Source organism: Cydia pomonella, chromosome 5 (genome assembly GCF_033807575.1).
Source record: "Cydia pomonella isolate Wapato2018A chromosome 5, ilCydPomo1, whole genome shotgun sequence".
NCBI lineage: Eukaryota > Metazoa > Arthropoda > Insecta > Lepidoptera > Tortricidae > Cydia > Cydia pomonella.
The window spans coordinates 6686275-6936007 of NC_084707.1; the positions used below are offsets into that span (position 1 = coordinate 6686275).

At 36.2% G+C, this 249733-nt stretch overlaps 2 protein-coding genes, 1 long non-coding RNA gene and 1 other non-coding gene across 5 annotated transcripts; 1 reads left to right on the plus strand and 3 right to left on the minus strand.

Moving 5' to 3' along the window:
* Nucleotides 1-6329: 6329 nt before the first annotated feature.
* Nucleotides 6330-129584, minus strand: LOC133517579 (homeobox protein aristaless-like). The gene is given in 6 exon segments (XM_061850902.1): nt 6330-7881; nt 7883-7955; nt 9140-9336; nt 17435-17480; nt 18274-18556; nt 129002-129584. Coding segments are annotated over 6 exon segments (978 nt in total). The 5' UTR covers nt 129141-129584; the 3' UTR covers nt 6330-7641.
* Nucleotides 91918-98197, minus strand: LOC133517578 (uncharacterized). Its single transcript, XR_009799388.1, has 2 exons — nt 97880-98197; nt 91918-92001 (listed from the first exon to the last, which is right to left on the minus strand). It is a non-coding gene; the product is annotated as an uncharacterized LOC133517578 (long non-coding RNA).
* Nucleotides 129585-167054: 37470 nt separating the features above from the next.
* LOC133517580 (homeobox protein aristaless-like) lies at nt 167055-186772 on the minus strand. Of its 2 annotated transcripts, none has more exons than XM_061850903.1 (5): nt 186397-186772; nt 174799-175001; nt 174415-174460; nt 168923-169116; nt 167055-168561 (listed from the first exon to the last, which is right to left on the minus strand). In XM_061850903.1, the coding sequence occupies exons 1-5, from the start codon at nt 186439-186441 to the stop codon at nt 168135-168137; spliced, it is 915 nt and encodes a 304-aa protein (XP_061706887.1). In that variant the 5' UTR covers nt 186442-186772; the 3' UTR covers nt 167055-168134. The 2 variants fall into 2 exon arrangements, with proteins under 2 accessions (XP_061706887.1, XP_061706888.1); XM_061850904.1 differs by having other exon boundaries at nt 186444-186768.
* A 38866-nt stretch (nt 186773-225638) lies between these two features.
* Nucleotides 225639-225712, plus strand: Trnat-agu (transfer RNA threonine (anticodon AGU)). The gene has a single exon. It is a non-coding gene; the product is annotated as a tRNA-Thr (tRNA).
* Nucleotides 225713-249733: the final 24021 nt, after the last annotated feature.

A 249733-nucleotide genomic window follows, 5' to 3' on the forward strand; every position in this document is an offset into this window, starting at 1 on the left:
TAGTTTCTACGATGTAAGAAACTTAGGTTAATATTTTCAAAAATACTTGTATGAAGGCAATTATTTGACCGAAATAACCTATATTAAATACCAGTTCTTACGAGTAGGTTAGGCTAAAGAAAGAATGCTGAGCATAAGGAATTTCGTACATTGACTCGACTTACATTGTTGTCCCGCCTATGAAGCTTGGAGTCAGTGACATTGTGCGAGCGGGACAGCAATATAATTTATGCGCGTGCGATAGAGACAGGATCAATGTACGAAAATCCTTTCTTTAAACAGCGTAACACGATGACTTTGAAAGTTCAGTTTTGAGTTCAGAGGGATGACTACGCTACGCTACAGAGCGTTAACGATTGGTATGTTGGCTACGCGGGCTGCGTTCTCCCGCGTCGATCCATCAACGCCGCGTCGCAAGCACATCTCACAAGAAGCGCTACTCGTACTACAATTATTTATCTCAGCAACAGCTCTAGCTGACTAAGACTCTAGTCTTAGAGCATATAACCAACTGGAGACGGATTGTCTGTAATATACAAAACAGTCTGCCGATTTTTGCGGGGTACGGGCACGTCAAATATATGGCTATTTGTACGTAACGTAACGTGCAAATAGCCATGTCAAATAAACGTCAGTCCATACAATAAGTATGACGTGAGTCATAACCATCGGCGGGGGTTTTCGACAGAGGGGTAAGCTCTTAAAGAAGAGTCAATAAAGTACACCAAGCTAAAGGTGACATTCGGACGTCAACCGTAGCTGCAATACTGTTGTGGCGTCGTTGTTGCCGCCGCTGAATCTGTCAATTTCTATGAAAATGAGTGACGGAACGTCATAGTCCCGGCAGGAATGCGGCGGCGAACGTTGTCCGAACGTCACCTTAACTCTGCAAAGTAATGTCATCATTTAGGTTAATATTCTATGAAAATATATACTGTTCAAGTCAGTGCAATGTCAGCTTAGGTCAATACGGGTATTTAAGTGTAGCTACAGCATTCTGAAGTCAACTCTTTCTTCCTCGCGTTGTCCCGGTATTTTTTGCCACGGCTCATGGGAGCCTGGGGTCCGCTTGGCAGTTAATCCTGCCGGTAAATATCAATTGATATTTCGTTACTTATATTCCGAATGACTCATTGGTACGAGCCTGGGTTTGATTGAACCCTCGACATCCGGAATGCATGTCACACGCTCATAGCGCTAGTCCACGAGTCCACCGCCAGTATCGTTATACTGATGTTAACTGCAGCTGCATATCTGTTGCAACATTACTGCTGCGGCCTTTACGTGAGCCCTATACATATATGTCATTAAGCCTGACAAAATGAGTGACGTTTGCAGCCGCATTACTGCCGCAATTAGGACGTTCAATCCGTTAGTCATTGAAGTCATTTTATCAAGGAAATTGACGGATACAGAGTGGCGGCATCACGCCGCAGCAGTAATGTCGCAATATTAATACACTTGCAGTTGAAATCCTATGGTCACCTACGTATTAATTCACTTAGTAAGGTGGCCCCTATACACTTAATGAGGGGGGCGAAGAGCGCCATGCCGTCTAAGTGCGTGCGCCTAACTTGAATACTTATATCGAAAAAGTAGCTTACTAGTAATTTTACTAGTATTCTATAATCAGTTTTCGATACCTTACTATACATAAATTCTCATTTATTAAGTTTAGTATGTAGTGTTAACGACTTTTGAAAAGTATTATGGTAATTTCAAACTGTTCAATTAAAACTAACCACAAACTATTAACCAAGAATGTTCCATACAAGTAACCAAGACCAGGAGCGGGACCATACAATGGTACATGATTGTGGAGGTACCATTTAACCTCCCAAGACCTTTTCTGTCATTCATACTTACTTACAACCTTATTTCCTTTGGCATAAAGCTCATAATCATTTTGACAGTAGCTTTTGAGCTTACATAGAGTAATTAAACGAACACGATACAGCGATAACTTTAGCATACTCGTAGTTTTAAAAATTGACCCATTACAAATACGACCGTATTGTGAAGAGATAAGATTAAAATTTGAATACAAATAAAAATAGTGATGTAATATTTAAAATTCAGGATACGAAACGGCAGTGCTCGTTAGAGGATCGCCGCCTTCCACTAATCAATTCATAATTAATCGATACCAGTGATGGGAACATCGATACATAATATCGATTATTGGTAACGGTCGGTTTGTTTGCTTAGCGAAATCGTGTTGCAATAATCGATTGTATTGATATTTATGGTGTCCTAGGAGTCGTTAGGGAAGGTGCGGGTGTTAAAAGTCGGCGGTGACCTTTATTCTAAAGACGAATGGACTATACATTTAAAACTGAAGCTAGAACGTTGCTTTTAAAAATTCTTATACCCACCCAATTTATTTTTGAAGTTTTGAACAGATGGTCGAGTTGAATTAAAAAGCTTGGGAAGTACCTACACTCTCTTTTGGTATATTCTGTATTATTGTTTGTGTAACTAAATCTAAACTACATACGATTTGTCGGTTTCTAAATTGACTGTTAAGGCATTGGGATAAGTTGGCCTCTGTACGTCGATTTCTGCAAAATTGCATAAACTACGGTCTTAGCGTTAGAAAATTACTTATCGTATATCGTTAATAAAGTTTAGCAGCGACCAATAACTATTTTTTTTTGACACAATTGATATCTAAAAAGCGCGACGGCGGCATGACCTGAGCTTGCTACACACACGACTGGCTAAAACTAAAAAATGTCTTGGCCCGAAAGTTTATAATAAGATTCATACGGCAATTAAGCAGGCTCCGAGTTACGCTTCATTTGTACGACAAATGAAAACAAAGCTAGTTAAAGACGCTTTGTACACCATCGACAAAAAAAAATTGTAACAAATATATATATTGTATGTTAAATAAATACAATAAATTGTAAATGTATAAATATGTACTGTAAATGTATAAATAGTAATTGGAAATGCAAGATAAATTATAAACTGGAAAAGTAAATATCAGGGCCGAATCCGGAACGCCCGAATTGCGGCAAAGTTATAAAATCTGTTATATACATATAATCTGTAAATATACAGTGACGTATAAGATGTAAATCTTATGAATAAATAATTGAATTGAATAATTGGATTATTGTTTATTGCAATCGAGAAAAAGAGGAAAAAATGCCCTAGATTTTTTTTTTTGACAAAACAGTGCTGTTTTATTATAAATATGATGATACCTACCTACCTACTTACAGTAATAAGGCATCATCATCATAAGAATACCAATTTATAATAAAGGTATATTTTATATATTGCCTCTAGTGGCTAAAAATCCTCTGGCTTCCAAACTTTGATGAACAGAATCAACCAAGTAATAATATCCCATTAAAGCCTGCACAGAGGAATCTCAACAACTTTACAAAACATACAAAAATGTGCATTTTGCTTGGGTTTTTTGCCTGAACTCATAATTAGATTTGGCGAGGTTACGCCCAAATGTCTAAAATGTGAAATGGTGCAAGATACAGACAGAGGGCGAAATATATTTAAGGTGCGAACCTTATGGGAATTTCATACAATTTTATTTATAGATTTTCTCTTAATATGTTTATTTTCTGCATTGTATACCTTGATATTTACGTAGAACATATTCGTTTGTTTGTGAAAAGTAATGACCAGTTAGCTACATAATATTATTAATATTATTGAAAAATCCATTTGAAAATTGAGAAGATTTTGATTCAAGTTTGCTTGTGTGAGTGATTTTTACACTATCCATGTAAAACAAGATGGCTAGGTTAAGTTGAATCATAACCAATAAAGATGTCACTTTAACATAGGAGACCTAACTGAGTAGTATCAAATTTGCTCGATAGGTGGTAATAAGGTAAGGGTGACACTCACTCACTCTCGATCCATGGGGTCCCAGCACGCACAAGTTTTTTGCAGAAATCGCGAAGCATCAACTGGTGACCAAAAAGCTGGCGGCTTCCTCGCACAACTGAAATGCCGCCAGCATCTTTGGTACAATGTCTCAAGGGCCTCAATCTGCAGTCAGCATCAAACTGTTAGCTAATAACTAGTTCAATCTAATTTACTTATTTATGTATTTCCACTTAATTTTGTCCTCGCCCCACATGACTGCCGCCTTACAAAGGCGGGGAGAAATAGGAATACAAATACGAATACAAAATACAAATCTTTATTTATAACGCCAAAGTTACAAGTCACAAAATCAAAAGGTTTAACAATAATAATAGGTACAATAGTAAACCAAATTATTCATACAGATTATTATTCAATAAGATTATTACACTAAACATAACTTAACACAGTGTGTAAGCACATTGAAACTTATGTGTACGGAAGTTTAAAAAAATCCTCGACACTGTACAAAGGTAAAGTTACATTTAAGTTAAATACACCACAGAGACACTATTCGCTTACGTTCCTCGGCAAACATCCTTGGAGGCCTACCGCGAAAACCGAAATTCGCAAATTGCGGGGATCTTTCTCTTTACACACAGTAAGATGTAATTAGAGTGACAGCGAAAAATGCCCGCAATTGACGAACTTCGATTTTCGCGGTTATAGCTCTGATCCCTGAAGCGCTACAGTTTATGAACCCGCTACCTCTTGCAACCTGGGTCGCCTAGGTAGTAATAAGAGTCTGTCAAGAGGCGGGCCAGGCTGATGGGCGCGGGATAAAAATTCGATTACAATTAAATTAACAGAGTTATTATTTATTTTTCATTAGTAAAACATGGTCCTGCGCCGTTCTATCGCTGGATCTCTACAATTGAATAATCGTCCTGACTTGACCTTTCATATATCCGGCGAGATGCAAGATAAGACTTACTATTAATATGAGCGATTGGCTCAGTCATAGATCCGCTTACAGCTTCTGTGGCCTTGGTTGGTTTGGGTAAGCGGAAACTTGGCGGACAACTCCTCCGATACAAAGATGTTCAGAAACGACATATGAAAAGATTAATATCGAGCCCTCCAGTGGTTGGAATCTTGGCAGCACAGCGAGGACGCTGCCTGCGCCACTCTCCTGAGTGGCGCAGGCTGGTGCAGGAGGAAGTGCGCGATTTCGAGGAGCAAAAAGTTGATTAATATCGAGCTTACTGTGGGACTTAGTCAATTTGTGTAATAATGTCCTATAATATTTATTTATTTAGTTATATGCTTTGCGCGATGGTTTAAAGGTCAGTATACTAGCGGAAATTTTTGGAAGCTAGCTCTTGTAAGTCAATCAGTACCTTAATTTTTCTTTCACACGCTTCCAAGTCTTCCAACTACATGAAACTGGTATTACAACATTAGGTTCATTCATAGCTTTAAACATAAATCAGTGAACAAGTTTATAAAAGCGGTAGCCGCCCAAGCACTGCCCATAAAAATACACGCGTTCAATTAACGAAATCGTGCTCGGCGTTTTCTTTTTAATCGCTAAATCATCATCTCGTTGCCATATAGTTCGTAATTGAATTTTTAGATTAATAGATTGAAAATCCAATCTCTGCAGCCCACGTTGGACGATTAAAAATAATTGAATTACATTTTAATTAGGTGGGATTATGTAATTAATTGAGTACCCGTTGTTTAGTATGATGGATGGGCAGGGACGCTTAGCAGGCACTCACTGCGTAACGATTCCGTGATTGATGATTGACGATTGTTTTTTTAAATTGGATTATTTCTCATTGGTTTCTTTAATGGTCGACTCTTAACGTTTAAGTTTTAGTAATTGAGTGCGCTTTTTTATTTTCGGGTTGGTGTTTAGTCGTTTTAAAAGTTGAATTGATTTTCGTATTATTATTTTCTTTATTTATTTCTCCTCTTAAGGTTCTTTTATGATCTTCTTCTTTTACCTAACCTTACCTTACCTCCGTTTGCTGGCAAACGTTGGCTGGAGGTTTGCTTTCCTGCTTGCTTTCCTCCACTTTGCGCGATCCTGGGCGTCCTCTCGTGTGAGCCCTTTTACGCTCGTACCCGTTTTCACGACATCGAGCCATCGCTTTTTTGGTCTGCCGTGGGGTCGGGGGCCGTCAAGGGCTAGGTTAAGGAATTTGTTTTCTACTTAGTCAGCAGTCTTTTATGATAAGGATATAAAAATAAAATACAAATAGACCCCTGAGCCAGCCACTTAACGAGAATCTCTTTGTTGGTTGAGACTCTTCGCTATGAGACCGTTCGCTGAAACGACTATTGGGCAGTTATCTTGTGAGCCAAGTCTAAGTAGTTACTTACTGGATTTGTCCTTTTCGGCGTTATTTATGTTATTTATTGTTATTTTAATTACGATTTTTATGTAAATGGGGCTAGGAAGGCAATTTTAAACACAGAAAATATTTTCAATTAATTTTATTGTACGTGATAGGTCGATATTTTCATTTTCATTTAAAATAACAAACAATACATAATGTACAGTAAACACTAGTCATGTTTAAGTTTCGTTTTTTATTACTGGATAATTAATACAACAGAATTCTTTGGTGCTATTTATAATAATACAAATTACAATTGATAATTTAACTTACAAACTTTAAGTTTTGTTAGTTTGCAGTGAAAGATAAAAATATATCTTAAAGAATGTATAACCGTTATTATTTTATTTTGCTAGTAAATTTAAACCATTTGTTAATAATTAAATTATTGTTTAGTTCACTTGCACATGTTTTTTTTATGTTGACCATTCTAGCTAAGTAGTTCTGATTCATCGAAACTCGGTATAAAAAAAATATCACCTTTTATATAAATAAAATATTGCTCAAATAATAATAAAACCATTCCTTGTTTGATCCCTTACAAATAATAGTATATTAACTATAAATATTTAATTGAGACATTAAGGCATTACTTTAAGTATCTTACATTACAATAAATAACAATAAGGTCTAACGTGGACGGAGATTTAAGTACATTCTTTATATTACCTTACAGCCTAGCTAATACTTTTTACTAATTTTACATTCAAGACCGATTTACACACGTTCGTATAACAATACAATTTCAACTAAAAGAGAGCTCATTTACATCCAATCATATAAAGATAAAGTTTTGTGCCTAATTTACTATCTAAATACACTGACGAGTAATGAAAATGGATCACGTGGAATCTGCGACATCGAGAAAAACAAACAAAACATTTTTTTTCCATACAGTGTTGTGTTCCTGCCGATGAGTAAGGTTTGCCAGAGCTCAACGAGGAGGGGAGGGGGTTAGGGTCGGCAACGCGCATGTAACTCCTCTGGAGTTGCAAGCGTACATAGGCTACAGATACTGCTTACCATCAGGCGGGCCGTATGCTTGTTTGCCACCGACGTAGTATACAAAAAAGTATTGACGATCTTTTCAGCGAACAAAGCATCACATTTTACTCAAACATATAGTACATCTTTCATAATCTTCAAGGCTGTATTTTCACTGAGGCGGAGATGAGAGGAAACGTTCTCTTCTCCCCTCCACTGGATTACAACCAATGGTTGATATTGGTTGATTCCCGCACATCTCTCCTATCACCTCCGTCTTAATTTTTGCACATGAATACATTTAACAATCTCTGGTTTCCTTCCACCAGCATGTTATACGAACTATAATATATAGCGATTTGTGAATCGATTACCATTGGGTCTTAGCACTGGATCAAAAATCCTAGTTTCAACTGATCATATCCGAGTGGTGTCGCTGCCTCAGCATCTCTAACCTAATCTCATGTTCTCTCGCGGCCATTCTTAAAGCTGCTATGCTCGAGCTTCTTCTTTCTACTTCTGGAGCCGTTGGGGGGGATTCACTGCCTGGCGAGATAGGGGGCGAAACTGGTGGCGGGTCGGGTGATCTTCTAGGGGGCGCAAGGCCGGCTAGAAGGGAGTGGAATGGAGGGGCAGAGGTGTAGAGGGGGGGCGCCGAAGAGTGGGGGTCGGGGGAGAGGCGCGCCGAGGTATTGTGCTCCTAGCATTGGTGTGCTGCCGTATCTGTTGACAAAATAATTTTATTTAATATTTTTTAATATAGTTATAGCGATGTTCCGTTGAAGTGGGCTTGAGAATAATTTAAGCCACATTTGCGTTTACATATACTCATTTTACTACATACATACATTATTTATAGCACTTCTGTTTGTTATCTGTTAATGTTAATTACGAAGATTACAAATTGATTACTACAGTAAATCACTAATAAATCTAATAATCCTCTTAGATTCCTTCCACCAATTAAGATTACAGCTTTATCAATAATTCTCATATCAATTCATTCAATGGTTTTTGATAAAGAGGATTATCCCAAATAACATCCGCGTGTCGTGTTTATTTAGTTCTTTTCTTGATGAAAATTGTATATAAAGTCTGACAAATCAATTTGTCTGAAAGCGTAAAACTCAAAATTGCATGGGATTAATATGGGACTAAGCATGGGAGATAATACTTCGCGTCTACAATTTTTAAATTTGCCTCATTTTTTTCTACTGACAAATTAGTTTCCCAGATATGTTTGGCAGATGGATTTCCTTAAATATGTACTTAATTACTACAAAAAAAGCAGTAAGCGGACGGCTGTGCTGGCCCGAGCTCCCGGATGTCATTGTTATTGAATTGCTATTTTTAATAAAAAGAAAAATAATCGATGAGTTCGATCTAAAATAACATTATGCCTTTTTAGACGCAATCTTCATGTTAATAGCTATTGTGCAAAAATAGTTTCGAAACGATGGATTTACTAGAGAAAGGCTTTTGCTTATAATTATTTTGCCAACCATGTTGTTATGTAAAAAAAGCACTACGAATTTTTAAAAACTGCTGGGAGCAATGGGTTCTGTCAGCAGTTTATGCAAAGTCATCTTAAGTAGTAAAGGGGTAGCAATCTTACTTCTTGTAAGTCGCTACCCGCCGAACAGGCGTATTCTAATTTTCATAACAGGATATACATGAGATCAATTCATATCTAATCCAGATCCAATTGATATCCTGTTATTAAAAAAAAAAAAAAAAAAATTTGTTTAAAATAAAATTAAAATTTATTAAAATTAGAAATTAGAGAAATTAAGTTATTAAAATTAGATAACGCCAGTAAGACGCGAGGGGAACTTATCAACCGACAAAAAGAAGAAAAGAAACGTGAAAATCTGTCGATATTTGTCTGATTTGACGATGAGACTTACCTAAAAGACGCCAGCGCATTGGTGTCAAAAGGCTTCCTGAACCCAAACCCCAGCTGCGAGAAGGGGTTGGGCATAGACGCCACCACAGAAGGGGGAGGGGCGCCCCCCGCGCCTCCCAAATAGGGGTTGTAGGGATGCGCCTGCGGCCCCACTTTCTCTTGCTTCCGCCATTTTGCTCTGCGGTTTTGGAACCATACCTGTAACAAGGTAATATGTGCTTGTTGAGTTATTTATAAAGGGGTGTTTATTTAGTCACCTGCAATAATTTACGGGGTGAATATATAAGTCATACTGAGCAACTTTTACTATGGAACCAATACCAAAATCTCTTTACCAAATTTCATCTCAATCGGTTCAGCGGTTTAAGCGTGAAGAGGTAACAGATAGAAAAAGTTACTTTGTATTTTTAGGGTTTCGTAGTCATCTAGAAACCATTATAGTTTCGCCATGTCCGCCTGTCCGTCCGTCCGCGGCTTTGCTCCGTGATCGTTATTGCGAGAAAGCTGAAATTTGGTATGGATACATAAATCATGCATGGCTACATTGGCTACAGAACGGTAAAATAAAAACTAGAAGGTATCCCATACAAAATGATATTTTTGGAAAAAAGTCACTTGCTTTGATCCAATAAGTAGTGTGGGGTATCGTTGGATAGGTCTTTTAAAACGATTAAGGGTCTCCACAAACAATTTTTTGATAAAGTTAATATTTTAGGAAAATAGCACTCCCAAATAACTTTTGAACAAAAAATATGAAAAAATCGTGACACAAAAGCTAAGTAAATACCTTCAATGAAAACTATAGCGAACATGATCGGTCTAGCCGTTTTTGAGGTAGGTATTGCATAAATCTGCTCTTCTTACTAAAAAGACGTACAAAGCGCTGCGAAAGCTACTCCCTTATGCATCTACCTACATGATACTTACTAATTAATAACCCTCGTTTGGCCTATTTTGACAGGATGGTAATTACGAAACCCTACACTGAGCATGGCCCCACATGCTCTTGGCTGATTTTTATTTTTATTAGCATGGATTGGCAACTAATGTCACATGCTCGTGGTCACGGTGTTAGTACAAAAAGGTGCGAAATTCAAACTTTCTATGAAAGCCTAAATCTTCGCCCTTACTTTTTTAAAGTCGCCGCCTTTTTATACTGACGATGACGGAAACGGCTTGCCAAACTATACTTAAGAAATATCTAGGTATGCATCTCGACAATAGAGGCATAATTTGTGAGACTGGCCGCTCCGATATATAGTCTGTCAAGCCATTTCCGTCAGTAGAAAAAAGCGATTTAAAATGTTGGTATTTTAAATCGACGGCGACTGTACCTAATAAAGGTCACATTCGGATTCAGACTGTAACATCATTACTGCTGGAGTATTGCAGCGCGACATTCAAACAACACAAGCGCGAGGAGTAGTTTTGGCCGAAGGGTGTCAAGTTCCGGCGGTTCCGCGGCCGGCTCCGACACTGCGGGGTTGCGTAATGAATCGCAACCATAATGTGATTTGTAGTGTTTCGTTTGAAAATATATTGTTATAATGTGTATGTTAGTTTTAAGGTATTTATCTATGGGCCACTAGTTGCCTAAAATAAAGATTTTCATTCATTCATTACTGCCGCAAATGTCAACATCGTTGTCCGGAATTTTGACATTTGCGCTAGCAATGCCGTCGGCAGTAATGCTTTTGCAGTCTGAATTCGAACGTCAGTTGTAAATGCGAAACAGTATAAATGTGTTTATTTGTCGCCACATAAAAATGACCATTTATTCGATTTTAATTAAAAGTTTAATCAACGCTTTATTCACTTTAATAAGGTTGTGTATAAACGGTTTAAATGTTAATTAACAGATGTTTTTCAAATTGAATCCCTTTTAATAAAGTAGGTATTAGGTAGGTAGGTAGGTAGGTTGGTATATTGAATGGTTACAGGACAATATAAAATTGGTTTAGCTTTTAGCATTTTAATATGCTAATTTAATTATCATATGAAGAACTCATTTCATATGAAAATTATTTACCAAAAAGAGACAACCAAGGTAGGTTATAATATAATTATATTTAAATTTTTCTAACTAAGCGATTTTGCCACTGAGTGCTGGCGGAGCATATGCTGGGGGCTAGCCAAGATGACAATCATACATCGACGAACACCAAGAAAAGAAAAAATGCATCGGGATTACAGATGCTAAAAAGTCATGTGGCTATTTCCATACATTATTTTGAATTTTCGACACAGAATAATAATAGAATAATAGTACTACGTACAGAAGGTTCACTGTATAATAAAACCCCTGTTTAGGTATACCGAACGTGGCTAAACTTTGCCGTATTATACGTATGCCTTTGGACATATTATATATATCCTTATGTATGGGCAGTATTTTCGTCATTGTTTCTGCAACCAGCTGCAATGCAGTATTTAATTGCTTTACAGCCCGATTCGAAGAATAAGGTACGATAACGATAAGTTCTGGTTTAGATAAGTTCTCATTTAGATATCGCTTGTATATCGTATAATTGACAGAGGCAGCTCGATTCGGCCAACTAATGTCATTTTGACGTTCGAAATCTCGGAGATAGATCTTATTGGGATCGAAGTAAACGTTCATTTTGACATGTCGTTAAGTTATCAATCTTTTAAAGATCTTAAACGTGTCTTAATAATTTAAAGCGGCCGTTAGACATATTTTAAAGCGACATATACCAATATTGGTGTAGGCCTCGCGGCGCGAACTGAGCATATGCCTGGTTCCGATTGGCGAGCCCCCCTAGTCTCTCAAACAAGTTGAAACAACCACATATTTACGGCGTTTGCAGTAACGCAACCCTTTGGTCGTGGAGTCGCAGCCATAGCCTCTTCCAGGGCCTAAAAAATAGACTCTTCGAGACGACGAGTGACAGCCACACAGCTGGCTCATTTAAAAACGTCATTTTTGACACTGACAGATCAGTATTATATCGAAAACAGATCGAATAACTTAAACTCGAATTGGCCTATAAGTTTCATGAAACGATTGGTAGGTAACTATGAGCTGAGAATCGAACCCATGCCCCCAGTTTGAAAATCACACTCCTGAACTACTTCTACTTGTAGTTAATTTTACTTCAATTATCAATAAATCGTAATAAAGCCTGATTAAAAACCATTCACCAATATCCTCTACAATATGAGTGTTACATATTTATGAGTCAAAATTATACGAAACAGTACCGTCATTATGTAAACTGTTATTTTATGGCAATTTAAATTAATTCACTTATGATAAATGCGTACGAGTAAAAACTGTTAAACGCGTTTCTGTGAATCCACTATTAACTATTAAAACTCCTATCATGCAGTTTTAGTTTATTGAAAAATCAACCTTTGCACTACTAAATTTAAGGTTTAGATTTCAATGCATAAAGAAAGTTATATATGAGTTGGAAATGTTAGCAGTTAAAATGTCGATGATTTAACGGATGCTGTGTTAAACAAGAAATTCTGCTTTGTTTGCGACCTAAACTCTCACTCAATTTTCTACCCTATTTCTAAAGCATAAAGGTTGGATTTTCTTTGAGTGGGGGTGGAAAAAACAATGGCCGATATTATAAATATGACTTCATACGGTGTTGAAGCCCGCGAATGTATAAATGTTGTAATTGGTTGTGTGTGGAATGCGCTATAAAAAGGCCCCGCCGTAATGGTCCTTAACCCTTTGACCGCTAAAGACGGCCACAGATGGGCACGGTTACAGTGTAATATTAACCTTCATGCAATACAATAAAGCTTACGATGGCGCGTCACCCATGATAGGCGTGGCGCATAAACGGTTAAGATTAAGGCCTTAGTTTTCTGGAACCGTGTGGCTTTGGATTCATTAAGTTTGTGACTCGTTTTTGATTCGTTATGGCTGAAACTTGGTATTTATAATTCGGTGCCTATTAAGGGCTTTAATAATAATGGCGTAAGAGGTCTATCTTTTTCTAGAAGTAGGTGCCTAGTGTCGAAAATAGAAATTCATGTTTTGGATAATCGTTCTGATTAAACCCATCAAATAGAAACTTTAAGGAAATATACAATACAATACAATATTCTTTACAGTACATATGGTGCTACTTTCCCGCACTATTGCGATAATTAGCACATTACGTAACTATATCGAAAATTTTAGGGGCCATATGTACTTTAAACATGGTACGATACATGTGCGAATAGGTAATTCGCGACTCGTGTCAGTTTAAAACACTCCTTTCGGTCGTGTTTTAATTTATCGTCACTGGTTGCCAATTTCCTATTTTTCGCACTTGTATCGTATACTATTATTTCACAACTCTTACAGCTTGCAATACATCAACAGACACAATTGGATAGAAGTAACAAAAGGGGTCTTATTGCTTAAGAGCGATCTTTTCCAGGTTAATCGTCACCTTATTAAGGAAATATTTAGCATATAAGCTCTGAAAAATAGTCCCCAGTTAAAGTTATTATCATTCAGGCAATGACTCTTAATGTTTAACGTATTATTATCATATCTAATACGATAATGGACTATAAATAATAGCCCCCCATAAACTATTTTACACATATAATACATCATAAAAGAACATCAACTCAGTAGTAATGGCATCGTTTAAAACCGCTTGTTGTCTAAATTGGGCCATCAGTGGTGATCGTTACATCTGACTCCTGACTCTCTTGGGCACGTAAAATGACGCTCAATCAAATACTAATGTCTTAGCCTCTCATTTTGTTCACATATATTTAAAAAATCGCTTGATTATAAACATATTTGTATAAGGACCAAGGGTTTTGAGTTGAAGTATTGATTTGGATAGTTATTACTATATATACGCATTGTTAGTTTGGAGATATGTCTTTATAACACGTCCTTTTCGGCCACTTAGGCCTTAGGCAGGCTGCTAGTTCGTAGCATCGTTACTTGTTTTGCTATTGACAATACAATGAAAAGCTACAAAAACCCTTTATTTGTAACTTGCACCATTTCCTTATTCAGAGGTTCGCAAATCCTGTTGCTCCTAAGGGAGCTGGTCCTTCGAACCGGACCGGCGGCTTAGGGTTTAACAGCCTCCTAGTTTTGTCGGTAGGCCCTGCCTACGAAGCTGGAGGATCCGGGTTCGAATCGCGGTTAAGGCATTTGTTTGTGTTGTGTGCCTATCACTACGAGTAATATTTCTTTCTGAGTTATGGTTGTTATCTATTTAACCTAAGTATGCATTTATTTATATAAGTAGGTATATTGTTGCCTAGTAACCATAGGACAAGCTTTGCTTAGTTTGGTTGGAGGTAGGTCGATCTGTGTAAGATTGTCTCCAAATATTTATTTATTAATACAGTGCGCTAATTGGCCAGTGCGCCAAGTGGTACGGGTTCCAAACTATGGAGCATCCTCACTCGTTTTTCTAATGAATGCGGCTACAAAAAGCCATGTTCAGCCAATGCGTGATCTTAAGGGCTCGCAAGCCATTAAGGTAATGCGTTGTTAAGCCATTACAGCCGGCACCTGGACTTTTTGCGCAGCATTCCGCACAATTACAAGCAAGTTGAGCAGTTAGCCGCGTTTCCGGACAAATTAACTTGTACGTAGGATTGCTGTATCGCTAAAGAATACTGTTAGGGCTTGGGGTTTTTACATACTGTGCGTTTTTGTGGAGAACCGCGCGTTTGACAGCCGCGCGATTACAATCCGATACCGGCAGTATACGCATATGATTCTCCTGAAGTTCTTACCGATTTGGCCACAGCGAGAGGCCTCTGGAGTAGACATATTTAATATGCGTTATTCCAGAGTGTAGCTATTCCACTCTCTGGTGTGCCTTTAAATGGCCTTGGTTGGCTTTAGATCTTCCTGCTAATTAATTGAGCGCATTTTAAAACACTACCTCAGAGCGCGTCAGAACACTACTCCACATTACTGTTGCAAATTACTTATAGGTTGGCGGCCGAGCACTATGCTCATCTCGCTTTCTGTCGAGTTCACTGTGAGGAGACGTTTAGTCTCAAAAGTAAGTATACGTTCTCACTAGTATCGGAATGCATTTTATAGGTATTTAGTTGAAAAATCTAATCTTGTGGGCTCTCATTTATTGACGAGTTGACAGATTATATTATATTGTATAGGTCAGCCTCGCCAACGTCTTCGGATGCTAAAAAAGTCATCTAATTAAAAGAAAGACGTGAAAATCAGACTTCCTCGCCTTTTTTTATAGTGCTGCAAATGATCGTCCAGACCATAGGTCCAGACAACGCATTAAGCGATTGCATATGATACCAGATGCTTAGTTGAGAAATCCTGATACTTTTTTATCTGCCTTTGGTAATTACAATATGGATAAACCTCTGAAGATACATACTATTTTTACTTAAATAAGACGTTACTATACTACTTACTATTTAACAACGAAGCAAACAAAAATAAAATAAAAACTTTGGAAAAACTGGTCGTTATTGTGTCCATCTTTCATTAATTATAAAACTACTTATCCCTTAACTTTATTTGTATGCCTCATTTGAATGTTATGCTATTGTTTAAACAGCTATGGACTTGGACGATGTTATTTAAATACACTTAAATAACACATTGCACGGCCACTTATCCTAGTATTCTTTTAGCCATGAGGATGGAAATTTATCACAAAAAATTACAAAAAATAAATAGTTTCCGAACGTCTCGTCTGAGGACGATGTTAATTAATGTCAAATGACAACGAATAATTATACCCAAGCTCGCAGAACCTATTATAAAAGCCTAGAAAATAGAATCCCATCAATCGAATAGAATCTCGCCATAAAATAAAGGTAAAAAATAATGTATTAATGCAGAATATTCATTGTTTGATAATTATACAGGATGACAATAATGAAGAACTGTAATAACTTAGCTTTTGCCTGTGATTTCGTCTGCGTGGAATGATAATTGATAAAAACTAGGTAGCTAGGCCCTACGTCCTTACCCAAACCTCAAATATCGGCCCCATTCGAACTTTAACATACGTCAAATATAAGGTCTAGATACGATATGGATCGGATATGTCAGTGTCAAAAGTGACGATTTTGTTTGAAGACACGTCACTTTTGACACCGACCTATCTCCATACCTCTTCTAAATCGGTTCAGTGGTTTAAGCGCGAAGAAGTAACAAACAGACAGATAGATTACTTTCGCATTTATTTATAGTACGAGTATTAAATGGTAGGTAGGGATCTAATATATTCAATTCAGTTACTCATCAACAATCTAGAAGTAAATTACATGTCATATTGAATACGAGGTATTTGTGTGCTCGATATTATTGTTCAGTGTCGAATCGATTTGTATTCGAGTAATCGCGTCGATTATTCGTAAATAAATAGTTCTCGGTCGCTTATTACCGGAACCATTGAAGCGTAATGCAATGGAGGAGGTATCTTTATAAAAACAAGGACTATAAGAGATCCCTCACTAGCGTCTTCCGATCGTCGGATTCTAGAGTTAGAGTTAGACCTCTATAAAAAAAATTGTCCGTACGCAATTTTACTAGGCAATCTATTTGCCATGTGTCAATGTGAATATTATCTATCATTTATTTCTTATGGCAAATAAATAACAGATGAGGGTAGATGTTCCTTATATTATAACATATGTCCTATACATATAATAATTCATCATCTTCAGTAATTCGACGCTAATGTAGTACCTAACACACGACAAAAACTTTGCACTGACTTGAATAAATAAATAAATATTATATTACATTATTACACAAATTGATTAAGTCCCATAGTAAGCACAATAAGGCTTGTGAATAGTGTGGCAGTATCATTATAAACGTAATATTTTCATAGAAATTTGACATTACGGATGACATTTCCACACTTTGTCATTGTAAATGCCATGCATACTTAGTTTGGTTCGACTTTATTTCCCACAGTCGGGTAAGTAATTTGTGACCTCAAATACCTTCTCCAACTAAGACCACAGACAACATTCGCCAACTTTTATTATAGTTATCTCAGTGTCTATGTCTCATTCGATTCGGTCCGGTCTGATTAGAGGTTGTAGTGACAAGTCCTTGAAACCCTGGGAAGCGTACCACATCCATTGCAACTTCAATCTTAACCTAAACATAATATGGTTCATTTTGGAATAAAATTGGGTTTGAAGTAAAAGAACTATAATTTGCAGCTAATGTTGGCCGCACTGGATTTTCATCTGTAATTATTTAATTTGTAGTAATTTGTACTTTGTTAAGTTTACGTTGCCGGTTAGGTATTAAGTTTACTGTTTTGTAGGAATAATGGGTACTTACTTGTATTCTAGCTTCGGTTAATCCAATTTTCATGGCCAGCTCTTCCCTGGAACAAAATTAAAACTTACATTATGTATGGAATAAACCTATTAGACGGATTATATAGCGTGTAATGAATTTAATATACGTTCAAAAATAGCTCAGGTTCGCGGCAAGGAGAAGCGATTTATTCGTAGGAAGATTTCTGGAATATATTCCCATAGTGTTTCATGAGGCCATTGAGATTAAGAAATATCCAAACTTTAATAGAGAATATGGCTTTTCTCTACCACCAGCTTGGGGTCCAGTACTCCCAAGACATGACTTTGAGACCATAGTGTTGAATAGTGTGGACATTTTAGTATAGTAATGCTACTTAAAATAATTGTAATGTATAACTAGTTTTGAGCCAATTTTGCGTGTATGACTAGCCTTAAGTGTATAGTTTTTGCTCATTATATTTGTGTGGATGTTTTGGCACATTGTAAGTCTGATAGCGGTGAACATGTCTCACTTTTACTACAAAGGGGCGGGAGCGGGTCTTCATGGTTTGTACGTAAGATCACAAAGATGTTAAAATTTTCAAATTTCTATGATATATGACGATTAAAATAGTACTACCATACTCTATGTTATCAGACACTTCCCTCTGCCCGAGTTAGCTTAGACAGACTCCAGTACCGGCAGTACCTTTGTAGGGAGGTAATAGAATAATAAGAATAGTGCCCACTGCTAGCCACAGGCCTCCTCTCATGTGCGAGAGGGTTTGGGCTATGGTAAATCACTTCATTATTAACTTTCCTTTTCTAAAGTATTTTGGAGAAGCATTCTAAAAAATTGATAATTAAGTTTAAACTCACCTAGTAAACACATCAGGGTAATGCGTCCTCGAAAACGCCTTCTCCAGCTCCTCCAACTGAAAGCTAGTGAACGTCGTCCTGTATCTCCTCTGCTTTCTCTTAGGTGCGAACTCATCAGCATCATCACTGTCTGCGGACCCTGGCGGGGCAGTCGGGGGAGACTGGTCCGTCCTAAGGTCGGGCGTTCGGGTGAGCTCGGGCGTGGTTCGGGGAGAATCGTCTTTAGGAGGGTCGGAGATGCCCATGCTGAACTTTTGTGGTTGGTAGTCTGGGGTGTAGTATTCTGAAAGAGAAGGTTGTGATTAAATACAATGATGAAGTAGACATGGTAGATCCTTAGAAAAATAAGTACCACAGAGTGCTCACACCATATATCAGTTTTGGTGCCAAAACGCTTATTATTTTCGCTACTTTCGCTTATTATTCTAGTCGATATCTAGCATCGAGTAGCGGAATTATTAGTACCGCTACTTGACACTAGATATCTCAAGTGTTGCGACTGACGAAAATTGTATTGTTCAACAATTTACAACTAATATTACGAGCTGAAGGAGTTGAAAATAAAGTCCCGGTTAATTCGGTTATAATTAATATTAGCTGAAAATTGTTCAGCATTAGACTTTTTTTTCGTCGCAATGTCTATTGTCAAGTAGCAGTACTGATAATTCCACTACTCGATGCTAGATGTCGTCTACGAAAATGTTAAGTGCACTCTATGTTATTTATTTCTCTATGGTAGATAAGAAAATCTGCCATATCATTGACCTCAAGCACACAAGAGTCCATTTAAGCTAACTTTACAACCGACATGTACAGAACAAAGTGAAGTCTTGTCAATGTAAACGGCATATTCTCATAGAAATTCGACATTAAGTATGACATGGCCACACTTTGCTAATGTAAATGCCATGTAAAGGCAGCTTGGTTCGACTCTACGCCCCCGCCACGAAACTCACGTTTTGAGCGTGCACGCTTGACGCTGACGCCGACCAATGAACGGTCATTGGTTAAGGGCCACCCTACACTAGCGTCCTTTGAGCGTCGGCTTCTAGTCAGCGCTTTGGAAAATCGCGTCGCTTCAACGTTGCATCGAGCAGCAGCCATAGAGTTGACTAGACGCTGACGCTCGGGAGACACTAGTATGGGGTGGTCCTAAAACAAATGTATCGCGACGTCATCGTCGAGACCCTCGGGTTTTAGCCCGCCCGCAATTTTTTTATCAAAATAACTTATGCTATGAGATAAAGACATGTCTAACAGAGGCTTGAAAAAAATCGTGTACAAGGAAGTTAACATCAGGTGTTAATGATAATGTGATGATGGCGTGGTCGTGATAATTAGATTTAATATGGATCACAATATCTGGGGGATTTTAATATTATCATTCCAAGTGACAAATTAAATAGTAAGGTAATGATAAGAATCCGATAATTATCGTCAAGTACTCATATACATAAGTAATATTTAACATTTAATGCACAAAATTAAATCTTACAGTAGGTAAAAAAGGCGGACTTAAGATGCTTCTGCGATAATATAATAGGAATCAATACTACAATTGGAAAACCGCTTCCGGCAAGACTCGAACTTATGATCTTTCGTAACACCGATCGCTTTTAGTCAACGAAACTACGGAAGCTTACAAGAAGCATACGAATCTTTCAATCCCTTCCTTTTTGTTTACGGATAGCGACATCTATACCATAAAAATGTTATATTTTAACGGCACCATTTTTCATTTTTCCTTTAATAGGTATACAAATTTGCCATCATCATCATGACAGCACACTGCTGAGTAAAGGCCTCTCTTCTAATACGCCACTTGCCGTGGCCAGAGAGCCTATCTCATCCAGGAGTGACCCGCAATCTTCCGAATGTCGTCCACCCTACGAGCCAACGGACGCCACACTCCTTTCATCTGAAAGCGGCCACCATTCCGTTAACATTTTGGCCCACCTGCTATCTCTCTGCCTGGCAACAGCTCCATTTTAACTTGGTTATTATGACGTATTCGACGTCTTGCACCTTGATGTACGAATTAGTAGTAATAAAACACTTACTTTATTGGCTGGCTCAGTGATCCAAAAAGGATCTTCGCCTATGAAAAAAGGTCCTCTTGTGTCAGAAATAATCACTGACTGGTCTTAATATAAAAATCTCGTCATTCTAAGTAAATAATTGCCTCAAAACCCTCACTCAACAGTCACGCAAGTCGATAAATTAACTAACAAATTGATTCCCTCACTGACAATTAAGCACCTCAACTGACAATTATGAGCGTAATGCAGACCAAACTGCCACTTACTGACACGTGCATTGATTACTTAGACGTCAATGGGGTAATTCATAAAGCGGGCCAAATGGTTATAGATTGACTGGTAATACTTTAGTCTATGCTTACACAATCTATTTATACACAAAAATATTTCTAATACTAATAATAAATGAAAACTAGTTTTCACCAAGGCATTTTGCAAAAAATAGTCTTGACGAAAAATCCCAGTTAAAACTAGTTCAAGGTCAAAAGCAAACTAGTTTTTACTAATGAAAAGCGTATTCACTGTACTAAATGCAAAAGAACTATTTTTAACTAAAAAAAACGCGTTTCCACTAAAATCCGATTTTTTAACACACGTTACCGGACCTTTTGCAAGGTAACATAGTACACAGATTTAATTTATGATTCCCTGCAAATCCTGCGGTATGCACTACGCTGACGGGTGAATGTCGATTTGTAAACAATATTAAATGAATAACAAATATTACAGCAGGCGTATAATGGATGGCTTTATCTACACGATAAAATAACCGTCACTTTTTATTAACACCTCTAGAGAGAATGTGACCGGCACCATTTTATCACACTGTCACATAGACACGACCCTCAGTTTTGGCCGAAGGGTGTCAAGTTCCGGCGGTTCCGCGGCCGGCTCCGACACTGCGGGGTTGCGTAATGCATCGCAACCATAATGTGATTTGTAGTGTTTCTTTTTAAAATATATTTTTATAATATGTATGATAGTTTTAAGGTATTTATCTATAACCCACTTGTTGCATATCCGTACTGGCCGTAGAAATTTTACAATCCCCATTTCCGAAACGGATTTTTTTAAAATAATGAACACTTGTTCAAGGGGATTAACGTTTTCCCGTATATAGTCGTCACGTTGTCAGTTATAATTATAATATTTCCGAGCCATGATTACTTGCAGTCATTGTGTAATTACTAATTACTGTTTTCTTAATTGAGGACTTTGTTTTCCCGTAGTCAAGGAAATTATGGTTTTATTCTTTAAAATTCTTTAGTATTCTATGGTATTTTTTATAATTAATAACATCATTACTTACGGCAATGATTGCAAGAACTGCAAGATCAAACCTTTATTTAACTACCGGCGTGGCCTAGTATGAAGTTGCCCTGCCTATGAAACCGATGCTCCTGGGTTCAAATTCAAATCCTGGTGTGGGCAAATGGCCATTTATGTACAATGAGCACGTACTCACAGTGAGAGCGTGTTTTCTATGTATGGAGCTTAGTCAATTTGTGTAATAATGTCCTATTATAATACCTACTTATATATAGATAAAAAATATTATTTGGTACTTTGGTAGGTAATTGAAATACCTACTCAGTCGAGTCACATCAATTGTTATTATTATGATTTATGAATGTTTAGATCTCCTATTTGGGAGTATTCTTAGGCCTGAGGAAGCAGCAGGGTGTGTAGTGTACGACCATCGAGAGCCCAGGTGTGTGGGTAAGCAAGGCTGCCTTAAGATTCCTCGGCGCTCGTGCGTGGAGTGGACTGTATGTCCACTATCTGTCATTTGTTTGTTGCATCTATCTACCACAACAAGGTTGTTTACACATGTTGAATTATAAAACAAAATGTAGTTAAATAGATAGAAAATGAGCAATGTATCACAATAAAAAAAATACAAGACCTCCAACTTTTAAAATTTAAGTTTCTTTTAAATATCTCAAACTATGGTAACATTCGATTCGTTACATTTATTAAAAAAATACAATAACGCGTATTGAGAGTTAACTAAACAATATAACCAATAACCGGCCAAGAGCATGTCGGGCCACGCTCAGTGTAGGGTTCCGTAGTTACTCTTCCGTCACAATAAGCTAAACTGGAGCTTAAAGTATAGTAAATTGTTAACCAAGGGATGAAACTGTAGCTTTCACCCGAGTTAAACAAATAGGCAAATTTGCATAATCAGTACCTAATTAAAGTAAGTCTTTTTACTATGAAGGGAAAACTTTTTGCGATAACTCAAAAACAGCTAAACTGATCATGTCCGCTATAGTTTTCATTTAATGTCTTTCTTAAGCTCTACTTCCACGATTTTTTTCATATTTTTTGGACCTATGGTTCAAAAGTTAGAGGGGGGGGGGACACATTTTTTTTTTCTTTCGGAGCGATTATCTCAGAATATATTCATTTTATCAAAAAATGTTTCTTGAAAACCCCTATTAGTTTTGAAAGACCTTTCCAACGATACCCCACACTCTAGGGTTGAAGCGAAAAAAAAAATTCACCCCCACTTTACGTGTAGGGGAGGTACCCTAAAAAAAATTAAATTTTTAGATTTTATTGTACGACTTTGTCGGCTTTATTGATTTATATATCCATGCCAAATTTCAGCTTTCTAGCACTAACGACCACGGAGCAAAGCCTCGGACAGACAGACAGACAGACAGACAGACAGACGGACATGGCGAAACTATAAGGGTTCCGTTTTATGCCATTTGGCTACGGAACCCTAAAAAACATAAGATTAAATATTTTTACTGCTGCATATTGTTGATATTTTTGTGCTCAAACGCACCTAATATATCTCAAAACTAAAGGAGGGATTTGAAGATACTTAATTCGTTTTTAGGGTTCCGTAGCCAAATGGCAAAAAACGGAACCCTTATAGATTCGTCATGTCCGTCTGTCTGTCCGATTATGTCACCGCCACTTTTTTCCGAAACTATAAGAGCTATACTGTTCAAACTTGGTAAGTAGATGTATTCTATGAACCGCATTAGGATTTTTACACAAACATAGAAAAAAAACAATACATTTTGGGGGTTCCCCATACTTAGAACTGAAACTCAAAAAATCTTTTTTCATCAAACCCATGCGTGTGGGGTATCTATGGATAGGTCTCTAAAAATGATATTGAGGTTTCTAATATCATTTTGTTCTAAACTGAATAGTTTGCGCGAGAGACACTTCCAAAGTGGTAAAATGTGTGCCCCCCCCCCCCCTGTAACTTCTAAAATAACAGAATGAAAAATCTAAAAAAAATATATGACATACATTACCATGCAAACTTCCACCGAAAATTGGTTTGAACGAGATCTAGTAAGTAGTTTTTTAGGGTTCCGTAGCCAAATGGCATAAAACGGAACCTTTATAGTTTCGCCATGTCCGTCTGTCTGTCTGTCTGTCTGTCTGTCTGTCCGAGGCTTTGCTCCGTGGTCGTTAGTGCTAGTTTAATACGTCATAAATGGTACGGAACCCTTCATGGGCGAGTCCGACTCGCACTTGGCCGCTTTTATATTTATTAAATGATTGATATATAAAAAAAAAGTTTAAGGAAGTTTATGCAAGAAAAATGTTTATTTGTCAACGTATTTTAATACCAGTAATGTTTCGTTGTAATCGACTATAGCAAAATATACGTACCTAATATTCAACACATAAGTTGAATTGAGTAGTAACGGTAAAAAATGTAGCACTAAATTAAATTAAGTACTGCGTACATAAGTAAGTAATAACTGAGCCAATCAACCGATGCCCTAGTTAAGACCTAATTAAGTGTAGCCTCGGTGCATCCTAAGTTTCACTAACTAGATGAAGGCCACCGATACTTTGTTGCATTATGGGACTGATTATTGGCTATATGCGAAGTGCATGAAGGGAATACAAAATAAACACAAGCAGTGTGGGAACAACTTGTACTGTCCATTTTTTGTGTATTTAAAAATAAAATAAAATGTCGGAATATGACAGATACAGCGGCGACAATAACTACGCCTTATCAGTAATGCAGCTGCAATTGATACCCGAACGTCACCTTTAGGGCCTGTCTCACAATGTCCAACTAAATTCCTAAACAAGCTACTTGCCACTTATCTAACAAATAAAATCACAGTTGGTGTTTTACAATCATCAAATAAGTTCAACTGGTGGAAAAAGTGCTAATTTTTGCATGAAGTTTTATCTGGCAGTTTATTAACGCAGCGGCTTACGTGAGTGAATAACTCGCGAACGCGAAGCGGCACGGCGCGGGTGAATTCAATCCTTTGATACCTATGGAAGTGTCCTACGTGGACGATCTCGTTGTGAACGCGAATGCCGTTGGGCCGCCGCGCCGCGCCGCACCGCGTTGCATTCGCGAGTTATTCGCTCACGTAAGCCGCTGCGTTATTCAATACTTTACTTGGACATTTTGTACCAGGCCCTAAGAATAAAAATACTAGTAACTTGACTTTTACTATCACTTCAACTTATAAAACAAAGCCTGTTGCCCCGTCTGTCGGTCTGTATGTTTGCGAAAAACTACTTAACGATTTTTCATGAGGGTTTTCACCTATGAATATAGTGATTATGGAGGAAGGTTTAACCACCTTATTCATAAACGTCTACTAAAGTTACGATGCCGCTAATAATCGTTTGTCCCTTTCCGACGTATTGGTATGATGGAAAGGGACAAACGATTATTAGCGGCTTCGTAACTTTAGTAGACGTTTATGAATAAGGGGGGTATGTGTACCTATACATTTCTTGAGATTTTCTGCAACCCGTGCGAAGCTGGGGCGGGTCGTTAGTGAACGTAAAACTAAGATTTATTTATAAATCATATAAATTTATTTATAAAATATATACGAGTAAAAATGTAACATTGTCGTACAACTATCATCTGCGTGTAATTTGGCCTGTTCTCGTAATCAATTATTATGTAGGTTTAATTGTTATTGCCTCAATCAGGCTGATTACGGTATTATGCCGCTAATTGGTCTGCCATTATGTTTCTGAGCGCGCTCAATTACAAGGTGCCTTGGAAACAATACTAAGTTTGTGTACGTCAATCTGTACTGAATAGAGATATTTTATCTCCTTAGAAGAATTCCGGGGTAAAAAGTTTAAAATTTATAAAGAACTAGCTTTTGCCCGTGGCTTCGTTTACGTGAAATTGGTAGGTAATTTGGATAGCTTATTTTATTTTTTATCCAATCTGATTTTTATTGATTTCCCATACAAACTTCCACACCGTTTTCACCCCTTAAGGCACGGCTAATTACTCAAATATGATAAACATTCTTTATTTCTCGCGAAAAGATAAATGATAAAAGTCTTTAACTTAGTCCTTTTACTTATATATAGGTACTTAGTCCTTTCTTTAAATTGTGGATTCGCCATACAAATTTTCAGTCCCCTTTTCACCCCCTCTTACTTAAATCAGTTCAGCGGTTATTGTATGGGGATACAAACTTCCACCCCCATTTTCACTCCCTTAAGGGATAGTTTCTGGGATAAAAATGTCATGTCCATTGGCCTTCCTCGGAACTCATTTCATCATTGTACCAAATGTCAACTAAAACCTTTCAGCAGTTTTATAGCGTGAAGAGGTAAGGTAAGGTAACAGACAGCCAGACATACTTACACACTGTCGTATTATAATATTAGTATGGATTATTACTGGGGATCGGTACCCCTAGTGTAAATTTATACGATAGCGAAACGTGACGTACGCGTTTTCGTTAAGTCTCATTTTGTATGGGATTTTGAGTTTCCAAAACATTCCGCTTGGCGCGCTGTTTCTAAATCCCATACAAAATGAGATTTAACGCAAACGCGTACGTCACGTCACGCTATCGAATAAATGTACACTAGGGCTTCTGTACTTATGTCACTTTTACGTGAAAAAGTAGGTCCAATTGCTGTCAAACATTTACGATTTGGTATTGTTTATTGTTATGTTTGAATTTTGCCTGGAAAATTACCGAATTTGTCTAAGGTTTTGATTTAACTATTAAACAACAGAATGTACATACAAACTAAATATTTAATCGCATGCTAAGTAAATATTTTGAATTTCGCATGATAAGTAGTTACAGTCCATTTATAGTGGCGTATAAAACAACGCGCCAAAAGTATCTGTCACCCCAGGGTGACAGATACTTAGTGTAGTATAGTGTAGTGTTTAGTGGAATAGAGCCCAGGCTCTAAGTGCCCTCAAGAAATGCTATAAAAAATTATACTTAGTCTTGTTTAAAAAAAAAACACATGTATTTTACTTTCCTCGTATTCTAAATACGGATAGAGTGTTTTACTCGGGTGAAAGGCATCATTTCAGCCTTGGACTATTAGCGCTCTCACTGCGTTCGAGCGCCAAATTGCTGCGTCCGCAGAAATGACGAGTGCCTTTCATCCCTTGGTTAATAATCTACTATTTTAAACTCTTTGAGAATAGAAGATTTGTACTTTTAACGCGTATTCTGATCATATAATTCGTTTCGCAAACTATTTAAAATCGCAAGCCAGTTGTTGCAACGTGTGTAGAGGCTTTAAGAAAAATAAATATAACATTATTAAAAACAATGTCTCTGTTAACGTGCGTTACGGTATAAGTAGTTTAAGCACATTAACTTTTATAGTTTAAAGTAAATCTTGATAAAACAGTCAACGAAATGAAATATGTATGAAAACATGAACATTTACGATAATTAAAGCAGACATTCCTTTTATTCATAAAACTGTGTCATAACTTTGATTTAACCACATTATGACATTAATGTGATATGTTTTACGCTCGTTTATTTTTATGGTTTCAAGTAAATTTCAAACAGGGGCACCATAGTACGGTTATTCATATTCATATTTCTTTATTGCTGTCATGTTCAAAAATACAGGTGTTACAATAAATACGTTAGCAGGTACATGACACCCTAGCTGTTAGGGCACTGCAACATTCTTAAATCTACGTTTTTACATTTCTATAAGTATAGTAATATTTAAAAATGTATAAGTTAACAGTATAACGGTCTATCGGCCCGATTCGAAGAATGAGATACGATAACGATAAGTTCAGGTTTAGATAAGTTTTCGTTTAAATATCGTTTGTATGTCGTATAATTAACAGAAGCAGCCTGACTCAGGCAACCAATGTCACTTTGACGTTAGAAATGTAGATAGATCTTATTGGGATCACAGCGGAATCGAAATCAACGTCAACATGTCGTTTAGTTATCGATCTTTTAAATCTCTTTCCAAGATCTTAAGCATCTCTTAATCATGCTTCGAATCGGGCCGTTAATCATTCTTCGAATCGGGCCGTACGGATTGAAGTTTCGGTCGAATGAGACTGATACCCCTCTTATTATAATTTTTTCTTTCCATTTTTCCTGCCGTTCCTCTACTCGTGGGTTAAGGATATAGATGCCTAGCAAATTCAAACCATGTAATCGTTTACTCCTTATCTAATATTACGAGCATTTTGACACGATAAAACCGCTGTAAAACCCAATAAATAGTCTTTATACCCGCATTGCGTGCCTCAAAGTGCGTACGAGTAAATTAGTTTTACATAATTGGCATAATTGCAATATGGAGCAACAATTTCTCAATATGACATAATGTTTGTAAAGCGTATGCAGGAAATTATAACACGATGTATTAAACACTCTTATCAACTTACGCGTTTGCTTTAAATATAAATTTTAAGAGTATAGCAATAGCGCTCAATTTGTGTTTGGTGATTTGAGTGAAATGCGAGTTTGCGAAAGTTGCAAGTTCCACCGTTCCTAAGATGGCGTGAGATAAAAATGCACTAATTATATGGAGGAAATTCACAAATTGCCGGTTGGCATCCAGTCTTTTTGTAGTGAAAGACCGCTGTCTCTTTCTGTGTCGTTGTGAGTGACAGTGACAGGTTTATTTTACGATAATAGGCAATAAAGTGATCATTTGTGAGTTTCCTATTGGTTTTGATACGCTCTATTTATCTTCTCCACTTTATTGAATTCCCAGTATGGAATCGCTGTTAAATCTATTTCGCACGTTCTATTTTTGCCCAAAGGTCAAAAGGCAAAGGATGTACAGTCACAAAATAAAAAATAAACAGAAGGTCCGTTATCGCCGTTCTTGAAAATACATACCTAAACTTGCCCGACTCACTAGGGTTGCTTCTGTATTAATTTCGAATTTTAAAAAGGAGTAGGTAATATAAGTTTACAGACATACATACATCGATTCGTTTATACACACATCTTATCATGTTTACATTCCTTAGAGACTGCATTTTGATGTACATGTCAGTAGGTACCTGCGGGGACGTCAAGTGAGCAACGCGCGGACAGCCTGACTAAGCTCTGCCCGAGAGTGCCCGAGAACGCCTGTAAATTTAACGTCTGTGTGCGTAAATGTCACGTCTTTGTGCGTGCGGCGAAAATGGCACTTTGTACTGAGCGGACTCTCTGCTCCGGCGCGCGCCGCCGCTATTTACTTTGTGGTACAGTGGAAACTGGAATCCGTTTATTATGACTTTGCTCATACCAGCCGCTTACTAACCTATGACCTAATTTACTGAGCGAAGTTTGGTTGTCACATTTTTTTTCGCTTATAGTGACATATCGCTTCTGGGTCATATCCTCGAAGTTGGAAGGTGTCTAGAATGAGGCCGATCCCGAAGGCGGGTGACACTTCCGTCGTTGAGAATTACAGACCCATAGCCGTTCTTCCCACCCTTGGCAAGCTGTTTGAGTCCATACTTCACCGGATTCTATCTTCCCAGGTTCGGCCCTTTTTGTGTGACGCGCAGCATGGCTTTCGGTCAAGTCGTTCGGTCAACACGAATCTGTTGATACTGACTGAAAACCTTGCTCAGCATCTTGACAAAGGTGTTCAGGTCGATTTCATTTATTTCGATTTCTTGAAGGCTTTCGATCGCGTGGATAACGATGTGCTGCTTAGGAAACTTGATGAAATTGGTTTCTCTCCCAAGCTACTAGCCTTTTTTGCCAACTATCTGCGCGATCGGTAGTAATTCGTCCGACATGGCTGTTTTGTCTCGACTCCTTACCACACCCGGTCCGGCGTGAGTCAGGGCTCCATCTTGGGACCCTTGTTTTTCGGCATCATGATTAACGATCTCAAATCAGTTCTTCGGGCGGCTCAATGTCTCTTGTATGCTGATGATCTGAAACTGGTATACAGGATTGAGCAAAGAACTGATTGCGAGACGTTACAGGAGGACATCGACCTGGTGTTTCGGTGGAGTATGCACAATAAACTTCATTTCAACCCAGTCAAGTGTTGTGTGTGTACATTTTGCCGCTTTCGTTCCGCTATATATGGGCATTATATACTGGGGTCAGAGCCGATAAATCGTGTCTTTTCCGTCAAGGATCTGGGCGTAGTGTTCGATGCACGGCTAACTTTTCACGAGCATATTTTTTCTCTCGCGAAGAGCTCCTTTCAAAGACTGGGTTTTGTAATCCGAAACCTTCGCGATTTTCATGACCCGGTGGCTATAAAAATGGTGTAGAATGGTCTAGTAAGGAGACTTCGTCGATCATTTGGAACCCCTACGAGTCGACGTATGCTTTACTGCTTCCTTTATAAAAAAATATTCGGATTCTATCCGTACCTGTACCCGACAAAGTATCTTGTCGGCTCCCTCGGGTACAATTCCTTGGAGGTCAGGCGGAATTACCAACTCCTTGTCATGGCATGCCAAGCCTTGCGTGGGGAGTCAGACTGTCCCGAAGTTGTTTCTGGTCTCGTGCGCCTGTTTGTTCCGGACGTCCCGAGAATGGCCCTCAGACCACGACAACGCGACCTGTTGGCCGTACCGCCGGTGCGCACCGTATCGCGAAGGAACTCGCTGCTGCCCCGCGCCCTCTCACTGCTCAATGCGCTCCTGGCATCGACGCCTGAATGCGATCTATTTGCTTGGCGATGGGCGGCAGTGTATAGTCATTGCTTGAGATTCTGTGAGGCGATGGATGCTAGGTGCTCAACTGTCATCATGTGCTCATGTGCCATTATTGTTTTATAATTGTTAATACTTATAATTATTATTGCTGTTAGTTTAAGTTTCGTGACGCATTGGTTCAACTGTAATGTCATGTAAACATTTTTATCAATACAAAAAAAAAAAAAAATCGCTTACTACGTCTTATTAATCCTATTTTCATTCAATTGTGACCGATAATACTGACACCTTCCATGATTTGCGTAGCCCTCAACACGTCTTTCTATGCGAGGACGTTTGATCGTTCGTGGCGTGTATACTTAAGTTGTTTTAGATTTGACAGTTAAAAGTTGAGTAAAATTTCGGAAACATGTTACAATTTTGTATGGTACTCGAACATTTCCATTTCCTAAGTGAAAGTTTGTCTCCTGTAAACTTTATTGAAATTTCTGAGAACTTTTAAGAACTTTTTGAAATATTTCCGCAACGTATATATACATCAGTAACCTAACTATCCTAAGTAGGCCTTACTATCTATTGTATAGCTGTTCAAGTTGAAGCAATTTTCCAAAATGTTTGAAATACATATCGCAATGTTCTGGAATATTCCAGCAAGTTTTCATTTTGAATCAGGAATACAAAATTACGAGAAGTTTCTGAAATTCTTTCACGCGGAAATTTTGCGGTTTTTCAAACGTTCCACAGGCAAATTGCAGATTTGCGGAGCCGTAGTAAAATGCCAAATACAATCCAGCTTATTTGTATGTTATTTAGCTAACTTTTTCTTAAATAATTATTACAGATTAAAATAAATTAAATCAAAATTAGGCATCAAGGTAAATAAAATATAAATGGGTCATACACATTTTATTGTATGCTTCACTCGTTCGCGTTGTTCCTGTAGACATCGCAAAGTTAAGACAATCAAAAGCTAATTTTTTGCTGCACATGTTCAAGTGCTATAAAACTAATGTCAATGCCAATTCTTGGGATTAGTTGTTAAACGGACCAGGCTCTCCCACGGGCCGTAGCAATGCCGGACCAACGCGAGGAAGATGATGACGTACAAGTGGGATAAAAAAAATCACTTATTGAAACACCAATAAGAAAACCGGGAAATAACTAGTACATATACCAGAGTCGTTAATTTTTAGGGTTCCGTACCCAAAGGGTAAAACGGGACCCTATTATTAAGACTCCGATGTCCGTCAGTCCATCTGTCCGTCTGTCACCAGGCTGTATCTCATGAACTGAGATAGTTAGACAGTTGAAATGTTCACAGATGATGATATTTCTGTTACCGCTACAACAACAAATACTAAAAAACATAATAAAATATTTTTTTAAGAAGCTCCCATACAACATGTTTTTTTGTGGTTTTTATAGATAATGGTACGGAACCCTTTCTGCACGAGCCCGACTCGCACTTGGCCGTTATTTTTATTGTACTGCCCACAGAACCTTTTTCTAAAATGTGTCCGCCCCATCGACGTGATAAAAAAAACACTCACGTTTCATGATTCCCATCTTCTCAACACAACACAAACTCAAAATTCTATTTCAATTACTCATTCTACAAATACAATGTACAAACATAAATAGACAACGATCGCCCGCGCAGGTTCGCTTGTGAATGAAACAAACAATCCATGTTTCTGTAATTACTTGATAAGGAATAATTACTCGTAATTAGATAATGCAATTTCCGTTCGTGCCGCGGTATCGCGATTGGATTACTTGTTTATATATAGAATTTGATAACGTCGATGGATTAATTTAAACAATGTATTTATAAGTCTCTTGACATTATGTTTCTTGTAGGTTGCTTGTAAAGCGGATTGAGCTACGATCGTAAAGTGTAGTCGAAAGAGAAGTCAGACTAGTGGATTGCGTCTCGTTTTAATGACGGTATTAACGACACGACGCGTCTAATGATCATCTACAAAAAACTACTAATCCCTTTGCCGCTATCAATTTCTTTATAATCGATGGTAATCGACTATAAGGAAATTCTAATCGAGTGTATATTATTTTCATATGTCATTCATTGTGTTCATATTTTATACTAGCAATAAAATATGTGGCACTAAGTAATAAAAATGAGTTTCATCCCTCATAGCAGGGAAGAAATAGTTATTTGTGTCCCAAGGGAGGAAAAGTAAGAAATTGCGTGCGGCGTGTAAAATTGTTACCCGAGCCGAAGGCGAGGGTGGCAAACACGCGGGATGGAATGTCCTACGTTACCTCCCGTGGTGCCCATACTATTTTTCTGCTCAATGGAGGCGGAAAGCGGCAACTTTGTTTAGCGCAGTAGCGTTTTTTTTATTTGCACTTCGAGCAATGGCTAACAGTCACATATGCCATATTATTCAGATAAAAGCTTATAGCTTCCGCATTTTCATACCAAGTATTATTAAAAAAATATTAAAAATATATACTACTTGTATTTAGTATTTCAATGTATGAAATAAACATAAATAATTGTTAATAACTCAATATAAATCACGATGAATGTTTAATAGTACATTATTGCAGAGGCCGGGAAAGGGCAATTCGTGGATGAGTTCCGATTTTGTCGAACGCGAAGCGGAGTCCGATAAAGAAGACGAATCCACGAATTGCTGTTCCTGCCGAGGCATATATAGTGGTTTTCTCCAAACATGCCAGGAAATCAGGTAAAATAATCATAATTTAAGCATCAACCAGCACTCAAATCGAACCTTCACATCGAAAACGTCAAAAATGATTTCCCTCTTTAATTATTTTTTAAAAGTTAAAATCACAACTATTCAGCCATTCGGTACCATTCAATATTCGCTCATTAAATATAATTGTGCAATATAAGCTGAATTCGCACGTATGAGGTCCTTAAAAAAATAAAAAAATAAAAGTTACATATAGTCTTTGATTTTATTAAGCAGTATTCGCCCGATCATACACGACTCTATCCTATAGCTTGAAATGATGCTGACCGCGTCGTGTAGACGCAGCCCGCGGCTATATTCATTGGCTGTTTGTGTTTTTCTTAGTGGATACGTGTTTTTGGCAAAAACTTATTTTTCGCTTTGTAACAATCACAAATCTCAAAATGACGGACAGGACATGACAGACAATTATCAAATACATGTTATATTTGCCAGACGTTTATGGAGAACGCCTTTGTCATTATGTTTCCGGTAGTATTCGTCATTAAAAATATTTCCTTATGATATACTAAGTAGTTGATATCTAAGCTGTGAGTGTATCAATGACCGATTATGATGAAGATAATAAACAAAGAATGATTATAACATATATTATTAGAATTAGTTAATGACAAGATAATTTCAGTACTGGTGAATAAACCTGCACCATCTTCATTTTTAATAACTTTTTACAAGCTGTTTAATACAAGCTATTTACTTAACTTGCCCTGTTAGTATGTATAGGTAAGTTTGATTTTAATACAGTTGCTCAAAAAGTGCTACATTACGTAGCTGTTTAGCGTGCGGAAAGTTGGTTTTCGCGAACTAGTGCTATTCACTTTTCCATTTTTTTTAATTACACTTGTTCCAATTCACGACTACTTATTGATGAGTGCTAATGTTAGTTGCCTTTAAAAGTGAATGTAAGAATAATAAAAATATACATATTTCATATTTTATTAATTACCTCTTCATCATTATAACACGTTTATTTTTTAATATTGAATATTGAAAAACCGTTCTTAATAAGTTGTCTGAATGGAATAGCTGCCGAAACGCCTGTCAAAGAAGAGGCGTTTTTTCTTACTGCAAACATGTTTTAAGTTTCCAAAGGCAATATTCGATATTGTTTTTATACAATTTAAATATACGATACACAAATAATCGTAAATAACGATACTTAGGTAATTATAGTACAATGTTTTATATTAACAATTGTTTCTGTCTTATAGGACATGCATAAAAAAATTTTATTGTTGTTTTTCTTATTTTTTCGCAACTGTATTAAAAAACGTCGTTCGATACACGTGCAAAGATATCTTGGTACTCGTGAAGTAATGACATACTTTCCGCACGAGCATCGAAATGTACTATTATAGTACATATGCTGCTACTTACCCACACGCGCGCACTTTCCGTGCATATGTCGAAACTTTAAAGAGTTTTAAAACTTTAAAAACTTTATACTGTAAAACTTTAGGTACATAAGTTCAAGCTTTTATAGCTGACTGTACTTTTCTTGCCACAAGCAACTAATAATCATCAAGACTATTCTAAAAACCCCAATTATCATTAGGTGGCGTTATTTGATAACAATCATAACAGAGTTCTTATGGCCACCTCCTGTCTCCATCATCAGATCAGCTCGATGGTACCATAATATTGCATTGTCATCTAACTTACATGTCTACCTATTACAAGTACCTATTTGTAAAATGTATAAAGTGAATAATTTATGTTGTTTATTGTACATATTGTAAAATGACATGTAAAATACTTAATTTTTATTAATAAAGTTCTGAATCTGAATCTATGCAAATATTCAGCTCAATCGGGAATCGGGAAGTGGGCCAAAATTTGCTTCCAAGATTTGACCCACACTAACATATTGACCATATTGTACATACCTACTAACCTAACCTATTTCATTTAATCGTGTAATGTTTTCATCTACCGCCAAATGGCTAAATATATTCTATTTCGTTTTAAGTACTTTATTAGGGTTAAGTAATAGCAAATATTACAAAACGAAATTACTATAGATTAATCAAACCACCCCGATATATTCCTATTCACAAAATAGCACAATTACAGCAGCTGCGTTGTTATGTTGAGTAAATAATGTATTGTAGTAACACTTCTGTAAGTATTGGCACATCGAGTTAAATTAATTGACTTGAAGAATTTTCGTGCCCAATAAAAGACCTAACCTGGTGCTACTTTACCGCACTAGTTAGCATATTACGTTACTAATGTTACTATGTCGCACATTTAAAGGTCCATATATACTGTAAAACGTTGTACGATACATGTGCGAATAGGTAATTCGCAACTCGTGTCGATTTAAAACACTCCCTTCGGTCATGTTTTAATTTATCGCCACTCGTTTCGAACTTCCTATTTTTCGCAATTGTATCGTAATGTACTATTAATTACCTAAAGATACAGACTATAGATACCGTTAAGGCTGCATTTTCACCAGATATGTACGAGAATACGTAGCGAGAGCGAGGAATGTGTTTGTTAAGAACCAATAAAATCACTTTATTTGTTTTCCTCGTTCAGCGTGTAGTGGCTCTAGTGATTTTTAATAAACACACCTCGCCACGCATTCACGCATATCTCTGGTGGAAACGCAGCCTTAGGTTTAACGTTTAATAGATACATGATGTATTATATTAATACATGATGAACAAGTTTCATAACGGTATGTAACAACTTGATGAAAAAATGTTAATTAAATGGAATTTACGAATCAAGAATTTAATTATTTGATTTCCACTAAATAACTATATCCTTCCTTCCAATACAATGTAAACATCCTCTGACAATTTGATTTTAGATTGAAGGCCAGAGATAAGTAAAGGATATATGTAATTATACCATTTAAATTAAGATTGCTTATAATGAGCTTAATAGATATTACATTGTAACATAATTACTGGAGTCAGATTTGTGGTTTTATAAGTGCATATATAGCTCTGGTGATCCTTATTATTACTTTTTCATTTGATTATCCTGACGCACTGCACCATCGAGGTAGCCCCAACAGCATCCTGAAGGCTTATGCTTAGGAAGCAAGCAAGCGCCTCATTTTTAGATTTTGTATGTATGTATGTAAACACTTTATTGTACATAAGGTACAGGTAACGATATTATAATAAAAATGTTGGCAATGTACAAAAGCGAACTTAGGTATCCCTATAAGGGATCCCTTCCAGTCAACCTTTGAGCAATTGAGAGTCAAAAGTAAAACATGAAAGACATGAAAGATTTTATTGTTTAACGATGCGTCACCTTAAGAGTGTAGCTGTTAGTTTAGTATACAGGGTGTTTATTTAGTCACCTGAAATAATTTAAGGGATGAATATATTGGTCATACTGAGCAACTTTTACTGTAGGACCAACCCTGAAATCGCGGAAAAATTTTTTACTCTCCCATAGAAAATGTCAAGGTCAGACAGTCAAAATATATGAAACAGCCAATTTCTTTCCGCGATTTCAGAGTTGGTCCCGTAACAAAAGTTGCTCAGTATAAATAAAATAAATAAATATTATAGGACATTATTACACAAATTGACTAAGTCCCACAGTAAGCTCAATAAGGTGTTGAGGGTACTTAGACAACGATATATATAATATATAAATATTTATTATTATTATTTAGGCCTATTATTAGGCCTAACCGGTCGTCAACCTATAGTAGTATGACCTATATATTCACCCCGTAAATTATTGCAGGTGACTAAATAAACATCCTGTATACTAAACTATTTAACAGCTACACTCTTAAGGTGACGCATCGTTAAACAATAAAATCTTTCTTGTTTTACTTTTGACTCTCAATTGCTCAAAGGTTGACTGGAAAGGATCCCTTATAGGGATACCTAAGTTCGCTTTTGTACATTGCCAACATTCTTATTATTGTATCTTTACCTGCCCCTTATTTACAATAAAATGTTTACGTACATACAAACAAAATCTAAAAATGAGGCACTTGCTTGCTTCCCGAAACCCGCGCTCTTCCCTATACTTCGCGCGTAGAGAATTTGCTTTTGCGCTAGCTTATTCTATAAGGTCGTAAGCGGTAAAGCGGATTTTATCCATTAAAGTAAAAAAAAAGAATTAATCGAAAAATCAGTGAGACTAATCTACATGGAAAATGTTGAGGCTTGAATCGGTGCCATTTGCCTGCAAACTAACATTTTAGTATAAAAAGGGCATCTTTGATACGATTTTCTCTGCTAGAAAAGTTAACCAATCGTGTAACGGCAACTACAGGAATGAAGTCGATGCCAAGAATAACCAGTTCACCAAACAATAATATGAGTTTTGTAATTGCTGAGATAAATTAAGATACTTGGCGCCACAATTTACAATGCGTAGTCTTAAATCTTAACTGACAAACGATGGGTGATGTAGATAAGAATATTATTAACCAAGGGATGAAATGCATCGATTTTCAGAGGTAAACATTCTACTTTTAATTTCAAATACGAGGAAAGTGTGCATGTGCATTTAAAAAACACCACTAACTATAAACTTCATTAGTATTTCGTGAGGGTACTTTAAGTTAACAATATAGGTAAAAATATAGTTATTTATGGAATGGTGAGTTAATTATTAGAATGGAGTTGTACAACAAAACCATTTGAAACCAAAATTTTAATTGCTTATAGCAGAAACGCATAATTTTTTGCACACTTTTTAGAACAACAACATGAAAGGGTTAATTCCTACTAAGAGTGACAGTTGTAGTACTTACATAGTACAGTAATCATTTCAGTAGTGTCCGATACAATTCTTGCTTGCATGATTTGACTTATTATAGTACAAACTAAGAAACGTTAAGATATTAGGACTTAGTGCATCTCGGATGATTAGGACAGTAAATAAAATTAAATACAATAATCGTGATGCAAGAAACATTCTTCAAACAAAATATGAAGTAAATAATATCTGCACTACGTGTTCGAAATTACTCATATTATTTATAAGTTACTTATAGCTGTAAATTAATAGGTAAAATAATAAGTAAGAAATACTACTTTGATTTGTAACAATCCTTAGAATTAAATTCAACTATATGAACATTGAACTCATTATATATGTAATTATTTCAGGCGTTCGTGCACAATTTTAGTGAAATCGATATTTTGCAAAACTTTGTAAATTAAATACAGGTAATTATATTAGATACAGCTAACAGGAAAGGGATGTAACTGTAATTAACTTTTAATATACTCGTACATAGTTATGCGAAACGCTCGTTAACTGCGTTTTTTAATAATTAAGTACTAATTGAGTTGAAGAAATTCTTGAAACAGACATATTTTACAGAGTTTATCCCGTTTCAGAGAGGATCAAAAGTCATCTTAAGGCTCCTCCTCCCTTGTTAGACTGAGTTATTCTGAACCATTTTTTATATTAAATACACTACAATAATAATACACTTTCTGAACAGGAAAAAAATATATAACAATCTACAAGATATGAGAAATGATATGGTTTTTCTGGTACTCTATTTTAATTTAAATAAGTGAAGAAAAAAAATCATGAAGTAACCCCTATTTTTTCAGTTGTAAGTGTTGTAACCTTATAACCACTGCAAGTTTTATCGAAAATACATGAAACTTTATAATCTTTCTCACAAAACACTATACAATGATTTGGTTTTCATTCTTTTTGCAAATTTATAAAACTGTGCCTCAATTCCTAAAATAAAAAGCCTTAATCCCATCCAAGTTCCTACCATTACCCCGCTCTCGTCCGTATAGTCAGTGCGGGGCAAGTTGTGATGCTAGACGGACTTGTGCTGCGCTGCGCGCTCGAGCAAGCGAAATTCTATTTCGAACGCATAGTTCTGCCCGCTTGATCTTGCGGCGGTGCGGTGAGGGGTATATGTAAGTATAAGTACCGCCCAAACGCGCGAGGCAGTTGGCGACGGGTGCAGCCTTAAATATCATCTAAACTATGAAATGGTTACAAATTGTATGCTTTTCGCAAAGCTGATAAATAATTAGTTATATAATGATTTGGCCATAATTTTGCCAACACAACAGAGATTTTTTAAAGAACAAGGCATATATCTCCAATATACACCATGGTGTAAGATTAGATCGGTCATTGTATTTTTTCTTTCCCATTAAATATTCAATCGTTTGTTTTTATTGACGATTGTTGCAAGTAAACATAGGTGCATAGGATTTTTACCCTAACTCTAATTGAATAGTACTGCGAAACTACGGTGTTTGCGACCTTAACCCTCTCATGGTCATCACGTGTTAATTAAGGCAATTATTTGCTAATGTGAACGACAGTATGTAACAATTCCATATAATTAGGATGTTATAATCGATTAAAATTGTGAAAATATCTACTAAGAAGAAGCCACAGTGTTGTGATCTTACCCAATATACAACTAAGTACCTAATATATCGTCAGGTGACAAGCAAAATTCACTAATTTCTAAAACATAATTAAACAAAAATCATACATTATTATAAACAGTATAAGTAGGATTTGCCCAGGTGGGAGACATAAACCACGTTATTTAAAAAGTGACAAGATATATAAAATATCTTATTTCTTTTTTTTTGTTCTATTGAAGTCCTGATAAAATAATAATTTTGTTTTAGACACTATTTTAATAACGTCGTTCAAGTCTCTTACCTGGGCAAGTCTCTCGGACTCCCCCTAATGCGGAACTACATTTTAGCGACCTTAACCCTCTAATCGTCACGTTTTAATTAAGTCAATTATTTGCTAATGCGAACGACAGTATGTTGCATGCCGTAATTGCTTGTAATTAGGCCGTTTGAATCTGTTCATGCGAGGAGATCACTACCATTGGCTTTAGAAGGCGAAAAAAATCTTCTCGATTCTCATGTAGTTAAATTATCATAAGACTGATACTGAGTAGTAGTGGATATCATTCGATACCCTCCGCCGTGATGGATGGTGTGAGATTCCTGCTTTCGAAGGCGTCGTCAATTCGCGCCCCATCGCTCTGGGGCGGTCATTCCATCGTCATTTTGAGGACGAACTTGTGGTTGTTGTCTGCCAGCGTTTTCACTACCGGCCGTTATCCAACCCCGCGAGCCCTAGCCCGGTGATACCGATTGATTGAACGGGGCCGGGTTTCGGGGCCACAGCGAACGCGAGCGGTAGCTTACGCTGGGTGTGTGGCGTCTGGCGTGGCCGATACAGAGGACCTACCGCGAACTCCGAAGTTCGCAAATTGAGGGCATCTTTCTTTGTCACTCTAATTACGCCTTAGTTAAAGTAAAAGAGATAAATGCCCGCAACTTGCGAACTTCGGTGTTCGCGGTAGGCCCTCTGATGTGCCGCCAAAAATATTTCCAAAATTGCAAAATGTTCACTTAGAAAATTATGGAAATGAAAATGAATGCTTCCTTTGTTTCCTATGAAATATTTGTTAAATGTCCGAGAACTTACGCAACTTTTTGGATACTTTGTCGCAACTTGCTCATCAATTAAAATTCCGGTGTGGTCGGTCTTTTATAATATTTGAGTTTCAGTTAATAAGCAGTTTTGAGGTATAAGTTATAAGAACCTATATTTAAATTTACAATAGATTATTTAATAAAAAGAACGAGTTGAAGTCGAGTTTCCTTAGTAGAAACTTGTCTTTTGCGGCGTACCGCACCGGATTATGTATAATTATTTAATTGCTAGCATTGTCGGGGCATCGGGATCATTCGTATAATATGTTGCATTGGATTTTACAAATTATACGATGATTTCATTCTTGTAATTATTATATTGTGTTAGGTTATCATCCTTTTGCCCTTTGTGTGTTTTCCTTGAAAACAATTAGTTAGTGGCAGTCAGGCAGGGTTTCCCAACCTTTTTTGTGACAAGCCCCTTCGTTCACGACTGCTGCGAGCAGTAGTTGTGTAAGTGAGAAAGAGAAGAAGAGGTAAAACATGATTCGTGACGTAAAAGTACTAATAGACGGGCGTACTGGACCGCAAACTTGGTGCGGTCCGAGGCATATTCGATCGTCAGGAAAGCGGTTTTCGTACGTTCGATTTACGGACCGATCAGAAGAATGATTAAGACACGTTTAAGATCTTGGAAAGATCTTTAAAAGACCCATAACTAAACGACATGTCAAAAGTGACGTGTATTTCGAATTCGCTGTAATCCCAATAAGAACTATCCACAATATTTCTAACGTCAAAGTGACATTTGTTGCCCGAATCGAGCTGCTTCTGTCAATTATCATTATCGTATTTCATTCTTCAAATAGGGCCGAAAGACTCAGCTATGAGTGAGAGCGAGACATATATATGAAGGCCGAACCAAGGTCGCAGTCCCGTACGCCCGTCTATTAACACTATTAGTGTGCAGCTAGTAGTCTTGTCGCTCTATTGCCAATACTAAAAACAAGTATTCGCATCAACATTTCAATTCCATCCCAATAAAAACAGGATGTCCATAAAAGAGCCGTCCGCTGACACTCGACTATGAAATTAACAAATCGCCTTAATTTCCATCGTAAATTATGCCGTAATAACATACCAGCTTATCTCGACCTTAGACATCTTGTTGTGTTCCAGTTCGGTGCGCGAGCGCAGGGCGAGGAGTTCTTTAGGCCAACTCTGATTGAACTATTTGCTATGGTGTGTGAGTTTCACTCAACACCCTTCCTTGGAAGAAGAAGTCTCTTCCACATCCCTGCTTTGGAGACTGTGTCCATTTGCGCCCCACCGTGTAGGGCGGTCAGTCGTTTTGGGGACGATCTAGTGTGGGACAGCTTTATTGCTACCGGGCGTTATCCAACCTCACGACCCCTAGCCCGGTGAGACCGTTTGAGCAGGGCCGAGTTTCTGAGTCGCAGTGAAGGCGACCGGCAGTTTAGGGTGTTGTGTGCGTCGTGCCTACATTGGCGTCATCAGAGTGTGAATTTGTTATGTTTTTTTTTTTGTTTTGATATGTCCCTGACTATGATCTTGGTGATTGGAGTGCATCTGACACTCGACTTTAATTTTCGCATGCAACCAATCGGCGTGGGTGATCTTTAAGGTCGTATCAAAGCTAGATCGAAATCATAACCGATAAGAAAATGCAGAATCGGCCTTCCTGAGTTTGCTAGTTAACATGTCCTTGATATATAGGTAACTAATAAATCATTAATATTATGAAACAATCTGTACAGATTTATTAACTTCCTACGTGGCTACGTTACCTATATCGAGCTAGTTCCACAGTGAGCTCATAAAACTTATGTTGAGGGTATGTATAATAACGACGATACATAAAGAAATATACGAAAACAGGCCATAACTCAGTAATAAATATGTAGTTATATGGTATTTAACTATTTTTTTAATGGGGATTAGTTTCACAACTACTCTATTTAATTCTTATTTTTATCTTCTATTCTTTTGGCTCTGAGGGCTAAATTCGACAAATTGAAACAAAATGTCAAAATGCCAATCTATGATATCGGTGATATCATAACTAAACAAAATCTGGGTTTGGCGAATATTATTTGAATTTGACGATGCTCTACTAGAACTGTTTAATAGTGAAGTCAGACAATTTGTCTACCATTTTGAGTTTGTACTGCAGATAGAGAAATAATAATCTCTAAAGTATTCATTTAAAAAATAATGCTGTATTACAATGTGTTATAATTAATATGCTTCGGTTTCTAACAATGAGAAGTCAATAAAATTTAAACTTTCTGTGAAAAAGAAAAGTCATTCATCTGAATGTCATTTTTTAAAGAATGGATCCTTTTAAGCTAAATTACATTAAATTATTAATGTATATAGTGTATTTTTTACATAGGTACACAATAAAACACCCCATCGGAAAGGGCTCTCACACTGTTCGACCCGGACGGACCTTCCACTCGCCTACGCTCGGTAAGCAATTTTAATCACACAACTTGTACTCGCAAATCGCAAACACATTGCTACTTGCCATAAAAGGCTCTCATACACAGAGAAAGAAACCGTGTAGATATTGGCGCTTTGGACTTTTTATTTTTCCATAATGCATTATTAATATTAAACAGTAAAGGAAGGATATAAACGCCAAGTGCGCTTGGGCGCTTTTTCCCGTTCGCCTTAGCTATATCTTGTCTTACGACTAAGAAAATAGAAGTGATATTAGTGTAACATCTACTTTTATGATTGCTTCTGTACTTTTGCACGTCTTAGTAATAAACAAAGGGTGATACGAAGTTAATTACATACAGAAATGTAATTAGGTCTAATCAAATAACGTAATCTTTGTTTTTCTTTTTTTGCGGCTAGTTCGCGGTATACTCGATTGGCCAGTGTGAGCACTCATTTTAATAGTACGTGACATTTTAAGATATGGCACTCATTATTTTACAACGTGTTATCGGGTTCTTAATTAATATTTGTATGTTTTTATTGCCGGTGTGTTGATAAGGGGTAAGTGTTGAGGTGTGTGTAATCTTTGGCCATTTGTGGTTGAGTGACGAAAGTATCAATTTTGAGACCTTTAATTAGTAGCGCCTGTACTCGGGGAACAAGGGACAATCTCTCTTTTTAAAGAAGACTATTACAGAAAATAATAAATTAATGATAAAGTCGTACTTAGTACCGCCATTGAGTCAAAATACGACGATTTTTCTTTTAGGTATTTTTTTCAGAGAATAACACACATTTTTTAAGTATTTACTACACGTAATTATACTAAAAATAAGTTTGTGGTAAGATTTGTTACCATAGGAGATACTTGTAATGTTTATTCTGCAGCTTTCTTAAAATTTTATAGTCCTTTTGTTTAACACATAAAAAGACAATATTTAAACCGTAGTATAAAATAATCATTAAACAAATACCGTTCCTCAATGCATGTAACGAATGTGTGCGCACGCCATTAGAATTGTATGTGTGACGTGGTTTCTACTGAGGCTTGATCAATGAGTTAGATCATATTGTATGATAATTAGTAATTACAATTGTGTAGTTAGCATTAATAACCGGTAGATACCTATCACTGCAAATCATAATGATAAGGTACCAATGTTTTTTCAAGCTTACTGCGTAGTATCCGCGTCTCTATGTATCAGTGTGAATATTGTCTTACATAAATATAAGAGTTAGAACAAGCTATAGACACTTTTCAGTGACAAAGTGTACAAGTGTCATCGTAAATGTCCAATTCTATGAAAATATGACTTTAAAGGCCAGAGCACGCTGCGATGGCTAAAATATTGGAGCGGTGCACGCACACGTCACGCAAGCGGTGTGCTATCTCTCATAAGGATCCATATATTCAATCCAATTCGCTAACGCATCAAATGTGCACAGGCCTTTAATATGGAATTTTGTCAGTTCTGCACTGATCGATTGATATTCAAATCAATATTAATGTTATAATTAATTGACTTGTTTATCTTGGTTATGATTGATTGACTGTAAATATTTTTACACTAGATATCGCGCTATTTTACCGCACTAGTGCGATAATTAGCACATTCCGTGCATACCTATGTCGAAACTTTAAAAAGCCATATGTACTGTAAAACGTTGTACGATACACGTGTGAATAGGTAATTCGCAACTCGTGTCGGCTTAAAACACTCCCTTCGGTCGTGTTTTAATTTATCACCGTACTCGTTGCGCAATTCCTATTTTCTGGTTCTGGTAATGGTAACTATGTTGAGAATTTAAAGGGCCATATATGTATGTACTGTAAGTCGTTGTACGATGCGTGGATGATGGACATGTGCGAATAGGTTCGAATTTATTTTTTGCACTTGAATCGTAATGTACTATTTACATAAACAGGAGATGTTTTTAAGCGGAAGCAGTAATCAACTATCGTCTTAATTCGTTATGGAATCTTGATCACCTTCTTTAATATTGTTATGATAAGGAACCACAAACAAGTACTATTAGTTATTCTGTGCCACAAATAAAAACCTTGCACCATTAATCTAGATAATTCAAGTCTTCTGTTATTATGTAAATCATGTTTTACAAAATCAAGCCAAATTACATTAATTATTACTAGATTTATTGATGATAATTACATTCGATTCAATTGTTTTGAATAATCGTCACCCGTACAAGGACGCTGAGGGCATACCGCGAACACCGAAGTTCGCAAATTGCGGGCATCTTTCTCTGTCACAAATAATGTGAAGATTTATTAAAGTATTTTTATTTTTTCCGGTGTTAAACCGATATAAATAATGATTTAAAGAATAAAAAAAAAAATCATGCATGAAGCTAATTTTCCAGTTTACTCACTACTATAGTATCATGGAGACAGGACGGAAAAAATCGACCTTTAAGTAGTAAACAAGCGTTGAAATGTGTGACCGTTACTTTTCTATAGCGGCGTGCGCAGTCGCTAAGGATGTCACTTTTTAAAACAATGTTTAAATTAAAACAAAAAATATTACTTTGCTAATCCGCGAAAAGATAACGTGCTAATCAATCAGTGCTAACCCGATATACTTACTTGCGTATTTTTACATTCAAAATAAATACTCCGTAAATTTTAATTGAAATCATTTATTTCAGGCATAAGTCCCATATACTTAATGTTAGTACAAAAAAATATTAACCTACTTATCAGTATAAAGTACATTTGGTTGCACGGTAACTGATACCAACCGAAGGGAGGAAGATATAGATCTACGAATCCTAAACGCCCTAAGATGCTCGGCAGTGCTCCGTCGAGTTTTAGTTTCCGAGCTGATCAGGAGGCCGACCAAGATTCGAGTCTACAAGACTGTAATTAGTAAAATTTTAATGTATGGGTGTGAAGCTTGGACTCTAATTCGGAAAGAAGAGAGCAAGCTCATAGTGGCGGAGAGGAAAATCAGGCGGAAGATTCTGGGGGCCTATCAGAGATGAAGAATAGGGAGCTAGAGGAGCTGGTTGCGGTGCCCAATGTGATTGGTGAGATCAAAGCTACATGACTCCGCTGGCTCGGTCATCTGGAGAGGATGGAAGAGGATCGTGCTATGAGTAGAGCGTATGTGGAGTACCCGGGTGGAAAATATCCTTCTGGGCGTCCCGGTGATCATATTTAAATTAAGAGTATGATACTACGCCATCTATTGAACTCGAAAGCATAAATATTCCTTTACGTCTTTGCTGTCAGCTCTGTGGACTTAAAAAATGAACATAGAAATTTTCACTTTAACCCGAAAAAGTGTCTCTGTTTTTCCTCAAGGTTGACTGGTAGAGAATGCCTTATGTTCTTAGGTCCACCTTTTATACGATAATATTTTTTTGTACAATATAGAATAAATAAATATCCTCATGAAGTGGCAACCCTAACCGCACGCACTATCACCGCCATCTGTAATTACGCTGCGAAACTTTTCCCGCGTTTTTGCGCGACCGTTAATGAATTCGAATTGTTGTCGTAATTAATTATGGTTTACGCAAAAACGGAGAAAATGTGTTATACGAACAACTGGAGAACGGCCTGAGCTGTAGCGGTTAATGAAGGGGTTGAGAAGAAAAAATAAATAGGTTAGTAAATCCTAACAAGATTCTATTTCGCCCTGAGATGTTGTCACTATAAGCAGCTTGTTTTTTGTTAGCCTACTTTTGTGTCCCATTGCTGGGCAAATGCCTCCCCTCGTTTTCTCTACTCGACCCTATCATTGGCATTTTCCCACCATTTTAGATAGAATGCGTCTATGTCGTCCCGCCATCTCCATTTCAGTCTGCTAGCACCCCGTCCTGCACCGTCTATAGTGTTCAATGAGTCCCACTCAGTAACCATTTTGGCCCACCTTTCCGGGTGCATGCGGCAGACATGTCCAGCCCAGTCCCACTTAAGCTTGTCGGTCTTGACGCCTACATCTACAACTCTATTTCTGGAGCGTAGTTCCGTGTTTCTGATTCGACCAGTTCTACGAACACCTAATATACTACGCTCCATCGCTCGCTAGCAAACCTTGAATTTCGATTTTAGAGCGTCAGTTAATGACCAAGTTTGTGCTCCGTAGGTTAGGAAGCAGCTTTCATAATAGAAATAATAATAATTTTGTTCATTTTTATACATATCATGAAGTATACCCACTCAAATAAAATGCTGGTAACGGCGTCAATGACTAATTAAAAAAAAACTTTATTGAAAATGTATGCAACGCAACTCTTCGTCCTTTTATTGATGGAAATGTTTTATTTTAATCTAAAAAAAAATCTGCACCATGACAATCTTATTTGGAATTTGTGGTAAATTTGTTTATAATTGCGAAATCTTTTCTTTGTGTTTACATTCGATGACTTGCACCGTCTGTTATCAAAGAGTCTCTTTGCAAGTAAAATAAATTAGTGCCACAGAAAATCCGCAACATGGCGAATGCAAAATAAAATCTTGTCAGGGTAACATACCACTCGTTGTTTTTACTACAAAATTAATGTATAAACAATAAAAAAACTCATTACACTCATTTAAATATTAAATGACAAAGTCGAACACAGGCACATTTACCCAATATAGCAATTTTATAAATCAATAAATCTTCAAAATCTAACTGTAATCGCCTATTATAATACTTAAACAAGAATGGCGGTCAATAATCAAAATAAACAACTTATTTAGCATAGAAATCGACCATCAACATGATTAAAGAGATATAGATGTCCAAAGTTAATAGGATGGTTGATTAAGCTGTTGCGACACGGGGAAAGTCGGGCTGGTAGACTAGTTTACAAATATTCGACTATTTTTCATAACTAATAATGTTGGAAAGTTATAATATTATAGAAGGTAATAGTGTAGGTTTTCCAATCTGAGACTTGTAATTTTAATAAGGTGCATAACTTCGAATGCGGGGTCGTTTTGAAAATAGTAAATATCTAGAGAACTAAAAGCATTTCAAACTTTAGTAATACTTATGCTACTGCAATTCTTACATACATATATAACCATGCCTATTTATTTGCTCTTGACCTGGCCTTTCTTTAGGATTTCCCCGATTTGATCAGAGAAAGTCTGCTGAGGTCTACCCCTTCCAGCTACCTCTTCTACTTCAATTCAATAACAATTCATAACAAAGCATCAAGCGTAGGTACTGTTTATACCGTAGGAAGTGCTTCTAGTTTAGTTTATTTGCCATTCTCAAAATTATCCCGATTTCGAAGTTATACCAATGCATGCATTTTGTATACAAACCGTCGGTATACGCCCTTAAAGTTCAGGGGTTCATAACCTTGTTTTTGCGTTAAGGACGTCTCTGGAAAAAAAAATGGTCCCATTTATATATCAGTGACATTCTATCGTTTCCTAGTTTTGGATGTATTTCTAACTGAAATTGACGTATTAATAATATAATTCTGATACTACTAAAATAAATAGACGACTAAACAGAAACATGTATTAATATTTAAACCAGTGGTGGGCAAACTTTCCTCGTGGGGGGCCAGATAGTTTAAGAAATTTAAGAGGCGGGTCAAAATTGCAGCAAAGATGTAGGTATTTTGATATACGATTATCGTGGGGCAATGCCACATGGTAACGGCACCAATCATGGGACATTTAAGAGAACATTTGGAGTAGATTTGATATTTCACCGACACCTGTAAAATTTCTACCGCTTTATAAATACTAACTAACTAACTAACAAATATCAGTGAAAAATTAAACTTAAGCAACTCATTAGCTCTTGTTTACGGTAAAATGTTGCCAGCATTTAAAAACTGATGGTAAATACTTGTTTTACAGGAATTGTCTATACCATCCTATTACTGGTGTCAGTCCCATCATACGGGCGTTTACTATGTATAGTAATTATTTCATAGGACCGGCTGGCTGTTCGGATAAAATCCTTTCGCGGGCCGGAGCTGGCCCGCGGGCCGTACTTTGCCCACCACTGATTTAAACACACTTGTCAGTGTACAATCTCGCTAGTTAAATTATAAACTGACGGTAGAAGATTATAAACTAACCTACCCTACCCTACGTTAGATAAGACTACGTTAAACTAACGGGGGCACAATCTTACGGTGTCATATACATATAAATATTTCTCGGAAAAGCTATAGGTCGCTAAGGCGCATAGTACTTTGTTTACTTTCATTTCTAATTTTTACCTGAATCCTAATGGCTTGATTAACGTTCATTTATATATGTAATTGCTTTATAATAAGAACATTTATACGTTCGCAAAGTAAAATAATACTGGAAAATCAGCTTTACAGCAAAATAAAATGGTTACATTTGAGGACATTATGGACGTTGCATACCTCCATGGCGTGCGAAACGGATTAGTCGATATCATTCTTGATAATTGTTATCATTTCATTAATTAAATTTTATTAATAACTGCAGTAAAATTAATGCTGTTTGTAATTATAGAGAAGTATATTACAATAAAAATTGATTTTAATTATTAATTTATCATCAACCGTTTTCTCCTGGGTGGTTATTAAGTTTTATAAAATATACTTAGGCTTTTTATGAGGCGTGGAAATATTTTTTCCGGTTGAGTATTATTGTACGAGTCTATATGAAGGTTTAAGTTGAAAATGTACGTAACTCATAGACATAACCTTTTTTTCTAAAATATGCTGGTGATCGAATGTATACAAAATGTAAGAAATTAAAATATGTTTCATTTAAACTAAATTCTATAGGTATATCACAAAAACGTGACAGTTATTCAAAATCTAAAACTCGGTGCAATTATCCTTAGGTAGCAACTGTCAAAAGTATGAAATAGAATGTTTGCCCCAACCAACAGAAAATAAATTACTAACGTAACATAAAGCGTAAATTTGCTGAACATAAAATACCTACAGTAAAATTTAATAGTTTGCGTGCTTGACCACAGTAAATTAAAAACTAATTAACTATTTGTCAGCAGAACCAAAAGAAGTAAGACCATAATAGTTTTTAATTTTTTTAAAGGGTGATTAGATCGAATAAACAAATAAAAATTGTAATGTATTTGTAAATAGTGTAGCAAATAATGCCTTTATTGAATTGTGACCAGTGTTTGAGAATTAAAAATCGATTAGAATGATTAATATTTGTATTGGCATTGGCTGGAAATAGATAATTAAAAACGCATTGCAGTTATTTATTGGCCTTAGTTCGTAAATCCTTTATTGCACTTTATATACACCGGCGTGAGCTCGAGTAACCAAAAAGATTTCAACCACGCATTCCTGAGGCCATAACGAGAAAAAAAATATATATGTGTGTTTTGACTGCACACGACACGTTATTTTTTTACACCTTGGGAAAAAAACGTAACAACGTATAACTAAAGTTTTTTTTATTTACAGATAAATTTTGTGAGTTTCTTTTAAAACTTTAATGTCTGTCAGTAGGTACGACTAAACCACGTCACATAGTGGCAGCATCCTAGCCAAAAAGGCGTTTTTCAGTCATTACAGTAACAAATTTTCCCAAGAATTGCCATTATCTCTAAAACAAAACCGATTTCAGAAAACTTTGTATGACAGGACTAAATGCGGTCAAGAATGCACTTTTAAAATCTGTCGGGTTATTCGAGTCCACGGTGTATATTTATTCTTGGAGTTTTAAGTGAGAAATTCATTGGTGAAAGTTTTTCATTTGGGGGTGAGGGTTACAAAACTAAATTTTAAAAAGCAAAAAATGGTTGAGCAACCCTGTCTTAGAGAAAAAAGCAACAAATGTAAAAATACTGGCGATGGTTTATGATTTCTTTGGGTGCCTAATATCTTGTTTAATAACAAACATTAAATTACTATTAACATCACACATGCAAATCACACGTCAAAACGTCACTATTTCGCGCCAAAACTGTGCGTGCTAATAAGCTATTACGCGTAACGTTTTTTTTAATCATTCACTTGCACCGGACAAAGGCCCAATGCATTTGCAATGTCAAACAGCCATTAGCGCAGTCTCACGGATGTCTATGGTCAATGAAAAAAAAGTCTTATGTAACATAAATGTCAAATAGACATAGGGCTTTTGAAATACACGCTTGACCTAATTGTTTCACATTGACAAGAAAAAAGGTGTCTATTGCTTTACAGTTAAGTTTTAACCATTGCCGTGACAGGCGATAAAAATGATAGCATTGTTTATGTTTGTGTTGGCTTTGTATGACAGGGACACGAGTTTATATAAATGTTACGTGAATTTTTGCACGAATACGATATGTATAACACGAACAGGGTGATTATTGTGTTTTGTTAGTTATGATTCATGGTATTTTAGTATGCTGTAAAAAATAAATTTTTTAGATACCTAATCTGCACTTAAGCCTATTGATATCAACCAATAAGATTTTCTATAAATATTTAAATAATACTTGAACAGATTATACTTTCTGCGCAACCACTTTAAGCGCAAAGTTTTACAAACTCATTTTTCAACATTCGTAGACAACTAAATTGGATTCGTAAGATTAATGATGGAAAAAAAAGAAGGTTATATAATGTTTTCTTTTCCAGCGATCAGGAGAGTGTCTACATATTTTAGAGAATGTAAAAAAAATCACAAGGATTTTTCTCCAACTTTGTAACCCTGCCACTCGCTTACGGATTGCTGAAATTGTCAGATCTAACCATACTTGTAAATTTTCCAATAACGAAATAGCCTTTTTACTTTCTAATAGTCGCTAACCACCCGTTTGCGGCACATATTTAAATGAAAGCATCCAGAACTTCAATGACCCTCGCCCGCGGCGGTGGCAACCCTGATAGGAAATGTCAGTCCTGCAGCTGCGCCGGCGCAACCATACATTAACGCGACGCGGGCACTAATTGCGAACAAATATCACACTAGGGCTGTGAGTGTAAAAAAGTTAACCAAATGTTTTTTTTATTACTGACTTGCGATTGATAATTGGTAGACCCCATATATCCGCATTCGATAATTAAAATTCGGGTCTTGATTTGACTTTGTTTCGAAACAACTCACAGTGGGTGTCGCTTGTACTTATAGGTATGTTCGCGTGTTAAATCAAAGCGATGTCAGATTTTTAAAGTCAGAATGTTGCGTCTGATGAAATTTTGGTCAGGGGTTAAAGTGACTTAGAAGAATAATCTCAAGTAAACCCAGTGGGTTGATTAATCAAAGACTTGAAATAGCGCGGCAACTCAAGTCACCCTTAAGCGGTCCGAAGGTATTTACATTCTCTGTAATTTGTACATTTTGTACTATCTATTCAACAAAACTTGTTCAATAAATATTAAATAAAATTGATGCTAAGTCCATGACTGTGGCACCATCGCAGCGAATATAGTAGTTCGATTTGAAGCTGGCCCGGAGCGGGTAATCTTTTGTCTATTGTTAACTTAAACCGCGCGCACCACTACCTGCAAAAAAAGGGTCGTTCTAATTGGCATCTGAGCGCGGGCTATTCCAACGCTCCAAAACCAGTGTAAGTGCGCTCTCCGATAACGCGCCTTTTGTTCCACGTATCGAGGACACATTTTAGACTGGTTCGGTAGCGTTCGACTCGCCGGCAATCAGTAACCGTAGAGGGACCACACAAGAAACGCAAATTATTTTTCCATTTTTGTTCATTTTGAATCTTATTTCAATTACCATAGGAGTTGTAATTCAATAACCGGTTAAAGTGACCGGGCCCTTTTTTGCAGGTAGTGGCACGCGCGATTTTAGTTAACAATAGACAAAGGATTAGCCGCTAAGGGCCAGCTACAAAGCTAACGACTATTCCTATAGGACAAATTAGGATATGACAGTTGACATGTGTAATTTCGAGATTGATCACCTTCTTTCTCGTCGGTTTTAGTTCCTCTACCACCCAATTCAAGCATTGTGTTGAAAAAAATCTAAAGTATCTTCCCGCGACCGCATAACTTACGATGTGCTAGCCCTAGGCCTAGGTAGCCTTTTGCCAGGGCAATTACGTTAGTTCGAAGTGCAACTTTGTGTTAGATATGAGATACATCTACTTCACTAGCTCAGGGACACAGTTTTAAGAACTTCACAGTCGTAATTTAATTTAATTGCTTTATAATCATCAATATAAAAAGTAGAAGTACACGTCATAAAATATGAAACAATACAATTCAACTAAATTAATTCTTATAGTATTTTGTGCAACAGTTTCATAATAAGGGTTATTAAAATTCAAGGGCCGAAGTTCTTTACAAAACGAAACGAAGTTGAGTTTTGTAAAGATAGGATAGGCCCGAGAATATTATGACCTAAATATGCACAATATTTTTTCTAAGACAGCATCAATTACCTAAAATGATAAATAAAATAAAAGTAAATAATGGTTTATAAATATTTGCCTAGATGTCAGCATTAAATAATATAACAGTTGCATAATATTGTACGAATATTCGTAACAACACTGCTGTTACGATCCTACCTAGATTATTACACAATTAAGGAGCGACCTTAAAAAACGGTCATGATACGGAATCGCAGTGACGCGTCGTATGCGTACCGTTTTTGACGCATGCTCCCCACACCGCTGCTTAAAATACGCTGACGCACCGTAAATTGATCTGCGTAAAAATCGCAAAAAATATTACACGGAGATCTTATGACAGACACCACACCGGTGACGTAAAAGACGCAACTGTTTTGTAAATGCAGCGTTTTTTACGCAAAGATTTGCGAACAAAAAAGATTCGCGTGAAGCACGTCACTGCGATTCCGTACCGTCACCGTTTTTTAAGCAGCGGTGTGGGGAGCATGCGTCAAAAACGGTACGCATACGACGTGTCACTGCGATTCCGTATCGTGACCGTTTTTTAAGCTGCGGTCTGGTCGCACCTTTATTACAGGAGCCTCGTCTGCCAACAAACCACTCTGTGGTGTGGCAGAAGTATATTGTAAATAGTTGTAAGGCATGAAACGTGAATAAACATTTATTTATTTATTTTATACCTATAAAGAGGGGCGCGGGGGCACGCGCCACGCTTCTTATGAAGTTGATTTCGATTTCACTGTTGGCATTCATTTAATCGACAAATAAAAGGCAGGAGTAGAAAAAACTATAATAAACCAACATGTTTCACTCATGTTTGCTGTGTGTGTCATGTTTAACTTTATAACTATAATAATTATATGATAACTAAAAATAATTATCAAATAATTTTTTTTACATTAAGATATAAGCTAAACAATTAAGCTGTTTAAATATAAATATGCTACATGTTTCATAATATGTGTGGATAGTAGTTTTATAAAAGCAGGGATAGCAAACTAATGGTACGCGTAGTACATTATTTATATATAAGTACCTCGATAATTTTTGATGATTACTTAGGTCAAGACTTTTTTAAGCACGCATGAGTAAAATGCAGTTTTATAGCCGCTTAGAAGTCATTATTGAGATTCACAATTTCCTTACATTTTCTCCAAGAAAGTAACATTATTGATACTGAATGTATTTGAAAGTCTAAATAGTTTCCAGGACTTAAAAGTCAAAATCGCCCGAGTCGAATCGATCGAGTCGGTATTAGTTAAATTATGAGTACAAATTAAACTCATTACACTAACTAAAGGTTGTCTGGAAGAGATCGCTCTGTAGCCATAAGGCCGTCTGTTGTTTACCTCTATCTTCATGTATATTATATGTGTTACCATGTACATTTATTCTGAAGTTATTCAATAAAGAGGATTTGTATTGTATTGTATCGAAGTCTAAACCGTGAGCTGCAAAAACAGTTGGACATTCCTGGCCTAGAGCGTAAAGCCGTCACGTCATTTACAACGACTATAACGGTGGGTGTTTCTGGTAATTGTGTTTACCTTTGACAACTCCATTAGGGCGACGGAAGTAATGTAGTTTGCTTTTTGCGCTTTCTGGCCGATAATGATAACGTGCTAATTGTACATGCACTGCAAAGAGAAAAAAAAAATACGTTTCAAACAAAATATTAATTTCTTTTATACTCATTCGAAGTGCCATAAGAAATGAGGTACACATATATACAGCGTGTAAATAAAATACGGGCAATAAATAAAACCAGACACAGAGTTTACCCGTTAAGGAGTTTTTTAAGTTATAATTAATTTCGACCCCGTAATAATTCTTTGAAAATATAGCTAGCAGCAATGTACCTACTGCCTACATTACGATACAAGACATAACATGCCATGACATTAGGAGATACGCGATTTTTATAGTAACAGTAAAGTAGTCAACAAGCGGTCACAATTATAAAACCTCGTATCTCGTAACTTGTGTATTGTGTATTGCTTTACATTGCGGGCCGAATTATTTTGTATGATTAATATTTTGATTGTAATTCGAAGTTAACGTTATCTCAATATACTTATTAGGTCCTATGCTATCCAATGTTTAAAGGTATAACAAAATAGAAAAGAGATTAGTGAGGCGAGCCAAAACTATTCTTATAGTAACTTTTCTAAATATTGAGAATTACTTAAGTATGAATATTTCACATTCTGCCCCATTTTCGTTGTAAGACATCAAAAGTTATTCTTTTTTAACAATGGGGATATTACGCAAAATTCCGCGTAGGGGTGAAGCACTCTGCACCCTCGTTGAGCTCTAGCAACCTAACTTATCAGCAGGAACACAACACTATGAGTAGTATCTAGTGTTATTTGGCTGCAGTTTTCTGTAAGGTGAAGGTAGTTCCCCAGTTGGGCTCTGCTCTAGATCTGGAATGACATCCGCTGTGCTGTGCCCTACCACACAAAGCGAGATCACATTCACAGTGCCCATACCTCTCTTTTGAACGTAGTTTAAGGACATACCCGGGTCGTCCATACTGTACTATTTTTTCTATTTTACTGAACAAACTGACTGAAATACCATCTTATCGCAAGTCAAGTGCTTTTGTGCAATTGAAATTAAATAAATAAAGATCTTTATTTATATTTACTTATATAAATAAACCACAAAAGGCTTTAATACATTGAAATCGACGCAATCGTCAATTTCCCGTATAAATTCCTTGATTTAATCTTCCTTCAATAATCCGCTTTGCAGCCCATAGTGCCATAATTGAGCACGTCAAAACACTCTGGACTTAATCTTTTTCTGCAATGTATTGATTGACAAATCCCATGAATTACCACTATCAAGATACTGCTACAAATCTTGATACGAACCTTAAACTAGCCCTTATATGTATAGACTTATAATACATATACCAGTTGACGGAACGCTAAAAGTAACTTTGCCTGAGAACTCAAGTTGGCAAAATTGCTTCAGTTGTGTTTCATGCGATTGTGGACCCTATTATCTACAAAATAGGAAAATGTTGAAAGTTTTTAAATGGATCAAGTTTATTCGGATTTAGGTCTTGTTTCGTTGCAATTTTATACATGTTTTACTTGTCGAAATAGGTATATTTTAAATTTGGTGTAAAGTGAGTGAATGTGACATACTAATGTTAAGACCTACTTAAGTCAAACATCGTATACCTATTATTAAATAAATATTGGGTAAGTTGAACATATACTCTGGCAAGCCAACTACGTCAATAGAAAAGGTGCCAAATTCAAAATGTACGTGGTGGATCCATTTATATAGAAAGTATATTCTGTACCTACGCATAATACAGCCATCATCACACAAGCCTTATTGAGCTTACTGTGGGACTTAGTCAATTTGTGTAATAATGTCCTATAATATTTATTTATTTATATCATCAATAGTAGCCGATGAAACAACGCACCAAAATTATCTGCCACCCAGGGATACTTTTCCAAATAAGTAGAGATAAATCTAATCAGTTCGCGTTTACAAGTTTTTATTACAGTCTAATTTTTTTACATTTCAAATATGTCAATTCTTGTACATGAATAATAAATAAATATACAGGAATCCCATTCGTTAATCATAATACAACTAACAATTAATGAGAATAAATGCTGCCAGTATCTTTGGCACTATGCCCCAGGGGCCTTTAGATATAGATTTTTAGTTTTTAATTAGTTTAAGTTTGTATTGTACCTTTATTCACATTTTACTGTAATAAATATTATAAGACATTCTTACATAGATTGACTAAGTCCCACGGTAAGCTCAAGAAGGCTTATGTTGTGGGTACTCAGACAACGATATATGTAATATACAAATACTTAAATACTTAGAAAACACCCATGACTCGGGAACAAATATCTGTGCTCATCACACAAATAAATGCCGTTACCGGGATTCGAACCGAGAACCATCGGCTTCATTGGCTTCATACCCACTAGGCCAGACCGTTCGTCGATGTATACATATATCTTTGTTAAGCTTTCAGAGAATAGTAGATACTTTTAATGCTAACTGTATAATCAAAGAGAATATGCTTCAATTTTATCATGCTATTGGGGCCCACAGGTTATACGCTGTGGGCCGCTTTGATATGGCCAATCTAGTATGTCACGGCCTCACGTGTCAGATATAAAAGGCAATCGATTTCTCAAACTAATAACTTTAGCACCTTAACGGAGTCTTATGGCATAACTCCCTCAAACCTAAGTAATTATCACTGTTACTAACTAATCATTTAATTACCTGTTAATCAATATTCCTTGATTAACGCCGGGTTGCAGAACTCGACTCGCCTCGGCCAAATAAGTCAACTCCTTTTAGGTCTACGCATTCGACATATAAAATAAAAACCCGTACTAGAATCTTGTCTAATTATGGTTGACAATTCTGTACAAGTGATATAAACGAGGTATTTAATTACAAATACTTAATGGAGTTGTTTTTCTATTATTCCATGTTAATCGTGGAGAGTTTATCCTTTAGAGTTGGTTTAAGATGCGGGGTGGTTAATTAATTTAATGCTACCGTTTTCATGGTCCATAAAAGCGGTAAATGTGAGCGTGCTGGACTTCTTACTGGATACGTTTTTTAATAAACTAAAAAGCTGTAAAATTAATAGAAAACCAAACAGAAAAAACATGAAGATTCAGTGTTCGGATAACGCAAAAGCTTCTAAAATAACATCGTCTCGTCAACTGGGATCACCAGGGGCCCATGTCTCGAACGGTATTAGTCTACTAATATTATTAGTGTGTTGCCTTGGTAACCCATACGATTTGTCGGTTCGTTTCGTGGACTAATAATATTAAGTAGTCTAATACCGTTCGAGAAATGGGCAGATCTAGAACTAAAGAATGACCAATTTATTAAAATAACTGTTTATAGCCTCCGTCTATATTAAACATCAAATTTCAGCACTATTATTTCAAAAAGAAGTGACTCTCGTTTAATTGTTAGCGCCACTGCTTAGGTGTATTTGCCTGACTAGTTAAATTACTTCCTTTTTCCGAACTATCAAAACGACTACCGACTGCGGAATTTATATAAAAAAACCGGCCAAGTGCGAGTGCACGAGGGTTCCGTACAAACCTGTAGATATATATTATTATATGGTGTAACAAAAAATTTACTGCTTTTGCGATTTTTCCTTTATCTGTGCCATAAGACGTTGCTTCCTACCAAATTTGAAAATTCTGAGTACACGGGAAGTACCCTATAGGTTTTGATTCCCTTGCGAGTGTCGGAAATGTTCGGAAATTTGCGGCTGTATCTTTTGATTGCGTTGGCTTAGAAATTTGATTTTTTTACACCTCTAAGGGACAGTAGACCTGAGTATTTGATATAAATTCCAGCTTGATACCTCCACGCGTTCCTGAGAAAAAGGGTGTTGACAGACAGACAGACGGACGGCCGGACAACAAAGTGATCCTATAAGGGTTCCGTTTTTTCCTTTCGAGGTACGGAACCCTAAAAACAGGACAAATAGAAATTATGTCAAAAATAACTGTAGTCAACGTTTTAATAATTTTCTGGTGCTTTATTATGGGTATGGTGTGAAGTAATTTATTTTAAATACAGCCAACAACCCTATACGGTAAGATTAAGTCGTAAGTAAGCATATTACATCAAAATACCTGTTTCATGTTAGGAATTCCGACCGTTAATACTAATAGGTAATAGGTAATATCCTTGCACAGAATGTTTATTTTACAATAACTTCACATTTATCACAAAAATAGATCTTATCCTCTAAACAGCCCACATTGAAATACGAATAAAATTACCGCGTCATGTTTTCATAATTTAAATATGTTCTACGATTATTTATAACGCAGGTTGGCCAACATAAGTCGCAGCGATTGAAGATAATCGTGTCAGACACGGCAACTTGCATAACTGCCAACTTGACAGACGAAAAGTCCTAACTTTAATGTATAAAGGTGTACATACAAGCCTTACGTTTCTTATCTGTTTTCGCGTGCATAACTGGGTTAATAAAATAATTATAGGCAATTTATTGACCTTTCATTTGTATATTATAAATATAGTAGCTTTATAGCGGTGTTTTTTGTTGTACGAGCGAGTATTGTGGTGTCGCAAAATCGCATTAATGATTTTAGAAATTACTTGAAAGAACCCTTGTCACAAATGTTCCGACTTTGTATTCATCTGTGAAGAAATTGAATGTTTTGATAAGTGTTAATTTGGTAGTGCGCCTCGTAAATATTATTCTCTTTATTTATCTTTTATCTCAGGTAAGGTTTATTACAATATCGATATATTGTACAAAATATAAAGACATTATAAAAAAACCTAACCTAGAGTGCCGCCAGTAGCGGGCCAGGGCCCAAGCTGCCGGTGGTCATAGCCGCAGAGTGCCTCACTCTACCAACGCCGACGCGCCGAGTCCAACATTACCTACCGCCTTCTGCATCTGACCCTTGGTCCCTTATTATTATAATGAAGCGAAAATGCATCAATTAAAATGAAAAATCACATTTTTATAATTTAAATGCACCTCCTTATCTCAAATGCATTCATATTCTTAAATAAGACAAGTATAAGACTTATAAATCGAATTTAACCATTCATCGACATTACTTAGCGTATTTAATAGATTTTTGAGTTGTAACCATGACTTGGCTTAGCTTTCGTACAGTCGCCATCAGATATATCGGAGCGGCTAAGGCGCTCACAAATATCTGAACACGCCTCTATTATCAAGGCGTTAGAGTGCGTGTTCAGATATTTGTGACCACCTTGGTAGTTCCGATATATCTGATGGCGATTGTAAAATAAGCCAACACGTCAACACGTTGCGATATCGATTGAGAAGGACGACCACCTTTGAGCCAATACCACAGATGCACAGATTATAAAAGAGTGCATCAAATTAATTTCAAATGGAAATATGGGCTGTTGCTTCGTTAATTCAACATTTTATTTTGGTTTACGGTTTTCGAATAATAATAAATGCCGTTACAGATAACTACCTACAGGAACTCTTTAAATATAAAAATAAATTAAAGTATTTGCGTATCCGAAATTGAATATAAATATAATTTATTTTCGTATCCACAAAGAAAATATTATTCATTAAGTAAGTACTTCTTTAAAATAACAATATACATAATCGATATATACAGAGCAATACTATAACTAGCTTAAATCTAAAATGGACTCTTGGGGCATTGTACCAAGGGTGCATGCGGCATTTCCTCGTTGTATCGCAATACCAATATGTTGTGCGAGGAAGCCGCCAGTTCTTCGGTCACCAGTTAAGTACGTCAACCAGACGTTTCGCGATTTCTGCAAAAAACGTGTGCGTGGGGTACCCATGGACCTAGAGTTCCAACGCCAAATGGTACAAAATGGGACTCTCTACCGAGGCTCTTACATTAATTACGTTTCAAAATTTCGGCGCTTTCCGCCGCTGCACCCTCTCATTAAGTAAAGTTTATTTCAGCAACTTAGCTGTGTGAGCGAGATAGCGCTATGCGCGTATGTAGATGTCCCGCTCAGATATTGAGCGTTATTGTGCGTTGCGTTCTTGTACATACATTTTGCTGCGTAAACGGTGTGTAATCTTTTGCGGATTTTTTTACTACGTCCTACTTAACTTACCTATTTAGGTAATATACGTATATGTCGCATATGACGCATATCCGATCCTCTTCCACGCCATTTAATTTCGTGAAAAAATACACTCATACAATAGCTTACGCCTACTCAATATTGAATCATTTTCTCAGAACAGCAGAAAGAGATTCGTAAAGGAAAATTGTACGTAATTTTCCTTGTCACTTTACCTTATTAGATTAATTAAATATCGACAAGAATCAATGAATTAACAACTAATCGTAATCAACGACGTAATCTTGAGAGAAAATAACTAGGTAGTTTTTGTCCGAGAAAGCAAACGGCAAAGCGAAAGGTTATATAGCAATTTATATAGGTAGTCTAAAAATATAGTTTTACGCAGAGGTCTTCAAAAAACTAGTGCCTTCACCAATCCTTGGGATGAGTTGCGAAGTGGACCCCAGGCCCCCATGAGCCGTAGCAAAAATGCCGGAACAACGCGAGGAAGATGATCTAAGTTCAGTGTGCTTATTGGTAAGGCAATGTTTTTTTTGTTCCCTGTGCCACTTTTCCATAGTTGGTAATAATCATGATTCCGTATTCCCATCTTTTGAATCGATGTTCTATATCGTCGGGGATAGTGCAATACCGCGTAAATAACAAATGCAGTAAGATCCAATTACCTTGTACATTGTTTGAATTTCGAACTCTTTCGACTTTGTTAGTTACGCGGTATTGCACTATCCCCGACGATATGTGACAATCTATATCAAAAGGGACCTTATGGCGGTCGGTGCTTACGTCGCATAGTACCGCATTAGTATTGGGGCGCCGCTAATAATGGCTTAAGCGCCGACCGCCATAAGGTTCCTCTTGATTTGGATTGTCAAATTGTCATATAGTTTGTCTCATCCACGATGACGCGCAGATTTGTCAAATCTAACCTTTAATATTATGATAATACTAGTCAAGGCACGCGTCTTCGTGAATGACACGATCTATATATTGGACAATGTCACATTACCTATAAATAAACTCGCCAAAATAGATGCTGTCACTGTCGCGGGTTAGGTCTTCGCTGCCTTCCTAAGCGAAAAGGAGGTATCTCAACAAAAAAATTGGACATGAACCTTTCAGATTAAGATTGTAAGGTACATGTTTGCATTCAGTTTTTATTTAAAATGCTGCTTTTTAGCTTAGTGGGGCAGTTCAGCTCTTCAGCCTCCTTTTTGCCGGCCTGATTGGGAAGGCTCATACAGATTCAGCCCGCGGGACCCAATATTGACTCCTGCGGCCCCTGCCATAATACAATGGTATTAAGCAATCTTGACCAACCAGTCTACCTTTATAATGTCATACATAGAGTCAGACCGATATAAGTAGGCAGCGATTTTGATAGCCAAGAGGCTGCAAGTGTCAAGTAAATGTCATAATTTTATAGAAGTTTGACGTTTAGAATAACCCGTGCACCGTCTGGGCTATCAATATCGCTGCCGACTTATCTTGGTTTGACTCTAGTCATCATGACAGATACCTATGTAGAGAAATGCCTTTTTTTTAGGGTTCCGTATGGCAAAATGGCAAAAAACGGAACCCTTATAGTTTTGTGTAGGAGCGGTTGTCTCTACAGCTGACTACCTATATAATATTTTTCTTTCGTAAATCGATATTATATATTATTAATACATATTTTTATAATGGCATCGCCATTTTTCCTCAGAGTAGGTAACAGGTTTATTAAATTAGTTTTTAATGGCCCTTGATTAGTCCCACACGTCGCCCGCGCAATCTCGGCGTTTATCGCGATGAATATATAAATATAACGTTATATTATAAATTATAAGCGTATGTCATTATCTGACTGACGAAGGGAGGGTTAAGGTTTTAAGGTGCAGTAAGTTCGTGTTCTTCTCTCACGCTCACTCATCAATCTCTTATATGTATGTGTCTAAACGCCCTAAACTTAGCAAATTAAACTTTAATAGGCTTGTAATAAGTTTGAGTTTCCCAATGCTAAATTATACAAATGTAAAAGCCGCTACTCGTATTAAATGACTGTTAATTATATAAAATAAGATAATTAACACTTAATTTTTATTATACTACTTTCAAACAGGTGACACATTCCGGTATACGCACTCGATCAACCCACGCACCAACTTAAAAAACCAGACAAGTTCGAGTCGGATTCGCCCACTGAGGGTTCCGTGCTTTTTAGTATTTTTTGTTATAGCGGTAACAGAAATACATCATCGTGAAAATTTAATGTGTCTCACTATCACGGTTCATGAGATACTGCCTGGTGACAGACGGACAGACAGACAGGCAGACTGGCGGACAGGGGAGCCTTAGTAATAGGGTCCCGTTTTACCCTTGGGTACGGAACCCTAAAAACGATCATGCAAGTTTATTATACTGTCAATTATTTACTAGGCGGTAATGAGCGGAGATGAGAAAAATCAACCAATAAAGGCTCCTCTACACGATGGCCCAGCGTACGCCAGTCCAAGGGACGCATTTATGCGTCAGAGGGAGCAAGTTGATATTGCTATCTCATTCCACCGCATAGCTTCGTCCCTTAGACTGGCCTACGCTGGGCCATCGTGTAGAGGAGCCCTAAGATTGGTTGTAATTCAACGGAGATGACAACCAATGATATTGGTTGATTTCCCCACGTCTCCTCTGATCTGCGCTCATCTGCACCTCAATTGAGAAGCAGCCTTATGCTCGCTCTGGTCTGGTGTACGAACGGGTTATCGCTATAGGTGTAGGTGTATAGGGCTGTCTCGCTCACACACCGTATCGTTTATGTATTTATTTATTCGGCACAGCCTTAGGTCAAAGACCTCATCAAGCAAGAATATTTCTGTGAGATCGCATCGTCCATTTTATTTACACTTGTCTCTGTCAAATATCTAAATAAACTAGTGGGTCTGTGAGCTGCAGAGCTCGCGAGCATAGCTCAAACCAATTAAAACATTTAAAACTCAATAAATGTATGGCTCCGCCATTATGTTTTTTACTAAATACTCAATTGACAAAAAAAATCATCGAAATTGCTCACAAAATTTCGCTGTAATCGGTTGAGAATTGGGACCTGCTGAGGAGAACATCTGGACATACGAATGGATTTTTCCCAAGCTGAAACGTAGACCTTAGCTAACGTTCGGTCGACTAAACCCCGGTTAAATATCTGCTAAGTGTACAGCAATCTCGATTAATACGACGGACCGGCGGATCACGAAAGAATCTCGCAATTACTTCAATCAATTATAATTGAAAGGGAAATTGCTCGTTTCCTTGCTCACGTGTCTTGTTGGCAGCGGCTAGCGGGGCGGGCTCAATAGCGTTATTCATTAGCACCTGTGAAGTCTAGCAATCTCTCGATAATCGTTCGTCCTTATCCATCATTTTGACACTTTTGTTTTTTAGAAAGTTACAAATTTGTATGGAAAGGTTTTGTATGTAAGTAGATAGCATATATAAATGAATAAATAATATAATAAATATTATATTATTCCACATATCTACATAATCAAAAAGCATGATCGACTTTCACCAATCAATGGTAAAAAACAAGTATGTAGTCGGAAACCATACTTTATAACATTACATTTGAACTTTGAATTTTTGAAGTATCCATTCGTTTGAAGTATCAGCTGTCCATGGATTGTAATAAATAAATAAATACTAAATTATAATGTCATCACGACAGCGACTTCTTTGAATTTAGCAAACAGAACTATGCAAACTATGGATGTGGGCATGAAGGGCGCCAAGCAAGCCTTCCCTCTTAAGCGGGAAGAGCTTTTTGAATCTAACGAAATAACGGGATTTTTTCTATGAAATTCGTTTTATTCCCATCTATGTCCGGGAATCTGGTGAAGAAAGTTTGAACGGAGCAATTTTCCGTAAAAAGATATTAACGATTTAATACTTTTTAGGTATTTACCTAAATCCTATTATTATTATTCTTTGGAAATTTAGACAATACTTTTTATTTATTGATACTTTATCATACTGTAAAGTTTTTCTGGCAGAGGAATTAATGCGGGGTACACTACCTTTATTTCCTACACTAAGAGGTGAGGCCTTTGCCCAGAAGTGGGATGCTCTTACAGGCTATAAAAAAATATATATTCTACTCGTATATTTGTTATATTATATTAATTTGAATAGATAATGTATTTCTTACTTGATATAATTTCATAAGATTTTTATATAGATAAGTATATTTATTTTCCATACGACATTTTTTTATATTTTCTATTGTATACATACAACAATACAACGTAATACAACAATGGACAATAAACAAAATATTTAAATTAATTTCCCTCACCGCTGGCAACTTGTTCTCGGCCACAGCCTTACCGACCGGAGGCGGATAGCGTGTCCCGTCGGAAAATTTTGACAAGTGATACACGCACTATTAACGACCACCATCATACGACAATGAGTCACTTGGTGCCGCCGCATATTTCTGCTCCGAATTCTGCACACATTGAGAAAATTGATTAATCATCAGGAACATTACAACATATTTTAAGTGTAGAGAAACAGTCGACCACTGTAACTGTAATGTTTAAATAAAAATTACATTATTTTTCAAGTAGACTTTAGTACTGATAATGATGAATGATGCTACTAATGATGCGGGAATTAAAAACTAAAACTATCCTCACAGTTTTGAATGATTCACGGCAAAAAACAGATAGGTACAGAAGTCAATCACATGCATGTACTTCACTTTTCATACCTACGCTCGGCGGTCGCTCTAGGGTTGTCAACTATGGCTTATGCACTAAAAACTATCTTGGTAGTGATCCTCGTTGTTTAATTTATTTTTAAGAATGAAACGGGAAGAATGGAAACATAAATTAATAATAACTAAAATATTTTAAATGTAATGTCATTGTTATATTACAAATTTGTCACAAAAAATATCTTGCGACGATTTAGACATTAGCGAAATACACGATTATTATATTTTCCTACTCCTCTACTGTTATCTGTCATTTATGCATTCATTAACACGAATATAAGAACATATATACAAGGTCAGACAGCCAAGATGATGACAGTTCTTTTCGCGATTTCGGAGTTGGTGCCATAGTAAAAGTTGCTCAGTATACCCTATGTATTCAGCCCGTAAATTATTGCAGGTGACTAAATAAACACCTGTATAATACAATATAATTGTATTGGAGGTATGCCTAAACTTAAGATTAATAGGTACTTTTTAAACTTGCTTAAAACTTAATACCTACTTATTAAGCTTGAATCTTACCATAAATAAGCTTGTATAAAAATTACGAAATGGGTTTTTATCTACCTATATGGAGTAAACACTCTAAGCTTAGATATTTATTTCTGAATACTACCTATACATTGCAGATGGACATGTTTTTCGAAACACATAAACTTACCAGTGTTCGTTAGATGTTTGTGCGTGTTTACGTTATATACACATTGTAATAGTATAGTAGACACACCCACTAATGGTTTACGATTACTTTTTAATCAACTAATCGCAGTTAGCACAACGTTTGCATGTCGGCTCGCACTGAATCTGATATCCACCGTAATTGCACTAATTACGGTTAATTTGACTAATTTTATGAGTTAATCGGGAAAACTATTTGTATTCCAATGCCGATTCCACAATTTAATTGCATTGCATTGATTTATCGAATTGTTCAACGTGAACTAGTTTTTGTGCAATAGCTCTTTGAGGGGCGTGGTTGTGCTTCTGCCAAGTTTTGAACAAGTTTTTCAATTTGGCTTAAGTTTCGATACTCGTATAGTCTGATGAATGAGGAAAATATTGAACACCTGTTTAATATTTTCCTAATTTATATGAGATGAAAAATATCGTAACGCTAAGTAGGTATCTACTTAGTTTATTTTCTGTCTTATGCTTTGCATAGAATTCCACCGTTTGAGACAATCGCTTTGCTTTTATTTCAATGTTGAATATCTTCGATATAAGGCGGTGGCTCTCTGAGCTGTGTAGACCTGGCGATAAGCTTCATAAGCGTAAAAATGTAAAATTAAAAAATATTTACTTCGCTGAGTCATTATTACAGCGAAGTTACAATGGTCTTTTGCCAATTTCCACCATTTTGAACTTTATCTAAAAACGAAAGACAAAAAAATTCTAACTAACTACCGAATCTGCTCACAAAATGTCACGAAAATTGGTTGAGATTGAGACATACGATCTGCACAGGAGATCATCCGGACATATTACGAAAGTGTTTTTACCCAAGCTCAAACAGAGAGCTTTGATAATGCTCGGGCAACTATCTTTGTATAAAATCCTAAAGGGAAACCAAAGTTCCCGGTTTATTAACACTGGAAAAAGTGCTTAAAAAACGTTTTCCATCACGTAAGTTCATAAAACGGCCAACGGATGGCGCCTACACGTCACGCAGGTTTAGGCGCAGGCGCACTTGTACCGAGAATCGTTATTTAATTAACTAAAGCAATCAACGTGCCAGTCGCGATACAGTTCGAGAAACTCACTTATAATTATACTATAGTTTTTTTTAATAGTAATTATTAAGTCTTAATTACTCGGGTAAGGCTCTGGAATTTGTTGTAAGACAAAAAGCAACTGTTATACTGGGAATTTTGTAAGCAACGTGTCTATTATTGTCTTTCAGTAATGAGAAAAATGATGTTATCATGAGAGCTGAATAAATCGCCAAGCCTCAGACCGCTAAGCTTAAGTGGACCTATGCTGGGCATATATGCCACATGCCCCCGGAAAGTTGGGCCAAATTGGTTACTGAGTGGGACCCACGTAACATCATAGCTTGTGCAGGCCGGGGTGTAGTAAAGGAGATGGCGGAATAACTTGGTCGCATTCTACCCGGATTGGTGGCAAAATACAAATGACGGTCGAGTGGATGAAACGAGGGGAGGTCTTTGCCTAGCATTGAGACACTGAAGATTTTTGTTTTTTTTAATGAGAGAAACATCTTACACAAAATAAATACTATGGTCTATAGTTATCGACTATAGTTGAATAGTTTTACGGCACGCTATATAGTTCGTTCTTGAACATGGTAATTTGTAACAGACCTGACATATCGTGAAGTCACTATTTATAACTAAACATGATGCCTAAATGATTTCTTATTAATTCTAATGAAGTTATGTTTTCGTGGTCATTCTAATATAAAAGTATAGTGTTTGGCTTAACGATGTATTGCCATTATATTCGGCATCCTTTTGACTAACTTTTAACGACTTGACTATAAGGAATGTGTTCATTATTACTTTAACTATTTTTATTGGTTTAATTACACTTAATTTGACTAAATAACTTCACGAGTTCATCGGGGTATTCGTATTACAATGCTGTTTCCGCAATTTCATTACATTGCATTGGTTTTGACGATTGTTTCGTGTGAACTAGTTTTTGAGCAATACTTTTGTAGAGTAGTCCATATAGCCAAATATCTAGTTGAAAGGATTGGACCTTTTTTTAGTTAACCTTATTTCTTAGAGATGTCAAATGGGCTTAGAGTATTTAACCAGCCGGAGTCGCATTTCAGAGCTTACCCCTCTGTCGAAAACCTCGGCCAATGGTCGTACTAACGTCATACTTATTGTATGGACTGACGTTTATCTGACATGGCTATTTGTGCGTTACGTACAAATAGGCATACGTTTGACGTGCCCCTCCCCCGCAAAAATCGGCAGACTTTTTTGTACAGAAAATTACAGACAACGCGTCTCCAGTTGGTTAAATACTCTAAGCAAGTGTACAAGTAGTACAAGGTAGGTAAGTAGTAGTAAGTGTGTGTGTGTGTGTGTGTAGTGTGTAAGTGTGTATGTGTGTGTGTGATACAAATTGAAATTAAGAAAAAAATCGGCTATCCATTCATTCATAGAAAACATCGACACCTAATAAGTTGAATTTAATGAAGCAGATCACTTTTTTACATTTCTAAATTGAAATTTTCCCATAGTACAGTCAGCATCAATAGTAGCGGATGAAACAACGCGCCAAAAGAATCTGATATTCCGGATAACTTTTCCAAATACAGATAAATGTCTAAAATTTATATTCAAAAGTATATATTTAACAGTCTTAATTGTTCTACATATAGAATCACCACATTTTTTTAAGCTGTTACAGAATGGTAGATACTTTTGAAACCTTGTTTGATTCGCTACTTTTGATGCTGACTGTACCTATAACTTGGACAAAGAGAAATAATATTATTCTCCCAGCATTTTCTAATGATACAGATGATTAGTTAACACATCCATATTTGGTATATTCGTTATGCAATGAAGTAGACAAGGTATGCATTCGGAAAATAAGTGTTCATACATGTAGTATCACTATCACATATTCCCACGCGTACAAAAACAAACTAGCTAATAAACCATGTCATTCCTTCTTTAATTACAAAACTAATCGAATCAAAACTGCACTAATTAACATGATTATGCCAAAGATAAAAAAACAGAAGGCATCTCCCACTAATGAAGATACAAAGGAATATACATGAGACCGCAATCAAAGGGCAAAAACCTACCTGCCACAATCACGACGAGACCGATGTGACAAAAATGCAATTTAAGTTATTCCATAATAAAAACAATTCCAACAATCTACCAATTTAAGAAGATCTCCTCAATTTTACCCCATACATAAGTAGGATGCATCACCCCACTGGCAGCGTCTGCATGCTAATTACTAAAAACAACAAGACAAACTAAACTAAACCCTGTTTTATAACATTAAGGTCCATTTTGAATCGCTAATGGCTAATAAACGCATTTATATTACTTTCCATTTTACTCGTTTCGAAGGTATTGCGACGCGAATCAGGAGCGAGAAAGGTCTAGTTAGATTGGTCGTGTATGAAATGGCAGCTGGATGGAAAATTAAGTATGGACGGTAAAAACAGTCGTCTGTTTGTCCCGTGGCATAATTAAACCGCATGCTGAGCAGCAGAGCACGAAAAGATACGATCTCTGTCTCTTTTACGCATTTCTTGTAAGATTCGAGAGTGGAAAAGACAGGGCATTAAAGTATACGACCGTTTTGAGCACAATTTCCATAGATACGCAAAGGTGAATTAAAAAAAAAACATGTTTATGGAAGCTTGCGTTCTGCCAGCGTGATATCAAATGTAGAAACAATTAAGCCATTTTAGGTAGCAGCGTTTGTTATTCTGAAATGGACTTTAGAACTTGTCACATAAGGTTTATTTGTAATATTTTAATGAGTATTTTACACTTTATTTACATTTTGTAAAGGTCTTTTAAACTTTGGCGAAGCCAGACAGTCTAGGTACTAATGTTTTATTTGTATAGTGGTTTTTTACTCGATGAAAGCTGCATATTTGGCGATATTCCTGTTAAAACTTGAACACGGAAGAAAAAACAAACTTGTATATCTTAACCAATATACGGCCCGATTCGAATTTTGAGATACGTTAAAATTTTCCTAAAGATTAAATATGGCTTGGATATGTTAGTGTCAAAAGTGACGTTTTTCTGTTTGAAGAAATGTCACTTTTTACACTGATATATCTAATCCATATCGTATCTTTAGCAAATGTTTGACGTATTTTAAAGTTCGAATCGGGCTGATACTCGTAGCTATTGGAATTGATGCATAAAAACTTCAAGCTTCTATAATTTGAAAAAAAAAAACATCTAGATATTCGTCCAATAAATAGTAATGAATACACATTAATAAAAACCGCTACTTATAACGAGTATAAGAATCAATGGAAGTCCGTTTTTATATGTTATCGAGAACAGTAACCACATAAATATCGATAGTATCTGTTTAAAACCATATCGCCAACGGATAAAGTACAAATATATTTATGTCATGGACAACAAAACAATGTCACCGTAATAAAATGTAATTGATCCTGTTTTTTATTTCTACGAATCGTAATTAATAACTGCGTGGTTTCCATATGCAATTTATTCCCACATTGATCCACTGATAGCTTGCACTCAATGCGCACTCAATGTCATCAGGGTGATGTTTCTATCCAGTAATTTCAGTTTTTATGGTGCATTCAATTTCGTTTTTATCCTGAGCAATGATCATTATCTACTAGTTCGACGTAATGTCTTATTTATCTTTCCTTTCATCAGAAATATGAGAAATGGGATTTTATAAGCGAAACTGTAGAAGCGTTTTTGTTCTCAGTATTAAAACTTTATTATACCGACTATTTAATTATAGGTCAAGTAAAAAGACCTTTATGGCAAGGATGTCTTGATTGTCTTACAACTCAATGAAGTTTTATTTTGCAACAACGATTTGGATAGCACACGCAGTGCAAGTGTTTTTTATACGTATTATTTCATATGCTATCAAAATCAGTGCAGACTTATCTTGGTCTAATTCTATTATATCTTGGACCGATAAATCTAAAAAGGTGTATTTCTACGAATGTTCACTGCCGCGCATGACCATTGCCAAGAGGCTTTCCGACCGGTTTGGTAGAATTGAAACTTGAATGTGAATTAGTCTAGATCACATAATGTTTTTAATGCAATAAACTATACTCTTCTCTATATGATACTCCTCCTTCATGTATACCTCGTCCTACCAACATCATATCTTTACATCGTTTAGTTTTCACGCCATTCATTAATTTTATCAGTCACAATAACATAAAATTACAAGTATATTATTGATGTATAGATGATTGCTATACTCTGTGACAAACCCATTTTGTCAGTAGAAAAAGGCACAAAATTAAAATTTTCTATGAGACGACAACACTTCGCGCCTTTATTTTTTTTGTCGCCTTTTTCTACTGACGGAAATGGCTTGTCAAAGTATATCTAAAGCCTGACCAGTAATATATGATCACGCGCCATATTGCAGAATTTCAGTGGAACTAAATTTTTCATACTAAACTGAACTGTCACCACATACATGAGAATAACAGCGCCCTCTTGACAATGATCATATATTTCTGGTTGGGCTTTAAACAAGAAAACAGTAAGTAGTTTAATATTAAATTCCAGAAGTATTTTTCTCAATTTGCTGCTAGCATATTATTAAATACTCATAACTAAAAACGTCAAAACTTTGGCAAAACCCACGAAGTTGCCTTACGCAAAAAAAAGCTTCCAGCTTTGCAAATTAAGACGTATATTAGCTATTAAGGTTTATTTTGTAAATAATAAATGTAACATTAAATTGCGTTTCAAGGGTACATGTGCGTAAATGGACAGGATTGCATTGACTCGACAGTTGGGTCCAATCAAATTGTCCCCCGTCGTGAGGAATAAATCACTGCAACATTTTTCTTGTACGTTGTCCGTGATCTTGATAGAGAAGTGGAAAACTTGAAGGTCTAATGTGCTAAGAATGCGGAAGCTTGAGACGTATTAGCTTAGTCTAGGACCTAGACCTTAGGTCATTTATAGGGTGTCCAGGTTTCTAATTCAAATAATTTTTATTTTTTAGCGCGAAGTGCGAAGGAGACGCGGGTGTTGTTTTACTTTCATGGGTGTTGCGGATTTAGTGATAATGTAGCTGGCCAGCAGAGCAGCGTGCGTCAAAGGCTACTTACAGCGCGACTTACGTGGGCGATGACTCGCGAATGCGACGCGACGCGAGTAGGACACTTTCATAGGTATCAAAGGATTGAATTCACCCGCTCAGGTAAGACACTGCCTGGTACCGCAAGGCGCAAAATTTTTGTATTAACGGTACGGTACGGTATTTTTTTTAATGGAGGATAGGCAGGCGTTTGAGTACGATCCCACCTAATATATATATATATATATATATATATTGAAAAGGTTGGAGGATAGCGTACACAGTGTAGGTTGACATTTTTAATGACATTTAAAAATCTGTATTCATCTTCTTTTCATAAAAATAAATACTTAGTTTTATCATGTTTAATCAAATTTTGAAATCGGAAATCTGCCCCTGGTCAGCCTGTAGAAGTAGAGTTAGTGGATACTTTATGATGTGTAAACCAGAAAATAGTAACATATTGTGGTAAAAATTCTATACTTATACGATGCAACTGCAAAGAAATTTCTATGTAAGCTTCAGTATGGAATATTAATTCAACTCTCATATTGGATATGTGTGACGTATGAACCTAGTTTTTAGGTACCTACATTATTAGGTACCTACATTAAAACCGAGACATTTATGTCCTCGCCTATATGTGCTAATTTCGTACTGATTTAGTTTGGAACTTCAACTGGCAAACTAATAAATACGGTATAGTAAACACCCCTATGTACAGGCACCAGTAATGGGATGGTATAGACAAATCCTGTAAAACAAGTATTTACCATCAGTTTTTAATCGCTAGCAACATTTTACCATAAACAAGAGACAAAGAGCTGCTTAAGTTTAATTTTTCATTGATATTTGTTAGGTTGAAAATGAATGACGCCATACCTACATCCCATGACCGGAGCAAAAAACCACAGTTTTAATTGGTTAATAATATTGAAATCAATTGCAGTAGCTTTCATTAAATACATAGAAAACATAAAGGACAAATTGGACATTCAACTTTTAAAGCGTAAAGCGGTAGAAATTTTACAGGTGTCGGTTTTCACCGACACCAAACCGGTATCAAATATACTCCAAATTTTCTCTTAAATGTCCCATGATTGGTGCCATTAACATACCATTCTCATGGTCATTCAATACATACGTTTTGTACAGTGATATTATCCATGTATTACTTTTGTCTGTGACCACAGCTGCACAGCCGGTGCAACCCTGCTGAATGCTAAGAAACGTAAAGTGAAAATAATGAAATTATATCGCGTTAGACCTGATATAAAACACTAAATATGGTCGTAAAATGTTGAATTTCAAGTTCAGATGACGCAAGAATTGTATCGGTATGAAAAATGGTTCAAAAGCGATCGTTGCCCGCGCGGGCGCCCTGGATTCTTCGCCGAACCCGCTTCTACTGCTTTTTGCACGCGCTCTCATACTGTTCAGACACTGCACAAAGCCCCCGAAAAACTTATTATTGATTTGTTGTTTATATTTCATTCCCAATAGGTAGTTTCAATATTGAAGAGCTTCATCCGACCAGGGTGGCAAATTGCTCCTTTTTCCACTTCGAAATTCTCCATGCAGGAATTTATATCAAGCGAATGTCGCCGGTAAAAACTGAATTCCATTTAATTATGGACGATTTTTAAAATCTGTGAACAATGCCTGGGCCCCTTTGTGGTCCGGTCGACGGGTTTTTTAGCCCAGATGCAACTAATTTGATAATTTCTTATTGTAATTCTGTGAAAATACGCCTACGACGTGCGGCGCGGGTTTCAAAGAAATGATTTAATTAACGGATGATTGTTTATTGTGAAGTGATGAGAAGTAATTGACTTACTTGCTTAAGTAATTAGTGCGAGCGGGCGTCCCGGAATGTAAATAGCATGTTGTATTACCTGCGAATCAGAAAATAAAGGTTAATTGTTTAAATCAAAATGTTAAACAGCTTATTTAGTGTCGTGTTACTAAGTCGTGTTACCTACTTGATATGAAAAAAAAGTATTAAGTGAGCATGAGAAAGTTATTATTATTGAAAAGGATTGCATGTATCTACTGCGAAACACTCAAATTTGCTCCTAATAAATTTTGACACAGCCTCTTCACAGTCAGTGCAAAGAGTTGATGAGACATATATTTTATTCAAGTTCTTTTATTCGGTTTTGTTTTTAGGGTTTTTTCAATGTTATTTTTACTCAGAATCGTGAGCTCTTTCGATCCTAATAGAAGAAAGTATCACAAAATTTTTATTTTTATTCCGTTACCATTTTTCATTGATTTTGTATGGCGGTAATGGAATACAAGGAATTAAAAATGTATGAAAAATTATGGGACCATTCTTTTCTTCTATTACGATCGAAAGAGCTGAGCTGTTATTCTGAGTAGAAATAACATAAAAATATCCATATCTAAAAAAGGAGTGTATGTACATACAACTTTAAATACGTATAATTGATATCACGTAATAAAATTGATAAGATTTTCACCCTGTGACCACTTCTTCGCAGGGGAGAATACAGTTGTTCGCCGATTTTTAATTAAAAAAAATTGCAAGCACAGTGTGTTAAACGCAACTTGACTGTGTTAACGCTTTAGACGGTCGGGTCACTCAAGTTCGGCCTACGAAGGTCGGCCAACATCCGCATCAACATTATCGGCAATATTAATACATTTGCAATTAATATGGCCGACGCCAAACCGCAGCCCCGGCGGCGGCACTAATAGGGTTACCACGCATCGGTTTTTACCGACATGTTAGTTGATAAAAACTCGCCGTTTGACAATAACTTTGTTTATGCAACGGGGATTTTAAAGACTTTGAAATACAAAAACATAATTTTATTGGTGTTCATCAGTGATACATTTGTTCATAAATGAAATGGCGATACATATATGGAAAATTATAATTTTATGAAAATTGTTACATACATTCAACCTTTAAGAAGAAGCAATTCGATATTCACAAATGCCTTTAACAATTTAATATGGTTCTAATTAAATTATCTTTTACATTTTAGTATTTGTTCCTTCGTCAAAGGTTTTTGTACATAAACTTACATATTTTACTTCTTTTTTGTATAAACTTGTATAGATAAAATATTTGCAACAACCTCTACAAAACCCGCAGCCCTAGCGCAAAGAACTCAAGACAGATACAAAGACGGACCTCAGATTTATAGTGGTCGCCGTCACTAAAAGGTTTGGGACAAGCAGATAAGTAGCGCTTGTAATTAGGCGCGACACGCGACCACCGACGCGTCACGGAACCGAATTCCAACAGGAATTTTTAGAGTTCCGTACCGTACTGTAAAACCACCCAACACCCAACTATAAGTTCAGGTCTACGACTAAGTATGGTCCACAAGTTTAATACGTAATTATTTCTAAATACCAATGTGATTATCTGTTTTTGTCTATTTTTTTTATATATTTTTTATACATCGACTACGATATTTAAATAATAGTCACACCTGGTTTAAGATATTCGAGTTAATTTTGGAACAGAGCTTTTGGACAAAAGTTGAGTCGTTTTAAGGTAGGTACTAAGCTTACGCTGATCATCTGATAATGGACTATATCCCAAGAACCGTCATAAGTAGACGAGTAGACTATTGCTTCTACCACAACAAATAACAAACTTTCAAATAAATTATAAATCCATACAAGATACAGTTTTTTCTGTTTATATTGTAACGCTAAAGCGGCTATAGATACAAACCTCAAACTGGGTGTAAGAATAAATAAGAAAATAAGAGCTTAGGTAGCCGGGCACATTTTGTAGAAAAGCCGACCGGCTTTCCTGCAAAATGTGCCCGCCGACCGTCTACTTATATATGTAATAAACGCTATACTGCCTAACAACAGTAACAACAAATAATAAAAATTGGTAAAACATGACATGATGCTTAAGAAAAATAAAAAACATTATAAAAACGGTTTGGACGGAACCCTTAGTCCAACCCGCACTTGGCCAGTTTTTATTGTTCACAAATTAAAACGAGAAATTGGGAGATTGTGGAAATTTGGAAGCGACTTTTTGTGTTTTTTGAGTTTCGTTTCTAAGACACTGTGAGTCGAGGACAAGGAATTTCAAAGGAATGATGTCTAGGAGCGATAGTTGTTTATTTCTGTTTTAAATTCGGGTGACAGGACCAGAATGAGCAATACATTTTCATCACACTTGCTCATAAAGCGTGGTGTTTCATGCTGGTTTAGCGGGAGTTATAGCCAATTTTATTCCCTAGGGAGTTTATTTTTTTAATTACTTTGAACTGAGTCTGAGTCAAGAATATTATATGTCAAATGTTTCTTTAAAATCGTACGCGCGGATTTGTCAAATCTATCCTTTAACAATAACATGATATTACGAGTACTTGCATGCGTCTTCGTGAATGACACGATCTATAATGAGTTCTAAGTACTTTAAAACACTGATTTTGATAATTATTTTTATGATTTATGAATAACTAAGTCTAAAATCTATAATGGCTGTATTCGGAACGTGTCTCCACCTCACTTTTCATGCCTTTACCACAGAATAAATAATAGTACCTACTACCGTACAGAAATGACACTTCCTACATTATTTGATAGGTACTCTGTATTATGTACCATGGTACAACTGTTTTTTTATTCCAATTATTACTATTAATTATTTTTGACATTCTATATTTAATTATATTTTGACATGGCAAAACCTCTATAACATTAGATTGTATAGTAATATTAAGTTTTCATTGAATAATTAAATTTCACATTGTATCCGACGATCACTTTCATTATACGATAAGTAGTAAGCTTATGTATCCTTTATGTAAGCTTATGTATTCCATTAACTATGAACATTGTATTGAGAGATAAATAAACTAAACTAAACCAAACTACAAAACCGAAGTTTGACAGCGATTCAGGGTCGAATTATGCTGTCCCTTTCTAATGTATGGCACTATTCCTTTCGACCATTAAGGGTTGACAAAATTCGAGTCATTATCTTATCTGTGGTCGTGCACGTATAGGGACGTCAAGTTGTGCCAACCCTAATAATTGCTCGTTGCAACGCTGAACCGAGCGGAGCCGGAAAAAGTCGAAAGGACTAGTGTCACCCCACTGCCTTTACGTCAAGCAATGTAGAATGAAAATACCACTTGGTTCCAGAAGTAAATAATAAAAAATAAGCATCGTCGTTATAAGTATTTTCGGGCACCGAACTTAGCCACCAAATTAAACTTTTCTCATTACGCCGCATCCAAGTTCTCATGCATCCGTTTACAATTCAGATAGTGATAAAACAACCATAAAACAAATTGTATCAGTTAAATTAAGTAATTTACGAGCGTCTCGTTTGTAAGCTTTATGTAGTGGACTTCAGTACCCCTGGTGTAACTTTGATCGACATCATAACGTGACGAACGCGTTTGCGTTAAGTCTCATTTTGTATAGGATTTTGAGTTTCCAAAACATCCCGCTTGGCGCGCTCTTTCGAAATCCAATACAAAATGAGACTAAACGCAAACGCGTACGTCACGTTTCGAAATCGAATTTATTTACACTAGGGGTACAGATTACTTGGTTTACGGACACGCCAGTTCGAACGTACACTGACATCAGATTGATATCTGACAGATGTCATTTAGTAATCGTGCGTCTCGCTTGCGCTAATACATGTACCTACGGACAAGTAGGAGCGAAATGCACGATGACTGATGAATAATTTAGATGTCAGTGTACGTTCGAATTGGCTCGTGTGTTTGGCTTAGTGATGGGCATAACTTGGCTTGACGGGTGCAATTTGATTTTGACGTTTAAGAAGTGCGACGAAAAGTGAAACTTACTAAAAGTCGAAGTCGATAAAATTATGATGTTAAGATGGTACCGTTATGTAATTTTTACTGGACTATGGTAAAGGTAATTTTTATATTCTATTTATGGAAAAAAAAGTAAAATATTATTCGATGTAATTTAAATTACTGTCAGAATGGCTAGAGTCAATGTCAGATGCAATAAAAAAAATATCAAAGAAGTTTAGATAATAAAAGAGCAATTTTTTAAATAAACATGTTTACTTCAAGGACAAATTTGATCTTCCCGGTTTCTGATGAAGCTGAAAATTTGCATGCATATGGAAGTCGGGTGACAATGCAATATTATGGTACCATCGAGCTGATCTGATGATGGGGATAGGAAGCGGCCATAGGAACTCTTTGATAAAACAATGCAACCTAATTGAGTTTGGCTGTTAATACGAAATCAATGATTTTTTTAAAACATGATGATATAATTCTTTGTTTCATTAAGTAAAACAATACGAGTATGTTAACGAGTGCGATATTGTGCTAATATAGAGTTATTAATTTAGTATTTGGGCAGTTGTAAAGAAGTCTAAAGAACTCCTTGACGAAAACGAAAATACAACAAGTTTGGATTTGTCATTGATTAATTCTTTTTAAAAATGGCTTTCATTATTTTTAAAGTTATTTCATCAATCTCAAAAATGTATCATAGACCATGACGTTCCTCGGTAGATGCGAATGTACCTAAAGTGATAACTGAACTTTATAAATAGCCAAGATGGGTAATTAATGGTCATTACTAGTTGCACACTTCCGCGCTTAAACAACATTAATGAGCAAAACAAAGAAAAAAATTGTCTCGAGACGACTTATCACATATTTACTTGTTGGACTTGTTGAAACGGGGGTTAAAAATCTGTAATTCCAGAATATGTCAGTCAACCAGTCACCACCGATGTCCAGTTAGTACGGTTGGATGCTCCGCCACTGACCTCAGCCATAATAAAGTCGTACACACCGGCGCAGGGATGCCGGCGACATTCCGCCGCGGAACCGACTGCCTTTCGCAGCTTTGGTGGAACAAAGTCCTAAGTTCGTACGATCATCTAAGCGGGATATAACCTTGTCGCATTAGAGACTTTTATCTGAGGCGCCTGGGACCAATTGCCGGCGCTGGAGGCGCTTAGGGTTGCCATCGGTGGGTAAAATGCTGACGAGTATAAAAAAAATCTTTCGAATTTAAAAAAATATCTAGATATTTTAAAAGGTCTTACTATAACTATTTACACACGCTGTAATTTATAAATTTGAAGTTTTTCCATAACATGTTAAAATGGATGTTAACAATGTGGATGCAATTTGGATGTGTGTGACCTTACCTACCTACCATAAAAATACCAAAAATGTACAAGAATGAGAATTGTACTTTTTTATAGTCCTAATTTCTGTCACACTGCTTGACAAAACCTCTATGGTTTTCATTTCCGTTCACTCGTCTCGGTTTAAATCCCAATTTATAAAAATATCTCTATCATAATTCCCGAAAGGATAAGTGGTTAAAAGTAAAAATCGGTAAGTAAACATATAAGTACATATGTATCTACTCATTATTTTTATTTCTTTCCCTATGAAAGCCCGTCATTATCTGCCGCATACCTGACAAATGGTCTTAATACGGTTAAACTTCTACTTACCCACAATACTAGGATTTGCTTTATTAAAGTGTATTTCAAAGCGCCATCTGAAATTCCTCGTTTTTTCGAATCTGTTTGTAAAGCTGGCATTCAATGGAATGTTCTTGAGGGCGCCATTTAAGCTGAGCTTCTAATTAATAAATGGCATAAGCTAAGCTGAATGGCGTCTAGATTTTTTTTTATTTGCAATTCCATTTTTATATTACCATTTGTTTGATGGGCATTGACATTGAACAAAAAAAAATCACATTACTTGACAAACCACCAGATAAAGATAACCACTGGATATTATCCAATTTAAAATACTTATCTAAGTACCTAAGATTTTATAGCCTACGTTTTTTGGAATTTTGTGAAATTGTTTTTTAAATCGTGAACATAGTTTATTAGTTAATATTAATAGAATTTTAAGACTACTACTTAATCTGTGAAGATAGACCGTCGACTTTATTATTCCATTGTTAAATATGCAACATAAATTACTCTTGTATAAGACAACGTTACCTATAAAATATAAATTACATTAATTACATTTGATAGATACGTATCGTACATAGAAAACATATTAAGTCAGAAACAAATATTCGTGATAAAACACATTAATAAATGTAAGGTTTGTTTTATTAATTTTAATTTATTTAGTATAGTTATATTTAATTTTAGTAATAGTTTATACGTTTTATTATTGTTCCTATCACTGTTACATATATTCCGAAAAAATAAATAAACGTAAATATCGGGATTCGAATCCAGGACTTCCAGCTTTGTAAGTGGGTAATTCATTTATTTAATTCCTAAGTCAAAGCCAAAATATTCTTAATTCAAGCTTTTCTAATTCGTCATATACAAAAATCATCGTAGTCTGAATTATCAGAGTATTATTATTGTATCCTTTCATCATTATTGTCGTTTTGCCTCTACGAAGCATTTTCTCAACATACCGGGAAACCTATGTTATCGGATACGACCGTATTTCAGCGGTAAATGTGATGATAAAAATATGAATTATTATAGATATGTAAAACTTAATAATAAAATCGTGGAATACTAAAAAAAAATTAGAAAAATACAGAAAAATACTAGTCTAATACAATCTAAATGTCACAACCCTAGCCCAGCGTTATCGCGCGACGTTAGAGCCCGTGTTGATCGGTTGTTGTCTAATTTCGCCGGTTTTTGTCCATCTCAGGGTTATCGGTCTGCGTGCCTGACATGGCGGCTTTTTGTCGTGTTGTCGAATCACTGTGAAATCTGGGATGCATTCCATAATTTTAGATTTGTAATTAGGGCAGCCGTAAAATAAGGCCTTTATAAGACAGAGGGAATATATGTTTCCCACAATGATTTTAACTTTATTGCAAAGTGACAGGGCTCCAGTTTGAATAATTTTATACACTTATTTATGCCCGTGAAAGGGTTAAAAATATTGTCGGAGTGCTTTACTTTTAGTATTTGGCTGCTGGTCTTATGGCTAAAATGTGATATTGGAAAAATTAAAAAAGTACGTACCCACTGAATATATCTTATCATATTCCACAATTAATTAACAAAACACTGTCGCGAATAAGACGTGAAATAAAAATTCAAGTAAGGTTTCGATTTAATATTATTAATGCCTGATTTGTCTTAATTATCGGTTACTTAAGTAGAAAATGTATTTCTGGGTTTATAATAATTAATAAAGATAAATTAGGATATAGGGTCAATAACGTTAACAAAGTAAGAGATACCGTAGCGCCTCGATAATCCGTAGGTACTTTAAAAAAACAACCCCTGTTCACAGAGCGTTCGGATTTTAGAATGTAAGATAGAAAACATAAAAAATAATGAGATTCCAAAATTCCAAAAACGAATAAACTTATTCACAAAGTAACTTAACACTACATAATTGTGATGTGAAATGCGGAATCATTTTGAGCACTCATCTAATTCTGCTGGGTTTTGTGGACTAAGCAAAGAGAAAAAAAATCTTAATAGGATATTGTTGGATATTGTTGACGAATTCGTTAACTCCTACAACCCATCTACACAATTCTTAGATCGGATGTAATGTGTACGTATTCTTAATCTGATGTATGTTCTTGTAATATATATCGTAATTGTATGACATTACCTAATGTATAGTATAATATACTAAGAAATTAGCTAAATGACATGTAAGTTTTTTTTTATCTATAAATGATCTATCTAGCAATATATCTATCTATTTGTCCCTCAAAGAAAGGGGTCACTCGGCAGTTCGGATTACAGCGACGTTCGGATTAGCCTGTGTACGGATTATCGAGGCCCTACTGTAGTACAGTTGTCATAGTTATAAGAGGTTGTCTATTAATTACATCAATAAAATTTAGATTTTTTAGACCCCTTGTCACACTTTGAAATGAAAAAGGTAGGTCTTTAACGCGTACTGTCACACTTGGCATGACCCCCTCCCCCTGTTGCTGTGACGTAATTTGTGGATTAACCCTTATTAGGTGGAGTAAGTAAGTAAATATTCTTTTCACCTCAGCAGCTCGAACAAGTCTACTTTCGTCATTTCAGGGAGTGAGGCAAACTTTCGTCATAATGATGATGCCTTTCATTCATGAATGTAAATAAATGTGGTTAACTTTACTTGATGTTGAATTTTTTTAACCTTTAATATGTTTTCACTACTCAGGTGAAAAGTTGTATATGTCACACGAGAGCGAAGTTATTTTACATCTCGTGTTTTATGAGCCCCTGGGAACGCAGGCTCGTGATTCAATTATAGAATCTTTCGCTTACTCGGGACTCAAAATCAATACTCGCAAGAAAAACCAATTTCCTCTCTTGTTGCACAAATAACTATTATTGCACGAAAAATTACACACTTGTGGAGTCCGTCTAAGCTAAATTTGCACAGACCATAATAGAACAAAGTGAGAGCGTGGCATTATAAACAACATATTTTCATAGAAATTCAACAATAATGATGAGATGGCCACACTTTGCCATTACAAATGCCATGTAGAATTATCTTGGTCCGACTGTGTAAAGATTATTATTATTTTGTTAATTACTTAACGAATTTTGTACTGCCTACGTAATTATTATAACCATCTGTACCCCTAGTGTAAATTTATTCGGTAGCGAAACGTGACGTATGCGTTTACGTTAAGTGTCATTTTGTATGGGATTTTGAGTTTACAAAACGTCCCACGGCGCGCTGTTTCTAAATCCCATACAAAATGACGGTTAACGCAAACGCGTACGTCACGTCACGCTATCGAATAAACTTACACTAGGGGTTCTGTTAGCCACTAAGTAGAAATACGTAAGCACATAGTTGGAGCTTAGTTCTACAGGTTGCCACTAGAGTGATTCTTTTCCATCCAGTTGCAACTAGATGGCGCTAGTGGAAACTTACAACTAACGTAATATGTAAGTAGTTACAAATAACTGTATTGGACAAAATAAAATTTACTCTTTTCCAATTGAAATTCCTCAATGACTTGTTTCATTTAATTTAATTTAAAAAGGACCTTTTCTCGAAATAATGATATTTTAAAGGCGACTTGCACTTACGTCATTACGAAGGATGCTCCATAAATGAGGTAGGCCGGTTGAAGGTTTTTACAGATGTTGCTAGTATAGGTTTATCCTTTCATAAAAAATATATTCATAGGACAGACACTCCTCTGAATATATTTTATGGCCTTTGTTTTAATTTTACGGCCCTTAAAGCCAAATCCTACAGTACAAAACGGAGTAGTGGCAGAGGAAACCTGTGCTAGCGCCATCTAAAAAAAAAAAACTTTGACAGCTACCAACCCCAATACGCGCTGTGTAGAAAAATAAGCGCCATTTGGCATATTTTACAAAATTAATCGCTAAAGGTAACATAAGACTGTTTTTAAGTGCAAAGGAGTTCAGATGCTTTACTAGTACAGAGCGCGGGTGGGTGGTCAAACCCGATAACTCCAGCAAAAGGGTTTTTGTAATTGGAACTATATGTGACATACATGAAGTTCTAATTTGAATGAAAAAATATTTTGATTTATCGGGTTTGACATTGAGGTAACTTACTAGACGATCTGAAACGAGAATAACTATCAGAGGCCATAGTTAGGTACTTACTTGAGCATTTTTACAATACTCCACATTAACACTCAATTGTTCTCCCAATTAGAATACAGGCTATTAAATGAAAACATCAATTAATTAGACAAGCGAGCGGAGCGGCAGCCGCGGCGTACCCAACTGGTTTCGAGAGTCATCCATAATTCAAATACAACATGGGGCCCAGACCCCGCCCCTGCGGCACGCCGCCAATCGTCACCAGATCTTAGAGCAAGGCCCGCCTTCTGACTTACCCACCTAATCTAGTGTCAATTGACCTTTTGTACTAATAAATTGGTGCGTGGATTAAGCTCGATCTGCAGTGTATGGGTCAAAATTATTTGTTTTGTTTCTGACCACTCTGTCATGCTTGTATTTGTGTCTGCTATCGAATAAATAAATAAAAAGTCGAGTGCATGAGTATCTTTATAGCTGTGGATTATGTTTTACTTGAGAATTTTTTAAACTAAAAATCATCCCACACAAAATACCTACTCTCCGTCACATTTCTTGGGGACAAAATACAAGACAAAATGAATTTGACCCTTATACTAGTGAAGTGGTAAATTCGTTGATAGGTATCCAGCAGAGAAATATCACATAAAAAAATATTGGTAACCTGTATGTGCAATTTTTTTTAGTTAATCTTAAACACTCTATGTAATAAATTAAGTTACGGCGGTTTACAATCAACTTAAAAATTATTGATACCATAATATCATACCATACCATACCATATTACGTAGCATAGTGTACTCAGTAACATTTGTAGATTATAGTAACCTTAGCAAGTTAACGACTATTAATATTTTGTTCTTTAAGTATTTTAATTGCTTCCACTAAACTTAGTAATGTAAGAACCAATTTGATATATTTTAATTTTAATTAATATCAGGAACTGTCACGATAATTATTAGTATAAAAATACTTGCATAATGAGCTGGAAATACTACTTTATCCTAATCAGACCACGATACTGAATATGCCATTAAACGGGACCCACAAATTTTTGTTACATTCTGTATACTCGTAGTTTTTCAAGAATCGCTTGTCAGTGGAGAATACATGTCGATAGAAGGAGAGAATAATGCTATTCCTTTTCAGACTAGTATCACGAATAGTTTATAACGTAAATTCATTTTATTCCACTTGAAAATAATTTTAATTTCATGGGCATGCAAATAACGAGCAGCATTACTATTTACAAGAAATACATATTATTATTGGGACACTCGGTAATCACATCCCTATATTCGTTAATAAGCTCGAACTTCACTGTCGATTGAAACTGCCTGTGGGTAAAAGCAATTAAATGATATCGTGATTTTCGGATCACGACTCCAGTCCTACCCAGATCGTGTAATTACGAGAATTGGATGGATTCATTGACAAATTGGTTTTGTAGAAAAGTAATTATTGTATTCTATTGAGGGCTCATTATTGGGATAATTAGAAGAAATCGAACGGATTTAATTGTTCGATGGTACTAATGAATTTGATTGTAGGATGATTTTAATTCGAGGTTCATGCCGCTTAATACCTAAGTATGTAGGTTCACTTACTTAATTTTATATACAATGTACGTTAATAAAATACTAATAAATGAGATATAATAGAAAGAACCCCAATTTCTTTCACTTTCTAAGGATTAAAAACTTTATTGTATACAAGTTAAAATACGATGGACATAAAATAAGGGAAAACGAATAAACTGAAACTAAACCTTTATAATACAACTATTATATAGACATTGTTCAGGTCAGGACATATCTACGGCGCAAAAGACGATAACTCATTTCCTATTAATTTTCTTTGTTGAAATAATATATTATTTTTTACGTTATTTGAACGACGTTGAAACGAATGTATCGCGTATACTCTCGATGTATCCAACTTGTAATTTTTTATTGTTGGGTGACTTTAATCTCCCTTGTATCTCTTGGAGTAGTAATTATGGTTTCACATTAAAAAATCAGGGTAAAACTGATTACCAAATCGCTGCTATATCCTTCGCGGAGGACTTACAATACCTGGGCCTAACTCAATATAACTTCATAAAAAACTCATGTAATAATACACTAGACCTGTGCTTTAGTAATCTCCCGTTATTGGTGGAACAATGCCAACCGATTACAAAATTAGATATATATCACCCCGCCATTTCCGTCGACATTTTAGACTTATATGTAGTACCATTTAAAACGAAAAATACCCCCCGTTTCAACTTTTATAAAGCTGATTATGAAAAAATTAACTCTCACTTACATAGTATAGACTGGGCAAATCTTTTATGTACCAATGATGTTAATAAAGCCGTTGACATTCTCTATAGTAAACTTGACGAATGTTTTTTATTATTTGTTCCCGTATCTTACCCAAATAAACAATCATATCCCATATGGTATAATACTGCACTTATAAAAATACTACGCGAAAAATCAAAACTACATAAAAAATGGAAACGTTTTTCAAATCCGCGTGACTACGATGAATTCTCACTTCTTAGAGCTAGACAGAAACGCGTGCAGGAACAGTGTTTTCAACGTTTCACTCAAAATACGGAATTATACATAAAGCGTTCCCCTAAATTTTTCTGGAAGTATGTTAAATCCAAGAGAGGAGGATCTAACTACCCTAGCAGTTTTAATCTGAACGATCGTACCTATAATGACGGCAAGACCATTTGTGATGCTTTTAACAATTTTTTTGAAAGTGTTTTTGCTCCAGCAAGTCCTGCGAACCTCACTAACAAATCCAAGAGTTATATTCAAAGTGACGTCTTTTGCGGAATCCACATATCTTCTGACATAGTGTTGAAGTTTTTAAAAGCCCTAGATAAATCTAAAGGACCAGGCTGTGACGGCGTCCCGCCTATTTTTCTTTCTTCCTGCGCCGAAAGCCTCGCAGTTCCCCTGACTATTATTTTCCGCCTATCACTAAAGTACTGCATTTATCCTTCTTTATGGAAAAAAGCCCATATTATCCCTGTTCACAAAAAAGGATCAAAAACTAGTATCGTTAATTATAGACCAATATCTATACTCAATACAATGGGTAAACTCTTCGAGTCAATTGTAGTAGATAGCATATATCCTCTTGTAAGTAGTGGCATATCAAATACTCAGCATGGTTTCTTGAAAGGACGCTCGACAGTTTCAAATCTGGCATGTTTTACAAATTTTGTCTTATCGGAGATGGAGGGTGGTGGACAGGTTGACGTGATATACACTGATTTCGAAAAAGCGTTTGATCGTGTAGATCACGCTATTCTTATCAGAAAGCTCGAGGCTTTGGGAATTCATGGAGATCTGCTACGTTGGATTGAATCCTACCTTACCAACCGTTCCCAAGCCGTGGTTCTTGGAGGTTTTAGATCAAATTACATTACAATCCCATCTGGCGTTCCCCAGGGCTCTCATCTTGGACCTCTTCTATACATTGCTTACATACATGATATAAATAGATCTATAAATAATGCCCATCACCTGTTATATGCAGACGACAAAAAAATATTCATCCGTGTCAGAACTCTTGAAGATTGTCATCGTCTGCAAAGCGATCTCAATAATCTTGACTATTATTACTCCCTGAACAAGATCTCTCTTAGTACTAATAAATGTCAGTGCATAACCTTCACTCGCCGAATCACACCAATAAAATTTTCATATAATCTTAGAGGTACCGTGGTGGAAAGAGTCGAAGTAGTTCGTGATCTGGGAATAATACTCGACACCAAGATGACAATGAGGGAACATGTCGACCATATAGTCAACAAAGCGTATCGTAATCTCGGCTTTATGATGAGAACGTGTAAACCATTCTCAGATGTTCTAAGTTTGAAGATAGTATACTATGCATACGTTAGAAGTATTTTAGAATATGCCTCTCCCATATGGTCAGTCAATTACGCCATTCATAAAGATCGTATTGAAAAAATTCAGAAGAAATTTGCGTCACATTTAAATCACAAATTCAAAAAAATTATAGCATCTACCTCCTACACTGATAAATGTCGACAATATAATCTCTTAACACTAGAAGACAGACGTAAACTTTCAGACATGAGGTTTCTCTTTGATATAATTAATGGTCGCATCGATTGCCCACAACTGTTGTCTGGTCTATCATTTCGAGCCCCAAAGCGTCGCACTAGACATACCGCCCTATTTCATGTTCCTTTTCACGTGACTAAGTATGGTGACAATGCAGTGTTATCTCGAATCCCTCGTTTATATAACATGGAATTCTATTCTGCAGACCCCTTTCTCGGATCTAGGAATAAATATATGGACAATATCTACAAGACACTTTCAGAAAAGTACAAATAAATTAAAATTAAGATTAAATTATTCACCAGTCTATTTAGCCTGTCCATCGGACACACACAATTATGGATATATAAATATATCATTAAATTTACTTCTATGAGTATTACCATGCAACTCTTCTTTTTTTTATTTGTGTTTAATATTTCTAATCTACTGATGTAAAGTCATACAATTGTGTAGTATTGACATACCAAAATAAACGATGAACTGCGGATTTATTGAGGCATATGCACTTAAATAAAATGAACAATATTTGTACATACATATAATAACGTCACATCAGATCTTTACGTCTACGAACTTATTGACGTATCCGTCTTGGCTAAAATTTATGTATTTGTATAGAATCATAAACTCATAATTAATGATGAGCATGTTGTGATGAGCACACTGTCTTATTAAAACTGTTTATTATGATAATACCTAGATACGAATTACGTTATTCTAAGTAAAATGTAATTAGTGGATAACTGTCATTGGCCATCTGTTATGTAATCACTCATATGTAAAACTTTTATTTACGGCTGTTGTTGTCCTAAATATCAATAAATAAAAATAAAAAATAAAAATATTTGAACCTACACCAAAACAACACAAGGGATTTTTTCTACCTACTTACCTCCAATTAAAGCCCCACACCTAAATTACGGATATCCAAAGGTGTGCAAAATAAATTAGGTTTCGGCGTACCGGAAATACCTCAGTATCGTTGTCAATATTTCTCAGAGTATTGACACAAAGTTCAGTTCCCCCAGCCCCCGACCAAAGGGCCGATTCGGATTTAACTATTTCTTAAGGGTAATCTTGTTATGACACGACTATGGTCATCGCTCGCGCTGGTTGGTACGCGCGAAATGCAATGAGGAGTCGTATTACAACTAGCCAGAAGACATTCCACTACCGCTTACTGTAAGGGCCATCCCACAATAGCGTTTTTTGAGCGTCGGCGTCCAGTCAGCGCTATAGTGCTAGGCGTTACGCCAAAAAAACACTGCAAATTGTGTTAAAAGCATGAAAATCGATACGATTAATCTTTAGGCCATTTGAATCCATTTGAACCGTAGAAACAATAATATAGAGATAATTTTGAAAAGTGACTGAAATGTAATGATGTGACATATTGTTAGAATTGGGTTGAAAAGCCCTTTCATTTAATAGCACACACAATTACTAAACAAAAAAAAATGTTTTCCCATACAAAAAAGATGACGTTATAACTCCTCTCCTTTTTTTTCAAATTGATTCAAATGGTCTAAACAACAATTCGCAGCATTTTACTGAATTTAGGGATGTAACGCTGGGAGTACTGTGGAAAATGGCGTCGCTGCGCAGTTGCGCCAACGTTGCGTCCAACAGCAGCTATAGAGTAGACTAGACGCCGACGCTTGGGAAACGCTAGTGTGAGTAGCCCTAATTAGTGTCAGGGTCGTATCATAACAAGATCAAATCCTTAACCAATGATTAAATAAGAATTAGCCTCCAGACAAGTCACGAGCCAGGCCACTTTACGCACATTAGCTAATTTATTTCGGAGATTTCTCTGACGACTGACACTCGACTTAGTCCTGATTGATAAGCGAAAGATACGCGTAAAAGGATTTCTTATTTCGCCTTCAATCTTTGCAACCACAATTGTTTACAGATTATTAATAACCAGAAACACTCCTTTTATTTTCTTTGTTAGTTCCATAAACATTTGGGCAAATACGTTAGTCATTGTTGGCGTAATTTGTCAGCTTGCCCTTTTGAAGTGACCGATAGGCGTCGCAAAAAGTGACCGTTTTAGGAAGTCGCTAATAACAAGGCGCCCGGTAGCTTTACCGTTTTTTTTCAAAAAACCGCAGTATTTCGTGTTCAAAATTATAACTCATATGATTCTCAACCTTATTTTTATGGCCTGTCGATTCATCATTTCTTTTATGATTACGATTTTTAATATTGTTTTGTGATCCTTAACAATATTGTTTGCGTTTAAAACTTTGAAATTTAAAGAAGTTTCAACCGTATCATTATTACTTTTAGGTTATTGATCTTTTTGTGGGTTGTTACAGTTATGTTTGTTATATAGTTTTGTCTATGTTTGCCGCGTGTTGGTCGGTGAGTCAAATTTGGCACTTAATAACAGGTTCGGTGTGGTCCGGAAGTTGAGATTGTCATCATAAGATGCTGGGGGAACATTTTCATTTCGTCCGGTGATTTGGCCGGTATTACTGGCATTACACTGTATTTTTGAGTTAGTTGTTAAATTGGGTTGAAAATTGCGATAGATTTTATTGTTACAAACAAATTGACACGACAACGTAACACGCAATTCAGCTTTTTAAATATTTTTTGGAAGCATGAAATGTCAAATCTCTATAAGTTATGAAGATAAATTATAAGATGCTAAAATAAGAATTGAATACACAACGCAGGGTTCGCTTAAAACTAATCAACTCCGCGGTTATTAATTCAAAATTACAGCTAAGCATCCTTAGCTAGAGAAATAAATGTATACCCAAGTAAAAACATTGCCTATTATGCTAAAAAGCGTCGAGAAATTAAAACAGTACTCAAAATTGCAAAAAAAGGTTAGATCATCATATTTCAAACTTAGCAGCCTTCAATAACGTTATCCATATATGTAACTAAATAACAATAAACATCCGTCGCGTGGAATTACTCGAAACGATTACCGAGATAGCCATCTCCCATGTAATTGTTATTTTTATTGTCGTTAACGCGCACCCTGTGAATAAGTTAGCACACACACCTTCACTACACACAAATAACATACCCGCTAAGTCTCAGCACTCGGCATTGGAATAGCAACTTAAATGGGAAGTGTTAAGGTGTGATTTTGATTAACAAAAATATAGTATTTAAGAGTTGTATGTGTGTAGTAAATTTACTATCGACACCACCCTACAGCCGTTGTGATCGTTTCATTTCCCAAATTACAAGAAGATCTTTATCACTGCGTACGCGTCATAATTAAATAAATAAAATTTTACTGGACATCAATTTTCGACTGTGGGCTTCTGTGTTTTTGAGTTTACTAGCTGAAGATTGATTTGGATAGGAATAATAATAATAAATGGGCTAAATACTTAATTACATTGTAGGTAGGTGTTGTAGGTAGAGTTAATGATTGGAGTAAGCTAACGTATTGGGATTAAGATGTCATGGTTATTATGAATTAGCTTATTTATTTATTTATTTATTGCACAAAAGACAAACTTAATGTACAAAAGGCGAACTTAATGCCATGAGGCATTCTCTACCAGTCAACCTTAGGGCAAAGCAGAAAAGATTGTAGGCGGCGCGTTTAAAACTAAAAGAAATTGTTATTGAAAGAATTAGTCCTAATACACATAAATTAATTATAAACTACTTAAATACATAAAGACACATACATACATTACATAAATAAATAAATATATATATATCTTATCTAGTATTGAAAGTTAATCCTTATACTGTGTGTATTTTTAATATAACCTTAAACATAGCCTAGACGCAGGTTTTAGCGTTAAAAAACGATTCTGAAGGATTTATCAAATTTAGTATTAACTACCACAGTTTAACTAAATTTTGTTTTTTTTTTTCGACCGGCAATGCTTGCAGAAGTAGTGTAACATTGCTTGCAAAATTATTTTATAAGGAAAAAAAGTCGTTTTTTTTTATAAAACCTATGAACCTAAACCCTACCCTAATATAGATTCTGGGTAAAAAAGATGGTATGGTATGGTGGACTGTATGAATAAAAGGGAGGAATATACCTTTGATATTGTTTTAATAAATATTTACAATAAATAGAAAATCACATCAACGACACAACCAAATCAGTATAAATAAGTAACCTGAAGTAATCAGAATGACAAATACTTTTTTTTTAAGTCAATTTTGAATTTGAATTTATAATAGACAAATAAGAAAAATAAGCCTGATGCTGCAAAGAGTGTGCAACATCCTGCCCCTCGTGCAGCTATGCACCAACTAACTTAAGTACATTAATAAAGGCTTAAGTGGTAAGTCTAATTAATTTTTTAAGGGGACGGCGTAGCGTACCCCCAGCCGTCGCAACGTCCACCACCCTGGTCACGCCATCCTTTCCAGGAAACATATTGGTTACCCTTCCTTTGGGCCACGTTCCGCGCGGCAGTGATTCATCCACTATTACCACCACATCTCCTATTTGAAGTTCCTGACCACGATCTCCTTTCACGTTGATTCGTGTTTGCATCGTTGGCAATACTTCACGCACCCAGCGTTTCCAAAAGTGGTCTGATAACCTTATTGCCTTCTTCCACTCTGAGCGACCGAACAGGTCACGGTCTTCTAAGGTCGATGGCAAGGTTTGATTTGGTGGACACCCAATTAAGAGGTGGTAAGGCTGGATGGGTCCTCTGGGTCTGTGGACACGTGCGTCAGTGGGCGAGAATTCGCAATCGCTTCAGCTTCCATCAGCAGCGTCGTTAGTGTCTCCTCCTTGGGGAACCTTTCGTTAAGTGTTGCCTTCAGCGCCACCTTTACTGTTCTTACTAGACGCTCCCAACATCCACCAAAAGACGGTGCTGCAGCGGGAATAAAACTCCACTTGATTCCTCTAGTCGCTGCTTCTTCTTGAATGTCGTCTGAGTAGAATTGTCGTAGGATACGGTTTGCCCTAATGAAGGCGGTCCCATTGTCTGAGTAAATTGTATTTGGGGTACCTCGTCTGGCAATGAAACGCCTCAAGCTCATTATGGCGGAGTCTGAAGAAAGGCTGTGTACCAATTCCAGGTGTAATGCCCTTGTTGTGAGGCATGTGTAAAGAGCCACGTAACGTTTTTCATGGCGGCGGCCCACAGTAACATTGACAGGGCCAAAATAGTCTAGGCCAGTAAATGTAAATGCCCATTGGTGGTGAGCGAGCCTTTGAGGTGGTAGGTCTCCAGTGGCAGGGTTCATAGGCTTCGATTTGCGAATCTTGCAAAGCAGGCATTTCTGAGCGACTGACCTGACTGTATCTCGGAGCCTCAGAAGCCAGAATCTTTGCCTTAGTTCATTAATGACGTATTCGTTATTAGCATGACCTGCTCGTCTGTGGTAAAACTGTACTAACAGCCGTGTGACTGGGTGACGACCATCAAGTAGTATCGGGAATCGTGATTCAGGGTCGATGTCTTCTACAACTTTTATCCTTCCAGCCAGGTGAATTAAATTATCTTCTCCCAGAGAGGGCGATAGTTTGATGAGGCGGCTGTTTGAAGGAATCGGCTTTGAGTTGACGATGCAGTGGAATTCTTGAGAAAAGCTTTCCAGTTGGATCCGTTGTAAAATGTGCCTTTCAGCGGCTTTTATCAGGTCGGCATTCAAGGGAGTGTGAGTGGTGGACGCTGATGAACAACGCGAGCGGGAGAGAACCACTCCGCTATTTGATTTTGAATTTCGAATTGAGGCCAAAATACTACCAAAAATTGCCGCAGCTTGATGTACCCGAGCTGTGGCACGTAAAAAACGAAGCCAGTCACTAAAATGTTCAAAATTTGCCGTGACTGGAGTTGGCAAAACAGTATTGACTGAAGTCAGCCCCACCAACTCGTTTTGTTGACATTTAAGTTCTTCGCGAACTGGTGTGACATTAAGTGGCTCTATGGGCCAGTCCTCTGGGGACTTTAAAAGAAATGATGGGCCAGAGAACCACCTATGTGAAGTGGTCAAATCAATTGGACGAAGTCTAGTTGCGTCATCAACCACATTTAAATCTGTCGGTACCCAGTGCCAGTCTTTGACAGCAGAATTTTCGTAAATTTCGCCGAGGCGATGGGCAACGAAAGGCTTAAAAGCTCGTGCATCACTACGCAACCATTGGAGAACAGTCATCGAGTCAGTCCAAAAATATGTACGCGTTGGTTTTCGTCGATGACTGTCCTTGATGACAAGTGCGATTCGGGAAGCTATCAAAGCGGCTTGCAGTTCCAATCGCGGGATAGACATTGGTTTCAAAGGAGAGACCCTTGTTTTGCTTGCGATGAGAGTGAGCTCGACGCTACCGTCAGGGTACACCAAACGCCAATATGCAACGCAGGCGTAAGCAAGCTCACTTGCATCTGCAAGAACGTGCAATTCTCGGTAGGAAGGCTCCGAGCCTCTTATCTTTGAATACCAACGCGGGATCTTTAACGAAGAAACCTTTGAAAGGTCTTGAAACCATTCAAACCACTTAGATGCTTCAGTCTGTGGGAGCTCGGTATCCCAATCTATGTTAGATCTCCAAGTTTGTTGAAACAAAATTCGTCCCTTAACAACTATAGGCCCTAAAAGACCCAGTGGGTCGTATACGCGCATGACATGTGACAGAACCTTTCGTTTTGTTAGTGAAGTAGGAACAGTTTCAATTAAACCTGTGCGGAACCCTAAAATATCTAGGGCAGGATTCCACGCTATGCCTAGAGCTCGGATGCTGTTGGCAGATTCACCAAGATCGATTTCCAACGGCTGAGCAGCTCTAAGGTCATCGGGGACAAGATTAAGAGCCTCTCGCTCATTGGAGATCCATCCTCGCATCTCAAAGCAGGCGGCGTTGTGCACGGTAATAATATCTGCCGCTAGCTGAGCAGCTTCGTCGACGCCATCTTGTGAATCGATGTAGTCATCCATGTAGTGGCTAAACAAAATGGCGTCCACAGCTTTCGGATACAAATCAGCATGTTCAAGAGCGTTTTTATTTTTAATAAATTGGGCAATAAAGGGGCTACAGCAGGCACCAAAGATGACAGAAGTCATTCTGTACTCTTTAATGGCAATCGTCTTATCGGGCCTCCACAGAAATCGAAAAGCGTCCCTATCTTGCTCTTGAACGCGCACCTGAGGAAACATCTCTTTGATATCTGCGGTTATCCCAACACGACTTTCCCGAAAACGAAACAAGACCTTAAGCAAAGGTTGGAGCAGGTCAGGACCCGATAGCAGTAAGGAATTCAGGCTGACTCCCTCATTTCTGGCTGCCGCATCATGGACTACTCTAACCTTTCGTTTTTGAGGGTGATAAACGCCGAAATGTGGAAGGTAGAGACGTGTGTTGTCAGAATTTTTATTGTGCTGCGCGTAGTAAGTATCTGGCGCACATTCCTCTGCGTAACCTTTTGCTATCATATTGTTAATAAATGCGTTGTACGCCTTAGCGAACTCAACCTCTTTGCACATGCGTCGTTCCAAACTTAAAAAACGTGACATCGCTTGTGGGTAACTATCAGGGACACGCTGTATACCGTCACGCCAAGGCATGCCTACTTCAAATCGACCAGTGGGCAGTCGTTTGGCAGTTGATTCCAAAATGTCAACTGCGCGCTGGTCTTGTTTGCTATGCAATGTTTCAGTTTTAGTGATTCCTATAGAGTCGAGTTTATATTGTTCTTTGATTAAAGACTCTAAATTCTCATCATTAAATTTGTCAGCGTGTGTGTAATTAATAAATTCAACCAACTTCGTTTTGCTAGAAACAACGCCATACAAAGTCCAGCCTAGTGCTGTCAAACAAGCGGCTGGCTCGTTGATTCTACCAACACGGACGTCACGGGCGATTGACAAGTGCCAATGTTCGGCTCCTATTAAAATAGTCGGTGTAGCGTCTTCATATGTTAGAACGTCGGCTAAGTCAGCCAAATGTGAAAATGATTCAAGCGATTCACGATTGAGTGACTGTGTCCGCAAACCTAAAGTATCCACGCACCGAACATTTCTCACTAAAAACGTTTCCTTTGTATACCTACCCTTAATTTCAAAATTGACATATGATATAGTAGTCTCACATTGGAGTTGGCACACACCATTCACTGTAATGGTCTCTGTTGGCCCAGTCGCCCCTATGCGCGTGACAATACTGGAATCTATAAGGCTCGCAGTGCTCCCGTCATCAAGGAACGCGTACACGTTACAGGATCCAGTAGGGCCCGCGACAGTGACAGGTATGATCTTTAGATGGGCGCGCGGACGGAGAGCTAAATTTACGTCCGATTTTTGTGTGCCGGTAGAGGTAGTGGACACTATTACCTTGTCGTCGGTAGGTTGGTAACAAGAAGTATGTGGCGTATTGTTTTCAACATTAATTGAATCATCAATGTCATTGTTTGTTGTCTGATCGTGAATAACGTTGACAAGTGGAGCCGACGATTGCTGTTGGTGGAGAAGCGCGTTATGACGAAAGGGGCAGCCGTTAACGCCGCACGGCTTCACCCGGCACGCATTCCACTTGTGTGGACTAGCCCTTAAACACCTATAGCAAACTTTTGCTTCACGTAGCCATTGCCAACGTTCATCGACAGATACAGATTTAAATTTTGAACAATCCTTAATATTGTGATCATTTTTACAAAATACGCAGGTTTGTTTTTTAGTTCGACCGCCTATATTTGACGATCTTGACTGCATAATAGTATTGTGAACGCTTTCACGCTTTAATATTTTCTCGGTAATGTGTTGCGGTTGTGTACCACTAAACTCTGGTGACAACCCGAAACGAATGTGTTGATCAAACTCGCGTTTTAAAAAATCGGACAAAATTTCAAGCTTAGGACGCCCTGTGGCATCTAGTGTGGCGAAGTCTGTCCACCGAATTTTCATTGTAGGGTTAAGTTTCCCTAATACAGCGTGAAATAGTTCAGGAGAATACAAGTATTCCAAATGGTTTAGCAACTTTATTGTAGAAATGGAATTGCGTACCTTATTAGAGAGTATTCCTAGTTCTTTCAAGTCGTTACTCAGGCGCGGAAGGTTTTTTAATGAATTGACCTCTTTATAGACGATGAGCTCGGGGCGGGCGAAGTTGTCCTCGAGAGCGCGCATGACCTCTTCTGGGTCCTCCGTGGACATCAACAGTGCCGCAACAGCGTCTTGCGCGGGGCCGCGGAGCGCATTATGGAGCCGATTAATATTATCTAGAGGAGAAAAGTTATTTTTTGTAACATTGTAGATACGTTTAAATTGTAACCATTGCAGCGTGTTACCCAAAAATTGAGGTAATTCCAGTTTTTTTACACTGGAAGCTGAGGCGAGAGCCTTCGCTGCGGCCGCGGTGTCAGCTACCGCTTGCAAAAGAACAGGTTGGCCAAGCTCCGTGGGAAAGAGCGGGGGCATATAGCCGGCCGCCTCGGACGCTTTGGCGACGTTTGCAGGTTCTGATTGGCGATTGAGGGGGTTAATAGGGAATGCAGATACCCGGGTGGCCGTCGGTGGTGGTACCGTGAGGCCGGGAGATGGAACAGAGAAACGTTGCTCGCATCCTACTGCAGGGGTGTCCTTATTAACACAAGTGTCAAAATCGTGATTTTCTATCCATTTTTTGGTTCTATCTACGCTCACCCGTGTAGAACTCCGATGACTAGCGCGGCTACTGTTGGCGTCAGCGTCGATAGCCTGGAGCTCGGCTTGTAGCTCGCTCTCCTCAACCTGCTGCTGCAAATCCGCGAGGTGACGTTCACGCTCGCGCTCACGTTGGGCGAGCTCCTGCTCTCGTTCCAAGCGGCGGCGCAGGGCGAGCGCTTCAGCTGCGGTTTTTTGTGCCTTTACGGTCGCCGACGAACGGGACGATTTGCTATGCGCCGTTTGTACGCTAGGTGCGCTAGGTGCCCTATCGCCTGGTGGAACAGAGCTGTGGGGCTGCGGAGGTGCTAAGTCGGCGTCAGGATTAGCTGACATTATTTTACTTTTGCTACGGGTGATCATACGATGAGAACTACGTAAATATATGAATGTAACCAATGAAAGAAAATGAAATGTAAACACGAAAACGTAACTGTCAAACTAAATAGGCACTGAATAAATGAGGTGAAGTACCAATAAAAAAGATGGTATGGTATGGTGGACTGTATGAATAAAAGGGAGGAATATACCTTTGATATTGTTTTAATAAATATTTACAATAAATAGAAAATCACATCAACGACACAACCAAATCAGTATAAATAAGTAACCTGAAGTAATCAGAATGACAAATACTTTTTTTTTAAGTCAATTTTGAATTTGAATTTATAATAGACAAATAAGAAAAATAAGCCTGATGCTGCAAAGAGTGTGCAACACTGGGGTTGTATCAGAAATACACTAGGAAAATAAGGCAGATCTAGGTTTTCTGGAGGTTTTCAAAGGGTCGGAAACGTGCATGTAACACCTCTGGAGTTGCAGGCGTCCATAGGCTACGGAGATTGCTTACCATTAGGCGGGCTTATTTGTTTGCCACCGACGTGGTATTAAAAAAAGATAGTGATATAACCTCCACCGCAACACCAACATTCATATAATTATAGAACATTGATACACTAAGTCCCGCATTAAGCTCTTTAAGGCTTGTGTTATGGTCCTCAGACAACGATTAGAATCCGGGACCATCGGCTTCATAGGCAGGGACACTACTTACAAGGCCACACAGGTCGACATTTGACTCTATTCAACGTCGCTGAGATCTTATATGTATTTTTATTTAAGCACGTATTTAATTGGGTAAAATAATTCAGTTGATTACTTAGAAAAATGACAAAGTATATACTTGTCTGTGTTCGACTAAGCCATACATATCTACTTAATAAAATCATTTATATTTACAGTAAAACCTTCAATGTCGTACGATCAACTCTCACCTCAACGCTACCTTAAAGCCACCATTTTGTACAAATCATCGTTTATGCCCGTAATGACTAAATTGGTAAAAACTTGGTTAGCCGTCTCTAAAGCCGACCAATAAACACACTTTTAGCGAAGAAGGTAGTAAGTAACATAATGTTCTTATTAAGTTAAGCTGTTTGGTGTAAAGGTATGGCGGAGGCACGCTTTTTGCGGTTAAACAAACTTCACGCAGCGGGGCAAAATCGATTGGAACCGATCGCATCTCCGCGTCGAGCCTAATAGGCGGGTCTGTGCCGACCAGCGAGGTAAGATACAAAAATAAATTTGGTTCAAGACAAAAGTGGACGATCGCTTCTCCATACCAACTCTCTGGATATTTACATAATGGAAAATATTTTTTTGTGAGTAACTTATATGGAATTTTTTTTTCGCTCCTAACTTTTATGATAATCGAAAAAGTCAAACGAAGGGGCATAGCTATGGTCAATATATAATAAATGGTATAAAATATTTTCCATTTAGGTATTCAATAACCGGGAAGGAAAATGAGAACGTTTATATGGAAAAGCGGGCGCCTGCTATCCTCTTAGGTTTAATTCGACTATTGTCAATATTAAATTTGTAGTTTGATTCCATGAAATCACTCGTGGTCTATAGTAAAATCCTGTCCATATTTCGTATTTCGGATCGAAACATTACAGCTAATAAGGAAAGGTTGCTTAATATGTAATCAACTATTTTTTTAAATAGGTAAATAATTAATATGAAACTGAAACAAATTGTATTTATTTATTTATGTACCTATAGGTGTGTTTACCTTCAAGTAATTGTTACAATAAACTGAAAAAGGTTAGGTGCAATTTTCACTTGTCACTGCCCACTTTTGCGATTGTCAGCTTTTCCAAATAACTGACAGGCCGATATCGTCCGGTGAACTGGTAATCAGTGGGCCCCTTAAGTAAACAATTGCCGGTGGAACAAAAAAATAATAAGTTATGCATTTTTTTATTATAAAATAATGCCTGTATTTTTTTCTAAACAACATATCTAGATAATCATTAGCACTTCATTAAACCTTGCGTGTTGTTTGTACGTAACTTGATTCATGAAACTGATATGGCGTGTTTATTTTTAAATATTACACATATTTACATGAAACGTTCAAACTAATAATACTAAGAGTTCAAGATAATTACAGTAATTTTGTTAAAAATGTATGTACATAATTATAGAGGATAATCAATATTATTGACCGAGCGTTAGCGAAGCAGACGTTAGACATTTCATATTAATGCAACAAAATATGTACATATAGTGGATATGGCATTGTTTCATTGCAGAACTTGCCCTAAAGTATAGCCTAAACAGCAAAAATTGCACTTCATGATCATACATTTGTCTTTATCTCGGGAACGCGTGAAGGTATCGAGTTTAAATTAAAACCATATACTTAGGTCTACAGTCCCTTGAAGCTGTGAAAAGAATCATACTTTTATGTTTCCGTAATAAAAAGATACGGTCGTTTTGCCGCAAAAAACGCACTTCGAGACTCAAGGAAATCAAAATTTATGAGGTACTTCCCATCAAGCTAGAACTATGAAATCTGACAAGTCACGCTCGTCTTTCACTACAAATACAGAGAAGAATCTGTAAATTATAAATTTGGAAAAAATACAAAAGCTCAAAAAAAAAAGGTAAATTTGAACGGAACCCTCGGTTTCTTTTATTATTATTATTATAGGACAATTTTACACCAATCAGCCTAGTCCCACAGTTAGCTCAATAAGGCTTGTATTATGGGGACTAGACGCCGATGTATATAATACATAGTTATATATCATCACTTACATACATAGAAAACATCCATAACTTAACATCCATATTTGTTATAAATGTAATAAACACACAAATAAATGCCCTGACCAGGTTTCGAACCCGGGCTTCGTAGGCAGGGTCACTGCCGACTAGGCTAGACGTTAATACGCTTGCTAAGTAGAGCCACTGTGGTCGGGCTGAACCCGGCTATCTCCGCGTCAACCTAATAATAGGAAATCACTTTTTACCACCGCCGAGATATTGTTAACGGGTCCGCTATGAAATTATACCGACCATTAGTCTCATTGTTTCCGCAGCAAATTGGCAAAGCTAAAAATGCACCAAATTTAATCTTTATCTCTATTAAAATACGATCGAAATTGGGGAAAAATCAGACGCAAAACGTTTTTAAATCTGTTAAGTCATAAATTCGTTAATGTGAAATCGGTTCTGCTTTGTTTTTGGACATCTTTGTCTTAGAAATTGGCGTCAAATCTCGTTCGACATAACGGTGGTTACGCTGATTTTGGGGGAAATTAAAATCGTACCTTTGTTACCACAAGGTAGTATCTTACTTATGTTTTCAAGTTACTTACACCTTTATCACACCAAGAAAAAGAAATTTGAGAATAATAAAGCTACTTTTATTACTAAATATATTTTAATAGATCCATTTTTTACATGTCAGGTAAATTTAGAAGTTTCAGTGTTGGTAGCTAATACAAATTTTGTTCGATTAGCTATGGTTTTTAGTTCCAGCTTATACAGGATATTATAACAATATTAAAGTTATTAAATCTCTCAATAGTTGATGACTTGGCGGAACAGTTTTGTTACATACCTACATCAATGTTAATACTAGGAAAAATTACAACCTTAGATTTATTTCACTTTAACAGGCTGGTAGGACTCAAGTAGAAAACCCTACCAAAGTAAAAGACGGCGACGGCTGTCATCTCCCTACAATATATGTAAAATATGAATTGAGATGACAGCTGTCACGATACCTAAGCTAAAAATGATATAATGTTATAAATTGTTTGTTTCTATATTTGAATGTTTGTTCCACTATCACGCAAAAATAGCTGAACGGATTTTGATTTCATAAAAGAAACATCATGTCCGAGGGAGCACAGATGTACAATAACTTACCTAGTGAAGTGAAAAATTTTAAGTCATTAAAAATGTTTAAAACCAAGTTGAAGAAATATATCAGTGATAATGTATATTAAGTATCATCGACTAGCTGGATGTGATTGTAAACCACGTATGAAATTGTTTATAGTTTAAGCTCATTGTAAGTGTACTTTTGTTCTTTATGAGTAATAAAAAGTCTTTAAACCCATAATATTACATCAACTATATTGTTCAGTACCCCTAGTGTAACTTTGATCGACATCATAACGTGACGAACGCGTTTGCGTTAAGTCTCATTTTGTATAGGATTTTGAGGTTCCAAAACGTCCCGCTTGGCGCGCTCTTTCGAAATCCAATACAAAATGAGACTAAACGCAAACGCGTACGTCACGTTTGGAAATCGAATTTATTTACACTAGGGGTACAGATACTGTACAAGAGTAAGTAAATATTGCACCAACAATTATACATTATATAAACATGTAAAACTACAAATAAATTTTAAAGTAAGTAAGTAACTAGTAAAAAATTACGTTACACACACGATTATGTCAATATGTCTTCTCCAGCTGACTATATACACCTAAAATCTAAGTATACAATGGGCACGTCACGTCTCTATTTTTTACAAAGTTGGTACTTCCGTCCGAGGTATAAGATCGAGTTATCGAAGGTAATTTTTAAAGATGGCCAATTTGAGCGATCGCTGGCTCGAGAAATTGCGGTGACACGAGCCACGTGAGCGTACCAGGGATAGTGAACATTTTACCTAAAGAAATATTATTTTTGAAAAAAAAAACTATTTAAAGGGGCATATCACGTAAAGTAAATTTAAAAATACATCCCGACTTTGGAACCCTTTAAAGCGTTTGTATTCGTGGAATTCAGCTAAAACAATATTTTTTGATGTAATTTGTGTATATCATGAGTAACTATCGCGGCAACCGAAAACAATTTATTACATATATTCAATATTATTTTATTTGCTGAAGTACCTATATAATTTTTTTTTTATATAATTGCATATGTATAACGCAATGTGTCTGTGGCGAGGAATTCCGAGGAATTTAACTTTCGCCTAATAAACACCCTATAATTCAAAAATCCCTTGACAAATGAGCCCATTCAAATTTAGCATCGTACACTACTGCAAATATTGTCTAGGTTTAGAAAAATAGCTTTTCTACCTGGACTAGAAACTTAATTTCCCCGAACATTGAGAATACTCTCAGGACTTAATGTAATGGTTTATGGAGTAATACCTAACTTAACACCTAGATTACGGTTATTATTATGCCAGATTAATCTAGAATTTCAATGCGAATTTATCCAACAGTCCAGATCAAATAGGTAAGATTTCTGTATCTTCAGAAATGTGTATCTACACCGTGTTTTTTTTGATTTGCTTTAATTTCAAGGGTGCATTCCTGAGCTTAAATGAAGTAACTTTCTCAAAGACACCGGTATTCTAATTAACTCCATTTCGGAGATAATCAATATTTTATTTTTATCTTATAAAGCCCTTACGAGTGTGTACATTTACCTTAGGGCCCGTTCACATATTGATTAGTGTTTAGTACGGGTTAATATATTTGCTACTAAACGTAAGTACTATCTCGGACGATCGATGTTCGAAATGACATTGACATGTCACAGTTTTCAATTGTTTGATTGAGATAAATGTAATGCCTGTGCAACAACAACGCTATATGCGACATTTAATTAATTTTTATAACAAAAAAATGTAAAAAAAAATATTAAAAAATTTTTTTTTTTTGGAAAATTAAGTATGTCATGTAGTTTCCTTAAACGTACTTACCACTACCCCGAAGTTAACGGAATTCAATAAAAACACGGTATATACAACTTGCCTTGCCAAATACTAACAAGGATTCCTATAAACGTATAAAAAGAAAACAGACGTTATAGAAATTGTGTAAAAAAAATGAAAAGTAGATGACCACTGACTCAGCCATCGATACAGAACAAATATATTTTACATTAGAACAAATAGCGCTATCATAAAGAAATAAGTCTCATTTGAGGTTTCCGCGGCCATTACGATAGATGCGGCTTTTTGTGCGCGCGCGCCGGATGCGGTTCACCCGCCGATTTAGTTTAACGCGCGGAGCGGCGGCTAGAACGCGGCGTGTTAAACGCGTTGTCAGTTCTACAACATAATTAAATAAAAATAAATGATATATAATTAAAGGTACATGATACCTATTTTTTTTTGTTCTGTAAGTTCTGTAAGGTGGAAATCTTAGAAGTAACTATACTCGTATTCCTGTAACGAACCGCTATCAACTATTGGCATTAGGTTGCCAAAAGCAAATACATATGAATTGGTATAAACATAAATATAATGGGAAAAATAATGTGGAGAAAATAACTAATAATTACTGCTAATTATTTGCGTGAAATTGCACATGGATGGATAAAATCAACATGGATTTATTTACTGGTTATATTTTTTTGTCATATGTATTATGCTAAATATATCTACATAAACGCGTCATAATAACAACACTCGCAAATTTCAAGTGCTTACGTCGTCGCTTCCTTTTCAGCTTAAAATAGTTTAATTGCAAAATTAGACTAATATATGGAAATACGTATGCCTTTAGTATTATATGGTTAAGTCGTTAAATACCGTTTATGCAAAGACTCTGGTTAAAATAGAATTTTAATGTATTTATAATTTTAGAGTAATTTTTAACTGTGTAATAATTGTGGTCATCATCATTAACTGTCAACGTTGTTTGGTTAAATATAATGTGTGAGAAAAAGAAAATCAACAATGGTGTATTCATCCAAGATTGATATGAAATTGAAACACTAAAATGAACTACACCTAGGACATTACTTTCTAGTCTACGTATCCTTATTTCTAAAATTATACATTATGATATAAATCAATGGAATAAAATGTATGCTATCTGATTAACAAATTTTATACTTAAGATATGCACATAAAATACTACTCGGAGTATCGGTTGACTTAGGAAATAAAATACTTTTATTTCTATTTATTTATAACGTACTTACCCAATACCTAATCGGGTCAAAAATATCTGAGAAAAAGGGCGTCTTTCCGGTGGACATTTCGAAATTTAACAATTTGGGTACATTTTACTAAGACTTTCATCGTATAGATTAAAAGAAATAGAGGCTGTGCAGAAACAGAGAGTAGACTCGAATGTAGGGCCACCTCACACTACGTCTCCCAAGCGTCGGCGTCTACCCAACTCTATGCCTGCTGCTTGACGCAACGTTAGCGCAACTGCGCAGCGACGTCATGTTCCATAGAGTTCACTAGACGCAGACGCTCAATTGACGCTAGTGTGTGATCTCTCGTAAGTGTTCCCTTGTAATCTACGACTCTTCTCTTTCCGCACAGACTTTAGAAGGTTTGAACATGCCTAAAAGGGCCCAGCAAAACAATTTGGATTTAACGCTTTACCATATATGCAACCATAAAATTCAACTCCATTGACAGCTGTTAAAGTTCAAATTTAAACAAAAAAAAAATTATGACATGCGTTTTCAAGGAGTTGAAGCCCATTCACACTTTTTAGTATGAGTTAAGAAACTCGTACTAAAAAGTTTTAGACCCAATCACAAATGATGCATACATATTTGACGAAATCGTAAAAACGCTGCGTTTGAAACGCCGGTTTACAACCGATTGCAGCGCCGTCTCCCCTACAACCACATACGACTGCAAATTGCAGAAAATAGCTGCAAATTAATTTATTACTAGCAACTTATTCTATTCACAATGCATAGCGACATTTTAAGATTGCCAACAATTTCGTTATGAAATAAAGTATGTCATTTATTTGTGCCATCGACATTTTATTGAATTCAATGCGATAATTACACGTATTTCTTAATTTATATGGAAGGTATTGAAGTTGGAAGTATTACTTTCTATTTCAAGTATTGTTTTAGGTTCAATAAAAGCGCAATTGAATGTCCAAAAAAATTCCTCTTATTTATGAAAACATGGTATTTTTTAATTATACACCAAAAAATAACATACCATTTTTCGGGACTTTTATTGTACTTACATATTAGTAAAACAGAACAAAAACAACAGAATAAAAATCAGCCCATTTTTAGGGTCCCGTTTGACCCTATGGGTATAAGGTCAAACGGGACCCTATTACTGAGACTCCGCTATCCGTCCGTCTGTCACCAGGCTGTATCTCATGAACCGTGATAGTTAGCTAGTTGAAATTTCTACAGATTATGTATTTCTGTTGCCGCTATAACAAATACTAACAAAATAAAATAAATATTTCTTTCCAATCTCGAGGTTCTCATCCAATCACCGAAGTTAAGCAACGTCGGGCGGGGCCAGTACTTGGATGGGTGACCGTTTTTATAGATAATGGTACGGAACCCTTCTTGTGCGAGTCTGACTCGCACTTGGCTGGTTTTTCAACAATCCTTTAATATCAGAATCCACTAACACCAAACTATTCACTGCTAAATATATTAATCCCCCAAATTACCCACACCACCCTAACCAACACAAATCAGCCAACAATCATGACAAACGAGATTACCCCACAATCGGGTACGATTTACCCCACACAATCGAGTTACCCCATTAGGGGGTTTTCCCTAATTGAATAAGCATGTAACATGTGAGCGGTCAATAATAATGCTTCTATTTGAGACTAGGTAAAGTCATATGGCGAATTTTTTTTGTACAGAAGAAATACATTGTAATATTTTTTACCATGACATGTTGTTGATAATATAAACAAACGTTCGCGTATCAAAGATAAAGGATAATATTTTACAGATAATATGTTTTATTTTAACTAAATTATTGTAATTCATAATTCATTCATAACAATATATTATCTTCTTGTGGGTAGGTTTAATATTTGTACAAGATGCGTTAAGTAAGCAAATATTCTTAAAAAATATTTGTCAACGTATTTTAGGGGCCACCTTGTATGTACTTTAATTTTTCGGATTGTGGTTTATTTATTACTATGTACTAGAATGAATGAATGGGTAAGTATGTACGAATCTGATTAATATCCTCAATCGGAAATATCAACAAATACAATTAAAATTACCACGGAATTAGGTACTATCGGCACGATTCGAAGAATGATTAAGACACGTTTAAGATATTGGAAAGATCTTTTAAAGATCGATAACTAATCGACATGTCAAAACTGACGTTTATATCGATTCCGCTGTGATCCCAACAAGATCTATTTACGATATTTCTAACGTCAAAGTGACATTGGTTGCCCGAATCGAGCTGCTTCTGTCAATTATACGACATACAAAAGATATCTTCATGAGAATTTATCTGAACCAGAACTTATCGTTATCTTATCTCATTCTTCGAATCGGGCCGTACGTATAATAGTGTGGTTAAAGCGCCTAAGCCAAATCGGAACAAAAGCTAAGTTATGACAGGACACGCAACCTCTCATCTCCAAACCATAACACCACATGTTGCTATATTACTTTATTCAAAAATCAATCTTGCTCCAATAACACTAAGTCTAATTTTGGTTGAGTATCGTATCGTTTACATGTTTTAGTCCTAACATGATTACTTTGTTTGCTTTGAATTATTATCATGTTAATTCTGATTATTACAGATAAATCTTTCATTTTCTCACTAAAGTTAATTGGATATAATAGTCGAATATCATTAATGTGCTAAGCAATGAATATCTAATGTTTTCAGTTTACTTGAAAATACTGACACTGGTCTCCGCGCAGCGCGTCTCATACGTCAGGCTTATCAGTCGACTAGAGGTCGACTCTCCTTACACGGCGTCACCAGGAGCGTCGTGTCTCTGGTGGTATTATTCTTTATTCAAGGTTCTTTTTTAGAAGACCTATGTTATCTTGGGCCTACCGCGACCCCTAGGTTTCTCACTCATCTCTAGCACCTTTCTCGTCATGTGGTCTGGTGGTCTATGGTCTTTTCAGGGCAGTCATTTTATCGAATCTAAAAATCATAGTAATTGACAGATGGACGGATCGCCTATACCTACCAATACCACTGCAGTAATGTCGCACCAGTAATGCAGCTGCAGTTGACATCCGAATGTTACCTTTAGCGTCAAAGGCGTCTACCATCTTCTAATGTATCTCTTCTTCTACAAAAAAATGTATTGATTCTGGCTGCTCTAGATTCGAGCGAGATAGCATTTTGCGACCTATTACCTCTCTATATCGATATCAATAGGTCTGTATGTTTTACATTCCGTGATTAAAGCTGCGTAATTATATCCATGATTTATCGTCAAAGTATATTTGCCATATAAGCACAAAATTGCCTAAATATAAACGATATTATAACGACCAGCCTAATTTACAAGCCAAACTCCAAATCCAATCATTTGATCGCTCGTTAGGTTAATCCGAAACTACTATTTTCTACCAAAACTACCATTAGTGGGCAATTTCGTACACATTAATCCAATAACAGTATTATTGTGCCGTAACGACATTATTACGTAGGTACTTATAAGTTTCGTGGTTGATCAACGGATAGATTAGTATATTTGGACAGACGAGTTCCGATATGTACCTTGCTACGTAATTTACTACCTAAATTCATTGTGATAAAGCTATAAAACAAATGTACAGATATTGGTTGGAATTAGATAGCTTCATTGGTCATTTATGACTTTAGATACCTACTTACGATTATTGTGAAAGATAATTTGGAAATTGGATTACTTATTTGACGTAAGTAACCAGCATTTGTTTTATGGGTCTATTTCGTAATTCGAAAAGTTATAAACTTATGGGTGTAATCACCAATATAAATAAGCCCTGTGTACCTAAAGTGGAGTTACAAATAATGTAAACAAACCAATTTAGATTCATTATTACTTCATAATCTGGCACTTTTTGTGTACAACCATGATTTTATCAACAGTGTACAATTAAATATTTTATTTATATCAATTACTAGTTAAACTATATGTTAATTATTAATATTTTAATGAAAACAATCATCGTAAATATTTTAGGTTAATATGACAAATGTTAACAAAATCTGTCATATTTGCCATTTCCATTGACCTCTACTTTAGAATATTAGTGTTTTTATCCGAACTTATACTTACCATGTTGTATTTTCTACGCTAGGTGCGTAACTAACTAGAAAAATGCTCTATGGCATCAAGTCCTTTTATTTTAGTACTAATGAATAATAAAGAATAAGTAACTGCATTAAAAATAAATATAAAAAGGCACGTTTTTACTTTTTGCTGCTTTACCTACCGGGTCGGACAATGTGAAAACGCTCTAAGTTTCAACCCTTCAACGGATTCATAATTATTTGAAAGGTCTATAAGTACAACGTAAAGCCCTGTTGTTGCTTAGTTTTTTATGTTAATTACTGTATTTAATCATGTTTTCGTTGTGCACAATAAAGAATATTATTATTATTGTATGTCTTTCCCATCACGGAACAATGGTGCTCCGGACCTTTGGGAGGCGTGCGCGGAGCCGAAGCCAACACGTAGAGTCCCTTTTGACACTTTAATGAAATGTAAGGGGTACACCTAGCGGATGCTGCCCTTGCCCGTGTCATGGGACGCACGCAGAGGCAGCACCCGCCAGGGTGTAAGGACTATTTGAGGGTTGATGGAATCTAAAATGAACTGGGCTATTGTGTGAAAGCGATGGACTAAATACTGGGCTATGGGATAAAAAACCGGACGCCTGCCTAATAAAACGGTATTCAATTTTATTTCCGGCAGACGGTGACTCGCCCCCACAAGATGGGCCCCCACAAAAAGCGACATCTAGGATGGCTCAAGGGCAACACCGGTGTGAGGGCTCAGGGGTGTCGAGAGGTGTACGCCGCTTTCTACCCAGTGGCTGCGAGCAGCCACTGTGCCAACTCGCGTCTTATGCAATTTTTCACTTCCACCCCTGGAGCTTATAGCTCTAACGACTCCACTCTGGCCGGCCGGCTAAGGCAAGCCAGAGGCAGAGAATCCTGTCCCACCCACCCTCCTTGCGGCTAACAGAACTCCCCAGGAGCACTCGGGTACGTGAGGTCGCTACTCCCCAACAGCTCGCCACAAGCTGCCCTGCGTTGACTGATTGCACTGGTAAAACCAGCGGGCGATGGGGTCGTCACATTCCTACGCCTTATTATTATTATTATTGTATCTCCTTGGATTTCACGGGCCTATAAATCCCGGTCTTTTGATAGGCTTGCATGGGGATATAGATCCAACACGTAGAGGCCTCTTGGAGAGCTTTAATGTCATGTAGAACGCCTGCTGGAACCCGTTATTATTATTATTATTAAAGATACTTAAAAAAAATAAAGGTACCTGTAAATTATGTTAAATTACTTTTACACCATGTGGTTATAATAATCTACCACTATTTGAGACGCGTCAATTCATATTACGCGGATCGAATAATCTGCTGAAACAGTAACAAAAATATCCACCATCAGTGTATAAAACCGGCATGAGCAAGCTCAACTTGTTTAAACGCAAAATACTGATGTAATTCCGCAAATAATTTCACCGCCGCTCACTAAAACCAACTGTAACTTTTTTAAACCCTTTCCGAAAAGCCGATGGTCAAATAATTAGTTTACCATTAAACCACACACGGCGGGCAAATGCGTTTTTTGCCGACCAAATTGCTCGCGGTCTGCTATATTAAAACTACATTAGTCGGTAACCGACCACGATTAACGGGTGGCTTCTGTGTGATTAAGTTAGAGTTAAAAAAGGTCGCCTTCCGGTGCGAATGAATTTTGGAGTGTCATTTGTTTGAATATCAAATGAGTAATGCGGGACCTAGTTTGTTGGCGTTTCTTTAGGCACATGATTTTCTACTTTGATCCACACGAGTACATACTGAGCATTTTTATTTTAACTTATATTTTAAAGCACGATTTAAGTTGGGTCTTAGCCATAACACGCCTGGGTGTGGCCTGTAACACGAGCAATAAATTTAACTTTAGGCTGTACTCCTCAAACTTACCCATATTTGTTCAGCGATTTTGGAAAATTATGAATTCTTTAGATTTCCCATTTTTCATACAAATTAAATATTACCTTCAATGGACGCTGTCATCAGTGTAAGTGACGTTGGTTACAGGCCATGCCCAGTATATAACTGTTACTTTCCTGACAAAATGTATGGGGATTGACATTGGCTGTAAGTTTTGTGACGATTGCTAACTGGCCCTTGAGTGAAATGAGTTAAATGAAAACGCCCTTACTATTACATAAGCTTGAAATGATTAAAATAACATTGTTTTGTAATAAATAGTGTTAGTAGTGTTCCAGGCTCTAACTTCATCAACTTGAGAAGTGGTTGTGCTTCTTTCAAACTTATTTGTAAAAATATTGCCATTAACAATGTTTCGGTAAACCAAAAAGTAAGGTTAGCGAACTAGAAAATACGAAAAGCCGTATTGGAGATACGGGTGGGCGATTATATAGTCTTGGAATATACTTAGGGGTTGCCATACGTCCCGTATATACGGGACTGTCATCGTATTGGAGGATTGAGTCCCGTATTTTGACCTGTCCCGGTTTTGTCCCATATATCCATGTAAAATACGCACATACATGGTGAAAATCTTTGTCTGTTCAACCAGTTTGTTCACCTATTCAACTAAACGAAGCTATGTGAATATGTATTTGCAAATCTTGAATTTTTGACATTATTCTAATTTTGGTCGCACTTTTAAGAAAAAAAAAAGTACAAACAATCTTGTGCATTGTAGATCAGTCACTTCCAATGAGGATCGCAGCGGCGTAAAGTTTGAATTAAATAGAGAAATATCAGGTCAGCCTTTTTCGAAGTATGTCCTCACCTACCTAATGGTAAATTTCTATGATCGTTACCTACCAAAAGGGTTCCAGTCGGCTTCTCCCCTCAAATAGTTAAGCGTCTGTCACAGACGTCCAGAGGGGTAATTTGGAGGTGTCTCGCATTTAGGACGGGCACAAATTGATTTCTATTATCCCGAAAGGGTTGGGTAATGTTCCATTGATGAGCCTATTACACATATGGTCAATTGTTTGTGTGAGGGTTGATAAAAGTTCTACCATAAAACTAAGCAACTGTAATCCAATAGGTACTGCAATATGGTCGGGTCGGAAAATTCATTAGGTATGACTACCTTGTCAAAACCAGTGTTTTTTTTCGGTGTCGTCTGAGTTTTTGATTCCATTCATAAAATTAAAAAAACAACGGGTTACACTCCGGGAGTGCCGGCAGAAGTGAAAACTTGAATATTAACCTTGTGCATTTTTGATATTTTGGAAATATTCATTTATTGCGCTATCGTACAAAAACGTGACAATTTATATTACATAAAAAATTTAATACTTCAGAACTATTACAATTATTTAACATTAAAAAGTTTATCTCTCTGAAAAATCAACTTCCATCGATAATTTCAACGACTCTTATACCATCATCATTACTAGAACCATCATGGAGTTTTTCGATCAGATCACGTGTCCATCTTACGAATTTTCAACCTGACGAATCTGTCGGTCACGTAACCTGTTGCAAGTTTAACATTTTTTCCCCCATCACAAAAAGTGCACGCGCCGCTAAAGAATTTTTCACTTCAAAAAGCCTTAGAAACACCTGAAATTTAACTCAAATATCTTCGTTTAGGTGAGATTATTATCTGAACGTAGTCGTTCTATGGCATAAAATATATTTAATGGAAGAAAAAACTAATAAAACAAACCAAATAATATATTTGTGCCTACACTTAGTGACGTCTTAAAGTTTTGGGCCATTTTTTTTTTAGTTTATTGACAAACCCAACAGTCATATAAACACATTAAATATGCAATACAAAAGATGAACTGCTACAAAAGAAAAAAGGCATCAAAAATACCTGGAGGTTCGTAGTTATAAATAAAGTTAACTGAAATAAGTACTTATAGGTAGGGGAAGGCCGGGCAATCACGAACGCTGGGTAATAGCAAACGCAACGTGCTATTAATTGAGGAGTATTGCTTGTATTGCACGGTTTATTACAATATTATAATAAGGATGCACATCCTCTTCTATGATTCATTCTATGTTGCTCCGATAGATTTGTTGGTATTCTGTTCCTTAGACTTATTTAAATAAAAACACGTAAACACATTTCTTCCGATATTTTAATACCTACATTAAAGGTTTATTACTGTAATATCTTACAAAATGTCAAGTGTGTACTTACTGTAGGAACAAAATTATAATACGCACATTTTAATATTCATATCTATTCAAATCAACTCTGCTCCTTCAATTACATCAGACTATTAGTGACTAAATTAAAGTTTTTAGATATCCAATTATGCTGAATGCAAATTATATTACTTTGTTGAATGCTAGGATTTTATAAGTAATTAAACAAATTTATGTCAAGCAATTAAATAGTTAAAGTATGGCATTTATCGTACATAACCAACAGAAAAATACGAATTACGTGGTTATATCACAATTTAAATTAAAAGAAATCATTCCAAAATACGTGCCGTTTTCATTTGCGTTACAAAACATTAACTGCCTAACAAAAAGGCAGCGTAATCTCTTTTTTCAGACTTGCTACATTTTTTACCTTCACTTAAACGTTCCTAATCGCTTTTACAACACTACCAGGTAATATTTGATAGATAACTTAGTAGGTACTAAGCCTTCAAAGCTACCATTAACGTAGTCTTGACACTAATTCCACAAGAACCATTTCGAGAAATTAAGTAACATACAATCAAGTGATAAAATCGAAGTCTAGTGACAATATGTATCCGTTCTTAATACCACATAGGCTTAAGTGAGCATGGTTCGTTCCGTATCAAAATCAAGCATAATATGGTTGGCTGTTACGTCATTATTGACATTGCGTCAATATAAACGCTATGCTTTGCGACGTAAGTGCCTAGCGATCTAAAGTCCATTTTCATACGCAAAGTAGTATAGCAACATGAGACTTTATTCCATGAAACGCCTGAAGTTATATGAAGTATTGTGCTGTGCCAAATCGCATTTTAATTAGCTAGATAAGCCTGTCGTTAGCAAGCAAATTATAGCAACTGTTTGTTTTATTTTATATTTCTTATCTGCTAATGGTGTATCTTGTCCATAAAATTACCGGAAAACGGGTTCAGTGAAGGTCTTAAGGTTCTTTTGCACACCTATCTACTTGAATAGTCTATTGTCAGGCTGTCACGCACGATCCTCATTCGGTTTGAAATAAAACCAAATAAATGACACTTAATTTAGGCTTTTCATTTTTTTCGATTTTTTTCTACATACGATACCTGGTATAATTGGTGGTTGAGCTTGACTATTTGTGCATAGGATACGTTTGAGCCATTGCTTGTAGATAGGTGCAGTAGGGTTCAGAAATGCATGGACAAGTTATGAATGAAATCATTCAAATTTGAACTGGATGATACAATGGCCTCCCCTAATTTGCTTTTACATGCCTACTTAAGAGTCCGCAGCAAGCTCGACCGAATTTCACCTTCAACAAACACGAACAAACGGAGTTTCGTTCTCATTTAAAAACCTCTTGGATTGTAATGAAACTTTGCACATCTACTGACATGGGGTATACTCGTACATTTGCCTCTAATTAGTTTATATAGCTCCAACTTATAAAACAAACGAAATAAAGCAAAAACAACTTTTGTATTACAATTTAAATTCGCTGTATTTTTTTAACTACTTAGATTAATTTAGCTAGTCGGTTTAAAATCAGAGCGTAACTACGTTTGTATGGAGAACCGAGCTTGCGGACTGTTAACAGAAAGTGAAAATCACGGTGACTGAAGCGACCATCATCTAAGACTCTCCAAGAGCTTTGACAACTCCTCTCTCTGTATCTACTTATGCTCTTACCATATATACCCGTAAGTATTTAGAGTGTTCACGTCATACATAGATTACCCCCCGTACTACTCATTGTATAATAAGTAAGGCTTGCCATGTATGGACTGAGCACTCTAAGCTTACTTATTTCTCTACGGTCTAACTCGTATTAAAGAAACCCAAATGCATTTAACAACTGTGGAAAACTGCAAGTGATAAACAATAAACTATTCATGCGTGTTAGACCATTAATTATGGCGTAGCCATTACGAATAAAATATGGCTTGCTTTTCTGCACTGGTCGCAATTCAATGGCCGCTAAAGTTGTATTTTTATTTGATTGTTGGCTTCTTCACATTTCATCTTTTGCGAAGATGCTTAAGGTGAATTGGGGGTAACATCGAACGGGGTAATTTTGAGAAACTGTAATGTCTAAAACTAGAAGCACTTAATACTTTGACAACACTTACAACGCTTACTAACAAGGTATCTTGATTATTATATTATTTTCTTTGCACCACCTATTGCACAATATTCTGACTTTATTGTCTCCGCTGCCCTGGAAGATATCGCTCTTAAGCGATAAGACCGTTTGTTGTTACCTCTATCTAAATGTCTTTCTTTGTTTCTGTACTTGTATTGTAAACTGTGTGAGGTGTGCAATAAAGAGTATTGTATTGTTGCTACAGTGGAAAGTGCTTGTAATTCAGTAAACATTAAGATTTTTTTAATAAACACGATTTAGAAGTTATCCCAAAGCACCTTACTTAATTAAAAAGATATTAAAGAGGTAAGGTACATGTTTACTCCGTCTATCTACAGCATGTGCGTCATATGTACTAACCTAAAGCTGACAGAGTCTGGTGCGCCGTTATAGTTCGCCTATTGTACAGTGTGTTTTCTTATGTGCAATAAAGATTAAATAAATAAATAAAGACTAAAAAAGTCCTATAAACTTTTCTGCAATTCGCTTAGTTTCAGAGTGAATGCCAATTGAAAAAAAAAACATATTTTTATTGTTACTTAGAGCCTTTTTGATGGCGAAATTGCTACTTTGGGACGTAGTCTAAATATCGTCATTGATAGATGTAAAATAGTAACAAATAACACATTGCAAAAACTATGTTTAACGAGAAAAAAAAATATATTAAGTGACAGGTTTACAAATAACATTTTAATTTTTATCTACAAATACATTTAAACAATTGATAAAATCAAACAAACAGAAATGTTTTTTTGGTGCTATTGACCTACACTCGTACAAATTTTTTTCTTCTTTTGGCTTGTAATGTTACTAAAATTGGCGATTGCAAGGATTTATGTTACATCCTTAAGAAAACCAATTAAAATAGATGTAATTTTGTTGGCGGAGTGAGAACTAAAACCGGAAAATTTACAAAGCCACGGCCTTAGCCTCTAGCGGAACTCCCGCAAAGAAGCTCCAAGCCTGTGTCGAAGCATAGTTAGTTTCATTGGTCTTTAACTGATTTCAAGCTCTTTTATCAATCCAATAGAATAATTATAGTGTTGGTGAATTGTGTCCCTCGTCTGCTTTCTTCCATTTCTTACGCTCCCCGAAGTGTGAACGCTATTGGTGTTTTGGAACGCATCGAGCCGTGTTATTTATCGACTGTTTCTTTAAGTTACGTTTTATTTTACTGTGTGTTACGTAGGAATAAATATAATAACAATAGACAGCTTGAAAATGACCTTATTAACCTGTGAAAAGTTATTATTATTGAAAGTTATAATTAAACTGCCAGACATTTATTAGAGAACACATGTCTTGAAATACGGTATCTACTTACTACCAGACGGCCTGTATGCTTGGTTTCCTCTAAAAATGAATGCCAAGGACGAATAAAGGACCACCTAGCGCCCCCAATTTTACTCTAATTCAATAACAAATGACTCCCGACATCTCCATTTACGAGTAAAACATTCCAAAAATTCCGAACACTAAGCTACTAGCGCTTATCTCAGACTACAGGAGTCGCCAGTGTTACCAGACGGCATTATTTTTACGACCCATACAAAACGTTTTGTTTTGTCTTTGTTTTTTTTTCTGTCTCGCGCGTGCGGCCTAATGGGTCGCCGTGATAACTCTCACTTCTAAATCCTTTTATTTCCATGTCACCCTGTATACAGAACTTCTTACCACGTTCTAAATACAACCTTAAGCTAAGTGAATAAGGTTGGATTTTGTATAGTGTCTCTTTGTACTTAAAATTCCAGAAAATATAAGTCATTTGTAAAGTTATCTGCACTTTATTTAAGGAAAGGTTTCTGTGCATCAATGTTTGTTTTTAATTTGTACATGTTTGGAATGGCTGGGATTCTTTGGAGATGTAAATTAGTGTGTGACATACAAATGTTATAGGTATTAAGTTAATGACATTATAATTTAGATACATTTAAATAAACACCGTGGGCTGGAATAAACCCCACAAACTGCCGTCCGAGGCCTATGAGAACAATGCTTTAATTTCGAGTACCTGTATATTTTTTATTTTACTCAATGTCCAGGCTATTTGTGGCATTCTATGCCTGATGACCTTATGCTCCGTGTGTATTAGGACCAGAGAAGTGTACTTAGCCACATTTTGTTTCAATTTGCAGTTTAAGAACAGTAGGAAAAATAAGACTATATGTACCAAAATGTAAGGTTAGCAGCCTAGAACATACGAAAAGCTGTATTTAGGAGATACGGTGGGTGTATATCTTGGATTCCAACGTTACAAAAGCGAATAATTTAAGCAACAACATATTATTACTGAATTCAATGCATCTAATGATTACTTCACATCATTCCGAATTTCTTCGCACTTTTTATATGTATTTGACAAGTAATATTGTTACATTCCGGTACCTGTGATGACAGACGAGCCCCGAAATCGTTAAAAAACAGTTGTACCATAAGAAACATCGACGTGATTTATTTCACATCTTCATTGCTTGCCTTATTCAAAGTTGTTCCGCAGGACTTACTTATTCATATTTCTGAGTAGGTATGTTCAAACATAACATAATCACCCTGTATGCCCGAGAAAGTAATGTAAGAGCATTTCCACATTGTCCGATCCAATATCGGATGTCGGATAACTTTTGAAAAAAAAAACAGCTAGTCTTTTTATTTTTACAATGTATTCAATAGTATTTTATAATGTATGTATAATAAAGAGCTTTTTAGTCGAGTACCGCAGCAAGCTCAGCAAGCTTCGTTGCCTAAGTAAGGTTGAAAAGCTTGATTATATCACTATTGTATACATAACTTTTTCAAAGAGTCATCTAAAATAATACTTTTTTACTATAAAACCTAAGTAATTAATGAAAAATGGTAGGTATCTGAGTAGACAAAAATGTACCACAATAATACATAAAACGCGGGACTCCGTGTAACCCCGCACCCGTTTAGTCTTTTCTATGTGTGCGCGGTGGCACGTGATTGGTATTTTTTTTTTAATTGACTACAGCGTATCGAAATGAATCTTATAGTTGAGTTGAGCCCATACAAGAAAGAAAAAAAATACACTGACAGATCAGATGCATAACTAATCTAGATCTAATTCATAACCTGTTATTAAAATCAGAATTCGCCTGTTAGTCGATGGTGGTCTCAACATTTATTATGTCATTTAAAATAAAATAAAAGCATTAAAATTGATATAAGATAACTTCCATATGTTGCAATAAAAATTAATAACCAAGAAACTACTTAAACTGCTTGCGATTTCAACCTGTTATCAAAATAATCCTTTGTTGATTTTCATACAATATATGAAAGCGCTTTGACCGGGTGCGCTGTCACGGCTGTCAAAACTGTATCGAATTACTGTCACTTTGTGTCGCGTAAAGGACTGTGCCACAGACATTAACTAAATAGATGCCTCATGTGTCACGGCTTGTGAGTATGTGGTGGTGTCATTAGGATTTCCAAGTGATGGGTCAAATATAAGATGTATTGATTTTTATATTATTTTCAAATCAAGTTAATGTGAAAATTTACGTAATTCGATTATTTCTATAGCTGGAATCTCTCGGTTACCATATACTATACTAACATAACATTGCTACGGTATGCAGGGTGTACTGATATACAATTGAAAATAAATGAACATTGATCATGCAGTTTTTGTGATTATTCTATTATATTTTTCTATCGAGCCAAATTTAAACTTTTCAGTAAAGTTGGATCGATAGTAAAAAATCTGAATAGTTGGATGGTTAAAGGTTTTGGTTCGAAATGCCTTGCAAATATTGGCTAGTTTCACAGTATTTTTTTTTCATGGCATTTGCCCTTAATTAAAACGTGAAAAAATTCAATATTGAAACTTAGCCCTCTTATTATGCCTTAGCCCTCTCTCAAGACAAACGATTAATAGCTACAATGAGGTGGTCGATCGTCCTACATTACCAAAACAGGTTACATGTACATAGATTTGAAGTTGAACCTTAAAACCAACACGATACAGTCGATGCTGTTGCTTTGGCAAGCGCTCAAAACGGGAGCCGACCGCTCGCACAAAATAAACAATGGCTTTTGTTTCACAGATTAGGCGCAAAATAATTCGAAAAAATTCATACTATAACTGATGCTAGCACGTTTATGAATAACGCAATAAGTTTATAAAGCATTTCATCTCATATTGTTGTCAATAATTCATACAATCCAGGTTATATTACCAGCCTATAATTTCAGTTAAACAAATGAATGCACCGTTGCACCGCAGATCCATTTCAATAGATTCTATATCCACCCACTTCAAACTCATTTACTCCACTCACGAACGAGTACTTAATGAAGTTTTTATAGCACGATATAAATCGAAAGAGGTGCTAGTACATTTAATAAGCTGATACATAAGTAAGCCGATTCATATACTTATAAATTTCGCTACACTTTCTCATTATAGCTCACCATGCGATTATGATGTATGAAAAAGAACATTTTATGAAGTTGTAATTAAGGGACAGTATGCAACATTTATTGTGAACCTTAAGTGTATAGATATAGAGGTTAGTATAATCTTTAAAATATGTTGCTGGGTGTACGATCAATTGAAATGCAAGGGAAGACACAAGCATTAGTGGTAATGAAGACCTGACAGTCAATATTACGATGGTTAGAACACGCAAAGGAACAGATGTTCTAAAAAATGTAGGCAATGTTGTAAGTTACGTCTTTGTAATTAATGTAGGATGTTAAAGCGCATTATAGCTCCTTTGATGGATATGACTTCGGTTGGACATAGGGCATTATATGTAGGTAATTAGATTATTGTTTAGCAGCAAACACTTTTTATTCAACTTTGTGACGATGAAGGGTAATTTGCTCATGAGTATGTAGAATGAATAGTATTGTATCTGTGGCATAGCTTACATTTCAATTGTCTTGATAGATTTTAACGTGTTTGTTGTAGCGAGTTTCTATTCTGAGATTGACAGTATGTCTTATATTTATATACTCTGGCAGCGAAGCCAACGTGCAAATCGTATCGTAGCGTAGCGTAGCGTATCGTAGTTATCTCTCTCTATCACTCTTCCACATGAGTACGACAATGATAGAGAAAGATGATTACGATACACTACGGAACGATAACTATTAGCACGTTGTCTACGCGGCCTGTGATCAGAGGGCCTACCGCAAACTACGTTCGACATGTTGCTTCCCTGTCACACTTACGTGCAAATTTACAAGTGCGACAGAGAGGCAACACGTCGAACGTGATTCGCGGTAGGTCCTCAGTTTCTAACGGCCTCCTAGCCCAGTCGCTAGTAACTCAGCCTACGACACAGGAGGTCCCAGGTTCGAATCCCGCTAAGGGTATTTACTTGTGTGTTCATATGTTATGGATGTTTTTATGTATCTACACATAAGTATGTATCTATCTATATAAGTATGTATATCGTCACCTAGTAATCATAGAAGGTCCAAGCCTTGCTGAAAGACTAAACCCCTATTCATAAACGACTAGTACCTAAAGTTAACAAGCCGCTAATAAACGTTTGTCCCTTTCTGACGTATTGGTATGATGGAAAGGGACAAACGATTATTAGCGGCTTGTCAACTTTAGTAGACGTTTATGAATAAGCGAGTAAGTTGATCTGTAATATACAATTGATGCGTGCCTTGACTCATAAGGTCATGTTATTAAAGGTTAGATTTGACAAATTTGCGCGTCATCGAAGTTGACATGAGAACTAGATAAACACTACGAATATTCACAGTGCATGTTACACAAATACAATAATTTTTTTTTTTCTTTTTTAATTTTTGAAAAAAGGTTTAGTATTTTTATAAATACTCATTAGATTCAAATAATTGTGGTAATTTTTCATAATATATCACCATGATTATGTTTTGCTTCATACTAACAAGTTTATCGATAGTCATAATAACGTCACAACAAAGTCCCCATCCGCCCACAAAAAGGTCACTGTTTAACGTTCCGTGTACGTAACAATAGATGATGGATGCCACGATAATGTATTTACTGCTTTCTTGCCCATATCATAACAAATTGTAACGCGCAAAAACGTTCTTACGCAAAATATGTCCATATTTGATGAAGTGATGTGCTGGGTATTCCCTCAAACTAGAGAACGTTAAATTTGATCCCATGTTGAAACAAAACGGTTATATTTTTTTTCTAGGTTATGTCACCGTAAATGTACCTAGAAACATGGTTGAGCAATATGCTTTAGTATGTCCGAACACTATGTTCTCCTCTATAGGTCGCATTCCATAACCCATTCTCGTGAAATTTGGTGAGGAGATAGGAGACCCGATAATTATGTATATACAATTTTTTTGTCTATTCAGTTATTTGTTTTTTTTTTTTTAATTGTGAAGTCATGGGGGTTTTCGATGTCTACATCTCACAGAGCCACTTATAATTCTCCAGAACATTGAAGGATGTTTAAAGAAATGGAAATTTTCCTAGAAATATTTGTAAAAAATTATAATAATTATTATCATGTAAAAATACTTAACAGTTATTTCGCTTAAGTAATGCAAGTGAAATTCCTGACATTAATATACTTAGCCTGTTATTAACATTTTCTTATTTTTGGGTGCCATCTATTATTATTAGGAACCATCATAGTAATTTCCATCTTAAACAAAACAGAACGTATGTCGTCATGTTTCGTCTTCGTCATGCCCGCTCGAGCGATAGAGATACATGATCTTCGCATTTCAATGTTCGCGGTTCGCTAGCACCCTGTTCTGAACGGTAAACAAGTAAATATTTTAATGGGTCGATTTTTTTTCTCGTCATTTTTTTCCACTTTTTCCTAATCAGAACACGATACTGAATATCCCCATTATTTTCGTTGCACCTTGTAAGTGACAGTCATTTTAAATGCGTAAGTACATTTTACTTGAAAAAGGTACCTACTATAATTAAATATATACAAATGAGAATAGGTCAAAATATAATGGTGATGTTTAACTGACCCGGGCACGTTCCCATGAACAGGACATCACTACAGGACTACGCAAAATACAACCCATGTTTCCTACACTCTCCTATACCACCTGTCTTTTAATGACACGTGTCTTAAACGGCGTAAGAGAACTTGTAACTTGATATCCATACGGCTTATCGATATCACGCCTATAAATTATTATGGAAATGTGCATATCTACATACATGCTGGCGGTTAAAAAATACGCAAATGCGAGTAATTTTATTGTAATTGAATATACGTTGGTGGAATTACCAAATACAATTATGTTCGCTGTTAAAATTAATCTATGAGGAAAGTAAAATTACAGCGTACTTTATTTAAAAGGTATTAATGGTAAGAGCGAGTATAACTTTAAAACTTATATTCACTTTAATTTCTTTGTATAAACATTTTTAGCAACGAAAACTAGGTCCACACACAGATGTATTAGATGTTACGTACATTATAAGTTTATTCCAAGTTACGCGTAATTTAAATATGGTTTAAAGCAAGAACGTACCTCAATTGTATGGAACCGGCTTTTTGGCAATGAGTTCGTGTGACACAAAATATGACAAATTAATGAAAACCGGTACCGCGGTACAAATACTGAATCGTTGTCACAATCGAGTCGCTATCGATTCTCGAATCGATTCGTTTTACTCGCTCGTTACCATAGTACCAAACAAGGTCGGACAAGGTTATCGGATTTTCGTTTAAATAAAGCAATAAAATTAAAACGGCTTGAAACTAGCCCATGGAATTGGTACATTTTACCTAACCACAAATGAGGTAGTTCTGTTTTTAGGGTTCCGTAGCCAAATGGCAAAAAACGTAACCCTTATAGATTCGTCATGTCCGTCTGTCTGTCCGATTATGTCACAGCCACTTTTTTTTAATATGTTGCTAGCGATAAAATGGTATTAACAAATACAAGTTTTCGACCTCAAAAGCCCTTGGGATCATTGAAAAGTACATGAAAATCGATAAAATTTTAGGACTTTTTTCAATTGTTGTATTTTTTTTCCACCAAAATCTGGAGTTACGGCAAAAGTCACTATGCACACTTTTAAGAAGAATAAATTTGCAATTAATTGACTATAATTTTTTCTTAGTACCTAAGCTAAATAGTTCATAATGTACGGCTTCTCAAAGGTTTGTACATTTTTTAACTAACTGTAACTCAAAAAAGGTTATACCAGCAGCTGTGGTTGCAGGAAAGCCGGACTCAAATGCTCAGCTGTTTGCAACTACAGCAATGGTCAATAGTGCGAGAATATACAGGACCGGCATTGAAAAACCATTCATTGATAATCCACCATCAAATGACAATTTCGACCGGCCTGATCAGGTTGACGAAGAAATGCTACCACACACGCTGGCCCCAAAAGGAGTGCTGTGGATTCAGAGCACAATCCTGATTCATCAAAGATATACAAGAGATACGAGTTATAACAATTTTCCTCGCTGTACTGTATATTATACACACAATGATCCAAAGGGCTTTCGAGGTCAAAATTTGGATTTGTCATTACTATTTCATCACTATCAATATATATGTATAAAAAACAGAACTACCTCATTTAATGTAAGGCAACACCTCTTTTTTGGTTTGGTCGAACATATTTTAGAAAAAAGTCACTTCTGTGGACAATACACTAAAAGTTAACGACTCTGATATATTGATGTCCCGTTTTCCTTATTTGAGCATCAAGTACTGAAAAAAATTTATCCCGCCTGTAAAGGTGCCGTGTAAAAATTAGTTTTAGATCCCCTTAAATTGGTAATATCTTCAGGAAAGACGCGAACAAGTTTGCTAAAAAATGTGTATAATATTTTCTATTGTCAGCCCGATTCGAGGAATAAGATACGATAACGATAAGTTCTGGTTTAGATAAGTTCTCATTTAGATACCGTTTCTATGTCGTATTTGATAAAAGCAGCTCGATTCAGACAACCAATGGAACTTTGACGTTAGAAATATCGTAGATAGATCTTATTGGGATCACAGCGGAATCGAAATAAACGTCAATTTTGACGTCTTTTAGTTATCGATCTTTTAAAGATATTTCCAAGAACTTAAACGTGTCTTAATCATTCTTCGAATCGGGCCGTATGTCATTGCATTTAATTTGATGTATTTCTGGAGTATATTTTATTTATTTATTTATTTATTACAGATAAATCACAATTACATAATATTTGATCAAAAAGTATCGGTAAACCACAATGGTTTGTCTCGATACTCCATTCCGCAGTATTTAATAAAAAGTGGCTGTGACATAATCGGACAGACAGACGGACATGACGAATCTATAAGGGTTCCGTTTTTTGCCATTTGGCTACGGAACCCTAATTAGCTATACAATGCAATACACATACACATCTAATTCGTAAAGATCTGTTCAGCTAGTCAAAAATAGCCGCCGATTCTGATTTGTCAATCATTTAAGGTGTTAATCATTTTAGTGCTATAAAACAATTCTGAAAGTTTTTTTTAGTTTAGTCTTCACTACCAGAGCATAATTAATTTTTGCATTTTTTTTCGAGCGGCGATATATTTCGTACATCATGATCACTTGTGACAGTTGTGACGTCACGATTGTTGCTGAATTATTTTGTATGAAAAAATACAAGACGTCCATTTTTTATAAAACTTATGAAAGTGTGTTAATTACAGCCTAAACTAACTGCCCTTTGATTATGTGGTCGTATCAAAAATACGCTGTAGAAAGCTTATTAATTTTTTTTTTTTACTTTATTTACAAAAAGCATTGTAAATAAAGTAAAGAAAATCGAAATAAGTATTAGGTTATTCTTAATTTCTTACCAATCTCGAAAATAATTAATAAAGGTAATTTTCACGAATATGGCATCTGCCTGACGCCTTTCTGGCGGCTGTGAAGCGTGAATCTAGCTATAAATAAACAAACTTTAAAACTTTAAACTCTAGCGTTTGGCACATATATAATGCCCATCCCTTAATTAATCGCGTTCGACCCGTTCAGGACATTAAATACTTGAAATTAATAATAATATGAATATGAATAACTATAATGAAGTGAAAATATGCCCCACTGACAAATTTTGCTTTCATTGAGTTGAAAAACATTAAATTCCTTGGACTGAAAAAGCAATACCCCTGGACAACAATAGGCGACGATAAAGGTAAATTTCAATCTATTACTTACATTTTGCATTAAAAATATCTATCACGCTCCTATTATTTCATATTATAGAGAAAAGAATCTCTTTTGGTTAAAGATTGGTAGATACTTTTGACGCCTCGTCACATAAATGATGCTGACTGTACCTCTCATCAAATGTATAGAACATAAAATCAAACCGAATAAACTATCAATAAAAATGACCATCAAACTAATCCTCGAGCGAACCGTACCAGCCTATGACGTCACAACTTCCATAAGTAGTTGTTTCCTGAACTAAATTGGACTACATCCCGCTACTCGATTAGCCCGATTCCAAGTCCAATCAAAACTATAACATAAACTCTACAACTTAAGATTGAAATTCAATTGTTAGTAGAATTTAATCAGACTCGACCGACGTGTTCTTTTACTTTTCAAAACGGAACCTTAAACTGTTCAAATTAAGATTTAATTTGCTTTGTCTGTATGCTTCGTGATTATCGTCGTGTATAGTACCCGATGGGGGTAGACTGGGACAGGTGAGTTTAGTGGTAAATTGGGTTGATGCCGGATAGGGTAATGAACTGCTTGAAGTGAAAAATGTTGCGTAATCGTAATTAGCTTGTAGTTTTATCGGCTTCACACTTTGAAATGCGGGTTTTTTTCTAGATGGCAGATGGCTTTGCAGTACAATAACCGGAATAGACGGTACATGGATAAATTTAATTATCATTATGAGTTTGTTATATAGAAAAATAATACATTTTGCTATGTTCTTTCTGCTCTAAAAATAAAGATGATTTTATACTGACGGTGTCCATATTTATATTTAAAAGTCTGTTTTTTGTTTTATATATGTGAAGCATATTGTTTTTTACTCTCGCTTTAGATGATTTTATACTGACGGTGTCCATATTTATATTTAAAAGTCTGTTTTTTTTATATATATGGGAAGCATATTGTTTTTTACTCTCGCTCTACAATCTACTTCATATTATAATACAGAAAGAGCGATGGCATTACTGAACCTAAACTATCACTTTTAGTTTTGACGAGAAAAATGTTTTTTATGCGTCTTTTTTTTAGTTCCAATTAATTTTAAAAAATTCGCAGTGTTCTATGTTTACTTACTGCTAAAGTCATGAATGGCTTAATTACAGCAAGGGTTCGGACTTATTAAACTAATTTATATAACAAAGCAAATATATGTTTACAAAATATAGTCGTAATTATTTAATATGAAATAATTTTTAACTTTTTTAATTGATTTAGAGTTGGATAGGTATAAATCTAGGTATTGTAAACGAGCGACCCGCCCCGACTTCGCAAGGGCTACTTATAACCTTAACAAATTATACACTTAAACTTTCTGAAGAATCACTTTATTGATATGTGAAAACCGCATGAAAATCCGTTCAGTAGTTTTCGAGTTTATCGCGAACATACACACACAGTGAGACGCGGGGGACTTTGTTTTATAAGGTGCCTGGTGTAGTGAAGTATTATTTTATTTCATTACAAAATTATTATTTACATTCAAAAGAGGCGGAAATAAACATGGCAAGCTAAAATAAACGCTATTTTACACGTGTCAATTTACCATAAAATTAACTACTAATAACTTTGCATAAGAACAATAATTAGCTAACATATTTAGCAACAAAACATAATAAATTAAAACGATTTGACCCACAAAACCTTTCTGCTATATTGCCCGTAATTGCGATCATAAACATACATTTATGGGCTGTCAGGTGTCACGGCTCCAAGGAAATTGTTGTTACTTTGTCAGAGTCGTTAGTCAAGTCATTAAAATCACTATAAAATTATTGTGATAGGCGGTGATGCTGTCATGTTTCATTGTAGCTCGGACGTTATTCGCCTTTTAATGAAAATCCTGAAAATCAAAAAACTTTGGCCCTACCGCTAAACACGAAAACAAAATGTCTTTATCCGCCTCTCTATCGCTCGAATATGTAATAGACAAATATGAAACAAAGAAGCCTATCACATATGCAGTCACGTCTGAAAACATCGACATGATCGAAGTTCCAAAAATATGTATACACGATCTTATGGCCCGTGTATACATATTTTTGACACTTTGACCTACCTACCTACTTTTAAAAGCTATATTTCAATAGACAATGTTTGGCGGGAAAACATTTACTTTCTTTTGAAATCTGCTTTTTAAAATATATATTTAATGTCTTCTCTATCCCACGCCGACATTTTCAAAGTTTAAATCTATTTTTTAATAAGTAAGTTTAAAAAATAATGTAAATGTTTCCCCGCCAAACAATATCTATGCAAATATAGTTTTTAAAAGTATATATGATAGGCTGGCTACCTCTTTGTTTCATATTTGTCTAAAGCAAAACTTATCTAGTGACCTACGTATAACCAGGTTCAAACTTATACTAGAGGCAGACTAAGCTAAGTTGGCAGTGATTTTGAGAGCCTGTGGAAGTGTTAAGTAAACGTCATAATTTTATAGAAGTTTGACATTTAAAATAACACTTGCACTGTCTCGGCTGTCAAAATCGCTGCCTTATCTTGGTCTGACTCTACTACTCTACATACTAGAATTAGAAACGTAAAATAAATTGCCGACGGAGAGCTGAAAATTATGCAACCTATAGATACATATTGCGAATAATCAATAAAAAAGTAGGCAGCTAGAGTCAGACCAAGCTAAGTTGGCAGCAGTTTTGATAGTGTTATTTCAAACGTCAAACTTCTATGAAATTATGACGTTTACGTAACACTTACACAGGCTGGGCTATCAAAATTTGTTCTGACTCTATGTTACCACATATCAAAGATAATGTATATTTATTACTTGTTGGTTAGTAACAGTTAATTATTAACGTAGATTGTATGGAAGGTGGAGGTAAGGAATGGAATCTCCATATACCAAAAAGTATCATCAAAAAACCTTAAATAGGTGGCGCTGCAATACCTAGAATACTTTAAAAAAAATCAAATCATAAACAGCGCACGTCACTCCGTCAATAACGCCTAGGTTCTTAGCTACTCTAGCGCTACTCTGGAGAGATTTGGAACTATTATTTATAACTGACTTTTGCATCAGTTCTGCCTATGGAGATTGCATTCCTTACCTCTACCTTCCATAGTAGATTTTTAGAGGAATGTCCAAAGTTTACTTTTAAATGAAACGAGACAGATTACTACTTACAATTTGGCTTTGATTAAAGTTTCCTTTAGGTGTCCGCAATAACCCAACCTCCTCTGCAGTATTAACAATAATAAATAATCGGACAGACAGACGGACATGACGAATCTATAAGGGTTCCGTTTTTTGCCATTTGGCTACGGAACCCTAAAAACCGTTACCATTACGTATTTATAAGTTAATTAAAGTTTTCGTAAAATTGATTTTGCGTTTTTAAATATACCTATTAAAATAAAAATATATACCTAGTCTGTGAAGCCATTTCCGTCAGTAGAAAAAAAGGGGCAAAAAAATGTGGGCGAGAAGGGTTATGGTCGCAAAATTTAAGTTTTGCGCCTTTTTCTACTGACGAAGTCGTTTGACAGAACCCTTTGGATGGTATAACCCATTTTTGAGCTGAATGATCACTTTTACAAAATTAATTATTTATTTAATTTAATTTACTTAATCAACCGTTGGCATCTTTCCATACTAAGAGTTTAAATTATACATCCTTATAGTTCTTACTTCACGTGATCGCATCATGCGTAGAAATGCAATGTACTAATTAAGGTTGAAAGATTATTGGTATTTTCTATTAACAATAATCAGGACTCATTAAAATGCAAAGTAGGTTTCTCCTGTTTTCCGCGGAATCCGACTTACCTTCGCTGTTGCTCGCGCCGTCGGAATCCCCCATCAGGTTCCTGATGCTGAACGAGCTGGTCTTCTTCACCTCCTGCTTCGTGACCTCACACCCCCCTCCCCCCGCCTCCTCCTCGCCTCGCCTTGTCGTCAGATCCATTTTCAAATTCAGAAGTCGACCGCTTGCGTTCAAATTGTTCCAACCGACCGGCTGTCATTTGTTTTTGCATTTTAGTTTGCGGACATTGCGAGTATTTATTTTGGACGGATTTTATCACAACTATACTATGGTTTTAAACGATTAAGAAGTTTTTTATTTTATTTGTTTTGATTAAATATCATAAAAAAACATCAAAACAAGATTTGTCTTCTTGTTTTTTTCAAATAAGGCACTGTTACAGAGTTTCCAAATCCATCCCGGTCACATGTCCACCGCCACTCAAAAATCCGGTTTCGCACAAGTATTTTGCAGTCACTGTTCCGTGTGCGAATATTCGCGCGACGCGCGCCGAGTCCGCCGAGTGCCGAGCGACTGGCCTCCGGCCCTCCGACCATCGCGGCGCGCGGCCCTCCCTACGCCTCCAAGGCAGAGGCTCCGCCTCCCTACACGTACTTCAATTACTCGATACGCGCGATTTTTTAACACAATCGATTTGTTTTAATGAGCCGTAATTGCGTTTATTGATACCGGATCAGAGTATTTTCATAGACGCAATTTACGGAACGGGGAAAAATACTTGTCGAGAGTTTTTAAGGGGATATTTTATGATAATGCCGCATGTCGGGTGACTTTTATTATGAGACAGGTTAATGAGAATAAGTAAATACATTACTGTTTTAGTTTTATGTTTTATAAGAGAATTGGGGCCAGGGTGGCGCTGAGCAGATGTCTTGTACTTTAATAGTATTCCGTGGAAGATTAAGAGTGTTAACTTGTTGATCATGTTTGTATTATCTCATTCGCATATAATATATGCAAGCAAATTATTCACAGTATGATGCCTTCGCTGATTATCTTTAGTAAAATATATTCTACGAAAAACTTGTAAATGAGAAGTATTTAGTTATAGAGTTGTTACTGTTAAATATGACAGCTAGACTTTTTATAGGAATTAAAGAACGTGTACAAGCTTTTAGTAGTATTTCTATACTTATTGTAAATGTGTGCCTATTGGGTAAGCAGGTAAATGTTTTAAACTTATAAAACATTCATATTTTCTAGAATATCACTGAACAAATACCTAAAAGTTACCGAAAAACTTATAGTGATTAACTTATAGTTTCCCGAAAAAGTTTTGGTGATTGCCTGCCTAAGATAATAAGCTAAATTACAATTTTATTATAAATTTAGTCAATTAAAAAGCGCTGTATGCTTGTACAGATACTGAGGTCGAAGATACTAGTATATTTAAAAATCCAAAAATTAGACCTAAGTATTTCCAACTGTATTTTCCAATTCGGCACAAGTTCTCATAAACCTCAGTATGATAGGTGCTCCAGTAATGCGTTGCGTTGCATTAATTATATTGTGTCGCGTCGTCGCAAGACTCGCAAGTCGCAACGCATTTAATAAGGCATGTCTTAAAAAAATATGTAAAATGTCGACGACGCTCGCGACGAAACAACGCAACGCAACCAAAACCAGTGGGTCCGGCCCTATATTGCGAAAAAGAGTACCTTGAACTAAAGCTTACTTATTCACTAACGATTTGGTGATTGTCAACGACCGGCTGGGAGCAAGCATAACTCATAGTTATTAACTTACTACGTAGTTACAGACTGGACCTAACTAGAATTTATAATCTCAAAACATCGTCTCACTCAGCGGCTCCAATATATTATCACTTTTGATTTATTTTGAAGGGTTGTCAGCGGCACTATGTCCTAAGGAAAAGCTATTTCATAGTTATTATCTATACATGTACCTAATAAAGTTAGGCGCGGGTTTATGTGAAACTAGGAAGTGTTACGCCATCTTAACTTATATTTCTTATGATAATTTGAATACTTAATTATAATTATCTGAATAAAATCTTAAAGAATTCATTATGTACATAATTAATTGCATATTTTATATTAGGGTCGGACCAAGCTAATTCTGCGCAGTATTTGCCATCAAAGTGTGGCAATGTCATAATCACTGTCAAATTTTTATGTTAGCTTAGACGGACTCTTAAGAGTGAATATTTTCTGGGATTCATCTTCACTATCAAGAAAACCGACATAGGTACTGTTAAATAATGGCATTAATATTGAAAGTAGGTATATGTTAAATAATATAAATACAATTTGGAAGAAAGAAATCACAATAATAATTGATCGAGCGTTAGGGAAGGTCTCCGTTTCAGCTAGCACAAAAATACTTTCTTACGTCTGGATGTTCTCGCCTACAGTTAGCAGTTCTCAACCAAATCTAAGAAATAAATAGTCTTTTGTCGATTCAGTATTCGGATTTTTTTTCAAAATGGCGGAGCCATGACCGTTCGCGGGGTCTACAGCTCACTTATCCTTTTTCTTTGGTCTTTTCATTTGGTCTTTCTCTCTTCATTTGGTCTTATTCGATAAACCATTGTCATCTTGACAAGGCACCCTATTCTACAATATGTTCGTCAAATGTACCTAGCGCGCATAGGTACCTACATAGCCCATCAGTTACTGATATATAGATATTTGTTCCTGAGTCATGGATTTTTTCTCTGTATTTAAGTATTTGTATATTATATATATTGTTCTCTGAGTACCAACAACACAAGCCTTCTTGAGCTTGCCGTGGGACAGTAAATTTGTGTAAGAATGTCCTTATAATATTTATTTATTAATCAGTGCGACAACCCTAAGCTAACTAGCGTTGCTGTTGAAACAGTCAAGTCTATTTGAGTAAGTGCAGAATGCAGTTTTATCTCAATGGACGCCGACGCACGCGCAATATGTATGGGTGCATGTCTCGTGGGATAATATTATTCCATAATTACAAAATTATGGATGTTTGGTTTCCGTAATTAATGGAATAATTCTAGGTTATTTTCCTCTTCCTATTTCACTATTTATAGAAGAATTGTAGTTATTAAGAATGGAACTGTAATTTGCAGTGCCTTTGCAGGGTTCATGGCTGTTCATCGCATTCACCTTATGAATTAGTTCCCGATTCGCCAGATTCTTGTTTCGCCGGATTTTTTCAGTTACAGAAAATCAAACAAAACTATGGAAATTCGTGGCTTTACTGTATCTATTAAATAAAATAACGTTTCCTTGAAAATATGAATCGAACCGATTATTAGGCAATTGTAGTTAAGTCCTATAGTGCAATAATAATAAAATAATAATTCATCCAAAGAAACAAGAATCCGGCGAATCGGGAACTAACCACCTTATGTGCCTATGACAGCAATACATGATATGACAAATTACTGACTTTATCTACTGCTACTCACACGGATTTCTCTACTTATTTTATATTCAGTCTGCTTGTTATTCTGTAGCTACTTATTTGTAAATCTATAGTCAGAATATAATAGAATATTTTTTTATTCATAAACACAATTACATATTATAATAAAAACAAAATAATAGATCATATCATGTATTGCTGTCATAAGCACATAAGGTGGTTAGTTTCCGATTCGCCGGATTCTTGTTTCTTTCTTTATTCCTTCTATGTTTTTATTATAATATGTAATTTGTCTCGTTTGTTTTTACGAATAAAAACATATTCTATTCTATTATAATATGTAATTATTATTCTATTATGTATACCACGAAATGGCCTCATCTCAGAATGTTACTGGTGACTTCCAGCGCTAATCTTCCGATGAGACCATCAAGTGAGAAGAATCACGGAAGGTAACAGACAAAAGAAGAAAGAGATATAATAAAATAGGCACCTAGGAACAAATAAAATACAACATAAAGACCAAATTAAAATCACATAATATAAATAAAGTGTACGATACACGTAACGCTGCGTCGGTCTGGTCCAACCATACCTTGGCTGAACATAACAGCTGCATATGCGACTAGCGCCATTAAATGTTAAGTAGGATGAAACATCAATATTAAGAGAATGACATTTAATTACGAATCGTTTAAGCTAACTTTCACCGACAAGGACAGAGCAAAGTGAAGTGGTGACATTATAAACTTCATATCTTCATAGAAATTCGACCTACCACACTTTTTAATTGCAAATGCCTTGGATAGCTATGGTCCGATGAAGCAAACAAATTTCAATTCGAAATTCGAATCATCTATAATATCATTAATTTGGAAAGTCTTATAAATATGCCTATATATTACGCCTGAGGTCAATTTGTGGAATTTTTAATTGGATTTTCCACCTTTCTCTCTATATATATTCACGGAAATTTTATAGTTATGTATTCGTTTTACAAGATGGCAAAGTTGTTTGTTTAACCGCTTGTGCTGCAATAATATTGATTTCGATTGATCGAGTTGCAAAAGATTGCAAAATTGAATCACGAGTGTAGCGAGTGGTTCGAAAAGTGGAATCTTGAGAATTGCGAGGGTTTCAAGGCACAAGGGTTAAACAAACTTTGCCTCCGAGTGAAACACAAATATTTTCACCTCACCAACGTAACAAAAATCCAAATAAACGTAATAAAAAATGTATCGTTCAAAATGAACATTTAACAGTCATTTCCACCAGCTAACATAAGAAAAGAACTCAAAATTTGCATCTGATTACTTTGCCCCACATGTGGATAAAATGCAACTTTCTCATTTGTTTTTACACAAACAAGATGTCATTTACCAGTTGATGTGATTAAAAGACAATTAACTCGATATTGAAACAAAACTTTTATCACACGAACCGATTCACATTTCAAAAACCGGACCCGCGAAACGGCGGCGCTTTCAAAGTGCCCAGCGGGGCGCCGCGCCCAATCACCAGCCTGATCCTATTTGTATGGTAATCCGCTCATTACAAAGGACCCCTGAATTTATGGCCGAGGTCCCGGGGCAGTTTGTTTTGGACTTACAGGGTCAATTATTAATCTAGGAAAGAATTGACTTTTGTATTTAATTTGCAGTTTTTCAGGCTATACGAGATGTTTATTTAGTTACTCTACATATTCATTTTCCGTAATAGCAAAGAAAATTGAGGATAGAGGCGTATTGATAAAGTAAATTTTGCAGTCAATTAAATTTACTGCCATCTTTCGACACAGGACTAAATGACAATGACCTCTTAGAATGACATATGGCTATTTGACCCATGTTCTTTATAACAAATAATTAAAACATATATTGTACTCCTCAAACGACGTAACCTTTGATTAATCACTTTAAAAATTATGAAGTCTTTTTATTTTCCTTTTTACATACAAATTAAATATTATTTTCAATCGCTATCATCAGTGTATTTCACGTTGCTCGTCACGTTTTAAACATAACAAATTTCGCAATACATTACATACCTATTAGAATAAACTTTAAAGTATAATTGAAACCAAAACGTAAGTTATTTGTAAATGTAGCTGAACAAATGTTGTTCAGTTGGAGTATAATAGGCTGTATTTAAGTATCGACACCTACAAAGTGTCAATACATTAAAGTAGTGTGTACATATTTTTGGCACTTTGTCCGTGTCGATATTTAATACCTTGACTGAACATACTTTAATTTATTGCTCCTGTTACAGGCATCACCCGGTAGTTTGTATTAGATTACCTTACATTTTCATTTCCAGATTTACAATTTTCAGCTACATTACACTTTATTTCACACGATTGACTACAGTAGGCCGCATACTTCTGCCTAATAATATGTAATATTCTATTAAAATTCCATTAGATATGATTTTTTGCCACTGATGAACCTCAATTACCCAAGCACGCCGCCGTATCACTTTTTAATAAAATTTCAGAACTATCATAGCTTCTTTAATATCCACTTATAGCAAAACCACGAACCCTTAACATGCACGTTGATCACTATTACCATGGTAGAAAGTTGACAATCGCTTGTTTTATTACTTTATAATCCTGGTTCTAAACCTTAATAATAAGAGAGTAATTGTTAGAAATATGCATGGTCATCGTTTAAATATACAGTTCATTATTTTATTTAGAGGCAACAAAGGCGGTGCCCAGGCCAACTACCGTTGTATTTGTTTACCGCCGACAGAGGGACCGACTATTGAATCAGTAAATAGATTAGAAGGTACGTACTTTGTAAACGATACGCCGACGTAATAAGTATTACAAGTTTGGGGTTGCGCGGGAAAATGTTGATTTTCACGCTAATCCATCCATTCGACCATTGGAGCAGGACAATGCGCTGTGTAGAGCACAAAGATAACACTAAAATAATATTTTACATTTTATCCAATGACGAGGTAGATAACACGTTATGTGGGATCAGCACAACATGTTTTTCTCTTTCATTCTCCTTTATCTTTCGTCACTTTAGATCAATGACCCAAGGTACCGGAAGTCGGAACAGACCATCTAAGGCAATATGGGAAAAACTGGATAGACCACCGAAATCACAGAACATACTGTGCTCCGTTTTGGTTGTGGTTATTTTCAGTCCCACACTTTCCAGCTTTTCTTGCAATTTTCCGAGTCTCTTCTGGACATTAACGCATTCACTGCCAACGTTTTCGTAGCGCTACACGCGTAGCCGATTCTAGCGTTTTCCCGCTTTGTAGAGGAAACCTACTACGTACCGAGCGCCCACCGAGCGGGTTCCTGGCACTCAATGTGTTAAGTGATCGTGTTGTCGGCAAACAGCATACACCAGGGTGCTTCCTCCTGTATGTTCGATGTCAGAGCATCCATAACCAGGAGGAACAAATACGGACTTAAAGCTGACCCCTGGTGTAAACCTACTGCCACATTGATCTTGTCGGTTACTCCAACTTCAGACCTGACGTGAGTACTGGCTCTACTCGTATCATACATGGCCTGAACAAGCCGCACATACTTCTCTGGCATTCATTTCCTTCGCACCACAGAACCTTACGGGGAACTCTATCGAATGCCTTTTCCAGGTCCACGAACACCATGTAAGTTCTTTTGCGCAAGTCTGTATTTATTACATAGTTGGTGAGTACATATATATTTAGTATTATAAATATATATACTTTATTCAGAATTTATTATAATGGACGACCTTGTAAACTGACGGGTCATTAAATACAAACACGTTGGTATTTAGTGACTCGATGATATCAAATGTCAAACGAAAAGATCATACGTATCGAGGAGACAGCTTTAAATAATAGGTACAATTGGCATTTGTTATCATATTAGAAAGAGAGTAGATCGCTGTGACGAAAATAGCGTCATAAATACGTTCCTTAGAGCATCACCAATACAAATATGGCAGTTTTAAATATATAAGTAATTAATACTTAATTTAGATTGATAAAAAGATTCTTCGTGTATCAAACAATTGATGACTTGTACCATTTTAACACAAAAACATTATCTACGGTCAAAACCCCTTTTCTACGCATGCCACCAACATTATCCTTGATTAGTTCCATTCCATACACATAAATCCCGAAACGCGAACCTGCGGAACCCTGAGCAACCCTCCCCCTCCTTTCATGCGCAAACGCAAGTCACCGGCGCGCAATCATCGGCGCGCGCCTTTGTTTCTGTTTCTAGTTTCTACCGCCGTGGCGCCAAACGCCAAACCATGTTGGACAGTCGTTCGAATTTGAGATCAGTTTGTTAATAATCCTTCTTCCTAAACTGAAATACATGATTATTATTACATAGCCCTTTACGGCCGGGAAAAATATTTTGCAAAGATTCATAAAAAATGCATGTGAACAGTTTTTAATTGTTATAAAATACGCGTATAAAATGTTTAAAAAAATCCTAGTGTCCTTTATCATAAAAAAAATCGCGTGCACGAAAGTGACGTTCAGGAACTATCTGGAAATGCACGAACGTGCAAATTCATTGAGTTTTGTAGAATAATATGACTAAAACGCAACATTTTACAGAACAATGCATGTGTATGCTGCACATGCATAGCATATGAAGTAATCAGTATTCAATTTAGCATAATTATCACAATTTTCTTTAAGAATCAACATCTTAACGATTAAAGAATGATTAAAAACAATAATCAACAATTGTAAAGTACTCTCAATTCTACTACATCTAAAGGAAATGCTTGAAAAAATTATTTTGACGTGTAACGAACACGTTGCATTTAATACAACGAGTAATAGCCCTGCTGAAGCAGTCTGAAGCAGTCTGAAATTGGCGGGCTGTTGGAGATTTGGTATCGTCAAATAGAAGCATCATCTGAAACATCACTCAGACGCCTCAGACATGCTTCACTACGTCGTTTTCTTGGTGGTTTAACCAACATTTCTAAGATTTTGAAGCGAAAATCGAGTAAATCCAGTATTTCGCACCTAGGACGGCCTATGGCATCACAATCAAGCGAATATCCATAAAATGAATACTGATTCATTCACATGTAAAAAGAAAGAAAGAATTTAGTTTCAGTGTCCATCTCCTTGTTTAATAAAAGGTCTCCCATGGGTTATTAGTTCATAACTTTTTCTGAAGCTGTAACATACACGTATGACCGAATCTTTATCTCCCATCTCTTGACAACCTTAATGCTGATCGTTCCCGAGCAGTTAGACAGTAGGAAAACATATTTGTTGTCTTTCCTCCTAACTAGTGACACTGGGTCTGTCACCATCAGCAGATCTTTAGGTACATCTCATCGTATTCGTCGTTGATTCTTTGATTTCGTTTTCAATTCATTCAAAAAGCGAATAAGGGAATTCTTCGAGGTCATCGTATAATTCCTCAATATGTGATATACTCGTATCATTATTGCACCAAATTTTAAGGAATTTTTTGCCTCTTAATGGACGCTTTAAAAAAAACACAAATCTAACATTACAAAACGAAAAGTATTATAAAACTATCAAACATATGACTATTTCTTTTGATTTGATTTTCTGCGCAGAAGCCGGATAGACAAAAACTTGCAAATAGTTATGACCATCGATTTACGGGCTACGGCCGGACCCACAAATTCGTGCACTTCTTTTTTACGAGCATGTAGTTTCCCCTTAATAACTTATTGTTACTCTAATTTGTGATAAATAAACACACATAACTCTTTTACTGTAATAATTAAGTATTAAATAACAAGTTTGATACCAAAATTATACAAAATTAAGAACTTACGTGTGCCACTGCTCCCATCAAAAAATGCCACCATCTTCAAAGCAGTCTCGCGACGGACTGATCCTACTGACCTGCGGTATTTAGTACTGAAACGTGTCGCTAATGTCTGCAGATTCGATCGGAATAGGTCTGAGCTCGAAAAGACAATTTACTTGCGGGCAGGATTTTTTAAAAGTAATTTGCATAATTATATCGAACCGGTCGTAAAGGGATAGATTGATTAGACGTACAAAAAAAGGTAAAAAGGAAAAAAAAAGAAAAGGTAAGGAAAGGAAGGAAATGTAGGCGCACTTACACTTCGCCCCCCTCTATACTTATTATTTTAATGTTTCAGTTATAATGTTCATAAAAAGAAGCACAAATAAGCCAAAAATAATCAAAGGTTAGTATTGGTATTAAAATGAATAAAAACTAGGGCTCGCGGTCGTGTCCGTGATTCGTGAACCCGTAGCCGTGCGCCCGGTTTCGTGATTCACGGCAACGGTTTTATGGTCCGTTCCGCACGTGACATTCGGCTACGTGAAATTAGGGTACGTGAATCCGTGTAGATCCGTGTAGGCGTGATCACGGCTTCACGTATCTTAAGAACACGCCGGTTCGGTCCGCCCGCGACGTTGAGTGAAGATACGATGCGGTCTCTAAGAGCTACGAATAAATATTTATCATGAATTTTTTATTCATAGCTCTAATTTCGTTTCATTACTTTTTAATTAAAATTTATTTCCAATAGTAAGGCTTTTTAAATATTAATGAGTAATAAATGAAAAGAACCAAACATTAATTACAATGAATAGCTACTTTAATAAACGAGTTGCTAAAATAATACAACAACACTGTGTGTCAGGAGACCAACTGTGATGTCAGGAGTAACTAATGACAATGAATGTGAGTTCAAAATTCTAAACTGCCCCCTCCAGATTAAATAAAAAATACCACGAATTTGTAAAACAAAACATCGCGGTCACTTCTTTCAACTTCACGAATAAAAGGTAAAGCCCACAGCTACTTATGTATATTGTTTGTTTCATTTTAATAAGTCGCTCGCAAATCTTATTATCTTTGTCTGCACGTGCAACTGCACTTCTTATCTACAAAAAAAAACCCGGTATGTTGGCTTAGCTTGTTAGTCATATAATAAAACGCTCTAACAATAATATGTCATCCTTCCTGCCTTCAATCTAGAAATAAACAGTACTCTTTAATGTGCCGAAAGTCCGAAACTGATAAGAACTGCAGCTGCGTACTTTTTTTTCCGTGGCCCCGTATATGTGTTTTTGTTGAATTTGTTTACCTGTATTACCTTTATCATACCTACCGAAGATTTGCAGAAATTTACCCTTTTGTTTCTTTGGATTAGGATTGCCTTGTTTATATTTAGGCTACGTTATATTCTTTGATAGTAGCAAGTTTTTACAAGTATGTTACATTCATTTCATTAATACTTAACAGAAAAAAATGTCTTCCCTTGATTTAATACTGACAACCAGTAGCACAGCGTTGCTTAAGTTCATAATTATAATGATACTTACTGCAGCAGGTCGCTAGTTTTGACTATTAATCATTAGCTGGTTATACAAAAAACAGGATAACCCCATAAATTATTTAGATATAACCATTATATTCAAATCGATGCAAAAAATACAATTTAAGTTTTATTCACACGTAAATTTTTGTCCGCCGAACGTCCCGTATTCAATATACTAAGTGGTAACTCAATTCAATAATACCTAGTCCTTATTTATTTTTCTCCCGGGCGTGTCGAACCTACGAGACGTGCGATAAGTACCTATCCAACGGAACCGAGCCCGAAGCACCGCACACGAACGCAGGTACGGGCTACGTATCATGGCGTGTCACGGTCACGGCGTGTCACGGTCACGGCGTGTCACGTGAATCCGGTCGCGAACGCAGGTACGAGGTACGTACCTTGCCGTGTTCGTGAAATTCGTGATCTTAGTACCGCCGGGCTTAAGAACCCGTAGCTACGGATCGGCGTGTATCACGGATATCAGATATTTATTAAAAACAGCATGTCGATCCACGATTACGAATAGATATCTAATACCACGTGTATCAGATAGGTAATTTTTCAAAACAAAATAATTACGTTGGTTTAATACTTAGTGGACGTCATGCACGTGCAACCGCGAATTGCAACTTAAAATTATGAAATAATTACATGGTTTGTGTAATTGAACGGATATGTTACAATCGAATTTCGTCTCATAACAAGCTTTTAAAAAATAACTTAAATGAGTCCTATTTCAACTCACACCATTTTAACACATGAAACTTAAAAGAAAAACTAATACGTATTTACCCGTGGGTAAGTAAGTAAATATTGGCTATATAGTTACCCATCTCTATCTGTGTATATTGTAAAATAAATAACTCATATCATATCATCCCTAGAGAAGTACCCTTTCAGATATATTTAAAAAAACTTCCAATTTTGCATAAAACAGATAACAAGTTAATTTTTGTGACAGCCAACCACAAAGGTCGTAGTATTACCATTATTACCAGAAAAGTAACGTTGAAGAAGTATTATTCCCATGACATAGTGTCTTTGAAAGTAAACCTTCTGTATAAAGCCACAAGTTTCATTTTAAAGAAAATATACAAAAGGAATAAGTAGTTTATAAAAATTACTTGTCAACTCCAGGTTGCATAGAGCCACTAATCTCAGGCTTGCCCGATTTGGAAGCCGCAAGTGTTGGTTGTTACCTCATTACGATGTAGTTATCATAATTAGCCTGGTTGGGGTTACAATTAGGTACCCTGTAATTGGGGTTAGGTCAGATTACATCACGATTTGAGGTAGGATTTGTTTATGTGACGGATAAACGAGAAACTTCTTTTACCTACCTATTACATTTAGTCGGCGTCCGACTTTCAATCCGGAGGTCAGGGGTTCAAATCCTCTGGCTCGTTCCAATGAGTTTTTCGGAACTTATGCTTTACCATTAGCTTTTCGGTGAAGGAAAATATCGTGAGAAATCCTGTATACATCCGCGAAGAAATTCTATTTATGTGAAGTCCACAACCCACATTGGGCAAGAGTCGGGACTATAGCCTAAGCCCCCTCGCGCATGAGAGGAGGCCTATGCCCAGCAGTGAATTGTTTTTGTTAAAATTAAAATAAAATTTATGATAAATGTCTTTTTCAATTTAGTAAAACTCCTCTCACAAACACATTAGCATTTTATGAAACAGCCACGTAATAAGCCTTAAAATATTCAAGGGTCGGTGATGATCCGAAAATTTAAAGCTTTCTTAAGTACCACTGCCTGCAAAAGGGTGATTCTCCAGATTTGTGCCTGCGTCTAAACTCCGTTAAACCACACTAAATGTATGAAAAGTTTGACGGAGCTTAGTTTGACCGCAGTCATTTAATTATAGAATGATCCAAAAAATCTTTCCGGCTTCGTCGAGCAGAAAAATACCTTAAAAAATCGGGCAGTAAAAGAAAGCCTTAGACCACATGTTATTCGACAAACATGTGATTTGAGACAAATCTAACTTTTCTGCCTTAGTAATTGCTACTATATATTATACCGGGTGTTTCCTGTAACAGAAGCAATAATTTTAACTGTAGGCTGTACTCCTCAATATGACCAACATTTGATCAACAACTGTTAAAAATAACTTATGATTTGATTTTTATTACACATTGAAATTAATTCTAAGATGCAATGTATTGCGAATTTTGTAATGTTTAAAGCGTGACAAGCAATGTCAAATACACTGATGTCAGCGTACATTGAAAATAATATTAAATTTGTATGAAAACGTTAAAATCTAAAGATTGAATAATTAATAAAGTTATATCGTTTTAGGAGTACAATATATGGTTTAATTATTTGCTCGTGTTACAGGAAACACCCGGTATGTACACTATTATTACGATGACAACAAAATATCTAGTTTAAATGTTTAAATGGTGTAAAAATAAAGATTGCACAGATTATATTGTATTGTATACTGAAACTTTTCTTCTCCCTTCTTCTTCATCGAGTACACCTTACTGGGCATACGCCTCCACAATATTCCTCTAAGTGGGTTTTCTATACACAAATATTATGGAGATTTCTAAACTTTTGCAACAGTGGCGTAGCGTGCCTTGGCGGGGCCCCGTATAAAAAATTGTTTGAGGGCCCTTAGGAAGGGCAAAGATTTCTCACAAAAACGCACGTTGGGGGCCCCCGGGGCCCGAGGGCCCCATATAATTGATACAGCAGACACGGCGGTAGCTACGCCCCTGACTAACATTCTAGTCTCCTCATAATGCTCGTCATGTATGTACAGATGTACAGTCAGTCGCCGGGTCACCGCCGCCCGAATACGCCCACTAATTCAATTTACATCGCCCAGTATGCTAGTACAGTTGGCTACGTAAATATTATGGAGATTTCCAAACTTTTGCAACAGTAGGTGTCTCGTCATCATGCTCGTCATGTAAGCACAGATGTACAGTCAGACGCCGGGTCACCGCCGCCCGAACACGCCCACTAATTCAATTTACATCGCGCAGTATGCCAGTACAGTCGGCTTCACAAAGCTTGTGTAATGTATTAATGCCTTAGTATTAACCACAACTTATACCCAAGTATTTAAAATGGGAGCGTAACTTGGATATTATGACTGCAGCTTTTTTTATTGTTTTTATTTATTCACCAACTTACATTAACAGTTAAATCAAACATGCAAGTTATAAAACTAATTTGACTAAAGGGCTGTTTGCGGCGGGTTCGTATGACTCTCAATGACCAGAGTTTTTTTTACAATAGCACTTTTCCCAGCAACTGTCCACCGTTAATGAGCACGATGAGTCGCCGGACGGCCGAGTGGCCATATTAAATTCCTTAATTACGCCCGCCCCGCCCTGCACGGTAGTCTGGCCTTCTTAACGAAAACTGATTGTTGCTGCTGCAACACATGTGGGAATACAAGGGGGATTTCAGCCTACACAGAAGTCTTACACCATTGCAACAAAAATTGTTCAAAGGCTTTCTTTAAAATCGCAAATCACTTTTTACGTAGAAAACACCTGTAATAGCAGATTGTTAACCAAGGGATGAAATGTACGCCTTTCTGTCTAATAGTCCGAGACTGAAATGGTGACCGAGTTAAACACTCTAGTTTTCATTTCGAATACGAGGAAAGTAAAAAACATGTGTATTAAAGAGTACTTTCAATTATCAATTTAGGTAAAAGTATCGTGATTTATGGAATGGGGAGTTAAATATTAGAATGAAAATTGTACAACAAATCCATTCAATATCACATTTTTATTGCTTATCGTAATATAAAGGAAAAAAAGTACTGGGAAAGTAAAATGCTCTAGTGCAGAAACGTATCATTTTCTACACACAACAACTTTCAGAGCATGAGAAATGAGAATGTAATTTTTTTCCATTAAGTGGCAAATATATGAAATCGAAAATAACACTAATCAATAAGTAAACAGGCCCCAATGTGAAAGCCACACTTATTCGTATGCCCTATTACTTACCTATATTGACCTTACGAAAAAAAGTGAATAAGGCAGACGTCATATCCGGCTAAAAGGCTACCCGGATCACGGTCGTACTGGTCGAAATTTTTCCAGTATGCAATCTATGAAAGGCGCCTTGATCGTAATGTAAAACACCCAACTATAAATAGTTAACCCAACCAAAATATTACTACAACTATTATATTCCATTAATTATTAATTTAAACAAAAAACACGTGATTATGTAGTTATTATATCTAAAAATAAACCTTAGTACTCTAAACTAATACCTAATAATATAGAAAATAAAAATATAAAATAAATCTAAAAGTGATCCCTGTGGCATAGATTTGAAGATACTGGCAATATTTCCTCGCAGAATAGGCTCATAAGTTGAGCGAGGAAGCTGCCAGCTTTTCAATCTCCTGTGGCATTTGTGAGTCTCTTTGACGGACCAAGTGTCTCGAATCCGAATGGAATACGTACAATTTTATTCTGCGCCGAGACATAATATGTATGTTGGGATCAAATATTGTAAACTAAATTAGACTCCCTTCCGACTATTTGATTAGGCTGATACGTACTATATGTAAGTTGGGTGACAATGCAATATTATTGTACCATCGAGCTAATCTGACGATCGACACAGAAGGTGGCCATAGAAACTTTGTGAAAAAACAACGCAACCTAATTATGTTGGGTTTATTAGAATTGTCTTAAAAAAAAAAAATTATAATAATAAATTGTCTTTATTATTATTACTTGACTGTTGAAAGGAAAATCAGCAACAATAAAACGTATTCCTACCTTGCGCCGCCTCTGCCGTTGCCGATGCCCTCTTACGGGTTCCGTGGAGTGAACTAACTAGTGTGTCTACTGTTTTTTCTACTTGTCTGTTACCTTCCGTAATTTTTCTCACTTGATGGTCTCATCGGAAGATCGGCGCTGGAAGCCACCAGCAACATGCTGCGATGAGGCCATTGCGTGGCACTTTAACTTTTTATGTTTTGTTACATTATGTAATTTGTCTTGTTTATGATTACGAATAAAATTATTCTATTCTAATGTACATACAGGACATCCCATACCAACCAGCACCCATCCAATACTCCACGGAACTAGGGACATCTCATCCGGTCCCTAATTGTAATTTCAAACCTTCAATTTTAGACCAATTATGATTTTAAAATACCTCTAATACGACCGCAAATCTCTCCGGCCAGTGTAAACATTGAATAATCAAATTTCATAATTCCGTCCGTTTCCTTCGCAATTAGATTGGGATGGTTTTCTTTATCGAACGGTGATTGTCTCGCCTAAAACACTTGCGGTTTGGTCTGCCTCTAGCCAGAGTCACGGAGCTACGAAATATTTGTTAATATTTAAAACGTATAAATAAATAAATTATATAAATCATTTGAATTGACAGACTAAGTACTTTGCACTATACATGACAATTAGATAAACTTAAAAGTAAAACCTATTTTGGCGACAGAATGGAACCACGCCGCTTCTGCTATTGTGTCGAATTGGGCAGTTTGCCACGGAACCTTCGAAACACGACACCCTTCGGCCAGAAGTCGGCGCACACGATGGTCCCCTGACTTGAGACGGTCGCGCCACGCGCACCCCAAACAATTGAAAACTGTTGTATTTGAGTGCCGTACCATGCGCTGTCATTGATAGATTTTACAGAAAAGGGCGTCAATTTTGATCATAGGCTGCCAGTTGTTAGCAGAACCCAGAAATTTCGCAAGGGAAGGTAATTGATTTATCTCATGAACCGCAGGTAAGGTACTAATAAAATTTTAAATTTTTAGTCTGTGGTTATTTCCATTACTGCTTCTTCTAATCGTGAAGGTGCCCGAGTTTGGATTTTCGCGACATAATTAATTCCATAATTGGCGCAGGCATTGGTTTTCACGAAAGCAACAGATCAGGTTTTTCCAACCCAGAGAAAAAGGACGCATTTTATTACTACTACTATTGCAGAAATACTCTACGCGACAACATTTCCATCTTCACCACTTAGATAGTTGGCAGTCCTCAACTGTGCATTATCCAGAAACTTAGCTAAAATGTGAAATGAACTGTCACCCGCGCTATTTCGGGACCGATAAGACCTGCAAACCTTCAAGAAAAGAGCGTACTGTATCTTTCAGGGCGGGAACGCACTTAAAACCCCTCTAAAGGTGTAGCATTTGTCCATGGGTGACGATAATCGATAATCGTTTACCATCAGTCGATTCGTCTGTTTGTTTACCTCCAATATCTCCTCTATATCATAAAAAAATATAAATCTTTGTTTAAAACAATTCAACTCCACCTACATCAAAGACAGAGATCTTCGTAGCTCGATGTGAATCTCGTTACGAACTCTATTGCGACCGATCGCCGCACGCGACTTCCGTGGCAATCAGGCGGAATTGAGCGACCAACTATCGCCTCGAGAGCCTGCCACAAAGCAAAGCTGTTGGTTTTGCTTTGTGGTGGCGAAACTATTATGCGTTTGTTGTTTTTATTACAGAAAAGAGTAGCTTAGGCTAGGAGACAGCAGGACATGGTAGATACTGACAAGATTGACAAGATGGATGATGAATGCCAAATTGCAGCCACTGAAAACCGCTGGCAGCTGCGCGGAAAGACGAGCGACTTCTAAACCAGGAAATTTCAAGAAAACGTCATAAAATAGGAAACGTTCATTTTCTAAATGGAAAATTTCGTTTCCTATAGAAAAATATGACAAATTAACTCTCTGGAATTTTCCCAATTGTAAATTTTGCAATTTAGGCAGCTTTCCGACGGATCTATGAATCTATGAAATATCAGGCGAAATTGAGCAAGAAACTGTAACTTTCGCTTCGCCTGTTTATATTGATTGTATTGACGAAACTATCATACGTCTGTTGCTTTTACAGCAAATGTAAAAGTAATTAACAAGCGTAAAATTATTAAGTACGTATTCAATAATTAGTTTGTAGCGTACGAGTATATTGAGGTAGGCACTGAATCATTCTAAGGCCTGGTAAAAAAAATCGATCATATCTACATGGCTCTTTTTTAGGGTTCCGTAGCCAAATGGCATAAAACGGAACCCTTATAGTTTCGCCATGTCCGTCTGTCTGTCTGTCTGTCCGAGGCTTTGCTCCGTGGTCGTTAGTGCTAGAAAGCTGAAATTTTGGATATATAAATCAATAAAGCCGACAAAGTCGTACAATAAAATCTAAAAATTTAATTTCTTTTAGGGTACCTCCCCTACACGTAAAGTGGGGGTGAAATTTTTTGCTTCAACCCTAGAGTGTGGGGTATCGTTGGAAAGGTCTTTCAAAACTAATAGGGTTTTCAAGAAATATTTTTTGATAAAGTGAATATATTCGGAGATAATCGCTCCGAAAGAAAAAAAAATGTGTCCCCCCCCCCCCTCTAACTTTTGAACCATAGGTCCAAAAAATATGAAAAAAATCGTGGAAGTAGAGCTTAAGAAAGACATTAAATGAAAACTATAGCGGACATGATCAGTTTAGCTATTTTTGAGTTATCGAAAAAAGTTTTCCCTTCATAGTAAAAAGACTTATTTTAATTAGGTACTGATTATGCAAATTTGCCTATTTGTTTAACTCAGGTGAAAGGTACCGTTTCATCCCTTGGTTAACAATTTACTATACTTTAAGCTCCAGTTTAGCTTATTGTGACGGAAGAGTAACTACGGAACCCTACACTGAGCGTGGCCCGACATGCTCTTGGCCGGTTATTTATAAATATAATATTACACGTATTCTTGTATTCCGCGGTAAGCCCAAGAAGGCTTGTGTTATGGGTATACTCAGACAACAATATATATAATATGCAAATACTTCAATACATCGAAAACATCTGTACAAACAAATATCTGTCCTCATCACACAAACACATGGCCTTACCGGGATTTGAACCCAGGACCATCGGCTTCATAGGCAGGGTCACTGCCCACTAGGCAAGACCTTTAAACTTTCATATGTGTTTGGTAAGCTGGTGGTCAATAATAGTGGGTTCAAATCATTCTCGAAAAAATGCAAACAGATGACTAAAAGTTCAGTCAGGTTCCTTATACACAGACAAGATTAAAATAGTGTCTTAATATTTTTATACATAAATAGTATATACTCACAGTTTTTCAAATTAACTACTAAAACGCTACCATACAATAGGGCTTACTCGTTATTTCTTTCGAAACGAAATGCGTGCACGAATCAGATTTAACTTACATCTACAAACTTCTCTACAAAATTAAAGTCGAGTAATTCCAGATATATACATAATAAAATTATACATATATAATTTTTTTGGAAAAATATTATATAGATTATTCAGACACGTGTTTTAAGATTTAAGACTGGTCCTCTTAGTTGACATCGATCTAATCTCTTCTAATGTACGACATTTGTTTAGACTCTCGGCGCGTGCCTGCTAATGCTTTAATCAACATCGCTAAAACTTTACTTGCATTTATTATACATAATACTAAACAAATTTAAACCTTAATTCGCCAGTTTTATGGTTTAATTTACAATGACGCATATTTATATTTTCCTTATTTTTTCTGCGAATGAATTAGTATTATCGGCCAGTATTTTTCGTTTCGATGTCTCTTAGTCTTATCGATACAAGAATATATTCGTGTAGTGAGCGAGTTTAAAGTGTTTTTCGATTAATCACAATCGAATGACGAACATCGATTTTATGTTGAAAGTACCGGTTCTGCGATGTGTTGATAGTTTCTATTAGGGATTCAATGGGCATAAATTATTGGGTTTAATTTGGTTCGTTGAGACCGTAAAATTAGTCGTTTTGTTAGCCGGTTCATTATACGTTTGTTTTTATGTTCTTTGATAATTGACCTTTTAACAATTAATCTCATTAATTGGAAACTTTTATACATATATAATTTTGACTTTTATAAGCTTCGAAAATTACCTGACAATAACAATACGTTTAAAATGTTCGTAAAAACGTTGTCGTAAATACCTGTTTCTGATATTTAAGGACAAGACTTAGTTTTAGCTCGTAGCGGGATGAACTATTAATTTTCCAGTATTTGTATGTACTGTCAGCAAAACTATTAGCTTAGCACCCTTGCATACAAATATTGCAGGGGTCCTGAGTGAATAGTTTTGCTGACTATACCTATAGTAGAATACCTTCAAGAAAATTGTGAAATAAATACACCATTTTCATTTACTTACCTATTTACCGCTCCTAAGAATTATAATTATACCTAATATAATGATTTTAGTAACTACTTATGATATGGCTGCACAGTGTTAAAACATACTTTCCACGATAATTTAACGAATACCGCCAATACTAATGAAGTCCCTTCACAGTACCCCTTGCAAAATATCCCACCAAGCAACATTGTACTTTACTACACAATTACTATGCCTACGTTACATCCTCAGGCGCAGTTACTCCCATCACATATAACACGCATATAAACCAGTATATAGTGGCTTTGAGATCCTGTACAAATATACGTAAACGGAGATCAGAAAAGACTGGTCGAGAAGTTGCTCTAGGCTTGGGAAGCAATACTAAACGGCCAAGGCGCAAGCGGCACGGTGAAATGCAGCCGCCTAAATCCAAAATGTCTTATGTTACTATGTGATTCGTATGAAGATACGACCTTTTCATTAAGTATGGGAAAGTACACGATTACCTTTATTAGTATAACACCTTTACGCGAATTGGATATAAAAATAAATGCCTCAAAGTTGCCGCCATCGATTAAGTTCCAATTGTGTCTAAACACACAAATAAAATTCAACTTAAAATAGTTATACACACGGTTCAAAATTAAAAAAAGTAAAATAGTTAAGTTTAGCTAGCAACTAAACTTCAGAAGTGCTTATAAAACAGCGTAGGCATTAGAAAGAGAGGCGTGTTATGTTCGTTTGAGTGTAAAGAGGATAGCATGCAGTATGGGTAAGTGCATGTGCAATTTCTTTGCATTATAAATTATCTTTTTACAGCCGGTATAGAGATTATGATTACTTTATGTAATGTAGACTTAAATTACCGTTGTTTAATAAGGGGTGTATTAAGAGCTTTAGACGTTATGATCGCTTTATTATTTACAAAAATGGGAGTTAATCGTAAGTTTTAAAATTAGAAAATTACTCCGACATGTCGAGGACGGCATTGTCCCCGTGGTTTCGAAGAAAGACTGGCTAAAGAGATCTCCAGCTGCGCGCTCGTTTTTGAACTTTGACAAAACATATTTAGTTAATACATTTTTTCGATTATGACTATATATTATGGTGTAAGGTTGCCAGAGCTCAACAAGGGTGAAGAGTGTTAGGGTCGACAACACCTATGGACATGCAGGCATCCATAGGATATAGAGACTGCTTACCATCAGGCGGGCCTGATTGTTTGCCACCGACGTTATAATAAAAAAAAATATTACGTAAAATCTTATACTAACTATGTTTAATAGAAACTTATTTAAATGACTATCAAATTAAGAACTAAATGCATTATCGAACAATTTCATTCCTGACCCTGTCCTTGTCATTACAATGCTTTAAAAAGTAAAATTATTATGACACTCACTGTGAAAAAGTAAAATTATTATGATACTGTGAAAAAGTAAAATTATTATGACACTGTGAAAAAGTAAAATTATTATTACACTCACTGTGAAAACGTTCTATGGTGGGTCATTAATCAGTTTGTTCTATTGTACCTATATACTAGTGGCTCTGTGAGCTGCAGACATACTGAGCATAATTTAAAAATAATTAAAATGCAATAAACCTATGGCTTCGCCATTTAAAAAAATCTAAAACTGATTCGACAAAAATATTCTATTTAGTCATAGAACTTGCTCACAAAATTTCAGAAGAATTGCTTGAGAATTGCGACCTGTAAAGGAGACTTTTTGCCCAGGTGAAAAGGAAACCTTGGCTGATGCTCGTTTAATGAATAAAACTAAATTAAATCGAAGAAACCTTAATAAGTAGATCGCGCTGTACACACACATACAAGCCCAGAATATTACCCTATTGTTCTTGTTAGCTAACGTTACCTTACCGTATGAATAAATTGAATAACCTGACAAACGCCCAAACATCACCCTATAAATCTTGTTATTTCCTTGACGGTCATTACTGCAAAAATCACCATCACCTCCATATCTTGAAGTTTTTAAAATCTTTTAACTTTAGTAAACACTCGCTAGAAGCTAGCTACTGGTTAGTTGAGGTTTCTAAAAAAACCCTGATGCTCGCCAAATCCTTCCGCATTCCTAAAAAAGAAGCAAAAATCCAGACGTATGGCAACCCTATCCTTAATTGTCTATAATTTTTTAAACCAAACCTGACACCAACTTGATATTAACTGTTATTAAAGTTTGCGTACCCTGTGTTAGAAGGTTAGGCCTTGCACCTTTCGCTAATTTACTTGTTAAACTATGCATTTCTTTCTGCATTAAGCTTATAAACTGAACTCACCTAGGCTGATTATTATAGGCACCTGTGAATTATATCAAACTATGAAATACCTTATTTTAAAATTAGATAATTATAACAGCTGCCTTTCTTTAACCACTAGTTTGCTTAGATATTATTCTTCTCTTCACTAGCGAATCGCCCCGGCATTGCATGGGCATTAGCAAACATCGCCATATTTAAATTAATTTACACAAAACCTTAACAAATTATACAACTGAACCTTCATCAAGAGTCACTAGGTATATTAAGGAGGTGAAAACCGCATGGAAACATTGGAAACCTGAGGGCCTACCGCGAAACACGTTCGACGTGTTTTCTCCCTGTCACACTTATGTACGAATTTATAAGTGCGACAGAGACACAACACGTCGAACGTGGTTCGCGGTAGTACCTCTGTTTATCGTGTCGTCGCGATCGTCGAGTTTATCGCGAAAATACAAACAGACAGAATGATGCAGCGGGGGACTTTGTTTTATAGGGTGTAGTGATCTAGTGATAAAGCTATACTTTTCACTTCAAAATAAGGGTATCGTTCGGATTCAGATTACACCAGCATTACTGCAGCAATACTTATTGCAGCGTGACATTACTGTCCACTGTATTCCTGCTAAATATCAAACAACCGGAACATCAATTTTGACATTTGCGGCAGTCATGTTGCGCTGCAATACTGCTGCACAACCTAATAAAATACCGTAAACACAGGGTAGCCCACAAGCCCACATTGAAGCTACCACATTTCCTTATTATTTGCAAATTGCGTACCTACTCGCAGCCATACTTCAAAGCACCGACACCCGCATGATGTTCATATTAATCACTAGTATCCTTATTTTGCACGTACCGACGGTTTATGGCAGTTGTAAACGGTTTCATTGCTTGTCTAATGAAGGGAAACTCTTTGTTGCATTAGAACATTAATTACTAATATCAGTTTCTTGTGCCTGAAACGTATGCAATACCTATTTGTGTGGCTTAGTATGGGAAATGAATGCGACCGACGCATGCGGCGGTTGCCAAATGGCATGAAAGTTAAATTTTTCGCGACTTCACTTGTCTGCGACATGTGCGACAATGTGCGTGACGTATACTTATACGGCCCCACTTGGTCGGTTTTATTTTTATTTTTCATGCAAGCAAGCAATAAAAATATGACACAAAACTAGCAACACTGGACGCAACCAAAACTACACTGTAGTACGCGTACAAAAAGTTTTTGTACGCGACTTTTGTCAAAAACCACGAAGTTAATCCGCTGGCATTAATAATACCTAATACCATCCACGAAGTCACGCTCGTCTCCAATTTTTGTATTTGTAAGGGTAAAACTTAAAACCTATGACCCAGACGAGAATCTGAGGCTCGCATCGTTTGTTATTTCAGAAGTTAAACATTTTTACAACTAGGTTTGCCATACGTCAGGATTTCCCCTGACATGACAGGCTTTTTCGCCCTTTGTCAGGTTTGCGGGAGAATTCGCGAGTGTCAGGGTTTTAGGCAACTAACCACTAGAAGCCAACTAAAAAGTTTGGAGATATGGTAGCTTGCAGCTACAGCAGATTTTAAAATACTTAAGGATACGGAGGCCTCAGTGGAGTTTGGAGAAATTACCATCCAGGAAATTTCAGGACTCTTAAGGTGATGTGGTGACAACTTTTTTTTGCTTAGTGATCCCAAAGTTTAGTTTGCCCAAGAATTGTCAAAACCGCTATTTTTTACAAAAGCATCTGCCGTATGTGAATGAAGAACAGAACCACAGATGTTGTGCTACATTATTTCCATTGAAGTGATTGAAGAAATGCGAATAGATCGGCTCCACCTTTCATGTTTATACCTAAACAATTTATGAATGAATCGAAGTAATTCTCCTTGATTGAAATCGACTTCATCAACGGAATCAAAGGCCGCGTCAATTCTCATTTTAGTAAACAGACTCTCGTTTTATAACGTCTAGATCGTAAATTTCCATAAAAACTAATCCAAAATAAACAGGAACCTGAAGTTGCTGTTTCCCATGCTTCGCCCGTATGTTCCCATTAGTTAACGAGACATTTACTACTCGATTCATCGAATACTATAATCGATATACGGAATCGATTAATTTCTATAAATGTTAATTTGGTCATCAAACAGTCTGCTGGCTCGTTATACTAATCAAAGTATAGTGCCTTCAAAATTTATATCACCTATTCACAAAGAATGGTTAAGGTTATTTCTAGAGTCGGACGAAGCCAGCTCTGCAAAGACATAGTGTAACAATCTCATCATTAATGCCAACAATCTTTGAAAATTGACGATTATAATGACACTTGGTTCTATTCAAGTCAGTGCAAAGTTAATTTAGACGGACTGTCACATAATTTGACCCTTAGTTACTGATCACTAATTCAGTCGTGAAGTATATGATCACACTCATGAACATTTTTGTAAATTAGCAGTAGATTTTTTGATTGGATACAAAATCTCCAGTAAATGCCTTTAAAATATTCGTCCAATTCGTCAAAATGTATTTACAAATGAAATACGAGGTGGTTGAAGCGCTCAAACGACCCATTTGTCATAAATGCGATATCGAATATCAAAACGGGAAGGTACAGAATACCTATCCCGTATGAGGACTATAGCCCAATGCCCGTCGTAATTAGTGTTGCCATATCTCAGGATTTCCCCTAGGATGTATCTTGGCATAATGTCAGGATTTTTGGTCCTTAGTCAGGATTGGTCACTTAACGAGTGTCAGGGTTTTTCAGAAACCTTACCTAACCTAACCGAACCTAGGAGCTAGCTAAAAGTTTAGAGTCCGGCAGGGGAAAGGGAAGGTTATGGACGTTATGGTAGCTACATCATATGATCTTATGTCAGGATTCACATTTTTCATTTGGCAACCCCATTCGTGATGGATAAAGTCGGCAGTATATAAACTGGCGATGATGGGAATATAGAGGAGAGAATTAGACTGGTACTTAAAGAAGTACCAGTCTAATTCTCTCCTCTATATTCCCATCATCGCCAGTTGTCGACCACTTGATAGCCAAAGGGCTATCAAGTGGTCGACAACCTTTGTGAATCGCTAGCGTTTCAAATAATCAGGAATTAAGTGGGCCAACCCTGAAAGATGATTGACAGAGATCTTAATCCGTGTAAATAAGGGCTATTTTTGAACAGCTATTGATAATATATGGTCGGAGTTAATGTTGCGTAAGTTATTAGTTTTCGAGTTAATTGGACATTATTATTGTTCATAAAACTATAATGTTTTTGATTAAATTGGTGGTAATAATGCTTGTCTTTGTTTTGCTCTTATGAAGGGTTAAATGGAACTAATTAAAACCGGGTTTTTACATCAAGGTACATGTAAGCTGTTACTGTAGCTTACGGACGCTTTAAACTTGTCTAATGATTAAAGTGCAATTAGGTATGAGAGACCTCGAAAAAAAATCTTGATCTAAATACGTGTCAGATTCTTGAAGTATGGCGCAAATCGTTAAATGTTAACCGTAGTTTAGGCCTAATTTTTTCTACGGTTTCCCCCGCATCCGGAATTAACCCAACATACCTTTGTTTAGCAACCTAACTCAAATAAAGTCATTTAGCGTTTGTAAAAACGATACGAAAACATAAATGTGGTTGCTAACATTTATAGGTTGTATCATTCATGAGTGGTTCTCGCCAAGAAGAATGTATATTTATATGCGCATAAATTAATCACGAAATTAATCGAAGATCGCAGTTTTATTACAACATCATATAAACTTCACAATATTTCATATCACATAGACAAATCCAATTATTATATACGTAACAACCACTTAAATTTAAATCAAGGAAAAACAATAAACGGTACATTTTGACAAGGTCCATATGCCGAGTATTCAAAATTATATTTAATAAACATCAATTTTTTATTAGTATTTATTTGACAAAAAATTACACGCCTCCTTTGTGATGGTAATGGCACTTATCATACGGTTTTATGAGCTGCGCCGGAGTGGAAGTAGTGCGGGGAAAATTATCGATAAAGTTGTGCCAAGTATTTCCCGCGTACTTGTCCTTAGTACAAATTCAATTCAAAGTTTGAAATCTGATAGAAATAAATAAAGTTCCAAATCAAAAGCGCAAAAATTACCCTGGATTAACGAGCTTATGGTTCTGATTTCAATGAAAATACGCCCATCATGCCAGTAATATGGTAAACAAACAATATACATATTCTTATTAATTATATCAGGTCTAGTCATCATATCGAGCGTCGTTACTTCGAGTAGATACTTCGCTACCATATCTTATTAGCAAAAAAAAGCCGTGACATTGAACGCATTGCCATTTGACCACCGGTCGCTGGCCTAGGGGGTAGTGATCCTGCTTATGAACCCGATGGTCCCGGGTTCGAAACCCGGTAAGAGCATTTATTTGTGTGATGAACACAGATATTTGTTCCTGAGTCATGGGTGTTATCTTTTTAAATAAGTATGTATTTATCTATACATATACGTATGTATATTGTCGCCTAGTACGCATAGTACAAGCTTTGCTTAGTTTGGGACTAGATCGATTTGTGTAAGATTGTCCCCAAATATTTATATTTATTTATTGTGGACAGCGGTATTATCGATATCGATAGAGTCGGACCACGCTAAGTTTTTATGCCAAGGCGCTGCGTCAAATGTGTTCATTATAGGGATCTTATGTATGCATTGTTACTGCCCAGTTTGTTGGACTACTACTACTACTAAGTATTGGACTTGATAGGGCCGATATGTACGATAAAGGTCCTGTAAAACAATAAATTAAAAAAATGTGCAAAGTCAGTGTCAGAATACCCCGTCCCTACCAAATTCAGTTTTTAGTGCCGTACCCACGTAGTGCTGTCACGGTATCCCTTTATCCGCGTTCCGTGTCCCGCACTTTATGCCCTGCCATAAATATCCGCAAATAAAGACGTAACCTACACGTTTAAATTTAAATTATTTTAATACACTTTAAAATCGTGCAAACTCCCATCTCACCCAATAAGACTTACGAAACTCTATTTTAACTTAATTTATTAAGGTTTAAAATAGCAATTGCGTGTCTTGCAATAGAAATCGTAGTCTTTTATCAATGGCAGAAATTGATGCAGAAAACATGTCGGTTAGGATCTTTTTGTATCATGTAGTTGTGGATAGAATACTGATAATAACTTTAGTGTTGAATCAATTCTGTTTTGCCGTGTGTCTCTATAAATTTGAAGCAATATTTTATTGTTATTAATGTATTGCTAGGGGCAAATAATCTCTTACTACAAAATGGCATAACTTTATAAAGCTCTCAATGGTTTTTATGTCGTTTTTTGACTAACAAGACAGAATAAGATCGAGATTTGTCGGGTTTGTTTATGGTGGCAATCAAACTAGGTGGTTAAATGGGAATTGAAATTTAATTTTGAATCAGCGTCGGGCTATTAGCATATCATACAAGCGTCTAGGGAATCAAAGCTGTGATTATTATGAACGGGGAATAATAAATGAGGAATCCTGATCAATATTTCACTAACCATAGTACCAACCATAGTAACCAATAGCGCAGGTAATGCAAGAATAATGAAACTTCTCGATTTAGTTTCAGTGCGACATGCAATCGCTTGTCTTTTTCGATGTGAGCACTCGACCTCTAATCTTGGTCTTCGGCTGAAGGATGTAAGGCAAAAAAAAAAAGTGGAAGTGCTAAAGCAGGTACTAGTACCTTAAGTTCAATCGACCCATTTGCATAACTCACGCGTAAGGCATACCTACTTACTCCGTTGGCTGAGTGACCCCAAATGCAACTGGTCTCCGACACAAGACAGCATCTTCTCGCCAAATATTGTCTCGGAGCTCGCGCAGATCCACCTCCACCTCCATACCTGAGGCATCGGACAGGACGTTCTCCGGCTAGGCAGCCCGTGTATATGCTCTTTTTACATTCCGATCCTCATCTATTCTCTCAAGATGGCCTATTCAACGGAGTTTGTCAGGCATATCTCATTTTTATACCTGGTTATCTGCATCGGTGCAGTGCCTTTTAGATTACTAGTAGATAGGTATTTACAGAATTCAAGTTTTTTAGTTACTGTGTGAATCCAAAATGTCATCCTTATTACATCTGACCGCAGTCGCAACCTTAAGGTCACTCATCTTTTCACAAAACACTCGAGAATGTCTCACTCATCACTAGCATAACTTCAGCACAAAGTCAGTAATAACTGCTCATAGTCAGATGTCTGGCTATATTAGTCTTCCTTGAAGTTACTGCGTTGCGAATCGCACCCAGCTGACATAATTGCAGCACGTACCATCAACCTGGGCCTTTCTACGCTCTGTCAATCCAAAGAAGACTTTACGACACAGTACATAACGTTCAGATTAGAGTTTCAGATAGACAGCCTTGACTGACTGACGCGAAATTAGTGTGTGATTCATTCAAAATCACCGTAGGGATGACATGATAGCGGTAATTTGGCATAATTGTGTGTATTCTGCGGTAAGTCACCCATGGTAATCATAGACCTTGAGGTCGCTTGTAACTTAATTTTGTTATTTTTACTGACATCTTATTTTTATTTTTGTTTAATTTTATTTGGTACACTAAACAGACATCCTCCAACATCGTGATAACAGTTGTAGACATTTTATGGCTTATGAACTAGCACGCGACCTAGTAAATGTGTGTGTGTGTGTGTGTGTGTGTGCGTGCGTGCGTGCGTGCGTGCGTGCGTGCGTGCGTGCGTGCGTGCGTGCGTGCGTGCGTGCGTGCGTGCGTGCGTGCGTGCGTGTGTGTGTGTAGTGTGTAGTGTGTACACTGCACAGCATGTTTTACGGTTACTGTTTTATTATACTTTGTAATACACGAATAACATACCGAGGATAGTACATTTCTAACCGACTTCCAGTTCTTAAAAGGAGGTGGTTATCAATTCGGTTGTATGTTTTTTTTAATGTTTGTTACTTCTTAACTCCGTCATTTCTGAATCGATTTTGAAAATTATTTTTTTATTCAATTTGTATGTATACAGATTGGTCCTGTTGTTGTCAGAACTCAGTTCTGATGATGGGATCCATGAGGAATCGAGGGAACTCTTCAAATGTGAAAGGCATACGTATAGTGATTTTTGTATTTTCATCAACAATACAAGCACTTACATTTAAAAAAGTGACATTTGATGAAGTGGAACTGCTGATGCTGATCAGAATGGAACTCTTCAACGACGCATAGTTCACGTTTGGCGATTTGTCCTCTTCTCTGTGTTTGTTAAGCAAATTAGATTTTCACGACAAAATTTTGTCAAGTTCGAGTTCTGACGATGGGGTTCATGAGGAATCGAGGTAAGTCCTCAAATGTTAAAGACAAGTATATAGTGATCCTAGTATTTTCATCAACAAATCAAGCATAATATATGAACAAATACATATGAAATTTTACACAATGACGTTACGGTCAACTCACCTACTTTTTTATATTTCTATCCTATGAAAATAAAAAATGAAAAAATAAAAATGAAAAATATCTTTATTATCTATTTACAAACATATAGTAAGCATTTGCTGGGGCCTCTCTTTAGGCTTACAAAGCCTGTGTTGAGACGTCCCGCTCTTCCACAACCGTAATTACTTGTAGTTACATTATATTACAAAATTACCGTTTTTTTTTTTTCTAGGTATTTATATATATTTATTACATATATTTTTAATGTTTAGGATAGGAGTGTGTTCATATCCTATTTATTATAACTTGTGTTTAAAAATGACTGCTATCTATGTTTTCCTGATAATTATCTGGTGTTTTATTTTATGCATGTTGTGAAATAAATTATTTTAAATACAGTCGAATACCTTATTGCGGGTATCTTACCAGTCAACCATAGGGCAAATCTGTAATATGTCAAGGTGGGTGCAGTGATAAAAAAAAAAACATTTTACCTCCTTTTCTATATAATTCTTTAGGCGTAGGTAGCTGTTTTTTAATTTCATTGTATGAAACCCAAAATCAACAAACATCTTTCTTTCACCCGGTCTCCCTCATTGAAGTCGGTTTTTTTTTTACTTAAAAATTATTTGTTTAAAAAACGTTTGTATTTATGGAAAACTTACCAGCGTAAGACATTTCTTCAAAACCAGCTCCATGAAGAAACATTAACTGAAAAATGTGTAAAACTTCTTTATAAACACGGTGCCCGTGAGCATTGCGCGATATTTTAACAGTATATTCCTGATCATATTTAAAGACTAAAATGTCCTATAAACATTTTTGGAATTCGCCTAATTTCAGAGTTAAAGCCACTTACAAAAAATAAAACATATTTTTACTGTTACTTAGTGCAAAGCGCCTTTTGATGGAACCTAGTCCTTATTGATAGATGTCAAAAAGTAACATTTTGCAAAAAACAGGTTTTACAAAAAAGTTCAAATTCTTTTTGAGATACAGCTTTTTTATGGGAAATTTATCCAATATAACTTTTTACTTACTACTTTTTTTGACCTCAGAAATGCGTGGTTAAAATGTTTCGGGTTCCTCGTGGGCACCTTGTATATGATTGATATCTACTGGAAGTTGGAAAACGAGTTGGTACCTATCATTTTTCTGCTCATTGCTGTCCTAGACAAAAAGGGGTTTAGGCCAAAAACTCTTGTGTATGAGATAAAGTTTATTTTTTTGTCTGTGAACATCATGTTGTTGTTGTTGTTGTTGTTGTCCTAAAGCACCCCAGAGGTGCAAAGGGCCTTCACAAGCTCGCGCCACGCCTTCCTATCTTCAGCTCGTCCTCCGGCCTCGCTCCAGCTCAACCCGACCGCTCGTAACTCTCTTTGGACATCATACTTACAATAAATGAACTTTAAAGCTTAAGTTTTCGCGCGGAACCCTTACGAGCATGTTTAACCCTATCTTTAGAAGCTATATGATGAAAGCCTTAACAAAATGTTATTTTTCTAATGTTGTAAAAAGGCCCAAAAAGAGAATCACTCTTGTTAACTATACAATAATGTAATTAATTCAATGGAGGTACAACTTTTCTAAAAGTATAACAATATTCAGTCATGTTTCTCGGAAAAATCTTAACAGCGCGAATTAGGATTTTCAACACACGATATATAGCGACATCTAGCAGGCAATTTGATAACTAAAATTAACTTCTTGCAAATAAAACTAAGAAATACATACTGAGGTTGGACAGATGTCTACAGGAAAGAAGCCTGTTTATGACCCGTTTAGTATATAATAATTTTACTTACCAGATGATTCGCTTGATAGTTATCCATTACAGTAAATTGCAATTAATTATGGATTTAAATTGCGTTGGACCAGTTTTAGTGTTAACAGTGTTACTCGTATGCCGTGTTCTACCGTAGCTGTGTAAACAACTAGATGAGTCTTATATAGTAGATTGTTAACACCCTAGTTAAAACTCTACTTTTCATTTCGAAAGGAAAGTAAAATACATGTGCATTAAAAAACCGGATAGTGCGAGTTGAACTCGCCCACCGAGGGTTCCGTACTTTTTAGTATTTGTTGTGATAGCGGCAACAGAAATACATCATCTGTGAAAATTTCAACTGTGAGAGACGGACGGACGGATGGACAGCGGAGTTTTAGAAATAGGGTTCCGTTTTACCCTTTAGGTACGGAACCGTAAAAACACGGCGAAGTATAAGCTTCAGTAGTATTTGTTGAGGGTTCTTTCAATTAACAACTTAGGTAAAAATTTCGTTATTTATGGAATGGGAAGGTTATAATCAGAATGGAAATTGTACAACAAATCCATTGAAAACCAAATTTGAATTGCTTATCGTAAAAAAAGAGATGAAACTGCACTTAGAAAGTACAGTCCCCTAGAGCAGAAACGTATTATTTTCTGCACACTTTTTGCAACAAAAACGACCCACTTCCGGAGCATGACGAATAAAAAAATATTTTCGAACTTAAAGGTGACATTCGAATGTCAACTGCAGCTGCTGCTCACTTTATCAAGAAAATCGACAGATGCAGCGGCTGCAACAACGACGCAGCAGTGATGTCGCAACGGTAATGCAGCTGCAGTTGACGTCCGAATGTCACCTTATAGGGTCAAGCCACATTGGCGCGTTGTGATGCGTCGCGTCGCGTCATCGTAATGTATTTAATGTGGCGTATCATAAAAAATATATTTTTAGGAATCAGAATAGAAAATCATACGAAATCAATCAACAAATTTATTTTAAGCGATTAAAAGTTACAAAGTTAGGTCTTAATTAGATGTCCTAAGTCTAACACTAAGCTACAAACGAATGAGTATCGACCGATCCCTAGCAAGCGCGATGCCGAAGTGAGTGTGCCTGATCCGGAGTGACTTCCACCTCCCCTCGTCAGGTCGGCGCGTGGTGGCGCGATGTGACGTCAGCTTGGCGAGCAGGACAGACGATCGTGCCTTTTCACTCCCGCCTAGGGCTCATGGGAAGGCCCCGGTAGTACGGCCGTTCCTGACTGCGAGACGTCCTCGGCCGCTCCATCTTCTAAGAGGACTATTGTTCATCAGTAGGTTGCTCTTCGGCTGAAAATATTAAAAACAAAACTTATAACCAGACAATTGAGCATAGAGTACATTTTCACTCCGTTCTTGCAAAATCTTGCATGATAATGCTCGTGCGCACTAAAACACTATGATGCAAGATAACCTTTCACATGTGCGTTTTGACCAACCATTCCTGCTTTGACCAATGTAATACATGAAATTAGCTCATTCATACTTCAATACATACTTCCGCTGTCACACTACGTACACACGTACGTTCATTACTACAAGTCCCTATAGGCCTCAAAATAAATCTATACCATGGTCTGCCGCGAGTACATGTCGCACAGTCTTTCTGCGAGACTCTGCCAGCCGTTAATAGCATTACAAAAGTTTGTAATCTGCCGCAACCGTAAGGTTGCACTGCCACTCATTAGAGTACAGTCTGCCGGCCAAAGTAAATCACGTACATACAATGAGATGTGGTCACACTACCATACAACTCATTGATGCAGTCTGCCAGGCCTGAGCCCACACTGCCACCCAATAAGTGCAGTCTGCCGGGCCTGAACCCACACTGCCACCCAATAGGCGCAGTCTGCCGGCCAACAAGCCGTAGGTGTCGTAATCTGTCTTGAATTTAATTCACTGCAACCCATTTCACGAATGCAGTGTTACACCGTGACCTTCTGCAACAATCAAGATCAAAAATAAACAAAGAGAACAATAGTTAACTCACTTTTAAAGAACGTTGCGCACGTCTTGGGAGTCTACTCTCCGCACCGCGGAACCATTTGTTCCATTGAGACTCGTGTATTCATTTCAAATGAGCCTGACAGCTTCCAGCTCGTATCGATGGTGAGGTAAAAATCGAGGTTACTATGTATGGAGCTCTCATACCGGAATCCAATTTACCAGTACTTTGCGCTCATTCGATGATATAAGCGAAGTCCCCGATTTAATAAGCACGTGGCTGCTTCACGTCTACAACAACGTCACGGGACTGTCGGCCATTTAAAAACAAATTAAGAATAAATTGGACTCTCCGTAGAGTATTGGACCACTCGGCGCCTTTATTATTTCCTTCTACCCTACCCTAGTCAATAATGCTCCACCTGACTAATTTGTAGTGCATTTCAGGCGTAATGAGATGCGTTTTACAACCTAATGGAGCTACCCAACTAAATACTTTCCAACATTCGTGTTCTATCATCAACTATAAGAGAAAGTTCGCCAAAAAAAAACATATTGCATGTGAAAAAGCACGTTTAAAATCGTCCGCATATTGTCGATACGATTAATCAAAAGGACAATATTTGGATAATGCGTCTACGCCACAAGGACAATCTTGTCGCCAATTAAAAGGTATCCAGTGTCTGGTAAGCCCAGCAACGCACAACATTTTGCGGATAACCCGCAATACATATATCGGCTAACGTACTCAGCTACGCCTAAAAGTGACGGACTTGTTTATCATTTATTGGACGGGATGCATCATGTAAGACGTGGATTTTTCTAGGACTCGGCCGTACCTGACCTCCACTTAAAAGTCGTCCACACAAGAGGGATAAATCTTAATCAACAGTTTCGGATAAAATCAAGACATCGTCGACGTACACAAGGACCTTTCCGCTCTCGATATATGGCTTCAGCGTTTTCGAAATGGTGCATTTACCATCCCATAAGGCATCTTTAAGTAGGTACTCAAAATTACTGATAATTCAGGCTCTATCTTTATTTTGTGGAACCCTGTAGCCATATCGAGATTAGTAAAATACTTGGCTTCATCTAATCAGTCTCAACACGCTGCTTCGCAAAATAGCGTTCAGCACTATGACCATTCTTATGACAATAGGAACAGGTAATGGGAGGCCTATTATTTGACGACTGTGTCCGTGGTGCTGCCGCATTCGAATGATTCGAATCTGTACTACTTCCGGTCGTAGATACCCTGCGATTGGTGCTATTGGTAGAGACATCTTCCACTTTTGGTCTTTCAAAACGGCAGTTGTTACGCTTGTGACCTACACCACCGCAACTAAAACATTTCGATCTATTGTCCAGCTTACTATAGTCGTGTTTGCTTGATTTCATGGATTTACGGGCAGGATCGTGGGATGAACCACGCGATTCATTTCTAGGCTTTGTAAACACTGTCAAAAAATCAACGATTTCTTTGGGATTAAGCTTTGCGTTAGTGGCGGCCGCTTTGATCTGCGAATCCGAAATGCCTCTGATAACTATAGCAGTCTTAAGGTCGTCCGACAAACCGGTAACAATGTTTAAACGCATCAGTGAGCGGCGCGCATATTCCGCGTATGTTGGAAAATCCTTCGAATCAGTACGCATAACGTTATAAAGAACTGTTGCCACATCGATGTTTTTTGGACAGAGTGAACGAAATTCAATTTTAAAATTACTCCAGGTGCGATCGTTAGTTACCCACTCATTGAGCCATGAACGCGCGTCTCCTTTTAAGCAATAAGCAATACGCGACAAACACTCATTATCAGCCCACCGATTTCGTTCACGAGCGCGGTCTACCTCTGCACACCAAACATCAAAGTCATGAATTTGTGGATCAAAATTTGAAACATAGTAATGGTTCGGCCTTACTTGTAACAATGACGAAAGCGTTCCCACGATCCTCTCCGTTACCTCGTCAACGGGAGTATCACCACGTGAGGTTGCAGCAGACATCGGAGGCTTTTCTGTTGCTGCCGGGCTACTAATATCGACCGCCGGAACCCCAACGCTCGCGGGTACAGTCACGCCTGCCAGCGGCGGCGGCGCACCGTCAGCTGAGGGTGGCAGTGGTGGCGTTGTTGCTCGCTGTTAGATTAGAACCAGAAACAAAACGACCGCTTAAAACCGACGACGGCGGGCGCGACGTTGAAGCAGTGGACCCTAATTTATCCTCGATCGTTTTTAATTTCTTTAAAATCGATTCTAGTACCAAATCATCACCGCCATTTCTACTCTTAATACGTTTGCGTTTACGACTTGATGATTTTTCTGACATTTTAAATAAGTAACACCAATAAAAGCCAAATATAACGCCGTTACGTTAACGGTATAAACGGTTAAAATCATTCAAATTTACCAACGCTTTAGTCAACACACAAGTTAACGAGTAGGTTTTAATTCGATATGCACAAAAATATCCCGATACGCAATCTCCTAAGCGCTTAGCAACGAAAAGCAAAAGAAGTAATCGAAAAGAATTAAAACATATTACGCATTTATACAAAGTGGGTAATTTAGAAAACTATAAAGATTCACGAACGTACACAAAGTACTAAAAGCACCTTTGTAGGCTTAGCTCAAGCAAAGAAGCAACTTAAAACTTCATATGCACCAAATGAAAAGTGATAAGCGCACAGCAAATGCACTATGAGTTAACGGAAATCAATATTAAACGAAAAAACAAGTTGTCGGATGCCACTCGCGTAAGTAACTTATCCCACTATCTGATTTTAGGAATCAGAATAGAAAATCATACGAAATCAATCAACAAATTTATTTTAAGCGATTAAAAGTTACAAAGTTAGGTCTTAATTAGATGTCCTAAGTCTAACACTAAGCTACAAACGAATGAGTATCGACCGATCCCTAGCAAGCGCGATGCCGAAGTGAGTGTGCCTGATCCGGAGTGACTTCCACCTCCCCTCGTCAGGTCGGCGCGTGGTGGCGCGATGTGACGTCAGCTTGGCGAGCAGGACAGACGATCGTGCCTTTTCACTCCCGCCTAGGGCTCATGGGAAGGCCCCGGTAATAATATGTAAAACGACGCTACGCAACGCAACGCTCCAGTGTGGCCTCACACTTATACTTAAACTATTCGCATTCGTATCTCTGTTCGAACGTCTAAATATCTCGTCAGGGTGCGTTGCTAACGTACCGTTTGTTAACGTTCCGTAGCGAATGAAACGCAACTGTCACTGACGCACTAATATGGAATAGTGATAGAGAGAAATAACGACGCTACGGAGCGTGAACGATTGGCATTTTGTCTAGTTTATATAGCTGATCGCCGAGGGGACGGGAGGGGCATACATTTAGTTACAATTTTATTCTTTATGGGGGCAGCACCCCCCCCCCCCCCCTCCCTCTTGGACACGCTTGAAATGTATACTGTCCCACTGTTTGTGTAGCAGAGTACTGCAGTCGCGATTTAGAATCCAGAGATTCTGGGTTCAAATCGGTTGATATTTATTTTTTCGGGGAGGTAAAACATCGTGATGAACTCGTATTAATTAAACTAGTGTTGTTTTCTACTCTTATCTTGATTAGACGGTTAAATGGCAGACACTTAAAAATCCTTTTCTATATCAATTTGATTAGGTAGGTAAGACGACTCTACGCGGACATGATCGTTGCGCTTTTGCACCTCCCTTGTAATTATTATAACATAAGACCCAATGTATATAACACTGACAGACAGTAAAGACAGCAAAACGGTATCAGTCTAATATTAATAGTGTGTTGCCATGGTAACCCATACGACTTGACAGTTCGTGGACTAATAATATTAGTCTAATACCGTTCGAGAAATTGGCCCCAGAAATATATGACCATTGTAAGAGGGCGCTGTTATTCTCATGCCTATAGGGTGACAGTTCAGTTTAGTATGAAAAATTCAGTTCCGATGAAATTCTGCAATATGACGCCTGATCATATATTACTGGTCAGACTTTATGTCGTTGTCAATCACGTCTTAACGCACATTTTTGGGTGTAAAGAACAACATAGCATTTTAAAGACAATCGTTAGACTCGTAGGTAGTGTAAACAATTTTTATTAACAGTCTACACGGCGCTTATGAGAAATCCGAAAGATTTTAACCATGCATTTATGAGTTCAGGTCGACTTCGCAAATTAAATTAAATAAATTTGTTCGTTTTTTAAATTTTTTTAATGTACCTACATAAAAAGTAAATTTTATTGATAAAACTGTCATTTGATATGAATTTTTACTTATTTTTTTCGTAAAACCTAGTTTTTGCAAAGTGTTACTTGTCACCTTTTGACATTTATCACTACGGAAATTTAGACTACGTCCCATAGTGCCAACATCAAAAAAGCGTTTAACACTAAGTAGTGACAATAAAAAGATTTTTAAATGGTATTAACTTTGAAACTCGACGAATTCCAGAAAAGTTTATAGAACATTTTAGTTCTTTAATATGATCAGAAAAACACGGTTTCTGGTGAACAACGTGTATACTCTCTGATAAACGAATAGCGCAAATTATCTCACATTACTAATAGGCACTTTCCATATACTTTTAGCGCTATATGCATGTAGGGCTAGTACATTACTATTTTACGATCATGCAATGAGGCAGAGCAATCGACTGAGTGTTTTCTCAGGACCTCGTAATAAGACAAGGCATTTGTACTAAAATAACCTTTATTTATATTGCAACATTACTTTGTTTTTACATTTTATACGTATAAGTATTAAATACAACCAAGCTGGAAGGAAAATAAGTAAAGGACTGGACACACTGACGCGAATTCGTTGACGATTTTGGTCTAACAATTAAGTATGTTTCTTTACGGTCAAATTCTGACGCTTATATATTCTAACACGATAATATTTCAAAGGTAACATTATTCTATAAAAGGCACTAGGTCTGGTATTTAAAAAATGTACTACCTATGTTTTTGAAATCAGATAACTTTATTGCAGCAGTTTTGTTTAGATCAAATTAATGTCAATATGGTATGGTTAAACTTTTTTAAAGATGTTCAAATTGTAGCTCATTCTAATTCTTTAATTCTTAAGTAACATTCAAGCTTTTTCCGATACCTTAAAAAATTCAACTGCAGGTATTAAATATGACATTCCAAGTCCACATATTAAGTTACAAACCTACTTTTGCGCGTATTTGCATACATGTACTTACGTACGTAAGACATGTTTACCATATTATTTTCGATCGCGTACAACGCAATGCGTGAGTGTGCTCGATCCCTAATATACTCGTATAAGTACTTACCTACTAACATTATCAAGTAAAATATTGTATGAGACAACCACGACCAGAAGTCACATGTTGATTTTATAAATATTAACTTTAATAATAAGCACTTAGGTGGTTAGGAATGTATTTATGAAACGACTGGTCGCGGCTGCTTTCTAGATTAAATATTAATATTTACAACGAATAGTTTAAGATTACATATAACATTTTAAATACAATACGTCCTCGCTACAAAAGTGTATTAACAAATACATACAATCCTCAATTGGACACTTTTTATTGATCAGCAATAATATCTTTAGTGAAAACTTTCTTTCTTTCAAAGAATTATGCGTAGACCAGACTTTACAATAATTGTCTATCTTGGTTTTATCAAATTGTTTTGAACTGTTTAGGTAGTAGAAAGTTAACACTGGTAAACAATCATTTAAACATTACATACATTTTCACATGAATTATTTCAACTCAAACACCAACTGAAAATATCAACAAATCAAGTCAGCCCGCTGCCTCAAAAGCTCCAGCCTTAGTTCATGCTCGCGGGCCGCTAATCTCAAAGCGGCAATACTCGAACTCCGCACGTCTTCCATTGCTTGCGGTATCGACTCGCTGCCAGGTGAGATCGGGGGCGAAACCGACGGGGCGGGGGACGTAACTTCCACAGATAAACGGCCAGGTGATAGACGGTTTTCTGGCGTTTTAGAAACATCAGACAGTCGGCTCTGCTCTGACATTCGACTGTGCTCGGACAGTCGGGAATGTTCGGGGGATAGTCGTGGCGGTTCAGGCGCAGTCAGGTTAGCGAAGATGGAATGGAAGTGAGGAGAGGTAGCGTATAGCGGAGCGCCGAATAGGGGCGGTCTGGATAGTGGGGGAAGGTATTGGGCACCGAAAAGGGGGGAGCTGGCATACCTGTAGACAAAGATATGTTTATCGTTAATTATGTTATTATTTAAAAAGAAACGGAGCAGATACAATGTAAAGCAATAAAATTCCATAAGTATACAATAGCTTCCTCCCGGATACGAATTCAAATGGACCTAGAAGCTCGATGCTGGTTTTAATTTCTTGTTCTGAAACTGTTATGGATTTAATCTGTCGGCTGTCAACGTGACATTTCTGGTGCAATTTTGACAGCTGACAGATCAATTCTATAACAATTCAGAACGAGAAATCAAAATCTCAATCGGGTTCTTAGTCGCCGTCTACCGTCTTAAAGTCAACTAACCACTCTTTTATTGTAAAAATGTAAACAAAACAAGTTATTACTCACCTAAAACTGGCCAAGGCGGTATCAAACGGCTTCCTAAGGCCGAAGCCAAGCTGGCTGAGCGGGTGCGGCGCCGGTGGCAGCGTAGCTGACGTGGGCAGCGGTTGCCCTCCGCCTAGGTACCCGCTGTACGGGTGTGCGTGGGGCCCCACCTTCTCCTGCTTACGCCACTTCGCTCGCCGGTTTTGGAACCATACCTGTTGGCAAAAAGGAGTTAGTTTAGTATATTGTAATATGCATTATAATTATCTGGAGTAGTTAATTAATGGCTGCTGATTTTCATGCCTCTCGAGTTAAGTCATAGGTGCTTTTCGGGATATTTTTTTAATGAGATAAGTAAACATGGTTCAATATTTTATAACTCATAACTATGAGTAATATAATAAAATGTATATGATGTCAGTGAAATAAATCGACACCTATAAAAAGTTTTGCTTATAAACATAACAAGTATAAAAAAAAGTTCAAAAATGACATATTAACCATCGTTCACAATGGAACAAGTTCGTAATCTTATTAATAACTAGTACTAATAACTAGTAATGACTCCTACCACGAACAACGCGCATAAAATGGTTACCAAGAAAATATACCACAGACAAATTAATTATAAAGACCGATACAGTTCTTACAACGATCTCAGTTCCATACATTTTGTAAGGCGTTTCATATCTTCTTGAGGCAAACAAATAAGAAAGATTTTTTTTTTTTAACTGTTGGCCTCTTAAACTAATCATATCAAAATTAATATAAAATGTTGGTTACTGCCTCCTTGGTATGTTATTGAATACTTATAGTATTAGTACTGTAGTACTTTCCCTTGTTTCTGTATTGAGGTGTGCAATAAAGAGTATTTGTATTGTATTATTCTTCATGTTATCAATTACTTTAAAACCATAAAGCAGTCTTTTTAGTAAGTAATTCTTTAGGTATTAACCAAAGCAACATAATAAAAATAGCTCAGAGACCTCACACTCACACAGTGACCCCAAAATGCGTTTTAATTGAGCTACTGTCCTTATTATTCACCTGTCATTTATACTTGCTTAACTTGTCATTTATACTTCCCTCACTAACTCGATTGATTTTTTACATGCAACTATGCGTACGGAGACAATTATATCGATTATGGTGCTCGATCATACCGATTATCGACCATAATAATTGATTAAATAAATAAAAACTAAACTTGGAGTTACAATGAAACAATTAGGCCTTATAAGGCACCTAATCATTGAATGAAGTATTCTAGACATAGAGACTTTACCAACGAGTATTTTCTTATAACTTTGATGCATTATTGTGCATTAATAGTATTGATACATTGCAAAAAATATTTTCATTGAAGTAAAGAAATAGCTGTTTTAACAATAACGACAATCATTCTCATGTATTTGTATTCCAATTTAAAGCCATTTACTGAAATAATACGTAGAAGTAGAACACTGTAGAAATAAGTTTACTTTAAGAAGTCAACTTTATAAATTTACTGCATTTTGGTGCCCGAAATCCAATAATTTCAAATGGGCCTTTAGGGTCACCCCACACAAGCGTCTCCCGAGTCAACTCTATATGGTTGCTGCTCGACGCAACGGTGGCGCAACTGCGCAGCAAAGCTATTTTCCATAAAGTTTCCATACAAAGGAACTATCTATATCTAATTCCTAATTATTTAATAATTAGGTATAGTAGATATTGGAAATTAAATATACCTAGGCATGTTTTTTAGAGAATCACTCTAAATTAGGTACATTTTGTGGGATTCTTAAAAAACGGTTCGACATCATGACACCAATACCCTAGAGCTCCTTTGACTGGCTTTAATTATCGTGTATTTAGATGCTTCTTGCTTTTCAACACCAAAAAGAATCCCAATACCACCTAATTTGGTCATTGCCATCTACAGTTCCTTAGATAATTTCTTACTTAAAGACAACCGTTTGACAAGCAGAAAAACTCGTCCGACGTTCCCTCTTTAATGAATTGGCCATTTAGGGTAAGTCGCACATACTTTTCAATCTGGACGCTGATTCGAATTTAAGAGTTACACGAACCCACCGTAAAAAGACGCTCCCATACAATTTAAGTTGCGCTCTCATTTTAAACCGAGATGCTCAAATTACATACAACTATCGGCCCGATTATAAGATACGTCAAAAATTCCCTAAAGATACGATATGGATTAGATATATCAGCGTCAAAAGAACTTCTTTAAATCAAAACATCACTTTTGACACTGACATATCCAATCCATATCGTATCTTTAGGGATTTTTTTACGTATCTTAAAGTTCGAATCGTATACGTATATAGTCGTAATCGGCATACGTATATAGATAAATACACATTTATATACATAGAAAACATCCATGAGTCAGGAACAAATTTCTGCGTTGATCACACAAATTAATACCCTTACCATCCGAACCCGGGACCATCGACTTCATAGGCAGGGTCACTGTCACTACCCACTAGGCCAGACCGAACGTCTTGAATTTTCATTTCAAATTTCATGTGATTTCGAGAGAGAGTGTAACTTCGATTGTATGGCGGCTAGTTCCATGTGACTCTTAATAAAAATATCTGCGTTATTCCTTGTTAAGTTATTCTTAACACAAACCGAGCATTAAGTACCCACAGACTGTTCGTAGTCGACTGTTTCCTCCTCGACAAATTATGCCTATCGTAACGAAATCTAAATTGAATTGAAATAATATGTGTTTGACTGTTTTGCTTTTTGGGCTAATTGATATCAGTTCTGTTTTTCTTTCAGCCTAGTCAATTAGGCCGTTCTTGCGAATGTTTGAAGTGCAGTAACGCTTTAAAAAAATATCAAAATAGTCCGACACAGATATATTATGGATAATATTTATTTATGTTGAAAAAAAAATCATAACTCTAGGGTCCAAAATGGCGGCCGGCGGAAGAAAGAACCGAGTACATTTGTATGGAGAAATGACCACTGCTGGTTTAAACTTAGGCCCAACGGCTGTAGCACGGTCGCATTTTTATTACTTGTCACTATGCCTGTCTTTTTCGCACTTACATACTTGTTAGAACGTGACAGGCATAGTGAGAAGTGATAAAAATACGACCGTACTACAGCCGCAGGCGGTGGCATCATGGTTCCATTTTTATCACCTGTCACTATACCCGTCACTTTCGCGCTTACATACTTGTTAGAACGTGATAGGCATGGTGACAAATGATAAAGAGTCCACCATCTTAGCCCTGCAGTAGGGCATAATACCGCTGCAGATGTACTTACTGCGAGTCGGTGTGAGAGTGAATAAGCTGATGAATGACTTATTATGTGTTATAAACAATACCTACTTACTCCTATGAGTTGTTACTTCGGTCACCTTCGGTTGAACCCGAAATCGTTAACAACTCCACGTGATAAAATATACTAGTTTGCAAAAGGCGGGTGTCGATGTGCGTCGGGAATAATATCCCTGTGCGGTGATTAAGTGATCGTTAGCGTTCTTAGAGCGAGCAGAGCCAGGTCCGAGCCTTGTCTTATAAGGAATCTTGTATAATACCCGTCCGTGTATAGTTCAAAACTCACCTCTATAAGTATAGCAATAAGAGCGTCGAAAAAGGTTGAGGATTGTGAGGAATGGTGTGACCATGATTTCAGACGGATATTAATCGTTTAATCACCGCTGATTGGATGAGCGACAAAGGTGATGGGCTTCCATTTTTGAATGAGGAACGTTAATTAGTAGCATTAGTTTTTTGTATCTCCAATCATTGGGTTGAATAAACTACTGAGGACTTATATTTGCACATATTGCCAAAAGTGGGGTTCCGAATGATTTAACCATTCTTGCCAAATGCCGACGTTGTCAATCGTAAATTATTGCGGTATGTTGTAAACATTTTTATGAAAAAATATGTAGACTAATTATTTTAACCCTTTACCGCATATGCAACCATATATGGCAGTTATAATATTTTTTATGACATGCGTTAAGGGGGTTAAAACATAATTATGATGTGTCATAAAAATATTCGTGAATTTTTGTAGTGTGAGTGGAAAACTGGTTATAGCCCCGATGATCATCATTATATTGACATTTCACCGTTCGCCGCCGGTGGTCAATCAACAGGTGTCGCCAGAAATGGATTGCATTTAACTCCAACAATCCACCTTTACGGAAAACTTACGAAATAAAGTAATTATGGACATGACATGTGATGAATGAAGGCAGTTCCCATTTAGTGTAATGAAAACATTAAATTTATGGACAAAGTGCTGTTAAAAATTGCCTTTTTATAGTGCGTTATGTAATTTATGGTTTTTTAAACGGCATACAACGGTTTTCGAAATTCGAAAATCGAAAAGGTCGGAATTCGCGGAGTTTTTTACTTTGCTTTTCGAAATACAAACATACCTAAATGGCGTGGTTAAGTTTTCAGTTGCGATATCTTCGGAGATTGTTCTCAGGATGTTTTTTAAATTACCAGAATCATGGTCACTGCACATACTTACGTAGTTATATGTAGTTGTGATCGTGAGAAAGATTTTTGACAGTTTTTGTTACATGGAGTGTACTTGTTAATTTGTTACTAATTTCATAAGCTTACTTTTGTGTAATTTATTTACTTACTATGCAATGTTTACTAAGTAATAACCATTGTGTAGGTACAATTGATTTTCAATACTGACTTACATAGATAATTAATTTTCAACATATTATTAAATTTGTAAAAGCGATGTGTTACGTTCAAAAATAATTGAACGTTCAAAATAATGGCAAAATATCACTAAATAGACACTCCACAGGTGACAATTTATGCATTATTCATATTTCCAAATACCATATAAACATATTACATCGAACTCACCCAAAGTGAATTAAATAGCATTAATATTAATACAATAATAGGCGATGTGTAAACAGCATCCATAATGATATCGTACGGACCCCGTGGGGCGCGGCGGGGTGCCCGAAGTGCGAGTTTTTACCCCACCCTGGACGCACATAAAAAGATATGAGCCTTATTGTTGTCTAAAAGCCGACTAATCGACTAAAAATCGATGTTTATGTCAAACGTAGGCCGCTTGGAGTTATTGACTGTACACATATTATTCCTCTTAAATAAATGAGTAGTATTGTATTAGACCCTATAGATACGAATGTTTCTGTGGCTGTAATATATAGTATTGAGTAAAATGGCCAATAATAAAAAAAAGGGAATTACATATTCCTATTCTTACATTAAATTAGGTAGGTCCCCTACATACTCGAAATCGAGTATGTACCTATCTATTCGAAATGTGAGTCTATATATATAAAGACATTTAAAAATGCACATAAATAAATGGACGTGAAATCTTTTGTTCTCATAAACCGACTAAAACCTCCCCAAACTGTTTAGGTATGATCATAACTAACGTAAGTAGGCCGATTAGTTATTATTTATCAACGATATAACTTGGATATATTATTTTGTTAAGTTATGCATAATATAAAATTTAAACTTCCTTACCTGAATTCTAGCTTCAGTAAGACCAATTTTCAAAGCAAGTTCTTCCCTGTAACAAAACAAACAGATATTCCATTAATAAAATCTTATTGAAAAATTTGACTTTTTTATTGACACAATATGGTAATAAAATCAATGCTATGAACTTAACAGCGTAGGTGATATTGTTAGGTGAACTTTCAACTGCCATAATAACTTTTCATTGTTATTGCCCTAATATCTATTATTTAAAAAGCAGTGAAACATTTCTGTTGGTTTTGACGATTCATACTGATTATTAAATCAATACACAACGAACTTTAAATAGTATTTTATTCGACTTTCGTTAAGGCTACCGTCCAAGCCTCAGGCAGATCGGGTAGTTCAAAAACATTAAAATGTTCCTACCTAGTAAAAACGTCCGGATAGTGCGTCCGTCCGAACGCTTTCTCCAGCTCATCAAGCTGATAGCTGGTGAACGTCGTCCGGTACCGGCGCTGTTTCCGGCGCGGCGCGTCGTCGTCGTCTGGGCCCGAGCCGGATCCGGGCCGCTCGGGGTCCGGGAGTTCCGTGTGGTCAGAAACGCCCATAGTGAAAATTTTTGGGGAAAACTGCAACAAAGAAAGTTAAGTTTAGGGTACGTTTATAATCATATAGAATTTATAATCAATACAAATACAATACAATAAAAGCCAGTAAATATACTAAGATCGTTTCACGAAAACTTGTAACTAATAATTGAAAAAAGTATATTAAGGTAGGTAGGTATTTCTCTTTTATTTAGAAACGGGCTTCAGCAGTTTATTAAAAAAAAAACTCTATGTTAATATAATAATTCCTTACTTCAGGTTGTTTAACAATGAATATCTGAGCATTTTTGTGAAACACACTCACTACTGACTATATTTAGAGTATTTTCGTGGACCATTTGGGTATTTTCATGATATGTATCTAAACAGTCTATAGAATATGATATCAATCGGCTTTTCTATTTTGAGTTACACACCTCTTTAATTGTTTTTCCATTTTTTCGCTATAAAACCAGCAACATATAATTTAAATATGTAGATCTAAAACCACATATCTATGTTTTAACGGTTCTAAATGCCTTTCCTTTACACATGCAATTTCATAAAAAAATAATCTTACAAGGCACCAAACATTTGCATATCATAGAAAATTAGCAACAACAATAACAATGTACATAATTACAATGTTACCTATGTATAATATAAACGTATTCGCGAACCCTCCAACAATCGCTGTTTTTTCAAACACCTGATTGGCAAACCTTAATAACGGACTTTAAGCTTTCTCCTTCATACATAAGGTTTATTTTAGAATGAAAGTGGATGGCGTTTAAGCTGTTTTGGTACGGATACATCGATAATTCAAGCAGTATCAAGCTTCCTCATCTTAATTGCAATATGCAAACTTCCGGCTCCCTCCACGCCCTCATACTTTGGTCTAGATGCCTAAGTCTTGACAGCTATAGATCATTTTCATAATTTATTAGTAATTCATTGGATTTGCCTATTATGACTGTAATGGGCGAATTAACTTTTAAACCGATACTAATTAGTCCACGATATTTAAAATGTGATGAAGTTTAAACTTCAATTGAGAATTTGTCACAAAGTAATATATTAATTTTGGTGATTTGATCTCTGATAGACCTACAATTTAGACAAATATATAATTCGAAACAAGGAAATGCCGCCAGCATCCTTGGTCCGATGCCTCAAGGGCCTATTTTAGATATAAGCTAGTTATAGTAATCCTCTGTATATATCCATTATGTACTTATATTGTTATTGTAAATCTTCTTCTTCCTCGCGTTATCCCGGCATTTGACACGGCTCATGAGAGCCTGGGGTCCGCTTGACAACTAATCCCAAGATTTGGCGTAGGCACTAGTTTTTACGAAAGCGACTGCCATCAGACCTTCCAACCCAGAGGATAAACTAGGCCTTGTTGGGATTAGTCCGGTTTCCTGACGATGTTTTCCTTCACCGAAAAGCGACTGGTAAATATCAAATAATATTTCGTATTTGGTTAATATTTATAATAATATAATATATTTATATTGTTATTGTAAATAAAGAATTTAAATTTATTCGAAACATGAACTTGAAACGTGATTTCTTGGTAACTTTAGAGACATTTTTGGTAACAACAGAGATGTAAAAAATGTTGGTCTAAAAGTTGATTCGCCCTCTAAAAGACTACATAATTATACAAGCAGAAAATAAATGGACTACAGTAATTCCGTTCCACCCATATCAAGTATGATCAATACTTGATATGGGTGAAACGAACGGATTTTTCAGAGTAAGATTTAATAAGCTGAACTCCATCATCATATTATACACACATACATTTTTTTCATTGGATTTAACAGATCGGATCGGATAACCTTCCGTCCGTTCTTTTACCGAATGGACACCGTAGGTTAACCAGGGCAGAGGGCAGAGGCAGACCAAAAAAGAGATGGCGGGGCGACTTCGATGCTGTTTGCAGCGACTAGCGGGGGCATGCACCAAACCGTGATGATTGGCGGAACAAAGGGGATGCCTTTACCCAGCAGTGGGACACAAAATAGTTTTTATTTTATCGGGTATGTCTAAATTCTAGTGTTGGACGGTTTTCAATAATAAAATCTTGATTCTAATTTAAAAGCGAACCAAACGAAAATAATACTAGATTTGTTTCATTTAGCAGTCTAGGTTATATTGAAAATGTTGTAATTAATTAGCATCCTAACACACCTAATTAAACCCAATGTAAGTTATTTAAACTGGGTCTGAAAAAAGTAATTAGTTTCAGCTAATTAGGTAACGAAACGAGTACCGAATTAATTAAGGATGCTGGTTCCGTTAATCGAAGATCGGTACTTGTTTTGTATTATTATGTTTTAGTTTCGAACAAGAAGCAGCTTCTTAATCATTCTTGTACGCTCTGAATAGTAAAGTGATTTATTTTTTCTTTATATTTGTTTAATCCGCTTGTGTATTTTAGAACTACTTATAATAAATCGGATATAGAACTAAAAAGAGTAGGTGGCTTGACCGTGATGTCACTAAAGCAGTTGTCAGACAAATTCCATATTTGCAAATCATTTCAACAGTCCAAAAAAGAAGCTGATTTGACTAGTAGGAGAATACCTTATTGTATACTGTGTTACGAGGGTCTCTATTGTTTCCCATAAAGTTTTAAGTCATAATGTATTGTTTGTCCACATTTTCGTTAGCCATAATTTGGGTTTTCTCAGAAACGCGTAACTTTTTAGGATTGCCATAAAACAAACCTAACCTAACCTATCTATAGGATAACGTAAGGAAAATTCTGAAAAGTTAACGGTTTCAGAGTTATGACTAATGATAATATTACTTTCATTACATTATGACTTTCAATAATTATGCCAAACAAAGGGATCCGGTGTTACGTACAAATATAATTTATATTTCTTATATAAAACCAAAGGCTTATTCTACGGAGTTCTAATCCTAAATAATGTATAGATGATTAAAATGTAGTCATAGCTATTCATAGCAACATGAACCGATAATGGAAGAAAGTAGTTACCGACGGCAGATGGCCGGCAGGTGGCGACACGGTTCGTCGCCCGCGCCGGATTAGCGAATCATAGAACTCATTTTATTGGAAATTGGTCAAAGCTGTATAAAGGTAAGTTTATCCATTAATCACAGATCCTTCTAATTAGATATTCAAATCCGATATGGTGAATAAAATAATTGATCTAATATTTATCATTTTATCTGATCCTAAATTGAAATAAGTCCCTAGGTAATGTTTTTAATAGTTAAAATTCTAGTTTCTTATCTCCTTTTAACAGATTAAGATCAATAATATGTCCACTCAACGTAAGGAACTTAGCTGGCCCTTAGTTTTAAGATTTATCTGAGCACCATGTAGTATGTTCTTTCTTACAGGCTTTCGAGGAAGTATTTCTATCCGGATTAGAAGGTAATTAATAGCTTCTCCCCTATTAAAGCCTATTGCTACATAATATTAAACGAGTATTATTTTGTATGGGTGTAATTTAGGTTAGGCTCTTAAACTTCTAGGTATAACGACTTTAATGAATTTTATCTATTTCGTAAGCCATATTAACTTAGTCCTGAAATCGTACTTCTCTTATTTTTTTAGATCCTAACAGTCAGGAGCTTACTAGATTTTAAGTATAATAATAATAAAAAGAAAAAACAAACGATGGGGCATAGCTATGATTAATTTATGATGTAAAAATATTATCCATACTGTCAATGTGGAGAGAGCGGTCGTCTACATTTCTTTAAAGGTGTTATTAACTACTTAGATGTAAAACACTCGTATTAAAATCTAAGTATATAATACTTGTTGAAACTACGCCCTGTGGAAAAGCTCTTTAGTCTATAAAATATCCTAGGTAGTCTATCTAGTTCATTGCAATTCACTTATTTTTGATATTGCATGTGCAATCTCTGTAATTTTATGACTAACTCGCCACGTTCATTAGAAAATAATTAGTAGCGAATAAACTTCGTTCTTCAAGTATCCGATGAAAATATTTAGACATTATAAGATAACTAAATAGCTAAATATGCAATCATATATCCATATTTTTTACAAAAAAAAAACACATATACATACTTATTTTAATTCTCATTTATAATATATAAATAATTAATTATTATAGAACATTATTACACAAATTTACTAAGTCCCACAGTAAGCGCATTTAGTAAGTTGTTACTTAGACAACGATATATATAATCTATTAATATTTATAAATATTTAAATACATAGAAAACACCCATGACTCAGGAACAAATATCTGTGTTCATCACACAAATAAATGCCCTTACCAGGATTTGAACCTGGGACCATCGGCTTCATAGGCAGGCATAGGCATAGGCTTCATATTTATTTCGCAGCAGATTTTAATTTGAACGGTCAACATTATTAAGTGACTAACCAATATAATTAACGGAGATTTGTGCAAAAATAATTGTTATTCGTGACAAAGTATCTTGATTGGCGAAAAAACTGTAAATTAAATAAAGCATGTCTTGGTCCAGCGCCGCTGCGGCTCTACCGCGGGTTTTACTGGTACATTTAACGATTACAGGTCAACTGCCTTCGTTGTTTTGCTTCGCTAAATCATTGTATCGGTTGGTCAGCGTCAGTTAGCTTTTAATTCTAATTTAGGTTATAAAGTACTAATTAAATTTACAGTAAATAATTATTTTTACAAAAAAATATCAGTTTGGAGTCAAATATTTTACCAAGTTTTTATTGCATCGCTTGCTATAATCAATAAATACAATATAATCAATAATTTGTCCCTGATTCCATGGAGTATGGGACGGGTGCTGGTGTGGGATGCTCAACGTGTGTAGATACACTAGCCCCGTCACATCTCCACCGAACTTCCGTGAGGGCAGCGACAGCGGCAGAGGCGGCGGAGAAAGCCAAGGTAGGAAAGTACAGGGGTATCGGCGCCGAGTACAATTTTATTCCATTCGGTGTCGAGACCCTTGGTCCGTGGGGCCCTGGCGCTCAGAGTCTCTTCAAAGATCTGTCTAAGAGACTCAGAGACGCCACAGGAGATCAAAGAGCTGGTAGCTTCCTCGCTCAACGCATCAGTCTAACGATCCAGCGAGGAAATGCTGCCAGCGTCTTCGGTACTATGCCGCAGGGGCCATTTTTAGATTTATTTTAGAATTAATTTAGTCATATTTTAGTTTTAGTTTACATTATTAATTGTTTATAAGGTTATATTATTGTACTAGTAAGTGGTCTAAATATATATTCATTTATAAATACAATTAATTTGGATATTTTCTATGTAACTTATTGAAAATTATTTTGAGTAATTATCATCGGCAATCGGAATTTATATAATTTTAGACTTGGACATCATCGTACCCACAAAACAAGCCTTACTATGTGTCTAGATCGATTTGTGTAAGATTGCCCTATAATATTTATTTACGAATTAAATACGTTTAACCACAGCCCCCTTCTCTTACCTCCCTTATTCATAAACCTTAGCAATCTCTTACAAACCTTTGTTAAACATTGTCTTTTTCTAATAAACAAAAATGTAAAAATGAGAGATAAGGGCAAACGATTATCAACGCTTTGTTCAATTGACTAACATCTCTTTTGACGACTGACACTAGTGACCCTGCCTATGAAGCCGATGGTCCAGGGTTCAAATCCCGGTAAGGACATTTATTTGTGTGATGGATGAGCACGGATATTTGATTCAGAGTTATGGGAGTTTTCTATGTATGTATTTATCTATTTATATTGTTGCCTAGTACAAGCTTAGTTTGGGGCTAATAGCTTAGCTGTGTAAGATTTTCCCTAAATATTTATATGTTTATGAATAAAACCATCATTATTGCTCCCAAATTAACTATTCTACTACATACACTTCGACTTATTAATATCAGGCATATTTCAAGTAATGTTTTTCTTAGTAATAAAAACCTCCGCTAGGCGTCCAGTATCAGCACTAAATGCTGTGAGGCCGACCATGTAATCGCAACACTTTTTACGCTAACTGTACCGAGTTCATTAACCTTTGCTTTTTGTGCCTCTGGCGGCTTCCGCAGGAAACTTACTGAAGGAAATTTAAGTGAAAACTCTTGCGCAAGTGGCGGCGACATCAAAGGGAAAAGCGGCACGTAGGCGAATTTATTGATACTTACTAGCTAAACTATATACCGGTGTTTTCTGTAACACGAGCAAATGATTAAACCATATATTGTACTCCTAAAACGATATGACTTTTGATTAACAACTTTAAAAAATCATAAAATGTTGCTTGTCACGCTTAAAACGTAACAGAATTCGCAATACATTGCGTCTTAGAATTAACATTAATGTGTAATAAAAATTATAACAAGTTATTTTTAAAAGTTAATGAACAAAATGTTGGTGAGTTTGAGGAGTACAGCCTACAGTTTAATTTATTGCTACAGCTGTTACAGGAAACACCCGGTATACATATATGCCTTATTTTTAATTCTGGTTAATTTTTGTTACATTATAGGTATGAGAGTAATTAGGTACAGCGGGATGGAAAAGTGTACCCTTATATATTGTACATTAGATCTATTGTCTGGAATCATTTTTTCGGAATTATTTAAAACAAATTTATCGCAGCCAACAAATGTATAGCTACATTTTCAGAAATGACATAAATTATAAATAATTGCATGACATATAATATTCTTTGAGACGTCTACGAAAAAAAGAACAACGTTTACTACCGAAAGCAGAAAAAAATATCAAGAAAAATTCAATTTATTAAGTATAGCTATTCTTTTCCACAAAATATGACACGCAAAACAAAAAAAAATCTTACTACCGTCACGATCCTGTCAACATCTATTTGCAATCCGGGCCGTAAAGCCTCACATTGTTATTCTACGACTGCGATACGATCGAGAACAGTAGATTAACACTCGTTAATGGACAAGGACAAAAAAGTAATCCTTCCAGGCGCCGCCGGCATACAATATGGAATAGATGGAATAGTTTGAACTAATAAATTGTTATGAACAAGTTTGAACTAACAAATGGTAATAAACAAGGTGGTATTATTTATTTGTTTTTTATGACAGTAAGCTATTGTCAATTATGTATGTATACCGTATGATTTAGTTACTTTTGAGAGTGGTAAAATAGAAGTAGCAATATTTTAAAATTTAATCGGCTTTAAGTGTGTATCAGTTGCAATCACACATTTTTATAACACTTTATTAGGGTTCCGTACCCAAAGGGTAAAACAGGACACTATTACTAAGACTCCGCTGTCCGTCCGTCTGTCTGTCTGTCTGTCCGTCTGTTACCAGTTCAAATTTTCACACATGTATTTCTGTGCCGCTTTAACAACAAATATTAAAAAGTACGGAACCTTCTTGTCCAGTATTTTTTATTTCGTATGTTATTATTTTATTTTCTTGTCGTCAAACACCAACATTTTTCTTTTTCAGGCTTCTGCTTCCCACCCTTTGTTCAAGTTACAAAACCTTATTCAAAACTCAATGTAACTTTCTCTCAAGTTGCAAATGTAGAAACATAAATTAAAGTCTAATTTAATGATCCCGTAAAGTCGCCCTATCCATTTAAACACCTGTACTACAGCCCCTCGTATGATACCTTTAAGTTATTACCATCTCAAATACATATTTATTACAGAGGAATATTACCTAGTCTTTTATTTATTATACGGTATTAATTAACCATCGTAATTCAACTATTCGCATCAAATTAATCGATTAATTTCAATTAACAGTCGCAAAAGGTAAGCGCTTCCATATTAACACATTTCCAATTTCAATTTAGCGTTGAGTAATTTTAATTACTTTTTATTTTAATTTGAAGGCAGGTTAATTTGTTTTTTCCGTACTAGGCCTCGAAATGGCCCGATAAGTCATAGAGGTAATAACATGATAGATGTAAATAATGATCACGGTAATAGATAAATAAACTGGTTATTTTCCTACAAGATCCTATCAGTCTTCGTACAGAAAGTAGGTAAGTACCTAATACACCTATGCACTTTATAAGTACCTACTTACAAGTAACATTTTTACTATAGAGTTAGTAGAATGTTATAGTGAACTATTTATAGTACAAAAATACATAATTAAAGACTAAAAGTAATTTAGGTACAATTAGGAAAAGGTCAAGGGCGAACTTATCCCTTTGATGGATATCTTTTAGTACTGGAAACCGGGAAACTTTAGAACACTAGTTTCAGATTAGATAATTATATTGTTTGTAAGCCATTTACTTTATTGATTTACCAATATTGTATTGTTTCATAAATTGATTACAAATATAGAAATATTAGTTTCCGTCGCAACTTTGCCAGCGTGAGATAATGATGATGATTGATAAATAATATCCTATATCCTTCCCCGGTCCTCAAACTATCTCCATGATAAATTTCATCTAAATCGGTTCAGCGGTTTAAGCGTGAGATAACAGACAGACGGACGGACAGAGTTATTTTCTCATTTGTAATTATTAGTCAGGATGCTTATTTCAATATAGGATTATAATGTAATACCAAACGAAAGGGCAACCAGGCAACCAAAATAATCCGGAGTTACAAACAATTACCTATTATCCATTCCTCAAACACACCCGGGTATCTCCGGTTTGCACTTGGTTTATCTTAGAATTCGAGGATTAGTTTTTGTCAGTTGGGTCCGCTTAAGTGTTAATGGGCCGGATTAGGCTCCCTGATGATAAGTGAGTCACTGTGACTGATGGCTCCTGCCCGATAACCTTGACATTTTCTCAGCCTAGTGTTTTAAAGGGTGGATAAAGTTTGAAAGGTTGCCTAATTACTTTTTTGTTTAAAACGGACACGCTGTTTGTCTTTGTAAGATATATAGACAAAATAGTGACGAAAATAAATTAAATGTATCAAATGTAGTCGACTTAAAGACTGATTTTTAAAGAGAGTAATAGTTAAAAAAAGATAATAAAGAAACGGAATGATATATGTAAAAATGACAGATGAATGATTTATTTGCAAATGTTTAAGTTGACATTGTATATTATCTTGTGAGCGTTTTGAAATCAACTGTAGCATGCCAGCAAGAAATTTTATTAAAAATACATTTTTAAAAAAGTAACTACTGGTTCGATCATGTCTGTTGATCATCGTATGAAGCATTTTAAGATAAAAACCGGTTGTGTAAGTGTTGTAACAAATTTGTTCAACCTCTGGGCTTACGCTTTCTAGGTAGGTATATCAATATCACGCGAAATTAGATTGAGATAGATTAGACAAACTTATTAAGAAACGTTGTGATTCTGTGATTCTTTCATAATAGCGTATGAGCAAATTACATTTAGAATTTAATTGTACCTAACATCTAAAAAAACATTAGTAGCAAAAACATCCTCCGCTTCAAACAATGTATTGTTATCAACTTTAATTGTGCAGTCATCACACCAATCAAAACTATTATTTGAATATGACGTAATCACGATCGAGATAGAGCGATGTAAATCGACTTTCCTATTACCAAGTAGCGGCGAGTAGCGTGTAATGAGAAACCAGAATGTTAATTAAGATCTAATTAACTCTAATACAATCAACAATGCTGCGCGCGTTCCGGAGGCATCCGCAAGTCATTGCCAGGTACTTCAAATAACCAGCTTCCATGGACCTGTTATTCCCCAAGAAATACCCAAGAAAGACGTCGAGAACGGGAGGTCTACGAAACTGGTAATGATAATCGAATTGAGTGCGGCCAACCCTTTAGTAAAAAATCGGTTAAAATCACTCGTTCCAAGGCCTTTTGTGATGTGAGAACTCAATCTAGCCAACACTAGCATTGTACATGGAATCATTTCAAAGGGTAATAAAGATTATATCAAACTTTTTTCAAGCAATTATAAATGGTATCGGTTAGGAAAAGGCTTAAGTGCGGTGAAGTAAAAGATGAATCTAACGCAATACGAAACTTTGTAATTCTGATTTACTTGATAAAAATATACCTACTTTCAAAAGAATATTTGCATTGTCTTACAAAAAGAGTTATGAAATGAGTTTAGTTCGATTATATCTAGGAGCAATGTCTTAAGAAATCAAACAAGTAAAAAATATTGAAAACGTTGGTCACCCAAGTATTATCTCAATTAAAAAAAAATCTTTAAGCTGTAGGTCAATAGAAAATTATTTATATTTTTACAGACACAAGAAAGTTAATTGAATGGAGTAATTTGGTTTTGGCGCCGGCGCCCTCACCGCCGGCGCATATATCATTTTAAATAATCAATCCTTTACTCTTTGCTTTGTATCGCTCTCTTACTCAAATATAATTTAGTACGCATTCAAACCTTTTATTGTATTGTGAATTTTGATTAGTTTTCATCGGACACCATTTAAACCAACGAGCACATTAATGTCACACATCTTGTTCGAACAAATTTATGATACCTTTTACAGCGTAATAAATATAATAAAATAAAATCAAAGTCAAGAACTCTAACCCACTCGGACGTTATTAAATGGCAATAAAAACAATAAAATAAATACGCTATTGTTGTCGATTCGTATACGCTTCATTTTTATAGATCCCGAAATATGGAACTAACATCCCAAACTGGCCACGATACTGCCCATAAACAAAATTAACAACATAGGGACCCCCGCTGCTTTCAATTTTGAGTCTGACATCGGCCTTAATTCAATAAAGCAATAAAATTCACCTAATTATGCAAATGCTTTTAAAATATCAGGTATTATGCCTTTTTTGACTCCGAAAATATACTCCAGCCGTGAAATAAGGTTATCGTGGACTTTGATTAATGGAAGCGGGTCTGATCAAAATAATAACGTTATTATTTTTGTATTTTAATTATTGAACGTAATTAGCGACCTGACAGGAGGCGTGAGTTGTTTAAAGGTTTTGAATAAATTTGGATTTTAGTGTTTTTGTTTTTTGATGTGGGTAGTTATTTGTAATTAGAAAATTCATTTCTGAGTTAATCTATAACACATTTGCTTAACTAGAATACATAACGACATAAAAAAATATCCCTTGAACCTATCTACCTAGATAGTTTTATTTTATTGTTTACATTTTACATTTACCAATATTAAACGTGTTTATAATTATATGGACTAAAGTCTACGCAAAGATATCTATATACATGCACTTAATTTATATTACCTATATAAGTAGGCACTTTAATAAGTAGGCCTTAGATTCATAACTTTTTTCTAACGGATAAAATCAACATTTCTTGTAGATGAAGTTTAACTGTAAGTTAATCTTTCGTTATGTAGATATATAAGTACTTACCTATATCTCATCAAATAGTTACAAACAATTATTAATAAATTAATGGACAAAATTCTCGTGAAACATCCCGTCAGATACTCAAGGTGACCACATTTAGACATGTAACAAAAACAATAAAACCAAAAGATAACAATTATTATACGCAGCTTGAACTTACATATTTTTTATACTCGCACATAAAAAAAATATGAAAAATATCCATACCTCTCACTTCACACCGTAGGTAACACAAAAAGTCCTTAAGCACGCGACAAAAGATAGTCAACACGTATAAATCGCCGTCAATGAGCCACAATTTACTTGATAGTCTCACGGCAATAAACTATAACACTCCGACGCGTCCGATCGACTGCGAGAGAATAACGCGGGCTGGTCGCCTACGCAGCCGGTAAAAACACGACCAAGAATAGCGGGCCCAGGCCACTCCCCTGCGGTACACTCGGCCAATCACGACTCGCCAATACGACACATTGCTGTGTGCTCAGTTGAGGGTGGGCCCGAATCACTGATACCGGTCCCCACTTTGATACTACTAATTGACTTTATCAACAAACCGACTTTACTGGCCCGAGTCACGATATATGCGTTTGTCCGCAGTGTCAAAAGCTCAACTCTGGCCCACTAGCGATGTAATTAAGTATGCCGAGTTAATGGGTGATTTGAACGGAAGATTATTCAGACGTCTTCAATATGCTCTAGGATAATATTATGGTTACTGATTAATAGCCATTTATTTGTTCGAAGTGACGGTGTAAATTCAAACTGCATTATTAATGATGGTTTCGGAGGCTTTAATTTCTATAGACTATTGTTAAGATTTGTTATTTAAGTAGGAATTAATATTATAGGTAGATTATATTTAGTCAAAAATACTATATTTTTATCTAGACAATTTAATTTACCTACACTCTTAACTTTTCTGACAAAGCCTACGTACTGATATGAATTTGAAAAACAATTTGTTTAAAAAACAATAACATACTTAAGTAGTTAGTTTGTGAAAACTGAGATTTTTTGGACCTTTCTGAATTGGAAGAAGTCTGGATTTTTCTACTTAAATATACCCTGAATTTTATTAATATTATGGGACAATCAACATTCGCATCTAAGGATACTTCCACCCCATACCTTATTTTATTTTATTTTAGTATATGGAAAACCTACATCGCTAGATATATCTAGAACTTATAATAGAATTACAGATCTATATACAATGCTCCACGCACAGTGGAGCCGCCAACCACGCATAGTACGATGAATCCCATCGACAAATCACCCTTTATGAATAAAATGCTCTTAATATTATAAACATCTCATAAAAATTACGTAGTAAAACGCATATAGATATAGTAACCATTAATAACTAAGAATATCGTCTAAACAGACCTTTACTGACCAGTTCTAGATGAAGCTATAAATTCCACAAGCCCTATTGAGAGTCCAATTAGTACCTATGAAATGTGTATGATTACAGCCATGGCGGCGACTAGGCTATACAGTCTGTACACGGTATAGTGGCTGGCGGCTTCTTTGGTCTAATTACAGAGGCTGTAAAACCATTCAGATGCGCTGGCTGCAACTGTTGCAACTTAGTTACTGGACAGTAATGCTTTACAAGCTACTCATGTTGTATCTAATAAAAAGGTAATAGTAACCAACGTTAAAAATAACTTTTGAAGCTTTAATAAAGTTAATGTGCAAGTTGTAATTAGAGTTGGTAAGGTAAAGGTGGGCAAGGCTACGTAGGTATAAAATAAACGTTCAGAATGAAAACTAATAGAAAATATAAATAATCCAACTGATAACAAAGAGAATTTCATAATTTGATTTGTCTATAATTATCATACCCACAACAAGGAATCTAATTGAAACAACACTTTACACGTTAAAATCCATCAAGCAGCAGTTTTACAGCAGGTCAAATCACTTGAGATGCATATATTTAGGTAAAACCATATTTACATAGTACAATACAAATACTCATTTTAACTTTCCTTCTATATCAGTCAGATTTGACCAAGACTCATGACTTGAATTCAATAAATTTTAGGAAAAGTGGAATTTTTGTTACAAGCTTTTGTCGCTGACTGTACTTTTCTCACCACAGGCAACCTACTCATCGGGACAATTCTGAAAACCCCCAAAGGCAATAAGGTTGCGTTGTTTCTTCACACAGTTCCCGTTGCCACCTCATGTACCTACCCGTCATTAGCTCAGCTCGATGGCACATAATATTGCATTGTCACCTGACTTAAGTACATATGTATGTAAATTTCTGCTCAATCGGAAATCGGAAAGTGGGTTAAATTTAACTTCAAAAATGTACTCCCCCACTAACAGGGAAAGTTAAATAAAAGCTTGTAAAACATTGGCCAAGTGCATGTCAAAAATCAGCACACAACAGACGTCAACTCCGACCTTTGTACTTATTTTGAAACAAATATCAATCATTAAGTACAAAGTATAAATCCTTTCAGGTGACAATATTTCAACAGTTTTCACTGAAATTATTAAAAAAGAGGTAGTTGAAATAAATGCAATCAAAATCCATGCTAATTAAAACTATTAAAATAACATTTGGCCATCGCGTGTTGTTGCCTCACGGATTGTTACCCCAACATGAGATTTTATGACTGAATTGTCGCTTGACCAAGATTACACAGCAATTTGGGTGATCTCACTTTATTTTGACGCAAATACGCCATACTTATTACATTTTTTTTTTCATTATGTTTTTGATCTGGATAACAATTGTCAACATTTTTTTTTGAAGATAATTAGCCAAGAAGTAAAGCTGAGATTCGGTACTTATGTAAAAAAGATACATTAAAAATCATTTTTTTTAAATTATCTAGATTTATTGTGGAATGTTGTATATGTTGAGTTTGACTTTTAATAGGTACATAGGCTACTTAAGGGTTTGTAACTAAATTTTAGTTAAGTTCTAATATTCAGACAAGACATCAAAACAAATTAACACTTATAAACATACATAATAAAACTTACTAACAACTTAAACTAAAGATAAAAAATTTGGCCCAAATCGCCGTCAATGGGCAAGGTGCCTAGAAGGCTGGCCGTATTTCCCCGCTGTATGGCGATACTTATACGCTGTGCGAAATAGTGACCAGCCCTCTTAGTTCTAATACATCTTCTTCCTCGCGTTCTCCCGGCATTTGCCACGGCTCGTGGGAGCCTGGGGTTCGCTTGACAACTAATCCCAAGATTTGGCGTAGGCACTAGTTTTTACGAAAGCGACTGCCATCAGACCTTCCAACCCAGAGGATAAACTAGGCCTTGTTGGGATTAGTCCGGTTTCCTCACGATGTTTTCCTTCACCGAAAAGCGACTGGTAAATATCAAATGATATTTCTTAGTTCTAATATATAATACTTTATAATTGTGACATTCGCATAAATATTTTTTGTGACAATTTTTCACATTTTGACCTAGTCACGAAACCAATTTTGCTGATGAAGAATTTTCATTTATTGACAAACAAAGCAGAATCTTTGTTCAAATACTGTTAGGTACTAAAGTAATTTAATTAATTTAATCCGCTTAATACACCCACACTAATATACTTTTAACAACTTTGAGGAATTATTTTTGCAAGTCAAAGACCTCACGTACCTGGATGAACTGAATAAATAAACTGAATTAAATAGCAATTTATTTTCAGTTAACTAGTTTTTGGACCACGTACAGTGAATAGAAATCGGGGCTCCCATAGCAGTATTTGAATCGAGTCCAATCGCCACATCCGGACTCCGGCCACAAAAAACACAAATGACACAGTGATTGATTTTGTCAACCACAAATGGACACTATTAGCTGTTAGATCAACACTTGACGGCGAGCCTTAGAAAAACGCGACCAAACGACTATAGTGCCCAAGCTTTATAAAATAGAAGTCAAAATTGATTGATGTCTCAGGTATTAGTTTGTCAAAAGTGGCATATTAGGTCGTGTGCTCTTTAATATTGTCACATTAATGTGTATCGGAAACGGCGTCTTTGTTGTGGCTAATTACTGTTATCGCAAACCGCGAAAGCTATGAACGACCGGAAGCGCGTAATTTTTTCTAACGCGTCCGCTTCCCGTCAACAAAAACGCATCCATATTGAATTTGAAAGAATTGTTCCCCTAACTGAATTGACACGATCGGGACGACTAACGACCCCTGCAATTACTGCGACAGATCTTATCTGCGTAATTCGTGCACAAATGTCGTGTCGGACACGTAACGTCGTCGGTTTTATTGTGTTATTTACACAAATAAAAACGTTTATTTTTACATTTTCCCAAAATTAAATATGGGCTAGTTTGGTGCGGGAATTACATTGTTAGCCGTAATTCGAGTGGTTTAGCTGTAGCCGCGGCAAGGACAAAAAATTATCCCGCTTGTTCATTATTCATATGTTATTATTTGTATAATTTGAGCGTAATAGCCGCCGTGGGAGGAAGTTCTCGTTATTTTGTAATCACTTCTGCGTTTGCGCAATCAGTTTTCAGTGTCCGTTTATCTAGATCTGAATTATGATTACGATTCATTGTAAAGCAAATGTTATTTGTAATGATGTTTCATATTAAATTGCTGGTTATGACCAATTAAACTCCAGAATGGACTGCCACTGTCATTGCTAGGCTATTGTGAAGGTCGGGTGACACATAAATTGAAAAAGTTACACGTTCCACTCATGCAATTGATACATACATATACATAGTGACCGCACAGCATCACCGGAACTGCTGACATTCGCCACAATCCGAGACTAAATCAAACCCAATATTTGTTTTAATGACAAATAATTGATTGTCTACGCCCAAATCGTGTATCCACTAGCATCGCGTCACGACGCTCGGACACGAACTCGGACAAACTAACAAAATTTACCCCAGCCTTTGTGTCGAGATACAAAAAGCAAATCGAGTTACAGGCCAAAACAGACAAAATCAACGAACAAATACCATTACCACGGCCATTTTCGATCGGGATCTTTAGGTAAAACCATATTTACATAGTACAATACAAATACTCATTTTAACTTTCCTTCTATATCAGTCAGATTTGACCAAGACTCATGACTTGAATTCAATAAATTTTAGGAAAAGTGGAATTTTTGTTACAAGCTTTTGTCGCTGACTGTACTTTTCTCACCACAGGCAACCTACTCATCGGGACAATTCTGAAAACCCCCAAAGGCAATAAGGTTGCGTTGTTTCTTCACACAGTTCCCGTTGCCACCTCATGTACCTACCCGTCATTAGCTCAGCTCGATGGCACATAATATTGCATTGTCACCTGACTTAAGTACATATGTATGTAAATTTCTGCTCAATCGGAAATCGGAAAGTGGGTTAAATTTAACTTCAAAAATGTACTCCCCCACTAACAGGGAAAGTTAAATAAAAGCTTGTAAAACATTGGCCAAGTGCATGTCAAAAATCAGCACACAACAGACGTCAACTCCGACCTTTGTACTTATTTTGAAACAAATATCAATCATTAAGTACAAAGTATAAATCCTTTCAGGTGACAATATTTCAACTGTTTTCACTGAAATTATTAAAAAAGAGGTAGTTGAAATAAATGCAATCAAAATCCATGCTAATTAAAACTATTAAAATAACATTTGGCCATCGCGTGTTGTTGCCTCACGGATTGTTACCCCAACATGAGATTTTATGACTGAATTGTCGCTTGACCAAGATTACACAGCAATTTGGGTGATCTCACTTTATTTTGACGCAAATACGCCATACTTATTACATTTTTTTTTTCATTATGTTTTTGATCTGGATAACAATTGTCAACATTTTTTTTTGAAGATAATTAGCCAAGAAGTAAAGCTGAGATTCGGTACTTATGTAAAAAAGATACATTAAAAATGAACGACCGGAAGCGCGTAATTTTTTCTAACGCGTCCGCTTCCCGTCAACAAAAACGCATCCATATTGAATTTGAAAGAATTGTTCCCCTAACTGAATTGACACGATCGGGACGACTAACGACCCCTGCAATTACTGCGACAGATCTTATCTGCGTAATTCGTGCACAAATGTCGTGTCGGACACGTAACGTCGTCGGTTTTATTGTGTTATTTACACAAATAAAAAAGTTTATTTTTACATTTTCCCAAAATTAAATATGGGCTACTTTGGTGCGGGAATTACATTGTTAGCCGTAATTCGAGTGGTTTAGCTGTAGCCGCGGCAAGGACAAAAAATTATCCCGCTTGTTCATTATTCATATGTTATTATTTGTATAATTTGAGCGTAATAGCCGCCGTGGGAGGAAGTTCTCGTTATTTTGTAATCACTTCTGCGTTTGCGCAATCAGTTTTCAGTGTCCGTTTATCTAGATCTGAATTATGATTACGATTCATTGTAAAGCAAATGTTATTTGTAATGATGTTTCATATTAAATTGCTGGTTATGACCAATTAAACTCCAGAATGGACTGCCACTGTCATTGCTAGGCTATTGTGAAGGTCGGGTGACACATAAATTGAAAAAGTTACACGTTCCACTCATGCAATTGATACATACATATACATAGTGACCGCACAGCATCACCGGAACTGCTGACATTCGCCACAATCCGAGACTAAATCAAACCCAATATTTGTTTTAATGACAAATAATTGATTGTCTACGCCCAAATCGTGTATCCACTAGCATCGCGTCACGACGCTCGGACACGAACTCGGACAAACTAACAAAATTTACCCCAGCCTTTGTGTCGAGATACAAAAAGCAAATCGAGTTACAGGCCAAAACAGACAAAATCAACGAACAAATACCATTACCACGGCCATTTTCGATCGGGATCCGCTCGTGATGACGAAGTTTTTCAGACCGCTTCCCCTCTACTAAAACCAATTCTATAACACAACTTATTTTCATCACACGATATCCATTGCGCGCTTCCTTCTCCCTTTTCTGTAGTTTTCCTGTGACTACGCGTCATTGTAATACGGCCAGATAGTTTCTGGTAGTGAAAACTCCCATAGAAGGTACGGATTCAATTCAAGAGTTATCTTTTTGGTAAGATTCGGTCGGGTTAAACAAACTGTACGCCGCTGGTTTTGGAATCGATTGGTCGCAGCCTGCAGCGTGGCTCTAAAAGTAAAACACGACGGACCACATGGACTCTGGGAACAGATGGATTATGTACAGAACGGTCATTAGTGGGGATACGGAACGATAAACTATTAGTTCTAATTTCATGCATCTCGGCAAATACTAGTTTTACAGGATATTTCATCGAAACTATCGCAAACTAGTCGAATGACAGAAAGTGCGCATGTCAATGTATATAGTATTTATTACCTATGTCAGAACCAGAACACGCAAACTACAGGCAGGTATATGATATTGATATGAGATATTTTGAATCGTCCTTCAAAAAATCTGATTTGCTTAGCAGACTGCTGTTTTGCTGTGCAATTACTTTTTAGATTAGGTTAGTATTTTTTTGCTGATTGCTGTAGCCTATGTAGTCTGTAAGTATGTGTAGGTACAAACTTAGTACAAATTCATAAGGAACAAAGCCAAATATGATGTTTGATTCTTACAATTACATTAGTTAAATGGCTGTTACAATATTTCATGTAATGTGCGGTCCGCAATATTATTTTTATTTGAGAAGATTGCCAACACTTCTTGTGAATTAAAGTACCGTTTCTTTAACACAGACAATGTCACCATAATTTGTAAGTAAATCACACTCCCATTTTCCAACCGAGGCTTAAGTAACTTCCTTACAAAGATGATGGTTTAAAAACGTTGTAAGCGACAGTGATATTTGAAACCTACAAGCCTGAAAAGTATTCGTCCGTATGTGTCAACCGGTTGAGTTAGTTGTGCTGTTTTTGGGAGTTTTAATTCAATTGCATTAGAAGTCATTGTTTGGCCGCGCACGAGTTTGGAGAGCATTAGCATGTGTTAAAATGACATTACTGTCTATTCTGCGACACGCTTACTTGATCGCATCATGTCGTTTCACGACTTATACATTTTCAAACATTTGTATAGGAGTAAGGGTTCGGCTCAGCTTTTATTTTGTTGTGATTGAATGTTTAAGTGTCTAGGTTTTTTTTACAATGTTTTGTGTGTAGTGTAGATATAAGAGAATTTGAGATGAACGAACACTTTTCATAGTAGGGCCACCACGTACAACCTATACAGTAAGACCGCCTGTTGGGCTAAATATGTATGTAATATTTTAATTATAAATTGTATATGTATATATGTATGTCAATGTATCTTTGGCCGGCAAAGATGTAGGTTCGAATCCCACGTCGACCAGAGTTGATCATCGTTGATTTTCATCATAATTGTGATTGACATACTCTATATATACAATTTATAGGTTGTAATGTGGTACGTTTCACAATAAAGAATGAAAAAAATATTTAGATTTATTGTTTTATTTGTTACTAGCTGTGCCCGCGGCTCCGCCCGCGTGGTATTCGGTCTGTGTCAGTAACCGGCTCATTCACCGCTAATTTCTCTGCCTCTCCCCTGGAGGTGGAACTTGAAGTAAAGTTGACAGATGGATACGCTAGAGGACTGTAGTCTAGATAAAATATTTTACAATTAGGTACCACTTAATAAAACTACACTCCAAAATCAATTGTTATTTTTTTCAAATTCGTCCTTATTCCAATTTTTGACGTGATTTAAACGACATAGAGTAGTAGATGTATATCGGACAATACAGTTCCACTATATCCCTATTTTTTTTACGTCCTTGACTGTACCTATCCAAATCATGTCCATGGAAAATATCATCCAAATGGTGCTCCAGACCAATCAGTCTAAGCATGAAAAGGTAAGAAATATACCCATAGAAATCCGAACACTATGGAATTTAGGTGTAATACCTATAAGTTAGAAGTAGGATTAGAGGAAAGGAGAATACTCGTAGATATCAAAAACTTGAGGCAGAGTATTTACATTTTGTTTACAGTTATGTTTATGTATGCACAACTAAATGTATACATATAATTATATCTACAGTTACATACTAATAATTAGGTAATACTAATAATAGGTATGTAATAGTAGGTTCCGTTGCATAACTTCGGTGGCGACAAATTCCGAAGAAGCATGATTGGAACTCCAACTTTCAGGGTTAATGTGTGTGCTGGGAGTCCTGAAGCACTCAATGAGCTAAGGAACTAAGGAACTCTATCACCCGGTAGAGTTCCTTAGTTATGTTGTGACATTGCCTTCATCCAAGACAGTGTTAATGGAATTATATACTGCATGTTCACCTTCGATTTCCGCCTGCTCATTTTTCTGCGTGAGCATGGACCGTTCCTCTATGGGCGTGAGTATGGATCTCTCACAAACCCAAGAATGGCTCAGGTCTCCGTACACGCTACGAATGAAGTTTTCAATGGATGGAACGATCCTGCATAACGTCTCTGGTAGTTGGGGCTACGCCTAAGATCACGATCGTCGCTATAGTTTCGTAACGTCAATGCGTTGTGAGACTTTCGTGAAAGGTTCGCTTTTTTTCGGGAAGGCATTTTCAGTTTTTAGTTCTTATGGCATTTTAACGCGTATGAAATGCGAGTCCCAAATCGTTTGACATTTACACCGCAAACATCAGAGATTTTTTTTTCATAGTACCCACCTTCGTAGCCATTATTAAGTGCTAAAAGAGGCGATACGTATGAATATGGATACGATAAAATGACGATTAGGTATAATTCATGACGGAGAAATTATTTTTTTTAATAATTATGCAGTTATACGCGTGCATTGATATGTGTGTTGATTTTTCCACTACTTAACTATGTAAGTAAACTCATTTTTAACCGACTTCAAGATTTCAAAAGGAGGAGAATCGAGGGAACTCTTCAAATATGAAAGTCATACATATAATGATTTTTGTATTTTCTTTAACAAATCTAGCATTTACATTTAAAAAAGTGACATTTGATGAAGTGGAACTGCTGATGATGATCAGAATGGAACTCTTCAACGATACACAGTACACGTTTGGCGATTTGTCCTCTTCGCTGTGTTTGTTAAGTAAATTAGATTTTCAAGACAAATTTTTGTCAGGTTCGAGTTCTGAAGATGGGGTCCATGAGGAATCGAGGGAACTCTTCAAATGTGAAAGGCATACATATAGTGATTTTTGTATTTTTATCAACAAATCAAGTATTTACATTTGTAGAAGTGACATTTGATGAAGTGGAACTGTTCATGATGAACAGAATGGAATTCTTCAACGATGCATAGTTCACGTTTGGCAATTTGTTCTCTGTGCATGTTTGTCAAGTAGTTAGGTTTTCAAGACACATTTTTATATTTCTATCCTATTTAGTTTTTTTAATAATTATCTGGTGCTTTATTTCATGCATGGTGTGAAATAATTTATCTTAAACTCGACATCGACTACAGTCAAATACCCTATTGCGGGTATCTTACCAGTCAACCATAGGGCAAATTAGAAATGTGTCTAGATGGGTGCAGTGACAAAAAAAAAACATGTTACCTCCTTTTCTACATAATTAGGCGTAGGACGCTGTTTTTTTAATTTAATTGTATGAAATCAAAAATCAACAATAATCGTTCTTTCACCGGTCTACCTCATTGAAGTCGGTTTTTTTTTTTCTTAAAAATTATTAGTTTACTTGATTACTAAATTTTTACTCAGTTTCCCAAAAGATGGCACTCTGCAATGTATGGCAATTAATTTACTGTCGTTTAATTTCGTTGTATTATTACATCAACACAATTGAAATTGAATTGATATCCGTACCCCCCCTCTTCTAACTTTAGAGTTATTTTGGCAAAATCCTTCCTCGGTCGCTTAATTTCAGCACCATATCTGTTAGTTTAGCAGGGTACTCGATACTCGTAGCACAAAAGTTTGCACCTCCTTCCTAAGTAGCGCCATAAGATTCAGGTGCAAACTTAACTCAATCGAGTGTAGTGGCTACCCCCCATTCTAGGGGTTGAATTTTTATAGCCTATAACTTGGCCGGGCATTTTCTCGACAGATTAGTAAAGTTTGCATCAAAATCCGTTCAGCCGTTTTCTCGTGATGCGAGGTCAAATAAACAGACAAACAGAAAAACAGACAAACAGACAAAAATTCTAAAAACTGTTGGAACGTGTTCTGTTAACGATTCTTAGTATCCCCAGCCTACTTTTTTTCGAATATCTTCCATGTACAGACTTTCGACCCCCTTCAGCTTTATTATATGTATAGATTGGTGAGTAGGTGAGCAATAAAGAATATGTGTATTGTAAGTAAGTAAACACTTTATTGTATTGTATTGTATTACTGGATATTACCAAAATATAAAAGGAGATGTTATTACTTATGTGTTTACTAATGAATGAAAAAGATTTTCGCGTTTTCAGAAAGAAGACAATACTTAATAGATACTACGTAGTAAATACAAGACGCAAAGTTGCTTCTTCTAACCGTCCTATTTGTAGGCATTCTATTTTAGATACTCTCAAAGAATAATAACGTAGTTTTACCATTGTTTAATTGTATTTTTTTTTTATTAAACTATTTTATTTAAAAAGAACTAGTTTTGTGAAATGGTTAAAAATTATCAAGATAATTCCCACATAAATATACTTAACATTTCCATACAGTACCCTAAAGAATAGAAAATGAATAAACGCCAGCCACGACTAATGTCGCTGTAATAAGCCTCTTATCCGACTAATTAAAACTCGATTTGGCGCAACTTTCTAACGACGCAGGCGCATCCCTAGTGATTGATCATACACTGACAGTAATATTTATAAATAGTGATGTACCGTTTGTGAAAAAAGTACCGATTACCGAATGCTGGAATTACTGGAGAGTTTAATTTTACATGTATAAAGAAATCAAAGGTTTCTTAACAAACCATGAAATATAGATTGTTCAGAATGAGTATGAAACCAACATCAACATAACCTCCATATTTCAGGCACCTGTTTTTGGGGTTTGGGGTTGAGTAGCTATGTAGAAAACTACATGATACGTTTTAACTCGAGCTTACTATGAGCTGTGTTTAACCAATACACTTGAACAAAGTTCTTGAAATTCCAACTGTCCCTAGTGGGGCTCTTTAATACTCTACGCACAGGTGACAGTGTCATAATAATTGCTTTATATTTCACATTTTTATTTCATAATTAAATCAAGAAATATATTGGTACCTAATTTATTTTACTTAGTGATATTTATTAATTACGGTATTTTTATTTATTGTTTTCTACAATAATTCTAACGAAACGTCAGTTTGAAATATGCATTTTTATTCAAATGAAATAATCAGTCACTAAAAACTTAAAAGTAGAACATTAAAGCTAATACATATATATAACACAATAATAATGTGTCTGCTTGAATGTTGTATTGTTTTTATGCGTTCTTGTACGATATTGTTTCGATTTCGGTCAACTTTTTATTGCTATTTTAAAATAGCTAGCAGGATAAAAAAAGAAATATTAATTCTGAACTTGACTGCTCCTGTGGTACAACACTAGTACAAATGATTCAAATTAATGATTAAAATGACATGTATGAGGGGTTGCACAGGTGATTAATGAATCATTAATTATTTGATAATGATGTTTGTTTTTTTGTGCTAATTAATGCTAGGAGGGTCTGAAAGTTTGTACAGGTACCTACCTACATGAAATTAAAGCGTCAAATTATACAATTTCTTTTTTGTTTTTTGTTGCGTTAATTTAACTTGACTCTTATTCTTTTTGCTCAGTAAATATAAAGAAAAATTTTAGTCATCTCTCATTTTTTTTTTTCTGCCAAAAGCCTATATTCTTGTTCTCGTGGAGTTTTTAATAATAAAATATATACAAAATGATACGTCCTCACCTACTCAAGTTAGCTTTAATTTTAGACAGATAGATAAAATACTCTTTATTGGACACACCTCAGCAAAAAGATACAAAAGAAACAATTAATTAAATGTAGAGGCAGACAACAGGCGGTCTTATCGCTAAATAGCGACCTCTTCCAAACAACCTTTGGGTAGCGGAAACAGAGAAATTAATCGAAAAAGTTGCTAAAACGTTATGAAGCACACACAATAGACAAGGTAGGTCTAGGATAGGTAGGTAATTACCTATTATTATCGTAACAAAACTGCCGTGAGACACAAACATATTAAATATAGGTATTAAAATGTGTCACTCCCGTAATGTCATATCATGGGTCAGGCGAGGATCAAGGTTTTAAAGTGTTTGCGCCACATAAAATACGTGAGTGACCCGTTTTAATAAATATAAAATAAATAAATATTATAGGGCACTATCATACATATTGACTAAGTCCCACAGTAAGCTAAATAAGGCATGTATTGTAGGTACTTTAGACAACGATATATATTAAAAATATTTATAAATACATTGAAAACACCCATGACTCAGGAACAAATATACGTGGTCATCACACAAATAAATGCCCTTACCAAGATTTGAACCCGGGACCATCAGCTTCACAGGCAGGGCCCACTAGGTCAGACAGGTCGTAACATATTTAAAAATATATGTTCGTAAATAATTTATGCAATATGATCGCCCACGTTATACACCGTTTATAATTATTTCATAATCCAGCGCCATTTGCAAAAAGATTTTATAGAGCACTAAATAATTCTGCAACGAACCTACAACTTTATTCTACCCCTTACTTTGTAAAGTTAATAGGCTTCAAGAGTTACTATATCACTTAAATAAATTACTTGTCTTGTTAAATAATGTGTCGGGCGTCGTTAATTCATAAATTTTAACTCAATAGACAACAATTTCTAAGCTTCTACCACAAGTATAATACATGGCGTCATTTTATATTCCAAAGTATGCATTAACTATTACATTACAAACTGGCCTGAAAATACGTTAGTACCATTTTTAGGAATATTTTTCTTAATTATACAAAATTAATTTATTTTTCTCGTTTTAAACAAAATTTATTTGAAAATCAAAACTACAATTATTTAACTGTAACAAAACGTCATATTTTCTTCAAAATATTCTCCTTCTGCTTTGATTGACAAATGCAAACATTTGTTAAAATGATCAACAAAATCTGCCTAACTATTGTGGTAAAACAGAAAACATCTTCACTCTTGATTCGCTATCAGCAAATCATAATAAATATATGAATAAATATATGCTGTACGAGAATGTTGCAACCAATCATTACTTTACCAAACGAAATTAACCATTGTAGCACAAGCAACAAATACCAACGGTCTGTAACTGTATAATCTATTTAAAAACAGAACAAGAATCAATAAGATGTAACGGCTAATTCAAAGATTACGCCCATTACCCTCACTTAAAGGCACGATCGCAAATGATACGCCCGGGCAGTCCCACGGGCAATCTCGACACATTACCGGACGATTTTCACGCTGCCCGTAATTTAAATAATCCAAAGAAATAGTTGCATTCGTATCGGAAACAACGAAAGGCAACAATCGATTTTCAAATATAGAATACAAAATTCCAAAATCAAACAACACAGCTAAAACAATGCTACAAGATTCAAATTTCAAAACGAAGTTCGAACGCAAATCAAAACTACACCCTAGCAAAGTCGTATCGAAGACCCATTCGATCAGACACGTCTCAAATAATCGTGATTTTCGATAATCGGATGGTATGTTATCGATCACGACGCTAAAGTTCGATTCGTATCGATTCAATGCTTGTTTTGATTTCCAATTTGCGCTTGCCCGTTTGGGCGCTAAATAGCAGCACGTAGACGATGCTCTCGATTCATGTTCGCAATTTTCGATTTCAATTCGAAAATTGCGTTCAAGCATGCGCATGAAATTTAGCACAAATTGGACGTGCTAAGTGTTAGTAAAGGTGAAATATAATGTAGGTATACGGGTAACCGCGATGAAATTTCAAAAACTGAAATATTAAGGTGTATGCAGATGTCGATTTCGGGTTGATGTTGATTACCAAATTATGTATTCTTAATCGCGGCTACTAAACCGAATTGACGTTTTCCCAACCTGCAATTACTTCCAACGAAACACATTCCAAAAATGAGATTAACGAATCCAATGCTCGTGCTCAATTATTTGTTACTAGCTGTGCCCGCGGCTCCGCCCGCGTGGTATTCGGTCTGTATCAGTAACCGGCTCATTCACCGCTAATTTCTCTGCCTCTCCCCTGGAGGTGGAACTTGAAGTAAAGTTGACAGATGGATACGCTAGAGGACTGTAGTCTAGATAAAATATTTTATAATTAGGTACCACTTAATAAAACTACACTCCAAAATCAATTGTTTTTTTTTTTTAATTCGTCCTTATTAAAAATTTTGACGTGATTTAAACGACATAGAGTAGTAGATGTATATCGGACAATACAGTTCCACTTTTGTATTTTTTTTACGTCCTTGACTGTACCTATCCAAATCATGTCCATGGAAAATATCATCCAAATCGGTGCTCCAAGTCCAGACCAATCAGTCTAAGCATGAAAAGGTAAGAAATATACCCATAGAAATCCATACTTCCGAACACTATCGAATTTAGGTGTAATACCCATTTTATGCACCCCGTCAGGATCTGCACCTCAATGAGATTTCGCTGCAGCTGCACTACTTTTAGCTGGGTTCCGTTGCATAACTTCGGAGACGACAAATTCCGAAGAAGCATGATTGGAGCTCCAACTTTCAGGGTTAATGTGTGTGCTGGGAGTCCTGAAGCACTCAATGAGCTAAGGAACTAAGGAGCTCTACCACCCGGTAGAGTTCCTTAGTTATGTTGTGACATTGCCTTCATCCAAGACAGTGTTACTGGAATTATATACTGCATGTTCACCTTCGATTTCCGCCTGCTCATTTTTCTGCGTGAGCATGGACCGTTCCTCTATGGGCGTGAGTATGGATCTCTCACAAATCCAAGAATGGCTCAGGTCTCCGTACACGCTACGAATGAGGTTTTCAATGGATGGAACGATCCTGCATAACGTCTCTGGTAGTTGTGGCTACGCCTAAAATCACGATCGTCGTTATAGTTTCGTAACCTCAATGCGTTGCGAGACTTTTGTGAAAGGTTCGCTTTTTTCGGGAAGGCATTTTCAGTTCTTATGGCATTTTAACTATGTAAGTAAACTCATTTTTAACCGACTTCAAGATTTCAACAGGAGGAGAATCGAGGGAACTCTTCAAATATGAAAGTCATACATATAATGATTTTTGTATTTTCTTTAACAAATCTAGCATTTACATTTAAAAAAGTGACATTTGATGAAGTGGAACTGCTGATGATGATCAGAATGGAACTCTTCAACGATACACAGTACACGTTTGGCGATTTGTCCTCTTCGCTGTGTTTGTTAAGTAAATTAGATTTTCAAGACAAATTTTTGTCAAGTTCGAGTTCTGACGATGGGGTCCATGAGGAATCGAGGGAACTCTTCAAATGTGAAAGGCATACATATAGTGATTTTTGTATTTTCATCAACAAATCAAGTATTTACATTTGTAGAAGTGACATTTGATGAAGTGGAACTGTTCATGATGAACAGAATGGAACTCTTCAACGATGCATAGTTCACGTTTGGCAATTTGTTCTCTGTGCATGTTTGTCAAGTAGTTAGGTTTTCAAGACACATTTATATATTTCTATCCTATTCAGTTTTTTTAAATAATTATCTCGTGCTTTATTTCATGCATGGTGTGAAATAATTTATCTTAAATACAGTCGAATACCCTATTGCGGGTATCTTACCAGTCAACCATAGGGCAAATCTGAAATGTGTCAAGGTGGGTGCAGTGACAAAAAAAAAACATGTTACCTCCTTTTCTACATAATTAGGCGTAGGACGCGGTCTTTTTAATTTAATTGTATGAAATCAAAAATCAACAATAATCGTTCTTTCTCCGGTCTACCTCACTGAAGTCGGTTTTTTTTCTTAAAAATTATTAGTTTACTTGATTACTAAATTTTTACTCAGTTTCCCAAAAGATGGCACTGTGCAATGTATGGCAATTAATTTACTGTCATTTAATTTCGTTGTATTATTACATCAACACAATTGAAATTTAATTGATATCCGTACCCCCCTCTTCTAACTTTAGAGTTAATTTGGCAAAATCCTTCCTCGGTGGCTTAATTTCAGCACCATATCTGTTAGTTTAGCAGGGTACTCGATACTCGTAGCACATATTTGTTGTAAAAGTTTGCACCTCCTTCCTAAGTAGCGCCATAAGATTCAGGTGCAAACTTAACTCAATCGAGTGTAGTGGCTACCCCCCATTCTAGGGGTTGAATCTTTATAGCCTATAACTTGGCCGGGCATTTTCTCGACAGATTAGTAAAGTTTGCATCAAAATCCGTTCAGCCGTTATCACGTGATGCGAGGTCAAATAAACAGACAAACAGAGAAACAGACAAACAGACAAAAATTCTAAAAACTGTTGGATCGTGTTCTGTTAACGATTCTTAGTATCCCCAGCCTACTTTTTTTCGAATATCTTCCATGTACAGACTTTCGACCCTCTTCAGCTTTATTATATGTATAGATTACAATAGCATTATCAGTATATTAAACCAGATTAATATAATGCCTGTTTGAAACAGCTTTTTATTAAACTTTGACCTTTACCACTGTGGTAATAAAGTGTATTGTTTTGTGGAATCAACAGTAAAAAGGCTCCTAAACAAATTTCCGTAAGGGCATGTATTATGAAGTCGATCCCAGCGGCTTATTTCGATAACAGGTTAAGTAAATGACACAAAATGGCCTCTAAAGGCAATAAAAAATAATTCGGGACAGACCTCTCTTATTACTTTCCGAAAATTCAATTTCATTCCCACTTGCGTCTTTTTTTTAATTCGTCCTTTTATGGCTTTAGGAAACATTGCCGGGGTCATTTGTTTTTTTCGTTGATTATGTTGGTACGTGCGTATAAATATTGGAAATTATGTGATGGCATCATTTTCCTTCAAAGTCTTAGTTTTTTGTTGTGGCTTTAAGTGGGAACTATAATACCACATACTTGTCCATACAAAAAGATAAAATGTTTTTCCACGTCTATTAAATAATTTCCATTCTCCATGATTATTTAATATATGTCATTAACACAATGAAAAAATCCAAAAATCCTTTTTTTTCAAAATTTGCAATAGACAAAATATTTTTTTAAAGAGAAACCTGGAATATATTATGCTGAAGCGATAGACATCAAAATCAAAGTCATTTGTTGAGATTTAGTTCGTGAAACCGTTTTCTCCCGAAATGGAAATTGCATAGAAAAAGTACCGTTATTTCACTAGGATCGCAAAGCTATTCTTCCCACTTAAGCTCAAGAATAATACAGAATCTAGCCTTGAACAAATTTTAAGCAAATACAGTTTGCAAGTGTATTTATTGTGACAACGCGTTCAAAATAATAACCAAACCAATTCTAATGTCGTTTTGGAACTATATAGTAATGTTAGGATGTTTCAACCATATGAAGTAAAATGATCATAGAGTCAGACCAAGCTAATTTGGCAGCGATTTTAGTAGCACATTCTGCACAAGTCTACTTCTATGAAATGATAACCTTTACTTACTTGCAAAATTCGTGCTATCAAAATCGCTGCCAACTTAGCTTGGTCTAACTCTATCAAAGTGACTTTTTCAAGGAAGGTGAGTAAGGTTGCCAGAGCTTAATGAGGGGGGGTGGGTTTAGGGCCGGCAACGCGCATGTAACTCCTCTGGAGTTGCAGGCGTACATAGGCTACGGAGGCTGCTTACCATCAGGCGGGCCGTGTGCTAGTTTGCCACCGACGTAGTATTAAAAAAAAAAACCAAAGTGTGGAAACCACATAAACAACCGAAGTAACCGTGCGCAAACTTCGTATACTTAGGCCAATTAAAAAACCATTTAGTTGCCAACGCAGTTACCTAATGTAGAGAAAATTGTTTAACTGATGTCATCATAATTGTCGCGATTAGGATTGTCTTGGATTTGTTCTCAAATTGCAGAATTTGCGTTTCTGCCGGAATTAAGTACAATACAATTTTCGTCATATTTTGGGTTCGTTTTAAGTTACTTAGTTTTAACGACCTGCTTTCACTCTTTTCAGTATTTAAGGGGTAAAAGGATGAAGTTGCTTGACTAAGAGCGTTTTCACTTTGTCCCATCCGATATCGGATGTCAGCTACGACTATAAAAGGAGCAAAAAGGTTTCGCCCACTGAGAGTTCCGTACAAATTTAACCTTTTTTCACATTTATAGTTTTCAGATTTTCCCATATACTTCTAGTGTAAGTAGATATTACCTACTTGCCAAATTTCATAGTTCTAGGTAAACGGGAAGAACCCTATTAATTTTGATTACATTGAGAGTGTCGTTTTTGCGGTAAAAACGTCCGTATTTTTTTTACCTTAACATATTTCTTAATATGTTATTGGTTGGTGCTCAAAAAGGTCAATGCATAAAATGACTTGATGCCATAGGGCATTTTCTAACAATTGTTTTTGTCCAACGACGGACCGTAATCGGATCCATTGTCCGATATCGGATCGGACAATGGGGAACGCTCTCTTAGTTGCAAGCTATTGACTTACTGGAAAATAGAGGTGTGGAATTTTTAACCCTTATGATAGATACTTCAAACAAATGATCTAATTTCAATGAGTAAGAACTTTTGATTATCCAAACGTCAGAAGATTTGCTTGTGATTATCCAAACGTCAGGGTTAACGAAATTTTTTAATTGGACCGATAATATCTGAATAAATTGCCTGTGATAGACGAACACCTAAAGAAACACAAGTGTCTCGATTTGTCAATTTTGAAGAAATATAAACTCCTTAGAAGTTGAAAAAGTTTAACTTAAAATAATCTTCCCAAAATAATAGTTTTATAAGTGTTAGAGTGTTTATGCAATGAGCTGAAAGCGAGCTTGTTAAAAACATCACACGAGTGTTTTAATGTCTAATCTGGTACGGTTAATATACACTGCTTTACCTACACACATAACTATCATAAGCTTGTTACTCCCGCAATATTGCGACATTTGATCACACACTCAATAAATTGTCACTTCCAATGTTATATATAACAGTTTTTATAGGTACCTCCTAAAATACTTGAAATGAGGACAAATCAATTTCTTTTGTTTCAGGTATGTTCGATATTTGAATGTCATTATTAAATCGATACGTTATTGTTACGCAATAACAAAATGTTCGTAGATTTTTTTTTTAAGTTTATGTAACTGGCCGTAATTTGCGGTTTTAACGCATTGGGGGTTTATGATATGTGAATTGTGAGTAGATAAACGTATTAACGTCATTTAAAGTAAACAATTACTGACATCTACATAGGCACGTAAGGGTTTTTTAGTGATCGGTAAGCGATCATTTAAAGTCCCATCAGAGACGAGGACGTGACATCCGCCCGGCACCGCAATTTGACAGATTACACACCCAGCTCAGATTAAATAAGATGATTTGGTTTTCATTTCAGTTCTAATGTGATCGTAATTGTTCAAATGAATCAGCCGGTGTTTTTGGGTATTCCTATGTTGCCTGGAACGTTTAAAATTAGGAGAATAGGGCGTCGGCTGAAAGAAAGGGGCTGCGACCCTCGCTCTGGTTCTTTCCTGGTCCAACAGATATCACTGGCCATTCAGCGAGGCAATGCCGCCAGTATTTTTGGCACTTTTGGTCCGGGTGAAAATCAGTGGGGGGTAGGTTTCTATTTGTTTATTGCTTTTTGTTATATAGATACTAGGTAGGCCGTTGACGAAACGTGTTATGGATATATATTTTGTAGGATAGGTGCATATTACGATGACGAAGCGTGTTGTGGATGTTTTTCTTTTTTTGCTTGTTTACGTATATATTGACGAAGCCTGCGTCGTGGATCTAACATATGTATTTTTAATAAATTTTACTTTTTAATTGAGTTAGTTGGAAACATGTATTACTCGTAGGTAGGTATTATATTGTTTTTCTACTTGTTTACATACCTTTTAAGACAATAGTGCTCATTGGGGAATTGTGTTTTCTAATAAATAAATTAGGAAGTGTTTCGTAAAGATGTGCTGTATATCTTCTATCTTCCCCACCCACTGCCATATTGTACTATACGTACCTATTTGTAACTTCACTGCTTGCAACTTGTATCTTCACTGCTTTGGAAATAACTCATATCTAATAAATAATGTCAATCAATATATAATATCACGATTCTATAAAATATTACAAGGTTAACTGGAAGAGAGTAATTTCGCCTTTATATTTGGCTTTTCCGAATTGTGTTTTACTTGTAATGTATTTTTGTACAATAAATAATTTACTATTACTACTATAATAGAGAGCTTCTCAGTCGAGTTCCGTGTTTAGAGCACGTGATTAGTCGAATTCATTACAGTTGACTCAAGCGTTTCGTAAGAAAAAAAGAAGGTGATTATAGTAAAGTCAGGAGCCCATAGTGAAAAGTATGCGATTTCAGTTTAGTATACGAAGTCTTAATTCAACCACTAAAGTCAACGAGTAGAAAAATAAAATATAGAAAAAAAACAAATCTTGGTAGCTCAGATGGCAGAGCACTGTACTAGCGATCCAGTGGTCGTTGATTCAAATCCCACCCAAGACAGTGAATTTTTCCACTTTTTATTTATTTCTAAGCTAGATGAATATTTTTTTATTATAAGTTCAATATTACCAGTACCTGTGTATGTACGTTATGCTTTTTATGACATTCTTGTTTTTATATGAACTAGGTCACTTTAAAAAGCGCTAAAAACGGCCATATAAATGCGCCGTGAACAGACGCCTGGCATACAAAATTGGTAACAATAAACGCAAAAATCAAAGCGGTCAAACACAATTATTTTTTTTTTTTCTCATTCCGTTCCCAAAATTTCGTTACGATTGGAGGAGGAAAATGTCGAGAACAAAACCTCGATTTCTAAGATTTTTGCAGAATTTTTCGCCTAACCGTTGTCCTTGTCGCACTTATTTTAAAAGCCGTCAGCGCGATATATTTACCTAAAATTCTCAAATCCGAGAAGGGGCTAAGATGATATTTCCTCTTAAGAGATTTTTATAAATGATCGACTTTCTCTGCAAATCCTATTTTACGTGTTTTTATTTGTTCAAAATGTATTTAGTAAACGCAAGTCTTAATTTATAGGTAGGTACATAATACAGTAGACACTAACTCCTCACTTTTTTTCCTCTTACCTATTATTATTAAATTTATTAATGTCTCGTACAAAGACAATCCTACCTTTTCTTAATTAACCTCCTGTTCTGTTCTCTTCTAAGTAAGTTCACCATAACTAGACAAACAAATATTAATCCAATATTTTATTCCGTTGTTATAAATATGGAAATAAAATATTTATAAATAAATATAAATCGTGCAACGATGGCGTGCTCGTAATTACAACCAGTAATTCAAAAGGATGCACCTAATGTCATCTAACAGCTCGCTGTTGTTATCTGAAATTATAGAGATTCAATGAGATTAATGTATTTATAAAAATAATATCGGGCAGCGAGTGTGACGGCATTGTCATCAGGTCACTTTGGAAAACAAATAAAACGACTGACCGCTGCCTTCTCGTAGGGTTGAACCCATATTGAACCGCTAAAAATGTTTCTGTGATACGGAGTGGCGTTCAGATTTTAAAATTTACCCGTTAAGAGCCACCCCACAATAGCGTCTTTTGAGCGTCGGCGTCTAGTCAGCGCTATGGAAAATGGCGTCGCTGCGCAGATGGGCCAACAATGCGTCGAGCAGTAGCCATTTTAGACTAGATGCCAACGCTCGAGAGACACTAGCGTGGGGTGGCCCTAAGTATAACAGCCATTTTAAAACCACATTGAAATCAAATGTTCTGCCGTCCGGCCGAAAAGCGTTAACTTTCGGCCCGCTTGTTACGTACTTTGCACTTTCGACGGTGACATTTATTTGTGACAATTGGCCAATACCACAAACCACAACAATGAACGCTGAACATCAACGGTTTGCCGTCTTTTGATTCGTAGTTGATTTTTGTTTCTAAGGGTCCGTCACTTTTAACACGGAATACGCGAACACAGGAAGGCTCACAAAGCTCTTTCAAAGAGTGCAAAGTCAGCACTGTCAGCAGTCAAGCGTAGGGTGTATTCCTATATGTCCCCATCCCACATGACCGCCGATTTACATGAGGCGGGGACAGACGGAAATGATTCATATGAATACACCTATTCCCATCTGTGCCCACCGGGAAATAATGGGAATACACTTTGGCTTGGCTTATGCTTTCATAAGCTTGGAAAATGCTAATCCTAGCAGCATTACTGAGTCAATCTAACACAAGCGCTCTTGTAAACCCATGTTTCCCCCTAAAACTCAATTTCCGTAGACCCGAAATGTGAACCCAACTAGTACAACTCCCATACCTTCCTTACTAAAATAGTATTTAAACTGTAACTTAACTTGTCCTATCATGTAAACACTTCTCGAAGACATTATCACACTTTTCTCTGGAATTACACAATGATCATCACATAACAATGTCATGATTTCTTAATAATAATACTAAATAGTGTAAGCAAATATGAATTTTACGTTGGCAACATTCCGAAAACACCTAAATTAATGTGAGAGTAATGGGTATGTTTCATGACTTACCTGGCAACACGTTAGTTAGGAAGTGGTAGGGGTAAGCGGAAGCTAAGGAGAGTGTTGTACAGACTCGTTCACTTGGATTGGGGAAGTCAAAGAGACGACATATTGATGGTAACGGGTTGAGCAAAGTAAAGAGGCACTTCCATTTTATAATTAGAGCAATGGGATATATTTATAATAACATGTTGTTGTATTCATAAAGAAACTCACAAAGTATTGAAATCAACCAAATAACCGCTGAAAAATATCATTTCTAATAAGATTTTCATCAATAATCGCAGACGAACTCATCATCTGACATTACGATGTCTAGATTGTCTATGAATCATATAGTTTGAACGTTACATTTGTTTACATAATAAATTGATAAGACACGTAAGGATGAATACACTTTAGGTATAGTTGTTAGCTTTGTAGCTGGCCCGCAACGGCTTATCCTTTGTCTATTGTTAACTAAAACCGCGCGTGCCACTACCTGCAAAAAAAAGGGTCGTATAATTCTAATTGGCACCTGAGCGCGGGTTAGTCCAACGCTCCAAAAACCAGTGTAGGTGCGCTCTCCGATAACGCGCCTTTGTTCCGCATATCGAGGACACATTTTAGACTGGTTCGGCAGCGTTCGACTCGCCGGCACTCAGTAACCGTATGGGGACCACACAAGAAATCACAAATTATTTTTCCATTTGTTCATTTTGAATCTTATTTCAGTTACCATAGGAGTTCTAATTAAATTTTTTTTTTTTTTTTATGGAGGATAGGCAGGCGTTTGACCACGATCACACCTGATGGTAAGTGATGATGCGGTCTACGGTGGAGCACGCTTACCTATGAGATACCTATTTACTCTAGCCTTGAAGAGATTCAAATTGTACTCATACGGAAACAAAGCTTAAAGTTACCCGGCCCTTTTTTTGCAGGTAAGTTGTACGCGCGGTTTTAGTTAACAATAGACAAATACCTATAGGAGCAATATAGATATGTGTGGTGACCACGAGTTTCATTTGCCTTTTTTATTTGGAATGATTGATAGGTTCTAATAAATGACAATAAACATGCTTTCCATACATCGTCAGCCCTCGCCACGCCGCTTGGCCACATAATGAAGCGAGGTGTGAACCGACAATGCAGCCAGGAAGCATGCTCACTTAGAAACGAATTACCCGCCGTTGCCTGCCAAAACGACCTCATAACAAATTGATTTTTTTACATGACATTAGATGACAATTTGGTAGGTGGGAAATCAGAATTTTGAGAGGCCTTGTTATGTTTATTGTAAAAATCTGATTTTACTGCCGTCATAGCTTACTTTGTGAAACGAGAGGTTAGATTAACCGAAGAGCTGCGATGTAAATAAGTTTTTTTTTGACATATTTGATTCAAACTTTTAAACTATATTATAATATATATCACCGTATAAATTTTAGATAGCCTGAGTACAAAAATCACTGAGAAAATACGTTTACAAGAAAATACGAAGTGAATGGATAATTCACTACATTTGTATACAACTAACAAGATACAATATAACACGACGAACAAAAAATAAGTCAAATAAGAGTTTGTAAAAGTAAACGTATCTACGTTAGCTGTGTTCAGTTTTAGGGTTCCGTATCTCAAAAGGAAAAAACGGAACCCTTATAGGATCACTTTGTTGTCCGTCCTTCCGTCTGTCTGTCTGTCAACTTGTCAAGGCTCTTTATCGCGGAACACGGGGAGATATCGAGTTGAAATTAAAACCATATACTTAGTCAGGTCTACAGTCCCTTGAATCTGTGAAAAAATGAAATCTGTGTAAAAATCAAACTTCTAAGTTAACGTAAAAAAATGTACAGCCGTTTATGCCACAAAAAAAAACTTGAATTTCAACACTCTCAAGGAAATCGAAACGTATCGGGTACTTTCCGTTAACTTAGAACTAAGAAATTTGGCAAGTAATATCGTCTTACAATACAAATACAGGAAAAAATCTGAAAACTATAAATTAGTAAAAAAACCCTCGTAGTGGGCGAGTCCGACTCGCACTTGTCCGGTTTTTTGTATTATTCTAGTTTTAGCCCTAATCTAATACCTATGAAATAAGCAGTAGCCGCGTGTTTCAGACGATTTTAGCGGTAAGCAGGAACGTCGCGAGTTTTTAGTGTTCCGTACAAAACTTTATACACAAAACACTTTGTTTTTAAAACAATTAGACATCTGCCAAAGACTAAACCATTAAATAACATTTTATAAATGAATTACGATATTGCATTGCGAATTGTGTTCCCCTCTATGAAAAACAATATTTTATCGCAATTATCAGGTATGATTGTCTCCTGTCAATGTTGTGCAAAAACAAACAAAACTAAGCGTTAATTAAGTTAAGTCAATTATAGCATCAGTTGCTTCCAATAGCAGAAATAACCATAACAGGAACCTACTTACAAAAACAGTTGCATAATTAAAGAAAATCTATTCTGAATCGTATTGCAAGCAAAGAAGGATGAGAATAATTAGAAGATAGTTTAGAGTCTGCAATTTGATCGTGGTATTTCTAGCGTTTCTCGCTCAAATGGATACAGCGACCTTTACATTGAGGGAAAAAATGTTGTTAAACAACTTACAGAATGCTGGGTTCGTGAAATGCCAACTGTCAAACACAAAATTACCCCTTCGCGGTTGGTAGCAGGCCGGCAAATCAATAATGCCTGATAATTAGGTATTGGTGGTTTTAATTGCGATATCATCATAATTGATAGGTTTGAGCTGGATCAATTAATGCTAATTGCTATTAAGTTTATAATTGGCGACGTGGAATGAATAATGGAATTAATATTGAATTATGAAATTAAGATCTTGAGAAAATTTCAGAGGGCTGAACCACATCTTACATTTCTTCGTCTATTTTCCCCTTCATCATAATCTGTCTGCGCCATTTCTCATCATCTGGGGTCGTTTTCTCCATTCTGAGCGATTTTGGGCGATATCTGGGTTCATATTTGCTTGTTTCTGGTTTTTTTGGACCGTCGTTAGCATCGTTAGCCAAGTAGCGGAGGGCTTTCCGAGCCCATGCTTCGTCGTTGGTATGTCTAGGGCTACTCGCACCATGTGGTCTTCAGGACGCCTGAGGATGTGTCCATACCAGCGTAAACGTTTATTATTCGAATGTGGAAGAGCGATAGAGGCAGATAGCGAATATTTGTTTTTTTATGTTCGTGGGAGGCTCTCAGTTTAAAAAAAAATTGAATACTGGGCATGTGGAGTTAAGGGATGTTGTCCAGTCCAATGGAGTGAATAGAAACCGCAATACCCTACGTGGTCGCTCATATAGCCAAGAATTAACATAGAAAAATATGGATCCTGGCCGAATTTGTAGTCATCTTTTTGCATTTTTTTTCGAAAACGATTAATCCTGATCTATACATCACAACACGAAGTTTGACCCCAATTTTCGAGCACAACACACAGAAAGGTTAGCGCCACTTGCACTATCCCACTAACCCGGGGTTAACCAGTTAAACCGCTAACCCAGTGTCAGATTGTACTGGTAACCATGGTAACTCCAGGTTTAACCGGTTAACCCCGGATTAGTGGGATGGTGCAAGTGGCGCTTATAGAAATAAAAAGGCTAAAAAAATGGAAGCCGACAAAAGGAAGAGGGATAAAAACAAAATACGATACAATTCCTCTTTTTTGCACAACTTATAAATACATGTAGGTAGGTACGTGAAAACACACATACCTAATAAAGATAGAGGTAAACAACAGGCGGCCTTATCGCTAAAGAGATTCTCCAGACAACCTTTAGGTAGCGGAGAAAGAAATTCTTAATTCAACGAATTATTGGGAGGAGCAAAAAACTAAACTAAAATTAAATATCGTTAAGAAAAAAAAAATCACAATGTCTATTAAATATATTTCTATTTTCTTATATTTACATATGATATAAGTAGTTATTGCAGGTTATATTGTACCTCTAAAAAGTCGATAGTCATAAATGTTACATTATTAAACTGTCCGGATCACCAATCACCAACCATCTGCCGTCCTTTAAAGAAAGTCGCTTATTAGTCCCGGTTGACTTGTTCGACATCGAAACAAGAGAACTGTCTATGATAAGCTGTTAAAGTCATACATTATTCGATAATTATTAAACCCCCAGGCGAATCACTTGTAAGCAAAATGTTAATGGGACAACTCTATTTACGATTCAGAACTTACTTATCCACTCCGTTAAGTTTAACTAGCATTTATTTAATTCGTTCTGTATATCCAAATTTGGTTTGACTATTCCTTTTTGTTGATTATTTTTTGTTACCTGCCGTGATCGTTTCACCTGATGGTCTGTATGTCTATGAAAAGTGACCATCAGAAAACCAGGTGGCGTCGGCGCCATAATACATCGCGAACTATTTTTTGACCTTTATAAAAAAATTCATATCACTGACAGCGCCCTTCCATCCGCCAATAACGTCTAAATTTATGTCATGTCCTTGTGCAACCCTAGCGTCACCGGAGAGATTTCGAACTATTATTTACAGCTGCCAGCTGGACACTTTAGCAACAGTTTTCCTATAAGAGATGGATTCCTTACCTTACCCAACATAATAATATTATGATGCTCTTATCGGAAAATGAGCGCTGGAAGTCGCCAGAATAATGCGAGACGAGACCTTTTCGTGGCACTTTCTCTGTTTTCTGTTTTGTAAATAAAATTCTTCGCTGCTTGATCGGTGCAAACTTAGCTTAGACGGACTCTACCCTTTTTTAGGGTTCCGTAGCCAAATGGCAAAAAACGGAACCCTTATAGATTCGTCATGTCCGTTTGTCTGTCCGATTATGTCACCGCCACTTTTTTAAGAAGCCAATCCTTAAGCTTGTAAGGCCCAATATGCATTACAGTGTACAATTCCACACTCTTGTTTCAATCTAATTCGAACCTTTTAAAAACTGTATAAAGTATCATTTCTTTTTTTTCATTGTTTTTTAAAACAAACGAAAGTCATCCTAGGTGTATAGTAGAACAACGTTCAAATTAAAAATAGGGAAACCTTGTACGGAGGGGCCTTACGAGGTTATTTTAGTAAAATTACAACTTGTGCAAAGTGTTGCTTCGTTGCATTCATTCCTGTGATATAAAACAGTTATTTTGAACTTTTTCAACTGATCCAACATCCAAGATTATTTGCATTGAACAATTTTCTAAGGCACCATAAATACTTTTTGCATTCTTCAATTTACCGCCAGGCGCCACTCCCCGGAATGCGTCATGCGTCGTTAATTTTGAGATTAATTCTGCGTTAATTATTTACGAACACTGTTAATTAGAAACCTTTCAACCGGGAAACGTTAGTAGGGACTCTTTTCATGAAGTACGTGAAGCCATTTTGCTGGCAACATCGGCTATTTTATGTAAATACGAGTAGGATTAGAGGTATAATACCATAAACTTTTAATTTGTTTAATAACTTATCGGGTCAAGATAGGTCACTTTTGTGGACAGTTCAATAAAATAATAAATGTTAAGTATACTATAAGTACAAATATAAATATCATGTTTTTCGTATTTGAGTCTCAAATACCTACTGAAAAATTGTATCTCGCCTGTAAAGGGTGCAGCGTAAAAATTTGCTTTGGTGTAAAGATGCGAGTTAAGCATACAATGCAATGTGTATAACCCACTCCCTCTCTCATTTAGAGCGACCCTACACTAGCATCTTCCGAACGTCGTCGTGTAGTCCCTATGGCTGCTGCTCGACGCGACGTTGGCGCAAGTGCGCAGCGTCGCCAATTCCATAGCGCTGACTAGACGCCGCTCAAAAGACGCTAGTGTGGGGTGGCCAGATGACCATTAACATTTATTCCGAAGCCGAATTCTGATATTAATTTCTTGTTCTAATTTCAATTTGTTGTTTCTGGACCAGAAATGACACTGTAAGATCATATCCATAACAGTTTCAGGACAAGAAATCAAATCAGGATCAGGCTCCCGGTTGCGTCGCCAGCTGCTGCTTCGGAGCCTAGAGTCCACTTTCCAATTTTTGTTCTTTCACCTCGCAAGGTACTACAACTTTATTGGTGAGACCATTGGCGCACATTATGCACATAATACCATCCCTCGAATCGGTCGCATCATCAAACCAGCACTGACACACTGGACTGCACTGGTCGGTGTGGCGATCTTTGAAGGTCTTGTATCTTGCGATGCTCTCAACTAGCATGAAGAAGACAAAAATATTCCCACATTTAAACCTAAGTTTGTTGTTAAGCTATTAACTTGTCAATGTCGATAGAAGGGTAGATTATCCCATTTGATGTGCACAATGCCTACAAAGAAATGATCTGTCTACACACACATCACCTATTTCTTGTAACCCATTTACTGAACTAGCTGTTAGCTAAATGGGGTATGGGACTAAATAAACCTAACAGAGTGACCTGTTTTGTATTCCGATTTCCCAATCGACACGTAAAATAAGCTTTTATTTGATATATCCTACGATTAAATAACAAACAAAAAGAGTAAAAAAAAAACTATCCGTAATACGCAATTTTACTAGGCCTATTTGCAATGTGTCAATGTATATTATCTATCATTTATTTTTTATCAAAAATAAATAATAGATTAGGGTAAAATAAATAATAAATAATCTGAGACCATTAACTCAACTACTACGAATAAGAACGATAATATTACCAATTACGAGTACTATGTAGGTACTTAACTAAGAAGAAGCAGTCGCTATCGTTTTTCTACTCCCTTGCTAGATATACTGCTAGTGATAGTAATTACACTAATTACCTTCTATACAGAGGTTTGATTTTATTTCGATATCTCTCTTCAATAGTCGTAGAGAGGTTATCTGACTCTGTCACTCTGTTCCGTTTCTTTACTCTAACACAGGGGCGCGATGCGTTGCGTGTTGTAGGCCATTTAATGCGCCTGCGATTGCATTGATGTCTCATTTACTACCGATAATGCTAGTGATACGTGGGGCATTGGCCTGATTAGGTATCACTACGGTTGCTCGTTATCAGAATTATCTTGAGCATAGTGTGTGTTGGAATAATTGCGAGTAAATGAAGGTCATGCGGTTGAAAATTGTAGCAGTGATAAGTGTTTGGAGAAAACTATTTGTTAGAATCAAGAATTGTGAAATTATTAAGTATCTGTTAAACCTGTGAAACCACTAGACACCAACCACTATACCTTAGGACTGACTTGACAGTAACAACGCATACATATCCCATAAAAGTGCCGTAGTTGATGTAGCAGTCGGCAGGAAAACTTAACGTGGTAATAAAAACATACAATATATAATGTAGTAATTTTTCATATAATTACTTTATAATATGTTGTGAATTCGAAATGACATCCACATATAAATAATTCTTCTATTGCGCACATTAGTATTTATTTTGCCTTATTATAAAATTTAATAGTATTTTTATTATTTATTATCCCTAATAATATTTAATTATTTAACCTTTATTGCACAAAAGAAAACCTTATAGTACAAAAGGCGGACTTAATACCATGAGGCATTCTCTACCAGTCAACCTTTAGGCAAAACATAGAGCTTACACATACATTATGAATTTTTCATTCTGCTAGCAAAGAAAGCACGTAAAGATTTTTGAAACGCAAACTTGTTTTGAGCATTTTTATGCTGTAGGGAAGTCCGTTCCATAGACGGGCCGCCTGCACTGAAAACGAATTCGACATGAACCCAGTGCGGTGAAGAGGGATGGATAGAGACATATTGCCGGAAGAGCGAAGTTGACGGTCGCGGGTAACGCCGTAGTATTGAAAAAAAGACTTAAGTTATTCAGGATAATGTGAATCATTTAACACAGAAAAAAAAGAGAACACAACTTGCGAACATTGCGTCGAATATTATAAATGCGAAAGTATTAGCTCTGTCTGTCAGTTACCTGTCTGTCACTTCCGCCGAACTGATTTAGATGAAATTTAGTATGAAGATAATTTAAGGCCAGGAGAAGGACATAGGGATTTATTTGAATCATCATCATCATTCAAATCAAACACAATCACGAAAAGAAGCTAACATAAAATAAATATATAAATGTGCTGCATAGACCCTTTAGGACGAAAATACACAAATATTCGCCACTTGACTAAATTACTAACGTAGACTGAACTAGCCTTTACATTTTCGTCGTCAATTAGTTTATGACTTATATACTTAGAAAAGTACTTACAAGCACATTCCTTCAATCAAACAGATAAAACATCAGACATCGAGACAAACGTCGACCTGGGTGGTCCATAATCCGATTAAACAAGATAAAAAACTTGCAGAAACTAAACAACGAACTTATTATTAAGCCTTATCAGTTAAATTACATTCAGTGATCGCGTGCTTACTTAGTAGCTTTAGTTTAAAAGTTAACTAATAACGAGTTAACGCGGTTCCTTGAATAGAGTTTAACGAAATAATTGGTTGTTGGTAAACGGCGGAAAAGTTAAGTTCGTTTAGTTTGACGGTTCGCGAAAATTTCAACATGCAACAGAAATATTTTTTATTTAAATATGTTTTATTGAAGTAAAGTTAAAGTTCTTCAATAATAATAAAAAATGTGTAGTAAGAGTCAGGCCAAGATAAGTTTGCAGCGATTATGATAGGCTACACAACGCTAGTGTTATATTAAACGTCAAACATCTATGAAAATACGACGTTTACTTAACATTTGCACAGGCTGAGCTATTAAAATCGCTGCCAACTTAGCTTGGTCTGACTCTAGCTATCGAATTACTTAGACCCCAATGTACCTACTTTAAAGGCACTAAATACAAGAAGAGCTCAAAGTTGCTGGTTTTTTGTACTTCAAAAGGAGTCCGCTTATTTTAAACAAAAAATTAGTACAATTTCTCATTTTGCACAATTTAACTATTTTTTCTTTGTTATATTTTTGACTAACTTTTAACTAACAGGATTTAAAAAAAACAGTAGATAAAAAAACTGATTTTCCGATTACGTTCCATAAATTTAGCAAAAAAACAAAACACATTTAAGTACCGTAAAATGTGCCTACTTTGCTCCATTTTCGAAATTTAATTTGAATTTTAAGATTTACGAATTTTGGAACAAAGTAGGGTCATATTACGGTATATAAACATACTCTATACTTACTAGTACTTTTCATGTAGGCATTCTTCCTAAGTATTTTAACATATAATAAACAAACTTAACTTATATTTTTAAGTTGATCGGCGACATTTAAAAAAAAAATGTTTTCAAAGGTATCTCACGGGTACTAACAGTGTTATACTTCCATCAATCATCTGCTTTACATAACACATGCGTTTTAATTCCCTTCTTCTTCTTCGCGTTGTCCCGGCATTTTTGCCACGGCTCATGGGAGCCTGGGTTCTGCTTGGTAACTAATCCAAGAATTGGCATAGGCACTAGTTTTTACGAAAGCGACTGCTATCTGATCTTCCAACTCGGAGAGTAAACTAGGCCTTATTGGAATTAGTCCGGTTTCCTCACCGAACAGCGACTGGTAAATATCAAATGATATTTCGTACATAAGTTCCCAAAAATTCATTAGTACGAGCTGGGGTTTGAACCCGCGACCTCCGGATTGAAAAGTGCACGTTCTTACCGCTAGGCCACCAGCACTATGCGTTTTAATTTCTATTTGCACCGAAATGAAAGAAACAGCAATTTGCTGCATTAACTAAAACAAACAAGAAGCAAATTCAATTTGTTGGCTTGATTAGGCCGACTGCATTTGTGCTTTATTGCCGGTTCGCATGTTCGGCTGTAGCTCCGGAACTAAGCCGATTTTTAAATAGAATTGTTGTATTTGTAGATAGAGTAGAGGGAACATTTAAGTACAGATAGTAATTGGTGAGAATATATTTAACTCTTTTTAAATACATTTGCTCAAAAAGGCTGCTTTACGTAGCTGTTTAGCGTTCGCAAAGTTGGTTTTTGCTGTGCTTTTTACTTTTCCAACTTAACTTAAATTTAATTCTGACCGTAATATACATATAGTCCACACCACACTAAAGAGTTTGGATACCCAAAAGCCAAAAGCTTTATATATTTTTTTATTACGCTACTACATGTTTATTACGTCTAAAAATATTATTACACGATATACTTAAATTAAATTTTTATTTGTTATTATATATAATATTTGAAATTACTATATTTCATTAAAACAAATTTTTAAGTTACTGGCTGAATGAAACTATCATTGCCACGTTGGCTGTCGTTCACAGAAAAAATGAGAAATTAAAAACTAAAACTGGCGCCCGCTATTTTCTAGTATTTTCTCTTACAATTTAGTTGTATCAAAATAATTAAACTTAAATTGCAACTGTAAGAGTGTGTTTGTATAAATTAAGTTGTTGTGATTCATTTGTATAGTGCTGAATTAACAATATCATTCAAGTTCAAGGGAAAATAACTTAACAATAACAAAAGTAATTCTGTTTAAACCTACTCAGAAGAAACCGTTGCACCTACACTAAGATATCAACGATAGTCCAATTGAAGAAGTTGGCGAGTTTAAATTACTAGGCATAAAATTAGACTCCGGCATGAACTGGAAATCGCACATCCAAAATATTAAATCAAAACTTACAAAGTTTAATATGCACTTATTAGTGTCTTAAAAATAAATACGAATTTGGAATCTGCTATGACGGCTTATTACGCGTACGCGCACGCCTGGCTGAGTTACGGCGTACTTAGTCCTGTGGGGTGCGAGCACCGATACTCACCAACTACCTATTTGTTATGCAAAAAAAGTGTGTTCGCATTTTAACCAATACACGCATTCCAAAAAAAAATGCAAATTAGTTCAAACCTAGTGTTGCATGATAATTTTATTATTGCAATTTTTCCTTTTTTTTTAGTCATTAAGTTTAGGATTAAGTAACATGTCCCATATTGTATGCCCTAACAGGGTATCATGTACCTACTAAAATATAAGATCTTTATGTACTGATGAACATGATAAAACAATGGATTAAATTAATATGAATTACAATACTGTACGGAATGTAATATACTTGGCAACGTGTCTAACAATATACATCTTTTTATAGCATATTTTTGTATTTGTTTTTGTACAGATTTTGTTGGCTCCATCAGGCGCAAGCTAGGCTTGAACTCGCGTTTAAAAAAACGAATAAAAAGGATTCTTGTTAATACTAGACTAACTTAAATTTTTACTCTTGACTGATTTACGAAAGCTGGCGCGGATTTTAGGTGCGTGTTTTAATAATTTGGTACAGATCTCGAATAAACCAATACCTTTTATACTACGTGGGTGGCAAATAAGCATACAGCGCGCCTGATTGTAAGCAGTCTCCGTAGCCTATGTACGCCTGCAACTCCAGAGGAGTTACATGTGCGTTGCCGACCCTAACACCCCTCCCTCCCGTCTTTGAGCTCTGGAAACGTAAATAGCTACCTAAATTAATTAGGTAGATATAAACATTAACAATAACTAAGGAACGCCACTTAAAGATATTATTAAGACTTGCTTTATCATCTACTTAAATAATAATATCTTAACCAATACAATACTTAATATACCAAAGTATCATTATCTGTTCAATGCCTAAGTCAAAAGCAATTTAATAACCAAACTTCCTGTTAAATTTCAACTTTCCCACAAAGTTTAAAAAGTTTATCAAGAAAAGTGTCACCTAAGCCAAGCTTTACTTGATTACTAACTCTTTACTTGATTCCCTTTTCAAAAAGCATAATAACGTACACAATAGTTTTAACAGGATTATGTAAACATCATAAAACCCATCTTAATATTGTACCACAAGTCTTTGTCCGTTTAAATGAGGAGTGCAAAATACTTGTTAATCTCCTAATCGAAGATTAAGGTATAGAAATTGAAAGGGTTACTATGCAATCTTATAAAATGGAGAATACAGGTAAAATGACCCAAGCAGTAGCTAAAAGGCTTAATGGTGGCTAAGTGTACAAATTCTTTCATTTTTTTTTGACGAACGAGGTAGTATATTAAATTGTTTGGAAATTCTTTTAGCACACTGTATAGCTCAAATTGTATTATGTGCAGATGTTAGATTCTAGGGGGATTTTTTTTTTCCTATATCAATTAAGTAAATTATCGATGTTTCATCTTTACATGTCTAAACTGTGTAAAAGTACGTTATAATCTGTATAAAAAATCACATTTCAAGGACCTACGAGTAAACTGAAGCGTCCATTACAAGTAGTTAATAAATCAGCTTTAAAAGTTTTAGTCCCCACTATAGTTTTGTTGTTCTCGAGAACGTTCTCAGTTTACTCACAAAACGGAAAACATTCTCGAGAACGGCTCGGCTCAACTATAGCCCTAACAGCAAACTCCATAGCAACGTCAAAATCCTAGCGACCCTAGCGTGCCAGACGAGTCATTACAGAATTACAACAATAAAGTCGTGGCTAATGGCCCCGTGGAATAGGGTTACCATCAATTATATTATATAACTATACATAGGTTATACTCATACATCATCATCATCATCATTTTAAGAGCCGCGCTCTTGTCGGTGTCTTTAGCTTGGTCCAAAAACGCACGTCTAAGGAGCGCAAAAAATACTTTCTTATATATCTCTTTATTACCTACGAATGAACCTGTATTTTTGTAGATTAATTTTCGCGTATCATTGATCATTCACGCGCTTCTTAACCTCAACTATGGTCCCATCCGGCAGAAAGCTCGGAACTTGGCATGCATATAGCTTTTAGGTTTATAAGAATTAATATAAGTAGAAACAAGCCGAGAAGTTATTGTTTCCTTCTCTCCAAACTTTTATATCACTATTTTTAGTATTTATACATTTTTATGAAAACTGTGAAAGCTGCAACTTAAATGTCTAGGTTCTCCTAAACATTTAAGTTGCAAATATACTTCTGTATATTTTCCATAAAATTCTCTACAATATTGTCTTAGGAAGTATATTCTTAAGACTTATACTTTTAAAATCATAGTTACTTAATTTCTCATCATAATATTTTTCATACATACTTTCAAAATCGCAAATATTATAAGGAGAAATTAAGCATAATTTGAAAACTTAAGTCTTAACAATATGCTTCCAAAGACAATATCCTAGATATTTTTATTGAGAATACGCTTCTCCTAGACATTCATTGTTTCTTTTCATCAAAATTTATAAAAACTAAAAATGGGGATATCAAAGTGGGGGAGAGAGGTTAACAACATTTTTTGGCGTGTTTCTAGTTATATTTATTCTTATAAACCTAAAAACAAAACACCTAAAAGCTAAATACATGCTAAGTTTCGTGCTTTCTGCTGGATGGCACATGGGACCATACCTCCATACTAAACCGAGCTAAGGAGCCGCACTATCATCTTTGTTACACTCGTTGTTGAACATAAGTTGGTCTCTTTCTGTTTCGGTGTGCGGGATCTAGTTAGTACATGCACATTTCTCGCTTCTCTAGGCGCGACTAAATAACATAAAATAAAATAAATAAAATAGCCTTTATTTACAGGACAAAGAACAGTACTACTATCTCTCTATTATCTCCCATCTTTTGTATTCTTTGCCTGCTTGCCCTTCGGCAAAGGCCTCCTCCAACCTTCTCCACTCTCTCCGATCTATTGCCACTCTGCTCCAGGTACGACCAGCTACCTGCGCAATGTCATCATCCCATCTCATTAGAGGTCTCTTTGCTCCTCTCTCTCCCTCTCTTGGGTACCATTGGGTGACTCGCTTGCTCCATTTATCTGTGCCTCGGATGATATGGCCAGCCCATTTCTATTTATGTCTTCTAATTTTTATGGCAATGTCTTGGACTTTCGTCCTATTCCTAATTAGGGTGTTTCGGAGCCGGTCAGTCTTCCGTACACCTATCATGCTCCTTTCCATGGCACGCTGGTAGCATGCTAGATGGGATGTAGTAGCTTTTGTCAACGCTTTTGACTAAATAACAACTGTACATTTTCTACAATTTAAGCGCTTCAATTTTGAATCGCCCATAACTGACGACATTTGACGGAACTCGTCTGAAAAAGGCATGTCTGGAAGAGTTCCGTCTGGACGTCCTAGGTACCGCTGGAGAGACGAAATGCAAAAAGACCTTAGCGAAATCGGCGCCGTCGACTGGACAGAAATCTTTGGTGTCGGAGGCCAAGAACCACTTCGGGTCGCTGCGCCACAGCAGTAAGTAAGGAATAATTCCTTACTTACTTAACAATTATTGTTCTTAACAGAAAAACTGATATGAAACAGCGATCGAATCGTAAGGGGAGACATAAATGTGTCATTAACATAAACATACCTTTAAATAGATTTACTAATAACGTACTTAAGGGTATTTGTAAAGTGTTATAAAGATATAATCCTAAAACTGATTTAAAATATCTACAACAATTTCTCCTTCCCAAAATTTCGGATACTCTAAGAAAAGTCTAGATATCTGGTGACCCTACTCTAAATAAAGCGATAATCCTCCCTGTAATTGCAGTTAATATTGATTGTTACAGTGGTAATATTGATTATTACCGCCCATAACATCCATTATTACCGCTGTAAGCTACAATGTCTGCGTGATAGCGACTAAGTAATTCTGCCTTGAGAAATGTTGATTGTTAGAAGTGTTTGAGAGGAAAAGGGACGGCCGCTTCTCCATTCAAATGTAGTTCCCATTTTCCTCTCTGGATATTGCCATTATAGCATTTTTTTTAAATATTACGTCGGTGGCAAACAAGCATGCGACTTTAAGAAGCCCGCCTGATGGTAAGCAGTCTCCGTAGCCTATGTCCGCCTGCAACACCAAAGGAGTTACATACGCGTTGCCGACCCTAACACTCCGAAGTGCGCATGTATTAAATACATGGCGTACAAATATTCTTAAATTACTATATAAGTAATACATTAAAATGTCACATTGAAGTAATGAAGGTGAATTTGTTTGTTTACATCATTTGCAACTTTACTTTAATAAGTATACGTACTTATTTTTTTGATAATGTTAATATACAGATTAACGATTACTTTATCAGTCATTTCTCGACACACTTGAAGAAATGAGATAATCCAATTAATAAAATTACTGATAAGTGATAACAAGTAGGTACACCTACTTGATAGAGTTGATAGCGTATGGTTTTGGGCTCAAATAACAATATACCTACTTATGCCTAAAATAATGAAATTATTTTAGTTTTAGTTTTAGTGGCTCATCCGAAAATAAGTTTTTGGCAAAAAAATCATTTTCGGTACAAGCTTTTATCGCTGACTGTACTTTTCTTTCCACAGGCAACTAATACTCATAGAGACAATTCTAAAAACCCCAAACATAATTAGTTTGCGTTGTTTTATCACAGAGTTCCTATGGCTACCTCCTATCTCCATCATTAGATCAGCTCAAAGGTACCATAATATTGCATTGTCCCCCGACTTACATATGTATGCAAATTTTCAGCGTCATCGGAAACCGGGAAGTGGGTTAAATTTATCTTGCAAGAATTGATCCGTACAAACATACCTAGTTACATTGCAAGATTTGCAAGTGAAATAAATAAATAAAAGCTTGTAAAAATGCACACTACCTTTTGGACACGAAGCCTCAATACAACAGAACATTCACCTTAAGTCAACGGGTTAAGAGTTATATTTGATCGGCTGAAGAGTCGTCGACCGTCGCGTCGTCGGGGATCGTTTACACTACATTTGAGAAGATACGTAGACGTAGTGTTTTTTTTTTCCGTGGGCAACTATATCGGTATTTCGCACGCGAGCTCAACGGCGCCGTGGCTTAGTTGGTTAAAGCGCCTGTCTAGTAAACAGGAGATCACGAGTTCGAATCTCGTCGGGGCCTTAGTAAATCTCAGTGAGATTTTTTTTTGTTACGATGACAAGTCTGTATTTACGTGTACTTTTATTTTCGTGAATTTATATGCGATATTTTTACTGTTTATACATTTTTTTTTACTTTCACCATTTACTTTCTTATGACAAGAAATGTATTGTGATTATGTTTTCCATTTGGTTTAATCAAAGTTTTACTAGGTTACGTCCCGAGCCTAAACCTGCTGGTGAGGCTTTTAAAAGAAGTCTATTTTTAGATTTAAAAGGGTAAAAACTATACTTTTTTTGTGTAAATCTTAATATTTGTAAATTGTAATTTTTAATATTAAAGTTTACCTACTTATATCAATTTAGGTCCTTCGTCCGTCTGTCTGTTTGTATGTTACAGCCATTTATTTCAAAAACTGGTACATATATGTGAATAAAATTTGGAATGCTGCTTTATTACTGCTCTCCAAAGTAATAGGTATAGTTTAGGTTAGGGTCATTTTCTGAGAATGTATCTGCGGTTGCGTCTAATTGCCACGTGTCATCTCATACGGCAATTAGACCGCAGACATTTTTTTAATGAACATTAAAGAAAGACAATCAAAATAAAACTGGCGATTGTCAACAGCAAAAGCACATTTAATTAAAACATACTAATCATATCTCGACACAAAACGTTCACACCGACTGCCGAGCAAGAAATAAAATAAAATCATAACTTTGTTATTTAATGAACACGCTAAATTTCAACAATAACCATAGTTTTTAGAGCCGCGTCGTCACGCGTTGGTTTGCCGCCGGGCAACCGAAAGAGCGGTAAATATGGACACGGTAACCATTTTCCAACTATATACTTGCGAACACTGTGACTAAAATTCTCGGCTGTTATTACTGTACCTTACAGAACTGATTGAAAACCAGTATAAATGGAACCGCGACTGTAACGCAAATGTATTTCGAAAAATCAGGCTTATAGTGGTTTTTCGAACGCGATTAGCAAAAGGCAATGTGAGTGGCCTTATAAAATATTAATGCCGTCTTCAGTTTTATTAATGTCCTTACAATTTGAAACCTTCAGTAGTTCGAGTTAAAATTGCTTTTAGAACGACTTCATTCTTTTAAAAAGCGAAGGAGAACAAATTCTGATTAGTATTAATTTTATTTTCGATTCTTTGACACTCAGCTTAAGGTTGGTTTTCCAATGAAATTGCTTCTGCATATATGTTTTTTTGATAACAAGATACTTTTTCGTGTGGCACAGTGCGTTATGGTTATTTGTTTGGAACACAGCCATAAGCATAACAATAACAAGGGTAATCAAAATAATAAATGACGGCCGTGGCGGATCGCTTTTTGTAGCCAATTATTTTTATTGGTGTTTTGTTAATTACATTCTTTGGCGAGATTCGTCGGGCGATTTAATTTTTTGACACTATTTTCTCTCTACTGTATTTAAAGGCCACAATTAATAAGCAGTTGGTATAACTAAATTGTTAAATTCATTTTTGGAATATTTATTATGTCACATATTTATTTTGGTCAGCAGAATAGTCAGACTTTATTGAAGCAAGGAAATTATATTTTATTAGTAAAATGTCTAACTGATAGCGGAATATTGTAACCGTAAATTTTTGTTTAAGTAAATTTAATTTTTCAATCAACTCTCCCTATTTTTTTATAATTTTAGGTTAGGCAGATTCATATCTAGTAGGTACCTTCACCAGGCCCCTATTTCACTATGCTGACAAGCAGGTGCCACAATTGTCAAACAAAAGCGGCCAAGTGCGAGTCGGACTCGCCCATGAAGTATTCCGTACCATTTATGACGTATAAAAAAAACTACTTACTAGATCTCGTTCAAACCAATTTTCGGTGGAAGTTTGCATGGTAATGTACATCATATTTTTTTTTAGTTTTATCATTCTGTTATTTTAGAAGTTACAGAGGGGTGGGGGGGCACATATTTTACCACTTTGGAATTGTCTCTCGCGCAAACTATTGAGTTTAGAAAAAAAATATATTAGAAACCTTAATATCATTTTTGAAGACCTCTATCCATAGATATCCCACACGTATGGGTTTGATGAAAAAAAAATTGAGTTTCAGTTCTAAGTATGGGGACCCCCAAAATTTATTGTTTTTTTTTCTATTTTTGTGTGAAAAATCTTAATGCGGTTCATAGAATACATCTACTTACCAAGTTTGAACAGTATGTATGTATATACTTTATTGTACATAGAAATAAAAACACGAAAAACACAGTAAAAACAGAACACAACACAAACAACACACAAAACAGAAAACAACACAGAAACAGAAACAGTATAGTTCTTATAGTTTCGGAAAAAAGTGGCTGTGACATAAATGGACGGACATGACGAATCTATAAGGGTTCCGTTTTTTGCCATTTGGCTACGGAACCCTAAAAATGACAGACCCCTGTTTCACCACGCCGACATTTGTCAGTGGCATATGTCGAGTGACAATTGTCAAGTGACAGGTGACAGATCAAAAACAATTTAAAAAATTAAATTGTCATCTGTCACCCATATAGAAATGCTTATAAAATGGCACTTGTCATTGACATTGAAATTGTATAGTGAAATAGAGGCTAATTGTATATTGAGTTTTTACTCGTAACACAAATGAAATGCACAGGGTGAAAATCAGACAGGTATCATAAGAGATAGCCATTACATTAAGTACCACGAATAAAGTGGTGCCCAGATATTATCAAATTATGTCTAATATTTGGAGAGCTAAGCGACTTGCTGACGCTACGGGTGACCTGGGGGCCTACCGCGAAAACCGAAATTCGCAAATTGCGGGGATATTTCTCTTTTACTCTCACTAAGATGTAATTAGAGTGACAGACAAACATGCCCGCAATTGACGAACTTCGATTTTCGCGGTAGGTCCCCTGGGGGCCTAGCTGACAATAGTTGATAGAAAACCCATCGAAACTTAAATGATGCACGGGAATAGTCACGTGGCTTTTCTTAGCACCTGTCGTTTCGTCATCACGAAACATTTTTAGGGTTCCGTAGCCAAAATGGCAAAAAAGGAACCCTTATATAGTAAACACCCCTATAATGGAACAGGCACCAGGATGGTATAGGCAAATCCTGTAATACAAGTATTTAGCATCAGTTTTTAATCGCTGGCAACATTTTACCATAAACAAGAGCCAAAGAGCTGCTAAGTTTAATTTTTCATTGTTATTTGTTAATTTGAAAATTAAGGGCGCCATACATCCCATGACTGGAGCAAAATACCAGTTTTAATTGGTTAATAATATTGAAACCAATGCAGTAGCTTTTATTAAATACACAGAAACCATAAAGGACGAATTGGACATAACTTTTAAAGCATAAAGCGGTAGAAATTTTACAGATGTCGGTGAATTAACAAAAATACTCAAAATTTTCTCATAAATGTCCCATGATAGGTGCCGTTAACATAGTATCGTCATGTCCGTCCGTCTGTCCGTATGTCACAGCCATTTTACTCGGAAACTATAAGACTTATTTTAATAACTATTAGTCGATGTGTGCTAGGCCCCCAACGAGCTGGATTTCTTTCAGCACATTTCAATTTAATTTTGTCACCAGTCTTATGGGCTCACTACTTAGTTGAGCTGAGTTAAAACATACAACATTAATTTGTAATTTTGTGTAGTTTTATTAATTGGTAATTATGTGACTTCATTTTAATAATATGTAGCTTAGAATAAATGAGTCTGTCACGAATCTGGCATCTGCCGCGAATACAGAGGACGCGGGTTAGATTCAAGCCCTGTATATGTCATCTATTTCAGTTTATAATTAGTTATTTATAGTGTTGTGTTCCTGCCGGTAAGTAAGGTTGCCAGAGCTCAACGAGGGGAGGAAGGGTTATTAGGGTTGGCAACGCGCATGGAACTCCTCTGGAGTTGCAGGCGTACATAGGCTACGGAGTCTGCTTACCATCAGACGGGCCGTATGCTTGTTTGCCGCCGACGTTTATAAAGAAAATTCAAAGTCAAATGTTACATCGCTAACTTCCGTACCTTCACGACGCCGATCGAAATTCGTTAGTGGACGTCGATAATCGTTTTAGTATCGATTTCTAAGTAAGTCGTTATGATGGCGCCTGGCCATTAATTTGGTTTGATTGTGCGTGGAAATGCATAATGTGCCTTAAAGCTTGTTTCGTCAATCAAAGGGAATAAAGTAATTAAAGGGACTGTGAGAATTCGGGATGTGAAGGAAAAATGTCAGACTTGTCTATTCGAATATAATAGTTATTTGTTTTACAAGGGGGCAACGTTGGTGTTTAACCGCTCGTGCTAATAATGATACCCGAGCAAGCGAAAGATTCCAAAATTGAACCACGAGCAAAGCGAGTGGCTCGAGAAGTGGAATCTTGAGCGTTGTGAGGGTTTCAAGGCACGAGGGTTAAGTAAATAAACTTTTCCTCCTAGTGAAACACAACATTTTTCACCACACCGATGCGAGGAAAATACTAACTATGAAATAACAAAAAAATCAAACCAATTCAAATCCAAATAAACGTAATAAAAAATTATTATTCAAAATCATCATTTAAAAGTCAATTCTACCAGCTAACATAAGGAAATAACTCAAAATTTGCATTTGATTACTTTGCCCATATGTGAATAAAATGAAACTTTCTCATTCGTCAAGAGGGCTTTTACCAGTTGGCGTGGTGAAAATTAATTTAACTTTACTTGAGTACAGGTGCGTATTATTTTCTCATTACGTACGTACCTAATGTTAACGTTACGTAGGTACCAATACTTTATTCAAATAAATTACTACATATTTATTTGAAAGGGAATTATTTTCTGCCACATATACATATACATATATGGTATATATGGTATACCATACCTATACGAAAACTTAAACTTTGTTGAGATATTCAATTGTATTGTAACTTTGCAATAACATTCTGGAGTAGGCCTTCTGATATTACTTAGTTAGCTTAAGTATATCCGCATATAGGGCTGTCGACATACTTTTTTCGACATATTTTTTTAGGAAAGGAAATGATTAATCTTTACTTAAATCTGTTTATTACCCAATAAGGTACTTTATTGACTTGATTATAGGTAAACATCAGAATAATACATATGTTACTCTGTATCCCTTTGTAAAGGAACTGGCCGGGATTGTAGATTTGTTTACGATCCATTTTATTGTTACAAATTAGTTTACGATTTAACAATATTCTGGTCTTGGTCTATACAGGTCGTTTGTTTTAAACTTATTAATGACTAGTTTGTGTTAATGGGAAGTAATTTTACCACATGTTCAAATAAATTGACAAAATCTTGAGTACGTGTTTATATAAGTAAAGTGTTCTCGGGACTTTAGATTAATTATTATGATATCATATCAAATTTAGTGCGCTGCTGTAGGACTAAAACTGGTTCTTTACCTAGAATTCCTTTCAGAAATACCTAACTTTTATTAGTGAAATTGAAAAAATAATGTTAATAAACATAAAATTAGATCTATAGAATTAGATTTGTCTGAAAGAGATCGCTTTTTAGCGATAAGACCGCCTGTTGTTACCTGGTTCTATTTTCCTTTAAAATTCATTTGTAGTTTTACATGTATGTAAAATGTATAATTGTTGGTGCAATAAAGAATATTTACTTACTTACTTACTTACTTAGATTATAAACTGAAATACATAATTAGTCTGACATCTATGTCAGTTTATAATTTATATATATAGTAAACTAATTTGATTTGTTGTCTAGTTGGATAAAATTAGATATTAGAATTTATTACTCAGAAAGCAAAACAAAAAATGTCCTTAACTTTATCAAGGCTATTTTGAATGGAACTTATCAAATTCACTGACATCGGATAGACAAAATATTTCACAAACAAATATTATTGTAATGCACCTAAAATTATAATAAGTATTGACCTGTGGTGTTTGTTTTAAGTAGCCCCGTGTGTTAAAAAAAGACCCACAAGACGGAATTAACCAGCTCGTAAACAACCCTCCTCAAGGAGGCTCCTTGTGTCATTGAGATACTGTTAGCGAGGGGCGGCCCGCCCAGGCTCGCCCCGCCCAACGCCTACGGAGAACTTAATAAGAATTAGGTACTTACGCCAAAGGTACTTGCAGTTTTGTCTATGGTTACCAGCAAACATGGACGCGAAATTTGAACCCAGATTTCCAAAGTTCAAGTCCACATTTCAGTCGCAATTGCACGCAGCGGGCGCCGCGCCGCGATCATTTAATAAGGCTCTCATTACCAGCGCAGAGTTATGGTCGCACCTTTACCGAGTGTACAACTACTAATTTTTAGATGTCTATCGTAGGGTGCTGGTACTTTCCGGTCCGGTTTATCGGTTTTGCAGCCTAACTGTAAACAAGAACATGTCTAAAGTTGAAAGGCTCATGAGCAGTGTGAACTGACATTTCAGGCGCAATTGCGCGCTCAACAGGCACTGCGTTGCGATCATTCCACAAGACTCTCATTACCAGCCGAGCCAGCAGTTATAAGCGTCGCACCTATACCGAGTGATGTGGATTTGGATGTCTATCGTAGGGTGCTGGTACTCTCCGATTCGGTTTATCAATATAGGGTTTTGTGGCCTAACTGTAAACAAGAACATGTCTAAAATTGAAATGCTCATGACCAGTATGAACTGACATTTTATTCGCAATTGAGAGTGCAGAAGGCGCCGCGTTGCAATTATTCAAATAGACTCGTTACTCTCATTACCAGCCCAGCCAGCAGTTATAGACGTCGCATCTATGCTGAGTGATGTGGATTTGGAAGTCTATCGTACTGCTGCTGGCACTTTCCGGTTCGGTTTATCAGTAGGGGGTATTGTGCCCTTACTGTAAACAACTTCAAATCCTCACAAGCAGTGCAAACTGACATTTCAGGCGCAATTGCGCGCGCAGCGGGCGCCGCGCCCCTATCATTCAATAAGGCTCTCATTACCTGCGAGAGTTATGGCCGATGCACCTATGGGGCGTTCCAGACAAGTGTCGGGAACGTGACGCTATTTTTTTTTACATGACACTCCTGATAAAGTTAAGAAGTCTATATTTGGCGTTTGATAACTTAGCTTAAAACTCGACTATATATTTCTAATACAGATTTCGGCAGTCTATTAAGATGCTGTACGCGTCACGTCCCTGACAAAGTAGACCTATTTGTGTAATGTTCCCTATGCCGAGTTTATCATGCAATAAAAAACGCAGCTCTTTTTATTGGGAATTCAATAAATATCTGTTTCTTGATTAAAAAAAAACTTCAGCGAAGTTGGGCACAAACGGTGAAGTTAGGGTTCCCTACAGTAGATACTTACCTATACTTATGCCAACCCTGATTTTCAATGAAGTATTATGACATTGATAAGGGAGTTTATTATAGAATTGAATTAAATTGCTAAAAGGCTTACGATAAGTTTTGACTTATCCAAGACTTCTCTACCATTTCAATGCGAGAAAATAAGACTCTGTAAAATTATTCCCATTAAGCTTAAATCCCGTCTCAGAGGGCCAATTAGTTCTAAACAAACGATTGCATATTCTTCAAATGAAACAAATAACTTCAACCGCAAAAGGAATAACTCAGAACGATCGGTATTTCTTATCGCTTACAAAATAACTTATCGTCGGCGGAGCGGCCATTTTCGTATTGAAATTTAACAACAATATATTACATTTGTTTGTTAAGTTAATTGTTAAATGGAGGGGCTCGTTATGCGTGTACCATCGACTCCCTCAAATAGACGCCGTAACACATTTAGGGAGACTCACAATCACTACATTACACTAAGCGCTTTTACCTATACTTGTTCCTGTAGACTACATCACGATCTATCATACATTCATGTGTTTGCATTTTTCACTATGAGCGGTCGCACTCTCACATATATCAGATTAGATACTATTAGTGGGTAAGAAAGACCCATAGTTAAAACTGCAGTCTACAGTCACGTCATTCGTTTATTAATTGTGCGCAAGAGTGGGACCCTTCTTTAACATCTATGACGACTATGTAATGACGCGACCGATTAGTTATTTGACAGTTGAAAGACGTCAAATAATAAGTAAATTTGGGCCTCTGAATCTTTATATTTTTGTTACTTTAACGCAATCATCACTTTTACTTCCCCTGCTACGCACTTCTAATGTAGCCAATAGGTACAGTTAGCATCAAAAGTAATGGATCAGACTATGCGTTAAAAGAATCTACCATTCTCTAATAGCTTAACAAGAATATATAAATCCCTGAATGTAGAACATTAGACTGTGACAGGTAGGCTTAGAATGCGAACTTTATACTGATAGCTGATACCTTTGGAACGTTGTTTCATCCTCTGCTATGCTGACTGTTCGTGTGACTATGAGTGTTCCTTACTCCATCTAGTGGGTAAATGATCTGTGGCGCACACGCATATTTTATTGGAGCGCCGAGCGGCGCGGCGCGAACGAGTGTTATTCCTTTGATTGTGAAAGATGCGTCCGGTTTTCTTTTTTTGAAAATCTTCGAGCGCCTACGGCTGAATCTTCAATACATTTATATGGACCTATATAATCTGGTCAGCCATTGGTTTCTCTGAAAAATGGCGGGAAATTATAAAAACTCAGTTGTGGAAAAGATCATCTGGGGACCTCCCGCAAAAAAACAAAATTCGCAAAGTGCGGGATCTTTCGTAGGTGTAATAAGAGTAACAGAGAAAGATGCCCGCAATTTACAAATTCAATTTTCGCGACTGTGGGTACAATTGCCGCGTTACGTCATTTTGGGATACTGGTACGTTTTTAGTTTAATTTTACGAACTAATTAAATTACTTTAAAAAATAATTAAACTCTAAAAGGAATGTGTACAAATCAAGCTCCGTATCCTAACAGCCCGAGGCGCTTGGACAGTCCGGTTCGAAATTTAATAATGAACGAAATTAGTCGTTATTTATGATATTAAATTTATGGCACATTATTTAAAAACAAATACTAGCCGCCCATGTTTGGGGCCCATACGTCGGTTCAAACATTAACGTCTGTGAAGGCCTACTTATGTAAGATATTTACTGCCAAACGCGCCTTTGCAGTCACAGAGTATCCTTTACGTTAACGCGTGAGTTTTCGTTTTGTACTATATTTTTAATACATAAAGGTGCAATTACACGGGCTACTCTTTGAACAATCGTAATGAATGGATGATTTTTTTTGGAGAATGTTGGAATATCAATAAAATCGGCTATTGATTCAACCATATTTCTTTTAAATTTTGCGCATGTTGCACAAGTATTTCCTTGACAAACTTTCTTCTTCGTCTACTTAATGATTCACACTAGGTATATAATTATGTATGTATCAATGTATGTTGTATAAAGTATATGTGTAAGTTTATCAATATATATAGTCTTGGTTACAAACTAATTTATTTTAAAAGACAATGTACCTACTTAATCTTTCTGGTTTAACACATTGGTTGACTGGTAGAGAATGCCTTAAGGCATTAAGTCCGCCTTTTGTACCTGCACGTATCGTGCAATAAAGATTAAATAAATAAATATTTTTAAATATTACCAACAATTACACAAATAAATAAGTGTTCAGTTACTAAGAAGTTACGTTTTTTGCCTTATTAACTAATCTATATTGTTTAATTTCCCTGAATACGAATTGCGTTTTCGTGAGAAACTTTTTTGCACTATGTAATACCTGTAGGGCTAAGATGGTCGGCTCTTTATCATTTATCACCATGCCTGTCACGTTCTAACAAGTACATATGTAAGCGCGAAAGTAACAGGCATAGTGACTGGTGATAAAAATGGAACCATTGCCAGCGCTGGATATCGTAAATTGCATGGTGTAGGCATAATGATACCACACGACGTACCACGACGTGACGTGACACCATAAGTGATAAAATGACACCTGTTGCTTTACTTTGGTACAGAAAATTGCTTGGTATAACCGTGCGTAGTCTAGAATTGTTCGTGTAAACGCGCCTTAAGACGGAACGCAAACGCGCTCCGCCACGTTCGTTTTCGATTATAAATATATCGCGTGGTCGGCTCGGCCTAAAGAAACATAATTAAAAGCAATAACGCGCCTTGATTGGTTGCCATCAGATACAGGAATACGATTAATTTTTACGATAACAATTATTAGGGAATTTCATTAGGAATGCAAATACTGGACGTGATTGGGCTTCATTTTGTTTTAGTGTGTATTGTGAGGGTTTTTAGAGTGACTGAACGAATGTGCTGTTAAATACAATACTCGAGCGATTAATGCCTGTAGTATATTGAAAATTATTTTAGTAGGTTTAATAACTTCTGAGGCAGTGTTTAAGTACCTACTTACCTGCTGGTCTAGTGGGTAATGAGCCTGCCTATGAAGCCGATGGTCCAGGGTTCGAATCCCGGTAAGGGCATGTATTTGTGTGATGAACACATTTGTTCCTGACTCATGGATGTTTTCTTTGTATTTAATTATGGGTACCTACAACATAAGCCTTCTTGGCTTACCGTGGAACTTAGTCAATTGTGTAAGAACGTCCCTATAATATTATTTATTTATTTATTATTTACCTACTTATTATTAAAATCCTAATAGATTTTTAATTTTTTTTAACTAAGGACATGGAGAGTGGATGTATATAGGTACTATAATCCCCAGGTTTTAAAATTAGAAAAACACACTTAAGTTGTGTCTATAAAGTTTAAATTTACGTATTTCAGTTATTGTTAATTAAAAATAACTATAACTTACCGTCCAAACCTTGGCCTCTCGGCAAGGTGCCCATCACGCAGGCAGCAATCCCGCGCTATATCACGATAGCAAAGTCTCTTTGAATAATATCCCATCTAAAAGTTACTTCCCTGACTTCTCAAAGAACCGCTTATTTCTAACAGTACCCAACTCGCTCGCACATCGTGCATTGCCAGTGTGATAGCCCTTCTTGCAAGTTAATTTTCCTCTTATAATGTTCACTTAAACATTATGTACCTATACGGAATAACAATCGCAAAACTGGTTTCAACAATTCCTCAAGCATTTGTTGAATACTTACTTTGCCAACGTGTCATCGCAACCCACCCATTGATTGTAATCTTTAATCTTAGATGAATTACAAAGCTAGACTAGGCAACAGTGGCAAAGCGTTCCACGAACTGGCAAAAAGAAAAATTATAATTGGGCCCAGGACTGTAATTTCAAACAAAGACAGAGAGAATCATACTGTCTTTGTCTTACGCTAGTACTAGCAGCTAAAAGAAAGGGATGAATCATTTTCCTGGTTTTCACTGACTGACAAGTTGTGTTTGCCAGACTACAGCTGAAATTAAGTAAGTGGTATTTTTTGACTAATTTATTAGTGATCTCACCTGTGGACATGATGATGGACGCAGTTATGTCACTTTTTTAACGCCGCGCAATTGAGACATAACATACTTAATTTTTCTCGGATTTAGAGAAACTGTAGGTATCAGGAAAGTCCTTCTATTTATTTATTTATTTAATCTTTATTGCACAATACATCAAGGTACAAATGGCGGACTTAATGCCTTAAGGCATTCTCTACCAGTCAACCAATGGGTAATGGGTATGGTTCTAAGTATTTTTATGTTGATTTTACTTATGAATTAGCTTTATTTTTAGTATTACGAGTATTATTTAGGATCTTTAAGTATCTCTGTTTATTTTTCCTACAGTTGTCCACCTTCTCCCATAGTTCCTGTTATCCCACCTGACCTTACAATATTCGCATTAAATAGTATGTAGGTATGTACCTACGAAATTCAGTGATGGAACGGGATATGTAGAATTTAATTAAGTCGTGCTCTCGTGAAATCTTCAAAATGTATTTGATAAATACCAATAACTTTAACAGGAAGCGATTCGACGGAAACCTATGCAGCAATGCTTCCACTTGGCGCCAACTCCCAATCTACCAGATATTAGATCTTCGCCTGCCCACGCTGATAAATTAGACATACATACAAACGGACTTCCTAATCACATAAAACATTTACAAACAGTATTCCAACTATCCCTGCCTCGAGCCAAAAACGAATTTAATTACTCTAGAGTCAGAACTCTAAGATGTTTTATACTTTGACTGAATATAGCCATTCAAAACTAGCCCTTAAAACTTTGAGTTAAGGTGTCACTTGAGGGTGTTTTAAAGTGTACGTAATTTGCATAAAACAACAATAATTTATCTATATAAGAAATTAACCTCTGCCTCAACTCAATTAGGGCGAACGGACCGAATACTAAAAGGGTTTAATAAGTTTCGTGTTTTTGTGAGCTCATTTAGTTTTTTTAGGGGTCCGTCTGTCTGTCAATCATTGTGATGTAGATTTCTGAACTATGCCTTGTCTTAATACAATGAACAATTTACGTTTCTACTTATGTCCCTAGTCAGTGGGTAAAATACATACGGTGAAATTTAATCGGTGACCAGGAACTAATTTTTCTAATTCAGCAATCAATGGTGATCACATTTATGGAGCACTAACATAACTTATTTCGAAATACATAATAATAAGCTCTAAAATTAAAAGCTGCTCTAAAAATACGCTCAATAATAGCACCAGATGAAAATGAGACACTTTGTCAGGAAAGTAAACAGTCTTCTTTTTTATTGAGTGTACCCAGTGCATGACTAGGATTAACCTGTTGTATGGACACTAACCGAATTTTAAGTCATATTATTGTTTTTTTTTTCGAGAACGACTTTTTCTGCACTAGCATAACCCAAGCCTTTTCACCACCACACACATATGAAAGAAAGGCATACAATAGACGCCTATGCCCACCAATGGCTTCAGATATTCAGAAAAAGCAACTTGCGCGGAACCCATCCTTCGAACACGTGTCAACCTATCATTGATCTCGTGGCTCAAAATTATCAATTAGCCCCAACATCTGTCAAACAGTCGTGACAGACTGACGGATTGGTTCCCTATGCAGGTTTGCACGAGCTTTTTAATTATTTAAATATATTAATGAACGCTTCGGAGGTCTCCAATTGACTTAAACTAATAGATAGCATTTAATTACTTTGGTTAAATAGATTTTTTAATTGGCTGGTTAACGGTTGAAGTAGGTACCTACAGACATGGAGGCCAATTCGAAATTATATTCCAATAATAACAAAATGATACAATTCGCACGGCCGTGCATTTTGCTCGTACTTGTCATGTATTGGGGCGCGCGAGACGTACGGGCGAATGATAATAAATTGACATTGTTTTGTTATCGCAACATGAGTTCGAATCTACCTAATATTGTACTCTTAGACCGCATATAACTATGCAAAATTAATAACTAACAGGAAATTAGTTTTAATACTACTTAATTGTTCATTAGCGCCAAATACAGGGTGGGCAAATAAGAAATATAAGTACATTTTGTTTTAAAATTTTAACGATTTTAAGTTTAAATATGATTAAATATTGTGTTAAAATATAATATTCAGGGTTGGCAAATAAATGCGGTACATAATGTCTGACAAGTGTCCACCACTAACAGAAAGCAAATGTGAGCCCTAATCATCGCAATTTTCAGAACATTTTCGACGTTATCTTAGTAAATTGGTGTCGGATGGTCGGTTTTAGTATTAACTGATTAAATTTCATCAGCTTGTTAGCATAGACACGTAATTTTAGATAGCCCCACAGAAATAAATCAAGAGCTACAAAATTTGGGGAATTTGGGTGCCAATCACTGTTTCTCGAAATTAATCGAGCAAACAACGTGTTTTCAACATCACAAACATTTGAGAAAAAATTGCTAGCTGCTAGAGGTAGACATTTAGCAGAAATTATCTTGCATATATAATTGCCAACCCTGAATAATATATTTATGTCTTTTTTTTATTTTCCTTTAATGTAGTTAAAATTTAAAAACAAAGTGTCCCTCTTATTTGCCCATCCTGTACTCGTACCTAAACCCAATATTATTATTTTCCAATGAGTACCTACCTAATTAATAATTTTGATTACGGGCTTTCAAATTTCAATTAGTTTTAAAATTGAGGTTCTTTTGAAAACGGAAAATGCTTGGTTCTCTTCTAGAACATTTATGTCGTGACGTCCTGTTATTTTAACTGACTGAAACAAATAAGACAAGATAATGGATTTTGTCGCTGTGATTCCTCGCGTCGTCCCGTTGGTCACTACAGCTGATTCTGGCTTTTAACGTATCTATACCCGGAGAAAACAGGGAATAATAATTGTTCAAGCGGATTAACGAGTATATTAGGTTTTACACGAAGTATAAGGTTACATTGGTCTTGGCGTTATATCATAAGTGAGAATGAGAGAGAAAAAAGAGGTGTAAAGTTTTTTTAACATATGGTAATTATGTAAGTAATCAGTCGTGTTTCTAACTTTATTTTAGCTTTCCTCGTAAGGTATATTGTGACTAAACCTTTCAATGAAAATCAAGACGCATTACCATTAGTCGCATTTGCATTCAGTACTGATTGTGTTTGTTTTCCACTTTGGCTGATGTATGGCCGCATAAATAACTCTCGCCCGCGGCTCTTTCCAATTACAGGGCCGTTTCTGCGTCGATGTGTAAATACAGGTAAATAATGCCTACTAAGTAATACGTAGGAAGATATGGGTTTTGCACGGTTTATTCTTTTTTGATATTAGCTCATTTGTTACTTACTTTGTTTGAACAGTTGTGGATATACGATAAGTGAAACAAGTAGCGTGCCATATCTACCCGTTCCGGGCCCCGACACTTCATTTTCTATAACAGGTGACCTGTGATCACGTGATCATTTCTATAGAAAACGTAGTGTCGGATGCCTCGGGCCGGACCCGGGCCGTTCTAACGTGAGTCATCCTTTACTGGTAGTTTGAGTAAAAATTGTTTTAATAGCTATGATTCGAGGTATAGGAAAATTTATCAAAAGGGATATGTTTATCTAGACAGTCTTTTTGAAGCACGATAATAGAAGAGTCGACTCATAAAAACGCTTCAATCTGCGTAGGTATTTTACATCAGAGTTTTCACCAGCTCGACTTTAGTTAGGATATTACCTACCTTTGCCCAGCAAGCAGTTTCACCAGCTTCAAAAATGAAGCTGAAGAGAGAAGAGTTGAAGATTCCAACATCTGCCGACATACCTCCATTTTCGACCACTGACAGATTATCACTGCTATCAATTGATCACTAAATTGATAGCAACAGTGACAGTCCCTTAGATATTAATTTTGCTCACCAGAATCAAGATTAGTCATACTGACTTCTTCGTAAATCAAAGCATGATCATAATTATTCAATATCAGCGCTTTAAATCAGCCGTGTCGATGCAAATGAGTCCAGTAGAGGCGACACTATCTAATTCAATTGTCAAGCCCACGTGGTATAATGTCGACAACGGAGTCGGGCGCCCCATGCTGCGATGTGCGCCGCGTTGTGTTGATAGGTGACAACTTGAGTGTCAATACTGGAGATTTTAAAATAAATTACCAAACAGACAGTTGAATTAAGTAGGATGTTTAAATGTGTGACAAGTTCTGGCACATATCTGATACAACAAAGGCCCATTTTTTTTTTATACTACGTCGGTGGCAAACAAGCATACGGCCTGCCTGATGGTAAGCAGTATCCGTAGCCTATGTACGCCTGCAACTCCAGAGGAGTTACATGCGCGTTGCCGACCCTAACCCCCTCCCACCCCTCGTGCTCTGGCAACCTTACTCACCGGCAGGAACACAACACTATGAGTAGGGTCTAGTGTTATTTGGCTGCGATTTTCTGTAAGGTGGAGGTACTTCCCCAGTTGGGCTCTGCTCTAGATCTGGAATGACATCCACTGTGCTGTGCCCTACCACACAGAGCGAGATGACATTCACAATGCCCATACCTCTCTTGTGGACGTAGTTTAAGGACGTACCCGGGTCCGGGTCCATTTCTCGAACGGTATTAGACTAAAATTATTAGTCCACGAACTGTCAAGTATATGGGTTACCAAATCAAGGGACCGCGCGCGTTGGAGGGTCTGCCATCTTGTGGCCTGAATCGGAACCATAAACATGTACATTTACACGTCACGTGTTTTCTTGTGCATAGTAGGTTCTGCCATCTTGTGGGCTACATCGGAACAATAAACATCACATTTACGCCTCGCGCCAAAAATCTGACGGCTCCTGTGCTGCCTCCTACAGTTCATGCACGCTCCCTATTAAGCGAGGTTGAAACTAGCAAGAACTTGCATGCAATTTTCATTACATTGCGGTATCTGATCAAACTTTTTAATGCAGTTCACCTTGGTACTCCGCAATGTAACGTAAATTGCATGCAAGTTCTTGCTAGTCTAATTCTTGCTTTAGACTCTGACACTATTTATTTTAATTTTCTTTAAAGCGAAACCTATAAACCTAGAATATATTATGCTGAACCGATCGACATTAAAGTCAAAGTAATTTGTTAAGATTAAGTTAGTGGAAAACGTTTTCTCCCGAAATGGACTTTCATTGAATAATTATCGTTACTTCGTTAGATTCTAAAAGCTATTCTTCCCTCTTAAGTCTAATTTAGAGTTTTAGAATAAGAGCAACAAAATTGCTTGTTTATAACATTACAACTAGATCTCTATTTATATGGCAAGGAAATCCCTTTATTTACGTCTCTCGTGGTGCCTCTATCCAGGATCCCATAATGCGACAACAACAGGCCTCAAATAATGCGACAGCGCGCACGCGCGTGGCTGCCTATCGCACGCATCTATTGAAACGTTAAAGCTCGGAATTTATTAACACCTTGCCAGTATACATTTACAAATCTTACTATTGTTGTAAAGTATACAATGTGCACTGTTATTTTTGATGGGGGAAGGTAGGATAATTCCTTTTGTAATGCAATTTTGAACTAAAACTTGCTACAACTTGGACCAGCAATTTTAAAATATATTTTTGAGTAGTATGCGAAACAATTAGTAGATTATATGTATATGTTAAGGATGTGATTCCAAAATTATACGGCATAAATAGAAGTGTACACCTACCCTACTTGTACCTACCTGTGAGGTATCAAAATGGCGCTACTTGAATTCAGTATATTTTTAAACTGTGTTGACCAGGCACCCTCTTATACACCTCATTAAGATTTCGGTACCCATCCATAAGCCATTTCACCCTCTCCACCTACCCAAAATTAAGGGCGCTAAAAAGCTTCCAATTTTCCGCTCGATTTGCGCTCGAAGTTCCACATCCTCTATCAAAGTTTCACCTTTCAGAAGCAATATAAATAAAACCTTATGAATACGGAAATAAGGGCTATAATAAGCGCATATGAAAGATATATAACCATACTAAACTAGCTCGTCATGCGGCGTATAGACAATTAAAAATAAAGCGAATGAGTCCATGCCTCGTAAAGGCCCCATTCTGTAAGTAATTAATTAGTAGTAAACAAGGGCGATGATTCTACGAAAAGCAAATAATAATCGTAGAAAGCTTAGTCGGCGTAAAATTAACAATGCCACCTGATTTTCTACTTTTTTGTGGCGTCGAAATTAATCGGGCGTCAATTTCGTTGGACAAAGGAAGCCGTTGTTTCCTTTCTTTTGTTGATCTACGAAATTACATTAGATTGATTGTTTAACTGGAGTTTCGGTAAATAGAATGGGCGCGACGAAATGTAATGTAGGTTCCTGTATTTTTAGCTACCTTCCTAACTTAAAATGTAAGGTCAATGTGGTGAAGACCGGAATATAAATAAATAAATAACAAAATGATTTCGTTTCGGATAAATAAATAAAATAAAAATAAAATAAACAGTAAAATGTATATTTGGGAAGACCGTTATTAGATACAAGAAGTCAGCATCAAAAAGTATTCTCCAATAACAATTTTAATGTAGGTAGCAAAAAAGTGAATGCTAGAGATATAATGGAGATATATCACTATTTGGAAAATTATTAAAGGGTGTCATATAGGTAATTATGGCGCGTTGTTTAAGCCACTAGGTACTATTGACGCTGACTGTTGCTAGTCTAATATATATTATTTTGATCTTCCATTTTCATGACCCAGATAGACTTTTTAATTAAATAACTGCTGTTTTCGAAACCGGGGTCTGCAGCAGTAGATCCTTTTTTTTTCATTTAGTTGTGTAATTTACCCAACCTTCAACTGTTCCAAGCATACTAATTACTATCATAACGCACCCAAGTTAAAAATTATTCAATTATAAATTGTGCTTAGTCACAAAGTCGCCGGAAACAGATTGACGCCAGTACTGACCCAGGGCGTGGCGCCAACTTGCGAATCATGGCATGCTGATTACACGCACCACGCCAGTTGAGTTTTGCAGCTTTTTAGAACCTTTATTTTTACATGTCTGTGAAGTTGGCATATCAAAGTCTAGCAGATCACGTTTTTATTGGAGTTCTATTAGCATGCACCATAGTTCTAGAGTTCCTGATACTTTATATCAATAGTTCTGGCGTTTTTATCATAAAAACCAATACTATGGATTTTTAACAATGATATGCTAACTTCACACACTAGCATATCATTTAGTTACAAATGGAATGAAAAAATTTGTATTGCCTTGTCACGTGATAACAAAGAGTTCCTGACACAAAAAAGACATCTCTGAGACCATTCATTACAATTATTAATTATTTTTAAATTCAATGATATGCTAACTTCACACGTGTTATGCTGATGTAATTTAACAAGGCACAGACATATATTTGGTTTCAAACGATAGCTCTTGCTCTATTGTTCGTAGAACTCAGGAGTTCTCGGAGTTCTCGGTCCTAAATCAAGCGAGCGAGCCAGAAAAAACTTAACTTTAATAATATTCAATTTTAACAAAATTCATATGAAATATAGAAAAATATTTTAAAAGTTCTAGGTATTATTTGCGTATTTATTTATAGCTGAGAGTCTAATTAAAAAAACAAAAGGATTACCCGGCCCCTGTCTCACATTTATGGTTAAAAAAAATATCATCTTTGATATTTGGATTTTTTCAAAATAGAGACATGATATGCTGAAACATTTTTAGCAGCATTAGGCTTGATTTTGGTCTCCATTGATAAACGTGCGTCTGAATTGTATAAAACAGCGGAGTTCTAGGCAATCGATACACTATAAAAGTAAAATAAAAAATTAAGTTTGAAATTTCGATATCGTCAATATTCAGGTGTGATCTGCTGAAAGATTTTCAGGAGATATAAGCTTAAATTTGGTCTTCAATGATAGTATATAAGTAGAGTAGTATATAAAACAGCGGAGTTCTAGTCAATTAATACACTATAAGTGATATAAAAAAAATTAGATTTTAAGTTCGATTTCGCCAATATTCAGGTGTGATCTGCTGAAAGATTTTCAGGAGATATAGGCTTAAATTTGGTCTTCAATGATAGCTGTTAGTCAGTAGTATGTAAAACAGCGGAGTTCTAGGCAATCAATACACTATTAAAGTAAAATAAAGAATTTAGTTTGAAATTTCGATTTCGTCAATATTCAGGTGTGATCTGCTGATAGATTTTCAGGAGATATAGGCTTGAATTTGATCTTAAATGATAGCTGTTAGTCAGTAGTATATAAAACAGCGGAGTTCTAGGCAACTAGTACACTAAAAAAGTGAAATAAAAATTTAGTTTGAAATTTCGATATCGTCAATATTCAGGTGTGATCTGCTGAAAGATTTTCAGGAGATATAGGCTTGAATTTGGTCTTCAATGATAGCTGTTAGTCATTAGTATATAAAACAGTGGAGTTCTAGGCAATCGATAGACTATAAAAGTGAAATAAAAAATATTGTTTGAAATTTCGATTTCGTCAATATTCAGGTATGATCTGCTGAAAGATTTTCAGGAGAAATAGGCTTGAATTTGGTCTTCAATGATAGCTGTTACTCAGTAGTATATAAAACAGCGGAGTTCTAAGCAATCGATATACTCTAAAAGTAAAATAAAAAATTAAGTTTGAAATTTCGATTTCGTCAATATTCAGGTGTGATCTGTTGAAAGATTTTCAGGAGATATAGGCTTGAATTTGGTCTTCAATGATAGCTGTTAGTCATTAGTATATAAAACAGTGGAGTTCTAGGCAATCGATAGACTATAAAAGTGAAATAAAAAATATTGTTTGAAATTTCGATTTCGTCAATATTCAGGTATGATCTGCTGAAAGATTTTCAGGAGATATAGGCTTGAATTTGGTCTTCAATGATAGCTGTTAGTCATTAGTATATAAAACAGTGGAGTTCTAGGCAATCGATACACTATAAAAGTAAAATAAAAAATTAAGTTTGAAATTACGATTTCATCAATATTCAGGTGTGATCTGCTGAAAGATTTTCAGGAGATATAGGCTTGAATTTGGTCTTCAATGATAGCTGTTAGTCAGTAGTATATAAAACAGCGGAGTTCTAGTCAATCAATACACTATAAAAGTGATATAAAAAAATTAGTTTTCTATAGCCTATATCTCCTGAAAATCTTTCAGCAGATCACACCTGAATATTGGCGAAATCGAACTTAAAATCTAATTTTTTTATATCACTTATAGTGTATTTATTGACTAGAACTCCGCTGTTTTATATACTACTGACTAACAGCTATCATTGAAGACCAAATTCAAGCCTATATCTCCTGAAAATCTTTCAGCAGATCACACCTGAATATTGGCGAAATCGAACTTAAAAACTAAATTTTTTATATCACTTTTATAGTGTATTGATTGACTAGAACTCCGCTGTTTTACATACTACTGACTAACAGCTATCATTGAAGACCAAATTTAAGCTTATATCTCCTGAAAATCTTTCAGCAGATCACACCTGAATATTGGCGAAATCGAACTTAAAAACTATTTTTTTTATATCACTTATAGTGTATTTATTGACTAGAACTCCGCTGTTTTACATACTACTGACTAACAGCTATCATTGAAGACCAAATTCAAGCCTATATCTCCTGAAAATCTTTCAGCAGATCACACCTGAATATTGGCGAAATCGAACTTAAAAACTAATTTTTTTATATCACTTATAGTGTATTTATTGACTAGAACTCCGCTGTTTTACATACTACTGACTAACAGCTATCATTGAAGACCAAATTCAAGCCTATATCTCCTGAAAATCTTTCAGCAGATCACACCTGAATATTGGCGAAATCGAACTTAAAAACTATTTTTTTTATATCACTTATAGTGTATTTATTGACTAGAACTCCGCTGTTTTATATACTACTGACTAACAGCTATCATTGAAGACCAAATTCAAGCCTATATCTCCTGAAAATCTTTCAGCAGATCACACCTGAATATTGACGATATCGAAATTTCAAACTTAATTTTTTATTTTACTTTTATAGTGTATCGATTGCCTAGAACTCCGCTGTTTTATACAATTCAGACGCACGTTTATCAATGGAGACCAAAATCAAGCCTAATGCTGCTAAAAATGTTTCAGCATATCATGTCTCTATTTTGAAAAAATCCAAATATCAAAGATGATATTTTTTTTAACCATAAATGTGAGACAGGGGCCGGGTAATCCTTTTGTTTTTTTAATTAGACTCTCAGCTATAAATATATACGCAAATAATACCTAGAACTTTTAAAAATATTTTTCTATATTTCATATGAATTTTGTTAAAATTGAATATTATTAAAGTTAAGTTTTTTCTGGCTCGCTCGCTTGATTTAGGACCGAGAACTCCGAGAACTCCTGAGTTCTACGAACAATAGAGCAAGAGCTATCGTTTGAAACCAAATATATGTCTGTGCCTTGTTAAATTACATCAGCATAACACGTGTGAAGTTAGCATATCATTGAATTTAAAAATAATTAATAATTGTAATGAATGGTCTCAGAGATGTCTTTTTTGTGTCAGGAACTCTTTGTTATCACGTGACAAGGCAATACAAATTTTTTCATTCCATTTGTAACTAAATGATATGCTAGTGTGTGAAGTTAGCATATCATTTGTTAAAAATCCATAGTATTGGTTTTTATGATAAAAACGCCAGAACTATTGATATAAAGTATCAGGAACTCTAGAACTATGGTGCATGCTAATAGAACTCCAATAAAAACGTGATCTGCTAGACTTTGATATGCCAACTTCACAGACATTATTTTTACGGTGTAATGTAACTATTAACTTATATTATTTTCCTAATTGAGGCTACCATGGCCATTAGTCTCTTCTGTTTCAGTTAATGATAGGTATATCGACCAATCAATCAAAACTTTATTGATAAAATATAGTTATTTTACATACCTATTTTACAGACCTATATACCTATTTGAGTTTTACCGAAATATTGAACATATCTTTCAGATTGTTATTGCTTTTGGGTAGGTACCTACACTACCTACCTACCTAATCTAACCTAACCTACCTTCTGACATACAAATTACAACCTAATTCTGTGCATTACCTACATTTAGACTATGTACCTATTTAACAAAACTACACAACGCGACAGCACCAAACTGGTATACTTTACATGTCACTAAAAGTAGTGACAGTAAGATAGTTACTGTATAAAATGAACTTAAATAAATTGAGGTAAGTTTCATAGTTAGATAAAATGAACTTAGATGTATTATGTACAGTCGGGCAAATCAATTGTTTTAATAGAAAAAGGCGGAGAATTTTAAAAATGTCTGCGCGAACGGTCAAACTACCATATTTTTAGGGTTCCGTAGCCAAATGGCAAAAAACGGAACCCTTATAGATTCGTCATGTCCGTCTGTCTGTCCGATTATGTCACCGCCACTTTTTTCCGAAACTATAAGAGCTACACTGTTCAAACTTGGTAAGTACCTAGATGTATTCTATGAACCGCATTAGGATTTTTACACAAACATAGAAAAAAAAACAATAAATTTTGGGGGTTCCCCATAGGTACTGAGAACTGAAACTCGAAAAATCTTTTTTCATCAAACTCATACGTGTGGGGTATATATGGATAGGTCTTTAAAAATGATATTGAGGTTTCCAATATGATTTTTTTCTAAACTGAATAGTTTGCGCGAGAGACACTTCCAAAGTGGTAAAATGTGTGTCCCCCCCCCCGTAACTTCTAAAATAACAGAATGAAAAATCTAAAAAAAATATATGATATACATTGCCATGCAAACTTCCACCGAAAATTGGTTTGAACGAGATCTAGTAAGTAGTTTTTTTTCATCAAACCCATACGTGTGGGGTATCTATGGATAGGTCTTCAAAAATGATATGTAGGTTCCTAATATCATTTTTTTCTAAACTGAATAGTTTGCGCGAGAGACACTTCCAAAGTGAAAAAAAGTGTGTCCCCCCCCTGTAACTTCTAAAATAACAGAATGGAAAATCTAAAAAAAATATATGATATACATTACCATGCAAACTTCCACCGAAAATTGGTTTGAACGAGATCTAGTAAGTAGTTTTTTTAATACGTCAGAAATGGTACGGAACCCTTCATGGGCGAGTCCGACTCGCACTTGGCCGCTTTTTTTAATTTCGCGCAGATTTCAACTGACATATTGCTTTGTCAGACTAGGTATAGTAATATCTAACATTTGTTTCATAGATAGGCGTAAATTGAACTGTGCAATAGCGCCATCTGTTTCATGCGTCGGCCAACTTGAAGCCAACAGGTATGTAATATTAGCGACATCTGGCCCCTCTGTTTCATAACGGTAACAAATTGACAATTGTCACCTGAAAGAGACAATTTGCCGTGCATTGCAGGTCCACCATTGCAGTACAACCGTTATTCATTGCCCGAAAATGGACTGGAAATTGTCATCAGGTATCAATTGCAAACATGCAGCGTGGTGAAATAGACCCCTGTTGATGTTTCGGAGATTCTTACTGTTCGATAATCTAAAACAAGTTAACATATGTGAGAGATATCGAATAGCTACTTACCAGTGGCACAGAGGAGCCAGGGCGTGGCTCCTACTCGGGCCCCGCCCGCCGCAATCACCGACATAATACCGTATGACCGTGCAACTTTTTAATAAATAGCTTTTTCGGTAATTGTTTGTTTTGGGTTCGGT

Excerpts from the sequence above, each read along its gene's own strand:
- LOC133517580 (XM_061850903.1), bottom strand. The coding sequence starts at position 186,441 with ATGGATATTTTTCATATTTTTTTTATGTGCGAGTATAAAAAATAT. Across the intron at positions 175,002-186,396 it reads TGTGCGAGTATAAAAAATAT|TTTTCCCCAAAAATTTTCAC; the intron begins GTAAGTTCAAGC and ends TCTTTGTTGCAG. Across the intron at positions 168,562-168,922 it reads ACCGCCTTGGCCAGTTTTAG|GTATGCCAGCTCCCCCCTTT; the intron begins GTGAGTAATAAC and ends CTTTGTCTACAG.